This window comes from Sparus aurata, chromosome 5 (assembly GCF_900880675.1).
Source record: "Sparus aurata chromosome 5, fSpaAur1.1, whole genome shotgun sequence".
NCBI classification, from domain to species: Eukaryota; Metazoa; Chordata; class Actinopteri; order Spariformes; family Sparidae; genus Sparus; species Sparus aurata.
The window spans coordinates 33,375,650-33,664,007 of NC_044191.1; the positions used below are offsets into that span (position 1 = coordinate 33,375,650).

At 43.8% G+C, this 288,358-nt stretch overlaps 5 protein-coding genes and 1 long non-coding RNA gene across 15 annotated transcripts; 4 read left to right on the forward strand and 2 right to left on the reverse strand.

Moving 5' to 3' along the window:
• The first annotated feature begins 339 nt into the window (after window positions 1-339).
• On the forward strand, window positions 340-171,768 carry unc5db (unc-5 netrin receptor Db). Of its 4 annotated transcripts, none has more exons than XM_030417921.1 (17): window positions 340-911; window positions 74,230-74,445; window positions 94,277-94,420; window positions 95,819-95,922; window positions 105,338-105,518; window positions 106,299-106,466; window positions 115,198-115,362; window positions 118,112-118,144; window positions 120,010-120,195; window positions 124,595-124,957; window positions 131,092-131,176; window positions 142,578-142,749; window positions 154,701-154,928; window positions 159,601-159,750; window positions 162,128-162,292; window positions 164,014-164,192; window positions 167,031-171,768. In XM_030417921.1, the coding sequence occupies exons 1-17, from the start codon at window positions 827-829 to the stop codon at window positions 167,293-167,295; spliced, it is 2,889 nt and encodes a 962-aa protein (XP_030273781.1). In that variant the 5' UTR covers window positions 340-826; the 3' UTR covers window positions 167,296-171,768. The 4 variants fall into 4 exon arrangements, with proteins under 4 accessions (XP_030273781.1, XP_030273782.1, XP_030273783.1 ...); XM_030417923.1 differs by lacking the exon at window positions 340-911 and adding an exon at window positions 11,329-11,403; XM_030417924.1 differs by lacking the exon at window positions 340-911 and adding an exon at window positions 41,663-41,699.
• A 4,802-nt stretch (window positions 171,769-176,570) lies between these two features.
• Window positions 176,571-186,586, forward strand: LOC115582408 (tumor necrosis factor receptor superfamily member 10B-like). 2 transcript variants are annotated; one of them, XM_030418372.1, is made up of 10 exons: window positions 176,571-176,703; window positions 179,757-179,910; window positions 180,117-180,245; window positions 180,347-180,458; window positions 180,644-180,735; window positions 180,831-180,926; window positions 182,197-182,237; window positions 182,377-182,595; window positions 184,526-184,562; window positions 184,739-186,586. In XM_030418372.1, the coding sequence occupies exons 1-10, from the start codon at window positions 176,680-176,682 to the stop codon at window positions 185,026-185,028; spliced, it is 1,194 nt and encodes a 397-aa protein (XP_030274232.1). In that variant the 5' UTR covers window positions 176,571-176,679; the 3' UTR covers window positions 185,029-186,586. The 2 variants fall into 2 exon arrangements, with proteins under 2 accessions (XP_030274232.1, XP_030274233.1); XM_030418373.1 differs by having other exon boundaries at window positions 182,377-182,457.
• LOC115582410 (uncharacterized) lies at window positions 176,640-178,013 on the reverse strand. The gene is made up of 2 exons (XR_003984170.1): window positions 177,714-178,013; window positions 176,640-176,754 (listed from the first exon to the last, which is right to left on the reverse strand). It is a non-coding gene; the product is annotated as an uncharacterized LOC115582410 (long non-coding RNA).
• An 8,626-nt stretch (window positions 186,587-195,212) lies between the features above and the next one.
• LOC115581008 (cytochrome b ascorbate-dependent protein 3-like) lies at window positions 195,213-199,835 on the forward strand. Of its 4 annotated transcripts, none has more exons than XM_030415806.1 (7): window positions 195,213-195,286; window positions 195,956-196,100; window positions 196,593-196,797; window positions 198,228-198,436; window positions 198,547-198,701; window positions 199,301-199,469; window positions 199,562-199,835. In XM_030415806.1, the coding sequence occupies exons 2-7, from the start codon at window positions 195,963-195,965 to the stop codon at window positions 199,586-199,588; spliced, it is 903 nt and encodes a 300-aa protein (XP_030271666.1). In that variant the 5' UTR covers window positions 195,213-195,286; window positions 195,956-195,962; the 3' UTR covers window positions 199,589-199,835. The 4 variants fall into 4 exon arrangements, with proteins under 4 accessions (XP_030271666.1, XP_030271667.1, XP_030271668.1 ...); XM_030415807.1 differs by lacking the exon at window positions 195,213-195,286 and adding an exon at window positions 195,343-195,821; XM_030415808.1 differs by lacking the exon at window positions 195,213-195,286 and adding an exon at window positions 195,366-195,388.
• A 4,452-nt stretch (window positions 199,836-204,287) lies between these two features.
• Window positions 204,288-238,471, forward strand: loxl2b (lysyl oxidase-like 2b). 2 transcript variants are annotated; one of them, XM_030418112.1, is made up of 14 exons: window positions 204,288-204,415; window positions 207,573-207,936; window positions 208,223-208,398; window positions 218,708-218,919; window positions 223,163-223,379; window positions 226,200-226,383; window positions 227,834-227,985; window positions 228,194-228,361; window positions 230,880-231,045; window positions 231,328-231,568; window positions 233,496-233,611; window positions 234,038-234,174; window positions 235,591-235,702; window positions 235,911-238,471. In XM_030418112.1, exons 2-14 carry the CDS (start codon window positions 207,585-207,587, stop codon window positions 235,979-235,981), a joined length of 2,304 nt encoding a protein of 767 aa, XP_030273972.1. In that variant the 5' UTR covers window positions 204,288-204,415; window positions 207,573-207,584; the 3' UTR covers window positions 235,982-238,471. The 2 variants fall into 2 exon arrangements, with proteins under 2 accessions (XP_030273972.1, XP_030273973.1); XM_030418113.1 differs by having other exon boundaries at window positions 204,362-204,394.
• Window positions 238,472-244,901: 6,430 nt separating this feature from the next.
• LOC115582199 (golgin subfamily A member 7-like) lies at window positions 244,902-263,963 on the reverse strand. Of its 2 annotated transcripts, none has more exons than XM_030418015.1 (6): window positions 263,855-263,963; window positions 262,105-262,230; window positions 258,091-258,243; window positions 253,781-253,882; window positions 252,075-252,127; window positions 244,902-246,506 (listed from the first exon to the last, which is right to left on the reverse strand). In XM_030418015.1, exons 1-5 carry the CDS (start codon window positions 263,861-263,863, stop codon window positions 252,086-252,088), a joined length of 432 nt encoding a protein of 143 aa, XP_030273875.1. In that variant the 5' UTR covers window positions 263,864-263,963; the 3' UTR covers window positions 244,902-246,506; window positions 252,075-252,085. The 2 variants fall into 2 exon arrangements, with proteins under 2 accessions (XP_030273875.1, XP_030273874.1); XM_030418014.1 differs by having other exon boundaries at window positions 244,902-246,509.
• Window positions 263,964-288,358: the final 24,395 nt, after the last annotated feature.

A 288,358-nucleotide genomic window follows, 5' to 3' on the forward strand; every position in this document is an offset into this window, starting at 1 on the left:
AATTTATCTACAGAGACCAAACATTTCCCCTCCTGGACGAGCGCTTAACAGGCAGAAACCTCGAGCAGAACCACTGGATGGTGGGCGACCAGCTGCACAGACTGGTTGTAATAATATATATAATAATAGACGATGGAGATGAAATGGTCGTGTTCTTGTTCTTGTTCTTGTTCTTGTTTCCGGTGACAGTGGCAGGACTCTGAGCTTTTTTCTGTGCCTCTCTAATGAATCTGAAGATATTGTAGTTTTTGATTATGACTGTTTTAACAGACTTGTTAGAACTGGACTCGGCAGCCAGGAGCATTAAGGCCAGTGTGGCTCTGCTGTGTGTCTGATTAAAGAGGGAACAGGTGACTCCCAGCAAACCACGATCCTGCTGCATCACAGTTAAAGAGATATTTGAGTGAGTGGGCATACATGCAGCCTACTCCACCCTCTCCTCCTCTCCACCCTCTCCTCCTCTCCGCCTCCCTCAGTCTGCCATTGGTTAGCGCGGGGCAGGGCTCCGGGATGATGCTGGTGGTGGTGGCAGGGGAGGGGGGCTAAACTCCGAGCGCACGTCTCCCCCGCTGCGCACACACGCACCGCGAAAGTGAAGTGAAGATGCTTCTCTCTCCCTCTCCGACCAACAGTCCAGCCCGTAAACCAGTCACTTCTTCTTCTTCTCCTTCTTCTTCTTCTGCTTCTTCTTCTGCTTCCAGAGCGTCAAACTGTCCCCTTCCCTGGTTTACGGGGCTCGTCCAGCTCGGAGGCGGCGGGAGGAGGCAGCGGAGCTCCGGAGCGGAGAACACCCGGGCAGTGTGTCCGCGGAGAGCTACGCGTCGGAATGGGTGCGCTGACAAAAGGACGTTACCTCTCCACGGCGGGCCTCCTGCTGCTGGTTTATTGCACAGTATCAGTGATCTGTAAAGGTAAGAGCTGCGTGTCCGTGAGCGTGCATGTCTACTTTCAGCGCCACCACCGGGCTGTGAGACGCTTCCGCCCGGCGTGGTTTTCAGAAGCCGCTCTCCTTGTGCCATCCTCGTGGTTACGCACCGCTTGTCACGTTTTTTCTATCGTGTTTGCAGATATTGTGGATATTTCTGAAGGGTTGTGTTAATGAACAACAACTGTGCACATTCAGTTATTCATCGCTGGTCTTTTTGATTCATCCCCGGGACTTATTGCGACTGTTGAAGCTTCCTCTTCCTCCAAATGCGCAGCGGAGCGTCTGATATCAATTCATCAAGCCGCAGCTGACACTGTCAAGTTCCCACACTGATGTTAATTGCACCAATTTTCACTCAGTTTCTCGCAGTCTTTTTTTTTTTTTAATGAATCCATCATCATGACCGCGCTGCATGCTGGAGCTGGGCTGTGGGTACAGACACGCCTGAGCAACAGGCATGTCAACGCGTTTTCTCTCTCTGGGAGTTACTGTTCTGATCCCGTGGACTGTCTGTCTTTATTATCAAACGAGCCCCCCCCCCCCCTTATATGAAAAGCTGGATACAGTGTCAGGGGAGAGAATGAGCTGCTGTGGAGGTGTGTGTGTGTGTGTGTGTGTGTGTGTGTGTGTGCAGGCGTTTATGTTCAATTCAGGCTCAAAATGAAGAAAAGCACTGAGCCACTGACGCACCTCAGTCCTGTCTGAAAGGGGCAGGAGAGTGGATGTTTGTGAAAGCCATCAGACCCTGCAGGTGTTGCACATGTGTGGTGCTGCTCCACCAAGTCTGTTTGATAATGTTGGATGCTGTTGGACAAAGAGCAATTTCCAGATTTCAAACCCATCCAGACAGAAACAAATCTCTTCATATTTTTCAGTTTTGGAGTCGAGATTTCTTTTCACTACTAACGCAGAGACTCCTTTATCTCCTCAGCTCTGAAACTCACCCAATTTAAAATCAAATGTTAGGAGGCGAGCATGCTTTTTGAGTCATCTGATTGTGTCGGTGTCGATCTTATAAAACTGCTCATTCTCTGCCTGCTGATGACTGTAATGGTTTCAGGGCGCTTCAGATTCTCTTGAGGTGAGTGTGCACAGCGATGCTTCTGAATCTGATGGGATTTTAACGTCGCCCCCCTGAATGCCACATGTTATGGTGCCCCGTGTGGAGCTGATCTGAGTGCAGTAATAGATTGAGGCCATAGCATCTCCACTACAGCACTAAGAAACACTCCAGCTTCCTCATCTTACTGTTGACTCTGCTGGATTTTGTCTGCAACATATTTTATTTGAGTATCTGGAGGAAATTGCGTGTCAAACATTAAAGACGCTCGGCGTTTTGAGATTTTGGCGTGCAGCTTGCGTGCGACTGTCAAATCAAAGTGTTGTTTCAGGGCAGTTTTGTTTATAGTTTATCTCCATGAAAGGGAGAAAAGGTGTCATGTCTTGTTGAGCAAAATATCAAAGTATGTTCAGAGTTAAGCAGAGATGATGAAAAGCACAATGCAGCTCCCAACAGTTTTGGGGCTTGTGACCTCCTTACAATGAAGCGCTGTCTTCTTGACGCCTCCCATCATCACAGGTTGCACACATTGTATTTATGAGCCGAGAGAAGTTTAAAGGGTACCGCAGCTATTCATTATTGCACCGCCGTGAAGTCTTGGGGGAATTCACAAGAGATGGATTCAAAAAGAACAGAAGCGGCTGATATCTCGACTTTTAGTCCCTATTTTGTGTCAAGCTCAAGAAACACTGGATCCTACAACTCCCACGATGCAGCTTGATAGCATCTTTCATTATCACTTCCCTGCAGGCAGAGTGGACACATTGTTCAAACCCTGCACCTCTTTTTGTTCTGCAGGCTTTAGGCCTTTTCATCAAGGGTTAGCTGATGGCGCCATCGGGGGTCATCTCGACTAAAATGGATCCAGAATTACAGAAAGATTAGAGAGAAATCAGACGAGTATAAATATATTTTCCTCTCCTTTGAATAATCTGGTGACCCCTTCTCTTTTCTCTTGTGATCCCGTCAGCTTTGCGCTGGGAATCATTATTTAAACTGTGGATTCAAAGATCATACAAGCAGATGATATGCAGCTAGTCTTTGCAAATGTTGGCTAACTTATACAGTTTAGATCATTTCTACCCCCAGATGGCAGCGTTTGAAACGGAAAGACTTTGATACCCAGAATCTCTGGAAGAAGACACAAGTCAGCTGCACTCAGGACTCCTGTTTCACGATGTTCCTCCATTGTTTACCGAAGGATTCACAACCAAAGAGCTCCAAGAGGCGAAGGATTTAACAGTTTTGAGGCGGATGTTCTTCGGGCAGAGGGTTTAGATGTTATTCCAGTTTTATATTTGTCACATCCTGTATGAGAGAGGAGGTCGCACCAGAACTTTAGGTCAGGCAAAGAAGCCAAGTCTCATTTTAAGAGACCGGGCTGTAAGAAAGACGTCTTATTAGGCTACATCGGCCGCTCAGATAACATCTTTATATTGCCATATTTTCGTCTTAGCTTCAATATTAAACTCAAAGATGAAACCTTGTTGATCGAGGAGTGTTTCAAAATAGATCCATTGTCTTGAAAACCGACCAATCAATAAATCCACCGATTAATTTAAGTTCTGGCTGCTGCTGCATAAAAATTCCTCCCTCGACGCACCCTGAAGGCCTCCATCATGTCCGCGGGAATCAAAGTGACATTTCATGCTGTCTCCAGCTCCTCAAACACCAGCGACGCCCTCCGTGTTGCCACTTCTCCGCACGTCACATCAGTCCCGAAGGCCATAAACGTAACAACGGGTGTCACACGAAACATTTCCCCACAAGGTTGACTCCGTGAACCACACGGCAGCGGACGTGACAGTGCTAGCTCGCACTCTGCGAGATTTAAGCTCTCAAGGATCACAAGCTATGTTCACAGGCCCCGTTGGCGACGACGAGACTCACGCGAGGGGTCATGAAGGAGGGCTCCTCCTGTGTAACGCGGCTGTGAGTAAGCAGCGTGTGGCCCAGGAGGGACCTTTAAAAGGCTTTTTCAATCATGTTTGCACACTACTGGTCCTGAAATCCAAGAGCGTTTTCCAGCTTCCCGAGCAGCGATATTAGATGTGACTTCCTGATGGATCAGTTTTCAGCTGTTGCCATGTATTTATCTCCTAATGAGGGCCTACTTAGAGATGCAGAAAGGATCTCTGAGTGCACTGATATGTAATATCCCTTCTAACCTGGCGCCTGATGAAAGTCTTGTTGATGACGTTTGACACGTAGGCATATTTATTTGAGACCTGATGATTAATTTTTTTGTGATTTATCAAGAGAGCGTCGCGCGTAGAGTAAGAAAAATAACGAGCGAGGGGATTATGTGATATTTGATGAAGGATTGATTTGCCAATAACTCAGCATGCTCTCCGCTGTGAGTTTGTCCTAAAGCAGTACGTATATGATGACAAGAATATGGTATGAGATCAGGATAAACCGCTGCTCATGTCTACACGAGATTTCACGCGTTGCTGGAGCCCCTGACAGTCACCTCGTTCAACGGATACGAGCAGAAAAACAGCATCTTCTAGCTGCACAGATGCACAATCATGTCAAATCTCACTGAAGTATGCATCGCCACATGGCGCGTCTGTCTGTCGTCTGTCGTGGCGCTCTCATTTGACACGTGGACTCGTTGATTCTCCCTCTAGGCTTTTGTCCACCCTTGACCTTGCGCCACAGATTGTACCTCTCCGTTCTTGTTATTCAGGTTGGGCAAAAAAAAGGAGAAAAAAAGAAAAGAAAGGCAGCGGAGCACAAAGGATGCACAAAACTGTAGCTACTTTTGTTTTCTGGGAAAAAAAAAAATCAAGGTTTTTCTATTTTGCTGTGTACAGGGCTTTCATGAAAACAGACAAAGGTCAAATCTGTTATTTTCCCTCAGAGAAAGCAGAGGGGCTCTTATATTTTCCCTGCCGATCCAAGAATGAATCATCATAGTCAGGCTGCCGTGGGTGACAACGCAGCGCAGTTCAGTGCCCAGATTTACATTTAAATGAAACCAAATGGCTGTACATTCAGGAATGATATACAGTAATGATGATGGTAATAAAAGCAAAGTCCTCTTTCATATTGGACTGGGCTGCTACTTGGGATTGCTGTCATTTGGGGACTTTGCAGGTACAGTCGGTGAGTTATGTCTTTGCTATGTCAAGACTATTACCTTCGCATTTCAACGAGTGGATTCATCAACGCGCTGCCTAACGGACTTAATGTAGTCAGCAATCAGCCCGGCAGCTCATTGGGTTCTCCCGTCCGCTCCGTGGCTGAATGATACTTAGACATCCAGCCGCTGTTTGTCATCCGAATCTGTAGGCTTGTGTTGCAGAAGCCCTGACGCATTCAGGGCCAAACAGCCTCGTTTCCAAACCTTTGTAGGTGGGATCTCCGGGGAATAACGCGTATCCTGCAACTGAATGACAGAAATGGCTTGAAGAGTGGATGATGACTAACGGAGCTGAGTCCCGTTGTGAGTCAACTTAAAGACAGCAGTTCTGTATCATTGTGCATTGAGTACCTTGAGGTTTTTTCACTGTTGGTTTACAAAATAAGACATTTAGAGTTAAGCTGGAAAACTAATTCTCAACTTAGTTTAAGGAGAAGAGGTTTCGACCACACCTTAAAGGAGAAGCTGTGCTAAAAGCTGAGCAGTGGAGCTTGAATTGAGATTTAAGAGTCATAAAAATAAATGCAAAATTATGTAGAAAACTGGCATTTTGTGGGATTTAACGCCTTCCATAGTTTCAGAGCGCAACCCCACTGTTCCCGACTCTGAAACAATTTTGTCAGACGTGCTAATTACAAACAAAACTCATTACAACACACTGTACCATCAGCAGGATTTTGAAGCAAACATAAATTTATGTAATATATGTTCCCTTTTGGTTCTTCACCCTTCACTTAAACCCATTTCCTGAGAATCAGTTTGCTCTGCGGGCTTTTATTTAGACTTCCTCCCCGAAATGCTTGAGTCATGACGGCCTAATCCGTCCTGGATGGACGCTGTAGCTTCCGTCTTACTTAATCTGAGGGGACGGCAATCAGGACAGGGTTATTGAGTACCTTGAGGTTTTTTCACTGTCGGTTAACAAAATAAAACACTTAGAGTTAAGCTGGAAAACTAATTCTCAACTTGGATTATTGAGAAGAGGTTTCAACCACACCTTAAAGGAGAAGCTGTGCTAAAAGCTGGGCAGTGGAGCTTGAATTGAGATTTAATAGTCATAAAAATAAATGCAAAATTATGTAGAAAACTGGCATTTTGTGGGATTTGACGCCCCCCATAGTTTCAGAGCGCAACCCCACTGTTCCCGACTCTGAAACAGTTTTGTCAGACGTGCTAATTACAAACAAAACTCATTACAACACACTGTACCATCAGCAGGAATTTAAAGCAAACAGAATTTGATGTAATATATGTTCCCTTTTGGTTCTTCACCCTTCACTCAAACCCATTTCCTGAGAATCAGTTCGCTCTGCGGGCTTTTATATAGACTTCCTCCCCGAAATGCTTGAGTCATGACGGCCTAATCCGTCCTGGATGGACGCTGTAGCTTCCGTCTTACTTAATCTGAGGGGACGGCAATCAGGACAGGGTGAGAAGGCCCACTCAGTCACAGCGCTAAATCATGATACAAAGCTGCAGATACCCGTCATCCATCTCAGTCAGGAGATTCAATCAGTTGCGCTCTTGCAGCCACACGTCTTCATTCCACGCTCCCGTCTAGACTCCGGCTGAGGAGTTCTCTTTTGAAATATGGCGATCTTTGTATGAGACCTGAATGATACATGTGGACACTTCTTTTTCTTCTTCTTTCTGTGATTTTTTTTTTCTCAGCACCTGCAAAAGAACTCCCCGAGGGTGAAGAAACACACTTGGGAATTAAATGCGCTCGGCGGAGGATTCACTGTACTGCGTAATGATGAGGGGGGAAAAAAAAAGACTCGGGCAGGGTGAGCTGCCTTTAAGAGAAGAGCGAGAGACGACATGTGTTGTTTCTGCATTAAGGCCATTCCATACCGAACTCACCTGGGGCCTCCTGACTCTGAACATCGTTAGATTCAAGAGTTTATCTCAGCGAGCTCACCCAAACAAAAATTTGGTCCTGAACATCCGAGAGACTCTGAGGAAACTTCTGCAGGGGCCTGACAGCAGAACCAAAATACATTATAATGTAAATAACAATGTAATATTCATACATCCTTAATAATAGATGGAACTGTGGGTAGGAATAGCAGCTGAGTCGGAAGTTATAGTGATGTGTTGCACAACTGTAATAAAGTGATGCAGGAAACTCTGCTTAAATATTCACAGCTATTAATTGAACTTCTTTTCATTTCCGTAATCTCTGCGGATCCTTACATGTGCTCTAAATAAACACGTATTTATTGCTGCAAACTGTAATTAATCACACTTGCGCTGCGGAGCAATTACTCTCCAGCTCCAGCACAAGTGGAACTCGCTCTTTATGAAAAAAAAAAAAAAAAAAAAAGCAGCGCTAATGTCTCTTTTTGTTTCACATTAATTTGGCCTCTGCTGTCGAGCGGTCGCCGGCGCTGCATCGGTGTGGTAATAAACACCAAGTTTAGAGGTTTTAGGTTGCACAGGCTCTGTGAACTTCTTCATATCTGTGTTTACAGATGTGCAGCGCACACCGGATGAGCTTTTTTTCAAGGCTGCTTCATGATAGCATCCTATTTAGCTATCCTTCAAGCAGCCATAAGCCTTACTGAGACCTGTGTGTGCGTGTGTGTGTGCGGTAGGTGTGAATGTTCCCGAAGACACACGTGATAATTAGGAAACCCACACACAGTCCTGTGTATATGTTTTTTATACGACGTTGGCCGGATAGCATCTGGGTGTGAGCCGCTGTAGAGTCGGAGTGGAGCGAAAGGCGAGGTCTCGTCTCTTATCAAGTCAGAGAGAATTCAATATTGTTATCGAAAAACACGTCGCGCTGATGTATGGGTCATTGCTGAAATCTATGTCAGCCGATCTCAAGTAAATTGCCTTTTGAATGACTTGAGTTTCTAAATGAATCTCTGGGAGTCCATCCAATGAAACCAAGAAGGCATCAGTGTCATTATTTGGTATATTGCAGGCTGTTGGCCACCTTTTGATTTCAGAAGCTAGTTTCTATACGGATGGATGTGTGTCGCTCTGGCGGTGGGTTCACACTGACATCTCTCAGATCTATTAGATAGATTGTCATGAAATATTGCCCAGATGTTGATGTTTTCCTGAGAGAATGAATCCAGCTGGCTCTGCTGATCCTCTGTCTGAACCTTTAGGGCCTCTATCAGATTACAATATCACGCGTGCTGTGAAATGTTTCAACACTAAATGCATTAGCACAATTCTAATGACTTCACCGATCCCCTCAGTGTTTCTCTAATTGATGGATTGCCTTGAAAAGTATGTATAGATATAAATATACAATGAGCTCTATGACTGGAACTGTGTAATAGTACACAGATGTTTTGTTAAGTTTAAAAGAACATACAATGTTTTTTTCAACATTTCCTGACAAAACAGAAATTCAAAAACAATTAGTAGCTCAAATTTGCTCAGATTTTCTGAGTCGATGTGATCGACCTGTGGGAAACACCAAACACCTAACTGTAGCTTCAATTAGCTATTTAGCTCAGTTAGCGGTGCAGCTAGCGGTGAGCACACTGTGAGCTCAGAGCTCCAGGGGAATGACCGGGGCGAGCTGGTTAGCATGCAACCTTTAGTAGATCTCTCTGCAACATGATACATGGATGTCATATATCTTCACATTCTGTTGATCATTTTAGTATTTTTTTCATGTTTTCAATCAAACTTCTTACATATGGCTTCTTTAGATTCAGTTTGAGGTGTAGTCAATCAGAGCAAGCAGTCAGAATTGAAAGTGCAGTTGTAAGAAACTCTCTCCGATTCATAGATCACAGGTATTTTCTCGCCGCCTGATGTTTGGCCTTTGATATGCCAACCTCGAAGGTTCTCTGCTGCAGCAGTTCCACCTTCATGGCCTTGGGTCAGCTGTTCAAACATGTCCTCTGTTGATCCATGGTGCAGCAGCAGGCCTAGCGGGACTGAACAGTGCTGAAGGACAAGTTGTGATGAATGGACTGCCGAGCGGCAGTCTCAGCCCGCTGTGTCCTGTCCTGCCTGGAGGAGCTCTCGGTCTCGCTGGTGGCCACGTGTTAGTCATCGGATCGTGTTGTTTGTGACCAGTGGTCGACACACACAGGTGCTGCAGAACAGGACCGGGGAAATGATTTAATAGTGTGATGAACATAGTTTTCCCTCAATATGATGGACACAACTGTGTGAAAATAGGATAAACAGATGTAAAACGACACAGTTCCCCGTTTAACACAGCTCTTATTTCTGTGGCGTCGTGAACATTCAAATGTGAAAACATAAATCATATAATCTTCTGCTTTTCTTTACATCTGTGGAGGAAAAGCTCAGCGATTTACTCAAAGAATCCAGCATATTTTCAGAGATTATCAACGGCAGTTTGAACACATAAGACACTTGTAAGAACGGCACAAGCAGGACTGGAGCGAGCACGATGTCTTAGCATCAAGCCGCTTTGGGAGATCCAATCTGACATGTAAATACTGACTAACTCCGTCTAATTGTAGCTAAAATATTGCTAACCAAACAGTGTTTGTCGCACATGGATTAGCAGTGAAAGCCTCAGAGCGAGCGAGCGTCTGACCTGAATCCGCTCCCGATCAACATCTTGTACAGTGAGCAACTTTCCTCATTAGAAAAGTTTATTTTGTCAATTTAAAACTTTTCTGTTCGCATTATAGCAGTTTGGTATATGTTTGTTCTGTCCGGGGTCAGAGACGGTGTCAGAGCAAACAAACAAGTCGCCATCAAGAAATCTAAAAAAAATCTGCAGCTCGCCGGCGTCAAAGCTCCAGCAGCAGCATTATTTCTAGACTGTGGAGTGTTTTGATGGCACAAGTTACATCTGCAGTGACACAATGCATGGAAGTATAAATCAGACCTGTCACAACATTTTAAAACAGACACGACAGAATCATAATAGCTTCACGTAGTTCTGGCAGTATTCTCCTTTCAAGCGTTCAAAGACGACAACTTCACGTTAAGTTGAGATGATTCGTGTTGTGACGGCTTCCTGCAGGAAAACCAATCACAGTGTTGTTGTTGTTGTTGTTGTTGTTCGTGTTAACTTAAATGTAGAAAACTCTGCATCACATACAATTACATCTTCTTCTTCCACAATGTTATTTTAAAAAAAGCGTATACATCCAGTTAGAGCATGACAGAGTTTTGGGGTTGAGAACGATATGATGTCTCAAATTGTAGTGATCAGGCAACAAAGGACACAAACGTAAGACCAAAACTTAATAAAAAGGCAGAACCGACATGGGAATGTAGACGAACCGACGAAGAGTGAAGGAAAACACAGAGTTAAACACTCAGGAGAGGATATAATCTACAAAATAAAACTGGAACCGACTAAACTAATAACCAAAATGAGTAGCTGGGAGTTTCACGATGATTAACCACCCCGAGCATCTTTTTTCCACCATATATGATGAAACTGATCGATATCTGTCAGCCGATATATGTGGGCTCCACATGTCATTCATCAAAAATGATTGTTTGATGCTTTAATACGTCATTAATAACAACCCTTCCACTAACGCCTGTTTGGACGCCTGATTAATTACCCGGCTGGCACACAACATAAACCAACACTGCACTGACAGCTGATAGGTTGAACCACTGTGCGTCTGTAAATATCACCGCCGCGGCTGAAAGTGCCGACAGAAATACACAAGAATGTGGATTTCACATGTCTCTGTAATGCAAATCAACTGCAGGTTGTTTTTACACAGTGTTTTGTGTGTGATGTCGCTGTGATTCAATCTGTTGCCAGTCAGGAAATGTGTGTTTCCTCATGCAATGTGATATAAACGCGGTTTTGGAGAAGTTTAATCTAATCTAGGTAATCGAGCTTCATGCTTCGTCACGATGTTGTTCTGGTGCTAACGATGTAAAGCTCTCAAAGACGGAGAGAGAAATACATTCAGAATGATTCAGTGGAAGAGGGCAACATGGGAACTGCAGTCTTAATCTTCTCACATCGGTTTCAAAGCTTCGTGGTCGCCGCACAAAAGCATCACAATAAATGAGACGGCGGTAAATCGGCGCTTTCAGTGCGCCACACGTGCATTTTTAATATATTTGTCAGAAAGCACCTAGCTTCTATTTCCTTCTCAAAGGCACCTTCTTGACCGCCTCCCTGTTTTATGGTCTGTCTGTTTTCCGACAGTCTTGTTCCCTCACTCGCCACACGAGCCACGTTTCTCATATAACATCAGTCACCACCGAGCATCAACCTGGATTGACAAATGATCAGATCCAGCCTCCCGACACTCGTGGCCACTGTGAAACGGAGGGGTAATATGAAAATACATTTAAAGCCTGTCAGCACGGCAGAGGCATCAGGCATTAGTTTACAGCGTGCCGTGATGGGTTTCAGCATATTTCAAGATAGACTCTGGACAGGAAAATGAGGTAGCCATGTTTTGATGATAGCAGACAGCTGCTGCTGTTTCCTCTGAGTTTCTTAGCTGGAAGGTGATGAAACACATGGCATGTGTTCCCCCTCCAACCTTTCACTGGCTGTTTTTAGTTTTTTTGCCGTAGTCGTTGGTGACTAATGCGTTAGTGTTTGAGTTGTGGCATATTAAGCCTGTTTTCTCTGTTTTAATGAGTATGGAGTTTGATGGAGGAAACGGCTCTCGCTGGTTTTCTGATGCCTGAGAGGTCCTGACAGCTTGGCTTGTGACCTGGTGAAGCATTGAGAATATGAATATTGCATCGTACTCTCCCTGCTTTGTCTTAGCGGGTAGCGTCTGTGTAGCTCTTCAGCTCGTCGTGTGCCTGAGGCATCCTCCTACTGCCTTCTCGTCGAGGCTCGAAATTTTTCCCTTTTGAAACTCATTTTGGCTTTTGATACAATCTGAGAGTTCTTTGGGGTCAGCGCCGCTGTGGATTACTCAACCCTCCCATGTAAACCAACATGTATTCATCTCAACCTTGTGGGCCACGTTTGCATCTTTGCTGATTTGCTGTGGCTTGTGCCCACACAGCACTCTGGGAAAATGGTTCTTTTTGTTGCTGCTGCGGTCGTCTTTTTTGAGCCGCATTAGCGTTCGCTTTCAGCTAATAGCGGTTATGAAACGGCGTGGCGTGCGCTCGCCTGAAGCTGCTGCTCGCTTGGTGAACGTCTAATGTCAGCCGCTGGTGCCTGCGTGAGTCAACCGCCCGCTTTCTACAGTTCATGACATCAGCTGTCATCCAGATGAGCGATGTCTCAACACATTTCTTTTGCTAATTGGATGATGAGTGGTGACCAGTGTTCGGTCATGATGGCATGATTATAATTACATACTTTATTCCTTATACTCCTTTGGCCTCATACAATGCACAGTGTCCTGCAACCACGGCATACAGCATACTGCACAGCTTTTACTAACATGGCCCTGAGGGGAAAACAAAGACTTATTATTTTTTGTCTGATCTAAATAGTAAATTAATAATAGTTTGGCCAGGATAATCTTTTCTCTTCTTCATTTTTTATTTCTCTCTGTGAAAAATCCTGCACAGTTTAAATGCGACCCCTCTCTGAATGGAAACAGGTGTTGGGGGGTTATTTCCCACCTATCCCCCGTCTTGCTGGTGTTGAGCTGCAGGGTGTTCAGCCCTCCTCCTCCCCCTCGCTGATACAGAGCTGTCTGAGAACCTGTGTAGGTGGAAGACACATGAACTGAATGTGAAATCCAAGGTGTTGACGGTGAACACAATGGGTGATGGGGCCTCAACGTATAGAACACCTATGGTTTCTTTTTTCTTTTGTCGGCTATCAGTACATCTGTTCGACAGTACGGATGCTCAGATTGTCGTCTTGACATCCCCGAGCCGCTCTTCTATCCTTTTATACGCTGAAATCTTTCTAAAAATCTGAACATCTGTCGTCACTACCAATTGATGAAATCTGAAGGGACGGTGCCGTGAACCTGTAGAGATTAAAGGGATATTCCGGTGTAAATTTAATCCATGGTATAAATCACAGTGAAACTGTGTTAGACTCCCTCTCGAGAGATCAAGTTAGCAGACCGCTAATTTACGGAGTTTTATCATCCTCAGAAACGACCGCACGACAACAATACACTGCAGTAAATGGATCCAAATATAAACCGCCACCAAAAAGCCACAAATAATGCTCAGAACAGCACCAAACTTCAGCAACAGTACAAATAGGGTCTCAGCACATAGTCCGGGGCATCTAACCTCCGCTAGCTTAGCTGGATTTCTATTGTGAAGCTAAAAACAGATTTCAACTCTCCTCCATCAGCTTCCGGGTCGGGGAAGTCCCGACGCGACGATTACCGAGTGCAGTTAGAAATGCTCAATTCCGTTCTTTTCCCTGTCCGCTCTCGATAATAACTGTTATAAACTGGCAGGTAAGACACATATGAACTTTGATTGCTTTTCCATGGAGTCATAATCATACATTTTCATCCATGAGCCGCGGAACTCTACTGCACTCGGTAATCGACTCGTCGGGACTTCCCGTCAACAGGAAGCTGCTGCAGAAGAGTGGTAAATTTAGTCAGCTTTTCAGTAGAAATCCAGCTAAACTAGCGGAGGTTAGATGCCCCGGACTATGTGCTGAGACCCTATTTGTACTGTTGCTGAAGTTTGGTGCTGTTCTGAGCATTATTTGTGGCTTTTTGGTGGCGGTTTATATTTGGATCCATTTACTGCAGTGTATTGTTGTCGTGCGGTCGTTTCTGAGGTTGATAAAACTCCGTAAATTAGCGGTCTGCTAACTTGATCTCTCGATAGGGAGTCTAACACAGTTTCATGGTGTGTTAGACCATTGATTAAACTTGAATATCCCTTTAAAACATAACGGGATACAACACTGATATTGTTCTGGCTTAAATGGAACCACTTATGTGAGCCTTTAGATGCCTGCGGTAAATATCCAAGAGTAAATTCATGCCTTTTTTATAAGTAACAACAACTTTGCTTGGTCTCTGAGACTTTAATGTCATGTTCTCAGCGGTGGGACACACACTGAGATAAGAGTCATCTCCTCCCCTCAGCCTCTCGATGTTCAGGGTATGGGGAATCCATATCCGCTCTACAAGCCAAAGATCCCCTGCAAAGTAACAGAAATCACTCCCAACACTAAAAAGCTTTTAACGTCACCCGCCAGCAGGTCAAGGATACACTCTGCCATTAGTGTGAGTGTTGAGATGAAGCAGGAGTCTGGGAGGGGAACGTTTCAGCATCATTTATAGGCACCGGAGCTTTTTCCTATTGACTGCTTCTGTAATATGAATTTTAAATAAAGCCCAATTAATTCAACGGCATTGATTGGAGCTGACAAATCCATCAAACAAATAGAGCTGTTTCTCCGGAACAAACAGCAAGATTTGTTTTTCAGTCAGGATTTGTGCAGCAGGTGGCCGCTCGGGAGTTATAAAATAAGCGAGGTGGTGGAGCGACATCAGAAAATAAAACCAACGTCATGAAATGTCACTGCTGGTTTTCTCTCAGAGACGTGTCGGCGTCCGTGGTGAGGCGCTGCAGCTGGATGCACGCCTGCTGTATATGCAGACTGTGTGGAATTAATTGAAGTAGTCCATCACTACCTTAAGTCCTTGAGTAATGAGTAGCCCCCGGGGGCTGTATGGAAAGCAGAGTCGTAAATGCAGGCAGAGAGATTTCTATACCATTTTCCACATTTTGTAGCACCTCAGCGATGTTCCACGTTTCGTTCTGCCTCCGTTCTGCTGCCGGGGAGGACGGGAGCAGAGTCTCTCATTCGGGAGGAGAAGTGAGACGACACCAGTAAGAGACATAACAAGACAAATATCCAGACGAGAATTAAGAGGCATAATGGATTACATAAAATATAACTATAAAACCTTAAATCCATGTCATTTCTCGTAATCCCTGCGAGCTGCTTGTGCTTTACAGAACGCGCTGCCGCGCCGACTGTAAAGAGCAGCATTGATTGGAGGATCCTCTTTCATTGCTCTTCTAGTGACGATGAAAATGAGAGTCTTTGCTCTTTGTCCAAACTTTGTACAGTAACGAGTGCACACAGCGGCTCTTTAGATGCCGACCAGATCTCAAAGGATGGATGAGAGATGTTAGTTCGCACAATCCATTAACGCCGCTTGTAAAAAAAACGACTCCATAAACGGTTGAGCGTGACTGCTCATGCTCAGATATAATTCTTGTTTGCTGCCATCTGGTCCAAAGCGGCGCCGTATACACGATGCTTCTTCCGCCTGCAGTACTCTGACAGTTGACCAACTGGTGGAAAACTAATTGCTTTAGTCGCCTTTAGTACGCTGCACTAAGCTTGGGTAATTTAACAAAGAGTGCACAGCGAAGGAGGTCTGGCTATCTCGCTTATCCTCCGCTGCATCTGTCCCCCGAGCAGCCTACTATTGATAGGTCCGTGTCGTTTGCTCGGCGCTCGCTCGGAAGAACGGCGTAATTGAATCTCCATTTGCAAAAAGCAACACAATCAATGTGAAGCAGGGGGTTGCTTAAGAGTTTACATTTAATGGTATGGACGTTGCAATAACGGAAAATAAAATCGGGGGGTTTATCAATTTTGTGGTCGTGTCCTTCGCAGCGGCTGCGGTTGCATCACGCGGACGCTGTTGCAAACTGTTACATCATCGCGTGTTTTTATATGATCTACTGCAGGGACGTGTTAATTGGAATGTAACTCGATGAAATGATGAAATTAGTCGAGAACAGTGTCGTTGAGACTTGACACGATGTTTCTTTCTTGCTTTCTTTCTTCTCGGGCTGAATGCCACGGTGCTCTCCGTGATTAGCCAGCTGAGGCTGATGTGTAAAATCAGTAGAATGTCCCTTTAATTTAGAGCCCAGGCTGGTGATATTTCAGGAGGTTGATGAAGGTTCCCCGTCCAGACAGTCGGCGAGATTTCCGATGACGTTCTAATTTTATAAATGCCGCCTCCCTCTGTTGTTTTCTCTTTGAGCGGCTCTGGTGTTAATCTCTGATAATGTGACTTTGTTGGGATTGTCTCCCGGTCAAAGGCCTCTTTTTAAAAGGCCGTGTTTGTCATAATCAGTTCCTTTGCCTCTAAATGTAGTGAACCGCGCTCACAGAAGGAAGACGAGAGCTTAAATGTCAGCTGCAGACCGGGGTGGGAATCCTCCGCAGTTTGGCAAGGACATCTTGTGTGGCTCTCTTTGGCAGACGGCAACTTGAAGTAGTAATTGCTTTTTAGCATCACCGGGGTTTAAAGCCAGAGCGAATGTAAATACGATCAAATGAGATTCTGATGGTGGCCCGAGCGGCAGAGTGGGTGAAAAGTAATAAGAAGAAATATCACTGGGGAGAACAAAGTGCAGTGATTACATTTATTTCCACTGGCCTATTACCGGAGCACTGGGGGAAAACGAGCGCTGAGCTTTCTGTTTTTTCAGCGGGTCACAGGCCGTTAAGAGCCCACAGGCCTTTTTATTCATGACATATCCGGAAAACAGCGCGCTTCGCCGTCGTCCTCTGAGAGCTCATAGATGATTTAGTCGGAATTCATTTGCGGTGAAAAATGCATTTTTTATGCTGATAAATTTCAGTTGTGGTTTTAAATGTCTAAATGTTTGTCCACAGAGGATGGATGCTCGAGCTTTCACTGCAAATTAGCTCTTTTCACTGTCGTCAGATCTGCCGACGGGATGGATCGTCATTGTGGGGTAGCTGTTGCTGTTGGGCGCAAAACTACGGTGGCCCTGAAGTGCAAAACACAACGGCAAATCAGAAAACACAAACGCAAGTCAAAAAACACAACAACATTAACATTTGCGTTTCTGATTTGCGTTTGTGTTTTCTGATTTGCCGTTGTGTTTTGCACTTCAGGGCCACCGTACAAAACGGATATACACATCTGAAAATTTGGTAATTAATAGTTAGACCTCCTGAAGTCGTCTGCGGTCTTCCATCATCTCTGTGTGGTGAGGCTCAGGAAAAGGCCACAATATGTAGACGTTGGCATTTTGTGTGATTTGGCCCCCCCCCTCGACAGTTTCTGAGTACAGCAAGTGTTGTAAATACAAATCCAAAGTCTGGAGACACCATTCAACCTATCACAGGACACCGTACCACCAACATGATGATGTAGCTGTTATATAATGTTGCTTTAAATGGACACTATGTAGCTTTAGAGAGGAAATTCAAACTCAGAATTTGAATATTTACACTATCAATGAGGCAATAATACAGACTCAGAAATATTTATCTTTTCCATAAGTGAATGAACACAGAGGAAAACACTGTTTGAAGCCAGAAGGTGGCAGGGTCCGCCACATATTAACAAAGTAAAGCAGTATAAGCTGTGTTTCCTTTAAGGTCAGTTGCAGTGATGTGCAGTCGCCCCCCCTCGTGGCCCAATTGTTGAAAAACGTGCGCTAAAGTGCCCTCCTGAGAGCCAAAACGCGTTCTAAAATGCCCTCTAGGGAGCCAAAAAAGCGTGTCAAAGTGCCCCCTTGATTGGCAAAACACACTAAACTGCCCCCTTGGCTGGTTAAAACATGATAAACTGCCTTCCTCGGAGCCAAAACATGCGCTAAAGTGCCCTTCTTTTCGCCCCTGCCCTTCAAAAAGTCTGCGCACGCCACTGGTCAGTTGGTTTATTCAGTTTATTCGGTCATGAACACAAAGAGAGTTTCGTCACTGAGGATTTCTCTCTCTACTGATTAAAACTTCGTCCTCAAATCTACATGTTGCCCCTTTAAATCATTAAAAGTACACTTCATGTTTATCTTGATTAATTCACTGATTTTAGGTGCACACGATGATGATTGATTCAATCTTTGTGCATCGTAATGGCCAGCGTAATAAAAGCGCCTCCTACATTCATCATCGGATCATTTCCAGGTGTTCACAGTCTCGTCCTTATTAGCCGCCGTCGCCTCGCTCATACGCATCATGCGTCGGGGGTGGCGGTGGCGGTGGCAGTGCCCTGACTGGCAGACATGATGGATCCCCCTCCATTATCAGGGCGTGCTTCTCTGCCCCTCGTCCCGTGGGACTCAGCCAGCGCGACATTTATTAATCGACTGCAGATAATTCCTAATAAAACAGCAGAAGTGCCGAGGCTGGACCGGCGAGATCTGGAATGGCATACATTGTGTAAGACATGATGCATTACCATGCCAGCGCTTTCCCTTGACAAGAAACTATTATTAACGGGAGGACTGCGAGCCTGGGTGTTTTTTGCCTGTGAAGTTGCACATCTCAGCTGGAAGATTGGACAGCTGCATTATACATCAGTGTGACACGGCCGTCTGTTGATGGTCAGATCATAGGCTGCAGTCACTTATCTCCCATCCGCTGCGGTTGTTTAGATTCTTCAGATGTGGAGGGCATGCCAGCTCTTGCCTCAGACTGAGATTGTTTCCCTCTCAAGGAAGTTATTTTCAAAGGCATGGCATCGCCGGGCGCACGACACAGTGGTCATTTTAATTTGTTAGCATTCAGCCATATATGTGTCTGAGACAGTTCTTTATATTAAGTGGAAACGGGAGTGCACGGAGGAGTTTATATCCGATCCAGCTCCTGGTTTAGTCCCTGAGGCTCCTTGGCTCTTGGATCTGTGTTGATAGCAGCGTATCGGTGGTGATAAAAGCCTTTGAAGCCGTCATAAACTCCTAATTTGGGTACATTCCTCGATGATTTATAATCCTTTAGTCCGTAAGGGTCCACCGATCAAAAGAATCAAAAAGGCTTTTTCATCAAAATAATCCAAACTGTGAAGAAGTGAAGTTGCTAATTCATCAAACGAAAGACATATTTCCTCCTCGGTGTCGTGTCCCCATGTTTTTCTGCCCCGTGTTCACATCCAGACGGCCTCTAGGACGTAACAAGTGCCTCCAGCTTGGAAGGCCAATCGGTAATTTGATGCATCTTTGCTGCTGTGCTCCAACGAGCTCTTATTGGCAATCAACAAAGTGATCATCCGTGATTGTAGGCAATCATTTTTCCCTTGTATCGGTGGGGTAACTGGGGAGCGCACACTTTGTTTTAACAACAGGTGACTTTTTCCAGCTCTTTTCTAAATGCAGCTAAAGTAAAAAAGGTTTTGATTTATTCAGACCAGGTTAATCTGAGGCCGTAGTAGCAGAACAATATTACCCTCTTACATTTTATAATGCTTAGTTGTGCTTCTGCTGGGATTCTGGTGAAAGTCTTGATGATGAGTCAGGAGTCAGTCGTAGATAGAAAAGGCGGCACATTTGCTTCAAGGTAAGGACGGCAATGTGTCGGCGTGTCTTTCTAAAACCGAGGCGTAATATTCCTCCTCTTCCTCTGAGGTCGGAGTAAACATGTGACGTGCCGTGAAGCTCCAAGTCGGGCTGTGAACAATGACAACGAATTTGTCTTCGAAATAAGAGCTTTACATCGCACCCCATTGGAGTTTAGAACTGGGTTCTTAGCGGGGGGCTTTTAATTTGAAAGTAGCGACCGTCCTTAGCTTGCCGACACAACAACAAGCTAACACAACCAAACAGCTGCAGAGACCGAGGAGACGCTAGCATCTCCTGGATCTCAGCGGCTGTCCAGTTGCTCATCTTGACGTCCGTGGATGAAGTGATGGACTGACTGCTGTGATCAGCTGTTTCCTGGTTTTAAAACTCCCCGGTTGTGGGTCGCACAACAGTGCAGGTCATTGACACCTCCGCCCACCTCACGCAGAGACCAGCACATTGCCGCCTCGTTTTTAGATAGCAGGCGAGGCGGAAATAAGTGTACCCTCCGAGGCAGAAAATCGGCAGACCAAATTGGCGGCTTGGTGCTCTGTCTAAAAACGGCTACTGTCGATGATGCACTGAGGTCCTGATGCGTCTCTCTCGTCTCTCGTCGTAAAACCCAAAGTCTGGCTAATATCATCTGTTCTGTCTTAAAACTTGTTTTTGTGATTGTAACGTCTGGAACAGTTACACTAAGGAGTCCTTTCTTGCGGTGCAGTGACACCATAAGGTGGAACAAATGGCGTTCCCAGTAAGACTTCTTCACTCTTGACTTTACTCTAAATGTGTGTGACTCTGCCGGGGGTGTAGCTCCACAGCACTCTGACAGCTTTGGCTCATGATCAGCAGGGGGTTTGCTTTCTGCTCGTGCTCCCAAACAGACTGGCCCACTGCTCAGCCACCTTTCCCATCACCTGCAATGTCACGATGTTCCAGGACCTGCTGCCCCTGCTCGCTGCCCTTCATGTCGCCGCAAAAAAAGTCCAAGACTCTGCTGGAGCCCCCATGCCAGCACATACAGACGCTTCTCCTCTGTGAGTCAAGCAGAATAACACCGTGCCACTCAGAGATGAGCCACTTACAACTGAGTGATTCTATATGCACATGCAGTATTAAAATTCGCCCTTCCCCTTTGAGTCATCATTGTTTGCCGCTGATTTTTGTGTGTGTGGAGCTAAAAGTGCATGACGCACCATCATGGGGGGGCTGCCTTATTGTTTTGCCAGTAGAATTCCATTTCACCGCTTCATGCTGTGAAATGGTAGACGCAAGGCAGAACACAAGACGGGCCGGCAGCCAAGGCAGGAAAGAGCTTTTCATTAGTCTAATATTCCTCCTGTGCATTGGTCGCTTTATTACGCTCCCGTTTCTCTTACCAGAGAGACAGATAGAGGCGGTGAAGGGGGGGGGTGCAGATGTACTGTAGCAGCGCTTCTTGACCTTACATTTAAATTATTTGAAATGTTCCCTCTGTGCTGTGATAAATGACACGGATTTATCGCTGTGCTCTCTATATATCGCTGCCGTTTGTTGTCCCCGAGCCAGAAGGAAAGGAGGCCCCTGGTGAAATGTTTTCAGAACAGCTCTATCAGAAGTTGGTTTAACCTGCTGTTGTTAACGGCACACTTGAACACAGTCTGTTAAAAGGTCAAAGAGGCAATGCAGAGTTGTTGTCCGGTTGATTTAAATCCCCCCCCCCCGGTTGTGCAGTGCGCCGCCTGTCACCACGCTGGACCGAGGAGTGGGATCTGAATGATGGAAGCAGCGTTTCTTCTAACGCCATCTGTGGTGAGTAAAGTGGGCTGCGGTGGCTCACAGCTCCCACTGCTCTCTGCACACACACAAGAAAAATTAGGCTGGATTCTTTTTCCCAGCAGTGCAAATTAAGATCACCATTATTGTCATTAGCACATGCATTTTTTTTAAGATTGCGTCCCCCACCAACGGGAGTGAAACCCCCCGAGGTTACATCTATCAGTGTTTGTGATTTCCTTTAAGCATTTGAGAGCTATGCGAGTGGCTTCGGCAGACTGCGAGGCAGAGCTTTGTAGATGTAGTAATAATCAGAATGGTTGGACTAAGCCTCTGTGCACATTAAAGAGACTTACAGCGTTGTATTTTTTGTGGCTGAGTATGGCAAAAAAAAAAAAACCCAGTGGAAAACACAAGAGATTAGTAAAAAAAAAAGAGCTATTATTATGCCCACGGCTGTTGTTGCAAAGATAATCTGGTCTAGTCATTAACTTGACCCCGGTTATGGATGCATCTTGGACATTGTTGACCTGAGACAGAGTCAAAGGCAAATGCATTACCTTAAAGGGATATTCCGGTGTAAGTTTAATCCATGTTCTAACACACTGTGACACTGTGTTAGACCCCCCCTCGAGAGATAAAGTTTGCAGACCGCTGGCTAACGTAGCTTTAGCATCCTCAGAAACAACCGCACGACACCAATACACTGCAGTAAACGGATCCAAATATAAAACCGCCATCAAAAAGCCACAAATAATGCTCAGAACAGCACCAAACTTCAGCAACATTACAAACAGGGTCCCAGCACATATTTCGAGGCATCAAACATTCGATTTCATTGCCGGATTTGTCAGAATAGATAAACAAATCTCACCACCCGAGAAGCCTTCCTTGTTGTGGGGAAGCCCTGTGAGTCGATTACAGAGTGCAGTAGAGTCCCGCAGCTCAATGATGATCATTACTGCGGGACTCTACTGCACTCTATTTGTACTGTTGCTGAAGTTTGGTGCTGTTCTGAGCATTATTTGTGGCTTTTTGGTGGTGGTTTATATTTGGATCCATTTACTGCAGTGTATTGTTGTCGTGCGGTCGTTTCTGAGGTTGATAAAACTCCGTAAATTAGCGGTCTGCTAACTTGATCTCTCGAGGGGGAGTCTAACACAGTTTCACAGTGTGTTAGACCATGGATTAAACTTACACCGGAATATCCCTTTAATTTTAATTTAATGAATTAAATTTCTGCCTCCAGTGTTCTGTGGAGGAAGCCGGGCAGAGGGCAGAGCTGTAGGTCAAGTGTGGAGCCGGACCATCTGGAGGAATAAACACCCAGAGTCACATCGGCATTTACTGACGGGAGGAGAGCTCCACTTTTGGAATTGTGTGTTGATGTCCTGTAACACTGAGCGCTGCCTGAAGCTGGAGGGTCGATTGTACTTTACCTCATGAGAGAAGAGAAGAGTGAAACCAGAGTTTAGTGAGAGTTTGACACATATTTACCCTTGATGCATCCAGGACTGGTGCTCCCTCAGAGCTGCTCGTCACAACCAATTTGTCTTTTGTGACATATATTAAACACAATTCCCCATGAAAATACTGAGAAGTTAAGTGTCGAGCCGCAAGTCCAGACGGGGAGGACCAAAGGTATTTTGGTATTTACTTTTTTTTTTGGGGACAGCGGAGATTACAGCTTAAAAGTTGACGACACTGTTAAAGAGGATTAGAGCGGCAGATATCATAGACGAGAGAAAAACAAACTGATGCAAGGATGCAAAGTAAACACAAAGCAACCTCACGGGAACTGAAGCTTTTTTCATGGCAACAGAGGAAATTGTTGTTTTATTTAATTCGCGAAAGGTTCAAAATCTGCAAGGCGGCGCAGCAGCGGATACTCAATCATCATCTGTAATTATGGATTTGAACTACAGGAACATGAAAGAGGAAGGTATTTTTGTAAAAGACTCATCAGAAGAAACACTTTAGTGCCAGACTGCAGCGAGGATGTGACATCAGGACTTTAGCTCTCTACATAAATACCCTCGATTTATTGTTTTTTAGACTGAAAGAATGAGTGTTTCCTGGTAACTGATGCCCACAGAATAATCTGTGCTGTTCTCGCATTTAAAAACTGCCTCTGCGACCGCTCCCGCTGAGGTTCGACTTAAACGAAGAGATTAATTCTGCCTCCGCTCCCGAGAAATATTTGGAAAATCTAAAAAAATAAAAAGTCCAATGTGCGATCGAGTGCTGTGTGAACAGAAACGCTGCGGCATTGTGTGATTCTAGCATTAATTAAAGTTGATTATGACAAAAGCGTCCGCGGGCATTGAAAATAATCTATTGTTATACTGAACATATAATTAACAGGGGGGATCTTAAACTGTGGGCAGACAACTTCCTCATGATAGCTGTTCTGGGATATTCCAATTCTGGAGACAATGGAAGGAGTTTAATCGTCAAGATAAACAGTACATGAGGAAACGCTCCGCTGTGTAGCACTACTTAGTTAATGGATTGTTCTCTGAGAATTGGCTTATGCATTTTGCCTAAATGGTTCCTTCGCTTTTATCGCTAATCCAGGAACAGTTACTCCTAATTAACTCTATCAGCTGCCTTTCTGTGGCTCACTGTTTCTGGCTCTGCATCTAAAGATTCAGGGAAATCAATTACAGGGGAAGGGTGGAAGGAGGGAGGGGGGGGATAGGGATCTTTGTACCTAAAGAGCACAAAGGCTGGGGTCCAATCCCTAAGGCTGGGGTTGGCAGTCATAACGCAGCATCTTTGCATCCAGTTGGCTTTACTGGCCCCTGTGCCTGCAGGTTTCTGGAAGTGAACATTACTTCCTCACTGATGATGTCTAAATACGTGTTCTTCTTGGATCTGAGGGACACGTCTGCAAAAAAAAAAAAAAAGGGTGGCCAAGTCGGGTAATTAGGCTCCGAAGTGCCAAGTGAAGTGACATTAAAGAAGCAGAAGCGTTTTGCAGAGCCGGTTTCCCCCTCTGCTGCAATTGGATGTGAATAAATTCTTCAACTTCTACATCTCCCCCCCCTCCTCTTTCTCTCGAGAATTACAGTGTGAGTTACAGCTGAGTGCTGCAGAGAGAGAGAGAGAGTGGAAGTGGAAGGGGGGGTTCGAACTCCACGCCGTGTGATGCTACCTGCTCTGCCTGAGTGCAACTTCATCCCTCTTTAGAAATTGACAGGAAGAGACAGGTGCAAATTATGTCCGCTTAACCATATTACAGTGTTAGGCAGCGTCAGTGCAGGAAAAAAAAAAGGGGCTGTTTGGTTCCCTCAGTCATCATTTTTAATGGATGAAAGCGCTCTCCATGTCTGGATTTAGAAGCGGGAGAGGTGTTCGTCTGGGTGTTCCTCATTGCTCCGGTGGGTGTCGTGATGACCGGCGTGGCAGCTCACACCCTCCCACTCCGTGTACGCTCTGGCTTTTTCTTTCTTTTTCCTTCTTTTTGTGAGTGCGTTTCTTTTCATATCGGCTCCTTTTAATAGAGCGTAATGTATAACTGTTGTCTGCGCGTGCTGCAGCGCTGCTCTGAATCATTTCGATCCAATAAAAGTGGGAATTTTTGTTTTCATTGGCCGGGTGGAATAATTTGGTATTATAACGCAGTTGACCTTCTCTTTTTATTGCTGCACAAATCCTTCCATTGAATTCCCTCGCTCGCCCCTTTATATCCCCTTGAGTCCTTCAAATATGAAAACATATTAGCAAAAATCAGTGTTATCGGCTGCCGGCGTGGGCGTACGACAGCCCGTGTAAAATCTGACTTGAAGTCTGTAACAATCTCGTGGTTCTTAAATGAATTTCTCTTCGTAGGGCAAACAGCAGTATGCACCTTATAACAACTGAGGATACGGATACAGTTATGGAGTTAATCAGAAGTGCACAAACTCTCTTTTTGTGGGTAAAAACTGAAGCCAAAAGGTGGAACGCGCCTCCAATAGCTCCAAGTACACAGGCAGATTTAAAGGATGAATTCGCCCCCCCAAAAAAGGAAATTAAAAATGATGGAAAGCCAGATGAAGGTCAAAACATGTCTGGAGCTTCACAGCGGTACAGTGCTTCAGCGTTCTCCTTAACAACTCAAGTAGACGGGGACTTGTTTTCATGGTAAAATGGCTCCAGACAGCGCGTCAATCACGATCTGAGAAAAAGTCTTTAGAAGCCCCGAGATCCCAAATTAATTAAAAAAAGATATTATCTTGCTACAACAAAGATTTCGGCTTAAAAAGAGTTCAAATAACTTCTTTTCAAATCAGTACGCTGTCTTGGGGCTTTAGTTAGCGAGCTTTTATGCCGGACTGGAGACAATTTATGTTTGCTTTCGCTTTTTTTCTGTTGTGATTTTCCGTCGGTGCGACATCGTTCTGCTGTGAAGCTTCTGGATTGCATTAGTAACATGCTGAAGAATCTGTCGCTCTGACCACCAGCTCATGTTCTGTAAAATGATTCATAATTAGGGAGAATGTACAGCACGAACAACATCATAAAAAGTGATTAACTTATATTTATTTTTGAGTAATTTATTATATTTTTCTTTTGCTGGAAACATCTTATTAATTATGGCGGGCAGCCCTGAAGTAAAGACACAGCTGCACATGCAGTAGATTTAGTTCATAATATAATAACCACCATTAATAAATGGTAAATAAGACTTAATTCAACTTTATTAATAGTTATTTACCTGATAAAAACAATTTATTAAGCAGTTGTAAAAGCATTATAAATATCAGTTGTAATTTGACAATTGCTGAACGGGATATTCCGGTGTAAATTTAATCCATGTTCTAACACACCGTGACACCGAGTAGGACCCCCCCCCCCGAGAGATAAAGTTTGCAGAGCGCTAGCTAACGTAGCTTTAGCATCCTCAGAAACGACCGCACGACAACAATACACTGCAGTAAATGGATCCAAATATAAACCGCCACCAAAAAGCCACAAATAATGCTCAGAACAGAACCAAACTTCAGCAACAGTACAAATAGAGTCTCAGCACATAGTCCGGGGCATCTAACCTCCGCTAGCTTAGCGGTCTGCTAACTTGATCTCTCGAGAGGGAGTCTAACACAGTTTCACTGTGATTTATACCATGGATTAAATTTACACCGGAATATCCCTTTAATGTCATTGTTTAGCAGTGAATTAACTACTTACTGATAATTAACGATAAATCTGCCATTTATGAAAGATGGTTATGGTTAAAGAGTTAGCAATTATTTAGCATTTTAGAGGAACAGTTCACTTACAAATGAAGTCATCATCTCCTCTCTCCACACTGATGGAAAGTCAGGTGAAGTTTCGTAGTCGACAAAACATTTCTAGAGCTTCACAGCGAAACAGTGTAGCAGCGTTTTTCTAAAAATCTGCAGGCGGTGAGTTTAAAACTGGTGTTAAAATGGAAAAAGACAACAGATTAAAACCAAATACAGCTCGTCCGGCATAATCCAAGTCCCCTGATACCACACTGATTTGAAAAGAAGTTATTTAAACTCTTCTAAAGGCTGAAATATTTGTTGTAGCAAGATAACATCTTCTTTAAATTAATTTTGGATCTTTCTAAAGACTTTTTTTTTGTCAGATAATGCTGTATGGAAGCATTTTACATTAAAACGAGTCTCCATCTACTTCAGCTGTTCAGTTTTGCTGTGAAGCTCCAGAAATGTTTTGTCACTCACCTTCACCTGACTTTTACATCGTTTTCATGTTTTTGGGTGAATTTGTCCTTTAATTCTGCCTGTGTACTTGGAGCTATTAAACACAGATTTAAAAAAAACAAACATTGAAAAACAGGAAGACCTTGGGAGATGCATTAATGTGCACGTAACCTTGGAACAGTCAAGCTCCACACCCCTTTAATTTTACTTTCGCACCAACCTTGAGATGAATTCCTGCTCTCCAATGCAAAGTTTTGCACGTCAGCTCCGGCTGCACTGCAGCATCCATCACTTCCTGCCGTAACGCCCATCATTTTAATGTGTCACATCACATAAAGGAAAAAAGGGTGATACATAACCGTTACCTGCTGTGTCAGGACGCTGTTCATCACTCAGTGTGAGCGCTGAGCGACGTTTCTTTTCCCCCCCTCCACGTCTCAGAAATGGACCCTGTGCTTTGACGTTTCCTCCCACGTCCCTGAGGGGGAATTAACACTAATGAAATGGCAGAAAGGGAGACACTGGCTTTGTGGTAAAGCGTGCAGGTGAATGAACAAGCCTGTAGGGGACGATCCGTTTTGTCTGAGGGTACTCATTGGTTTTCTGCAAACGAGCTGTGAGCCAGATTCACCCTTAAGTACACACGGCGCGGTTTATATTGAATCAAGAGTTTCACGTGCGACGCGGCCCCGTCGACCCTGCAGGTACGAGCTGTCGCTGTGCAGAGAAAATTTGCAAGAAAAGAATAGCACCCCTGGTATTAAAGTAATTATCATCCATTAGGTGTTTTTCTGCTGCAGAGATTCCAATGAAATGAAAAGTAATTAAGTTGTTGGTGTCTGAATCTATTTCGGTTTCCAAAATAGATGCAAATTTTAGGATTATTTTGTATTTTTTGACCTTCTTCTTCTCCTTTTTTTCTCCGTTTAGCGATCCCCCTGTGCAATATACAGGAAGACGCGCGGCAATATGTTGTTGAGTTTATGTGGTAATTTAAAGAAGATTATGTTATTTTGTGGCGTGAGGAGAGAGAAGGAGCTCCTTGGCTGTGGGTTTTTGTACCAATAACATTTCAAAGAAGGAGGATTAAGGGAACTTTGAGTTAAAAGGAAGGGAAAGCTGTGTTTTCGAAATTTGTCACACTGATCATTTCGAAGTATTCTCCAGTACAAGCACTTTAACTGAGAGACGGATTAAAGTATAGAGTTGATATAAAAGCAGAGGGAAATTAACCCTTTGGGCCTAATTAACATTTCCGTAATTAGCATAATATTCTCCGCTGGGATGTCACTTCCTCTTTGGCTCTTTTAAAAAAAAAATGAAACATCAAAGCTGAATTGGCTCGCAGATATCCCAAGTCTCCCAATTTAGCGAGGAGGATGCAGACCCGGCGGACCACCACCAGAGAAAATCAGTGAGGGGATAATGAGGAGGAGGAGGTGTCAAAGGCTCCTGAAGGTCCTGCGTTGGGATATTATTACTCTAATGGCCCTGCTTGAACAGCTGGTGCTGCCCGCTGAAGATCCATCCTTCACTTGTTTTTCTTTTTTTTTGGACCGGAGAGAGTCCACGTTATGGGCTTCAACCTCTTTACTTTTTGAGGACAGCAGGCGGGCCCGCTCCTCCTTCTGGATTCTATTGAATTCTGAGCGTGGAGTGGACCCTGGTGTCACCAAGCCCGCAACAGTTCACGTGACCTGAATATATGCAGATTAGCTGCTGTTTTTCTTACAGCTCTGCCTGCTGGGGCCGGACTTGATGCATTTACCGATATGTCGGGTCGACACCAGCTGGTCGTCCGGCTCTGTTATGATGAATATGATGAAGTTGGATTGATTCATCAATACTACACAGGTCGTCTACGGGGAGCCCTTTTCCCTGGATTGATCAGAAACGCATGGGAGTGTGCATGAATATGGACGCGGCCTGATTAGCCTGCGCGGGAGGGGGGGGAATATTTTCTCACCTTCTTTATCATTGCAAGAGAATAACGCATAGATCTCAACGGGAATAAAAAATATTGATGTAGATCTAAATAAAAAGAATCCAAATCGACCAGATTCAAACTGGAAACACGGAAGAATTTTAGTTGAACATGTGAAGAAAAAGCAGTTTTGACGTTACAACAGGTAACCACTGACACTGTCCAAACCGCTAACTGCACCCCGAACTGAGCCAACGAGCTAACGGCAGCAGCAGTTAGCGGTTACCCCGGAGACGAGCTGCCCCCAATATGTTTTAGATGTTTCGAGTATGGATTTGTCTTCCATATTGCACCTTTAAAACATGTTTTATTTGATACTGCATTAGGCTTGATTGAATTAAAGGGGACTCCTGGGCCTTGGCGGAGGTATGCGCTCTACTCCTCCACCTGTATTCCAGCGGTAGTTTGTTCTGCTGTGAGCGAGCTGACGGCCGGCTGCAGCTGTGGCCTCCTCATATGAAGACAGCCCGGATTCCTCCTCCTGCAGATCGTTGACTCAAGCACTTTTTCAAATAAAGTCTGAGGTATTAGCTGGAACATTGTTAGCCTCCCAGTTCGTCTCAGCAGGTGCTGCTGATTGCTCTGCGCCCACACGGAGCCGAAGCAAAGCAGATGAGTGGATCTAATTGTGGCTCTGCAGTGCTGTATGTCAGTGAGGCGACCTATAGTACCGGCTCCTGACAATATTAATATCCCAGAACCTTCCACTTATTTATTTAGCTCATCTCTTATTTAGTCCTCGGGCTGAGATCTTATTGCTCCCCCTCTCCTCCTACCTACCAAGTGTGACTGGTGGCTGACGGCCGTGCTGCAGTCCGGCCCCGACACTTGTCGGCTGTCGATAAGGCGGGTTTTGCCCGAGGTAGTGAGGACATAGACTCACAGATTTCCAGGGATGGGAGAGGGGGGACGCCATCCTTCCCCTCCGCCGCCATGTCAAGGTCAACCTGACTGGCTGATGGAGAAGCATGAGAGCTGTTACGGAAGCAGGCGAGCTTCACAGTTCAGCCGGACTGAGCCGAGCCGTCTCTGTGTGTGGTAATCAGCTGTTCTGGGAATCCAAGGTGCCATCTCCTCCAGGTACATGATTGATGCAATTAGTCACACAGCGGAAAATATCTGCCACTGCATTTGGGTTCACTCTCCTGAATTTTAAGTCTTTAAACTGAATAACTTGATGTTCCACAGCTGCAACAGGAAGAAGGAGTTAAGCGCACAACACGTCGGGATGTTGTGTCGACTCCTTGTATGGAAAAACAGATTCAGAAAGACTTTTTGTCCCCGAGATAAATGCACAGCGTGTCGCTGCATTGTGCTTCGGAACACAATTTGCCACAGCCGAGCACATGATGGACGTGTCACTCGGCTTATTTGATGAGTTAATTGAAAGCTGCGCTCCGTCCTCGACCGGATTAAATGCCGCAAAATGACGGGTTACTGTCAGCGAACAGGACGAATGCACCAGCCGCTCACTTAACTGGAAAATCGCTCCTCAGAGTTGCAGAGGAAAATTGTTCCATCTCAAGAGCGCCGTGCACATAATTCTGTCATGTGCTCCATTTGCTTAATTTGATTCACATGTAACTAAATCATTATAATGCAAAACAGCCTGCAGTTATCTGCCGTGGACTCAGTGAACATTCTGTACCAAATTGGAAGTAAATTATTAAATATGGTCATTTTCTGTGCAGAGTTTGGAGAGTGTCGGCTGCAAATATTGAGCAAAGCAGAAAAACCTGCATCAAAGCATCTGTGTGAGGTAGATATAGATCACGGAAGGAATGTCGAGGTTTTTGTGTTTCTCTGCCGACAGGAGCTGCTGATGTTTCTCGCTCTTGTTTCCTTGAGTGCCTCTGAAGTCAATTTAGTGTACGGTCCCCCAAGAGCAGGTATAAGAAGCCTCCGGCAAACGTATGGAGCGCTCTATGGAGAGCCTGTGCGACGGACTTCCGATAGCCATCCAGCATAGAAACCCATTACAGCCGTCAGTCTGGCACTGGCGAAATCCATTATATGATCACCAAGATCAATCCATAAGGCAGCTTTTTTGATGTCTGCATTTGAAGCAGCCCAGGGTGATGGATGATTTTAGCCTCCGGTTTTCAGGGAACCTGTTTGAAATTCTGCCTTTTTCTCAGATTGGCCAGTCAATATGTTTCTCAGAAGCTGCGGCTCTACATCAGTGGGGTCCAGGTGGAAGGTGGAAGGTGTGGGTTCGGTCCTCCTGGGAGAAAAAGAAGTGGGAACCATCGGGAGGCGGAGGTTTCCCGAGGTTCTGGAGATGCTGGACTCATTACGGTCCACCGCCGCGTTCCTCGACACAACTGTCCGCCCTTTGAACGACTCCATTACACACAGCAATCTAAACATAAACATATTTTCTTCCCAGGAGTGTATTGACATGCCGTGATGGATGGTCAATAAAAAGCTGCCATCCATCAAGCTCGTACAGGTCTGCATGGCTGCGGGGAACAACTACACAGACAATGTTTCTCAGGGTTTAAATGAGCATGCTCATTGGAGCCAGCGCGGGTCATTAGCTCTCCCAAATATCCACCACACTTTCGCGAGTCTAGCATTCTATTTTTAGCTTGATGCATTTTTACTGCGGCACACTGGTTAATGTAATTGAGCGGTGATGTACTGCATGTTGACTGCTCTGATTTAATGAGCTGTCACGCGCCACAAAGGTGCGCCGAGAATCCTTCCTGCATCTCCACGTAAAAGCTTCAAATCAGACATGGCCATTAGTCCGATCGCTGACATTATCCGATGACTTCACGTTGTTCAACATCCTAGGAAGAGACCTTTTCGAAAAAAAACAAAAAAATCATTGTCCGGAGTAACTGCGGGGAATTGCTCGCTGGAGATTACTGAGAATCCAGGGAGGGAGCGCTGCCCGACTGTTCTAATGGCTTTTCGCAAGAATTGCTGTGCACCATAATCATTAACATTGAAATATCCCCCCAATCGCTGAGTGTGAGTAAAGCCTATCAGCCACCGGAGCCGACCGCAGTCCTCCTGCAAGGTGCATTGCCGTGCGGCCAACAACTGGTGTGGCTCTCGTCGCACGCTGTCTAATGATCCTACGCAAATGAGCTAATGGGGATCCAGCACGATACCTCCGTCCTACCTCCTGGCTTCATCGTCCATGGCTAATTGTCACAAACCTAATGGCCACCTAAATTAGCATAATAGAATCTGGACACGTGTATATGCTCAGGCGCAGCCCGGTACTGAGGATGGTGTTCATTTCCACACAACGACCCACAACATGGAGATACGTGACGGAGCGCCACGTGATGCTGAGTGCAGTTAGCCTGTCAGGCATCGATGTGGATCCCAGTTTGATTATTTCCACCCCGGTGCCGTGACGAGGCCGATCTTGATGTGGTTCCCAGCAGGAACCGGGCGCCTTTGTGCCGTGCTCTGAACCAGAACATGTCGCTGTATTCAGTTTGCGGAGCTGGTCAGCCACAATCTCTAAAAGCAATAGCAGTTATTTGTATTTGTTTGCGGTCCCTGTCCTATTTTCTGCAACGCTGAACCAGAACTGAACCAATATGGTCCGTTGCCAGGTGCCACCCGATGTTTTCTTTCACTTGAGCATAATTCGATATGGTGCTATTCATTCAGAGTTCATTCTTTCTCAGATCAGCGAGATCTATTGGAGATTTCTTCTTCACCTTATTTCATACTCTGCGGCGCCGAGGGTGGCAAATGAGGATAATGTGCAATATTGCGAGAAGAATTGGTTACACCTGGCTTATCAAGACCGCCGCACACGGAGCGAGACGCTGTGATCGAAATAATAATCACACTTCACTCCGACTGGGGAACAGCCAAAGCTATTGTTTTCCCTGAGGTACACCCCCAAGGTTATTATTAGCTAGATGTTAACATTTTGTACATTTCCAAATTACACACCCACATGCAGCAAGATCCTCGCTGTTTATAGTCGGTGCGGTGGTAATCATATTAAAGAAATATTTTAGCCGCACCGCCGTAATTACGCTCATTAAGGACTTTTGATACAACGCACGCACGGAGAGAGAAATAAGTAATGAGAGGTGCAGACAAACAAAATCAGTCCTCTTTCTCTGCACTTTGGTGTGCCAATTAGCATATGATAATTAGTTATGGACAATTGGCCTCCTGGACGGTTTCATTAAAAAGTATCACACTGGGACCTCATTAGCACGCTAATATAAGGAAACTGTTAGACGCTTTACTCTGGCGGATGGATCTCATTTAAACTGGAGCAAGTGTGATCAAGGCCTGATACATCTGAAGCCTCCTGTAAGCAGTGTCAAGTGGTGCATTTGATTTCCTCAGCGCGTTTCTCCAGGTTTTGTGAATACCTGAGCATCACGTCGAGTGTTTACAGTCTGTTCGTCGTGTGCTCGATATCCCCAGGCGTGTAATTATTCACGGTGCATTGACTGATTGTGGCCACCTTGATAAGCAGAGCCAGGAGAAGACGACGACGACAACAACACACGCAAAAAAAAAAAAACGGGTGCTAATTTGAAAGAAGTCAAACATAATGTCTCCAAATCCCCCCGCTGCTTTTAGCAACTGTCACTGACAGTAAAGGTTACCGTTGCTTGCTGCCAGCGGAGGGGGATGCAGAGGAGGAGGCGGAGGAGTCTCCCTGGATCTTATCAGAGCAGCCCATCCGGCACAGCGTTCCACTTCCCTGCCCTCTTCTCCCCGGGTCTCCACTGAGCCTCTGACAGCTCCAGGTTGTTTCACAATAAAGCAGAGGGAAGCTGTATAGGAGCCATACTGTGAGGATAAAGAGCAAGGGCCACACTCTATCTGCTTTCATGAACTCATCTATTCCGACCCTGAGAAAGGAGAAGTGAGCCATTGTGGGGCGACTCTACCCTTCAGATAACACACGACTCGAGCTCGCTTCCTGTTCCTGCCGCCAAACAAACGCTTCATGTAGATGCACTCGGCTAATCTTTCCCAAACAACCGTCCGCCCGCTTCCTTTCCCCAGTCGGAGCAGCGAGAGTTACAAATAAAGTTGGGTGTTGCGGCGGAGACGGTGTTGGCAGGACTTCCTAACAAGATTCGTTTCATAACAGCGAAGGGAGTTGAGCTGCGAGATGAATTATTGATATGAACTCGACGGTGACCTGCCACAGATCAGGGCGCAAAAGTTCAGTGCTGCAAATCCTTGACAGCACTCATTATAAGACACAGCCGGCTGCAGCAGTGTGTCCCTCAGTGCCTTTGTTGCCGTCCTCGAGGAACAGCTCCTCGAGTGTTACCGGGTAGCAGATGGTAAAACCACAGTGTGACAACAGGTGTCAAAAGCTAAAGCTGCGAGAAAACAGCGGACTCTGTAGTGCAAATTGCTCGACAAAATCCGAAACCTGAATGTATAATGCCACTTGTGAAGGTGATTTCCTCTGAGATTTAAGTAACTCGGAGAAGTCGCACAGTGTTTCTGCTAAATCCTCTCCAGAAAAATGAAAAATGCCTGGTTTAAAAACCTGCCGAGCAGAAAATACGAGTGTTATTGTCTCCAGTTCCTTCACTTCATTTCATTTCAGATGTGTGCAGGTGTACAGGTAGTCTGGAACCAGGTTGAGCACCTTGCAGTGATGCAATTAACCTCAGCAGAGTGATGTGTTACAGTCATTTAATGCATATCAAGCATACCGAACCAGCAGTGCTCGCCCATCCTCCTTTAACCACCACTGAAGTGCCCTTGAGCAAGACTCTTAACACCAACTACCTCAGTGTACAGACTGTGATAACACCTGAAATTAAGTGTTTATAGATGTTTTCCGTCCTGGTCCGACCAAACAGGCGCCACCAACCTTTGTACGTTTACTCAAAGCAGCTCATAACGTCAGCTATGTGCCAGTGTGGACGTGATAAACACGGTTAGAAGAGTTAAATTCTCCACAGGTCCGTCACTCGGTTCATTTAAAGGATAGTTTATTCAGATTTACCCACATGGTGAGCAAAACAAAGACGTAAAAAAAAGTGGTGAGTCATAAAATCTTAGTTTGTGTCCATTATTGTATGAGTTGTGTTCCTTCAGCCTGTAAAACGGCTTTTCATCAAATGAATCCAAGTTGTGAATATTGTCCATTAAAGTCCAGAGAATCAAGCTAAAGTTATTCCAACAGGAGACGTACGTATATTCTGTAACTGTAATCAGTTTCCCCTTTTCCACTTTGGTGTATGGTTGGATGGTTGTGTTATTTGCGAGCCAAGCTACGTCCGTGTGAAGAAAGAAAACTGATAACTGATGAGATTTTAATGATAGTAAAAGGTTTTATATTGAGTAGAGACCAGATTATTCTAGGACGGTAACACAACACGTTCACTCTCCTCCATTCTGACATTAATGCAGAACTCTACACTGAGTAATACTGTGAAATAACTGATTTCTCTCATATCGCAGCACCTGGTACTGAACTGCATTACATTTTGCTGGAACATAGCACCTCTAACTAATAATCATATTCTCTGTAATGAAACGGCAGCAGCCGCACAGAGAGCGTCATTATTCAAACCAGCGGTGGATGCATGCTCTGTAATAATAACCTGAAGCCCTGCCAACGTCTGACTGAGCAGAGCAACGCAAGACAATGGCATCTATCATATTAATTTTGGATAATTGTCTATACTTATTAAGTCACCAGGACCGCGGCTGGCTGAATCTAATTGTCTGACCTTAATTACCGTTGGATATGCCTCGTGCAGCCCGGGCCCCCGACATGATGAAGCACAGGGAATGCAGGGGAGGGTTTCTGGGAACTCCGGCTGAAGGAAGCGGTGACGGAAAAATGCAGCACGGCCATTTATAACAGCGAGCGCTGCACACGGAGCGAAAAGTGGTTTCCAGAGCTGCACATAATGAAAGTCATGAATAAGATCCAAACGTTCAGTGTGTGGGTTGTAATGCTGGAAATACAAAGACCATACATCCACTGTATACAGTAGGTGTCGTTACATAACACAGTTCCTTATGGAGCTGAGATCCGCGCGCCCGAAGCGGTGAATTCTAACAGCTACGTTCACATCAACACCAAGTCTAACAATTTAAGTTTAAAGGTGCAATTTTAATTAGAAACGTTCCCAAAAGATATCAGCAGAATGTGAGGAGATAACAGTTTAGACTGCAGGATGTCTTTGTGCTGTGTTGCAGAGATATCTGCTGAAGTTAGCATGCTAACCACCTCGCACCGACCCGTCCTAAAGCTCCCAGCCTGGGCTGCTAGCTGCACGGCTAACTGAGCTAGCTATCCAACAGTAGTTACACTTCGCAGCAGTTAGTTATTCTGGTGACATGCTTTGTTTTTAAGTAAACAATTATTACATATTGCACCTTTAACACTACGATTAGCATGATGATGATATTAAAGGGTAACTTGTGTGTTTACAGGTCTTCGGGAATACTGGAAGTTAAAGGTGCACTCTGTAGTTTTCGGGATCTTGACTGACTCGTTTTTTTTCTGCCTAAACAAACAAAATAATCATCTCTCTTTGTTTTCATAACCGAAAAATCAAACTGACCTTTAAATGACGACACGGTTTCATACTGTTTTACTCTGTTTATAAGTGGCGGACCCTGCCACCTTGCTAGCGTCAAACAGCGTTCTGGGACCTTATTTCCTCTGAGAACAGCTCGTTTATTCAGTTATGGAAAAAGTTAGGAAAAAAATATTCTGAGTTTGTATTATGATCTTATTAATATTGTAAATATTAACCTACTAGCTTTTGTTTCAGTTTTATCTGACCATCAGAGGAAACCCCATCAACTTATGAAGCTGAAAGACCTCGGAAAAACAAGAAAAGATGATTAGAATTCAGATTGTTTCATCAGAAGAGAAAATAAAGATAACGATGTTAAAATTATTACCCAAACTGCGAGGATCCATCACAATTTGCAAATCGACTTCCTCCATCATCTTTGCCTCTGGTGCTGAGTTCTTCTGGAGCTGTGAGGAATTATTACAGACGTTTGTACGGTGCTCACTGCACAGAAAATGCTTCATAGGACTTCATCTTAGCAATGTTCAAGGGTACAAGTGACACCGACATCATGTTACAGTGGCCAATCACATAAACGTGTCTGAATGTATGTATGTGCATAAATAATAACAACAAATAAGTAACATTTGTGGCATTTGTCCACCAGACTATTGATTTGAAAAGACGTGGGAATTACTTTTTCAAACTCCTGCAACACAGAATTGTATTGTCTTGATACTTTTATAGGCCTGCTCATGTTTGAAAAAGTCACCCTATAGCTGTGCATTTTATTTGAAACGATCTTATTTTGCATGTAATAGAAAAAAAAACAGTCTTTGCATTCGTATTTTAACAAAAGTGCTTTGACTTTTTGCCCACTTGAAAATACCCTGATATGAGTGTTAGGATTAGGACAATTGATGGCAATAACTATGATAATAAAACCCAAGTTATAATAAATCTGAATTCTGCTTTGAGTCAGGTGTTATTAAGAGCTTTTAATTGATTTCCTGTAAATATAAAGTCCAACATTCTCTGGCTTTAAATCCCAGACCAGCCTGGAAATCATGTCTGATAGAGTTTTCATGCATTTCTTTTTTTTCCCTCCTCAAAGTATTTTCTGGAAGAGGGCTTTTGATTTCCTGCCCCACTGAAACACACCCAATTTACTTGGCAGTGAAACATGCACCCTATTAACCTGCCTTCCTGTAGCTCCCGATGGAAGTGTGTGTGGGGGGGTTGGGCCCTGATCGCCGGTCGGACCGAGGAATGTGATGGAGGCATCAAGATAATTAAAGTTTCACTCCCAGCTGTACATGCAAGCTGCTCATGAGCACACTCTGAAAGCTCTTCTGAGAACCGAGCCGCACCGCTGATGGTCCAAACGGGCTTTTCTTGTTTGCTGGAATCCTCCTGCTCTCAGGTGCTGTGGCTTTGGAGAGATTTGTGCAGATGCACCGGGATGCGCACCCCTCCATTCTTTGCACTTTTTTTTTTTTTTGCTTCAAGGCATTTTGAGAATTAGGCTCCTTTGGGTGATCGTTCCTGCATGTTGCTTGCAGCGCACAGTCGGCTTTTCGTGTCTTCACCTGAGATTCTTTGAGACGGTACCACCGCTCCGCTCGTGATCCACGTCTAACACCACAGAACTTTAAGGCTCCATAAAACTCCGGCTTTTCACATCGAGCACCAAGCTACGATCCCAGTGCGCATTAAACCGGATTTTGATTTATTTTAAAGTGTCTTGTATTCTATGGAGTGCTTCTCACACCGGGGTTGCCGCACCATATAGAAATTACATTGACCGTATCATGTAGATTAAATCACCAGACGCTCCGGAGCCGCTGAACTGGACCGACACACCACATCCCAGACGAGAGGCTCAAATTATCATACAGATTGGAGTGATCTCCTGCGTGTGCTTCCTCTGATTTCCAGTACATAAGCTGGAGGCAGGAGGTGCCCGGCTGCCGTGAATAGCTGCTGATCAGCGAGAAGATGCGTAGCTGCTGGAGGAGAAACCCCGCAGCTTCCTGGACGGCAGCCTGGATGGATTTTTATTCTGGTGGTCGGGATGGCGGCGGGGCAGAGGCAGTTATGCATGGATCACTGGTGGTCACTGACCAGATGTTCAGACATTAAAGGCAATGAATAACTAATGAGGCCGCGAATCACCTCATCCTCGATATTACACGGGAGAAAATGAGTTTTTGTGATGATGTTACTGTGAGGACTGAAATGTTTCTGGCTGGTCGGCTTCTGGTTTGTGGATATCGACGGTTCAGCTCAACATAATTCTATAGTATGAGAACAGTCGATATATATTGGTGCTTTAAGGTTTGGTGGAAAGGTCCCGAGGAAGACCTAATCTCCCAACACAAGGTGTCTTGGAGGATTAATATGACACATGGCCATCTGAGAGCATATTTTAGCACGTGTTAGACATTCATTCATTGTGCATTTTGAATGTCGAGTGCATCTACATGCAGATTTATACATGTAACGTCTGTCTGTGGGTCTCCTGTGTGTCCTGCCCGTACCCGCGGGACTTAGCTCGATATTTCACGACTCCACATGATTTATGTCCCGTGCCGACGTTCAGTGCCACTGCAGGAAGTGTTGTGCTCTTCATGCGGCGAGCTCAGACAGCAAGGTTGAGGAAGTGCAGTTGGTAAATGGGCATGTAGCACAGCCGGGTGTTACATGCAAGGTCGCAGTTACTGTGTGTGAGCAAAGACTTATAGTTCCTGATGAGCAGGTCGGTAGTTTGCATGTCAGCGTCTTGTTATCAGTGTGTGAATGTGTGTGTGAGCTGGTGAATGAAGGGAAGTGTTGTACAAAGACTGTCCTCATCAGAAAAACAACCATGTAGGTCGCTCATGACGAGCCGTGTTTACGTTTGTTGTTACGGTTGACTGCCGACGTGGTTCAGATATGTTACGTACATGCGGTGACGTCATGTAGTGTGGGTATGTTTTAAATAGAAGTGTCAGAAGTTATGTGATTTTTAGGTGAGAACACAATGAGGCAATCGGTCGAATATCATATGGAAAAGTTAGCCGGGCGCTAAACCGGAAGTTAGCCGGCTCGGTTGGTGATCCAGATTATTTTCACAGCTTGGAAGTCGAACTTTCATAGGAATGAACGAAGCTCCGCCTCCATCACTGTGTGCAGTAATAAAACATCCCAAAATCCATCTTTATCCGCACGCCTCCACCTGATGTTGATAACGCACCATCGCTTTGCACGGTGTTCACCCGGGTCGTACGTTTTGCACGTAAAATCCAGATCTCAGCAGGTTTTGACCAGTAGAAAAGGGAAACGACAAACATGATTGTGTTCCTCATCTGCTGGATGCGTAACTAGGCAACAATTTGACAAGAAATTCATCACAACACCTTATAAAAATGTAAGACGTCTTACCAACAGTTGACCAGAAAAAAGTGGTTGCTGCCCAACACACTCTCTCTGTCTAGACTTTTTCATTTTCCAGACTCCTGTTCAATTGTTGCGATGATCACTGGTTTTGCATTCTGTCTGATGTGCTTACATAATGCCCACGTTTCCCTCATGTCTATTTTTATGCGGGGCTGTTGTCCAGTATTTTGTCTCCGATTTTGAAACTTTCTTCCTGATAATTGGTCTAAAACGGCTCCTATTGTCTCCCCGTAAATGACCTGTTTTTCTGTGCTCCTGTATTAAGCGTGGACTGTGGGCTGTGTTGCATGTCTCTCTTGAGGAATCCAGTCTTACTGTTCTCAGTCCCGGGCCTTTGGTTTTGTAGACAGAAAAGTGGCACAGTGGCAACACAATAGCAGCTTTAACAGAAAGTAACTCTTGCAAAATTGATATTACATCCTGTAAACTGAAACGAGAGGTGCAGATTAGCAGAATCTGCAGATGTTGAAGCACTTCAGGACTTGAAAAGAAGAATGAGACGATATGACATCTGATGTTGAGTTGTTTAGTGAAGTGTTCCCAGAGGAACCTGAACCTTTAACCCCGGGCGTGTTCGGACCAGACTCCATTCAATCCGTTGCAGGGCTGCTCTGTTGTTGCGAACATGTTCTGCTTAATTGAATCTGATATCGAGTCTATCATCGTGTACAGTAAAGTCACTTTTAGCTAACCTTGACATAGAAAAAAAAAAAGCCTGGGATGTCTCCCAGTGGAATTAATCTGCTGCTGGCCGTCCTTTTGTCCCTGCAGTGATAATATAATGAAGAATGAGACGGTGACAATATTTTGACATTCATCTGTGTGGCTGTAATCAGCGCTGAATCAATATCTCATCTGTTATCATTTCATTCGACGCCCTCTCCACAGAGGGTCGGCCTCCGCTGCAATATCGGTCTCTTCTATCAAAGCGCTGGGCCTCCCTAGATCTCTATCCGCTGAATCCTGAGCCGGCCTGCCGATGCCCTTGCTGACACACAAAGGCGAAATCGTGGCTGTGAATGAGGTATGAACAGGACTCGGGGAGCCGGACAGGCCAGGTTAAACTCTAAGCCTGTGAGTCACCGTGACCGTCCTCCTCCCCTCTTCTTCTTCTGCGTCTTTACTCTGATGGCCGTCCAGCTCTGCGGCAGCTCAGCTCCCCGCAGACCGCAGAGAGGCCAAGTCGAAGGCAGCAATTAAACGGCCACGCTTGGTTTATTTATTTTCTGCACAGATCACAGCAGCGTCCTTCAGATATTTTTCTGTCCTCCGCGCCGACTCCCCCGGCGGAAATTCAGATGATGCGTGTAGAACATCCCCCTCAAACCTCTTCCCACCCCCACTCCCCAAACCGTTAAAAGGCGACCAGTCACGTGAGGCGAGCGTGTCGAACTTATTTCTACAAAGCGTGAACAAGCGAGCAGACGGGTGTTTTCCAAGAAACAGGAGCGATTGAGTTATTGGACATGTTGTTTTTCACCAAGCGTGGTGCCAAGAAACCCGATGACAAAAGCCCTGACTTCATTCAGAACACTTCAGAGATTAAGTGCTCTCCATTTTGTGCCATCTTCATTCCCACTTGCCATGTATTGTTGAACGGAGGGAGGGCTCTCGTTTTGGCGTCGCTCTTGTAATATTCCGGGCTGTTCCACTGTGGAATTATTTACTCACAGTTAATTCCGACTTCTGTGGAAAAAAAATTACCAAGCCAGCGGCGTATTCTTCTGGAATATTCCCCGGGCACGGACAAAAAAGCAGAGTGATGAAACAAACAATCTGTTCGATACAAAAGACGTTTCTCATCTCTGCTTATTTTTCCTTCCCCTTACGCGGGCGCGTTTGCAGCGATGAAGACATTACAGCGAACACAAGTGCTCCAGGACTGGTGGGGGTGGAACACGCTTCTGTCAGACAATTCATGTCGCTCCTCTTGGCTAGATTTCCTTTTCTTTAAACGACGTCTTGACTCTCTTACATATGCACATAATTAATCCTTCGTTTTCTCGATGCTGGGACCTCTCGCCCGAGGTAACTGGATGTTTTTTAATCGTGGCAAACCCAGACATTTTCGCTCTTGACACCCGTGACAGCCTTCTCTTATTCCTCTCAAACAGGAAACAGACGACTGACGTCTCTGCACTATTTTAGGGTCTGCTGGTAACACGAGTGATATCTCTGCGATGGAATACGAGTGTATTTGTCTTTCCAAGTCTTTCCAAGGCATTTTCAGTTATGAATCAGCACTTTAAAGGAGCACGCTGTAGTTTTTTGGGGGGGAGAAAGATCTTGTTCTGTCTGAACAAACTAAACAATCAAACTCACAATTTAAGCTGTTTATTTTTGTTTATAAGTGGCGGACCCTGCCGCCTTTCTAGCCTCAAATACGATTCTGGGACTCTGTTTTCCTCTGAGAACAGCTTGTTTTATTCACTTATGGAAACATCTTATCGGGAAGTCACGGTAGGCGAGCGACTGCGATGACCGCCCGCTCTCATCTATCAGCTCGACATATGCATAAAACAGCGGAATATCTAATTTATGGAATTATGAGCCAAACATCTGACACGGCCACCTGCTGCGCCTGTGCGATTTGAATATGATTTGCACAGTGTTTACTTGGGAAGCCACATTAAATGGCCCATTGCTTTGCTTTTATGATAATGGGGAGAGTGATCATAATAATAGCCTCAATATTTGAAATGGCGGTCGCCGTTGGGACCGGCACGAGTGGCTAGCTAATTAGACAAGCTTCTTCTTAACACCTCATTTTGTACCTTTTGTACAAAGTTAGATATGAGTGTGTCAAGTGGAAATGAAACGGAGAATTGCTCATTAAAAGTGAACCCAGTCAAAGGGAACGTAACTACAACATAACTAATTCACTTCAGGACTTAATAGAGGACTTAATCACGCGGACTGACCAACATGCATGCTCACTCGGGTGCTTTTTTTATCCGCCGCGCTTGTAACTGCGAGGCCCCCGCGACAAGCCAATAAAACACTTCTGCAACACTTGGCAGGAAAAAAGGTTTCAGCAAACAACACTGACATTAACACTTCTTTGAACCTATCTGTGCAGATTTAAGGCGCAGTGAAGAAGAGAGAAAGGAACATGAAGGGGGAACAGAGCACATTTAATTACTCTGAGCATCCATGTGGTGTAATAGCCGCCTGCTGTTCAAACAACGAGCAGAGCCTCTTCAGCCTCCCCACAATGAAAGCTGCTGATGTTGCAGCTTCTCTCCCGTCTTATAGTCTCTGGCCTCAATCTCTCTTGATCAGGCAACTTCAGGGAAAACTTGCAAAGTTATGCATTTTTTTCCCGGAGCCCTACAGCCGGGGAGGATATGCCAAGTAAATCTGACACTATATGACCGGGAGGGAAAAAAGCCGGGAAACTGCGACGAACTTGTGCATTTATCTGGATGCTCGCCTGGTCTTGTGCACTTACGCAGAGATTGTATCAAATGGAATAGATGCTTGTTCGTCCTCTATTTAATTCATTATATCGTGTTGTGATTCAGCAGAGAGAATTCATTACTTCCTGTCAGAATATGACTTTGTCTCCGCTATAACAAAGGAGGGGGCTTCTGTTTTTAAGCTAACGGACACCGAATGCTACGACAAGCCTTCTCAGCTGTCCCCGACAGATAACTGAAGCTGCAATTAAAAACCTTCGACCTTGAGAAGACTTTGGCTCAAATGCCGTGGTCAAGAACATTCGAGGAGCCTTTCAAAGTCAATTGAGTTTCCACCAAAGATTTAGGCGAGTCCTGCTCCCAGCTCAATCTCCGAGGCTATTTTTATCCATCCGACTGACAGATCAAGTGGCACTGATCAGCACACCTGCTTCTCTGTGCTGAGGGGGAGCGGGAGCAAAAACTGGAGCTCATACATCAATGTGTCACCGGCCAGGACTGTCCAACGGGCCCTCGGGAGCAAGCTCCCGCCGCTAGGTCCTGACCGGAGACCCCCCCCCCGCCCCCGCCCCAAAACCCCACTTCCTCAATGCCACAGTAAAACTTCTCTGGATTTGAAGGTGGCTGAACTGTTTTGCTGCTGACCTGACCAGCTTTAGATTTAATGGACTGAATTTTTAAAAGGATGTGGAAAAAAAAAGCAGCCGGGGCTCCGCGGACACGGATGGAGTTTTGATGCAGCCTATTAGAGCTCCTCAAAAAACATTTCCACAGCCCTGCCCCACAAACCCGCGCCGAGTGTTTTCCATCGTGCCTGTTCAGAAGTTTCCAGGAGTCTCCCGCTCGCCATCGCTCACTGTGCTTGTTCTGGAGAATAAGCGCCGTCTGACATGCAGTATTTACTGTGTATGTGTCTCCCTTGAAGGAGCGAGAGCGGCAGGCTGTCAAAGCGCGGCGGACATTTCGGTCGAGCCATCGCGGTCATTGAAACAAAAGGCTTTCAGGCAGTGGCTGTTGGCCTCTGCGGTGGTTTCTGAGGAGTGATATGACGCGGCGGTGCACAGGTCTGACAGATTGAAGACTTTTGACTGCATCCCCTGCTGGGCAGGTGAAGCCTCCTAATTGGGACTGCAGCAGAGAGACAGCCTTTGTGGACCTCCAGAGGCCTTGTGACAGCGTGGCTGAGTGCTGATGGTACAAATGTCACAACGAACGGGGCGAGATGGAGAAACAAGGTCTTCCAAAGGGCTGCCAGTTACAGCACACTGTCAGAAAACTTAAATGAGACCATGTGACATATCTGGGGCTAACCTGTCAGTGTTTAGGCTACTGAGACAATGCTAATGTTGCTAATGTTGCTAATGTTGTTTTTTTCTCTTCTTCTCTTTCTGCTGGGCACCGTGTCTTCATCCACCGATTCATCCACCAGGTGAGTAACCCTCCAAGACTTTGCTGTTGTTTTTTACGTTTCACTACAGTTGATTTCTCGGTTGTTCAGCCGGTGGCAGTCGGCAATTTAGACGGCATATCGTGACGTTAGCTACTCGCCCCAAAGCTGATGGAAAGTTGGGTGAAGTTTTAAAAGTTTCTGGAGCGTCACAGCTAAACGTTAAACTTCTGATTAAACATTTTAATCAGAAGAGGAAGACTAATTATCAAACTCTCTTCACTCTCATGAGTGAATAGACAAACTGACTCACGATGCTTTTAAATTTTGTTTATATGTGGCGGACCCTGCCACCTTTCTCGCATCAAACAGTGTTCTAGGAACGTATTAACCTCTAAGAACAGCTTGTTATGTCTGAATGTGTACTATAACCTCATTAATATTGTAAATAATACATTTCTGAGTTTGAATTTCTTCCCCCAAAACTACAAAGTGTCCCTTTAAATTGCACCGACTGAGAAGCAGAAAGAAAAAAATTTCCATTCATCTCCAAAAGCTCAGAGCTCCAAACGGCAGAATAATCTGATTGAAAGCGGCTGAATTTCTCTTTATAGGAACTTCAGATCTGCCTCATCTTTATTCCGTCGCTCACTCACTACAACACGAGGCTGCTTTGGTTGCCGACAGCGAACTATAGGCCGTATCCAACGTAAAAACAGCTTCTCCGTTATCTGCAGTCCGTCAGCCTAACGTCAGCCTCCCCCTCCCTCCTTACCCTGTTGACGGGTGGTTATTTGATCAGAGAGGCGATGCATAGATCACTCCATTACGCCGGTCACTCTTTCCTGTGCGCGTTCCCTCGTGGTCGGCGGAGGTCAGATCATCTGGTCACCTCTCGGCTGACCTGTTATACTTCCTCCAATAAAGCTCAACGCTGACAGTCATAAAAACTCCCCGCGGACGGCCTCCTCCTCCTCCTCCTCTGGTGTTTGTGTTTTCGTTGTTCTCTGTGATGAATCGGCCTAATAATCAGAGCCACCAAGCTGACCGAGAATATATACTGTGAGACAGTCGGCGGTGTCTTGGGAGAATCTGCTTTATGGTGGTGAGTACATTACATATTATTGAACGAGCAGACGACATGCACCCCGAGGCTTGTTGGTCGGAGAAAGGCTCGGGAGGACGTATAAATCTGCCGGTGCGGTATCCTTCAGCTCCGAGACATTGTTGACAAGAATAAATTGTATCCTGACGTTAAATTACAGGATGCGATCCAACTTGTGTCCAGTCTGTCTGTGAACACTCGCGCTCGAGGTTTAAAAACGCTGCACATGTTGTTTTTTTCTGTGAAAGGAAAAATGCCGCTGCTTTGTAGGATTGCTGTGTGCGTGTGTGTGTGTGTGTGTGTGTGTGTGATTGGTTGAGAGGATATAGAAACCAAGGAGCTAAACTGTCACCACCAGCACTGGCACAGATTTCCGATCGCTCTGAGAGAACAGAGCGGCATATTGGCTTTTTACTACATGGAGGATTTTGGCTCTGACGGTTTGATGAATGTCTTGACACATCTGTGACCATTATTTTAGAACACTCCAAAAAAAATCAATAGTGTTTGCTCCGGCTGCCCAAGGCAATGATATCCATGAATGCTTTATTTACCTCTTTATGCGTGAAGATTTGAGGCGCCGCTCCGTGTTAACTAATGAATGAACTGCTCTGCCAAACACTCCAGCGACGGTGCACAAGAGTATCTAATCACCTCCAAATGTCACTCTGGCTGTGCCCCATTCATATTCCATTCACCCTCCGACTCATCAATAATAGGTATGAAGAAAGCTCTGCGGAGGCTCGTCGGGGGGAAAATGTGAGTCCCCGTGCCCCTGCGAGAGCCCGCGGAGGCCTGGAGGCGACGATGGTCGCCAGCCCTCTCCTCGCGCTCCTGCGAGTTAATGAGGCAGATGTCAGTTAGGCCAAAGGAGCTTTACCTCTGTGCATTGAGTTTAGAACCAAATCAGGGCCCACCTCCATAATTGGCACCTGATGTGTCGGATGAGCTCGCTACGCTGACATTCATTACACTTAATAATGCACTCTAGGCTCCGTGCAGCCCTCTCTAACCAGCTGTCTGCTCGCAGCCCTCATGCCATTAGGCTTCAAAGCCGCGGTGTCAAGCATTGCTTTTGACACAAGTCCTCTGCGGTGGAGGAGCAGCGAGCACAAGCTATTTGTCCACCAGGCTGTCTCGCCCGCTTGGCCGTCCATCACTCCACTGAGCTGGAGAGAGCCATGTTCGGCTGAAGAGTGATTTCCTCCAGCCTGATGTAGAAATACCCAGGATACAGGCTGCACTTCCAGAAGAATGTATGATTATGGCAGGCTGTCATGTGGGCAGCATCAAGACAGCCTTATCTGGCTGAACCTCCCTGTCATCAGGTGTGCTGCTAGTGAGCCATGCTGGCTCCTGCTGCCAATCAGAGCCCAGCGGACCGGTGTCCCTGCCAGGACACAGTCGCATATCCCGAATCCTGAACACTCTGCTGGCCCGATCGGACCAGCCTGTCCTCTCCAATCAGGGTCGAGAGTTCCCCAGTATTGCTGCGTGTGCAGGAAGCGTGTCTGGGGAGAGCAGAGCTCCTTCAGCTGAAGGATTCAAGGCCCTGCTCTACTGGAAAAAAAAACAAAAGGAACAGAACCGTCTCCGATTCTGCCCCCTCCACACTTTACCGGCAGGGCAGGCAGAGCTGTGACCTGCTGTATGCATGTGTGTAGCTCATGCATGCAGCAGCTTAACACAGAAAGACATTCTTAATTTTCATTTTTATTCTATTTTGTGAGAAGTGCAATGATACGAAAACATATGTGGGCGTGGTCCAAGTACTGACTCAGCTGGTGTAGACTGTTGGTATAAGCGTGCCGCTGGGCGCCGTTCAGGCCGCGGTCCGATATCTATGTGTTACTGTTTACAACATCACTGTTGCTACTGGAAACAACAACAACAACCTCCAAGCTAGCAACCTACAGTCTGACAATGGCAGGTTACCACAGCAGTCTGCTGCTGATCGCTTACGTGTTTGCCTTTAATAATTATCAGTAGATTTGATGGTGTGATTTTCCTTTATCCACACTGAAACAGCAAGAAGGTGGGAGGGGGAAAGAGAGAGTGCAGAGGAACAACGACTCATATTCTACACGGGCAGATATTAAAACTGTAGTGAAACGCTGGTGTGACGTCGATGTGATTGTCTACAGGTTGTTTCACACTCCGACTTTCTAAATGTAACGCTGCTCCAATCTGTTAGCATGGACGCCGTAATGAAAACCTGCAACACCAACCAACGCTACCAACACCAACAAGCTAACAACTCTTACATTATCTTTTAAGGGATGTAGCTATTGTGATGCCGGGACTAACCAAGATGACCATGGTTGCTTTAAACAAAAAAAATAATAATACAAACCAATTCTGATTCCAGCAAGTTTCAAGGGACACAAAGTCATTTTGGATAAGAAATTCAAAGTCATAAAAAAACATTTTTTTCATAAATGAACAAACAAACTTTTCTCTGAGGAATATGAGGTCCCGGTGGCGGACCCTGCCACCTTTCCTGCTTCAAACAAAGTAAAACAGTACAAACTGTGTTTTTCTTTGAGGTCAGTTTGTCTATTCAGTTTATCCATGAAAACAAAGAGAGTTTGATTATTTAGTTTGTTGAGGCATAAAAACGGTAGCACTGTTGCAAAAGTAAATATATTGCAAGTTTATTGCAAATGAAAGTAGCATATTGATTTTTTTTCTTTCTCAGTGGCCACTACATGACACGACAGGCCAGCGCTCCCTCGCTCCTTGTGCTCATGTAAAAACTGCAATATCGAAATATGCAAATGATGTGCTGAGCAATAACATGTCCGGAAGCTCCAGAGTCAGTGAGAGGCTGGAGACAGCCTGCCTCTTTGTGTCCGTATGTCTGCTGTGCAGCTGCACAGGCTGAAGCTCCAGACTCTGTCTGCTGAGCACACACTGATTCATTGTCGGCTCATATCGCTGACTGTATGCGGCTTAAGGGAGGGATTTACAAAACAGGTGTTTGTAAAAATGCACGCTAAAGACTCTGACTCTGCTTCTAACATAACACACCCCATGCACAGTAACCTGCTAGTGCTAACAATGCTAACAGTAAAGCTATAACAGGTATACACTTCTGACTAAACTCCTACTGTGCACAATTTAAGAGTTAATCTACAGAACAAAGTGTTTTTATGCCTGGCTTCCAAGTCCTGGTAGCTCCTAAAAAAAATACTGAATGAACAATCCTTTTATATACATTTTTTTCAGGATCAGATTTTCCCACATTTGTTTGACGCACCTCAACACATTTGAGCTGCAGCTAACAGCTCAGCTGCTGGCAGCTGGGCTCCGGCACCGAACGAAACAGTTGTCGCTCCCGCATGTCACAGGAAATTAGCATAAAGTTGAATCGTTCTCAGCTTCTCCACTTCGTGCCACAGCAAGACTTCTTCAGTTTTTAATTGCTGGGGGAGACACCAGGATGTTATTTGGAGTTTTATTTGGAGTGGTTAAAGGGCAACGTCACCAATTTTACACATTCAAGAAAGAAGTACTACTGCAAACGTAAAAATCCTTTTGTGGCTCATAAATGGGCTCCAGAGATGTCACTAAATGGATATAATAATACAAATGATAATAATAATGCATTTTATTTGAAGGCGCCTTTCAAAGCACTCAAGGACACCGCACATAACAACAACAGTACAACAAAAGACAGTACAAGTACAGGACAATGAGGATATGTTACAGGATATGTTGCTTTGTGGGTAATGTAGGCACCACATTTTGAAAAGCAGTCAAGCAGTGTACTCCAGTTAAGCTGTTGGACTCATTATGGACAGTTTAAAAAGTGATTAAAATTGAGACAGCAGAACCGGAGATACCACCTTTTTAATTTCACCAATTGTTTCACCAGCGCTGGACATCCTCTAATATGGAAAATCGGTGGAGTTACCCTTTAATTGCAACAAATCTGGCTTAGTAGAGAGTAATGTAAAAGCTAAAGATGTAATATGACGTAAGATTTCCTCTAGAGTTGTACACATGATGAATATTCATGATCTATAAGACTTCTGGTCTCCATGCACTCCTGTGGGAAGTATCTGACTCTGGAGCAGCTAACTGCTCCACTTTAACTCCTTTCACACAGTTACTATCAGCACCACCTGCCCTCAGGTGCCCCTGATATGGAACCCCAGCTTCCTCATGAAAAATACAACACTTCCCCTGTTAGACCACCTTAAGATCCCCTCGCCTTGGGCTATGCTGTGACCCACAGCCTTACATGAAGTCCCCAGGTGTTGTAGACCAAACCGCATGGGCATCCCCACCATTTAACCCTCCAGCGTCGCCATGGCTGCTTTTGTTTGCATGTCCGGTCACACTAATATGAGCCACATATCAGTGACTTTTTACTAACCTGCCTGATAAGATGGTAGCTGATGTTATTTTGCCAATTCAGCTGAATGCGAAGGCCTTGCAGAGCCAAGGAGAGTGGAATTAAAAGCTTCATGTGTTTCCGCCTGCGAGTGCGCCAAGTTAATGCACTGCTATCATCATATCCATTTCTGATTCAATAATGGTTTACAGTCACACAAGAGCATTTCTGTTTGATAGTCAACAAGCGTTTAAGTTTATTGCCTGAGACAAACTCTGACAAAGAAATGACTTTATAGTTTTAATCATACCCCAATTTATTTCCATCTGAGTTATTCAGAGAGAAAATGCTTCCTATCACAATGGTGCATTATGTGTTTAATCATTAGCGAGGGAGTGAGTTAAATGATAGTTGAGCGTCTTGTGGCAGGAGGATCGTTGAGAGCAAGATATCAGATGCGGATGATTTTTGTCTCTGATATTGAACTGCACAATAAAGGCTGTCAGCAGATTCTGGGCAAAGTGGAGCAGCTGAGACAAAAGGAAAGATGAGAGGCGTAGATAATGACTGGTGTTGTTTTATTCATTCGCGGGAATGAATGCTGACCAGTGTTTGTTTGTGTTGAACTCATTGTGTTTGCAGTCAGAACTGTGAATTGTGAGTGTGTAATTAATTCCCTCCTGACTGCCAGCCAGCTCTGGCTTCTGATGTGCAGCGAGGAAAAAATCGAGTCCTGTTTGCACCGTCGACACAGCGCGGAGCCCGGCAGTGGTTCAGGTGACTTCCTGACCCGTTCTGAAAAGAGACCTGATGAAGTGCACTTTTCTAACTTTACAGCTGCAATATGTATGTAACAAAATATAGAAATAAGATTGCCTTCCCTCTGTCACTGTCTGATACAACAGCAGTGATCAGATTTGCATCCTGTTGAGCTTTTTTATATTAATATAGCTCTCTCTCTGAATCGAATCTGCATTATATTACATATTAAATCGGGTTATACACCTGATCTGGTATGTCTGGAAACTGCACAGGAACAAAGGAAAGCTAAGGTCGGTAAAATATTACACATAGCCATGTTCATTTTTAGTGATGACAACGATGTGCAGAGCTCTCAGTATAGTGTTTTTCAGCAGCTAGCTAACTCAGTAGCACAAAGCACACCGTCCCTGACCCAAAGAGTGTGTGAGCGGCAGCAGCAATGGCCTCTGTCAACAGCTAATGTTAGCACAAAGCACACCGCCTCTGACCCAAAGAGAGAGTGAGCGGCAGCAACAACGGCCTCTGTCAACAGCTAATGTTAGCACAAAGCACACCGCCTCTGACCCAAAGAGAGAGTGAGCGGCAGCAACAACGGCCTCTGTCAACAGCTAATGTTAGCACAAAGCACACCGCCTCTGACCCAAAGAGAGAGTGAGCGGCAGCAGCAACGGCCTCTGTCAACAGCTAATGTTAGCACAAAGCACACCGCCCCTGACCCAAAGAGAGAGTGAGCGGTGGCAGCAACAGCCTCTGTCAGCAGCTAATGTTAGCACAAAGCACACCGCTCCTGACCCAAAGAGAGAGTGAGCGGCAGCAGCAACGGCCTCTGTCAGTGGCTAATGTTAGCACAAAGCACACCGCTCCTGACCCAAAGAGAGAGTGAGCGGCAGCAGCAACGGCCTCTGTCAGCAGCTAATGTTAGCACAAAGCACACCGCCCCTGACCCAAAGAGAGAGTGAGTGTCAGCAGCAACGGCCTCTGTCAGTGGCTAATGTTAGCACAAAGCACTCCGCTGCAGCAGTAACAGGTAACTGTCATGTTTGTGTCGTTTTTGTTCATCATTTGCTTTTGTTTATATGATTGTGGCATTAACAGAGTTGCTTATTTATATATTTATTAGACAAAAAGAGCTACAAGCAGTTGTTGTATGTAGCGAACTAGCTGCTAACACCCCCCCCTGCTGGTCAGTGAGAGCTACAGGTCAGTCGGCGTCTGTGTGGTCAGGCGGTGGTTGTACATGTGTTTTGGTGGGTTGGCATTTGGCTCTTTTTCAGTTGAATCATTTTACAATTTTTGCTGGTTTCTTCATTTTACCAGCCCCACCTTTAAAGATTTAAAGGAAAGACTTCAAAACCTCTTTGCCAGGTTGTATAACAGACCTTTGATGTTTAATATCTCAGCGCTGTACACCCGAATTCAACTTCATGTTCCAAAAACTCAAGTTTAAATATGACATCCAAGGTTTCTGAGTTGATACTCTGCGGAGACAGATTGTCCCGAGTTTTCTCTGAGGGAACAAACTTCTCATGAAAGCGCCGAGCTGAGTGAGATGTGATGCACACCTGCTCGTTTTCACAGCCAGCTTTGTACATAACAACAGAGCGCTTTTTGGGGTGTGGTGAGATATTTTTGAATCTTTGTGCTTTCTATTTGTTCTTGTCGATGACATAATCCTGACTGCTCTGGAGTCTGTTTAAAGGAACAGTTCACCTCGAAATGAAAATGTAGTCACCCACTCACTTCCATGCCGATGAAAGGTCAGGTGAAGTTTCGTGGTCCACAAAACAATTCTCCTTAAAAACTGAGGGATCAAATATTGCTCCATACAGCTCACCTGGCTTAATCCGAGTCACAGATACGCATCCGAGATACACAAATCATTTTGAACAGACGTTATTTACAGCCTCAACGAGTCGTCGAGCTCGAGCACCAACCAGATCGGAGCTGCGCTGATGGTGTTAGCTTTGAAGCTGCAGTGAAGCTCTCTAAATGCTTCAAGTGTGATTCATAGCGTGGACAATGAAACAGAATATCTGTCAGCGCGGGGGTGTGAAGATAATGACAGATTTTTTTACAAGCTGTTCTTTTAAAGTCATGACAGTGGCTCAGAGTTCAAGGGAGAGCAATCGACTGAATCCCCGCGACGCCTCGCTAACAACAATGGTCTCTTCTGTGGAAGAGATATTTGAAATCTGCAAACGTGGTTGTTTCTGTGGTCATATGAGCCACAACTGCAACATTTTAAAGACCTGTTAGATGTTTTTGCTGTGCCTTCTTTATGCACCGTGTTGCTTTGCTTTGCTACACAACAGCAACCTCCCAGACTTACTCCTAGTTTTGGGGAAACTTAATGAACTTCGAAATAACGTCACGATGAATTAAATTGAATCATAAGTGAGCGGCAGGACAGTTTCTCCCATTGTAAACAAACACTGTGATTGGTTCTCGACCGGTCGCTCAGTCTGGCTTTAGTCCAGACTGAAATATCTGAGTATGTGTTCGATGGATCCCTGTGACTTTTCTGTAGCACTTCCGCCGGGTTTGACTTTCTCAGCTTGTAATGTGTTGACAACTCTGAGGTGACTGACAGACGTTGAAGAAGTTGTCAAACAAAATCCCAAAGAAAATAGTTTAAAAAATCAGTTTGTGGTAAAATCGAGCCAGAGGAAGAGAACCGACAGCTAATTTGTATTCCGGCGTCCTGTTTATAGCTACATAACAAAAGCATTGACCCCTCGCACCGGAGATGTTCCCGAAATCAAAGCATGACCCCAAAGGTTTCGTCTTTAAAGCAGATTGATGTGTCTGGAAAAGATCATTGCTCGCTTCCTCGTTCTTCGTGAAACATTTAGGTGCTCTGTATTTCGTAGGCGGCCTTGCACAGGATGAGCAGCCGCGATGAAACAGCCGTGCCCTCTGTGTACTTTTGCCCTCTGTTAAACTTGGCAATGAGCAGCACTTTCAAGTCTGCCGAATGTGGGTCACACAGCGCTCCGCTTGTGGTCTCTGTGGTCTCGCTCTGCATAAATAACAGCACATCAGTAGCTACATCAAACAAGCTCCACAGGGCTGAGACAAGACTCGCTGTGCCAAACGTTGGTGTAGACTTTCTCGTTTCTTCAGCTCAGTCCACCCAAAGGCTTGTTTTTGGACACTTGCTGAATTGTTAAATTGTTGATATCGGCCCAAACTCTGTCTGGGCGAGACGGGGAAAGACTAAAGGCTGAATTAAAATCCGAAACTTATCGACGGGGACGCTGCTGCTCTAATTGCAAGCAACACCAACTTGTACTACATGTAAAGGATGTATAGAGGCGATCCACTGAATATACAGCTGCCCTGGTTTGACAGCATTTACTCTGTCAAAGCTGAAACCTGTCTTCCCCTCGTATTGTATCCGTCTCCGGAGCTTTTGAGAAGCTGCTCTATGGAAGATAATGAGGCCGCCAGTGGAGAAGTAATGTTGAATAAGTGGGATCCTCTCCTGGCTCTTGTTAAGTGTCAGTGAAATGGAGTAAAACCTTTGGCAGAGCTGTCCACGGCAGCATGAGGAGAGCACAATTTTATTAAGGCCTTTTTAAAGCCTGTCTTCAGAACATCTTTGTCTGTCATGGTAGAGAAATCCTATTTGGCTCTTTAAACTGCTTTAAAAGACAGTTAGAGACGCAGATTGTTCATCGCGGCACGGCTGCCACTCTCCATGACATTAAGTAGGAAGCTGACCTGGCATGAAGGTCAAAGATGACAACTGCAAGATGGAATTTTTTATTATTTTTTTCTTTGCAGAGGAAAGAAAGCTCAGTGCTTCCTGGTGGAAAAGTCAGAGCTTTGAAGCAAACAGAGAAGCACCGACAGCAGGAGTTGAAATCCAGGATGATGGTGATATTTACTGCTAATGTGCAGCGCGGTAAAGAAAACTGCATTGCACCATAGCAACGGCACTTGTGGTAATTTCCGCTCTTTGAAACATATGGTAACATACGATGCAGTATAATGGGATGTTTTCAAAGGATTTACCACAGCGGGCGAGCTCTCAGGTGAATGACTTCCTGTGCGCGTTGACAGCACAAAAACCTGCTCAGAAAAAGGTTTTTATTCCCTTTTGTGTATTTCCATAGTGTGAGACAAATGATGAGCAGGAAGACACATGTGAGACACGAGGAGGTGAGAGAGAGCGACAACAACAGAATCACAGATACATTTAATTCATTAACAGGAGGAACTTTTAGATTAGAGCACGACGGAGACTTGACTGGGCTTCTCCAAAATCCAAGCGATATTCTTTTGTTGTACTCTGCTGTATCTCACACAGTCCTAATTGTGGTGTTGAGTATCAGTGAAAGCAGCAAACTGCAAATAAAGCCTCACTTCTCATCTACATCCTCTGACAGTTGTGGCAGAACACAAAGCCTGCCTGTTTCCTCCTCTTTGAGATGCACACTCAGACACTCTGTACCAGATTCTCACTCGCTCGCTGTCTGTCATTCAAATTCTGTGCTGACTCGACACTCCTCCACCTCCTCCTCCTCCTCCTCCTCCTCCTCCTCAGAGAGTGGAGACATCAACAGATCCATAGGAGAGATCAGGGCGTTCAGAGACCCCCACCCTCCACCCTCCATCCACCACCACCCCTTCTGTCTCTGTCAGCTTTTCTTTCTTTACTCCATGTGTGATGCAGGAGGTGTTTAAGCAGGCAGGCTGCAGCTCGGCCGCCTTTGAAAACGGCATATTTGATTGCAGCAGGCTGGTTGTTAGAGCTGGACTCAGCTGCTGGGACCGGGCTCAGAGAACAAGTGCAAGGTCAGATGCACAAGTCTTTCCCTCACACATGACAACACACACACACACACACGCGCACTACACATATTTTCCAGTCTTAATTAGCATTAATCACTGGCCCTTTTGTAAATGCTGCTGGCTGCCAATTATCAATGATTACGCACTGTTAGCCACGGGGAAGGTGAGGAGGGTCAAGACAAGCCCTTTTCACTGGACGTCATTCAGTAGAAAGCTGCGCGCTAATAGCAACGAGAAGAGCTGTCGTCACATATTTATAATTACGAGCATTTGCCGAGAGATGTGTCATCAGCAGTAACCTCGGTGAATCTCACTCACACTCTGGCTGAAACGCAGCAAAACAGAGAAATTTTAGTCGTTGTTTGACGTTTTCTCTGACGACAAGCAGTGATGGACTGAAGAAGTTCAATGCGGTCGTGCTAATGTGAGTTATTTTACTGTTTAAAAAATTAATTACAAAAAGATGAATACAATCAGGGTTCAAACGGTACATTAGGACACATTAAAACCATTAAACTGGCCATTTTATATTTATTTTCACTTTCACTTTCACTTTATAGTTTCTTTTTCTTTTTTTGTGCAATTTGAATGTTTTATTGCATTTATTACATTCAGCTAGGATTTGAAACAGCAGCAAATGAGGAGGGAGGCATCAATTCATTGGTGCATTTTAAATATTCACATGAAATAATCTTGGCTGAGGAAGAGGAAATATCCCCCTCAGAGTTTGGAGCTTGTGGGTTTCTGTATTTTTTTCTTTCAACAATGAATTAATGAATGAATTTATAAAGAGGGATCTCAAGACTCATTCAAAGCTGTGCCGTTTTAGTTTTCCCTTTTCTAATTAGTCTGAAATAAAATTATATTAGATAACCTGCGCTGAGCGGTGCTGCTGGCAAACTTCAGTGGAGCAACAAATCACTATTCTAATATGTATATAAAAACAAAGTTGTTTTTGTTTCCTGCTTTAACATTCATGGTTTTCACTTCACGATCATTTTATTTTAGATGGCAAATTAACGCTATGTTTAAACTATCCACGCGAGATCTCACGTGACTTTTCCAGCTTTTGATTTTAGTATTGTTTCTTATATGAGGCTCCTTTTTCAACTTCAAGGTCAATATTGTTTTTCGCTAACGACAAAACAACGAATTATCCTGCATTTATATGGAACTAAGCTTTAGGAGCGTTCCACCTTAACTGTCCTCCAGGTTACGTCACATTCTGAGATCGACACTTCTCAACTGGCAGGACGGCAGCGAGCGGAACAAGCTACTGCTAACGTGAGTTGTTCAGAAACCTTCTTTTTAGTAAACTCTGTGTACACACACAATGTTCTCAATGCTCGTGTTCATGTGTAGAGACCCTGGTGATACTACGAGCAAAGTTTCATGTTGTGTCGAGACTTCTTACTGTTTTAAAAATAGAGATTTTGATGCTATTGTAAAAGCGCCCGTAGCACTCCCATTGAAAATGAGTTTGGGTTAGAAAATGAAACAGTAAATCTTAAAAGTGCCTCTTTCATCGTGATTATGCTTTTACACGAAGGTTTGACTCGGGTATATTCACAAAAAGACCCTAGGTTGCATTTTGGCGCGAGTTTCACTTTAATGTTCAACAAATCTTCTTCACACATCCAAACACAAACCCCTGCCCTGCCCCCGCTATCCACCCGAACAGATGGAACTCTGCAACTATCAACTCACAGTCACTGTACACGAGGTAGACTGTCCTGAGGAATCAGTATTTTTGGCATATTAAATCAGTAAATACTTCCAGTATAACAGGCAGTTTTGAATACAGCCCATGTTCTAATTTTCACTCTCCTTTTACCTGATTTTACCTCGAACTAATCCTGATAAAAAAAACAACTAAAAAACAACTAAAAACAACGAGCCTGAGCTGAAGAGAAATTAACAACTGGCTGATAATCCTCTGATGGTTTCATCACTACGGACGACTATTTTCCAATTTCATTCATATTTTAATTATCACTAAACCTCAAAAGATTGTAGCTTGTGTTACAGAATAATGTAGCAATTTGCCTCCAATTTCCTTAAAAATGTATTTTGGTAACGAAACAAAGGTTTCCATGGCGGCCGTCGTGTTTCATACAACCAATGGAGCTCAGAGAGACGAGCTCCTCGTCCAATGAGACGCAGCCGGTGATGTTTGAGCGAATAAGAGAACTGCCAATCATCTGTTGAAGTGACTTCTCTCCCGAGCAATATGCCTATTCAGCCTCGCCAGACGACAATAAGCAAAAACGAAAAAAATTGTGGGTTGGCGTTGCCAAGCGACAGTCAATTTTTTTTGCCTCTTCGGTTTGTTCACTTTCCCTCAGCTTGCCTCACATAACCTCGTCTTCAGGTTGTGGTTTCCAATGTGGAGGAAGAAATAGGAATAGTTTGGAGGAAGAATAACCTCTCTTCCCTTGTATGATTTCAACATTGGTGCAAAATGACAACTCCAGAAAAAAAAACCCCACTGCTTTCATTTCTGAGGGACTGAGATCAAAACTTGACGTTTGCTGCTGATATTTTTCAGATAGCTGAATTATGTTCTGCTGTCAAACTATGCTGTATTCATGCTGGAAATATCCTGACGTCTCATTTACATTTGGCTGGGTATCCACGAAAATACAAAAAAAAAAAAATACACAAAAAAACTCAGAAACACAGCAGACGGCACCGAGAGCTGTTATTTTTGATTTAAAAGTGTTTCAGGGTGGATTTTCTCTCTTTCATATTGGCAGTGCTTGGATCTTTGACAGCCCCTTTTTTTTTTTTTTTTTTTTTAATGACATGAAAATGGGGTGGCAATCCAAATCGTAATGGCACACATTTTAGTAATGAGCTTAAAAACATTTGCTTATCTCCTTAACTGCTGAATAAAGATGGAGCCGTGCCCCCAGTTAAGAATGCAGCACGGTGCTGTGGAGGAGGAAAAAAAAAAAAAAAAAAGAGATAAATAAATAATAGAAGCAGAAGGCAAAGCAGGGATTTGAAACTCATTTGCATCGCACAATTGATTTCTCGCAACTACCCTGTCCACAATGTCAGTCATTCCCTCTTTTGAGTTTTAATTAAATCCCCGACTGAGTTCTGTTCGAATTTCTGATTTGAAGCAGCAGTCAATAGCAGCAAAGTGTCCAAAGATTGGGAGCCCCGTTCACTAAATCAATTCCAACAATGCTTCCAGGCCTGTGCCTCTGCAGAGGGAGTCGGCTACACAATGGGTGTCAGAGGAGATAATATCTACCCGCTTGTAACCATCCCGTCCCTGCTGGGGGGGGGAACACTTCAAAAACAGGCCTATCAGTTCCCCTTCCTCCTCCTGCCTGCTCGTGATAGGATCTCATTTTACATAATTAGAATGTGATGCCGCTCATAATGGATGGTAATGAAGATTGAATTATCCGCATTTTAATGGATATGATAGCACATCGCCTATATATTACATGCTAATTCCTCCTACATAGTGCCTGATATTGTGCCATTCGTACATCGGCGGGTGTATGACTTATTATATTCACACTTAGTTCATAGTGCTACATAGAAGGCACATATGATAATATCCTTTGCTCACAAAGACCGGTGATATTTGAGTTATCCGAATGCAAAGCCTTCTGCCAATTGGATCGTAATTAGATCCTACAGGAAAGGTGTGCGTTAACCCCCCCGGTGATGGGAAATATGAGGTTTCCCAGACAAAGCCGTGCGGTAGCCCACATGAATGGGAACCCGTTGAGGACCCAGGTGCCTGCTTCCGCTCGTTACGCCGCACCTCCGGCAGGTTTCTGTGTTGCATTTTTAATGAAACCGAGAGAGAGAGAGAGAGAGGGAGCAACAGCTTTCGTTTTTACAACCTCGCATTCCTTCACGCGGTGAAGTCATCTGTCAGAGATGATAAACTCCAATTTGGTGAGAGGTCAAGTGAAATATTAACAAGGGCCTCCAGCAAACCACTCTATCAATTACAAAATGATATATTCATAAGTCAATGAGACGGGGCTGACAGCTGAAAGACGAAATGCCTGGTTGCAGGGAGATTGGCATGTTGGCTTCAGGAGAAAATGAATATTTTCCTCCATCGTTGCCAGTTTGTGGCAAAGTTACCAGTTTCCTCTGATTTGCGTCCAGATGTCACGCTGCAGTGGCGACTGTTGCTGCTACAGCTTGGTGTGATGGTTAACTTCTGGTGGCCGGTGATGCCTGTATACAGATATCCAGGTGTTTTTGACATTGCTGTGTAACCTCTCTACTTGTGCTGATGCATGGGGAAGTTTGAAACGTTGGTGTGCACAGAGGCAGCTGGAAAAGGTCTCCATGTTACGTTCATTCAGCAATATTCCTTAAACACTGAACCAGAGATTAACAATCCAAGAACAGAATTGTGCAGCGTGGCTTTCTTTAGTGGATTAAACTTTGTTTGAATGTTCCTGAACAAGTTACAGACAATGCATGTGCTGTATAGTATGTACACACTGGCAGTGGTTGCAGTTCAGACAAAGCTCTGCAGGCTCACTTCATTGTTATGTTGTGGTCAGTTCTGTCATCTAAGAGCCAAAAGGTCACGAGCTTGATCGCTTGATACGTCCACGCAACGCTGGAGTTTGCTCCTGCAATCCAGAGAAATCAAAGTTCAACCGCATGAAATGTGAGCTGGAGACGTCACTCACGGACCTGTCACGTTTGTTTGCTTTCCACCATGTGAATTGCTTTTTGCAATCGGCTCGAGCCCGGTGACCCTGAAAAGCTAAATGTTGCGTGGACTACAAAACAGCATGCTCCAATTACTGTTGTGCCGCGGTGGAATCTGGAAATAAAGAATTCAGCCGGGGCCAGAGAGGTTTGCATTAATGCATAGAATCTGTTTTCTATCTGTATCTGTGATTGTGTGAGTATACTCTTGGTGGAAGCACCTTGAGTTTTTCCTCCGTATGAAGCAGAGTGTTAAATAAGATTTATCAGAGCCGCCTCCGCTCGGGTTTAGAGGCCATTTCCCCTGAATCCCAGTGTGGGCCCTCTGTGGCCCTCATCAGCCAGCTTGTAAATAAATCAGCCCCAACCGTATGGCTCTCGTCTTTTGAGATTCAATTTACCTCACGACCGCTGAGCCGCTGTGCACCTTTTCCTCACATCAGGAGACAGCAAGCGAGCTGGACAGTTAGAGTCTGAGGGGTGGAGGTGTTGGACGGCGGCTTACGCAGAGTCTTGTGTTTGACAAGCTCCAGCATCCACCATCCCCCCCGACCCCCCACCTCCTCTGTTTGACAGGGGAAATGAGTCGGAATTGGAGCTTTGTCAGGCAGTCGCAGTTGGTAATTAGTTTCTGGCCTTTCAATTTAAATGTGCCAGGAGACGGCACAGGTAACGCTTAAGGCATTCGCCATCGCTGAAAGAGTGATCAAAGCCGCTCAGTCAGCCAGACACGTCCCAGTCCGACGGGGCCGCCTTCATTTGTCTCAGCTTAGAGAGAAAATCAGCTCTGTGATGTTTGATTTATGTCTGTTTTTACTTACATGTCACTCACTCTGAATGTTGTTTAGAAAAGTGTTTGCATCTCTGTAGTCGCTGTTGATCCTTTAAAGCCCGATAATCAGAGCAAATTTAGTTTTTCAAATATTTTTTTCTTTTGGAAATTTCGTTTTTTCTGATCGGTTGATGTGACTCACAGTAGTCTTCTTCTTCTTCTCTTCTTACTTTGTGTTAACGCACATTACTTCCTTTCCCTAACCCTAACCCTTCCCTTACTTTTGGAGGGAATTGTATAAAAGAGCCATATTTTCCCAACATGGGGATGTAACAGCACTCAGAGAGTCAACACCTTTACCTCACCGTCATTGTTTCATTTCTAATACAGAGCCAACACAACGTAAAAGTGTGTCGCTGCTCCTTTTCCCCAGCCTGTGGAGATAAAGCATAACGTCTACCTTCACCAAAAACACATTTGAAGTCTTTTGTTAATCATTTCACTAAGAGAAATGGAACTAGAAGCAAATTAATTTTGTGACAAAACGCTCTTCAAACACCTTGGATCATCAAACAGAGAAACATTAGAGCGTAAAATGGATTTAATTTGTCTTATAAGATTACAAGTTTTTTATTCTGTAGCGCGAGGCTCGTGTCGATGACTATGAATCAAACATCCTGACAACAGATCTATCCACGCCTTGTCTTCCGCCCCAGGATTAGTTTTAAATCTGATGAGCCTGTGATCATAAAGGCGAGGTTGGCTCGCCTACAGGACAATCCACGGCAGCGATACATTCTGTAGTAAAATGTAAATCAGTGTCATCAGTATTTCTGGCAACAACATTCCTACAGTGGCTTGGAGTCTAATAAAGGGCGGATTGATTCAGCAGTATTGTGAGGATTAGGACAGCAGACACCTCATGTTTATACATGAGACGCAAATGTAATGCTGATGAGCCAGCAGCTTACTGGTAGACCCATCGGTATCCATTATAACCGCTAACAATGCTAACAAGCCATTTCTCAGTGAACTGTGAGGCCGATAGAGAAACTTTTTGGGTTTTTCTTCGGGGTCAGTCACCTGAGATATGAAGTAACTTCACATTCATCAGCGTAATGACACCTGTAATGTATTTCAGATATGTTACTGAACGTTTCTGCATCAAAGCGTCTGAAAACAACTCGAACTTTGTCTTTTTTTATTTTACTTAATGTTTTGTTGGGTACTGGTATCATCCCAAAACCTCTCAACAATGGTCCTACACGGAGAAATGTCTTTCAGTTGGTTGCTCGTCGCTACCAGAGGTGGATTTCATCGTTCGATGTCGAGATTCAGTTCAAATCTTTCGTTAGTTTGTTTGTTCAGTTGCGTTTTCAGTACAAAGATGTTTAGCGGTGAATCATGCACAGTTCCCAGCTCCTCGTTCTGAAACGGTCAACATAACACTGTAGTTCAAGGTAAATACACAGCTGCAACTTCATGATTATGTGTACTTTTAGACAACACAACAGTGGATAATGTGTTTATTCACCTTGACATGAAGTTGACATGTATTGAAGGTAAGCCAAGAGTGACTGACTGACTGAACGAGAACGATGAGCTGCGATCGAAATGAAATGTTTTTTTTCATGGAAACGGTTGCTATGCTTTCCTGTTTCTCATTGGCTAAAATTCCAAGACAGTGTCCTAGACTCAGCATACGATTGGCTGACTCTCAGTCCTCTTCACCACTCTGACAACTAAACAGTGAACAACACAGAGACAAGTCTGTGAGAACGAAAGAACGATTGAGAGAGAAGTGAAACGTGGAATCAGGGCAGTTTGTTCGTGTTAAAGAGTCGTTACTTTGAACTTCGAACGTTCGCAAATGATCCGTCTCTAGTCGCTACAAACGTATCGTGAATAAAACTTGCCTGAGTCACGTAGATAGATCTTCATCAACAACGATGGCTGTTCAACAACGAAGAGAACCACTTGCAATCTTTTGATCTGGCTGTATTATAATTATTGGTAATTATTGGAATTTCATACTGTGCCTTTAAATAAATAAATTAATGAGGGTTAGGATCAAGAAGTCACAAGAATAATTTGTTCTAATGAGATAACTTCAAACAAACTAAACAGACATTTTATTTAATCTATTTTCACGAGGACAGAATTTTATTGTCATTTCATGATAGTAAATTTAGTTTTCTTCTGTTTTTGTCATCTTACATTTTATTTCATAATGTCGCGATCCATGAAGAGTGTTTTTTTTGTCGCTTCTCTTTTACTTTTTCACGCTCTCCACCTGTTTAAGCTCGTATGATCAACAACCGCTGCAGTATTTATCCAGAGCAACAACTATGTCAGCGTTATTCGGAACATAAGGGGCGTCTGATTGGCTGAGAGGTGAGGAAAAGGTCGTGAGTAGCGATACTGTGACGTATGAAGAGGAGTCTTATCCAATTAATTTCAGGCATAATGAACGAGAAGAAACATATTCTACATTCTTATGAGGTAGATTTCCACCTTTCAGTCACAGAAAGTAATTTTTTAATCAACACCTACATGAACTGCTGATGCCGATGATTGTTGGAATGTCTCGTAGACTGAAGACAACACCTGAATGCATGCCGATGGGGAAAGTGTCGCTCCTGGTCCTGTGAAAACACGCGGCACGCTGCCACAGCCGTAGTGTGATCTTTTAGGATTTCACAGGTTTTTCATCTTGTCAGTTGCGTCGACGGGGAAAGATATGCCGAGCTTGAATCAGAAGCTGACGGGGTGTTGATGGGTTGAATGTGTGAAGATCCAGTGACGGTTCTGATGTCAGGTTCAAGCTGCATGTCCAGTCTTTTTTCTGCTGTATTAATATGTTGTTTTGTTGCTAATAGGACAGGGTGTTAAAGTGATAGTGTTGGTTAGATGACTGTCTTCTGTGTGGAGACGCAGCGCGTTACGCCGAGCAGAGCGCTGTACTGACGGCAAGACGTGTTTTAGCCTCCTGAAAAAAGGCACACGTAACAAATATCTACACTTATTACAGGGCTCTTCTTAATAATGTAGAATTCTCCATTGACTTGAATGGGCCTTCCAAACGCTGCTAAACATATTTGACCATTGTCAAGGAATGTGGCTTTTTTGCGTCTGATTCACAAATTTCGTAGCACTCCGCTCTCTAAAATCTTTGCTCCGCAAGTAGTCCGGTCACTTTTCACCCCAGCGTCTTCGGTCGCTAAGCAACGTCAGCTGATCTGTAGTCTACTTCATATCGGAAAAAACGTACTCCAAGGCCACTAGTATGGATGAGTTTCACATTAACTTTAATATTCTTGGAAAATACGGTGATTTCAACTCTTGGCGAAAGGCTGAGTCGTCGTCACCGGTCAGGAAAAGAAAAAGAGAGGAAAGCAGCGAAGAGGGAGAAGAGAAATGGCGTCAGTTTGGTCAACTATATTTCTCTGCTGAAAAACACTATGAACGGTTACAAATAAATTGTAAAAAGACACACTCTGTCAAGTTTTTTTTCATGTTGGCAGATAACCGTGTAATAAGCGCGATAATGTATAGAACGGCTGTCGCTATCTGGACAATAAGTCCCTTCAGGACGAATCAGACCCTTCCGCGAAGGTTTGTCCTGTCGGGACTTAATTTTCCGATAGTGACCGCCGTTCTATACATTATCCCTTCCTTAGCAGTCGCTTTTTGTCCAGAGCGACTTACAGTAATTCTTTCATACATTCAGCACATCAGGGGCAGTTTGGGGTTCAGTATCTTGCCCAAGGACACTTCGACATGCAGAACCAGCGACCTTCCGATAACGAGACGCTGGCTCTAAGTGTACGCTACATTTTAAACATTTTGGGTGCTTTACGTTGCCGTCAGACAGCAGCATAAAGTCCGACCCAAGCGGCTGCAATTGTGCGTAGGAATACGGACGTTGTACGGTTGAGGGAATGTGGAGTCGAAGGAAAGGGCTCTATCCATCCTCCATCTTTCCTCCATCCATCTTTATGTCAATGGTCTGACCTTGTATCTAGAAATACGCACTATATTTGTGTCACTATTTAGGCTGCTTTAAATTCAGAGCAGGAACATTTTATACGCTACGTACTTTTTATGCTAAAGGCAGTGAAGGCTGTTGGGTTTTCCGACATGTATTTATTTACTCCAAACAAACTTCTGTAGATATTAAACATGATTTTTTCTGAGCGGAGGATTTTTTCTCAGTAAAAGAGGCTTTTCCGAGCTTTCTAGGCCAAATACATATTGTGTGGTATCAGTCAGCAGGAGGTTATATACAGCAGCATGAGAAGCGTTGAGAATTTGAAGGAGTCGCTGTAAACTCATAAGGTTACCAAACGCCCAAAGACAAAAACAATTTTTATTGTTTTTCTCATGTACCGTCAATGAAGAGGAGAGCCTGAGTGTTAGATATTTGATTATTAAATAAACTGCTATTATCGACCCATCGCTCCTTAAGCAGGTTCTCCAGATAATGCGAAGAAAAGCATCCCGCTCTGAGGCTAAGCAGAAACGGGATATGTGAGCAGCCTGAACATCAGGATTTCGCTTCCCAGTCTCTCTCCCCTCTCTCCCAGTTGACCTTTCTGGGAAGTGCAGCGGCCTGTCAATAACTGTCAGAGGCTGTCTCAGACAATCAGGCCTGTAAGGCTGCTCGGGCCTCTGGTGTAACAGGAGGATCTAACAGAAACAACCTATAACTGACACAGCTCCAGATCTATGCTCTGTAATCACTGGGGAGCCCACCTCTCAAACTGCAGCCTTCGCCAGCTGCCTGACAGCGGACACATGTGCTGTGTAATTGCTTTTCATACCATTCAACCTTTTAAAATTGATTACAGGCCATGTAAGAGGCTTTACAGAGAAGCGTACAGTCGTGGGTGGGTGGCGTTGGAGGGGAGGTGGAGTGGGAATATTGTTTGACAATGTCATGCTACAAAATGTGTGTCTGTAAACAATGTGGCGAGCTCGTGCTTTTTAATGCGGTGAGGCTGCACACATTGACTCATCACCCACAAAGGGACTAATCCCCTCCGGGCAGAACACCTAGCAGATGAAAAAAAAATTTGAAAATCTTTTGCTGCTCGAGGAGTTATTTTCTTCTCAATTACTTAGCAGACACAGCTGCTTTGCTCTGATGTCTTTGTGCACGCGGGCTTGGTGGTAAAAATATGGCCGCGTGTACATCCTGTGTATGTATGTAAGGGATACCTGCGTCTGCTTGTGTTTGTGTGTTCAAATTTGTTGTTTTGTGCGTGTTTTTTTGTACATCCATGTGTGTGTATGCAGCTGCAGGACAAGGACAATCGTTTTTTGATAATGGACCAAGAGGCAAGGACGCCATGATCATCCTGACTTCATTAAGGATAATTTAAGGACTTTTTTTTTGGCTGACACTAAGATGAAATTCAGCCCCATGTTGCTCACTGATCCCACTGGTATGAATAAACAAATAAGGAGTCGGCAGTATCTTCGTTGTCCTGGATTGTGTCCTTTTATTGTCTCTCTATATGGTTAAAGGGATATTCCGGTGTAAGTTTAATCCATGGACTAAATCACAGTGAAACTGTGTTAGACTCCCTCTCGAGAGATCAAGTTAGCAGACCGCTAATTTACGGAGTTTTATCAACCTCAGAAACGACCGCACGACGACAATACACTGCAGTAAATGGATCCAAATATAAACCGCCACCAAAAAGCCACAAATAATGCTCAGAACAGCACCAAACTTCAGCAACAGTACAAATAGGGTCTCAGCACATAGTCCGGGGCATCTAACCTCCGCTAGCTTAGCTGGATTTCTATTGGGAAGCTAAAAACAGATTTCAACTCTCCTCCATCAGCTTCCGGGTCGGGGAAGTCCCAACGCGACGATTACCGAGTGCGGTTAGAAATGCTCAATTCCGTTCTTTTCCCTGTCCGCTCTCGATAATAACTGTTATAAACTGGCAGGTAAGACACATATGAACTTTGATTGCTTTTCCATGGAGTCATAATCATACATTTTCATCCATGAGCCGCGGAACTCTACTGCACTCGGTAATCGACTCGTCGGGACTTCCCGTCAACAGGAAGCTGCTGCAGAAGAGTGGTAAATTTAGTCAGCTTTTCAGTAGAAATCCAGCTAAGCTAGCGGAGGTTAGATGCCCCGGACTATGTGCTGAGACCCTGTTTGTACTGTTGCTGAAGTTTGGTGCTGTTCTGAGCATTATTTGTGGCTTTTTGGTGGCGGTTTATATTTGGATCCATTTACTGCAGTGTATTGTTGTCGTGCGGTCGTTTCTGAGGTTGATAAAACTCCGTAAATTAGCGGTCTGCTAACTTGATCTCTCGAGAGGGAGTCTAACACAGTTTCACTGTGTGTTAGACCATGGATTAAACTTGCACCGGAATATCCCTTTAATGTGACGTTTGTGTATAATTAAAGGGGCATTTTGTAGTTTTGGATAATTCAAACTCAGAATTGTAATATTTACAACATTAACGAGGTAATAATACATTGTTTTTCCTCAACTGAATAAACAAGCTGTTCTCAGAGGAAAATAAGGTCCTGGAACACTGTTTAAATCTAGATAGGTCGCAGGGTCCGCCACAAATAAACAGAGTAAAAAAGTATGAAATTGTGTTGTTCTTAAGTATTAAAATGTATTTCCCAAATATACACAGTGCAACTTTAAAGTAGTTGTTATGTAGCTGCTGCCTCCTGCACATGAGAAATGATTTGTAGGGTGAAGCGTGAAGGGAACTTGGAGAGATTGTAAATCTGCCATCACAACACTTTATATGTCTGGATATGTTTCCAGAACTATTTGAATTTCTGCATGTCCAACTGTGGTGGTGCCGAAACTGAAGCCTCATCCTCTTAGCAGAGTTTCGATAATTCATTATTCCTCATTATCTCTGGCGGACAGTTGATTCACATTTGGATCTGAGCAGGAGAATAATTAGTATTATGTGTTTGTTTTAACATTTCCATAGCCACACTTAAAAGCATTGTTAAAACAGAGCCAATGTTTGAGCAGCTACATGATTAGACTACCCATGAGGCACACACTCTGTGATGTTTTGGGACTTTTTATCTTGTAACCTTACGCAAGCTTTAGTCTCACACAGTAAAAAAAACTAAATCAAATCAAATAATTGAACGACTAATAGATTTTTGTAGGTCTACATCTTTTTAAGAGCAGGCTGCCTACAAAAAAAAAACAGAAATCAAACTACAAAAGAAGAAATAATATGAATTCAGCCGACCAACTCATGTGTTGCAGTTTCCCAAAGGAACGTGAACACGGCGGTTTGTGAGAGTCTCTACCGTTCCTCAGGACTGCGTAATACCACAGTGATACCTAAATGCAGTGACATGGATAACAAGCAAAGCGAATACTGTGGAGTTTTATACTGCGCTGAAACCAGAGGAAGCCTGTGAAGTAGAAAATGCATCCTAAAATAGAGAGTGTGCTTTGGGAAATAGTTGGCAATGAAGTAAACTGTACACAGCTTAGCATGCAAACTCCCCGTGCCTTGTGATTTGAATCAGATTTCCCTTAGAGTTCATATCGAGGTTAGCGTGAGAGGAAAACGTCATTTTATTTTTGTTTTTTTTTTCACCCATAATTATCACAAATGGGACTGTGTGTATTTTTTGACTGGTGTCTCCAGCACCTATACCGTGAGAGTTCACTCAGCGGCCTTCTAAGTCCTGTCGTGTGCTGCGTTTTTTTTGCTCAGCCACTCTTTCTACTTTAGTGTCAAGGATTAGTCTGACATCTCCCCACTCTCTGCCTTTCAAATGAGGTGGACTCCCGCTGAAAGGCTGAGAGGGTGCTCACCGTGTAAAGCCGATACTCACACCGCTGAGGCTGAGGCTCCTCATCCTATCTCGGCTCCTGTGAAAAAATCCATGAGAAGTCCCGAGTGATCCTGCTGATGTAGAGAGGAAGGAATGTGTGGTTTTGTAAAAAAAAAAGGACTTTGGCTGTAGAGGGGCCGTGTGAAATAGTCATGTCCAACTCAGTCAGGAGGCCCGGCGAGGAAGCATACAGCGCTGTCAGCTTGATCTTTCACGAAACCTTCACTTCCAGTGTCCATTTTAGCAGAGGGTTAGCAGAGGGCTGGCGCTGAGGCAAGCTGTCAGTCTAGTAGCGAGAATGGTGTTGTGGTGTTAAGACACGCCAGTGCCAGTTAATACAATATGAGTCTTGTTCTGACATCATTCACTTTTCAAAGAGCAATTGTTGCAGAATCACATTCGGCTGGGCTCTCGCCAAATCCAATTTTTCATGCCATGCTAATATTTGTCAGCTGCAGATTTGTGTAATTTACTTCAGATTTTTGAAACACTACCCGATGCACATCGTCCCGGAGTAACAGCTCTGATACGTTTCATATAATAGAATGAAGTCAGTTTTGTTCAAACATTAAACGTGCAATATGTTAAATATAGTCATTGCTAACTGTGTATCTTTAAGGAAACTGTAACAAAATACTGAGTAGCACGTGGACTCATTGATTACTATTTTTTTAATCAGAAATCCTCTTTTTGTGCCTCTCAAGTGAAACATGATACTAAGTAGTTACTCAGTCGACTCATTAGTTACAGATTACTTATCCATTAGTTACTTTTTGTGCCCTCTCAAGTAAAAGGAGACATGATACTGAGTAGTTACTTATTACTGAATCATTAGTTACTCTATCTGTTTATATTCTGCTCATAATTTTAGTTTTTTTTTAATGATTTCAACTGAAGTTCATCTTTAATCTGATTGATTTTTTTAGCCTGGCTTGGTCTGGCATCATGATTTTGACATGAAATGTGAAGGTTGACTGAGGTTCATCCGGGTACCAAGCATGCTCAGCTGTTAATTGGGCAGGACTCAGGAAGGGTCAATTCTGAAATAGTAACCTGATGAGAAAATTCATGCTCAAGAATGAAGAAACTTCAGTACCCCCTCCACCAACCTCTCAAAATATTCAACATGTTGTTCGTGGTCCAGCACTTTTGTGTTGAGGTATGCAACGCCACTGGCAGAGCTCGTTTCATAACAACTGGTTTTGCGGTAAATATAATCCAAAAAGTCCAAAGCTGCTCCTTCAAAGCTCCATGACTGTACACTCATCATTAAAACCTGTAATGCCTTAGTCCTTCCTTGCATAACCAAACAGGCCTTGTAGCGCTCGTCGCCCTGGCATGTCTCTAAGAGATTGTTGATTTGAATCTGTTTTTGTTCAACATGGTCCCCTGGCTCCCCGGCATTGTCAGCCAGCCTGAGCCGACAGTGCCGCCACCATGTCGTCTGTGTCCCTGTATGCAGATTGATACCAAGGGTATTTATCAGCTGCAGGTCCGCTGCACTGAGCCTCATGTTAAGTCAGGTGGAAACCTGTGACTGGCAGCAAGTAGGGTGAGGGAGCATTTTAGAGGCAGTGTTAAAATTAACCAGCATAATGAGGAAATAAGTGACTTATTGGCGCGAAGTCATTTCCTTCATTAAGGCTGATATTTATGAGCATCCATCATGGGTGGAGCGCCCAACATTGCAGCTCCAGGTTTATGGAGCGTGGATTGTCACCTTGTTCCAATTATCTGCTACCTTTGAATCTGCTGAATGTTTGAACGCTAAGAGAGGAAAAAAAAGGACATGGCTCATCATTAGTTGTTGTGCAAAATGAAAAGGCGCGTCTGGGCTCTGCAGCGTCGTACTATTTTTATTCATCATAGCGGCAATTAGCTGATTAGAGTGGTGCCGGGGAAGGTGCTGGATGGAGGAGGATTACATGCCCCTACCATTAAATGTGTGAGTGCTTTAAATTATGTTGAAGCAGTGTTTCTCTCTGGTTGAATAATTTCTGTTTTATTAGCGGGGCCTCCGTGTGAATTTGCGAAAGCAATAAAAGCTGTTTTCTTGATCTTGTAGTCAGCACCGGCAATCATGCTTCTGTTTTTGACATTCATTATCAGTAATTAACAGGCTAAAGACAAAAAAAAAAAAAAGAATTAATAATATAGAGCTGTCCATCACAGTGGCTACTGGCAGCTTTGTGTAACTGAATTTGAGGCAGCAATGAGCTCTACTCACCGCTGAATCCCGCTGTCGCTCTGACCCGCTGAACTCACCACCGAACGTACATCCACGTACTCGGATGGAAAGGGTCTTCGTCTCAACACCGCATGTCTGTAACTTCGCTGCGTTCAGCCTCAGAAGCTTGAAGCTAAGCATCAAGCTAAGAATATGCAAATAACAACGACATGGTTGAAAGAAGGACATTAAAAACACAGATGTGTCCGAGCGTCTTGGGTTCAGCGGGTTGATAAGTCATAAACGAAACGTGGAGGCGTGACGTTAGTGATGTGAGGCGCAATAAACTTTTAATTGCTCTCCCACTGTTTTGTGTGGGAGACCAAATCATGATGGTACAGAGCTGAGTTAGTATACAAAGTTACTTTCGGAAACAATAAAGAATATTTGCCTCTTTTGAATGCATCTTGGAATTTATCATCTGTCTTCGGTGATATTGAGCTGTGAACTTCTGACATGTGAACTGTGAAGGTGCTAATGAAGTTTTATTGGTATTTTAAAGGGTAATCCAACCTCCTAATCCACAGAGAGGAACAGGCAGTAAAATGATAACTTAAAAAACATGGACCGTTGTATGAATGTTAGTTTATTTGCTTCTGATGTGATCGACCTTCACGTTATCCTCCTGATTTACTGCTCATTGTGTTGTCGATATCATAAAGTATTGCAGTTAATAGTAGCCATTATTTACATCATGTGTAATTACTTTGTATATTCATGTAGCAAAACTAAATCTTTTTAGCGTTGTTCGTGAAATAGTTCGATTCTAATTTGCTTTTTAAAGATGCTGCAAGATAAACGACTCATGTTAAAAGCTGTCTGCTTTTTCAGATTAATGTGCACTCAGCGAGAGAGACTTTGTGAGGTGTTTTTTTTTCTACGTAAAGAGCAAAGTTTGCCAGGGACACGACAAGGTGTGCAGACAGGCGCCAGCGATGTTCTTTTGAAAAATAGCTCTCCCACAGATGCATGTTGACAAGGCGCAGGTCGCACCAGGTTGCACAAAGTACCATGAAAATCCTACAGTTTGCCTAAAGACGAGAATGATAATTACCTGCATGAGGTTATAATAATTATTTCCTTGTAAACTAGAGAAAAAAGGGCTGTTTGACGCTGAGGTGGCATAATTTATACATCATAGAGTTGAGACGGAGACCACCTCCGTGTGTGTGGACAGCTTGTGGCAGTGGCAGCTCAGATAATGGCTTGCCTCCCCATGTGGTGATATGTATGGACAAAGAAATACTGCCGCCCCTCTGAGCGCAGAACACCGGCTCAAATTACAGGGCAGCCTTTGATTTTCAGAAGTTAGGAAATCACCGGCACATTGATTTCTCCTCACACCATGTGCTTTTCTCATTGTTTTTTGTTTTGTTTTACTTTATTTCAATGTCTTTGCGTGACATGAATACGAATTTGCCTGTGGATCTGTCGGCTGTGTCGAAGATAATGTGAGGGCGGAGGCACATTTGATGTTTCTCAGCACCTGTATGTTGAGCGTTTGTCAGATTTCCTCCATTTCTCACAAATAATTCCAACTCACCAACTGTTTTTTTTCCAGTAAAATCTTCATGCATGCAATTCATGGTTATATAACAGGATCAAATGTAATGTATGCCATAGAATAGATGGATTTTTATCAGGATAGTTTGACTAGGATTGCTTAATATTGACTTGAATTGAGTGGTTTGCATAATGCATCATTATAGCAAATGAATGTAATGACATCATCAGCATTTAGATTGGTTCCCTATAGTCTCCACTTTCACTCTGCCACCGTGAACTACAGCTCCCAGGAAAATGAAGGCTTCTTTAATAAAAGCTTATTTGTGACCGTAACTAAAATGAATTTACATTTTTTTCTCTTCCACCCCTGGTATACGGTTACATTGCCAGCTTTCATCGCTACCCATAATTCCATGTCATTTGCCTGCTTTTACATCACAAAGCAAATCTCTCTGCATGCCATGAATATTAAAACATTGACATACCGTATAATGTATTTGACCATGCCATCTAATGGAGGATTTCATTAGAATACATCTGCAGCCCCTTCAGTGCTTTGCTTTGTCTTTTTTTCCCCCGTCTATTGAACACAAAGACAACACAGTACAAACAAAGCGTGTTTATCAATACGATGAAGACATCTACCTGTCCTACAGAAGGTAATGTCAGCATATTATTTCCATTCATTCACCCCTCTGCCTGTTTGTTTTATGTGTGGCTTCTCTCGACACCGGCATCCATTCATTTACCCATTTAACAAGGACAACATTGATTGAGAGAGGTGGTGAGAGGGCCGATTCGATTTCAGAGGACAGAATTGGATTTGATGTGGGGCATAATAGCTTTCATGGGCTTTTTACGGCACTGAATAGCTTAGCTGGAGCTGCCTTGATGGGACTCAGGTGTAATTCTGAGAAGGATCCCGGGGATGGCAGGAGCACAAACATCTTGTTCCTTATTGTCCAAGCTCACAGAGCTCTGTGCTTTACAGAGAGGAGGCCAGCACAGGATACTGAGTGAGGCCGAGACCTCATTTCTAAACCAAAAAATAAAAATAAATCCTGTATGTGAAGTAACGGCCTCACCCAGTCTGAGGTTGTTGTTTCCAAAGCTGTGGCCAGATCAATCAGCCGCCACGATGAACAATAGTTTTGAACTGGGTCGGGGACTCGCCACACTAAGAGAAAAAGGGGGGGTAACCTGCTGTGAATCGCCATTAAAGATGGTGGCACGTTGGCGGCAGCACAAAGGCTGTTTGTGTATGGACCAACATTTTGGGCCCTGTGGGTGAGATAAGATGTATTCAGACTCCACAACCACAATTTGGGTAATCAGTCCCCACCTAATTCCTCTCCACTTGGTCCGCTCTGATTTCATTCATCTGCAAATTGCTATGTGGTGAACAGTTTTCATCGAATGGAGGACAAATTGTGCTCTCTTTATTCTTTGCCTTTCTATAATACGTTAGCTTTTGATGAACGGGGAATTCAAAACATTGTCCACCGAGCAATCGTTTTAAATTCTTAAGCAGTTGCTGGTATACTGTTGTCAGTGAAGCCAAAGTGTTTTTCACTGCTAAATTGTGTATCCAGCTGTCTGTCAGAGGAGCTTTTGTTCGATGCAGTATTGTTTTTTCTAAAAGTGACGCTGGATGATGAAGTAACCGCGGTGTTGGTTTGCAGGTGCCACAGGGGATGCCCAACCTGACGCCCCACCCTCGGTGCAGGGCACCCTGCCGCACTTCATCCAGGAGCCGGAGGACGCCTACATCGTCAAGAGCAACCCCATTAAGCTACGCTGTCGAGCCGCACCGGCATTACAGATCTTCTTCAAATGCAACGGGGAATGGGTTCACCAGAATGAGCACTTCTCCCAGGAGTATAAGGACCTCAACACCGGTAAGATAAAGCTGTGTGAACTTTTCCAGCCAGTGCTAATATAACATGTAGTATCAGGAAAAAGGTTGTGCAGCCATCGAGGGTGTAACTAAAAAGTCAGCAGATGATTTGGTATGATTCATAATGGAGGGAGTCACAGCTTGTGTGGGACACCAGGAGCCGAGATGGCTGTTGTTTAATTCTCAGAGCTAACTCCCTTTTCCCAGAAAAAGAAAATACCAGTAGGAACCAGGGATGTTTAGCATGGCATGGTCTTACTTATTATTTAAGATTCTTCCGTAGGATTTTTCAACATGTAACTAGTCCCTCAGCATTGCACAGACTTCTGGCTGTACAGTCTTTAAAGCGACAAGAGCACCAACAACTCCCTCCAATGTTGATTTTGAGCCTAAAAATCTGGAGGGAAGCAGACATTCCCTCATTTTTCACTCTGCAAAGATAAAATCTACATCAACTCGTTCAGCAATGACTCCTGTTGTTCATGATGATAAAATTAGCAGACACAGTAAAAAAGAAAAGAAAATGAACCAGAAGGCTTTAGACATGATTTAAGCATGATTCAAGGCATTGCCAGACGAGGAATCTTAAAAATGTCCCCTGTTGGCTTTGACGTCCACTGTTGGTGGTGATAATACGAAGGACCACTGTTAGCTAGGTTGACAAGTACACACACAAACACACATTAATTTTTATTGCTTATTTTTCTTCACTTTTCCGACAACGTACGGTATATTTAATTGTTATCTACTCATTTTTTCTTCAAACAGAAGCAGAAACGTCTTTTAAATATAAATTTTCCCATCTTTACTAAATATGTCAGGTGAGCTCTTGCTTTCCTTTTGAGATCCTTTCACTGGTAAACAAACAGCGGAACATCTGCACTTCTTCTTCACGGTTAAATTATGTTGAGTGATTGAAAAAAAAATTCAAAATGCAGTTGATGTGTCTGTGTCAAAAGCTTATACTTGTCTCTGACCAATCAGTAGTTTGCACTGTTTTCACCTCGTTGCTTAAGTATTGGCTTGGCTCAATTGGAATTTTGACAATGTGTTACTGACTACTATCCACAAAGTACGTAAACAGATGGAGCTTTGCAGTAACTGGAATGAATTGTGGAGGATTAGGAGCACAGGGGAGATCTTTCTGATTTGTCTTCGGTTCGAAATTTTGTTGATATTACCAATAATTTTTCAGCTTCGTGATGCATAAAGTAAACCCTTGTTTTCATGTCAGGAAATGTGCTAGAATAAATCTCAATACACCGAGTAGTCCGTCATTATGTTTGAAATTCTTTTATTTCAAAAAATGAAACCCTGGAAAATACTTTATGACACTGTTGGTTTATGGCAGCTGGTAAGACAAATTTAGCACTGAGGAAACAGTTTCTCAAGTGACAAGTTGTTATTAGAGTGCAGACATCGTTTTCTCTGCTAACACTGACTCTCACCAACAGGGTGAGAAGTAAGGTTTTAATTTAGCAGCAAAATACATTAATATTAGCACAAGTATAAATATATACATATATGAAAGCCACAGGTTTTTCATTTTCTATTAGATTTTCCTCCATTAACGCAACATTTCTCTCAGCATGCAGATGGTTTCAGGTCCACAGCTACTTAGGCTGACCTTCAATAAGAATGTCAGTGTGGCCTCAGCTGGTTTAAGTTGAAATGCCAACAAAGGCAGAGCAGCTTCAGTAATCATAGCTGGGTCGAGCAATATGTGCAGTATGTGCTTATTCTAAGCTCCTTGCAGTGCTAGATGGATGGACATACTTTGCCATGTCAGCTCTATTTCAGCAAGTTTCACGAGTCGTCACTCACAGAAATGTACAGGACTGATTTTCAAATGCTTTTCTGTTACAATGACACATTCTTAAAATTGTGTTCGGCCGATAGTTCCTCCCTTACTGCAGCCAGAATACAGTCGTACAACTCCATGTTTATTTCACATTTGAATATTTAAGCGCTTAAATAACACTTTTAAATTAATATTTAATCTAAGGGCCTCTGCCTTAGAGTTCATTACCAGAGCGTATATGTTATGGGTCACCGTACCTTCAAGAGCTTACCTCGAAAGAATTTCATCAGTGTGGGTGGAGAGTGGAGTTTCATTAACTTCTGGTACAATGAATTTATATTTTCATTTGGAATGAAAATAGAAAAACCAGATGGTACTGCAAAATATTGGTAGTAGTTTGAAGTTAAAAGCCAACTGTGTTGCTAAAGGTCAAGCCCCCCCCTCCAATTAAAGTTAAACTAGAGGCAGAAAAAACATTCACAGTTATTCAGATTTTAACTTGGCAGCTAAACCTGATGCATGGGAACACAAGTTTAAAGAGAGGGGAGGCTCGTCATAAGTTTATCTTAGCAGACTCGATTTCTAAACTAACATTACTTACTTGAGAGCACACATAAAGTTGCAACCTTTGGACCATAAATCAACAGTCCAGTAGCATTAAACAACTTTAACAAATTGTCCACAGGTTTGTATAGACAAAGAGAGAGACAGGGAATGTCTAATTTCCCATCACGTCACAAAGAAAATTATTTGAATTAAATGTATCCAACTCCAAGCTGGTCCATTTCTGAGTGGATCACAAATGAGTTGAGACTGTCCTGCAGAAGAAAACAACAGCACAAGTCAGTTTAGTCAACTTTAATTTGACACAAGTTGTCAACTGTATTCTTGCACGTCAATCCTAATGTCAGTCTACAGTAGAATGTTAGCTAACGTTAGCTTCGAGGGCTACGATGTTAACTGTTCCTTGGCAAAACCTTCAGCTGCTGCGGAATGTCTCCCTCATTGGTTCGTATGATACAGCTCAGAAAGTACTGAAGCAATCATTCAGATTTTAAATAAAATATATCAAATATATTTGAATTCTTTGGGGTGGTTCAGATGAATATGCGAGCAGTTCGGAGGGTTTCAGATTGGATCTGTAAACCCTTCTCATTACCAGATAATCTGTGCCGAACATCAGAGCCGACCAAGGTCCCAGAACAGATTTCCCCTCCAATTGTCAGGCTGGGGTGGATGGGGAATAAATCAGCCCAGGATTCTGGTAGTGTGAGCCCGGCTTTAGACTGGAGAGGCCGCTGATTGTTGCTGGTTTTCATACCACCGATCAATGTTGGTTTCTGACAGCGATGACTGTGATTGTTCCCAAACAAAAGGAAAGGCTCTCTGGCACAATGCTTTAACTTTGAGATGGAAAGAAAGCTGGCTCGACCACACTAACTAGAAAAAGTATGATAGGACATGAATATATTAAAGAGGCATTCCACTGATTTTACATATCCAACATTGTTTACTCTTTGTGCCTGTGAAGAAAGTTGTATAATGTGTTCTTTGCCTTCCAAACAACAACTCTCTTTGAGGGTATTTTTAATGCTATTTCAGAGTTTGTAACTTCCTGGAAAATCATTAAAAATGTTTTCTGCTTAGAGATCCTTGCTGACTCAGCTCTGGGTTGCAAGAAAACCACCTCAGTACTGTATTCCCTTTGTCAAACTAGCCTCTGCCTTCTTGGAGGCTGTGTTTTTCAATCCTGGTCAGACTGTGTTCACTAGCAGCTGCCAGTCCATGGAGAGTCCGAGGAGGGTAGGATGAGTCGTAATGTACATTTTGTGTTTTTGGCTGCAGGAAACGTGTAACTAACTACCATTCTATAGTCTGTTTTGTGTAAACTTTAAAAAGCATGGGTGTTAACCAGGCACGAAGGTTGTAATGAGATTCTACCCAGTTGCATTATGGGAAATGTAAGTCTGTAAGTGAATATGCCTCCGTTTACTGTATTTATCTTTGGAGTTCCCCAAGTTTGTGGACATGCAACACTTCATCGCTTGAGTGGCCCTTTATTATCTTGTATTGACGTGTAAGCAGAGAGTTGGCTTGAACATGACTTTCTCTCTCTGTATCCGTCTTAATAGAACACCTGCTTTATTGGCCTTTGCTTCCTCTGATTAGGCAAATTAGATGTTGTGCTCTGGAAATTAAGGGTTTTGGAGAAAGCTTCAATAAATCAGATTCAGTCGTAAATGCCTTTGTTATGTTTTTAATCATGGTTTTAAAGCCTAATTTGTAACGTCCTTGTTACAATTATTTTAATTATTCGAAAGCCTCGGTTTCATTCTGTTTATTTTTGTTTTCACTTTTCTCAAATTACCTTGAGTAGGCACTGAGTTATTCCGTGTATAGACCATAACTTTGGCTAATCAGTGAGGAGATATGTGGAGCGTCAGACTTTCGCAGCTGGAAATCTTGAAATAATGCCTGAATAATCCACCAGCACCAGGTCTACATCCAATACATGTTCAGCTAATTCAGATTTTAGTTTCAGGTCGACGTGATGATTTGAATCATGAGGGAAGCTGTGGCGTGCCATATGAATTAAGTCCCATTAGTTTTCATCAGGTGGAAGCATGTTGATTAGAGGACTTGACTGAGGCCTCCTGAAGGGATTTTCTGGCAAACGACAAAGCCAATGTGACACCTCGGCTGGAAATGCTCTGTGATTAGAGGCTGTGAAAAAGCCGTCTTTCTTGTATTCATGAAGGTCCCTCCACAGGAAAGAGGCTTTAATTGCTTCTGGAAGTTCATTATAGTGTGATTGCTGTGCTGTGAAATTGTTGTAAGCTTGATAATGGCAAAATGAAATTTTGAACTTCAATTGTTTGCTGTTCTGTGTGCATGGGGGAAAGAACAAGGGAAAGTTCACTTGGTGGTATTTGCCAGCTCACCTCATATGCCACATCAACATCCAGCATCCGGCAAGGAAGGAAGCTAATCGGTGTCTTTGACAGATAAGAGTGAGAAACTACACCAAAAATCCTGCTTTGCCTCGAGGCTACAACATGCAGCCATTGTGTTAAAATCAATCAATGTAAAATATGAAATTCCTTGCTCTAGAATTAAAGTGAAACTATTGAACCTTGAAAAAAAATAACCTTATAAAAGTACAGACATTTTTCTTCTCCTACAGTTTGAAAATTGGAAATGACCCTGATGAGAGCGGTGAGGCTGAAACCAAACAGTAACAACCAGAAAAACCAAAACAGTGAACTCAAAAACACTAAAAAGACTTCATAGATCTGAGGAGAACTGCAGAGTTACTGATAATTCTCTCAAGGATTATTACTATCCTGTTTGCATTCTCCAGGAGAGGTTGAGATTAATGACGACTCCTCCACATCCTCAGTTTCCTTCCAGTATTCACCCTCAAACCTGATCTTTCAGTCAAGATGCTACTGTGATAACCTTGTGGCTACCTTTGTGCAAACATTGTAATTGAACTGTGCCGGATCTGCTGGCCAAAGAGCAGTTTGGGTTCAGGGTCTTATAAGACTGTTTGTGTTATAAAGTTCCAGTGGCCCCCCACCTTGTGTGTCAGTTGTCTTGAAATAGTTTCTGTACCTGGACTTCATACAACAACAACTGAGAGAGAGTTGCAAGTACGGCGTGCTCCAAGGATGCATGATATTTGGATTGAAACACATTGAATATACTCATTGTATCACTTACTACAGTGTAATCCACAACTTTTGGGTTCTTTGACTGTTTAAGTGTAGCCAAGGTGGAAGTTGTTTTATTTTTATGATGATTTATAGCTTATTGTGACCTATTGCCCCTTCTGGGAAGGTGTTTGTTCAGTGTTCACGAAGTGCACTGCTCAGTAATTTAAAATGTTCCTTATATTTATCATGAAATACTAAAATGCTACCTGCTGCCCCAGCAAAGAGGATTTTGTCTGTCTTTGACACTAAAATCTCATCAAAATATAGATAAAATAAACATTCACAGATGCTTTTGTTTTTATTTCTCGCTGTAACTGTGGACCGAACCGTGACTGGTGTACGTTACAACTCTAGTAATGACAGTTCAGTTACTGCAATTATCCAAATTAGGTTGTGCTTTAAAAAAACGAAGTGTGACAAATGACAAACTCATAGTTATATCCTTTACCTACAGTGTGGGCTGCATTATTCAGAAATCTGTGCACTAATGTGTGTAACGTGACCATTTGAAAATCAGTTCCATTCCATAATCAGTCTCTAGAAGCTTAACACTGACTAGTTAATGCAGATTAATTTCCTCCTTCCATCCGTTATGCTCTTCGCAGATCATTTTGAAAGGGAAATTTGATGCATATTTCATATTCATTAAGTCAAATTAGGCTCGGCTTGTTCATCAGCCTTCCCATATCAGTACGTGCCTGCTGCCATCGCCGCTCTTCGCTGACTGACAGCCCACCCGCCCTTCCTTGTCTTAACCTGTTCATTACCCGTGCCACTCTGCTGTCTCCCGTTCCCTAATTTGGGGAGTTGAAAAAAATTCTGAGCCATTTTACCTAAACTTTCTCCGCCTCAGAACAATCACTGCACTTAACTGCCTGTGGCGCTGCCAGGCCAAGTGAAATCACCGTTCTATCTGCTGGTCCAAGTGGATTAGCAATTAGAAGAGCCCGAGGATGATCTCGCCACCGCCCCTGGCATAGGCCTGCCTCATATCAGTAGTAAACTCAACCACAGATAAGGGCAGTCTTCACAGAAAGGCTTTGTCCTCGCTCAGTAATAGACAGCAACATTGTGTATTGGATTAGTGCGGCTAATCAGAGAAGAAGATCAGTGAAGAATTGGAATGTTATTGATTAGGACATGGGTCCTCAATGCCACCAGGAGCACCTGATAGCATCTCTTATTTACCAACTACCCTGATGAATCATTGGGCACTGATAAAGCTGACAATGCCCTTGAGTTCCCCAGCTGCAGACGGACTGTGCACTGTGTGCTGCACAGCACCAGAGGACAGGCAATCCTGCAAAGTGTGTGCATGGATATTGATTGCATTTTTTATAGATTATTCTAGTCCCATCTATAAAAAAAAACATTGTCAGCAGCTGCAGATTAAATTTTAGCAAGCTTCTTTAGCAAGAAAATAAACACCCATCGTGTCAATTCTGCTTGTGTTTGTTGACTTCAGGTTTTAGTGTGAATCTCTTGACACCTTCTGTCCAGACTCACCATTTTAGACCAACATTCAACAATCATACAGCAACAAATCCATCACAGAATAGAAAAAGATACCTTTTTCTTCCACCCACAATAACCCCACTGGACCAGAATGCAATGCAGCTACAAGGCAATTGACATTTCGTGCAAGGGCCAGGTTGCAGACACACCCCAGTGTTCACAGTGGTTGGGTCGTGAGCAACAATATATTTATTTGCTCAGAAACCCCTCAGAGATTGAAGGCAAGGCTCACACCCCTTGTTGAAAGGCATTCTGGGAAATAGTGGTGGAAGTAAAGTAGAAGTAGATGAGACAGGTTGAGGGGAAATGGAGACGCCAAATACAAATTATTGCAAACTACCTCTGGAATGCCCTTCTCAAACCGATGATACACAGGATGTGTAAAAAAGGAAAGAGGGTTTCATCCTTTAAGACGGGACTGATGTTCTCGCCAATCTTATAAATAAACTGAATTTCAACACTTAACTCTGGACTTCAGAGTTGGATGAAGCATAGAGGAAAATAAAGTTGGACTCTTTCCCAGCGATGAATTTCTCATCAGGTCATTTGAACATATTACAGCAGCTTAACAATGCAGAGAGATGATTAGGATGAGATATGCAGAGGACAGAAATAGTAATCAAGATAATTTCCTTTATTCTCACGGACTGCATGCACAGCAATACTTGATGCAGCTCAATGTAATTATGAGAATATCATGATGAAGTCTCCAGTAAATGCCTTCTTGTTATTAAGAGGTTTCATCCACCTTTGTTCATGCTAACTCAGGCATACCGACTGAACTGCAGGAGCTGGCAGGCGATGGCAAAAATTAGATGAGGTTCCAGGTTTTATGCAGGCTTGAAGTTCACACTTTTATAACTGTGAAAGACTGTGAATATTACGTGAAGTGATTTAGAAAAAAGCAGTGCATGTTTGAACATTATAAAATGTCTGTTAAATATGTCCACCATGTTGTCACTGATGTCACAGGTGGTTTCATGGATAGTCATAGGATTATGAAAATTGGTAGTATTCATTATTGTCCATCCACAAATCCAAAGCAATCCATTGAATTTGGACATATTTGGCGATTTGTAATCTTTCAGTATGGACCAAAGTGGTGGACCAACCCTGCAATTATTGATTCTTTTATTTCTGACTAATATGTTGATTATTTTGTTGATTAATCTGTTAGTTAGTTTGATCTATAAAATGTCCGATAAGGGTGGAAAACATTGATGCAATCAAATGGTTTGATCACGGTCATGGAGGAGGAAAAAAAAAAGAAGGGACAGTGTGTAACGATTTAAGTAATTTATTAACTCAAATCAACGTTTTCGTTCATAAGTAAGTCCTCATTGGTGTACAATTACCTCTGCCAACAATCTGACTAATCCTCCTGAGCAAAGAATTACCTATCTGAATATACATAGCACAAGGGACACAAAGCACTATGTGGTACTACGTAGTAAGGCTAAACGCATTTTCGCTCAGAGCTAGCTTGTCTGTGGAACTGAGAGGGAGCTCAGCGAAAGCACTCGTCACTAACAATAACACTAACTAACTACATCTTTACCTCATTACTTGAATCAGTACAAATACTCAATGCTGTTGGGTAAGAGTCCATATTTTGAAAATGAGTTTCTTGTCCGTCAGGGCCACCGTAGCTTCCCGAACGTCTCGAACGTCTTCAGAACGGGAGGGTTGAGCAAAGGAGTGTTGCAATGTAGAACCTCACAGCTAGATGGCGCTAAATACTTGATATATTACACACTGTCCCTTTAAAGAAGTTGGAATCAGAGAATTTAGACCAATTCAACCAATAAAAGGTTATCCACAACTAATTGAAGATTAATCAGTAACACGAAACCAGAAGCATGGCTAAAACAATAACACAATGAAACTAGACCGGGGTCGTATTATTTCAGGTACTGGTTGTTTTTTTGATGTCTTGGGAAAATATTCAGACGTCCATGTGAAGCAGGAGTCAGTGGTGGCACAACAACAAGTTTATGCAGCTGGACCACCCAGTATGTAAATCCAGCCATGGTCCTAGATATGTTTGGGCTGTTCTCCAGTATTTTTGTTTCTCTCGATTAGAATATTGAATTCAGATTTCTTTCATGTTTTCAAACTGCATAAAATGTGACAACCAGCCCTCTCTGAGGAACAGCAGAACATTCCCAGTTTTTTTAGATGTTTTTGAAGTTTTCAGCCGTTTCTCAATCATTTGCTGAATAAATACAGTGACAGCTGCTTTCATTAAAATCATATTCAGTGTAATTATGATGCATATGATGCCAGTCAGTTCATCAGACGGCTGTTTGGACACATTAGTTGAGTGAATCCTTCTATAGAAGCTCGGATAAGCTTGGACTGCTGTCTAATTTTTACAGCTATCTTCCGAGCCTTCTGCTCCACTAATAACTCTACTGATATCTATCTGAGACATGAGCGTGGAAGAAATATGAGGGGAGCTATATGAAAAGAATATTACCAGGGCTGAGACCAATATGGGATTAGGATTTGACTCAACAGTGTTTGAGGTGTCAGTCTGTAAAGCCTGTAATGGAATCTGCCATAAGGAGCTGCAGCCACAGAATTTCATTAGTCTGTCAAACACTGGGGAGTTCAAGTGTGATGATCACAAGAATGAAAATCTGTAGGAGAACATACAGAATATAGGCAGGCTCAATCTACAGTTCTTGTATCTACTGCTAAAAACCTGGACACAACACCTTTTTGAATGTGGATTTCAAATTAAACGTGAAGCTAATTTCCGTGTCACTTTATGGTAGCACTTCGCGGGGAACAGTGCACCTATTTATTTTCTTTGGGATGAGTAAATCAATACTGAGGTAAAGCAAGCAGCTCAAGATGGACCAGCAATGACAGAAAAAGGAAGAAGTTAAATGTTGACCTTGGGGGGTTCATTGGAAGAAATTGCAAGGAAAAGAAAGATCATGTCACCAATTTTCTTTATAAATCAACCGATTGAATCTTTAGTAACTATTTAACCAATTAGTTTGTCTGCAGTTTGGTGCTCATGTGTATTTAAGGGCAATTATGAGTAAATAATTAGAGTTCATGCATGTAGTAAGGTAATAAGCAACCAGGTGACCAGGTGAGTTTTTAGTGTTTTGAGCTTTGGGCCCAGCTGGCCTGGAGCTAGCTGGTTAGCATGGTCACTTCAGCAGTTATCTCTCCAACACAATACACTGTAATCAAAGAGGGTCAAACCTGCTATTTATACACATTCTGTTGATAACGGTAGTTAATTTTTGCACATTTTGAACCAAAGTTCTTCTGCATTGGCCCTTTAAAACCTCCTCTCCTCACACACCTCTGTTTAATGCTACCTGCTGTAATGCAGACCAAGACTTCCACATAATTAAGCCACCGTGATTGATTCCTGACAGCCTCAGGAGATAAAGCTGAGTGTAGGTGGATTTTCCTAAACTCCATCCCCTCAAGTAAACGCTGTCCTATTTCCTATTGTGAAGAAAACCCTCAGCACTTCCTCGCACAGTTGCCATGAAAACCTCCCCCCTGTCTCACCATATCTGGGAGACGCTCAGCAGGGCGCCCGCTGGGAGAGCTGACTGATCCTCTGGGCCCTGGGTGCTCCGGTCCCCTCCCACCCATATGCCGGGGACAGCAGGGGGGAGCCGTCACTCATCTGCCGTGCCTCTCTTGGCACTTCCCTAATCGTGATTACTGCCTCCATCCCGGGAGTGTGTGAGAAAAGCAGCATCCACCTGACTCTATCAGGGGAAACTCTTTATCCTTGTTTGTTCTAAAAGAGAAGACGTGCTTATGCTGTTGGGACCTGCGCGTTCTCCTTTATGTGATTTTAATTGAGGCAGTTAAGCCTCCCTTGGAGGAATCTGGCTATTAAGCACTTGGAGTTGCACACAAACATGTTTTCATATAGAATCCTAGTGTTCAGTAGTTAACCCATGGAGCAGAATGGAAGTGTGGGGGGGGGGATCATTGACCTTTCTTTTCCGCATCTGTGCAGTGTGAATGTTATCATCGGTGAGCAGCAAGCAGACAAAGCTCTCGCCTTCATACACTGCAGAAGACGTTTCACACTGTGTGTGTGTGTGTGTGTGTGTGTGTGTTGGCCGTGGGTGGTATTTATCTGTGCGTACATATTGTTACGTGGGGTGTGTGTTTGTATGATAGTTACATTATGTGTGTGGCGCGGCCATCTGGGTAGAATATGTTATCTGTGCTGCCTGTATGGGCTTTCCATGTACGCATGTGTACATAATAAGACAGTGTTTGGACATAAGGTGTGTGTGCCTGTGTGTGTGGTGTGATGCGAGGGTGTGGACTTGTATTACTCACGTTGTGGGGACATAAATCCAATGACTCCCTCACACTGTGGGGCCCTGCCTTCACTATAGGGACAAAATGTGAGTCCCCATAACATGAATCATAAAACTTCAGGGTGGAGACTTGGTTTAAAGTGAAACTCTTTATTTGTGATTGAATATGAGTCAAACTTTTGTGTAAAAGCATAATTACGATGAAAGAGGCACTTTTAAGATTTACTGTAGTTTCGTTTTGGGGCAAGCTAATCTTCAATTGAGTACAGGAGCACTCTGACGCTAGCATCAAAATCGCTATTTTTAAAACACTAAGAAGGCTCGACACAACATGAAACTTTGCTGTTAGTATCACCAGGGTCTCTACACATGAACACGAGCATTGAGAACATTGTTTGTGTACACAGAGTTTACTAAAAAGAAGGTTTTTGAACTACTCACCGTTGGAGCTGGATCTCTGACGTGCCGTCGTCATGGCAGACAAAAAGTGTCGATCCCCGAGTGCGACCTAACAGAAAGGAGAGTAATGGTGGACCTCCTACCTGTCAGGTCGCACTCAGGGATCGATACTTTTTGTCTGCCATGACGGTGGCGCGCTGGAGGTGCTACTGCTAATGTGAGTTGTCCAAAAACCTTCTTTTTAGTAAACTCTGTGTACACAAACAATGTTCTCAATGCTCGTGTTCATGTGTAGAGACCCTGGTGATACTACAAGCAAAGTTTCATGTTGTGTCGAACCTTCTCAGTGTTTTAAAAATAGTGATTTTGATGCTATTGCTAATTTGCCCATAGCACTACTAATTTAAAATGAGTTTGACCCGAACACGAAACTACGGTTAATCTTAAAAGTGCCTCTTTCTTTGTAATTATGCATTGACAAGAAGGTTTGACTCATATTCAATCACAAATAAAGCCTTGGTTGCTTTTTGGTGAGAGTTTCACTTTAATGTTTTGTTAAGTTTTAGTTAAAGCTAAGGTAAAGGGTTTGGGTTAGGCATGTGGTGGTTATGGTTAGGGTAAGGCTCTCGGAAATGAATGTAAGTCTATGTAACGTCCCCAGAAGTGATTGAAACACAACTGTGTGCAAGTGTGCGTGGAGTGTGAAGGCCTGACTAAAGCAGATAAATGTCCTCAGTCCACACCTGCCAAGCAGCTTAGGGAGGCATGTTGGAGCCTTGTCAATGTGTGTGTGTGTGTGTGTGTGTGGTCAGGGTGGGGTTACCGGCTGGACAGAGGGTGGTTGAGCTCGGTGACACCGTCCCAGCTTTCTAGCTACTCCACTGCTGCAGCCTCACCTCGCCTCAGTTTTCCAGCACGGTGTGCTGAAACATAATGGCCTCTAAAGCCGGGATTGATGTTATTGTTGCCACGGGGTTGCTTTGTGAGCCAGTTAATGGGGTTGTTAACCGAACGTGGCCTGGACAATACACCTCGCACATACACACACACCCTCTCGCCACCACTATATACTCCTTGGGGGAAAGGAGAGGGTTATAACTTCTCTTTTTTCCTCGAGATGATTTTATTTAGCCTTACCGCATGTTTGCTGCCAGGGCTGAGGACTATAGGCTGTAAAGATTTGATTTTTCTTTTCTTTTTTTTTTTTACGATAGAGAAAGGAGCCTTTTGTCGCTGCTGATGACTCAGCGGGTTCAGCTTTAATACCTGAGCCGTCACAGGAGTATCGATGCATGCACTAGTGTTTTTATATCCAATTCTGACCCCTTGGGAAGGTGTTCCGCGACACTTACTCGAGAAAGTCAAGATGCAGGACGACTCTGGGAGCTGCTTTGTGCTGCATGATTTGAGCAGGACAAAATTCAGGACTTGAAGGGTCACTTTTCTTATTCGATCGGTGACATGGGGATAGGGAGGAGGAGGCGACATACCACAAATGTCCCCGACGGGCACTGAACCAAGACTGCTGATGGACCCGGTACACCGCATAAGTTCACTGTTTTCCTCTCCGCTTATTTGGCAGTGCTGCACCACAGTACAACAACAAAATGACTTGCACTTGTGGAGATAATGAAGCTAATACAGGTATAATTTAGACAAATTCTGCTCTAAAACACAAAGGAGTGTTGTTCCAGTGATTAGAATTAATGCGCTCAATATGGTGCAGTCTGAAACTCGTTTTATAGATGCTACCTGAAGCAGAAACGAAATAGCGATGAATGTGGAGAGATAAACTGAGCACCATCTCTCTGTCTGCTTACTCCCTGCAAACACCCGTGCCATATCCAGTTACACTGAAACACTGGAGCCAGTGATGACTTTTCACTTGAGGCGGCCGACTTGATGTATCAATCTGCGTTTAGCTCCCAAACAGACGCAGACAGGGAGGCACAAAACAACTCGTCCCTGTTCTTTGTTTATGAGCCACTATAGCTCTAATTGCTGCTGTTTCCCACCAACGCTGGATAGTGTCACGTCTGTTCTCGCCGTCTCATAACACTGCAAGATGTGTTGGTTGTTAGCGGTATGTTTTGGGTTCGTCAGGCTTGATTTCACGTTTTGCAGGCTTGAAATTGGGTATCATTTCAAGGAGACAGGGCTGTGGGTTGGGGCTGTCTCCGCTTACACAGCCAAGAAGTGGGCACGGGGCCTAATGGACCTGGGAGATAAAAGTTTCTCTTCTCTGGTGGGGATTAAAAAAAATGATGTGCTATTAAATATCCTTCCCCAAAAATATAGGTGAAATAGACTCTAATGGCTCCATGCACATGCACGTATGTGTGTGTGTGTGTGTCTGTGTGCATTGACTCCAGTTTTGCTGGTATGCAATATGAATGTGGGCAGAGTGAAATGGCGGCTAATTTAGGGATTCATTTTGAACAAAGCCTCTGCACTGTAAGTGCTCCAGTTACTGAGCAGCAGGGAGAGTTTTCAGAACAGTACCTGCAGGACTCTTCTGTCAGCATTAAGTCCAGTGTGTGTGTGTGTGTGTGTGTGTGTCTGTGGAAACCAGTCTCTCTCTTACTCGGCGGGCTGAGGTGGACATAATGAAACCCTGATGGAGGAAGACGTTAATGTGCTAATGTTGTTCTGAGATCTTAAGTGTGGTGTTGTCGGTTTCGCTTAAAATTTTCTCCCGTGGCTCTGACAGCATGTGGGCGGCACACAAGCAAGCTGGCAAGCACATGGGCAAACAAATAAAACAGAATGATTATTGGTTATTATTAGCCTTTGTCTCAGAGGCATTTTACGATCATAAAAAAAAAAAAAAATGGAGAACCGGAGAATGGAGGAACTCTGAATTTGAATATTTACAATATTATTGAGGTAATGAAACAACCTCAGATATATTCATTTTTTCCCATAACTAAATAAACGAGCTGTTCTCAGAGGAAAAAAAAAGGTCTCCAGTACACTGTTTGAAGCTAGAAAAGTGGCAGGTGTTGCCACGGAAACAGAGTCACTGCTTGTGAAAAACAACGTTAAAATATATGTTTCATTTTTTGTCTTTGGCAAGCGACCGCGGTGTGAGCTGGATATTGAATATAATAAATATATGTAATATTTTATGTAAGGGATGATGTCACAAATTCATGGACTGTGCGTCGGACGCTTCCGGCCTCCGCATCGTTCATTAGTTCCTGATAATGGACCTCGTCGGACATTATCCCTTACATATATTATATTTAACATTTGATATGAAAGGTTAGAATATTTGTGTTACAGATTTTCACAGAATATCACTCTAATTTTTTTGAACTACACTGTTAATGTGGGATCCAGTGCACATCCTTAATATCTGGTTTTGTTTACAATTACAATCAGCTATCAGACTGCAGATTAACCTCTACCGATCACCTTTTTGACACGAATGCAAAGAAATAACATGAATTTGACCTCAACATGTAGAATTATGTAGATAATGTAATTGTAAGCGAGCTAACACAACCAGACCGCTGTCGATATAAAGTGTACACGCTCAGGTTACGTGTGTATAACACAACGTATAATGATGAGTTGTGCTGTATTTTATAATTTAGATTATAGAAAAACATTTCAGAAAACACAACCTGTGGCAACGCGTCAAGCTCTTGATAAATACAGCGCTGTGATTTCGGCTTTATTAGCATGCAGACGCAGCAGAACATCACAGCGAGTAAAGATACGAGCATCTGTCCTTTTAACGGTGGTACGTATCAGTAAAGGGATCTGCACGGCTCCTGTAAGGCATCAAAAAGGAGACGACGCTGTAAAACACGCTGATAAGAACATAAACACCCAGAATGCGATTCGCTGGCCGAGCGGGAACGCAGCGTCCGTTATTACGGCGGCTGCCACAGTCGTCTCAAACCGGCTAAACCATCACACAATTTGCATATCGGTGTTGTAAATCCAGCGGCTGATATAAAACACAGCAGGGGAAGCGAACTCTTTTCAACCGGCCACAGCGGAAGGTGGATCAAGAAGTAGCATCTGTTTCTTTCAGTCTTTTTCTTCTTCTATTTCCTCTAAACCAGCCAGAAAGGTTTATTGAGTATAGAAAAGAGGCTCTGATCGATGGTCGCCTCCTGTCAAACCCACTAACTCAGCAGCCGTCGCCATAATTTACTCGCAGTTGGCTGGAGGTGAGCGGCAATTTCACACCTTGCTTCCAAAGACATGAGAGCCGCTGAAGGTGGCATCGAACCTCTTCATTAAAGCCCTCAGCTCCTCACCGGCTGTCAATGATTGTGTAATTACTCGATAAAAATAATAATATAGGTGCACAGGGTTCGAGTTACGTGGGAGCCAATGGGAGCAGTCCAATCACACATCTATGAGGGTCACTAATACTAAAACATTACCAACAACTGTTGTTTTAATCACAAATAATGAGCTGTTCAATGTAATGAGTATTCTTAACGTTAATGATGTAAATAACTGTTGTTGTTATCTACTTTACACAATTGTTACAAGAAGTCACTGCTGAGTGTTAATGTCACAGACATGGACTTAGTGAAGGAGTCAGAACACTAATAACGGCTAATAACTAATAATATCCCAGACTCCCTTACAAATTGAGCCGTTTTAAGAGTTGTTGCATCACGAGGAGAAACTTAATCGTCTTTGTGAAACGGCTATGGCAAATTTAAAATCATTGGTGCCTTCTTGTAAAATCGGCAGTAAATACAATAACTTAAGATGTTTCTTTCCTTGTAAAAAAGCGTTGTTTTTTTGTGGCATTGTCGTTTTGTGTGTTTAAAGTTGATCCTGTCTGCTTCTCAGTCTGAAGTGCGTCGTACCTCCCAGCAGCTGTTTTGAACACACTGTTTCAAAAGATTTCACCATTTACACCAGATTTATTAAAGAACATAACCTACAGACAGTAAAAATGTGAACTTTTCAAATCAATTCAAGTACAGAATACTTCTTTGCAGAGCAAAGTGGAAAAAAGTCACCGGATTCCCTTGAAAAATCAGTTTTGAGACTTACTGTATAACCTTTGAGAAACACTGTCTACAATAAATTCTACTTTTGACTTCTTGTTCATTCAGCAAATGTTAAACATTACATTATTTCTTTCTTTGTGTGAAAATATTTGCATAAACAGCCGGAAATTAAGATGCGGTCACTTGAGACGTATTTATGCCACACGGCTATTATCCTATTTATCTATCTCCGCCTTTACGTTCATCAGAGCAGAGCTGATTACAACTCCAACCCTGCCTTGATTTATCCTGAAATTAAGAATCCAACCCAACCAAGATGCAGTATGTAGTGGTTACAGTGTAAAATGCTTACCAAGGCCTTTACTTTGTGAATTACTTGAATGATATTTGAACAAATGTCCACCTGAACAGTGAGGGCAGGGCCGAATTCCCTCTGCTTCAGAGCCAGTGGTATTGGTATTTTTGTTGCCAGAGCACTTGGTAGATATTTTAATTTTCTTACCTCTATTAGATGGTTAACAGAAGAGAACTGGAGGACACAGAGAGAGAGAGGTTGAGAGAAGATAACGCAGGACTAAAATTTGCTGCACATAAAGCAACGCTCTGGGAACAGCCCGCGTCTCGTGTCTTATTTCAGCCGTTGTGCCTTCCTCAGGAGTGATTCAGCCTTTTTGGATGGATTTATCAAGTGACTCAGGAGAAGTGCGAGTGGGGGGGGGGGGGGGATTTGGGGAGGAGTGCAGATCAAGTGGTTTCCTCTAATGAGCCCTGTCAACAGTGTTCTGCCTATAAACAAATAGGGCTGACAGATGACACAGTGGCAGCGCTAGTCTCCGTCTCCCCGGCAAACCACCTGTCGACGCCGGTTTTTGGTCTCCAGGAAATGTGTCGCTCTGCTGAGAAAGCTTACCGCCGCCTTTCCTCTCTCTCTCTCTCTCTCTCTCTCCCCTCCTCTCCATCAGTGTGTTTGTCATCCCTCCCCTCTTCTTCTTCTCTAAAACACAGACTCACACTTTTCAGGGCATCATGGAAAGCCATTAGTCATTATTTTCTCCGCTGTCTCTCCCCCCCCCCTCCTGCACGTTCACTGTCACTTGCCAGCTCTCTGCCGCTGCTCAAGAAATTATGAATTATGCTTGTGTTTCAGTCTCTACAGGGGCTGCGACTAGGAGGCACCGACCGTAGAGCCGCGGCTTTGTTTTTTTTTTCCCTTTTCTTAAAAAAACGCCTTTTTTCCTCTCCAGGCCCGTCAATCACAATTCCAACCACCCTGGTCCACCACGTACACCGCAGTGCACCACATCGAGACGAACCAGCCTAATTTGTATCACAATTTCACCGCTCGTCGAGCGTGTTTGGTGCGACAAAGAAGGAAGAAGCCCCACTTTTCTGTTGTTGTCATTTATTCCCCCGGCGCGGCGGAGACCGCCTGCCACTAAATGTTCTCCATTTCTTAATTTCACCGCGAACACCAGCATGGATCCACTGGCGTAGCTCCGCTGCCATTCACTCGGGCTTAATTGGCATTCATACGGAAGCCTGCTCGGCGCTTCGCAAGCTGTGCAGCCGCAGTATGAGACTGTTTGACTTCAGTAAGAGCATGTCAGATTAAAGTGTTATTTATAAGAGAGGGTGGATGCACCAGAGCCAGAGGAGTGAGCGGGTGGAGGGGTTCGGCTATTGGTCTTTTTCAGTCCCGAACACATTGCACTTCTTTTCGCCACTAATCCAGCCGTGGGTATCGGGCCTGCAGGCTGCAAAAAAGCTCCAAGGAGCAGTGAGAAAACATATGTGACAGGCCCTAAGCCGATGACTCAGATTAAAAATGGGGTGCTGTATACCCATCTGAAGCTATATGACAGGGTGACGAACATTTCCAACCACGGGCTTACAGCGTGTTGCCTAAGAGGATTTTCAAATAGAGAGTGTCTTTTTTTCCTTAATGCATTCAATAGAATAAGAGCATTGTGCTGCGCGCTGTGTTCACATGCCTTTTGTGTTACATAATATGCAACAGTGTCCTTGTGTCGCTTGCGCGGGGAGCCTACACATGCTCTTTGAAGTGGTTAAGTGTGGTCCAAATTATTAATGCTAATTCTGCTACAGCTGATTTAGCTCTCCCCTTGTTAGCGGCATTGAGCGCTCAAAACACACAGTCGAGGCCCTCGAGGGACTGCGATTCTGCCAGGTTTCCTTAGCGATGCTCTCAGAGCTGAGCGGCGAGGGGGAGAGAGCGCGCTGATTTAGGAAGTGTGTCAGCCTTTCCTAAGAACTTATGCATAACTAATCCTGTAAAACCCATTGATCACTGACACAAGCCCGTGGACGTATCGAGGTATTGATTTAAGATTCAGTAAAGACCCTTATTTAGAATGCAGGGCTTTACTATTCCAGATTTCCCCTTTTGCGCTAGCTCTGCACGTGCCTGAAGCAAAGGCATGAACCCAGCCTCTTCATGACCTGACCTTCATGAGCCGCACTCAAAGCCCATCCAAGACTCAAAGCAAGACTCTCAGCTCTGATGGCGGCATGGCTGCGGGTCTGTCTGCAACGGATCTCAACACCTACTCGACATATTGACGTTACGTTTTGTGCAAAAATTCATTAATGACCTGATCTTTACGCTAGCGCCATCATCAGGTCAAATATTTAAATCATCCAGTGCGTAAACCTGCAGAAACATTACTCCAATCAGCTGATGGTAGCAGGTTAATTCACAGGATTATTTAAGTAGCTCGTCTAAAGCTAATGCAGCCGTGAGCTTTTTCTCTTCCTGTTTCCAAGTAGGAATTACTGAGGATTGTCTCTTTTCTATCAGAAAGATGGAGGCACATTCATTAGATCATTTCATTCATGTTGTGCAACTAAAGGCCCAAACCTGACGCAACAGTAAACACATTTTTAGGAACCTCTATATTATTCATTAACCAGCCGAGCTAATCAAATCCAAACCTTGTCCATAGCTCGACGATCAAAACCCAACGTGAAACCTTTCAAGTTTGTTGGATCCGTGTCAGCTCACAGATTTTATCGACAGAACATCCAACACATTCTATACCGCGGTTTTCTAACTGTCTTATCCTCTCTGTCCTCGCAGGGCTGAAGGTGCGCGAGGTGATGATCAACGTGTCTCGACAGCAAGTGGAGGATTTTCACGGCCCCGAGGACTACTGGTGTCTCTGCGTGGCCTGGAGCCACCTGGGCACCTCCAAGAGTCGCAAGGCCACCGTCCGCATCGCCTGTGAGTATGGAAACACCTCGGCGGTCTGAGCTGCATGTAGCATTTTTGCAAAATATCCGACAAATGAGCAAGAATAAGCTACTGACTCTAAACCTGCAGTGTAGGAGCTTTCAGGCCTGTGCCAAACATGGTCAAACCTGTCTTTATGTCAGAGTGTTTTAAATCTGGTGTCTGGGTCTTTTCAGCGCTGGCACACTGGTAGCGATGCACTTTAAGTTAGCCAGCACTGATTGGTTTGTCAGAGCTGAAGGAGGGAGTGACCGGAGCTTTTTCCTGTGACCATCAGACCAGAAGATAAATCAAAAATAAAGATAAAGGCAGACAAATAAGAGCTCCTCAAATACAGCGAAGGAAAGTGTGACTAGCTGTCAGTCACTGCGACAAAAAACACGATTTCCTCCTGCAGGTCCCGGTCGTATTATGATCACACGGAGTGACAGCTCCCCAAAACTGATTTACTTTGTCTGTTCGTGTGAGTTTAACCTCTAACAGTCTGCAGCTGAAAGACAGCAGGGACATTTTTGAAGTTTTTTTTTTCTCGCTGATTTTGGACCAAACTGTGAGAACACAGCGAGCCGACATTATCTTAACAGAAAACGAATCCGATTTGTCGGTGGTGAAATAATCAATTCCCAGAAACAAATGCTGTCTGATCAAGTTTAGACACAATCAGCTATTCACAGCTGGTGTTGTCCAAATCCAATACTGCTGCCACAGGGTGTTACAGGTAATCTCACAGCCCCGCGCTGGGTTGAATTCACTCTTTTAAACTTGATTGGGTTATACGACCCCAAAAGAGACGGCTCAGACAAATCACACGTCTTTTGTTGCCGTTTGAAGAACGTAAGAGTTTGAGTTCAGAGCTGTGATGTCAAAATCTTTATCTGCTGGGATTTGCATATCATTGTGCGGCACTTGCAGCAACCTGTCGAAGGTTTTAAAAGGAACTGTCATTGTCGTATTCCCTCTGATGTGAAGGGAATCACTCCCGATCCAAGTGTGCATGAAACACATGTTGAAAATTCAAAGGCGACTTCCCTCTGTCCTATAAGGCTGACAGTTTAAAGGCTGTCAGTGGAAAGCAGCAGTGCAGTTTGCCTCTCAAAGACGGGGCAGAATGGGCTCCGTCGCCATTGTATGCACATGAATGCCCGAGATGATCAGAGCAATCCTCGTGCACTTCCCTTCCCACCCAGTGTATCCTCCAAACCACCTTGTCAACAGATTACCTAGCACAGGGGCCACGGGATCCTCTATCTTCCACGAGCTATATTGGGTTTTGAAGGTCGTGGCGTGCAGAGCCGGGGGCAGGCCGGCGCGTTAGCTGCCGAAGAGGATTGAGGCCAGGCTGACCGTAACACTTGACACCTGACAGCTGCCTCTTATCTCCCCACACAGACCTGAGGAAAAACTTTGAGCAGGACCCCCAGGGGAAGGAGGTGCCAATCAACGGGATGATCGTTCTGCACTGTCGCCCCCCAGAGGGAGTTCCTGTGGCGGAGGTAAGCCTGCTCCTCCTCTCCTGAAAGAGGAGAAACTTATACTCCCACTGAGCGGAGAAGATCAGCAGCAGAGTAGCCGTCGTCTTTCCTGCGCGAGAGACTCTCTGCTCAGATTCTCCCCTCAGCTCCGCTCAGCCTGACCTTTAACAGATTGTGTTGGATGGCAGCAATAAATGCACATAAACACTTAGAAATAGAGGTGTTGAAATGGAGAGGATTCACAGCACACATTTGAATAAAATCCTTCCCAAGGAACAGAAACGTGCATCAGTAAGACACGGGCATCAGACTCTCTTCATCAGATGTAGTTTATGGTGCCATCAGGCTTTGCGAGTCTTTGTGAGTTCACACTGTGAGAAACATCTGGCTAAAAGTGGGTCAGGCCACAAAGTGAGTGGTCCAATTACAAATTTGGAGGATGATTTAAGCGGGTGGGGGGGTTCTGTAGTTGGATCCATCGGCAGCTGCTACTGTGAGCTGGGGAAGAAATAAAAGTCATGAAAGGGAATCTCATCATTCAGCCCGTGCCTGGTCTGGAATCTGTGTTGGTTATTGAGTTCATTTATATGCACGCTGGTATCCAAGTCCTGCTCCTGCGATTAATTTATGGACTGATATTTACACTGATTCTTCACGTCCCTGTACGCATGATGCTGCGTTTGTCTCTGACGTCATGCAGCAGATCTGAGATTTAGGTCCCAGCTGGCGTTACGGTGCATCGACAGCTGCGGACGTACGTAGGTTTCGTGGTTTCTGGCTGCGACCATTGTGATGCATTTACTGCCCTGCTGGTTCTAACGTCTACATCTGATAATCGGTGCAGCTGTAGCTCAGGAGGGAATTAGAAGGTCACTGGTTCGATTCTTCGGCTCCCCTGGTCTGCACGTCGAAGTGTCCCTGAGCAAGATACTGAAGCCCAAATTGCTCCTGATGAGCAGGTCGGCACCTTGCATGGCAGCCTCTGCTACCAGTGTGTGAATGTGTGAATGTGATAAGTGTTGTGAAGTGCTTTAAGTGGTCAGTAGACTAGAAAAGTGCGATAGAAGTCCATTTAAAATCTGCAATGGAGGATAAAAACCACAATTCAGCCTCTGTAGGGATACGATGGTATTTAAAACATCACATCAGGCGTAAACATGCCAACAAATCCTAGTTGTGGCATATTTGGTGCAGAATACGAGTCCACCTCTCCTCGTCCAGCTGTAGTTCTGCTCCCTGTCGGCCCAGACGAGGTCCAGTGCAACAGCTTGATCCGAGATATCGTGGCGGAGACAAGTGTCAGTCTCATTTCATCCATTTCCTTTTCCTGCGACCAGACATCCTTAAACCAAGCTGGATTAGCATGGCTCTTATTCTGAGTCCGCCGCTCTTAATCCAAAATACCGGCATTGAATAAAGTCAAAAAATGACAAAAACAAAAGTCAAGAAAACAAGACTGTAGCATCATTTGAGAGGGAACTACTGGCCGCTGCATCTTCATGAGCCACCGTTGCCATAGCAATCCTTTATTCATTGACATCATTTATTAATTTTTTCTAGATTCTCTGGCTTCAGCTTCTCCATTTTTAAACACTTTAAACACATTTGCTGCTTTTCGAGCCTGTTCTCATCTCCTGGGCGTCGAACACGTGACATTTCATCACATCACTTTGCTTCTCGTACGGATGCAGAAGGTCCCTTTAAGCATCCGTACGAGACGCACTAGAATATTAACTAACTAACTAATGTAAAACCCATCAAGTGTGCAGAAGGTCACCCAGGAGAACTTTCAAACAGTCAGCAGCCTTTTTTTTCTAAACTTGACCAAGAAGTGTGAACCGAACCGAATCAAACTGCTGTCTCACTCGAGGCTTTGCATGTTGCACACCGACACTAAAGGGTAAATCTGTATTATGAGACAGGCTTGTTGTTGCTACAGTAGCATGTGATGGTTCTGATTGCTTTTAGCATTTAAATCCGGCCTGGTGGCAACTTAATTGACAGCTCCAAGTTAGACATGACAGAGATGTTTCTCAAAGTGAGATGAACCAGCAGGGCTGACTTCTGGAGTGAATATATAATTATGATATTTTAAAAGCTTCAGTGAAAAGATGTCACCAAGTGCACATTCCTCTCCAAGTGCAGAATATGTCCCTCTAGATGTGGTCCAGTGATAATCAGCATGGACGTGGAGCTGATGAGCGAACAGATTTTAAGTGGAGGTCAACCTCCGATCCCGCCGCTGTATAAATGATTCAAGGTGAAAATGGAGGAGTGATGTCATTCCAGCGCTGCAGAGTCCACAATGGGGATAAAAATAGTTGAATGTGAGCGGTACAGACGGAATCACATCCTCCCATCCAGTCCTTTGTCAACACAAATGAGCCCGGCCACAAGAGACGGAGGTGAATAATGTAGAGAGCGTGTTGCAGATATCCTCAGCTCAGTCGATATCAATGCACCTCCTCCATGAAATATTGAGGTGGCGTCCATTGAGTGTGGTTCTGTTCTTGAGTGCAGCTGCAGGAAAAGGATGCAACCGTCGCGAAGCACAGCGCAGACCCAACGCAATCTGGAGCGCGGCGTAAACATCGAGCTCCTGAACGCCGCTGTGTTTGGAAAAGTCAGCCTCGTCAGCTAATGAGTCGCCAGTCGCTCACAGTGGAATCATTTTGTGTCGTGTGGCGGAAACAGTTTATATACGCAAGAGGCTGAGACTTCGGCAGGACTGTCGCCTTGACTTGTCACATTAGACCGTACGGTTTCAAGCAACATCGGACGTGTTTGTCTGGTGCTTATTTCACCGTCCCTTCAGTTTTGTTGGAGTTATAAGTGGCATCAACTGGATATGAGATTATCAGCAGTCACTTCTCTTCAGTTGACACTGGGCTGAGGCAGGTTTATTATTTTGGACTGCAAACAAATATCAGAAAATAGTCAGTAGATCAAGACTGCTAGGCTTGATTTTCAAGCGTCAGTGTTAACTAAGCCTCAGAAATCAGATTGTTGTTTACAATAGATCATAAAATGAATATTAAACTCATTCGACTCTCTTTGTGTTGTCTGTACATTTTGTTATAGACACACTGTACAACAACACAAGACCTTCCTGTGACTGTAGAGGTCCCTGTGAAGCCTTTATATCCAAGTGATATAAATATAACTGACTGCAGAGACATCTCAGCGTGACTGACGGGTTCGTACTACGAGATGTCGTCTGTTGTTTTAGATCACCCAAAAAAATGACAGTTAAAAACTGCTTGCACCTGTTCCTCCGAGCAGCCGGGCCTGTCGCAGGACTGTCATCCTGACACCTCTTTATCTCCAAGGCGCAGAGGTCCAAATCACTTCAGCACCACATGTGACACAAAAAAAAACGGGGGTAAGAGTGAGAACATGATTCGCCGAGACAGATCAGGTGGAAACACACACAACATGCAAATAAGATTATAAAAAAGGAAGCGTGCTTCAATTTGTGAAAAGTGTCGAACGCATCAACAATTATAACAGTCTCCTCTGAGTCTTTTAGCTTCTTTTAGCTCATTGTTTTGGTTTTCTTTCCACTCTCATCCACCTCATCTCCACACTTAGGTTTTGAGCTTAAAGGGATATTCCGGTGTAAATTTAATCCATGGTCTAACACACCGTGAAACTGTGTTAGACTCCCTCTCGAGAGATCAAATTAGCAGACCGCTAATTTACGGAGTTTTATCAACCTCAGAAACGACCGCACGACAACAATACACTGCAGTAAATGGATCCAAATATAAACCGCCATCAAAAAGCCACAAATAATGCTCAGAACAGCACCAAACTTCAGCAACAGTACAAATAGGGTCTCAGCACATAGTCCGGGGCATCTAACCTCCGCTAGCTTAGCTGGATTTCTACTGAAAAGCTGACTAAATTTACCACTCTTCTGCAGCAGCTTCCTGTTGATGGGAAGTCCCGACAAGTCGATTACCGAGTGCAGTAGAGTTCCGCGGCTCATGGATGAAAATGTATGATTATGACTCCATGGAAAAGCAATCAAAGTTCATATGTGTCTTACCTGCCAGTTTATAACAGTTATTATCGAGAGCGGACAGGGAAAAGAACGGAATTGAGCATTTCTAACCGCACTCGGTAATCGTCGCGTCGGGACTTCCCCGACCCGGAAGCTGATGGAGGAGAGTTGAAATCTGTTTTTAGCTTCCCAGTAGAAATCCAGCTAAGCTAGCGGAGGTTAGATGCCCCGGACTATGTGCTGAGACCCTATTTGTACTGTTGCTGAAGTTTGGTGCTGTTCTGAGCATTATTTGTGGCTTTTTGGTGGCGGTTTATATTTGGATCCATTTACTGCAGTGTATTGTTGTCGTGCGGTCGTTTCTGAGGATGCTAAAGGTACGTGAGCTAGCACTCTGCAAACTTTATCTCTCGAGGGGGGTCCTACTGGGTGTCACGGTGTGTTAGAACATGGATTAAACTTACACCGGAATATCCCTTTAAAGCTGTGACATTTCCAGGTTTCCAAATCTCAGCGTTAATAGGCGGATTTTATAGGACCAATCGCTTGTTGTTAATCGCGTAGCCGATTCAAAGCGACCTGCTCAGGGTGACATTTCAAAAACCAGGTTGCACCACAACAGCGTAAGAAAGCCTACGTTGAGTAAGAGAGGTCGCATCCCATTCGTTTAAAGGGGAGACGTAACAGAGAGAGTGTCTGAGCCTGTGTGAGGAGCGAGGGCAGATAGTCCGATAGTTAATCAATGGTTGATGGCGTATTTCTCTCAGACTGAATGCTTAAATGGGTCGGCGAACTGAGTCAGGCTTCATCTTTAATGCTCGGTGTATTTTTAGAAATCCATTCAGAAGTTAATCAGCAGAAAAATACTTGTGGATTTCCCGTTGATTTGAATTTGGGACGTTGGGTGTGTGAGTATCTTCTGTGAGTGTCAACTGCAACATGCAAATTCTCAAGTGCTTTCCTTAAAAAAAAAAAAAAAAAAAAGAAAAAGATCCTTCATGCATCTCATCCAAAGAGCAGAGACTTTAATTTGCCTATGGTTAATAGAACGCAGGAGCGGCTTATTTGTCATTTCGTTTTGGTGCTCCAGATCCAAAGAGAAACTCCCCACTTTGACTTCACAGATATCAGGGGGTGTGAATGCAGAGCAGATCTTTTAACTCAGGGAGAAAGGAGTCCATGAGAACCCTGTATAATGAGTTCCTTTTGAGGGGTTACTCTGAGAGAAAGTGTGAAATGAACAGCCAAACTGGAAGCCAATTTCAACTTCCCTGAATGAAAGCCTTTAATCCACGATGAATCCCCTTGATCTACAGTAGCTCAGGTAGACAGCCCAGGCTGCGGCACAAAGGGGAATCAACTAAATGCTTCTGCACTGTGATACAAGCTGTTCTCTGTTGAGCTTCACAAAGACATTTGCGATGATACTCCAAAACAAGTTAGCATTTAACTCCGTCCCACCTCCCGCCTCCCCTGCACTTGTTTCTACTTTTCCGATCCCGCTGCCGAGCGTCGCCGTTACTTCCTCGTAGGTCAGAGAAAGTCTCCTAGAGAGCAGATGATGAGCTTCATCATTAAGCCAAGCAATTACGACCCCCCCCCCCCCCACCCAGCACAGGCTGAAAGCTGGGAGCTCCTTCTATTTATTTCGTTAAGATAAGACAGATCGGGGTGGAATAGTAATGCAGTGCCACGTTGCTCAGAGGGGAGGAGAGGTGGCATTTGGGAAGCAACAGGGGAGTGGGATGGGCGACGCGGGCCCACTTTGTGTTCTCTCCGTATCTTTTCTGATTACCTCCGGAGGGGGGGAGCACCGCTAAGATGCAGATCGCTCCCCCCCTCCGACTTTGACAGGTTTGCCGCTCTCATGAACACACTCAGCCAAGTTTTCTGTGGTTATCTGTGTGTGTGCGGGCACTGAGCGTGCCTTTCTTTACATCTGCTGCTGATTGGCTGCAGAGGAGGGGGGGCGCGAATCGTCGGGTGGATTAGCCTCGTGCTCGGTGGTATGGTTTTTCCTGATACGCTGCTCAGTGGTGCCCGCTGGCGTCACCCCGTCTCTCGGGTACGCCCCGACAGAGACGCTTAATCCATGTAATTGCGTTTATGATATTCTCAGCAATTAAAAAACCCCGCCGCCCACGCCGACTGCTCCACAGGCGGCTGGAAACTGCTCGGAGGGGTGGAGAACATGCTAAATTGCGACACCTAAGCATGACTCAGCAGACAGCTTTTTTTTTATTTTTTTCCCCGTTTGTACCGCGTCACCTTGACATCAAATGACCATTAGACCCAGGAGTGGGCCGACGAGGCGCATAAGCACATGAAAAAAACGCGTCAGCTGGCAAGGTCCTGATCTGCGCTCTCCTCATAAGTCTTGATGATGGCTGCCGTGTCACCCGTTACATTGCTCTTCTGTCCTCTAATTGCCCCTCAGCAGCCACATTTCTCAGCATCTAATCATCAGCAAATGTCATCTGAATGAGATGTGTGGTTGTGTGGTTGTGTGTGTGTGTCTGTGTGTGAGTGTGTACTTGAGTGGATGAGAGGACCGGGCTTGCTGTGCAGGGCTCGGATGAGGTGACCTTCAGGGGCGGTCCAGGTATTGAAATCACAGAGAGGGAGCCCTGATGTGGGGGGGGGGGCCCCCGCATGGAAACCCCTCCGTCAAGGCTGACACTGATGACCACATCCTAATTGAAACAAATGTGCCAATTAGGGGATTCATTTCTCACATCCTCTGCCACACACTTGCCGCTCTAATTTGTATTTGTCCCTTCATTTTTTTCCCACCTCTCCCCCCCCCCCCCCCCCCCCCCCCCCCCCCCCCTCGCCTCCCTCTCTTCTCCCTGTCTTTGTGTATCTCCCTCTCTTCCCTTCTGCTCGGTGAATCTTTTCATCATTACCCGAGGGCCGTTAGCTGCAGACAGACAGCTAATGTGCAGCGCTGCCCCCAAACACTGCAGAGGGCCGGCTCGTGCCACACGTTAATTGCCTCTTTCAAGTCACAAATTTCCCAGGATCAACTTGAAATAAATACATAAAGAGTCGGAGGAGGAGGGGGGGAGGAAGGGGGGATGCCACCACTCGTGTCACCCATTAGTGACAGATGAGTTTAATCATGAGAAATTAGACTCTGTCCCCCAGTCAGTCCTCTGTCGCTCTATTTCCTTATCAACGATGCTAAGCGCTCTGCCTCCGACGAAACCTCGCGCTAAAGGCTATCTTTTAATTGTAGAGAAGAATCTGGCGGTCTTTTGAAGATCGGCCTTCAAGTTTTCTTGAAGGCAAATGGAAAGAGAGAGAGAGGAAAAAAAAAGATGCTGCAGCCGTCGCGCTCTCCGCTGCTCTCCTCGGAAAAAAAGGAAAAATTCCCACTCCTGCTAACAGCGGTTCCATTCACTCAGATAGGTGTGAAAAAGCAGCGAATGTGAGGAATGATTACTGTGTTATGATGTTCATTATCATTTTTATTCGTGTCAATATATACCTGCAATCCATCATCCCTGGGCTCTGAGTGTCATTTCTATTTACCCAGTGTGTGCACACCCACAGGCACTTCCTATTTGCATCCTGCCTGAGTGTTGTTTATTATTAAGGGTCCTATAAGCCCGGCCCATTCTGCCACACTATGAATATAATTTGCAAGCGCAGCGATGCAGCTCTTTCTTACCAGGGTAGAAGCGCTAAAGCATCACTAAGTTCGTAATTCATAATTAGTTTTTCCTCTCTGTTGCTGGTAATTGGTTATAGTGCTGCTTTTTGACTGCGTGATGGCTTTAGTGCTGGTGTTTGTGCTGCCTTGCTGTGGTTCTGAGAAGCTGAGATTTGAAGGTCCGGTGTGCTTGGAACAAACTAGTTTGTCGTGTTTATACCTGTTCCAAAACGGCAGCGCTCAAAGGAGCCTCCCTGATCGCTCCTAAACATCCAGTCGTGATGCGAACGGGGATGACGATGCACTCATCGATGCAAAAATAGTGGACGGATCCCCCGAGACGTCATCCTTTGGTTTCTAAGTAAACAGAACGAAGCTCAAAGTGGGCGGTGCTGGCTGTCACCATCTTGGCAGTACTTGACTCCGCCTACCTCCGTCCGAATCAAAAATAGAGCAAAGAGGCGGCTTGTGGGTGGAGCTGAAGCGAGTCTAACAAGCTGTCTGTGCTCGCACATAAAGAGAAGTGAAATTCAACTTGTGTTATTCTTCTGAGTTTAACCACAGGGTTTATATTCGCCCCCAAAAAGACAGAATACCTCACTGTACATGAGCCACACGATAGTGAGCAACAACACTGAGGGTGTTTATTCCTCTAAAGACTACAGGCTCATTTTCATCAGGATATTTCACTGTGTTCAATGGTTGATTAAAGTAAAACTCTCCCCAAAATGCAGCCTAGGCTTTTTTTGTGAATGTATATGAGTCAAACCTTCGTGTAAAAGCATAATTATGACGAAAGAGGCACTTTTAAGATTTACCATATTTTCGTTTTCGGGTCAAACTCATTTTCAATGGGAGTGCTACGGGCACTTTAGCGATAGCATCAAAATCTCTATTTTTAAAACAGTAAGAAGTCTCGACACAACATGAAACTTTGCTGGTAGTATCACCAGGGTCTCTACACATGAACATGAGCATTGAGAACATTGTTTGTGTACACAGAGTTTACTAAAAAGAAGGTTTTTGAACAGCTCACGTTAGCAGTAGCTTGTTCCGCTCGCCGCCGTCCTGCCAGTGGAGAAGTGTCGATCTCAGAATGTGACGTAACCTGGAGGACAGTTAAGGTGGAACGCTCCTAAAGCTTAGTTCCATATAAATACACGGATAATTTGTTGTTTTATCGTTAGTGAAAAACAATATTGACCTTGAAGTTGAAAAAGGAGCCTCATATAAGAAACAATACTAAAATCAAAAGCTGGAAAAGTCATGTGAGATCTGGCGTGGATAGTTGTTGCTGGAAGACAGTAGTTCCACCTTAACTGTCCTCCAGGTTACGTCACATTCTGAGATCGACACTTCTCCACTGGCAGGACGGCGGCGAGCGGAACAAGCTACTGCTAACGTGAGTTGTTCAAAAACCTTCTTTTTAGTAAACTCTGTGTACACAAACAATGTTCTCAATGCTCGTGTTCATGTGTAGAGACCCTGGTGATACTACCAGCAAAGTTTCATGTTGTGTCGAGACTTCTTACTGTTTTAAAAATAGCGATTTTGATGCTATTGCTAATTAGCACTCCCGTAGCACAAACTTAAAGAGTTTGACCCAAAAACGAAAATACCGTAAATCTTAAAAGTGCCTCTTTCGTCGTAATTTACATGACGGTTTGACTCATATACGTTCACAAAAAAAGCCTCGGTTGCATTTTGGCGCGAGTTTCACTTTGAATGTTTACGAGCTCACCGTCTCTCTGTTCTCTCCCGCCTCTCTCGTACAGGTGGAATGGCTGAAAAACGAGGAGCTGCTGAGCTCCCAGGCGGACGACAACATCGACACACGCGCGGACCACAACCTCATCATCAACGAGGCGCGGCTGTCCGACTCGGGCAACTACACCTGTCTAGCCAGCAACATCGTGGCCAAGAGACGCAGCGCCACAGCCACTGTGATCGTCTTCGGTACGCCGTCCTCCCCCCGGCAGCGGTTATTGCCTGCTCCAACACATTAGAGTGTGCTGACACACTGTTTACATGGCGCTTCAGATCAATTTGTTTGGTTTCCTGCGCCCCTACACCAGTGATTAAGAGACCCATCTCCATGTTTCCGCCGAGGAGCGATGTTTCCTCTTTATTTCAATGAATGTATTATTCAAAGACCCAATTTACTGCCTCTCATTTAAAATCAATGTGTACTTTATGAAAGGAAATAAGCCACTGTGTCTTAATCTCATTTAAAAGGAGTGTTGCTTATTAAGTATTTATTTGCCAGAGGCCTTCCAGCAATGCGGGTTCACCGGCTTTGATGGCACCGCCGAGCATTTAGCTTTGTCGTCGCAGAGATCATTGAGTAAACCGCTTCAGTCAGAGCACTAAGTGGTCGACTCCAACCTGTCGACCAGTATGAGTCAGTGTCGCCTTTAGAAATGGCAATTTCATTTAATGGCTGTTTTCTTAGCTTTCGCACAGCTTCACGTCTTTATCTTAATCCAAGAGCAAGGAACACTGAGCTGGCAATTAGGAAAGAGGGCGCTGTACATCCGCCACAATGAGTGTGCTGTGTTCAATCCGCTGCAGCGGTTATGCATTGTTGCCTCGCAGCGCCTCGCAGCCTGCATAATCATTAATAACCTCGGCTCTCAGAGTATTTAACTATGCCACAGTTCTGGAAAAAGTAATGTGTGTTGTTGTGCACTCGCTCTACCTTTCTCTCCGTCTCTGAACTTGTTGAACTCTCTCCAGTGAACGGCGGCTGGTCCCTGTGGACGGAGTGGTCGGCCTGTAATGTGCCGTGTGGGCGGGGTGTCCAGAAGCGCTCTCGGACCTGCACGAACCCGGCGCCGCTCAACGGCGGGGCCTTCTGCGAGGGCATGTCTGTGCAGAAGATCACCTGCAACGCACTCTGCCCAAGTAGGTTCCACTTAAACTCTGAGTTTCTGCATGTAGATACAACACAGACTTCGACTTTATGGAGTTACTTTTCTTTTCTCTTGGTGTCGAAAGTTGTTATATATTTGTTTATATGTCAGAGATTATGACAGGCTGCCAGAAATGTAAAAGCTGTTTTTAAATACTAATGATATTAGTGGCTGACAAGCTGTTTGTTTTGTTTTTGTTTTTTTTACACTTCCAGCACAGTTATTCTCTCCTTCCTGTGTTTTCAGATGACATGTTTTATTGCCTGGTGTTTTTCAAGGCACTTTGCGCTATTACTTCTTGTCGCCTACATCTGCAGCATCTCAGACATTCATCCGTTGTTGTTTAAATGACTAGAATGAGCTTAAAATCCTGCCTTAATAACATCACACACAACCGAGAATAAAGACTGCAACGGACAGACCTGTAGTGACCTGATAGAAACCCCCTGTAGCCTACCGCTGAACTGATCGTGCTGCATGGAAGAAAATAAGAGGGAATAAAAAGAAGCGGCGAGGATTTATGATGCAAAGCGAAGTGACAAGAGGAGGCAGCGGTGAGAGCGGGGATATGACTCAGAGTGCTGTGTGATTCAGGGGGGAGAAGGTGAGCTGAGATAGTTCTTGAAAAAAATGAGTTTTTTTCGCCTTACAAGAGCCAACACGGGTGGAATTTGTTGTCGTGCGAGTCGAAACGGGGAGGTTTGTTCTCGCGGAGGCAGGAGGTTATCCTATAAGTGTGAGCGCGGCACACATGCAGGCCCGTCAGCTCACAGACAAATCTTGCAGAACGAGAGTCGTGTGTCTACAAGCGTTTATTGAAGGCAGGGAGTGACACGGAGTCAAAACTGCACTTATTGGTCCGGTTAACCGCAATAAAAGAGGCAATAAAAGAAGAGTGCTGCGGTGTTAGCAGCTCTGTGGGGTTACGCTTTTTGAGCAAAAGGCAAAACGTGCAGATGTTCAGTAGGTATTGCTCGCCATCGTAGCAGCTTTCTCGCTCTCTCTCGTGCAGTAAATGAAGCACAAATCGGCTCTCTTGGCTTCCACCGTTCGTCTGTAACAACAAAATGATATGAGATCTTCCAGCCAGCTCTGGCTGTCATCACAACGGTGGAAATGTGCCGTAACGTATAACCTGATTATGCTTAACCAACCCTAAAGGACAGGATGTTTTGCAGTAGTGTTGAGTTGTTAGATGTGTCATTATCAGTAGTTGTGAAGAATCCTGAGGCTTAATTAACAACTTCCTGGTTTAGACACACACATTCTGTTTAAGCTCCACCCATGCAGATATGGATACAGATCATTTAATTGGTTAATTGTTCATATAATGTATCAACATTTTGCAGGACGTAGATCTGTGCAACTCTTTTCCTCTTTGCGTTCATGAAAATGTCTCTTACAAAATGTATCGTGATCACGAATGATCGAACTGCGTCTGAAGACGGGTTTGCTCCAGAAAACGGCTTCAGCTTTTGTTCGCCGATGTTTTAATTTAGGCAAGATTATTTCTGCCTGAAATATTCCTGCAGACTTTAATCTCAAATCTGTGACAGATCTGAACTGACAGGGACAAAAAATGTTTGATATCTACAACCTGACAGAAACAGTAAATGGGCCTTATCTGCGCACAAATTACAAGACTTTCTCTTCTCGCTGTGTACATCCAGTTACAAGACGTGCATGTCAATTGTGATAATAGCAAATCATTGGAACCACTGAAAGACTTCCAAAAGAATAGTTTGAATTATTATTTTATATCATATATCATTATGAACAGCTGCGATCACCTGACCTGCAGCGTGAGATTAGAAACTGAGGCTCGGTCTGGAGGACTAGTACGTGACAAAACTCGGGGCGGAAACAGGAAGGAAGAAGTTTTTGGACACAGTTGAACTCTCCGGTGGTAAATGTCATCTGGCGGCTGTCTGTCACGTTGTCACGTTGTGTGACGGCTCTCAAGTTTGGAGTCTGAGCGTCTGTATCAACACGCGCGAGGCAAACGTATGTTGAAGGTATGGAATTCATCTGCACGCCTTGTCACCTCTGTGCAGATGTCGGGGTCCCTGTAGGCCCGTCAGTCGCAGCATGTCGCTGCACATCCTGTGTACATGCTGTCAGCGCCACACATATTGACTTGTTTTCCCAGAGAGCCCAGGAGCTCGAAAGCCGGGGCTCGGAAATTGGCGAGGTCATCCAGTGAGCATCATTCGTGCCAATTTGTTCAGTTTGGGAGGCCTCAGACTGCCAGGACACAGATGGGGACAGACAGTCAGGTCTAGCTTAATGCCGACGGAGAATGCCAGAACAGGATGAGAGAGAGATGTGGACCAGGGACTGAGAGACAGAAGCCTGAGAGAGTCCTGACACTTTGTTCGAGTTTGTAAATCAAGTTTAAAAATGCAGATTTATGGTGTTAAATGAATAAAAAAACACAAAAAAACATGGTATTACTGGCACAAAATGATACACACAGTATCGTTACTTAAGTATTTTGTTGTATGTATGTTATGCCAAACATTATAAACACAAGACATGTTCAGAAACGTATATAAAGCCAGAAAATAATTAATTATATCATTATTTGTACATCTGAATGTGTTTCGTGTAAGTCAGACATTTTAAGGAATTCAAACCCAAATAGCAGAAGATAGTTTAGCTAGTTTAGTTTCCTTCTAACCAGCTAACTTTAATAGTAAACAGTCATAACAGTCACTAAGAGAAAACCAGGCACACTTTATTTTGTATATCACTGAGTTAGAGCTTTGAATATGATGTACTAGAGCGGCAGAATTTGCACCACAGACAGCAAATTAATTGGCATTAAAAGCATTTCTGATTCTGATTCTGATTGCAGAAATAAACTGCAGATAGTAAGCAAAATAAAAATCAAGCTTGCTGACAAACGTTCCACAGATTATGAGTTTTGGACTGTTAGCTTTGTGAAATGGTCACAGTTTGGTTAGATCAGGGCACCAAAACCACGTAGTTAGATTTAGGACGTAACACAAGTTAAAAACAACTCAACTTTGACTTTCAGACTCACCAAACTACCCAAAACACCCCCGCAGTGCAGATTATTCTCGCTGTACTGCTATGCGAGAGGGACGCCTCCAGAAAGTATGCAAGAGGAGCGCCACCAAAGTCAAAGTTTGACGCGTGGTGCCGCTGTCCATGCTGCTTTTTTTTTGGTTTGGGAGCGAGAACGGGGCAACATGAACGTAGACAATGCAGATTTTGAAATACTCAGCTTGGTAAATGATTTATGAGGAAGGAAATGCATTCAGCGAGTTTTTCAGGCCTGAAGAATACAAACTTTTGGTAAGTAAAATACATTTACAGGGTATATTTGCCCAGAAGTTACAAGAGCGCAGGGCTTTTTAACCCCTCTCATTTTGTAGTCAATAATCCAGGACCGCCTAATATCGAATTCTCTTACCTCACCATCGACGATAAAGTCTCAGCTTTAAAATATACAAGCCACACAATATTACATAAATAATTCAGCTTTGTAAAACAGATACAGTAGTCTGGCTCTTGGCTTCAGTGCTGAAACCATAACGTGCCAAACTTTCTTTTCCATTAATCAATAAGAGCGAGCAGGCGTCATTTTCTTATGTTGTGCTTGTCTCACTTGTTTACAATAATGCACATGAAGTTTCCAGTTCAGATTTGACAGAAACATGTAGCTCTTAACGAAGGCGACAGAGAAAATGACAGCGAGTGTGCCGCCGTGAGTTTCTGTGCAGGAGAAACTCTGCTGTGGCGGGTGATCAATAACAGTGACTCAGCTCTCTGCTTTCAGGGTGCTCTAACGTCTGGCTTACAAAAAACTCACTCACCGGCTTGTAGTCTATAAACAAAAAAAATAGAATTTTCAGACGCTGACTGATGTCTGTGTGTCAAAAAGTTTTCAACCAGCTGCCTCTCACTGCCAATGAAAGCTGTCAACCTTAAATGCAGCTTTAAGAGAGAAGAGGAGGGGAGGGTGGGTTGTGTTTACACTGTCGAATCCATATGGAAAAAAAAATAATTAAAGAAGAAAAGAAGAAGAAGGATTGCCACCACCGTGCCCCAGAGGGATCAGGAGAACGACTGAAGTAGCATGCAGCGGAGAGGGCTCCCTGTTATCAGGGCTGATCCGTGTCTTTGTGGGAGGAAGGAGATGCAGACAGGAAACCGAGCGTGGGCTGAGATGAACCCAGCTGTCTGAGCCGCTGATTGACAGGCCTGTCCGGTTCTGACAAGGCAGCCCGGAGCACCATCTTAATGATGGTGTGAGTGCAGGGAGGGCGAGGAGGGTGGACGGGGTCAGAGACTGCACCGTGATGAGGCAGATTAACGAGAGGCTGAAGGGTTTGATTGGAAGACAGAACAACTTAAAGCAAAGTCAACAGACACTCGTACCACCTCCGCCATCAACATCTGAATACGATGATCGTCAAGTGTCTCCAAACACGACATGACCAGTGACAGACACACTCGACCAGTGGTGTGCACAATGTCTCGTGGCCCAGTTGTTGAAATTGTTGCCCTCCTGGGAGCCAAAATGCGTGCTAAAGTGCCCTCTTGGTTGGCAAAACACACTAAACTGCCCCCATGGCTGGTTAAAACATGATAAGCTGCCTTCTTGGGTGGCAAAAACGCACGCTAAGTGCCCTCTTGATTGCCAAAACGCGTGCTAAAGTGTCCTCTTGGGAGCCAAAACGCGTGCTAAAGTGCCCTCTTGATTGGCAAAACACACCAAATTGCCCCCTTGGCTGGTTAAAACATGATAAACTGCCCTCTTGGGTGGCAAAACCGCACGCTAAGTGCCCTCTTGATTGCCAAAACGCGCGCTAAAGTGCCCTATTGAGAGCCAAAACGCGTGCTAAAGTGTCCTATTGGGAGCCAAAACGCGTGCTAAAGTGTCCTCTTGGGAGCCAAAACGCGTGCTAAAGTGCCCTCTTGATTGGCAAAACACACCAAATTGCCCCCTTGGCTGGTTAAAACATGATAAACTGCCCTCTTGGGTGGCAAAAACGCACGCTAAGTGCCCTCTTGATTGCCAAAACGCGCGCTAAAGTGCCCTATTGGGAGCCAAAACGCGTGCTAAAGTGTCCTCTTGGGAGCCAAAACGCGTGCTAAAGTGCCCTCTTGATTGGCAAAACACACCAAATTGCCCCCTTGGCTGGTTAAAACATGATAAACTGCCCTCTTGGGTGGCAAAAACGCACGCTAAGTGCCCTCTTGATTGCCAAAACGCGTGCTAAAGTGTCCTATTGGGAGCCAAAACGCGTGCTAAAGTGTCCTCTTGGGAGCCAAGACGCGTGCTAAAGTGCCGTCTTGATTGGCAAAACACACCAAATTGCCCCCTTGGCTGGTTAAAACATGATAAACTGCCCTCTTGGGTGGCAAAAACGCGTTCTAAAGTGCCCTCTTGGGAGCTGAAACGCGTGCTAAAGTGCCCTCTTGATTGGCAAAACACACTAAATTGCCTCCTTGGCTGGTTAAAACATGATAAACTGCTCTCTTGGATGACAAAAACGCGTGCTAAAGTGCCCTCTTGGGAGCCAAAACGCACTAAAAGGCCCTTTTTTACGCCCCTGCCCTTCAAAAAGTCTGTGCACGCCACTGTAATGGACCTCCATCGTAAAGTTGAAGGCTGGTTAGGTTTAGTCCCACAACGGAGAAAATTTGCAATGAAATCACTACATCACTCCTGTAACTTCAGTTATGAACATACATATGTTACCTGAATAACTTGGCTTATGTTACGTACGTGAACTTACCTCACTACGTTCGTTAACTGATGGTTGCACACTGGACAGTACCAGCAGTCTGTTGAATGAACGTCCTGTGCTCATTAGACTCGACCATCCATCTCCGACCTCCTCCCAACACGCGGTTCTCCAGTCGTTATGCTACGTACCCTCACTTCCTCCGGACGTGTATATGGGTCGTATTAGCCTGCTCTCATTTTTAACCTATATGGACGTTTTTCTCGTGAGGACAGGCTCTAGATTCTATATATTTGTTGCGACGACATCTACACCTAATTAAACTTTAGTGTTAACTTAAACTTTTACTGGGAGTAGCGGGTAAAGTGAGGAGCATTATGGGAGATTACAGTGTCATAGGAATGTGAATTTTACAATTTAAAGTAAAGTGACACATTATTCCTCCAACAAATGAAAAGTAAACTCATTAGCAATAAAATGCACCCTCGTTAAACTTCATGCACTCTGATGTTGTGCTGCTAAAGTCTTAATTGCTCTGGTTGTGATTCATGTTAGCTCAGAGTCGCAGGTTGGAGAAGATGTCGCTCACCGAACCCCACGACCAAAGGATGTTTGTTGTTTTTCCTGCTTGTGGTCCCATTCCACTGAGGTCACATTTAATCCTCCAGACACACTCTGGCTCACTGTATTTTTAATAGTAAATTGAGATTTCTGACACATATGAGTCATCAGCCTGGTGCGCAGACAAGTGTGGTGCTGCATGACCACAATTTTCATGTCTGTCAAAGAAAAAAACGAGTGATTCAGGCTCTTATCTTGCTGCTGGAGTGATTGCTGTCCAAAAAACTATGAAAACTACACAAATACACCAAGTGTGACTTGTTCTTACTTTAATGAGCAAGAGCATTGTAGTTTATTCTGAGTTATTACAGAGACAACGATTAGAAGACCAAATCTAGATGAACTGTTTCTCTTTTTGAAGTAATGTTTGATTAAAAAACGACACAGTTCAGCCATAATGGGAAACTATATTACTGCTACCCCTGATGTGTTAGTGTGTTAGTTATATTTGTCCAACACAGATCCTTAAATAATTTACACAAGATGACTCAGGAGGTAAGTCCACGTCCACTGCGTTACCATCTATCACCAATTAATGTGTCGTGATGAGAGGTTAATCTTAGCGAGTGGATGAAAACTTTAATATTCACTTTGCAGAGTGTTGTTTGGTAGAAAAAGTAAAATCCTCTGATGTGTCAGGATTTAGGGTTCAAACTGAAAGACGGCAAATAAAGGCACGAATATTAAAGCGAGTAACGTCTGCTTAGCTGCGAAAGTGTCACCAAAACAAATTAATGAGGATCTGGTGGCGACTAAACAGTTTTAAGAAACGCAGCCAGCAAAAACAAAATTAAATTTGGATTATGAAGAGTATCCGCGAGTTGAGAGTGACTCAGAGTTATTTTTTTTTCAGATGTTACAGTTTGTCAGGCTGTAGCTGTTGTTTACCAGCGAGCAGATGAGGTCAATCAACAGAATCACAGCAGCTAGTCAGAGGGGAACTGTCGGGAGAAACAATATGCATTCACTCACCAGCGACTGCGGTCTAACTCGGGAAGCGCTCTGCATTCTCTCCACATCGTTACAAACACATCATTTGCATATCAAGTAGCAGAGAAGAAGCCACAAACAAACGGCGGAGTGTAGGTAGGGACCGTGGAGCACCACAAAGGAAGATTACCTTCTCCACCGCCCACAAGACTGTTTTATCGGCAGCTCGAGTGCTGCCAGAAAATCTTCAGGCGCCATATGGTCTCCCAATATTTGTTAAGCTAAGCATGATGAGTTCTTCCTTGATCAGATGACAGAGCACCGTGGAGGACTTCCAGCTATTAACATGCACCAGGCTGTCTTGTTTCATAGCCTTGTATCAAATCCTATTATATAAACAGGCCCGCGGGTTAATGGGGAGAAAATGTCTCTCAAGCTGTAGCACCACCCTGCAGACTGTGTGTCATACTGAGTGTGTGTGTGTGTTGTTGTTACATAACAGATAACTATCTGTTCTTTGTTGACATCTGGACATTTATATATATTCACTTTCTGAAGTGAACAGATGTAGGGAAGCTATTTTTTTTCTCATCATAAAGTGTTTTCAATAACATTTTTGTCCATTTCTTCTTTGCATTACGCTCTAAAATGTTGTATTCTGCCTTTATTTTCTCCAATTTTTATTCTAAATCATCATATATAATGTCCTTGAATGTTTTGTTAAAGTGCAACATTGAATAAACTTTAGACTGGGTCTAACTAAAGGTCCGTTTTTATCAAAATAACATCTTATTTAGTTGAAAAACGTTGTGGTTTAACTTTGTTGTATAACTGTTATTCTTGAGTCACTTTTCACATCCAGTGGACATTTCACTCCTTTTAGATAACATATTTTAAACAAAAGTTATTGTTGGGAGTTTTCTTTACTTGTTGAAGAGTGAAAACAAACATTGAAATAAGAAATACTCGTGATTTTATAATTCACGCATGGAATAGTTAAAGAAAACTACTCAGTCTGGATGAACCTCATAGATCAGGAGTCAGGAGGAAACAGCTGCTCTGAGCAAAGCAAAAACAAAATGTGGCTTCTGCAACTAGTGAAGTTATCTGGTTTTTGTTTATTTTAATTTTTGTATTTATTTTTGGGGGAATTTTGGCTGCTAGCTGTTTCCTTCTGCCTGCAGTCTTATCTAGCCTAAGGCTCAAGTCCAGACTCCAGTACATTACATACAGATGTGATGTTGATATCAATCTTTCCTAAAACAAAGCGAGTAGAATAGTTACTGAAATTTTTGCCTAATTTCCTCTTTCGTCTTCCTTTGGCTCGCCTTAGCTGCTTCCTGCGCGCCTCAAATTATTTCCTCTTGTCTCTTGTTTGTTTTTGTTGCGCTGACACATACACAACATCTGTTATTGTCTTCGTCCACATTTATATATATCCTCACATTGCAGTCGACGGCGGCTGGGACGAGTGGACCGTCTGGACCGTGTGCAGCAGCCAGTGTGAGAGGCAGCGGAGTCGGGAGTGCAACTCCCCGGCACCCAGACACCGAGGCAAGATGTGCGAAGGGAACAGCGAGGCCACCGAGAACTGCACAGATGGACTGTGTACCCAGAGTAAGACCTGTCATTATGCTCCACATCAGCATCATCACTGTCATCATTTTCCTGTCATTATCATCACCATATATGCGCCCGCTGTAACATGGCAAATCATCACAAGCATGATCGAGCAGGAGGTGGAAGAAAAAAAATCACAGCGTGGATTGACACGGATGCCCGGTGCATGATGATGTCAGCGCTCTTTCTCCTGTGAGCCGCTCACTTGACATATTGTTTGTCATACTGAATCTGTCACAGGGTAAGAAATGCAGACATTCACTCTTGAATGATTCTTCACGTTTGTAATGAAATGTCATTGCACTGTTTGGGTCATGGTGAAAGTCAGTGAAAGAGGGCTGAACGCCACGTGTTTGTATCGGGACTGTGATTTGAAGGAGTGACGTTTCAGATCATCGGAGAGACCGTTTTATTCCAGCGGGAAAACACAACTTTTCAGCTGTCTTCCCTTAATGTTGGAGCCACTCTAGTAAAGACAGTGTTAGCATCACGGCTACCGCTAATGGCCTGGCTGCTGTCCAAAGTAAATGAGAAACCAAATTTGACCTAGAAATCCTGATCTGAGTGATGTGAACAGGCAGAGTAAAACACACAGGCAGAGTAAAACACATTAATAAGTAGGCAGGTTTTACTGATCTAGTCAGAAAGTGTGTTGGTCTTTTGGCTTGAAAGTGAAACTCTCGCCAAAATACAACCTAGGTTTTTTTCGTGAATGTAAAAGAGTCAAACCTTCGTGTAAAAGCATAATTACGACGAAAGAGGCACTTTTAAGATTTACAGTATTTTTGTTTTCGGGTCAAACTCATTTTCAATGGGAGTACTACGGGCACTTTTACGGTAGCATCAAAATCTCTATTTTTAAAACAGTAAGAAGTCTCGACACAACATGAAACTTTGCTCGTAGTATCACCAGGGTCTCTACACATGAACACGAGCATTGAGAACATTGTTTGTTTTATTAAAAAGAAGGTTTTTGAACAACTCACGTTAGCAGTAGCTTGCTCCGCTCGCCGCCGTCCTGCCAGTGGAGAAGTGTCGATCTCAGAATGTGACGTAACATGAAGGACAGTTAAGGTGGAACTACTGTCTTCCGGCAACAACGCGACGCGATATCTCACGTGACTTTTCCGGCTTTTGATTTTAGTCTTGCTTCTTATATGAGGCTCCTTTTTCAACTTCAAGGTCAATATTGTTTTTCACTAACGATAAAACAACAAATTATCCTGCATTTATATGGAACTAAGCTTTAGGAGCGTTCCACCTTAACTGTCCTCCAGGTTACGTCACATTCTGAGATCGACACTTCTCCACTGGCAGGACGGCGGCGAGCGGAACAAGCTACTGCTAACGTGAGTTGTTCAAAAACCTTCTTTTTAGTAAACTCTGTGTACACAAACAATGTTCTCAATGCTCGTGTTCATGTGTAGAGACCCTGGTGATACTACGAGCAAAGTTTCATGTTGTGTCGAGACTTCTTAGTGTTTTAAAAATAGAGATTTTGATGCTATCGCTAAAGTGCCCGTAGCACTCCCATTGAAAATGAGTTTGACCCGAAAACGAAAATACGGTAAATCTTAAAAGTGCCTCTCTCGTCGTAATTATGCTTTCACACGAAGGTTTGACTCGGGTACATTCACAAAAAGACGCTAGGTTGCATTTTGGCGAGAGTTTCGCTTTGAGTGAGATTGATTCTGTGAAGCGGAAACTTCGGTGCTCTCCTCTTTAGACTCTTTACGTTGTTTGCCTCCATCAGCTGGTTTATTTTGCGATGTCGAGTATTCACAGTTTTTCCAGTTGTTCCACTTTTGACCGGTGACAGCGACCGGGGAAAACGTCTCTTCCTGTTTTGGTTGTGGCAGACACATGCTTACTGGGCAGTAAGTTAACCTGCACAGACTGAAAGTGAAGTTTGTGGGATAATCAGTCTATACGCAGATGACGCCATGCTTTCTGCAGCCATTACACTGTGCAGTCATCTACTTCTAGTAACTAGTGCTAATGCTAGTAGCTATCACTGACTGAACTTCGGAGATAGAAATAGATCTGTGTGGGGTAGAACTACATTAACGGCGTGAGTAGGCGTGCTCGGCTGTAGTCAAGACTCAAGTTTAATTGACATTTGCTAAGCGAAAGTCACGCATACATACAAAACAATCTGTCGTCCAAGGGAAGAACTGTTCATCCCGAGCGCATTTTCTACAAGATGACAGATGCAATTAGTCTGACGTCCTGGTAATGAGTTTGAAAATGATAATTTATTTGCATCTAATATGGTCGGCACACACGGATGTCATTTTTTTTTTGATATATGAATCACCGAGACTCGTAGCTTAATCTATGGGAAATAATCACCCTTTAAATCACAGTCCCACTGGTTTTTCAGCCCAACTCCGACGTGCTCATGATGATGATGTTCATTTTGGTTTCCAGAATATACATTTGGAGAAAGTCTGGTCGAAAAAGCGTGTAAATCAAGCTTGTTTTTGGACCCGTGTTAGGAGATAATTGGCCCGCTCAGAGTTATTTCCCGGCCTTTGAGCAGTTCGCACCTCACCACCTTTGTCTGCGTTGGAATGAGGAACGGTAACGATGCCCGCCCGGCCATTATCAGATACTGTACAGTCAGCAGGAAGCGCTTCTCTGCTGCTCGGGACCAGACCACACTTGTTAGTCACTTCACAGAGGCTCGGACTTTAATCACCACTTTCTCTCCCCTTTGTCTCATTCTATCTCTCTGTCTTTGCAGATCGAAAGCTGCTACATGACGTTAAACCTCAAAGTGAGTCTTCCTCTGTGGATTTCTTTCATCTTCAACCCTTCTCCCCTCCCCCATCCGCCACTAATATGTACTGCCCTGAATTCGCGGGGCCAGAGATGATAAATTACGAGTTTTTAAGTTGGCAGGAGAGGGAGTGAAAGTCGTTTGCATTCGCTCAGTACGCACTCTGCGAGCGGCGACATCATGAATTACCGCCCTTTTAGTTCACTTTGATCTGAGCAACTCCTGTTTTAACCCAGCAAGTGCTCATTACACATTCATGTCATTATTCAGTGCCCGACTTTTTATGACAACCGTGACATCACAGCTGTGCTTCTACTTTGAGCCAGGAGATATATTGGTTGTGACAAGTGAACATGTGCTATGTTGTGGAGGATTAATGGGTTGTAATCATTGCAAATGAGCTAATTTGACCAATTTACGGCGCTGTCCTCGCATTCCTGTGGCGGCTTTCAATCACTTGCCGGAGCTAGGCTGACTAAGTGATTGTCAGGTGCTAGCTTGAGTGCTTTCATTAGCCTGCCACATTAGTGTTAAAGTCCTGCCTACCGTCGTCTTCACAGGCTTTAAGGAAAGGTTGAGTGACTGAGCGGCGGAGTCCATGAAGCCGGTGTCTGGCAAGTGATCGCCCTGGTAGGAATACTCTAAATTAATTTGCCTCTTATTGGTCCTCGCACGGACTGGTGACCACCAGCTACACCACATGGGCTCCCGACTCTCCGCGCCGTGAGTTATCCATCATAGCTATTGGATATAGACCGGTGGGTCTAAAGGCAGTTAGGCTAATCACCCTCCATGTTAGCAGCTTGAGTGTGATACGTAACAGTTTAGAGTAACGGCTGGACATGTTCATTTATTCCTATCTGCGGTGCATAATGTAGCATGGAGAGATAAGACAGATGGTCTGCTCCATCTTACCACTTTCCATCCTTCTTGTTTCATTTCCACGCCGCAGCCAGTGCAACACATTGTGACTCCTTTCCTGTGTTTGACCTTGATCGTCCACATAAAATAACCGTATTGTCTCCACAGTTTTCATTTTTCCATCTCCCCCACATGGTTTGAGTCTTAATTAAAGTAACAAAGACAACGTTCTTTTATGTGCAACACTAAAAAAACCCTCTCCCTTTTTTTTTTTGGGGGTAATGCTGCTTTCATCACAGTAGGAAAGAAAAGACTCAGGTGCTGCAGGAATCTCAGAAGGACACTCTGAAAGCCCCCCTGCAGTCAGTGTTTCTTCCTGGGGGTTCGGTTAATAGTCAGACGCGGTTATTAACAATCGCAAGCAGAGTGCAAGATCAACATCACAGGAATGAATTAGCGATAGCATCAATTTTAGCACGGACAAGCAGCATGAATATCAGCGGTAGCTGTCTCTCAAATTGAAGTTTATTCACCTGTACAGAACATTTTATGCCACTAGACGACTTCTTACTTTCTTACGAGCTGTTATAAGCTTTTATAACCCCGGCTGGACGAAGATGTACGACTCCCAGATTCCACTGTAGTCAAAGTTATTATTCTATATTAGCAAAGGCATATATTTAGTGACTTTGAACACAAAAGTCAAAAGATATTTAGCCTTAGCCTTAATTTGCCTCATTGAAAGGGAGGAGAAAGCCTATATTTTTGATCTCTTGTGCTCCCATTCAGTATAATGTGCCCCTTCCCCCTTTAATTTTCACAATAAAAGTCTTTCAGCCTTCAGTTTATAGGTAGACTTTTAACATGAAAAGAAAACCCCTCAGGATGTGTTGAGTTTTGCGTGTAACTGTACTGAATTTGTACTTTCATTGTTTCTTCACCTCGACTTTTATCAGCCGCTGACCTTAGCGTTCCTCTCCCGTGTGTCTTGTGTGCTTCAGGCATGGACGGCTCCAACGACGTCGCTCTGTACTCTGGCCTGGGGGCCGGCATCATCGCCGTAGCGATCCTCGTGGTCGCCGTCATGCTGTACAGGAAGAACCACAGCGAGTACGGCGTGGACGTCATCGACTCCTCTGCGCTCGCCGGGGGTTTCCAGTCGTTCAATTTCAAGACAACCAGACAAGGTGAGAGAGACAGAGAGTGAGAGAGAGAGAGAGAGTCCCATCAGCTCCACGATGACACACACCAACAACCACAAGGCCAAAAGGCGATGTCATCAAAGACCTCAGCGGCAGGGCCACCCCCTCTGATTGATGGCATTTGTTTGCATGGAGCAGCGTGGCGTGCAGGCTCCCCATCTGCTCAGGATTTATACCTCCATGATCCTGTCCTTCTATTTTGACAGACCTGCTCCTCTGTTATTTTGACGCAAGAGACAATCAATCTCTGATAGAGACCGCCGTGGCCCCGCCCCCTCCCAGCGGACCACACATTTGACTGTCAGGCAGCCAATCTCCTCCATCAGATTACACTGGCCTAAACCACTGATGGATAAATGTGGGGGTTATGGAACAGTGAACATCAATTCAGTTTTTGTTGTGCACAGCAATAACTTCTGTTGGTTATGTGACTGCGGCTGTCCCGGCCAGCTTTCGCTACAGGCATTCATATTACTGTCACTGACACTTCTGGGTTAGCGCAAGTGATAGCCATCGTGGCGAAGGGTGATCCATCGTGGCCGCCGCGGTGACAGCACCCGTGAGAAGATCTGCCGGAGCCCACGCTGCGCCTCGGCTCCCCCAAGGCCCCGCGAGTCGGTCAAACCCCGCCCCCTCGTCGGGCTGTGTGTGAGGAAAACGGCGGGCTGGAAGGCGGGTTGAGCTGGGTCGACATTCAGCAGGTCATCAATCCTATTTAAATAGGCCAGCTCTCCTTGCAGCCTGCCTGCTGTGCCCTCCACCGGCCACAATCACTCCTCTCTGTTCTCATCTCTTTCAGCCCGTCCGAGGCGCCACATGAAATGTTGAACACTTCCCCGGCGCCAGTTTGTACTGGAGGTTGCCCGGGCGTTTTATAGTAGCCTACTTCTGCTGCGACCGCATTGTTAACATTTTACCGTCCTTTTCATAAACATTGGACGAAATTAAACGCTTCCTCCAGGGGGGCAAACACTTCTTATAGCGTGCGTTTAATTGCAAATCAGTAGCATTTTCATGCCTAATAATCGCGAGAAAAAAAACCCCTTAAATTCTTGAAGAAGTTCTTGAATGATTTTCGGATGGCTCTCTGCTGCCGGAGCGGCTGTAAGGCAGAGTGCTGAATGAGTCTTTGGACCTGAACCTGTCTCTCCGCATTACCTCTCCTTCTGAGTGATTTTTAATCAGAGGCCCAATTCCAAACCTATCCCTCAAGGTATTCAACCTGAGGTACATTTCATTAACTTCTCTCATCTCACCACTGCCATTCCATTTTCGCCGCGCCATTCTTAAAGATGCACACTCAAGCGATAATCAGATCATTCTCCACTCGACCGGAGGGGAGAAAATTTAGCAGTGATCGAATGTCAGCGGCAGAGAGGCATCGTCCGCCGGTGCTGCAGCTCTGACCGAGAGCTGGAGTCGCCCAGAGCTTCACTGTCACGAAGAGGCCGTTTAAGAAATGAAAAATGCATCTCTCCATTTCTCATGCAACGCCGTCTGATGAGCAATTATCAGAGATGTTATTCTGTATCATCACAATCAAAGACGCCTCGTGACGGAGTCGATAACAGAGATGTCGCAGGTTATATCTCTGCAACTGTATGAATACTAAAAATTAAAGCATTCTTCCTTTTCTGGCTGAAATGAGTCTTCGATCAGCAGAAAATAATCTGCAGATTCCCACAACATATGGGAAAGATGGTTGCCCCATTTCCATTATTCTGCTTATGCCAAGATCATTCTTTTTTTTTTCATGCATTTTACACAAGCGAATTCTTCTGCAGGGTTTGACTAATAACTGGAAACAGTCTTTACAATCCCACAAAGGTTCCTTTGAAATGGAAACGTTTTTAACTTCTCCAGAAAATGAACAAAAGAACCTTGGATAAGTCCGCTCAACTCGTAGAACCCTTCAGCGACTCGCTAGAATGCTAACGTTATGCTAGCAAGATTCAAAAGTCAGTAACTTTGCGAAATCGATGCGAGATGATACCAGTAGGTTCAGTTTCTGCTTCCTGCAGCTTGTGTGTTTCAGGCGCCGTGCTGTGGAGTTCAGAGGACGATACACTGAAGGAAAACTAAGATATTCAGACCTTTTTTTTTTTAAAAATTAGATCAAATTAAGGTGTTGGCAGCCAGCTGATGCCAACGCCACTCATTTAGATACAGACAGTTTGAGTGGAGCTGCTTGAGTGGATCCATATGTGTCCGTATATCAGGAATTAATTGACACCCTGCAGCCAATCAGAACCGAGTAATCATCCAGACCGTGGCGAAAAATTATGGTAAACCGAGTTGCTTCAGTTTTGGACGCCTGAAGATGAAACCTCACTCTTTACTAACATTTACACAGTTTTACGGTTCATTTTATTCAGTTGAGTCACAGCCGAGTTTTTATTTTGCAGAACTCACTCACACACACATATGAAGTCATACATCATGCAGCGTGTGATGTAATGTGTTCCTCTTTTTATTATTTAGCAGCTAAGTGGGTTTCTGAGCCTCACTGAAATCCTCGTGGAGTTTTTGTTTTCCTCTTCGTGTAGCTATTATGACAGAACTTCTCTTATATATTTTATTCGTCGCTGTGCCGGGCGACCACGCGAGGTGACTGCTCAGAAGTCATCTATCAGTGAGTTTATCAGAGCATTTAGACTGTTGCGTCATTTTCAAATAATGTTAAAAATAAACTGAAACCTGCTGTTTATGCAGAAGTCGATGTATGAATGGATGCAGGTGATCAATGAAGAATCTGTGACAGTAAATCAACCGTTCGTACGAGACAAAGTGAAGACGTGACTGTTCGTGTTTTAAATCAACGGCAAAATTGAAATGTGGTTTTATTCACAGCATCAGTTATGAGACATTCCAACCATTTTTATGTTTAATCATCTTATAAAATAAGTTTTTAGTGCCGTAAAGCTGGAGGACACGAAACATTAAACCATATTTTACACAACTGAAGCAGACAAGGATATAAAATAGTATTTTTTTTACAATACTTCCTCTGAACTTTCTACTTTAACTGGAACCACGCAGTTGAAATGTGTCACAGTATCCGATCCACTGATCTGGACTTTAAGCAAAAAGCCCTGAAACTGTGTTTATATTGTTTATCATGTTGTGTTCAAACGTGGGAATTTAGAATTTCAGCTCTTTGCTTGGAGACGTTTCAGTAGATTTATTTATTGTCTGATCTCTTTAGCCCTGTTCTCTGTAAACTTCTCTAGATGTCTATTTTAAGTTTTTTTTTATTTTGAATAGGAGAAGCCGTGCAGTGACATGTGTTGTCGTGCTCCGTATCCGTTGGAAAGACAAACAAAACGTCAGGAGAAGTTGAGTGTTGAAGAAAGAGTCAGAACCGACGCGCCCCGTAACGCCCATCACAAATCACGGCCCCGGTAATTAACGATTTCCCTAAAAATAAAACAACATTAGCCTCCCGCCTTGCAGCAGGCAACAGCTGGGCAGCAAGGACTCGGTGACTTCGCCGTTATCTTGGCACGGTTCGTCCGGGGGCACCACATGTCTGCGTCTGCCAGATCGATGCGGCGCTCTCCTCGCTCCGCTTGGCAGCGCCGTCACATCTAATGGCCACAGATGAAGACACCCCCCTCCAAAAGGCTGTTGGGTCCATACTGGGAGCTGCAGGACTCCCCTCATTTACAGAGCAGTCACCCGCACCCCCGCCTGGCCCTCCGTCCTGTCCTTCAGGAGGACGACTCAGCGTCCAGAGGAGCTGACTCCAGCAGATGGATTATGGAGATCAAGCTGTGTGTGTGCTCGGTAATTAAATCTAACGCTCTGACCGTGGCGCCGAGCCCTGGACCTTCTGCCCAGGTTGTGCTCCCTTACCTCAGATGCACTGGTCGCCTGCCCGGACATGTTGTTTTAATTGGTGCTGGAGCTCCTCTGGTCAGTCGCAGGAAAATGTCAGGAGAAGGAGTCCAGAGATGTGTCGGTCAAACCTGGAAAGAAACTGGACTCGTGCTACCTGAGGATATCCAGGACTTTGTGTTAATTCTCCAGATTAAAGATGATTTAAATCTTGCATGTCTGCTCTGAGTGAAATACAGTTTTATATATATCTTGTGTTTTGTGCTGCAGACAGGAATCCACTGATATATTTAATCTGCAGGCTGACTGGCACATATTCTCTCCGCTATTATCTTTGTTCCTGTCATGACAGAAATGAAGACATCCTTAGCAAGCTTCTAAGCTTTTCAGCCTTTTCAGATTTTAACTCAAGAAATGACCAAAAAAAAAAAGCACAATCTTGACCTTATTTTGTTGAATGTGGGGCACCAGTGAATTCTTTGATTCGTTAATGAAACGCTGATGTGAGCTGACTGTGTGGCTGTGCTGTCTCTTCATCTGTCTGCAGGCAACCCGCTGCTCCTCAACTCGTCCATGCAGCCCGACCTCACAGTGGGCCGGACGTACAGCACTCCGCTCTGCTTCCAGGACGGCGCCGACAAAGAGCTCTTCGACCCCCTGCCAGACATTAAGGTCAAAGTTCAGAGCTCCTTCATGGTCTCGCTGGGTGTGGCCGAGCGGGCCGAGTTCCACGCCAAAGCCCCCGCCGAGACCTTCCCGCGGGACCTGAGCCGAGACTACAGCAGCACCGCGGACAGACGCAAGAAGGGCCTGCTGACGCTTAACGGGCCCTTCAGCGCCAGCAAAGAGCTGCTGAGGACCACCGGCGTATTCGGGCACCCCGGGGGACGTCTGGTGGTGCCAAACACCGGTGAGATTCACAGGAAGTAGATGCAAGCTGAAGCTTTGTTAGCAGAACAAAACACCGCCTCGGTCTTTTCTCCGCGCTCGCACACTGTGAGCTCGGCTCCATAATGAGAGGCTGCAGTAACTTCTCATTACGGTCGCCGCCGCACAGCCAGCGCTGTTTAGCAAAGAAAAGTGCACTCTTCCCAGAACCTCTCGCCACACAACAACAAACATCCAACATCTCCCACAAGCTTCTCTCCACTCGTGTTTGTAGAGGGTTTTTTCTTTTGTCGGCACACGCAGCAAAAAACTTTGGTGCAGTGAACATTTCTCAGCCCGAGGAGGTGCAACGCTCAACCTCCAGACTGATCCGAGTCGGGGGCTTCTAAAAAAAAAAAGGGTATGAATAATAGAACAGGACAGAACCTCAACGTCGTATTTTAGCAAAGTGGAAAATCTTGGTTTGGACACAAATCCGTAAAAACAACACGGGGACATTTAAAGAATAATAAAACATGTAGGCAGAAGATAATCAGAGAGTGAAACAGGGAGTAGAATAAAGAAATCAAAGAGTAAACCATGAAAGTGAAATATTGTACTATATTTTTTTTGGTTGCCAGAAGCACTCGATGGCATCTCCCTGAGTCCAGAGTCTCAGACTGAGGGGATAAAGATGAGAGCCGTCTGTCACTCAGCCTGGTCTGAGGCTTCCTGGGTATTTTTTGCCGTCTCTACCAGCTTCTTTCAGCAAGCTTGTTTTTCCTGCGCCTGTATTCCAGCGGTCGAATTTGTAAAACCGGCCACTCGATGCAAGTTTTTCTAAGATTCAGTGACTCACTTTGAAGCCACTGAGTCTCCGGGGAGACGATAGAGCCCTTCTGCGCTTTTCTGGAAAATGTTGTTAGTGCTTTCAAAGGATGTTTCCGAGCTTCCCGAGATGATCCTCAGATGAAAGACGATCATAAAATCCATTGTGTGAAGCGTCTGAAACCGGAGATATGTTTCCCCCAAATCATCAATCGCAGAAAATCTCAAGTTTTATTTTTTGGGCATCTTGAGTCTTTCCCTTCTTTACGACCTCTGATGTCGTCTGTTAAATGTTGTTTAACGTAAAATGAATGAAACTGAACACACAAATCCATCGAAGGATTTACACCAGCCAATTTTTTTTTACCTTAAAGCAGCTTGATGATCCGGTTCTGTCTGGTTCTGGGATCGGCTCGAGTTTATTTAAGTTGCTGCCTGAGAGAACACAATAAAACGCTTTTGCAATGTCCTCTCTGACTCTGAGAGACTCTGAAGAAGCAATTGTTTGGTAAAGACTAGTTGTGCTTTCTTGCCAAGAGATTGCAGCCTGTTCTCGCTCCCAGTGCATCAAATACAGCGGCCCGGTCAGCGGCCCAACACTTTCAAGTCTGCCGCTGTTATTTTAATCCGACGTGTGATCTTTTCCTAATCCTAACCAATAATTGTGTTTGATTAACCCTCGTCGAGAAGTTTATTTTGCCTAAACCTGACTAAACTACGACCAGCAAACTAAAAACATAAATCAGATCATGCACACTCGTAATGTTTGCAGCGCGGCACACATATTCCAGCCGTAAATACATGCCAAATTTATGAAACACACATAAAGATAAGTAAAAAGAAAAGGAAATCAAAAAGCCTCCCACGTCCATCCGACACATCCGACCTCCCACGCCTCCCCCGAATTCTGTCATGTTCACTAAGAAGTCGTTATCTCTCTATATGATCATCACTTTATATATATTTGCTGTTGCTAAGACCCATCAGCGCTGTTGCCACGGCAGGTAGCTCTTTGTTATTCCTCCTCGTCCCCGCCGGCTCTCTCAGACAAACGGGGGTCACGCTGTCACCGATGGAGGGACTTGAGGAGTTTGCGAGGCCCCGTCGCAGTCGTCGCCGGGTCGTCGGGCTGCGCGTCGCGTCGCACTCACATCCCCCTCTGTGGTCCTCGACGGCCCCCCCGGCTGCCGTGGAGAGCTGAAATCAACCTCCTGCGGTCGTCTTTCAGTCTGAGGGGCTGTTGTAAAGGAGTCGGCGCTGTCAAGTGCTGCACTCACGCAGCCCGTCCACACGGACCGCCATTCATTAGACTGAATAATCGGCCGTACGCAGCACTTCACCGCAGATTACTGAAGCTTTCTTCCTCGTCACCTTAGTGATACGGAGCGGAAATAGAAACACAGGTTAGATCTGAGCGGTTCACTTAACCTTTGAATGCCGTCTTTTTAAAGAGTGGATTCACGCCACATGTAAAGAGTTGTAGTTTTGATTTCATAGTCCCAATATGTGTTGTTGTTCGCGGGATTTAAAAGTGGCGTTTAAGATGTTCAGCAGCAAAATCAGTTTCCAGAAACGATGTCGTGTCAGATAATCAGTGCACACTTTTAAAGGGCTATTCCGGTGTAAGTTTAATCCATGTTCTAACACACCGTGACACTGAGTAGGACCCCCCCCTTGAGAGATAAAGTTTGCAGAGCGCTAGCTCACGTAGCTTTAGCAGCCTCAGAAACGACCGCACGACAACAATACACTGCAGTAAATGGATCCAAATATAAACCGCCACCAAAAAGCCACAAATAATGCTCAGAACAGCACCAAACTTCAGCAACAGTACAAATAGGGTCTCAGCACATAGTCCGGGGCATCTAACCTCCGCTAGCTTAGCTGGATTTCTATTGTGCTGCTGCAGAAGAGTGGTAAATTTAGTCAGCTTTTCAGTAGTGTTTTCTACCCAAAGAAATCAGCACAGTCACCAGGAGATTCAGAAAACACACGGTCATGGACAAAAACACAAGCAGAGGAGTAAAAGATCTGCGTCACTCTGACCATTATGTCAGATTGAGGATGCTCAGCAACATCAGAATAAGAGCAGTCTCTACAGGTGATGATATAACTCTTCATGCATCTGCCAGGTTTGAGATTTGGGGGCTTCCACAAAATGGCTTCTCTCAGAAAAGTGGAGAGAAAGTGTTGAAAATACATATTTAGGTGTTTCATTTTAGTCCAGTACAGTGTTTAGTTTAGTTTAGGTGCAAATATCAGAAGACGTCACCACTTCACTGTGTTGTGTCTAAAAATGCATGGAATTTTTACAATACGTATCTTTAAAGGCTGTTTTCTTAAAATGAGCTTTTTTTTTCTCTCTCTGAGCCACAAATCTCCACTTCAGCTGCTCTGACATTCAGCTTTATTCCTCTCTGTAGTCTGAAGGTTTTTGGTATGTTATTCATAGACTGATTTAAATAACATTTTCTTCCTAAAAACAGGGCGAAGACTGATTTGTTTTTGTTCGGTGTGATACAAAGAGATATCCAAATCGCAACCCTGGACTCTTGAAACGAGTAAATCAGTTACTTTGGAAGTTTAGTTGTTTAGTGTGAAGCTACATGCTCAGCTAATCTAATCAGTGATGCTCACAAATGATCGAAATAACTGTTGTTTATCATAAAACGTTGACATGTCTTCTTGTGTTGTCTGCATGTGCGACATGTTACTGTGTACGTGTCGTTAATGAAGGCGTTTCATGGGGCAGTTGTTCCCGACCGGAGGGATGGAAACTTCCAACGGGTTGCAAAATAAATCTGAGGGGTTCAAATTCAAAAATACTTTATTGGGGGGGGAATTTAAGGCGCGAGGAGTCGTTGTAGACGGACGCAAAACAATTCAGCATGTTAAAACAAGTCAGTACTTGGAAAAGATGAATACAAATCGAGATAGAATAAAATAGAGACAATAAACACATTCTACAATATTTTGTTTTTTATTTTTTAAAGAATGTCTTGTAATAACTTGAGAAATGCTGGATAATTTAAAGGTTTATGGTCTTTATATGTCATACAAATAAAACTTCTGTGAGGGGAGACGCACTCAAAGATAATACTTAGCATGTAAATACTTTTTCAGGTACAATACAGTAAAAAGAAACGTACGACAAGGGCTTACAAGTAAAATTGCTTTGTTTTTTATTTGAGACTGGGGGAATAAGAGTCAGAATATAAGCAGTCAGAACTGAGGAATTCTTTCAAACCTGGATCCTGTGTTTACACGCTTTGGTGTGTAAATGATTCATATTAACTAAATGTTTGGGAATCTGTCCAGTAGAGCGACTGATCCATACAGGATGTGAAATATTCAAGAGAAAAACCTTTTTCTTCAGCTGCTCATTCTTCATGCTTTCAGACTATATTATTATCCGTGTTTGTTTCCGTTTTATTTGGGTGAACTGACCCTTTTTAGAAACAAGAAACGTCGGCGGGGAATCTTTAAATCTGTCACTCCCGTCAGCCGCCGCTAACATGCGACGCCGCATGTTTATTTAATGAAAACAAACCAGTTAAAATGCACATTTTTAGAGCAACAACAAAAATATTCCCTCTCAGCAGAGCTGCCAGAACCGAGAGTTATCTGTCATCTCCCTCTCTGCTCCTCTGAACCTTTTATTTGCGCAGCAGGGCTTTTTATATTCTCTCCTCTGTTCAGTGCGAATGCTTCTCCGTTCACACAGGAGCAGATGAATAGTGTCGGGCAGCGGTGCTCTCCAACCAAGATGCGACACAATCCGAAGTGTTTCTGGTCGGGAGATCACAAGCGGCAGAACAACTGTTCTGTTCTCGATAGAGTCACACAAACCCGCGTTTCACAGCTTAATACAGATCAGACATCAAATCATTCATCTGTCTGCTGGTTCCTCTTCAAGCTGATCAGTCCGCGAGAAAGTACCGAGATTACAGTGTCGCTCCAACATTATCTGACTAAACACAACAATTTTTTAGTCGTTTAAGACAACAGCGTCATGTTTTAAAGCATTTTGTAAATTTCTGTTTCCTTTTTTTGCTAAATTCATCTGGACTGTTGATGTTGGAGACCCAGTGTCCCTTTATAGATGGCGTTTTTTAAAATAGTTTGGTCTCGTTCATATTTGGTTTTTATGGAGCTGCAGACATGACATGGACATGATCAATGTTATTGTGACCACAATTTAGCTGTAACGTGCGCATGAAATACTAATTCATGGCCACAAAATACTAATTTTTAGCCACAAAGTCGGTATAATGTGCGCACGAAATACTGATCAATAATATTAATATCATTCCTGGACAGCAAATCGAGTGCACCTTCTCGAGAAACTGCAATAAGCCTATGAGATGTAGGACTCCGTATGTTTTAGACATTTATGATGAAATGTCCCTTAAAGGAGCATTCTGTAGTTTTGAGGAAGAATTTTTAATCTGAAGAGAGAGATCGTCATTTTTTTTCCACTTCAACAAATAATCGAACTCTCTTTGTTCTCACGACTGAATGAACTGAATAAACAAACTGACCTTAAAGAACAACACTTTGTTTACACGTGGCGGACCCTGCCACCTTATCTAGCTTCAAACAAACCCTAACCCTAACCCTAACCCTCTGAGTTTTTAATTTCTTCTTCCAAAACCACGTAGCGCCGCTGTGAGTTCAAAGTCTAAACCTGATGAAAGCGGAGACAAATCCCTAACGAGAGAATCAATCACACCCAATTGTATCGTAAGGTCTGTCTGAGCACTGCAGGAAACCAATCAAAATCCAGCAGACCATAGCGCTCTTGTTTGTGTCCAGCTGTCTTTAAACCCGACACCTACATGTGATCAGAACCAGCCTGTACTGCAGAACTGTTAGAAGAGTCGTTTAGAACAGAAGTCCGTACGTCCCTGAACTCTGCGTCAGTACGAATACATGCAAGATTTTTTTTTTTTTGTACTATTTCTTCCAAACTCTAACCCCATCATCCACACTCAGGATTAAATAAGTCATTAAAACGAATGAAGTCTTTGAAAGAATAACCTTTACGCAGATAAGACGTGGAGACAATAACAGCTGATAAACAGAGAAAAGGGAAAAAAAATAGTAGAATGTTAATTAAGAGTAATGAAGCAGATGTTGTTGTGCTCCGTTTTAAAGAGAGATTAGAAATGATGGAACAATGAGTTGTGTAGTAAAAATAAACACATTTGGACTCTTAACTTTTAACTTCCACGTGTTGCATTCAAGCTCCACTAACCTCTGGATGTACATCACGCCCTTGTCTCCACCTCCGCTGTCAGGCGTGTTGGAGTTGTTGATGTTGACTCATTTGTGTGTGTTTTTTTCCAGGGGTCGGCCTGCTGGTGCCTCACGGAGCCGTGGCTGAAAATATGTCCTGGGAGATGTACATGGTGATCAATCAGGGAGAGACAAGGTGAGGCCAGAGTTTACCCAAATACCATTTCGGGCATCTATCCGTCTGCCAGTCTCCCTCTATCTTATCATCCATCTCTCCCGACGCTCCCTCCTCCGTCCTCGCCGTCCCGTTTCTCGCTAATTACTCACCATCCCTGCGCTACTTCCGTTACAGCTGCGAGTATTTAGTTAGTAGGACCTTCAAGTCTCAAGATGTTGTTGTCTTTCCTGAAGCGGTAAAGTTACTAGTCTAATTCGCTCCATCACTGGCGTCTTAATTACAACAGAAATAGACCGAAGCGTGCCGATGTCAACGAAGAACATTCTCTTATTATTTATCGTCTGTGCCGAGTTCGTCTTAATGAGCCTGTGTTATTTCTCACCATGCCTTCTTCTTTCTTTCTTTATTTCCAAGTACGATAAAAGTATTCGTTCGTGCTTTAAAGTTTAATTGGAGGATTTATTGTCACCGTCTTTAAAGACTGTAACATCTGAACACGCCGAACTCTCACACGCCTGATCTATAAAAGGTAACGACCATCTCAAACCCAGAAGTTTGAATTCGCAAATGTTTACAACTAACACTTAATGAAAACAAAGGAGCTGAATGGAAAGCAAAGATAGTGAGAGGGCTTATTAAAAGTCGTAGTACTGGTGGTGGTGGTGGTGATATGTTTGTGTATTTGTGGGCAGCAGTGGCGTGCACAGACTTTTTGAAGGGCAGGGGCGAAAAGAAGGGCACTTTAGCGTGCATTTTGGCTCCCAAGAGGGCACTTTAGCACATGTTTTGGCTCCCAAGAGGGCAGTTTATCATGTTTTAACCAGCCAAGGGGGCAGTTTAGTGTGTTTTGCCAACCAAGAGGGCACTTTGACACGCTTTTTTGGCTCCCAAGAGGGCACTTTAGCGCATGTTTTGGCTCCCAAGAGGGCAGTTTATCATGTTTTAACCAGCCAAGGGGGCAGTTAAGTGTGTTTTGCCAACCAAGAGAGCACTTTGGCACCCTTTTTTGGCTACCAAGAGGGCACTTTAGCGCATGTTTTGGCTCCCAAGAGGGCAGTTTATCATGTTTTAACCAGCCAAGGGGGCAGTTTAGTGTGTTTTGCCAACCAAGAGGGCACTTTGTAATGCTTTTTTGGCTCCTAAGACGGCACGTTAGCACACGTTTTGGTTCCCAGGAGGGCACTTTAGCGCATGTTTTTTATTTGTGTATTTGTGGGCAGTAACCCCCCGCAGGGTGTTGGTTTATGACCCTCTATGCGGACATCAACACATCTCTGTTGTGTTTGCTGGCGGGCTGTGTGACAGATGGGCCCAGCGAGCACTGCAGCCCGTCTCCTGGTCCCTATACGAGTCCTCTAGATGTCACGATATAGGTGTTCGCTTCCAGAAGCCCCTCGCAGGTGGTAGTCTGGGCTTTGATGTCCCAGCAGCTGTGGAGAAACTCAGGTCCGCGCTGCGTGACCCCCCGGAGGGCCTCTGCAGCACAGTCCTTCATTTAGCCGACGGACTCGTAGGAAGCAAAGTCAACCCTTCAATCCTCCAATCTCTCTTTTCTTTTTTTTTTTTGTCCCCGCTACTCTGCAGAGAGTCAATATGTAGTTATGTACTCCACTCGATGTCAACAATGTGGCGCTCTGGGAGAGAGTCACGACGAGGCAAGCTTGTTTAAACGATGATGAATGCGGTGATGAATGGAGCGTGGTGCGCTGATGGACATGCACGACGGAAGAGAAGGCGCAGACGTCTCCCGAGGCCTTTCATCCTGGCAGCGCGAGCATTATGTATTCCGATCACAGCTAGGTAATGACCCTTGGATGGACTGAGCTTCTCTCCAGGGGGGTTTTGCACACTCTTCCCCGCAGAGAGCCACAAGGGCTTCCAGTTTCCTCTGAAATGTCACTGTTTATTCACACAGCTCTGCTTGAACAAAGAGAAGAGTGCTCGCAATCTGCTAACATTAGCGGTTAAAGATGTCTTTGTACGTGGATCGCTTTGACACGGCAGTGAAACCCTTTGTTTGGTCGAGCCGTGTGCTTACATTTACCCAAATGTTCCCAACAGTGATCGAACCCAGAGAAATCCACGACTGCTAAAGGTAGAGGTGGGTTTCATCAGCATGTGAAAGAGGAAAGTGAACAAAACATCGGAGTCCCAATCTGGTTAGTTGTCGGGATTGGGCAGTCACATTAGCATCAAGCTAATATTATCTCATCCGTGAGCATCTGTGCCCGAGTCACATCAGATAGATTTTCATCAGCTACTGCCTTTTTCTTGACTGCCTGTTTATTTGCATTACTCCAGCGACTGTTACCTCCCAAAACAGCCAGATTACTTTACTGTAGCCATTATCAACTGCAAGCTAGCCGGCAAGCGACGCCACCGACCAACTTGAACTCTCTCTCCTGTCTGTAGCCATGGGAAACTGTGTTAGACTCCCTCTCGAGAGATCAAGTTAGCAGAACACTAATTTACGGAGTTTTATCAACCTCAGAAACGACCGCACGACAACAATACACTGCAGTAAATGGATCCAAATATAAACTGCCACCAAAAAGCCACAAATAATGCTCAGAACAGCACCAAACTTCAGCAACAGTACAAATAGGGTCTCAGCAACATAGTCCTGGGGCATCTAACCTCCGCTAGCTTAGCTGGATTTCTACTGAAAAGCTGACTAAATTTACCACTCTTCTGCAGCAGCTTCCTGTTGACGGGAAGTCCCGACGAGTCGATTACCGAGTGCAGTAGAGTTCCGCGGCTCATGGATGAAAATGTATGATTATGACTCCATGGAAAAGCAATCAAAGTTCATATGTGTCTTACCTGCCAGTTTATAACAGTTATTATCGAGAGCGGACAGGGAAAAGAACGGAATTGAGCATTTCTAACCGCACTCGGTAATCGTCGCGTCGGGACTTCCCCGACCTGGAAGCTGATGGAGGAGAGTTGAAATCTGTTTTTAGCTTCCCAATAGAAATCCAGCTAAGCTAGCGGAGGTTAGATGCCCCGGACTATGTGCTGAGACCCTGTTTGTACTGTTGCTGAAGTTTGGTGCTGTTCTGAGCATTATTTGTGGCTTTTTGGTGGCAGTTTATATTTGGATCCATTTACTGCAGTGTATTGTTGTCGTGCGGTCGTTTCTGAGGTTGATAAAACTCCGTAAATTAGCGGTCTGTGAACTTGATCTCTCGAGAGGGAGTCCAACACAGTTTCATGGTGTGTTAGACCATGGATTAAACTTACACCGGAATATCCCTTTAAGCTCCAGTCAGCAGCCAACGTGACAGAACAGAAACACCCGACAGGTGGAGGTCACCTCCGCAGATCACTGCTGCAGTCAGGTCGATAAACAGGAGTAAACATAAATCCGCTTTATAATCTTAAAAGTGAAACACGTATTCTCTGAGCTCGTAAACGGATGTGCACCTGTTTCCAGTTCTGACCCGTCTGCACACAAGCTCTTCAGCTCTGTTTTGATAGAGAGACGCCTGATGGCAGAAATGACACACTGTTCATTTAAATGACTGATGTGTTTCTTTTACTAACCTCAAAGAATGCAGGGCAGCTCCACTTCACTCCCAGCAGGGTAACATGATGCTCCACAGGATATAGAAGCCCATAAATCACCAACTTACGCAGCAGATCCTCTCCGGGCAGTAATGTTTAAACGTATAGTGCAAATGTAATCCATGAAGTCTTTATCAACTTTTACAAGCAGTCTGCAGCCGCCTTCCTCTCCTGTTGTAGATCCCCACCTGCCTGCAGACAGCAGCTTCTTCTCCCACTGGTTTATCCAGCTTTGAAACTCTTAAAAGACGTTTCAGGCTGCAGCCTGGCAGTATTTGGTTTGTACCACAGCGGTGCTTTTCAAGTGCTTACTTTTTTCCGTGAGCAGAGAGATGTTTACTGTTGCCATCCATATTTCTCTCCCCCTGCTCGACATCTCGCCAGCTTGTCAATCACCGTCTGCGTCCTGGCCGGCCAGAGGACACGCAGAGAATCGCATCCTTTCTTTCCCTCCGCGGCGTCCGGCCCTAATCCCTGTCCAACCTACTTTTCCACACCCCGATAGAGTCCCATTAAAGCTTCTTTTTAAAAAGATGTGTTCTTGGCGCTTTTCAAAGGCTCATCTAAATCTTTTTGAAGGTGTGGTTTTGCTTAGGTCAGACATATTCCCTTTTTCGCCTCTGAGGGTTTACGAGCGCTTTGTGTTGTGAGATAAATCCCTCAAGCTATTGAGGCAGAAGCGGCTTTGTCCTGGTAGGAAAAGAGCTTTTAATGATGAAACTAGTTTCCATATGTGTGCTTTATGAAAGAGGCCCGGCTAAACATTTGGGACACAGTACTGTATGTTATTTATTGTTGTCTAGACAGCCCGCGGCGAAGTTTTATTTCATAAACTAAGAATATTCTCAGGGCTGAGGAAGTGCACTGCAGAGTCTGACGGCTGAAATGATAAACTAATAAACATGGTTGTCAGTAGAAGCGCACCAGTGTGTAGGTGCCTCCAGCATGACATGCAGGGAAATAACAGTTTAAAGATAGCTAACATTAACTAGGATGAAGACAGCAAAACATCCTTTCATTTTTGGAATAGCTAAAAAGATATAAATCGCTGAAAATAACGTAACCATGTTCGTTATGAACACACAAGTACTAGGTAATCAGCAGCCTGTAGGCAAATTCTTTGTTGGCCTCGGAGAAAGTTGCCAGACCCCCTTTAAAAAAACACTCACTTTGGTGATTTGTTGAGTTAAATCGAACTGTTTAAAGTTTGTGAACTCTGTCTCTGACAAATACTTAATTGTCTGTGCCTTCTTGTATATTCGGCAAGTGTTATACAATAAAATGTCTGTTTTATCCAAGTTATGTATGCGTTTATTTGCATTTAAAGTGGGGAAATGAGATACGATTACAAGTGGTCACTTTAGACTTATGCAGAGTTGCATTTGTCCACTTTTAATTGGATCACTCAGGACGCGTGCTGACTGAAGCGTAACAGTCGGCTAAGTCGTTCAGTAGCAATCGCTGAGTGATCTCTGAGTTTTCATTTGACGGAAATATTAGGAGAGAAGGAAATAAAAGTCACGGATGAATTCTGGTCGGTTCCATTCAGCAGATTTCTCATTCGCTGTTACGCTGCCGTATGTTAAATCTCCCCTCGCTGAGAAACACAACGACACAGAAACAGAAAGCACACATCACTACAGATGTTCCTCCAGGATAATTAGATCTTGATATTTTCCCTGTAATGATCACATCCTGGACATTCGAACATTAACTTTGTGGTTTTAAATGCCAAAAGTTTACATTTCAGATCGGTGCTGATGTTAGAGAACAGTTCATAGAGCATCCATAACCGAAAAGACTTAATGTGCTTTTGTACGAGGGAAACTTTTGGGCCAGCTGGTGTTAAAGGAAAGAACCATTATGATTCATCCACCATCGATATCAACAGCAGATTTCGTGAAAACCTGGATGGTTGTCGAGATATCTCGCGTTGAATAAAGTGTAAACAGACGGGCTGGCTGCCCGGTATCGACTGACACTCCGCTCCCCGAGGCCTCCACCGCAAAACCAAACATACCTTCAAAACAAAAGCTGCATTAATGACACGTTTGAAGGTTTTCTTTACTTCCAGGCCGATAAAGAAGACTTGATAACATCATCGACTTTCAGAATGGTCATCATCATCACGCACACACACACACACACACAGACACACACACAAGCATCTCTGTCTTCAGTTTTGGAGATTAAACTCTCGGCTGTTGACGTTCAGGATTTCTTTGATGAACTAATTTCCAACACGACAATGAGCCTAATAATAAGTTGCGATGACAAGCTGAACATTGTATCGAACAACACAAATTGCAGGTTACTGTTTCTGCAAAACACACATTTATATATTGTAACTTTACATTCTTTTATGTTGAAACTTTCAGGTTCAGTTTTCTTTGTTGTGACGACGCTGTGTTTACGTTCTGATGAGGTTTAGGCGCAAAAACCAGTTGGTCCGGCTGAGGAGAGGATCATGTTTTGGGCTTATACGACCTGTTTTTTGTCTGGAAATTGTCCCACGGTCTCTTTTAAAATATCCAGCGACGACTATTTAGTGAAACTGTGAATAAAATCCACATATTGAGCAAACTGTCGTGGTGAAGTGGGTTGAGTATGGGACGCTCCCTGAGGAGACCAGAGAGTGTGTCCAGCTCGGAACACATTATTATACTGTTAGCTTGTTATTCTTATTTTCTGTGTCGTTACAGTTTTCTGCTTTTTAGGTTCTGGCAACAATAAATTCTTGGTTAGGTTTAGAAATTGATTGTTTGTTTTGTGAGAGAAATTCTCCTTGTTGACGTTTGAGAGCTGCTTGTTCTCTGAAGAAATAACACTTGGTGCGATGAATCAGATCTCGTCAGTACGTTCAGTTTGGAGAAAAGAGCCGCAGTGTTTCTCTCAAGACTTCGACTGTCTTCAGTTATGTTCAGCAGGACAACGAATGCAGACAGGTGTTAAACATGTCCTCCCCAGAGCTCTGACCAATCCGGCTTTCTCGACTCCTCACATTGATTTCTGAATTTAAAAAACAATCCCACAGTTTGTTGGATAAGTTCTCCAACGTGCGTATTTTTCCCATAAATTCTCCATACTGTCATTATGATCACTATTAAAGGGATATTCCGGTGTAAATTTAATCCATGGTCTAACACACTGTGAAACTGTGTTAGACTCCCTCTCGAGAGATCAAGTTAGCAGACCGCTAATTTACGGAGTTTTATCAACCTCAGAAACGACCGCACGACAACAATACACTGCAGTAAATGGATCCAAATATAAACCGCCACCAAAAAGCCACAAATAATGCTCAGAACAGCACCAAACTTCAGCAACAGTACAAATAGGGTCTCAGCACATAGTCCGGGGCATCTAACCTCCGCTAGCTTAGCTGGATTTCTACTGAAAAGCTGACTAAATTTACCACTCTTCTGCAGCAGCTTCCTGTTGACGGGAAGTCCCGACGAGTCGATTACCGAGTGCAGTAGAGTTCCGCGGCTCATGGATGAAAATGTATGATTATGACTCCATGGAAAAGCAATCAAAGTTCATATGTGTCTTACCTGCCAGTTTATAACAGTTATTATCGAGAGCGGACAGGGAAATGAACGGAATTGAGCATTTCTAACTGCACTCGGTAATCGTCGCGTCGGGACTTCCCCGACCCGGAAGCTGATGGAGGAGAGTTGAAATATGTTTTTAGCTTCCCAATAGAAATCCAGCTAAGCTAGCGGAGGTTAGATGCCCCGGACTATGTGCTGAGACCCTATTTGTACTGTTGCTGAAGTTTGGTGCTGTTCTGAGCATTATTTGTGGCTTTTTGGTGGCGGTTTATATTTGGATCCATTTACTGCAGTGTATTGTTGTTGTGCGGTCGTTTCTGAGGTTGATAAAACTCCGTAAATTAGCGGTCTGCTAACTTGATCTCTGGAGAGGGAGTCTAACACAGTTTCACTGTGATTTAGACCATGGATTAAACTTACACCGGAATATCCCTTTAACAGTGGTGCTAAATATTTTATCCCATTTTGATGTTCAACATCAGCGAGAAGTCGCCTTAACAGTAACTTTTCTTCCATTTTCTTTTGCGTTCCTCTTGATATGAGTCATGAATGAGAAAATACTCAATATATCGCCAACCAGACACACTGCTTCAAGCATCCATTCAACTTGTTCAGTGATTTCCAGACATTATTTTTAGTTATCTGAGTAGCGCTCTCGGTGATAAGTGACCAAATAACACTCTGAGTGGTCAAGTCAAGTGATTAGCCTTGTTGCTGACACTCGTTCGTTCCCCGGTGAAGTGGTGCTGTTGCACAACAAGGCCCGGGGCTGGAGATGAAGTGGCATCAAAGTTAGTTGAGAAGTCATTATGATGCTATTGTAAATCAAGGCACAGTGCCTCGTGCTGTTTTTCCTCAACAGATCGGTGATTAGTTGAAGTTATTGGTAATGTTTTACAGAGCTGTTCTTTTAATCAAGTAACTTTTGTCAGCTCTTGATTACTGGAGTTGTTTTGATGAATGCTCCGCAGTCGAAAGGAGACGCTGGCAGAAGATGGATGAACGATCAAAGCGGGAGAGCCGAAATGTCTTTGCCGGATGGTGAAGCGGTGCAGAGGCTCCGTCTCTAGATGCCTGTTTGATTTATGCGTCCACGCGCCGCGGAAAGATGCCTGCACCGCCTTAAAAATGGACAGAATCACAGTGGGACGAACAGGTGGGAGACTACAAGCAAATAAAGGTGCAGCTAATGGAGCGTGCTAATGTGTGCATTTATTAAGTGTGCCGTATCCTCTGCCGGCCCAGGCTGCCACTTTGCACGACTCCACATGTCCCCGAGGAGTGAGTCATCGCTCGCTCTAAATAATGCACCTCATCTGAGGGCTGGAGAAGCCGCCGTATAGAGCCCTTCACCCTGATGACAAGTGGAATTTAGAAAAAAACTTGGACGCGTCTTTAAGGTTGCCGGACTCTCGGGGGGCCCCGACGAGTTGCAGCCCACTTAAGGAGCAGGTAATCTGCTCCTCACCTGCACTTTACATTAAATGTGTGATCAGGCTCAGGGCTGTTGGCTGAGGAATCGAGGGCGCTCTCTCCGGACCCGTCGTGAGCAGGCCGGCTGTTGACATAACAGAAAAAACTGATAGTGAGCTAAGAGATGTAGCGGAGAGGGCGAGGTGGGCTGTGCAAGGTTGTTGAAAATGAGTATATCAACCCCCTCCTCCCCCTCCGCCTCCCCTGGGTCAGATGCTGAGGCAGGTATCTGGAGGTCGGGAGCGGATGTCAGCAACCTGAAGGAGCATTAACAATGAAGCAGCCTTCAATATTCAAACGCAGCAGTGAGAGCAGAGCAGTCAACTGATTCTAACCATCTCTGAACTCTGAAGAATAATGAAGTACATGTGATGTTGATGTACGAGCTGTGAGCTTTTATTACAGAGGTATTGATTCTAGGACAAAGCAGTGCAAAGTAGATCAATAAATCAATCCATGCAGATGTTCCCAGGAGCAGATCGTCTCTACAAACATCTGGAAACTGTTCTTCATGCATTCATAACCAGTCGATTAGATTATCACAATTCCTTTTTTCTCTCTTTCCATCTTTTCTGGTTGTTTCTGGGTCCAGATTAAATCTCAGAGCTGATAAGCAGATAATAGTTTTACTGTCTTGCAGCTTTTTTTATTCACTTTTATTGGTTTTATTGGTTTTATAAACTGCTTTGTAACTGAATTCGAAAGCTGCTATATAATATTATTATTCCTATTATTATATTATAACTCTTGAAACTAAAGACACACATCTGATTTCAGCTAATTTGCATGTTTTTTAAAGGAGCAATATGTAGAATTTTAGTTGAGAACGTTCAAATATGACCTACAGTTTCACAGAATGTGTATAAATAGCAGTTTTGACGTTATGATTACGATGCACTGTGTTGCTACTGAAACTAGCATGCTAACCAGCTGGCCCCATATTTGTTTTGAGTTGGACAAGTGGCCAATTCTTACGTATCGTATCTTTAAATCTTAAAGCTTCTGGCACAGATAATAATCTTACAGTTTTGCAGTAAGTTGTTGGTTGTGAACAGAGATGTGGAGACTGTCGTCAGCCTCCAGGCCTGAGTTGTGACCCGGGCTGCTCCTGTCTTCTACGACACCATTAGGCATCCCTCCTCATTCTCAGCCCGTTAGTTTGAGTCTCTGTGCAGCGTACCGTCCGTTAAAAGCTGCTGCTCCCATGACAACTATAAACCGCTTCTCATTCAGGGGAGAAAATCTTAACAAATCAGCCTCCTCTGATCTCTGCCGTGCGATGACTGATGTGAGCCCGGAGAGCTCCGACGCGGTGATGATCTCGGCTGTCGTGATCTCGCCTGCCCTCTTTTTTTTTTTTCTCTCTCTCGCTCTCTGAAAACCAACCGCTGCCGCCACCATCTGCCGGCACGACCTGTTTGTTTTAAAGCCGCTTTTAATGAGCACGCTCCAGCTCGCCGACAAATCGCAGTGACTTCTTCACCTGCGCGGGAACAAATTCCAGCAGCGCGGTTTTGTAGAGATAACTCAAACTGGAGGAGCGAGAGTCCACGAGTGTCGTTCATGCAGCAGCAGCAGCAGCAGCACATATAATGGCTCTGAGATAATAAATGGAAACGTACTGAAAGGCATGTGAAGTGTGGATGCTCACAGCAGGACATATGTTGCCATGAACAACACCAGGCACAATGTGGCTGATCTGTTTTCTCAGGCAGAGGTTTGTCTTGATCGCAGATTATCTCAGTGGGATTTAAAAAAGTAAAAAGACGCTGTTGTGTTTTTAAAGCAAATCTCTTGCCAAAATGCAACCTAGGGTCATTCTGTGAATGTACCCGAGTCAAACCTTCGTTAAAAGCATAATTCTTTCTATCTATAATCTGTTTTTAAAACAGTAAGAAGTCTCGACACAACATAAAACTTTGCTCGTAGCATCACCAGGGTCTCTACACATGAACACGAGCATTGAGAACATTGTTTGTGTACACAGAGTTTACTAAAAAGAAGGTTTTTGAACAACTCACTTTAGCAGTAGCTTGTTCCGCTCGCCGCCGTCCTGCCAGTGGAGAAGTGTCGATCTCAGAATGTGACGTAACCTGGAGGACAGTTAAGGTAGAACTACTGTCTTCCAGCAACAACTATCCACGCAAGATCTCACGTGACTTTTCCAGCTTTTTTAATTTAGTATTGTTTCTTATATGAGGCTCCTTTTTTCAACTTCAAGGTCAATATTGTTTTTCGCTAACGACATAACAACGAATTATCCTGCATTTATATGGAACTAAGCTTTAGGAGCGTTCCACCTTAACTGTCCTCCAGGTTACGTCACATTCTGAGATCGACACTTCTCCACTGGCAGGACGGCGGCGAGCGGAACAAGCTACTGCTAACGTGAGTTGTTTAAAAAGCTTCTTTTTAGTAAACTCTGTGTACACAAACAATGTTCTCAATGCTCGTGTTCATGTGTAGAGACCCTGGTGATACTACCAGCAAAGTTTCATGTTGTGTCGAGACTTCTTACTGTTTTAAAAATAGAGATTTTGATGCTATTGCTAAAGTGCCCGTAGCACTCCCATTGACAATGAGTTTGACACGAAAATGAAAATACGGTAAATCTTAAAAGTGCCTCTTTCGTCGTAATTATGCTTTTACACGAAGGTTTGACTTATATACATTCACAAAAAAAGCCTAGGTTGCATTTTGGCGAGAGTTTCACTTTAAGGGGGTATTTGTGACCACAGCTTCTTTTTGTGTATCTTCTACAGTGTGTCTCACTCTCTGTTCCTCTGTGTGTGTGTGTGTGTGTGTGTGTGTCACTGTGTGTTAAGCGTCCAAACACTGGAAGGCTGTGAAATCCTCCTGGGCCCAGAGGTGACGTACGGTCCTCCGGGTCTGGACCTCTTCTGCCCAGTGGCCATGACCATCGCTCACTGCGCCGAGGTGGACGCCGAGAACTGGAACATCCAGCTCAAGAGGAAAACCCAGGACAGCAAATGGGAGGTGAGAGCTGCGGGCCCACACCTGTCAAGTCCAGTGCAGCCCGACAGGATCTTAGCTCGGTTCTGACGTGGCACTTGGCCGTCCCCCGGTTGTCTTTTTTTCCCTCCGTGGCTTTATTTGTTTTTTAGTGGCTAAATGTCAACCGGAATGAAAGCAGTAAACTCAGTAAACTGTAGTGCCTGCGGTTTGTGTTTGCAGTCCAGCCTGCTGCTGCTCAGGAGTGAAATAAAAGTGATATTGAAGATGCAGATGCATTTATTCTGTTACAAAGTGAACAACAGAAGAGATAAAGCACACTTATCAACCCTCCCGATTCTCTCAGAGGTCTCCAGTTTGTCACTGCCCTCGCACACTTTCCCCCCCGGAGTCACAATTCTCCTGCATTTCTGCTGATTTATGATGAATGTTTGCACCTTTTTTTTTTCCACATTTCCTGCTTCTGGCGCTGTGCAGCATGTGGTCCAGTGCTGCACTTCCTCCTCCTCAGTGAGCGTGAGAGGGACAGAGAAAGAAATACAGCAAATTTCAGAGAATTCATGTTGTTTTTCAGGGAAAGTTTGAAAGAAAAGCGGGCGTCCATGTTCTAAAGTCTGCTGATTTTCCTGCTAATCACAGGTTGTACCGACGTCATCCGGCGGCTGTTAAGCACAGCGGTGTGCACAGACTCTGAATGGCAAGGAACAAAATGTAATGAATGAATGAAAACTGGTGAATATTAGTATGAATATGAATATTTATAGCAGAGATTGACACAAGCTGAAGCCAGAGGGGTGAATTATTCTGCATATTCTACAGAATTAAAAGTCAAATTAAAAGCGTTTCTGATAAACTTGCTGCTGCAGAAGTCACCAGAATTCAGGACACGGACGTTTAAAGAAGGTTTACAAAAACATCTGTGTTTGTAGACTCTTTTCCTTCTGGTTTTTTATAGATGACATAAAAGGATTTCGATAAATAAATTAATAGTTCACACAGACGGAGTGTTTTTACGATGTTGGGAGAGCAGGTGTCAAAACTTGATGTTATTGAAAGAATGGCGAGAACGATGGAGTCCTGCTGAACACACGACCTCCTGCACAGGTTCTCATTAAACAGCCTGACCTAAATAAGAATAAATCCTAAAAACATGGTAATATTTTATTGTTTTTATGGCTCGTGACAGTATTATCTGATTTATTGAGTTATAAGTAAGGGATAATTCCCTTCGAGGTGTGCATAAACAGGAATTAATGGACGACGCGGAGGCCTAAGAACCGTCCGACACGCAGCGGAGGACGGTTGCCTCCGCGAAGTCCATTAACTTCTGTTTATGGACACCTCGAAGGGCATTATCCCGCTTATACCATGGTCACTTGCCAAAGAAAAGAAATTAAGACCATTAATTTACATTTTCATGCGTTTTACAATCAAAATTTAAAGTTTTTCACAAGCCATAACTTCATTTCCCTGGTAACGCCTGAGGGTTTGACTAAAACCTGGAACAATCATTACTCTCCCGTAAGATTCTTATGCAACGGAGACGTTGTTCACTCCTCCAGTAAATAGGACGGACCATAGATACGACTTGGCAACGGGAGATATTCTAGTCCGCTCAGGATGAGCCAGAAAGCTAACGCTATGCTAGCAAGATTCAAAGTCAATAACATTGCGTACGGTTGACAAACAGTTAATATAATTTGACAGTATGCTAGCTAACACGATTAGCTAACTACCAGTCATGTTCATGTCCCCAAATCAATATCAAGATTTTCACGAACAAATAACCAGCCGTGTGTAACGTTACTGTGGCCGCAGCCTGAAGTAGAGAGCTGAACAGCGAACGGGATGTGAGATTATTCACGTATCAGTAAGTTCAGAGGGGAAGTGAACTTTCTGCAGCTTGTGTGTTACAGTCGCCACCCTGTGGTGTTCAGAGGATAAGACACTGAAGGACTGACGGACTGAACTCAGTGCTGGAAATACAATATTCAGATTTGATACGCCAGCAATTTGACTGGAACTACTAAGCAGGTGTCCATATATCAGGGGTTAATGGACACCCTGCAGCCAATCAGAATCGAGTATTCCCCCAGACCATGGTATAAGAATAGATAATCAATAATCCCCTCTGTGAGAACCTTTGACTCTAATATGTCGACAAGATGAAACAAGATTTTATAACTTGTGTCTTTATCCAACTTTCACATGTGGGAATCAAAATTTCCCTGCATGCTTATTTTACATGATGTGTCACACGTGAACTGCTGAGTCATGATAATTATAATAAGTCACCTGTGTTTTTGTTTTCAGACTTCTGTTCACGTTTAATTAGATAAGACCTCATTTGCATTTTTGAGCCCTCAATTTCAGAAAACGTGCAATATAAGAAAATACAAAAAATGAGTGTCTAAAAATGGATTTAGTCACCTGGGGAAGTTTCTCGGTGATAAACATTCACACTAATCACCTGAAGTGCCTCCTGTAAGGGAAAATCAAACGCAGCGCTGGTTAGTTTTTCCTGGTTTTTTGGCACCAGAGATGTTTGACAGCAGAACATCGTCCAGCTGTCTGCGTAGGAGTGAAGTCTGAACAGCAACGACGGGCAGATAGAAACACTTCTTCAGCTCTGCAGCTCCAATGTAGATGAATGAACTGAGCTCGTCTGGGTTTTGTGCGTTACTTGATTACAATCTTCCTGCAGTTTCTTGACAACATGTTAGCACACATGGACGGAATGTAACATACTTAGATTTTAAACCCTGGCTGTTTGTGCTCGGATGTCAAATACGGTCTGAAACAGAAAATACAGAAGACGCGTAAGAAAACCCTGTTGTGAAATATGGAGATGTGTGTTTGACGACCGTATTACTCAGTTGTTTACACACCTACAAATAGCATGTTTTTCTTACCTTCGCTGCAACATCTGGATGTAGAAGGCTGGTGAGAAACGCCCACGCGCCCGAGGTAACCAGAAACAAAGAGTGACAAAATAAGCGTATCAAACAGGAAGCAGCTGATGCGTCCACACATCGTTATGATCGTGTTCAGGTTCAGCCCGCCCTCGGCCCGACTGTTTGTCACGCAAGCTGCTGCAAATATCTGTATAACCGGCTGTGGACCTTCAAGCTGCACCAATCTGTCATGTTCTGATTTAACAATGGTGCAAATGACTCAGTGTAAAAAAAAGTATAACTTGTATTGATAATTAACACCCGACTTTATAAACTCTGCAGCCTCCCAACTTTACGCAACTTTATCCAAGACGGCACGGCACATTTGTTTCTGACCACTTAAAGTATTTATCTTTCACACAAGAGTTAGAATAGTTGGGCCTGTAAAGACAGACTAGTGAGTATAGATGAGTCTCCGTGTTCGCTGTGACGACGTTTAATGTTCCCGACAACCTCTGTAGTCTCATTCAGACACTCGTTAGCAACCGTGTAAGACATGTAAGAGCTTTATGAGTAAACTGTGGGACATTTAATGATGTATGTTAATGAAGTAAAACAAAAACTGTGTAAATATCTTCAGTCTGTTGTAACCACAGACTGTATTTCACAGATTTTGAGACAAGCGAACCGGCTGTAGCTCAGGAGGAAGAGCGAACAGAAGAATCAGAATCGTCCGTGAATCAGAGGGTTGCTGGTTTGATTCCCCAGACTGACCACCACCTCTGCAAGTCCAAGTATCCTTGGTCCAAACCCCAGTTGGCAGCGTGTGTGGAGGGTGAAAGTGCTGTCAAGCGCATTGAGTGGTCAGTAGCAGGAGAAAGCACTAAAGAAAGTCCAATTTACCCAAACTGGATGTGCAACAATGCTAACCAATATCTGAGTTTTAGGACTACAGACTACACATCTTTATTTTCTTGGTATGGCAGCTGTTAGACCTCAATGTCAACACTGGATTTCATTTCACATCAGGGTCGGGTGATTTTTTTTGTCTTTTCCAGCCTTCAGCACAGCTAATGGATGTGGCTCAGTGTGAGACAGTGAGCTTCGTAGCTCCTTGACGTAAGATTCATGCGACAGAAGGCCCGGTTAGCCAGCGTGACGCGTGACCGGTGTGTTACACTGTCGGGGGCTTTTTGCTGGCGAGCCGATTGATCCGACCTCACGCTCTCACGTTGGGTCCAGAGGGTGACATAAGGCCACACGGAGGTAACACGGCCGGTCCGGCAGGAGGAAAATAAAGAAACAATTACAGCGTGTAATGGCCAGGAAGAGGCACGGCCGCTGTCACTCAGCGGGCCGTTAGACAAGGCAAGTATCGATTAGTGGATCAGGGAAGACATGGCACAGTGAATTTAGATGTGAAGCGATCAGGGGGAGAGTCATGGAGATTGTTTCTCTGCTGACCACGACTCTCCATCCGCCTCCTTGAACAACACCTCCCGTCCTCACACACACACACACACACACTTTGCACATCATCAACTTCTCGCACAACCAAGCGCTGCGACTCTTACCCGATATTTTTGCGTTTCTTGTTAGTCTCGCTCTGATGCTCTGGAGCAGGACACATTGTGTTTTTCCAGCTCTTTATGTTCGTGTTTTCAGTCCAACAATGTCAGCCTTTTTTCCTTTTTTTTTTTTTTTCTCTTTGCCTTTTCCTTCGGTGAAGAAGATTGCTTTTTACTGGTCTGGATGAAGTCCCAAGAGCTTAATCCTGAACCCAAGGGGCATAACAAGCCCGATCGCTGTCGTCACTTTGCATTATTTGCTTGCGTTTTTTTTTGGGTGGGGGGGAGCGGTAACAAGCAAAGATGATAACAAGACAAGAGAAGAGAAGAAGAGGGCGGTGTGGGGAGAAGAATGGAGGGGAGGATCCAGTCAGGCAGTAATGTAAATGTGGATCTGACGTAAAGTTTTGGCGAGCTGAGCAGGGGTCTGGATAATGAGTAACGCAGGTTTGCCCCTGGCTGTTGTGGTGGTTGTCAGCGCTTAAAAGAGCTCGTTATTTAGAGGCAGACCGGCCGTCCTGAATAATGTTTATCTAAGCGATATGAATCGCTGCCGTGAAGCACATTCAAGAGCCGCAGCGGCCCTCTGCAAAGACGCAACATAATGGACCTTCTGGGTTCTGTAGAAAGTTTGATTCGGTGCACTTATTCCCGCAACCAATGCCAGCGTAAAATGTCTTGAAGCCCAGGATCAGATCTGTTCACCTGGTGGCCCGTTACTAATCCCACTCGGGCACTTTGATCATTTTGTTAGCAGGCACATGTATTGATTATGTCTGTTGCATCAAACAAAGCAGAGGAAAATAATAAAAAAGCCTGTTGTTGTCATGTAAATTCTGAGCTTTAGACGTACACTGCCTTGCACGTTTAAACCACAAATGTAAATGTATTTTATTGGGATTGTATGTGATAGACCAACACAAAGTGGTGCATAATTGTGAAGTGGAAGGAAAATGATACATGGTTTAAATTTTTTTTGACAGCTGCAAGTCTTTCTGGGTTAGTCTCTACCAGCGATGCACACTGAAATATTTGCAAATTAGCTCAAGCTTAGTCTGATTGGATGGAGAGTGTCTGTGAACAGCAACTTTCAAGTCTTGCCAGAGATTCTCAAGTTGATTTAGGTCCATTCCATTGTAGCTCTGGCTGTATGTTCAGGCTCGTTGTCCTGCTGGAAGGTGAACCTCTGCCCCAGTCTCAAGTCTTTTGCAGACTCTTAACAGGTTTTCTTCTAAGATTGTCCTGTTTTTGGCTCCATCCATCTTCCCATCGACTCAGACCAGCTTCCCTGTCCCTGCTGAAGAAAAGCATCCCCACAGCATGATGCTGCCACCACCATGTTTCACGGTGGGGATGGTGTGTTCAGGGGTCATTTAGGACAAAAACATCAATTTTGGTCTCATCTGACCAGAGCACCTTCCTCCACATGTTTGTTGTGCCCCCACATGGCTTGTGGCAAACTGCATGGCTTTGTTTCAACAATGGCTCTCTTCTTGCCACTCTTCCATAAAGGCCTGATTTGTGGAGAGCATGACTGATAGTTGTCCTGTGGACAGATTCTCCCACCTGAGCTGTGGATCTCTGCAGCTCCTGCAGAGTTATCATGGGCCTCTTCGATGTCTTGGTAGGTTTGCAGTTGTGTCATACTCTTCCCATTTTCAGGTGATGGATTGAACAGTGCTCTGTGAGATGTTGGGATATTTTTTCATATCCTAATCGTGCTTTAAACTTCTCCACAACTTCATCCCTGGCCTGTCTGGTGTGTTCCTCGGGCTACATGATGCTGTTTGTTCACTAATGTTCTCTATCAAACCTCTGAGGCTTTCACAGAACAGCTGTATTTACACTGAGATCAGATTACACACAGGTGGACTCCATTTACTAATTAGGTGACTTCTAAAGGAAACTGGTTGCACTGGATTTTATTTAAGGGTATCAGGGTGAAGGGAGGGTGAATACTTTTGCACACCACACTTTTCTGTTTTTTATTTGTAAAAAAAAACAATTAAAACCATGTATCATTTTCCTTCCACTTCACATGCACCACTTTGTGTTGGTCTATCACATAAAACCCCAATAAAATACATTTACATTTGTGGTTAAAACTTGACAAAATGTGGAAAAGTTCAAGGGGGGTGAACACTTCCGCAAGGCGCTGTATATTGAAAAGTAAAACATCTGGCCTGTGGGCACTCTCGCAGCCGGTCCTCCTGAAAGGTTGCTCCCTAGACGCGGTTATCTTTTTTCTCTTGTCATTTTTCAGCAGCGTTAGTAAAATAGTAGTAGTGGTTCTGGTAAAAGAAGCTCCGAGCAGGCACTCAGCCCTTTCATGTGTTTTTCCGTCGAGTACATAATCAACCTCTAGATGGAGCTTTCAATCACACGACGGGATCTTCCTCGGCGAACGCGGTCGCCCAGTTGTCATGGAAATGTACATTTGTGTTAAAATTTCCGTTTTTGAGCCCTCTGAGCACTTTGAAAGTCCTCATCGGCTTCGCAGCTGTTATATCTGAGGTCAGCGGTGCAACATCAACTAAAAGTGAGGCTGTTTCTGCAGAAACATCACAGATAGTCTGTGAAAAACACCAAGTAGCCTGAATAAAAGAAGCAAACGCCTGAAACCATCGGCTACTTAAAGACAACTGCACTCCAGCTTTCATTATTCATGACCCAACATGAAGACATGAAAGTCAAATAAAGACTCAGTCGGACGTGAGTTGTAGGTCCTGACACACTGTTGAACAGTCTTAAGGGCTGATTTTGAAGCATGTTTGGATCTGATCGTCTGAACCGAACCTCGCCGCAGAAGATCGGCCGCTCTAATATTGATGCCACCTGATGCTCCTGCAGATTAGGAACTGTGTCGGCTCTCTTCAGGTCGTTCACTCCGAGATTAATGTTGTTTCTGACGTCTTATTTGCCTGCAGAGGCGTCGCAGCTCTCTTGTCAGTTCGTATACGTCTCCTTCCTCCTCCTTTGAGTTCAGGCTCGTGTTTACCCAACCTGGCTTTTTTGTGAGCCTTCAAAGTTTGCTATTGTGTGACCAAAGAAAAAAGAAAAAGAAAAAAGGTTTCTGTTCGGTGTTAGAGGGCAAATTTCTGGAGATGTGCGAGCGTTGTGAATGAGGGAGCGGGGAGAGGAACCGGAGGGAAAATGAATAAATACAAGATTTATGTCGCTTTGAGATTTTGCTGTAATATTAAAAGGGCGCAGACATCCTTAGAGCTTCTTTTGGTTAGAAATAATGACATACCACTGAGGTCTAACCTGGAGAGAGAGAGGCGGGTATTGAAGATGCATAATACCTGCAAATGCTCAGCGCCATTAAAACAGCCTTATTCCAGCTGTCATTAAAAATACACACTACCCGCAGAAGGCTCCGCGGCGCTCTGAGCCTCAGTCAGTTATTATTCAGCACCATATTGCAGCGTGTTAAGCTGTGCTTATGAGGATGCAGAAGGCATAAGTACAAAATGCATAAACATAAAGTATTCACAGAAGGAATCCCAACTCCTGACGTGAATGCGGCTGAACCGAGCGTCAACATTTTCTTACTTTATGTAGCATCTCATTTTATTTGCGATACGGCGCCTGATTACAATGTACGAGCTGAAAAAGCACAACAGAGAATGAGTCGCATCCGGTGTGTTGTGTGTGTTTGTAAGTTTTACTTTTGTCCTGATGAGTTTAGATACACTTCTGGTTCAGATGCCAAAGAGGCCGAGATGACTCAGTGTGAATACAACACACATTTTCACAAAGGATGCTGCATGAGGTGAAAGAGACGGACGTGTGCAGGTGTTATAAACGCAGAAGTAGTTGTTGGATTTTGGCTGATGAACCGACTCCCTCATCAACATGAGCCCTGTTTAAACAGCAACGCCGCATTATGTCCGCAGCGTTGGTTCGCCAATTCTCCGCCGATGGTGATTCACACCGAGTGAAGCAGCTCAGCCTTCAAGACGAGTAATTCACACAGAAAGCCGGCGCTGCGGCTCCTAAAGAGACATGACGGTACACATCATGATGATGTTGGTGTGTTTCCCCCGGTGTCCCCCTGCCAATCTAAACTCGCGGTCAGTTTATAATCATATGAATGTTGTTATAATGTATTGTGATTGAGATCCTGACCCACCAAACATCCTGGAAAGTGACAAACTTACGTTTTTGGCTCTAAATTACATACTTACATAATCAGCATCAGTAAACAGGACGCTGTCTGGCTCACTCGCGGGGACGGAGTCTGTTTTCTGGGGAAAGTTCACTGAAGTCTCGGTTGGGAGCGCTAAAGGTCACAGTGATTTATTTTCAACACAAACACTCAGTGAGTTAAAGTTTCTTGCCGGTGACAGACACTGTTTTTCAGGCAGAAATGTGACGAAGAGTGGGTAGGACAGACAGGAGGACAGACAGGAGGACAGACAGGAGGACAGACAGGAGGACGTTAGGAGGACGGTCAGGAGGACAGTCAGGAGGACGGTCAGGAGGACGGTCAGGACAGACAGGAGGACAGTCAGGAGGACAGTCAGGAGGACGTTAGGAGGACAGTCAGGAGGACGTCAGGAGGACGGTCAGGAGGACGTCAGGAGGACGGACAGGAGGACAGTCAGGAGGACGGACAGGAGGACGGTCAGGAGGACGGACAGGAGGACGGTCAGGTGGACGGTCAGGAGGACGGTTAGGAGGACAGTCAGGAGGACAGTCAGGAGAACAGACAGGAGGACGGTCAGGAGAACAGACACTTCTCCATGTATGTTTGTGGTATTTTGTTCCTCATAAGTTGCCAAAGACAGTTACAGTTACTACGTTACTGTTGTTTGGTCAGTAACGTTGCTTTGTGGGACATTTCTCTGTATTTAGTTGAGTGAAGGACCTGTGTAGTCATCAGACTATATCATCAACACGCCCTCGATACACGAAACCGGCTGATCCATTCACCTGGCTCGGTTCGCCAATAATACAGCCCTGATACTAACTCCAGAGGCGGATGAACACTGGGGCAAAATTGGCGCAGGATCCCCGCATGTAGACACCAGTGTGAATGGGGCTGTGGTCGGCAGTAGCAGATGGAGGTTGTGCAGGAGTGCAACTGAATCAGAGACGCTGAACCTTTTGTAGGGGACTATATTAAACCGTGGAGTCACACACATTCAGTCTTCTGCTGGGTATTTACAGCAGTTGGTAAATCAAAGATTTTCCAGATTTGTGGCTAAACAGACAGTATTTGTCAGTAGGATCAGTTCATGGTTGGAGACTTTTCATGTTGACAGCAAGAAAAATATAGTCACACAGAAAGTCGTTTTGCAGCTCCGCCACATCCACTAACACTGTGCTAATGCAGCCCAGCAGAGAGTAAACAGGAGGCGGTCTGCTGTCTCGTGGACAAGATGGCCGATAACAATCATTTTAATCGCCATACTGCCCGTTAAATTGGTAATTATTTGCCAGGGAATGAATACTGCTCCTCGGGCTGCGTTTTTAGCGTGCTGATTGGTCTCACGGTTCCTCGTTAATTTTGATAATCACATGTATTTCACAGGTTGTGTCTGTTTGCCAGGACCGAGGCTGCGGCATACTGTGTGACAGCGATGTGAGATGGTTTAGATGAAGACAGGAAGAGATCTGAAGGTGCACGGCATTATCCGCATTTTGTCTCCTAAGTAGGTTGAAACAAATATTTGCTAATGACTTTTTAGTTTTTTTCCCTTGAAGTGAAACTTTTAAGTCTGTTTATGAGCTCAAGTACGAGCACTTGAAGCAGCTCGCTCGCTCGCTCGTCGCACAAACACAGATTGTAGTTGGCGCTTTGAGATGTTTTCTTTGTCTTGTCATTACTTCCCTTTGTTATAATGGATCTTCCCGCTTCCTGCTGGGTCTGTGACAGCGTCCTCTGTTCAAATAATGGAGATTTAAGGGAAAGGAAAGCAAAAGGAGAGAAAAGAAATGAAAGACTGTACACAAAAGATTTTCTTTATTCCAGTTGGAAGTAATGAAGTGCTTCCCAGCTGCTCTTGTCATCTCATAAATAAAACACTCTGTATTGTCCATAATGACTGTTTTGTGTTCTGCTGTGTACGAACACCGCCGCTCTTTTTATTGGCACGTTCTCGGGAGGCTTCTTACAAACTCGTGTGGGTTTTTGCTTTGTAATTCAAACCTGCGTTATGTTACCTACACCATTATTCAACAGCGGCGTAGCAGAACCCAATCCATAATGCCTTCTGCTGTACACGGTCGTCTCACACAGCTCATCTGCACAGGTTTTCTAGTCTTGATATCTTTGTAGCTCCAGGCATGAATAGTTTAGCTCTACAATAGCAACAAGTTGCGTGTGCTACTGTGAGGAACAGCGACGCTAAAGCATGTTGAACACTTTTTTTTTTCTTTGCAGGTAGCGGAAAGTCTCAATTAGTTTGTGAGATAACGTCTAATTATTACTGATTATTGGAGGTTGTTACCAGGCTCACCCATTGACACACAATGTGAGTTTAAATCAGTGAATTGCACTGATGCTTCCATTAAAGGTTCACTCTGTAGTTTTGGGGAAGACATAATGATGATTGATGTAATTAGAAGAGAAAGATCTTCATCTGCCGAAACAAACGAAATAATCAAACTCTCTTTGTTTTCACGACTGAATAAACAAACTGATGTTAAAGGACAACACAGTTTATACTGTTTTACTATGTTTATACGTGGCGGACCCTGCCACATTTCTTGGGTCGAACAGGGTTCTGTTGAAAAGTGCAGGGGACCTTTTTTTTTTTACCTCCTCAACTGAGGCCCAGATTTGTTTTTGTGTCCATATAAAATTGTATTCACACGTAAAGACACATGACATAATATCTCACAATGTTTAATAAAATGAGCTGTCCCTTTGTTCAGATCTGCACCAAAAGGTAATGGGGTCTATTCTGGGCTGAGACCCATCGTCCATCCAAAGTTTGGTGAAAATGCGTCCTGTAGTTTTTGTGTAATCCTGCTAACAAACCAACAAACCAACCCAGTAACAAAGGTGGAAACACAACCGTCTTGTTGCAGTTCAGGAGGTCGACAGCGTGCAGGATTAGTTAGTTAGAGTCTGTTTTCTGGGGAAAGTTCACTGAAGTCTCGGTTGGGAGGGCTGACGGTCGCAGTGATTTATTTGCAACACAAACACTCAGTGAGTTAAAGTTTCTTGCCGGTGACAGACAGTGTTTTTCAGGCAGAAATGTGACGAAGAGTCGGTAGGACAGACAGGAGGACAGACAGGAGGACAGACAGGAGGATTAGCATTAAGCATTAAGCATTAATGAAAATGCATCCTGTAGTTTTTGTGTAACCCTGCTGACAAACCAACAAACTAACCCAGTAACAAAGGTGGAAACACAACCGTCTTGTCGGAGTTCAGGAGGTCGACAGCGTGCAGGATTAGTTAGTTTTCATGATCCAACAACCGTTTCTAGTGGGACAAAAAGCAGCTTTGACACCCACAGCGTCCTCATGCACTCCGCCTCTGTTTGTCTCATTGCAGGACGTCATGGCGGTGGAGGAGGAGTCCACTTCCTGCTACTGCCTGATGGACTCGACGAGCTGCCACCTGCTGCTGGACCAGCCGGGCTCGTACGCCCTGGTGGGCGAGCCCCTGACGCAGGCTGCCGTCAAGAGGCTGAAGCTGGCTGTGTTTGGGAGCATGGAGGCCGGCTCCATGAGCTACAGCCTGCGGGTGTACTGCGTGGACGACACGCCGCACGCCTTTCAGGTGAGGGAGGGCGGCGGTTCCGGCGTTTGGCTCATTGTTTATCCAACGAAGATTAAATCATTATGATTTCCTGCAGCGATGTGTTTCTCTCCACAGGCTCATTTATTCACGAGGAAGAGGTGGTCAGTAATAGAAGCTTAAATAGCAAATACTTTGGCTTCCCTCTGGGCAAAAACAAATCTAATGTACGATTGTTTTTACATTTAAAATGGCCGAGGTGTAATGTGCGCTTAATTATTCCAAATGCTTCTACTTCACGTGGTCCAGTTGACCTGAAGTTATATTACAGTTACCTTAATGAAGTTCAGATTCAGTGTTGGAATTCAGAGAGAAGTTTTTGGTGTCTCTGCAGCTCTGTGGAGAGTTTTACCTTCTTTCAGCTCGTTGTTTTGGTTTCGACAGCCTACATCTTCCCTGCAGTGGTACTCAGTAGCCTTGTTTTTCAATATCAGGCAGCTGTTTCCTGCAAAAAAAAAAAGCTCTAATAAACCCACTTTACACTACCTGCTCCAAACAGCAGACACAAACAGTTGGCTAATAGCTGGTGGACAAAGTGGAGCATTTAGCAGCTAAAGAGCAAGATGTCTCCCTCAGGAACCGGTGGCAGATGAACCCAAAACCTAAAAGGACAGTCGATATTGGACAGACATTAGCGAGGTTGCCAAAAACACGACTCCAAATGAATGCTGCTCTGTGTCTGCACTGCCTTTGCTCTTTTGTCCTCGTTACTCCGGATAATTCACAGAAAACACTGTCCCAATGTTCCTCAAAGGGACTATTTCTTGGTCCTAGAAAAACCATTAATGAGGTTTGTGGATTATCCGGCGTAAGTGGGGAAGTTATTTCTCAAAAGACTCTCTTGTCTTTGAATGTCATTTTTTCCCAAAGCAGTGAGTTTCACAAATTAGATTCTATTCATCCTGATTGTAGCGGGACGGAGGCAGAAATCTCAGAGGCAAATATCTCAAAATGTGAGAGAATTAAAGCAGAACCATGTTCGTGGCTTGATACCGGCAGAGGCACGTGAGAAAATGTGTTTTTCCGAGAGCCTTCAGAGGAAAAAAGGTCATCAAAGTGAGGCTGTTACAATTGGGGTGATTTGATCCTCCGCTGGCCGATGAATGGCTTTAATCTTTACTGCTGTACTGAGGTTTCTTTGTTCTGTGGAGAGAGAGGAGGAGGAGGAGGAGGAGGAGAGCACTTCTACCTCATTTCACCAGCGGTCCAGGATTCAGCTGGGCAGATTCAGCAGTCTTTCTGCAACTGAGCATCAGAAACGTCAGCTGTCTCTGACCTCGTTGGCAAAAAACGTGAGGATGCACACTTTCGCTTTAGCAATTCCTCCTCTATTAGGAGTTACATGTCGGGTCACGGCCTGGTTTCAAAGCGATCATCTTGTGTGTGTGTGTGTGTGTGTGTGTGTGTGTGGTGTCGGCCCGGCCTGTCGAGGCAGCAGGTACCTCGGCGTGTGCTGTCGACCAGTTAAACCACGTGAATGACTGCAGATTCATTACCACTGTGAAACAATCCTGCCGGGCTGATAGCGGGCCCTCAGCCTGACGGATTCTCTTCCAGAGGTTTTAATAGACTGAGACAGCGGCTGCCGCGCTGTAATCACTGCCATTCACATGTGAACCCATCATCCTTTTTCATCTCGTTTGATTTGATTATCCTTCAGCGACCTATAGGGCTTTTTAAGCATTGAGATCTCATCAGCGAACATCGGGGAAATCAAGCTTCCCGTCCTCCCAGGAGAGACCAGACTAACAGTGGAGCCGAGCCGAGCCGAGCCGAGCTGAGCACCTCTGCCGACTCTGCCTCCCAGCCGCCTCTCTGTCATGTCGCAGCCGTCAGTGGCAGCTGGCTTTAAAATGCATCCTGGATCTGGTTTATGAATTCCCAGCCTGCCGAGCAGATGCCAGACTTTTTTGTGCGTCCCTTGGGCTCCTGTCTGTTAGCGCCACATCTCTGCTGTGTGTTTTCCAAGCTCCGGCACAATCACAGGCTGGATTCTGGATCAACACGAAGCCTGATGCAACACAAACACTGTGAGGGAAAGATTTCCTTCAGCTGAGACCCAGGAAGGGTTGTGGTTGGCATGTTTTTGTAATTTTTCTGATTGCATACTGTTGCCGTCTCTTTCAAAGGAGTACACAGAGTTAAACATTCTTAGTATTTATATCTATATTGACACGCTTCTTAAAATCACAGGAAATCATGTGAATATCTTTGTGTCAGCTGTGAAAAAGGAGACAAAGGAAGTCTTGATGCTCAGGAATGCTGCAGAATAATGTTCGTCCATCTCCAAGGTCGCGTTATTCAGGTCTGGATACAAGTTTCCTACTGAAAATACAAACCGTGTCACTGTTCTGCTGGCTGACTTTACCAACCGGCGTAAATACTTGCAATAAAATTGTTCACCTCAACCTTTAACCTTAAGTGGAAAGTATTTTCCACAATATCCTGAATTCTAATATCATCCAGAAGAAATAATCACATTTTCAGGGTGACGATCGTAGCAGTTTCCATCACAGTCGTCATTTTTCAGACAGTGCCACAACTTTCCCTCGGTCCCTGTCTATAGGAGCTTTCAGAAATACCATCGTGACAACTTCAAAATAGTTTTAAAAAAGATGTCCACACTATATATCCACGCTGGCTCAGTGCGAGGCTGTCCTCCTTATTCCTAGACCCCATGTTCCCTCTTCTGCCACGTGCTATCACTTATCCAGAATCAGTCGTAGAGCGATCGGTACAGCGTGTCACTTATTCATTAAGATCTAGGTTAGCGACCTAACACCAATCAGGGTTCTCCCCAGACGATGGAACAGCGGCGCTGCACCGCTATGCTGCTAGCTCAGCGCTACTAAACTCATTTTCAATGTTAGCTGCTTTATAGCTCGGTGTTTGTGGGCTGCCGCCACCTCTCTCTTTCACCCCCCCGGCTGACGGAGCGCCACTACACTAACAATTTCTGGGGACAACCCTGCCAATATTACTGCTTAGCCCACTTAGCAAACACTTCACCAGCGCCTTGGTTATTATGATACGTCGATACTCGTGCTAGTTTTACCAAGAAGTACACAAAGTTGCTCCCCCAGTAACTTCGGCAGGAAACTTTTGGATACGAGGAAACCAGAGAAATAACTTTAATAGCGAGCTAAAAAGCTGTATGGATCGATATGAGAGACGAGCGGGTGAAGTGAATCGAGTAGGTGTGTGGCCAGATGCTCACCGTTTCACTCACAGGGACCAAAGTTACTCGGTTAGGTTCAGGGAAACATTGTGGTTTGGGTTAAAATAACTACTTTGATTATGTTGCTTATGTAACTATGTAAAAGTGAAAGTCCTGTGCTTGTTTTGGCCTGAATGTTGTCCTCGTCCGCCTCAACGTGCAAGACTTTGTCGCTCTTTATGCAGTGCAACTTGCGCCTAACACAAAACGTAACAACAGGTTGTGATAAGCTGCTTTTCGATGGATAGACACAATTAGAAAACACTCTACAAAGACAGTAACCGTGAGAGGAGCTTGATGGAGACTCCGACTTGCAGCCTCCAAAACTTTGTGTGAACAGAAAAGTAACAGAACTTTTACTTACTGGAACTCCAACAGCAACTCCAGCAACCTTCGCAATTCTTCCGTCTGGATTGCTCATCTTTTCGTTCACATTGCAACACTGCCTTTGTTGTAAGACATCATCTGAGACGCGTCAATCTTGTGTGATGTGTCAAACAGCAGATCAGCAACAGTCGCTGTGTACACGCAGCTTCAGTCGCGGCATCACGGAGAGCTTCAGATGAGTTCAAAACCAAAGGAACCCGACCGCAGATCCAAGATACTGTAGCTGCGCTGTACGGGAAAATAAAGGAAATCCAGCGTTGTCCGGCTGTTTGGTGTTTTGACGTTGTGAACGACAGAGGCAGATGGTGGAGGAGGAGTGCCATATTTCAGGTTCCCTGCTGCCACATTTGTGTTTTTTTTCCTGTGAGTGTCTTTCATCTGTGTTTTAGCCAATAGTTTGATTGCTGTCACACCTGCGGCAATATGCGATATGCTCCGGGCACGTGAGTTAGAGTTCAGACACACACGTACCTGCAGAACCGTCTCACACACACGGACACTCAGTCAGAACCAATCAGTGCGGCCTGGCATTAGTCACAGCTCTGTTCGCTGTCTTTTTCCCTTTTGTGATTGAGATTGCTAAGGACAGACAGACCAGACACGGAACCATCCCATCGGGACGCTGAACAATGATGACGGATGAATACCTGCGAGCGACAATCAAAGTGCTCTTTCATCATCGCAAATTCAATTTGGGAGATGGACGTTTGCCCCCCCGACGCACGGGTGTCCCCGGCATTACATTCAAGCTTCAATCTGTCATGTCGAGGCTGCAAATGTGATGCTAATGTAGACAGGAGTCGTATGGTTCGTTCAGCGGAGACTTGACGTAACTACTTGGCTTCTGTGTTAATATTTGTGACGAGTCAATTAGCGGATGTGACAGAGGACAGGATTAGCAACAGGTGTCCGTGCTGATATGCAAAAGAAAAGGAAAGGCTTTTCTTTTTTGTTTTCTTCTGCACCATCTCTTTTTTCTCTTACACCTCTTTTCTTTCTGATGTCTTTTCTGTCAATTCATCTTGCCTTCCTTTTCTTTCCTGTGTCCAGGGAGTGGTGGCAGCAGAGAAGAGCAGAGGGGGTCAGCTCCTCGAGGAGCCAAAGATGTTGCCTTTCCGAGCGAACACCTTCAGCCTCCAGGTGTCCATCCAGGATGTTCCCCAGTTCCTGTGGAGCATTAAACCCTTTACCACATGTCAGGTAACCATGGCAGCAGCTGAATGTCACCTTATAAAAAAGATGCTAAATCTGCAAAATCCTAAAACTTAATTATTGCAGCAGTCCTGCCAGAGTTAAATAATCTTTTACCAAGACGTATTTTATATTGTCTTTTGCTTGTCTGCAACAATGTTTGAATATATCTCCAGGCGGTGATGAGAACGGGTTTTATTTTGGATTCACGTGTTACAAACCGAGAATCTTAAGCGTCTAAGCGAAGAACTGATGTTGAGTTGTTAAAGGGATATTCCGGTGTAAGTTTAATCCATGGTCTAAATCACCGTGAAACTGTGTTAGACTCCCTCTCGAGAGATCAAGTTAGCAGACCGCTAATTTACAGAGTTTTATCAACCTCAGAAACGACCGCACGACAACAATACACTGCAGTAAATGGATCCAAATATAAACCGCCACCAAAAAGCCACAAATAATGCTCAGAACAGCACCAAACTTCAGCAACAGTACAAATAGGGTCTCAGCACATAGTCCTGGGGCATCTAACCTCCGCTAGCTTAGCTGGATTTCTATTGGGAAGCTAAAAACAGTATGCAACTCTCCTCCATCAACTTCCAGGTCGGGGAAGTCCCGATGCAACGATTACTGAATCTAGTTAGAAATGCTCAATTCCGTTCTTTTCCCTGTCCGCTCTAGATAATAACTGTTATAAACTGGCAGGTAAGACACATATGAACTTTGATTGCTTTTCCATGGAGTCATAATCATACATTTTCATCCATGAGCCGCAGGAACTCTACTGCACTCGGTAATCGACTCGTCGGGACTTCCCGTCAACAGGAAGCTGCTGCAGAAGAGTGGTAAATTTAGTCAGCTTTTCAGTAGAAATCCAGCTAAGCTAGCGGAGGTTAGATGCCCCGGACTATGTGCTGAGACCCTATTTGTACTGTTGCTGAAGTTTGGCGCTGTTCTGAGCATTATTTGAGGCTTTTTGGTGGCGGTTTATATTTGGATCCATTTACTGCAGTGTATTGTTGTCGTGCGGTCGTTTCTGAGGTTGATAAAACTCCGTAAATTAGCGGTCTGCTAACTTGATCTCTGGAGAGAGAGTCTAACACAGTTTCACGGTGTGTTAGATACCATGGATTAAACTTACACCGGAATACCCCTTTAATAAAACATAAGATTTGTTTTCTGAGCGTGTCAGATTTGCTCACTGTTGATTCCTGACACTTGTGTGTTTTTAAGCCTTGGAGAAGAGCAGGCTGCTGTTTTTCCTCTTGTGATGTTTTGTACCTGCTGTCGTCACATGCGCTCCCACATAGAAGACGAGTCGAGTCAAATCTGCTCAGCTCATAACACTCATCTGGTTGTGATTTGATGTTTTTATGTGAATCCTGCTGTCACGCACATTTCTCTCTTGAAGGATCATGAAGACGGATGCGACTGGAGATTAGCGGCGTTGTGTTTGCTCTGCTTGCAGGAGCATTAAGATGCAAACAGCACGAGGTGTCACACGGTGCAGCAGCCGCTGAATGCTGTTTTGTACCTGTTGTTGTCATCGGCGGGGCGGCGGAGCTGTGTCCCCACTGTACGCTCTTGTTGCTTACAGATCTGAATGCGGGGTGAAAGCAAAGACACCTGACCTCTTCACAGCCTTATTTATGAGGGATCCGCGGCGACAGGCAGGCACCGCCAGCCCGCGTCGGTGGAGCAGGTGTAGAATAATAGCCGAGCGGGCGTGCCATACATCAAGTCAGCTTTTAGTTGTTAAAGAGCATCTGAGGCTTCTCGCGTCCATCACCCCTCCCCCCCCCGCTTCCCCCGCCTCCCAGACCCCATTATCTGCCGCTGTGAGCCGCGCAGGGCAGCTCGGATCAAAGCTACAGGGGTTAAGTCATCAGTAGGCGCACCGGCCGCCGCTTTTAATGTGGCCGTCTTCACTTAGAATCGTTTACAGGTCACTTTTAATATGCAGATATGGCGGTGATGGAGTCTAGCAGAGGTCAAGGACGTTTCCCCGCATATGGGAACGTTTCTCTGGAAATAAATTATACATCAAAGACAATCTTTTCCCTGTTGGACCAAATTCCTGCTTATATTGCTTATAGAACAAAGCGGAGAAACTGTACCAGGGGGTCGGGCTTTATTTGTAAATGATATCAGGATATCTTCTTTCTCTCCTCGACAATACTCATTTCTCTGCACTTCAAAGCCGGTGAAGACAGAGAGCTCCTACCTTTCATCTCACTGCATGTAAGTGGCCCGAGCACGTGACGGCGTGGCCACATGTGTCGCAGCACCGGGAGCTGAATCATCTCATTTGGAGCGTATGCTAACATTGCTTGTGTGTGCCGCGTTACGTTTCTGATGGCCCTGTTTCTTTCTCCTTCTGCCTCCTCAGGAGTTCTCCTTCCCCCAAGTGTGGTGCAGCAACCAGCAGCCCCTGCACTGTGCCTTCTCTCTGGAGAGATACAGCCCTGCCACCGCCCAGCTCTCCTGCAAAATCAGCGTACGCCAGGTCAAAGGCCACGAGCAGATTCTGCAGGTCTACACGGCTGTGGCCGAGGTGAGGCTCTGCAGCTGCAGGAGGCGAGGAGGAGGAGGAGGAGGAGGAGGAGGAGGAGGAGCACTTTCACGCTCAACCTTTGTGTAACCTTCCTGGAGTGTGTCCACTGACAGCAGGGCCAGCTCTCCTGAGCTTGCGCTGTATATTTATAGAGCGAGGAGGACACACAAATTTTCTTCACAGATTTATGCTAAACACAGACAAGGGAGATCCAGCTGTTCGCCACATTTACCGTACATATTTTTTAACCTTTATTCATCCGGGGAGACACGTGTTCCAGCAAATAACCTGCATCACTTTCACATGCGTTAACACCTGGGAGCTGCCCGGTGTAACAGCACTCCTCTGTCAGCCGCTGAGCAGCTCCACTGGAGCAGCGAGGAGTTGGAAATCCTCGCTCAAGAGCACCTTGACAGAAGTTGTTAAGGCAGAAGAGAGTGCCACTCATCGATTTCACCCAACTGCTCGTTCACAAGCAGTCACGAACGTGCTCGTCCTACCTCAAGGCCACCGGCGCGGCTCAAACACAGTCAGACGCAGGTGAAATAAAGGGTTTGTTTCAATCCGACCTTGATTGGCAGGAAGAAGAAATAAAGAGTGTTCATCATTTTAGATCCATCATTATATTAAAGGAGCACCGTGTAGTTTTAATCAGAAGTGATCGATCTTCATTGGCTGATTTTTTTCTGTCCAAACAAACTAAATAATCAAACTGTCTTTGTTTCCATGACTGAATGAACAAGCTGACCTTACTTTGTTTACATGTGGCGGACCCTGCCACCTTTCTAGCATCTAACGTGCAGCTTTAATAATTGATCTGATCGGCATTTAGGAGGACTTATTACTGAGAAAGATGGCAGGAATAGCCTGCAAACATATGAGGATACATGTGTAGCTTTAGCTGATTTTACAGTTGTCCTACTAACAAGGTAGTGATATATAATTAAAGTTTTTTCTCCCTTCCTCCTGTTTCTGTCTCTGTTAATTAGACGCTTTGTTAAAACGTGTAGCGAGCTGCAGTGTGTTGTTCGCTGCAGATCGATGATCCTCTCGCAGCCTTTGACTCGTGAAGTCTTGTGAGCTTAGCGTCAAAAAAAAAGCAAGACGCTATGTAGAAAAACTGGCATTCTGTGTGATCTGGCGCCACCCACTGTCGTAAACTCAAATCCCAGGTCTGTAACAGTTTGTCACGCGTAACGTAGGTGCTGGCTCTTTATTGTGACGTAAAACTCATCACATCAAGTGACAGAGACATTCATTCACCCTGTTACAAAACTCTGTACCATCAACATGAGATCAAAGCTGTAATTTGAAGGTAAAATAGTTACATAATGTTGCTTTAATATAAAACGATGCAACACAGTTTCTTCAGTAATTATCTCCTCCGACCCACATTTAACCGTCTAAGATTTCAGATGTTGAGTTTTTTCACCGAGCCTTTATGTCACCAACACTTTCCAACAGAATGTGACACTCTGGGCTGTTAGTAGTGGAGGCAACTGTGTGACATGCACGGTGGCAAATAAGTAAAAAGGCTTCCAGATGTCTGTGTGCAGTCTATGTAGCGATGCTGCAAAATGTAAAACAACCATCTGCGTCGTCCTCCAGTAAGTCCAACTCATCTGCTCCATCCAGCCCGCTTCAAGCTGAAGCAAAGTGACATTTGCTAATCTGTTCTGACCCGAGTCTGATCGCTGTCTGTTTCTGTTCCGTTCCCCCAGACTGAAAAGGAGTCCGTTCCATTTTTTATGCAGACGGACTGCACCATCACGTCCCAGACGGGGCCCAAGGCCTTCAAAATCCCCTTGTCCATCCGCCAGAGGATCTGTGCCACCTTCGACACTGCCAATGCCAAGGGCAAGGACTGGCAGCTCTTAGCCCAGAAACTCCACTTAGATCGGTGAGCGAGTGATGTGCATCCTCTCTGAGACTGCATGACGCGTGTGTGTGTGTGTGTGTGAATCCTTTTTCTGTAGCAGCCTGACTGTGAGTGCACGCTGTGGAGAATAACAACAATCCTGTGAGCGCTGTTAATCTCATGCATGTGGCGTTATGTGCATGTATCTTTTATTCCTCATTAATTAATCAGACCTGTGCAGCACATGTGTAATTATCCCGTCTCTCCAGTGCTGTAGCTTGTAATGTGCAATATGGATTTGTGCTGGCCTTATTATACAATATCCTTTAAAGGGGCAGTGCGTCGTTTAAGAGAAGAAAATTCAAACTCAGAAATATTTTTAACGAGCTGTTCTCAGAGGAAGAAATAGTCCCAGAACAGTTTGACTTTGTTTATTTAGTTTGAAGAAATCAATTTGTGAAGATTTTTCTCTTCTGATTAACATTTCTTCCCCCCCCAAAAAACTACAGCGTGCTCCTTTAAATAACGGTTTTATATGCGTCTCTTACATTCCTGTCAATATCTCATCAGTCAGTCAAACATAAATGCTATCACGGATTACTTATTTATCACTTGTTTGTCCTTTGATAATCAAATATGCATTTATGATGAGACACGACCACAGCTAATATTTACCCGATCCGGTTGTTGTCTGTCCTTTCTGAGCGCGTGGCGGCTATAATCTCCAGTTAAGTGCATGATTCATGAGATGCCGTTGTCTAAGAGTCCTTTGGGATTCCAAATTATCCAGATAAGCTTTTCCTCTCCAAGTTGGGCTGCTTTGAACTGAGCCTGATGTGACCAATGGCTGCAGCCTTTTATGTTGCTCAATGTTTTTTGATTCCCTCTCTGAAAGCAGCAGAGAGCGGCAGAGGAACACTGCCCCCAACTGGACCCGACGCCGCATGACACATGAAGGCTTTTTTGTTTATTGGCATCTTTAATTCTGGCAGCACCTGAGAATTAAAATCCAATCCAAACTGTGTCTGCCAGTAATAACTTAAAATCTTTTGTGAGCGTAATTTATTCTTGATTATAGTTTTAATAGTCTTTAAAGGTAGTATTGTGTTTTGGTTTTACTGCTGCGGGAAAGTTTGTGCAGTATTAATTTTTCAGCATCAGGCAGATTTAAAGAGACATAAATAGATGATGATAGAGAGGGTTGTTAGGAGACAGATAGATGTATTTTTTGTGATGGGAAAAAGTGCGACTGCAGTTTAGATATGATCAGACAATAGTCAAAAGAAACAGCAGCATGTCTTATTTTTCCTTGACTTGTAGGATGTTTGAAGCGGTGATTTTCTTGCACGTGACCCACTTATTATCATATTTACTGAATATCATCACTGACCCCATTAAAGGGATATTCCAGTGTAAGTTTAATCCATGGTCTAACACACCGTGAAACTGTGTTAGACTCCCTCTCGAGAGATCAAGTTAGCAGACCGCTAATTTACAGAGTTTTATCAACCTCAGAAACGACCGCACGACAACAATACACTGCAGTAAATGGATCCAAATATAAACCGCCACCAAAAAGCCACAAATAATGCTCAGAACAGCACCAAACTTCAGCAGCAGTACAAATAGGGTCTCAGCACATAGTCCGGGGCATCTAACCTCCGCTAGCTTAGCTGGATTTCTACTGAAAAGCTGACTAAATTTACCACTCTTCTGCAGCAGCTTCCTGTTGACGGGAAGTCCCGACGAGTCGATTACCGAGTGCAGTAGAGTTCCGCGGCTCATGGATGAAAATGTATGATTATGACTCCATGGAAAAGCAATCAAAGTTCATATGTGTCTTACCTGCCAGTTTATAACAGTTATTATCGAGAGCGGACAGGGAAAAGAACGGAATTGAGCATTTCTAACCGCACTCGGTAATCGTCGCGTCGGGACTTCCCCGACCCGGAAGCTGATGGAGGAGAGTTGAAATCTGTTTTTAGCTTCACAATAGAAATCCAGCTAAGCTAGCGGAGGTTAGATGCCCCGGACTATGTGCTGAGACCCTATTTGTACTGTTGCTGAAGTTTGGTGCTGTTCTGAGCATTATTTGTGGCTTTTTGGTGGCGGTTTATATTTGGATCCATTTACTGCAGTGTATTGTTGTCGTGCGGTCGTTTCTGAGGTTGATAAAACTCCGTAAATTAGCGGTCTGCTAACTTGATCTCTCGAGAGGGAGTCTAACACAGTTTCACGGTGATTTAGACCATGGATTAAACTTACACCGGAATATCCCTTTAATGGATAAGGCTGTTGATGTTCTATGCGTTTTCTTACTGTCAACAAATCCCTCACGAACACATCTATTAACATGTATTGTTGTGTGTGAGTCTGGCACCAACCTGCTGCCACAAATGCTCACCAGGGCACCAAATGTGGATGAATCCCCTGCAGAAAATAGTCCCCAAAAAATTCACTGCTCTCTCTTTCACAGTGACCAGCTGTATTCTTTTCTCTGTTTAATTAAAAGTATATATTTGTCAGTTGTTTTAAAGAGTTTCAGTGAGAGCTGGTGGGCTAACGATGCCACGGACTGTTCAGGAAATGTACAGATTGCTGGCTTTTTTTTTTAACGGGATTTGTTGTGAAAAAGAAACCGATGGAACAACACGAGTCTGATCCTTTAAGGTCTGAGGTTTCATGAGCGCTGGTCTTGTTTTTCTGTGCGTCATCATCGATCTGAACCCTCGAAGGAAATTAAATAAAACATTTTAATTATTCGCAGATTTATTCACAAGATAATGCAAGTCCATTTCTGAATGTCCCCTGTCTTCTGTCCCTGAGACTGACCTCTCCCCCGTGTCGTTCATTAATCCAGCTCTGTGTGCTCCTCTGCAGAAACCTGGGTTATTTTGCAAAGCAGCAGAGTCCGTCGGCGGTCATACTGAGCCTGTGGGAGGCTCGCCACCAGGACACTGCTGACCTTGACTCTCTAGCCAGCGCCCTCGAGGAGATTGGCAAGATCCACTCCAAAAGCTCCCCCAAGGACCAGGACGAGCCAGAGTCCGACTTCAATCACATACAAGCGGGCAGTCTGTGCGGAACGGGGAAACTGACAAATCAGAAGACGGAGGACTCTGCTGCTCCTGAATATACAGGCTGAGCGGGAAAGAGACCGCGAGAGAGAGAAAAACACTGACAAACTGAGGCATATATCTGTGTACGTGCACGGCCGGTGATGGACGACACGCTGTGGACGGAGCGCTGGGAGGTCGTCAGGTTGTCTATGAGTGGACGGTGCGAGTGGTCAACATGCCGACCAATCACAACAGGTCGAGGTGAGCCGGTACCTGCTGTGGATCCACCAACTCCCCCCCCCCCTCTCGTTTAAGAATCTGTCCGAGGATGGACTGTAAATCTTTTTCCTGCCTTTCCACTTGGGTTTTAAGTTAATGTTTAATTTATTTGCTCCTTATTTGAAGTTAAATCTGGACCTGTGTATGTTCATTATTCCAGCGTAGAGGGCGAGTGGTGATGGAGGAGGAGTTGTAGTTTCTGAGTTTGTCTTGGAAGAGACGGGAAGTTCCTTTCTTCCTCCAGGACCGTCCCTGCCGTCCTCCCCTCATTTTCCCCAGCATATTTGCATAGAATCTCTTATATGCAAATAATGAAATACACCTGTGGCGTCATCTCTAGTTTCTTTCCCCCCTCTCGCTCCTACACCATATCCCCGTGTCAACGAACGAATGAGGACTTAGAAAGCTACTTTTTTGGCGTCCAATACTATATTTTTTAAAAAAGGAAGCTGCTGATTGCTTAAATGTTGTGATTGTGAACTTTCAAAAAGCCAAGTATCTTTAAATTCAGCCCCATTTTCATCTCTTAAAGAAGAAAAATCTAAAAAATCCAGTCTATGTAGAAGTTCGGTGCCTCAAATTAGACGTGCGGTGTGATCATTTACACAGAAAATCATTTAAGAAAATAAGAAATTCAGTGTCTGCCAGTCTGATCTTGAAGGACGGCGCGGTCGGGAGGAGGGTGACTTCCCCATGTGTGATACAGGGAAAAAAAAAAAAAGAGGTGGTTGTGGTGTAATGTGGCAGAGTGAGATTTCCAACCGTGGCATTACAGTTCATTACAGTTTCCTCCAGCGAGAGATAGAGACGCACGGAGCTGTAAAACATCATTTCCTGGCACCGCGGGGAGCGTATCCCTGCATCTTATCGCCCAATTCCCACCATTAACAACTGTCAAGTAGACCTTCGTATCGGGCCGCGACACAGCCAGACGCCCTCGACCACCTCCAACGCACTCGCACACACACACACACACACACACACACACTGACATTTTTATGGCTCCGGAGGTCGTGTTGCACTCGGACCGGGAGTTTGCATATTGTACAAAAAACAAATATGTGTGTGAGTGTGTGTGTGTGTGTGTGTGTGTGTGTGTGTGTGTGTGTGTCAGAGGGAAGAAGAAGCCACCAAGATTAAGGAAATCTGTTCTAGTTTAAAAACATTTAAAGAGAGCACTGTGTAGTTTAAGTAGAAGAAATTCAAACTCAGAATTTGAATATTTACAATATTAATGAGGTACTAACACAAACTCAGAGTCCCAGAACACCGTTTGAAGGTGGAAAAGGTGGCAGGGTCCGCCACATATAAACAAAGGTAAAGAGTATAAACTGTGTTGTCCCTCAAGGTCAGTTTGTTTATTCAGTTTATTCAGTCATGAGAACAAAAAAGAGTTTGTAGATGAAGATTTTTTTCTCTTCTGGTTAAAACTTCTTCTCCAAAACCACAGAATGCTCCTTTAACCTCAGAGCTGCAGCCAGTGTGTCAAGGACGGTCTATAAATATATAAATATATAAAAATAATCTGACAGAACTAATTAAATCTGTTTCAATACACATAAATACAGATAACACTGACTGCGCTGCCTCCACATGAACTGTAAACTGATCTCTGAGGTCACAAATGCAGCTACATGAACTAAAACACCGAGAACTGCAGCTACTTTCTGCTCTTTTACATCATTATTGCAACAAATAAACAGAAAGAAGCTCATTTTACATCACAGAGACGCTTCCCTCGTTCGTTCCCTACAGTAGTGACTCAGACGCTGCGTTGTCGGTGAACTGTGCGGTTTGATTCTCCGAGTTTCACAATGTCTCACGATACACGCAAGTCAGGAAGTGAGCCGACCACATCAGCGTACCTGGAACCACCAACAAACAATACAGTTATGAGTCATTCGTGCTGCGAATGAAAGCGCTGATTGGGATTGTGTGTTGTTTGTTGCAGCGCCCACACGTCTCAAATTGTTCCTCCAATCTCACACGAATTAATTTCATAAATCAAAAGCAGCGAAAAAATCAATAAATGTGGGGACTTTTGGACTGTTTCTTATCCAAGTCGACCCAACTGCCAGAATAAATATCAGCACTGTCGGACACGTTGAAAACCTTTACGTGTCGTTATGTTGCGACTTTACATTTCTTCAGGTTTAGTTTTCAGTTTTCTGTCGTGACAGAGTTGTAGATGCACTTCGTCAGTGACTGGATAAGATCACGTACCTGCTTCTGCTGCCACAAACACGGCTGGAAAAATCCCGACTCCTCGTTAAAAATATCCGGGAGCTTTTCACGCGTACAGTTTTTGAAACACCGTCTCAAGCATGGAGCTGGAAAACTATGACTGGCCCTGATAGACAATAGGACCAAATTGGGCCTTTACAGCAACAAAGGAGCATGAAGTGTGTTTTTCTGAATATTTTCTGAATGTTTTTTTGTCTTTCACACATGATTAATATGCACACTCACCCAAAGAACACTGCTCATACTGTAACAGAGAGATTACGAGCTGAATCACTGACGCCTAAACGAGGGAACTCGTCACGCAACGAGACACACAGCGGCTCAAAAATGAACTTATTACAAAACCAAACATCCAAGAAATCTAATTTATTTTTTACATTCATCGTTTATATTTTATAAAATCTCTTTAAGATATTTTAATTACACTTTAGACTCAATGTAGTGACAATTTTTAACCTTTAGAGGGGGTCGACGCCCCGCTGCCTCCCCGCAAACTACACCTATGTTACACCTATATTTAAAGATTGTGACCCCCGCCTCAGAATGGTTTGATCCGCTGGCCCCGCCCCCTCCTCCCCGTTAGAATAAAAACACTTTCATCGTACGTGAATGCAACATAGAAATGTGGATATGCTACATGTGACAGAAACGTAAAATACCAACATTTCATTCAGGCGACTGGGATGCTCCAATTATGACGACTGATCTACGTGATTAACCTCAGATTTTCGGTATCGGCTCAATAAACTCGACCCACAATTCCCTCTTCTTGTCTACAGGCCCATAATCTTCAACTTTAAAGGGCGACTCCACTGAATTATCCACATTGAAGTGCGTTCACAAGTCAGTGAGGAGAACTACTGTGTGTGTGAAACAGGTAGTGAAACGCTGCATGTCATCTTATAAATTGCCTCCAAGTTGCATTGTGGGTAATGTAGGCACCAGATTTTGGAAAAAAGCGCTCCACTAGTCGAGCAACTTGACCTGTAAATACACTTAAATGTGGAAAATTGGTGGATATATCCTTTAAATCACGTCGACTGTTTTTAAGATTAATTAACTGCACATTTGTCTGAACATGTTCCTCACTGGTTTATCAGGAATTCGGTGTCTTTGGACACATGAGTAACTATTTTCGACCGAATATGATGTGACTGGTTTCATCCTGCTATAATAAAAGAACTCTTCTTTTTTTTAAAATTATTTCTCTGCATCATCTCTATGCATCAAATTATACTCTTCTTTATCTTGTGATTTAAGCTGGTAAGTGAAGAAAGTGACAGGTAATCTTTTTTTTTTTGCTTTTTTTTTTTTTTTTGTTGATTGATCCTTAAATGTGACTTAACTGGATTCTCCTGTTTTTTCCATCCCTGCAAAAGCAAAGAATGTCAAAAAAAAATATATAAATAAAAAATGGAAACGTGTGCTTTTTCGTGACGCTTAGCGGTGGCTTGTGTTGCGTTCGAGAGCGACCCGTCTGTGCCGTACACTCATCACACTCAACGTTCACGCTCACCCCGGATGTGTTTCCAGCTCATACACGGACATATTCTCGCTCTGTATAATGTTTTTTGGTGTAAGACTAAACCCTGTTTCATGAGATTAAAAAAAAAAAAGCTTCACTGTCGAGTCAACATGATTTTTCTGTCACCTGAGTTGTTCGGTCTCATGCTCTTCTTTGCTTCACGCATGGCCTTCGGCTTCATATCACTATTCTTGTGCCTTGTTTAACTACTGTAAATGGTGAATGTTGTAAAGCTACAGATGGGGATGACAAAAAAAAAAAAACAACGAAACAATTAATCATACTGACATACATTTAAAGGTATTAGTTGAAAAAGTATTTAAGATTATAATATTGAAATAGGCTGCAGAGCTTTTCTAGTGCTGAACATCTATGTTTGGTAACGCCAGGGCAGCTTTGTGGTATATTGTATCTATAATTATGGACATTTTGGATGTTTTTTCTGTACAGTAGAATTTGCAAATGTATATGCAGCCTTTTTTGGAAATAAATGTACAGTTGAAAGATCTCAGCTTTGTGTAAACGCTAGTTATTGTGCACCGTGCCGTGGAGGATTTATCCATGAATTAGTGTTCCATCCATCGTCATCGCCGACTCACACAGAGTGAATTATGTGAATGCAGATTGCGATGCGAGGCGTCGATAATGTGGCGTCTGAGGCTCCGACCTCGGTCACTCCCTCGCAAGGTAACATCGAGGTCAAAGCACCAGATCAGGGAGTGACGGTAACTTCCCCTCTGCAGGGGAATATAGCTCGTGTTGTGGAGTCGAATGTGGAAATAGAGATTATGATCACATGCTATGCTTTATTTTTGTCTCTAGTTTACACATTTATACGCACATATCGGTGGAAAGTAACCAAGTGCATTTACATGATTACTGTGTGGAACCATTAGCTGGAGCGAGGACAAACATATGTTCTGGAGGAGAGCGTTTCTTTGTTTGATGCACACCAACATTTCACGTCTCCTTAAATAATGTGGTTAAGCTTTTCATTCCAAGTGACTGTGTGTACGAGTGTTGACAAAGCGCTCTGTTGACTCTGTTGGTAGTCATAGCTGCTCCTCTTCCAGCCCATTTCCTGTTTGTCTTTACACTGAGCAGGACTGTTTGGATTCATACTGTATGTGTTTCCTAAAGGGATATTCCGGTGTAAGTTTAATCCATGGTCTAAATTACCGTGAAACTGTGTTAGACTCCCTCTCGAGAGATCAAGTTAGCAGACCGCTAATTTACAGAGTTTCATCAACCTCAGAAACGACCGCACGACAACAATACACTGCAGTAAATGGATCCAAATATAAACCGCCAGCAAAAAGCCACAAATAATGCTCAGAACAGCACCAAACTTCAGCAACAGTACAAATAGGGTCTCAGCACATAGTCCGGGGCATCTAACCTCCACTAGCTTAGCTGGATTTCTATTGTGAAGCTAAAAACAGATTTCAACTCTCCTCCATCAGCTTCCGGGTCGGGGAAGTCCCGACGCGACGATTACCGAGTGCAGTTAGAAATGCTCAATTCCGTTCTTTTCCCTGTCCGCTCTCGATAATAACTGTTATAAACTGGCAGGTAAGACACATATGAACTTTGATTGCTTTTCCATGGAGTCATAATCATACATTTTCATCCATGAGCCGCGGAACTCTACTGCACTCGGTAATCGACTCGTCGGGACTTCCCGTCAACAGGAAGCTGCTGCAGAAGAGTGGTAAATTTAGTCAGCTTTTCAGTAGAAATCCAGCTAAGCTAGCGGAGGTTAGATGCCCCGGACTATGTGCTGAGACCCTATTTGTACTGTTGCTGAAGTTTGGTGCTGTTCTGAGCATTATTTGTGGCTTTTTGGTGGCGGTTTATATTTGGATCCATTTACTGCAGTGTATTGTTGTCGTGCGGTCGTTTCTGAGGTTGATAAAACTCCGTAAATTAGCGGTCTGCTAACTTGGTCTATCGAGAGGGAGTCTAACACAGTTTCACGGTGATTTAGACCATGGATTAAACTTACACCGGAATATCCCTTTAATGTACTCTCATCAGAGTGCCGTTCAGGTTCCCTTTCCCTTTTTATAAGGTTTATACAGTTTCCCCCTCCAATGAAAAGCAGAATGAACTGACTTCATCTGAGCTTACTTTTTACTATATCCAATTGCACTGTGTGTCAGAGAGATCCCACTTAACCCCAGGCAACATAACGTCTCCTCTCAGTATACACAGCAGACCCAGCAAGAGAGGAGAGAAATATACATTTTCCATATCATTAGGATTGATCTCGATCTCGGCGCAGCAGATGAGCAGACGAGTCCGTCTGAAGGCAAAATTCACGTCTTATCTGGGAAACAGTGGCTCAGAGGTACAGCCTCCTCCCTGGCCCTTATCATCAAAAAACACAAGTTCCAGCAGCGCGCTGGCGGTAAACGCTGCACAAATTCTCCCACATGCAGCCGACTCTGAATGATTCTGCAAAATTAAATCGGTCAAACAGAAACGCAGTGTCGTGCTGTGAGACTAGGAGCGAGGTGCGGATGAGCTGCAGTGCACAGCGTCAGGCTCGCAGACTGACTGTATGATCCATGAAGCCTCTATTTCTCAGTCTACCTGGCAGCCCGTGACAACATCAGTCACCCGGCGATGAGAACGGCCCCACCATTCTGAGCGCCATCAGAACTGTCACAGCTCACTCACACCACAATGTGATGAAACTCAGGATCCAGCTTTTATTCCACAGCACACATCAGGCCTCGTTCTCCGGCCGGCGTCGACACATAACCCACTCCTTCCCGTCGGGCTGCGTATCTGTGTGCTGCAGACAACTGCTCATTAGATAATTCAAACTGGCAGACAAAGCAGAGTGAGGTTGTGATGTGAAGGTGGTTGATTTCATGCAGTTTGTGAAGAGAGGCTTTTGCACGATTATCTGTTTTTCCCTGCAGGGCCTGACAGCAGAGAGGACTCACTATGAACTGTTATTCACTTTGTGTTGACGCTGCTGCTGATGCCGTTCCCCCGTTCAGCCTGAAAAGCACTTCTGCTTTTATAAATCCAAGGTGACATCATACAACGAGCAGGAAGAGGTTTGTATTTACATATTTCACATCGGTAAATGAACCGAGGTCAAGGGGAGGACTTGATTCATAGAAGGAGACGTGGAGCTGCTGCTTCAGATCTTAATCAGATCTTCAGATATCATCTCCTCCTACACAATGTGTCTGCAGAGAAGAGGAGGAATGTAAAAGGCTGTGAGAACTATTGGCATGTTGTATAAACGATGAATGGCTGTAAAGAGACTGAAACAGAATGCAACAAATAAAAAGGTCTGAAAATATGTGTGTGATAGTCGTCTATCCGTCCACGCTGTTTCTTCTATAGCGGACAGTTTTATCTGATATTATTGTGTTATAAATTGTGACACATGCAACAACTATTATATGTCTTTCCGTCCTGAGAGTGTGATCTCTCCTCTGTGGCTCTTCCATCTTTTCTTCCCCCTGTTAAAAGGTTTTTTTTCTCAGTGTGACAAGTTTTCCTCGGTGGAATCGAGGATCTGAGGACAGCGGACGTCGTTCACTGTGCAGTTTGTGATTTGATTTCATTTTGGATTTGTTCATGAAACACAAGTAGTGTTGCTCCAGGACCATCATTTCAACTTCAGAGACATTTGGACCTTATTTTAGTTATGGAAAACCAAAAAGAAAATGTATTTCGGGTTTGGATGATTATTCATTCAAATATTCAATACATTCTGGGGTTTAATCTCTTCTCCAAAACTACATAATGCCCCTTTAATAAAAACAGGTCACTTTTGCTATATGACATCATTATTACATCATATGTAATATATTATTATATTAATATATCAGTCGATAAAGATCTTTCTCTTCTGATTAAAGTGACTACGAGGAGCGTTTAAGTGTTTATGAAACAGTTTGTGATTCCTCTGATGATTATTAATGAGCTGTAACAGCAAAAGAGACCATCAGCGATCAGTCTGCTGTTGTTATATAGGTATTATTAACACCTGTGCTCAGGTCCAATCACATTTATCAGGTATAAACACATCAGCTCATCGCGATCCATCCCTCGGTCTCTCTGTCACTCACTTCCAAAACAAATGCTAATAAAGTTCTTAACTTTCTTCTGAGTCACTTTAAAGATTTCTTCCCCAAAACTACACAGTGCACCTTTAAAATACTGATTACATTTGAATGCATCAATAATAATAATTCTGTAATACTATCAATACACTGAAAGACTAAAGAGGAAACCTGTCTGTACTTGTTATATTGGTACGTTTTACTTAAAGGTGCACTCGACACAATGTCATACTGTTTTACTTTGTTTACATGTGGCGGACCCTGCCATCTTTAAATTAAAGGAGCACTGTGCAGTTTTAATCAGAAGTGATCGATCTTCATTGGCTGATTTTTTTCTGTCTAAACAAACTCGATAAACAAACTCTCTTTGTTTTCAAACTGACTAAACAAACTGACCTTAGGTTGTTTACATGTGGCGGACCCCGCCACCTTTCTAGCCTCAAATAGTGTTCAGGGACCTTATTTTCCTCTGAGAACAGCTCGTTTATTCACTTATGGAGCAACAAATATTTCTGAGTTTGTATTATTACCTCAGTAACATTGTAAATATTAAAATTATGAGTTTGAATTTCATATTTCTGACACATCTGTATTTCTGCTCAAGTGGAATACAGGATGTTTACTTGTTGTATTGGAGCAATTACTTAAAGGTGCACTCTGTAGTTTTTTTGGGGGAAGAAGTCAAGTATAAAGTAACCAAATAAACAAACTCTCCTGTAAGAGGACCATACTTTCCTCTGAGAACAGCTTGTTTATTCAGCTATCAGTTATGAAAAAAATACAGATTTCTTAGTTTGTAATTTTACCTCATTAATATTATAAATATTAAAATTCAGAGAAAAAACTACATAATGCCCCTTTACAGTTCAATGCATCAATAATAATAATTCATTAGTTTCATAGGTTAAATACAGAGCTAAAGCACACAACTCAAAATGAGTTAGGATGCATGGAGGTGCAATAAAAGTCAAATTAAATGTGTTGTAGTATTTTTGGAGAACCAGAAATCAAGACATGTTGCAGATTAAACAGTAAACAGTAAACACTTGTGATACTTCTCCTCATGTGGCATTCAGGGACCTCTACTTTACTGTCTGAGCTGGAACACTTCCTCCAGCAGCGCTGTGCGTTTCCTCATCACTGTTGGATGAACGGTGGCTGTGGGGAGACACGCTCTGGCCCCGCCCACCACTACACACGTCATCGTCATTAGGGGAAGACGTCACACCTGCTTTGCTGAACTTTGAGGCAGACGCGCTGAGACTTCAACTCAGGACGGAACCAGGTGAAGTCTGGATTCTGATTCTGGACTTTTATTTACAGATGACAGCATGAGAGGGACCCGAAACCATGAGGTGAGCAAGTGTTTCTGAAGTTACTCTGCTGGCGGGACTCGACCGCATTTCCTGAAAGTGAGAAAAGTATTGATTAATCTGGTGTCGGGTCAGTGTTTGCTCACCGGCAGGTCCGCCTCACTGTCAGCTGATGATCCCAGTGTTAATTATGAACACTGTCGGAATATAATCAAGTTGATCACAAGTTTTATCTGAAGGGAAATGAGATCGAGTCTGCTGTTTTACAAATATCCCTCCGTGAAATGTCACATTAGTGTGTGTGTGTGTGTGTGTGTGTGTGTGTGTGTGTGTGTGTGTGGTGTGTGTGTGGTGTGTGTGTGTGTTTGGTGTCAAATTCCTCATACACTGTTCAAAACTTCATTCAAACTCCTCTCGACTCAACTCTAAACCGGGCGTCTTCCTTCTATGTTGCGCCAATATCTATTCAAAAATGTGCCGATTTAAAATGCTCTTACAGTTTGTCACATGAACACGTGTGTGAAATTCTCGGGGGATCATATTTTTATGATTACCAGTAATCTCTCCTCAATACGGCTGTTCGACTTTGTTCAGATTTGCATTGGTAAACGCAGTAGTGCCTCCTGTAACAACACACCCGGCGAGCGAGGACGACTGTGAACTGGCCAACAAGTTTGAATCTTACCTAAATGAAGTGACGTTTTGTGGATTATACACAAGCCGATTTAAAGACTTGCTCCTGAACATTCAGAATATGTTCATATATTTTAATTAAACTATCGTGTGTATTCCTGCCTCGTTAAACAAGCTTGAATCCAACGTTTTTTGAATGGAGTTCTTTATGATTGTTTTCCCTTTATGCCAGAGAGGATCTATCAGATTTTAATAATCCTAAAGTATTTTAAGAATGTCATTATGATATAAAAGTGAAGGCAGGGCAGTGAATGGCACATACTGGTGGACTTGTCCCGGCATGTGATCTTTCTACAAAGGTAGGGCAGCAGGTATTGTGAAATAAAGGGTGTGGAGGACAATCCGGCACGCATGGTTACCTTATTAGGTTATTCCTTCAAACCTGGCCTGGTATTGACTGTACTTGGACACTTCCTGTTTGTTTGTAGGACCTGAAGGTTGAGGATGGTGTTCTTGCATCACTCCGCTCTGCAGCCGTCCCTCCATCAGGCTGTTTTCTGCTCTGTAGATTGAGTAAGCGCATCTAAAGGAAATCCCCCTTCTCCATTGTATCCACCTGCTCGGTTTATCAGCCTGTGAGCCTGATCGGGAGTGGCGACCACGAGTTGCATCATCTTGAATATAACTGTGGAACGAGGAATGACTCAGCTTTTTATTTGTCTGCGGTATTTAAACTTTCTGATAAGTATTCCTCGGTAAACAACTCGTTTCCTGTGAGCGGAGGTGATGTCATACGGAGGAATGTGGACCGCCATAAAAAGAAAAGGCCATAAAATTCTGTACATTAACACGAATGAGTGAAACGCGCTACATCAATACAGATATCAGGGATACTGATATATTATCTGATGTGTACACACTTTTTGGAATGGTACCCTTTAAAGTGGTGACTGTCAAACACTCAGGCAGGATATTGTACAGTTTTACAATAAACTTTACGTAACTGAACAATAACAAATTAAACCAAGCATCATTTTGTGCATTCAAACCTCCAAGTTTTCATATCGGCACATAACGTTGACACTCGTATATCTGTAGGGCGCTTATATCAAACCATTAATGTAGTTTTCTCTTTTACGCCTTAACAAACTAAATAATCAAACTCTCTCTCTGTTTTCATGACTGAATTGACTGAATGACTGTTTTACTGTGTTTATATGTGGCGGACCCTGTCACCTTTCTAGCTTTTAAACAGTCAGTGCGTTTACATGACACTCAAGAAAACCGAATTACTGTGTTAGTCCGACTATGATCGGATCTTTAAGATGCATGTACACACCTTAGTCTGACTAAAATCGGACCGGATCGGATTTCTCACAGTCGGATTAAAACACCTAGATTATTTGAATGATAGTCGCATTACTCCTGCATGTATACGTTCCATCAGATCGGATCGGATTTTGCGTTCTGCGTAGGTGCGAGATTTCTTTCCCGGGACCGTGAGCCGGAAGTAGAAGGACGACGACGACGACGACGTCTTTCCTCCGAAATCACCGCAAGCAAGAGCGCCATTGTGCATCTAGTTTGTGTAATTATCATGTACACCATATATGAAATGTACAAAGATGTAGCTTTGTCTCGCTCTTCGCACGCCATCTTTCTCGAATGCCGAGGCAGCTTGTTGTTGCTGGTGACGTAAAGAGGTCAGCCGGAGGTGTTTCTGTTACCACTAGTTGAAACGGGTACAGCGCCACCTATCGGACCGGGGTATGACATGCTTCGGCCCAATAATCCGATTTTCTCACCGGCATGTATACTCGGACAATTGCAGTTGTTCTGATTGAGTAGCACAGTCGAACTATGGCTGTAATCTGACTAAACTGTGGCGGACCCTGCCACCTTTTTAAATTAAAGGAACACTGTGTATTTTTAATCAGAAGTGATCGATCTTCATTGGCTGTTTTTTTTTTTTTTCTGTCTAAACAAACTCGATAAACAAACTCTCTCTTTGTTTTAAAACTGAATAAACAAACTGACCTTAGTTTGTTTACATGTGGCGGACCCTGCCACCTTTCTAAATTCAAATAGTGTTCTGGGACCTTATTTTCCTCTGAGGACAGCTCGTTTATTCACTTTTGAAAACAATAAATGTTACTGAGATTGTAAATCTTTCTTCTCCAAAACTCCACAGTGCCTCTTTAATCATTTGGTCCGTCTTTAATTGATTTATTATGGTTTAATAATGTCGATAAAATGGATAAGACTGTCTGTTTTTGATGTACACAAACAGAAGCAGACGTATTTAAATGTGTGCTGTCCTTTTTTTTAAAAAAGATTTTGCTCTAATTTTTGCTTTTAAAGTTCCTATAAATGTATTTATTATTGGAATTGTTGCTAATTTATTCAGTCCACAGATTGAAAAGCAGCTCTGAGTATAATTACTGTTGTATTTCTCTCCATAGATTTTTTTTCTTTTGATATTCTTTTCCGAACCCTTGGGGGTTCTGCTGCTGCCGGGCCTCGCCGGGGGACGGAGCAGGACACAGCGAGACGTCCACTGCAGAGAGAACCAGGAGTACCTGCACGGCAACATCTGCTGCCTAAACTGTCCAGCTGGTAAGCCACATGGAACCCGGCTGATTCACTCCGCTGAGACTTAAGTTCCGTCGCCGGCTCCGATCAGAAATCCATCAGCAGGGCTGTGAAGCAGGTCGAGCCTGATCGTGATCGGTTATTATTTAGCCAAAGTGACAGGTCCAGTTGAAGGCTCAATTAAGAACTTGTGCTGGATAAAGAGGTTTTGGGTTTTTGTTTTGTTTTAGGAACACGCCTGGAATCTCCCTGCACCACGGCAGGACGGAGGGGGAAGTGTGTGGAGTGTGACGACGGGACGTACACCTCGCACAGCAACAGTCTGAAGTGGTGTATAGGCTGCACGAAGTGTCGCGAAGGTAATTAGTTTTGACAAGAGAAGGATCAATATCCGACCTTTTCAAAGTGCTCTGAGCATAAACTCTGACTTAACAAGGACTTTTCCTTGTCGCTTTCTCAGATCAGCAAATTGTGAAGCCGTGTATTCACACTCAGGACGCCGAGTGTCAGTGCAAACCGGGAAGGTTTTGCGTTCCAGCCGAAGCGTGCGAGGTGTGCAAGAAGTGTTCAAGGTGAGTCTGTGCAAAGCAAAACGGACGACACACCTGACGCCTGGTTCATTTAACGTGAGTGGTGGGAGAATAATCCATTTTTATTTCACTCATTTGTCCGTCGAAGTACGTTCTCAAGACGGCATCGCTCATCTGTTAAGTCCCTCGTGTTTTTAAAGTCCTCTTTTTGCCTGATTCTCTATTAGGTGTGGAAAAGATGAAGTGGCGGTGAGGAACTGCACCCCGACTGCCAACACGGAGTGCAAGAAGATCCAACCCAACCTCGACTCCTCCTCAGGTTGACGCCCCCTCACCAGACTGTACATCCTTCCTTATTATGAGCATATTATTGTGCGTATAGTTTTTAATTATCTTTTTGTTTTTTTTTACCAGCAAATATCCCATGGATTGTGATCGTGGTTGTTTTAGCTGCTGTTGCTGCGGTATTTGTGGGAGTACTCTTCTACTGGAAGAGATGTAGATCATCAGGTAGGTGGAAATTTAAAAAAACTATCTTGTGAGGAGACGTGACTGAACACTGTAACACTGTGAAATACTCATTTGGCGATGAAGCGTTTGTATCTTTTAAGAAGAAGACACTGACATGTGCGGTCAGGAAAAATTAAGACCTGGCACAGAATCAGATATTTTAGAAAAGGGAAATTAACACCTGCGTGATCGTCGACGTCTGATGCATCAGTCTAATCGTAACAGCTGTTCAGTCGACACCACAGAGAAACTTCAGCACAACATTTCTGCTGTGTCACTACTTTTCACGTTTTAAACCCACTCTCAGAAAAAAGAAAAGTAGCTCGGGTGATTCTTGGGAAACCAAACTGCACAAGGCCGTTCAATAAACAAGCTCTTGGACACCAACTAATGATTATTTTCACAACCTTTTAATGAAATCCAGCAAATCCAGACAGTTGAGAAGCCAACCAGTGTGTTTAAATGGTTACCATTGCACATGTTAAGGAAAATATGTCCGATCTCTTCAACCAGATGCTGGAACACGTGTTCTTATTTCTTTGTGGTCTCATGTAGAGCGCTTCACGCCTCGATGCTCTGCCCTCACAGGACTCCATGTTTTAGCTTAAAATCCAACAAAAGAGAAATTGTCAGGGCCTCCGGAGAGTTTTGTCTTTCAAATTCATGTCTGTTGTTTTATCAGTGAGACTGTAGTTAACTCGGCGTTCCTAGTAATGAGAAGAGATCAACAGCGATGACACATCTCTGTATCTTTGTCACACGTGGGCTCTGCCAACAATATCGCAACAATATGTTGTTGTTGCAGTACGAGCGGAGAAACCTGCTTAACTGGAACATTAACTGGCAGGTTTGACATTGACTGATGCAGCTTCTGATCACACATCAGCAGGTGCACCCTCTTTGACGTCAGTATCAGGCGAGGTGACACGATAAATACGTTGAACCGACGCCTGTAGGTGTGTAGTCATCATTCACTGGACTGCTTTTGGCAAGAGAACAGTAAAATACCTCCCGATGATTCTGTGCTGTTTACGTCACTGTCGGTAAACTCCACCCGATCAAGAGCAAACTGGCACCGCAGCGGTCGGGTTTCAGAGCCGACCTGTGAAAGTACCCCGCTCTGCAACAACGCTCAAACCCAAAGAGATCAGCAGCCCGTTGTTTTCCACTGTTGATTCACCAATTAATTCAAATTCAAGTCTTGTCTTGTGGACTTTTGGGGACTTTTTTCTCAAAGTTGCACAATCCTCTCCTCACATTCTTTCTGCAGATTCTCAGAGGGAGCTACCTGGCGGGCTGAAAGCTGGACAGGTGAGTCTCCTGAAATAAAAGATAAAAAATAAGCTGACTGCAGCGACTAAAGTGTGAGTAAAGCATGAACCTAATGTGCCAAAGATTGAGGGAAATAAAGACGTTTTAGAGCGACTCTTTCCTCCCTCGTCCTCTCCAGCTTTACAACGACGCTGAGGAAGGGCGGAACGGAGAATCCCAAATGCTTAGCTACACGAGCCTGATCCTGCCCCGGCCACTGGTGAGAGCCAAACCCTTCGCTTGTATCGAGGAAGAGCGCAAAGTGCTGTGCGAAAGCCTCGACAGCTCAGCCAGTAACTCCCAGCACAGTCTAACCGGCCCGCCGCTGTACGCCGCCCCGCTGCAGCCCGACGAGAGGGTGAGACTGCCAGCTAATCCTAACCCCTGCTTCTGTCCTCCATCACCTGCTTCCTGCTCGTTTGTCTCAATTAATTAAAGCTTTGATTAATACTTTAACAGCAGATGCCTTCAGCTGTCTGGCTTCTCTGATCTGGAGCCTCCTCCAGCTCACCCACTTTGAGTTTTACACGACAAAGTACATGAAATCTGCACAGCCGACTTGTTTAAACAAATCAATTATTTCATTCTTTCATTGTGCATAAATTCAGTGTTTTACTCGGGGAACTTGGAGCATTTTACAATCTGACTCTGACCAGTGTGATAAAGAGCTGATGTCTGGAGGCATGTTGCCCTTCCAGGTTTTATATGAAGGCTTTTCCTTCATTGCATGAGGATGAAACTAATTTCAGAACTAACATTGTTTACCTTCTGATATTGCACAAATTGTCTATGAGATGACCTTGAAGCAAAACTCGCCAAAATGCAACCTAGGCTTTTTTTGTGAATGTACCCGAGTCAAACCTTCATGTAAAAGCATAATTACAACGAAAGAGGCACTTTTAAGATTTACCGTATTTTCGTTTTCAGGTCAAACTCATTTTCAATGGGAGTGCTACGGGCACTTTAGCGATAGCATCAAAATCTCTATCTTTAAAACAGTAAGAAGTCTCGACACAACATGAAACTTTGCTGGTAGTATCACCAGGGTCTCTACACATGAACACGAGCATTGAGAACATTGTTTGTGTACACAGAGTTTACTAAAAAGAAGGTTTTTGAACAACTCACGTTAGCAGTAGCTTGTTCCGCTCGCCGCCGTCCTGCCAGTGGAGAAGTGTCGATCTCAGAATGTGACGTAACCTGGAGGACAGTTAAGGTGGAACTACTGTCTTCCTGCAACAACTATCCACGCGAGATCTCACGTGACTTTTCCGGCTTTTGATTTTAGTATTGTTTCTTATATGAGGCTCCTTTTTCAACTTCAAGGTCAATATTGTTTTTCGCTAACGACAAAACAACAAATTATCCTGCATTTATATGGAACTAAGCTTTAGGAGCGTTCCACCTTAACTGTCCTCCAGGTTACGTCACATTCTGAGATCGACACTTCTCCACTGGCAGGACGGCGGCGAGCGGAACAAGCTACTGCTAACATGAGTTGTTCAAAAAGCTTCTTTTTAGTAAACTCTGTGTACACAAACAATGTTCTCAATGCTCGTGTTCATGTGTAGAGACCCTGGTGATACTACGAGCAAAGTTTCATGTTGTGTCGAGACTTCTTACTGTTTTAAAGATAGAGATTTTGATGCTATCGCTAAAGTGCCCGTAGCACTCCCACTGAAAATGAGTTTGACCCGAAAACGAAAATACGGTAAATCTTAAAAGTGCCTCTTTCATCGTAACTCGGGTACGTTCACAAAAATAGCTTAGCAGAGTTTCACTCTCAGAAGTGACTCAAACAGGCTGTAAATCTCACACAAATGATTATTTCCATCATCATTACTGTGTCCACCCTGACTTGTTTTAGGTTCCTGGTAATTATGAATACCGCTGTGGTTGATCAGTCACAGTGACTCACAGTTGATTAAAATCACATTAACACGGTGAAAACATGTCGTCATCTGCGTAGCGACAAAGTTCTGGCCAACTGTAATTGTGTTGTTCAGACTTGTGTTGATACCATTGGACGCTGAAGTTGATGAGTCACATTTTCCCTTATTGCACCTGTTAAAGATTAACACACTTTCCTTATTGGCCTGCACTCTTTCCATTCAAACAGGAAATACATCTTTGCATTTTTAGAAAGCGGTTTTCATTTGAGTTCACTGGAGGAGCTGATCAGCAAGTAACTGCTGAAGAGATGAGACGTATTCACCGCAGTTTATGACTTGTTAAAGATGTCAGACCTGTCTGAATATTAATAATTGTGTCTCTCTTTTGTCATTTAGGAAGAAAAGCAATTTCCCACGCTTATTCCCGTGAACGGTAAAGTGTTTCCATTTTCATTCCTTCTCTCAGATGTTAGACCCCTCCTGTAGTCGCTGTTTGATTTCTCAGTTTCAGTCTCAGTTTCTCTTGTTAATATTATTTCTAGAGTGTTGACAGAACACCAGAGTGAGCTCGGGGTGTCTGAACGAAAGTCTTTACCTTTTCGTCTGCAGGTGAAGAGTCTCTGAGGAAATGCTTCGAGTATTTTGAAGAAATCGACATCGACTGCCACAGGAGGTTCTTCCGTCACCTCGGGATAAACGACAACGTGATCAAGAGCAAAGACGGCCTCCCGTACGACGACAAGATTCACGACCTGCTGAATGTTTGGGTGGAGAAGGAGGGCATAGGCGCCAGTTTAAACGACCTCCTCAGAGCGTTACTTGATTTGAATCAAAGGCTAACGGCTGAGAGAGTCAAAGACAAAGCTATTCTCAACGATCATTACTTCTGCGAAGAATAACGAGAGGTCAACAAAAACGTAAATGCCATTAATGGTGTGATGTACTTGTTGTTGTGTCCATCCAGGACTGGTTGGACGAACATCCAAGAAACGCTGTTTGCTCAGAGTCGTTCCTTGTTATACATTTTAAGCAGAGAAAGCGTGAGTACGTAGTCTCGTGAAAATCTCTTACGGCGTGAAGAGTTCGCTTTTATATCGTCCAATACTGGACAGATTAGCAACTCACACGGCTGCCTGCTACAAAAAAAAGCTCTTTAAAAAAAAAAAAAAAAAATAGAGAGAGTGTAGGAGTGTAGTCTCGTGGTCATGGACGCTCACCTGATGGTGTCATGACCTTCATGGAGTGAGTTTTAATTACGTCAAATACTGACGGGATTAACTCGCGAAATAAAAAAAACAAAGTTCTCAATAAAAAGAGAGAGAATGCATGAGGACTGTAGTCTCATGGATACGGTGTTCAGTCCTTGCTGAAGTGAGCTGTCATCCAATACGGGTGAGACGAGCAACTCGCAAGGCTGCCACATGAATAAAAACCTCACAGACGAGAGAGAGGTCATGAGTTCTGTAGTCTCATGGTTAAACCTTTGTGGTGTCGGGTTCTTGAAGCTTCGTCGTCCTCGTCCAGGACCGTTGGACCGGGTGTCGATACACAAGGTTACCGCCCGTACTGAACAAACACTCGTACACTTACACTTGAAAGTGCGCGTTGTACTGTAACTGCACAGCTGTGATGAGGAAACGTACGGTGTTGTTTTAGTAAAATCTTGCTTAATCTACATGCCTGTTTGATCTCAACAGCTTGAATGCATGTTTTTATTTATCCAGTCGACGGAGTTGACTGGTGAAGAGTTTCATTACCAGAAGTGTTGGTGCTGTCTCGCGACTTCAACGTTCACAGACGCCTTTTTGTTTTTTTTTACCGACAAGTAAAACAAGCACACATCGATAGTTTGACAGAGTGACTGTGGTGTTCAGCCGACCTTACTGATGAGTTTGTTGCCTTGTTTTATTTATTCAGACGCATCTAACCGTCTGCTGGACGCTGGAATGAATGTTTTGGGGTTTTTTTTTTTTACTGGTTGCACTGAGTGAGCAACAGAACATGTGAAGCGTTCAACAAAAAATGCCCAGAGATCAAATGGGATTGTACAAGTGTATATGAAGTTATTATGGTGGAGAGTAGTTGTATTTAATTTGTATTTAAATATTTTTTTCTCTGCCTAACTATGTTGTATACTTGTGATTGACAGCGTTGTGGTTACCTGCTGGTTTACCTTATGAAATCGCCCGATCACGATTAATTTATGTTTCTTATCTCCAGTTTTTTTGTGCTTCCTGTCAATAGTTACATTTCTTACCCCGAGTAATTTCTACATCAGAGTGCCTCGTCTGCCTTTTTTTTTTTTTTTTTCTTTATATATAAGAGGTTAAAGGAAATGTTACTAATGTATCTGTTGCTTCTCTGTCACATCCATTTTATGATTTTATTCAACAGAATTCAAATGTTTTTTTTCACGAATGTGTAAAGAAAAACCAAAGAATAAACTCTTCCATCGTTTCTCTTGTGTTTGTTTTGACTGATATAACAAGTTGTAAGTATTTTTCTTTTTTACTGAGGTTTGGGTAAGAGATTTGTGTTCACACGTAGAAAATACATGTGGGGATTTGCAACTAATGCAAAACATTCATTTCCATATTGCACGTTGAGATGAGCCAGTGTGCTTGCTGGATGACTGGGCTGCATTTCAACCTTTCCAACGTTCGCTGAAAGCTTCAAATTCCCCCTCCTTGTGTTTCACTGTGGTAATTAGCAACACGGCTGCAGAGTTAAACACCTGGTCGTGTTAATAGGTGGGCAGGTTTTGTTACGTGCTGATCGAGTGAAAGTCCGTCTGTTCGCTCTTGTTTCACCCTCTCTGCTGGTCGTTGTTGTTCTGCTGCAGCGTTGCGACAAGTTAAATAAACCTCAAACATAAAATGTGCTTCTGTTGTGCCGTAAAGATTCCTGCAATCAACCATTAGCATGAAAACATTCTTAAAAGTGCCAAAAGTAAAAGTGATTATTAAGCAGGATGTCCTATTTCAGGATATTATATAATACTGTGTGATTTAAAGGGACGCTGTGTAGTTTTGGAGAAGAAATTCAAACTCATAATTTTAATATTTACAATATAAATGTGGTAATAATACAGACCCAGACTATTTATCTCAACCATAAGTAAATAAAAAAAATGTTGAATGAGGAAATGAGGAATGAGGAAAACAAGCTCCCAGAATACAGTTTGGTTTTAGAAAGGTGGCAGGGTCCGCCACATATAAACAAAGTAAAGCTAATAATCAGCTGATGAAGATCTTTCTCTTCTGATTAACATTTCTTTTTCAAAACTTCATAATAATTAATCTGACTTGTGGACCAAAACCCCATAATGTCGCCTCATGGAGCAGAAGTATAAAGTGTTTGTGGAACAACAGGCTGACAGACAAATGTGCTTTCGGTCTAACGGGACACTTTTTAGATTATTGTGGCAACGAGCAGTGAACTGGCAGAAGTCACCATTTTGTAAAGTTAAAGCAGCAAAATCTTCTGTGCACGTCCTTGAGGAACGCTGCTAAAGGAACAGTCAAAACAAAAGACACCTCTGTTCAGCGCCGAGCACCTTCGGCCCTCCCAGCAGCTGCTGCACGCTGTCACAGTGACTCAGCAGAGGAAATGTAGCGCCCTGCTGAGCACAGAGACTTTGGCACTTGCTGCAGTTGGCCGAGGTTGATGGTTGGATGCGTCTTTCTCTGCTGTGATTGAGTTTTCATCGGCCAGAACTTAATATCTCACTCTTACACTCAGTGATAACTGCTGTGTCTCAATTCAGGGTCTGCATCCTTCGGAGGACCCGTCCTTTGTGGTATTTGAAGGCGAGTCCTTCGGAGAAAACTTGTTAACCTCGTCAGCCGCTGTTAAATGTGACGGTCTAGCCTTTGTTGCATTTCCTGGTTGCGTCACCAGATGTTTTACCCTTAGGTCACGATTTCTGCCGCCCAGGCAACGTCGCCATTTTCTCTCCTTCTTTATTCTTTTTCGGGTGTGCAAAGAATCTTGGGATATGTGAGGCCACGAAGGATAGTAGTGGTGCATCCTCCAAAAACAGGGAAAAGAAGGAGCATCTGGAGGAGCCTTCAGATTGAGACAGCCTTCGCACGGCATTGTGACGTAATTGGCCTTTAAATGCTCCTATGAAGGATGCAGACTCTGAATTGAGACACAGAAGCTGTAGCTGTAGCTAAAGGTGCATTATATAAGAAATACCCACCTGTCAAATTATTCCTCGAGACAAAGTAGGTGGGCTGCATATCACCACAGTTACTGCTAACTGTAGCCGCTGTTAGCTAATTAGCTCAATGAGTCGTGCGGTTAGTGGTCAGGAGTTTGGGCTAGATGATTAGCATGCTAACTTTAGCAGATATCTCTGCAGGGCGATACAAAGACGGCATAATGTCCAAACCTTTCACTTTTTGATTTTCCAGCTAAAACGTAAACATATCGCACCTTTAAATGTGCAAACACAAGTTCTGCATCTGCTCATTAATCCGTCCTCATGAGCTCATCAGACGTTCCTTCACTTGCTTATAATTTTCTGCAGTTCGCTGCCTCATTTTCTTCAGTCATCCAGCAGGTTGTATTACACGCTGCGTTAGCCGTTCATTTACACTCGTGACAAGTGTCTTCGGCTTACATTACCATTATGAATGTTGATGGGATAACTGCGTCCGTAAATCCAGATTCTGAGCCCTGCGGTGTGTGTACCCGCAGCCAGAGCGTTTAATAGAGGTGTCGCAGGAACATTGGGGCTGAATGATACCTCTGCTGCAACCAATCAGTTTTCTGACTCTCATGCATCAAACTAATGCTTGCTGAGACCATTATCAAACATTCTGTCGCAGCCGTCTAGCGACCGGCCAAATTACCACTCAGGAAAAAAAAGGTGATTTGAAGGTACAGATCCATTAAAGATCTACGAGCGAAGCTGCACGTTGCACTTTATTACATGAAACACAAAAGACGTTTGACCATCGAAAGCACCGTAAAGGAGCTCTGCCTTTGTCCTGCAGGATGAAAATAGAAAACTGATCAACGTACATATCACCCAGCATAAATTCACAAATGTATTTTCAGCGTCTTTCTCTCAGCCTCCCTCATTGTGAGTCCGCTCTACAGCCGGACCCCATTTAGAGAACACAGACCTCTGCCATTCCAACAAATGGAAATAGGATGTGGACGCCGGCTGCAGAGCATCAGGTGTAAACATGGGAGGAGTGAAGCACCGGCTGACCCGGCGGGTTCAATCTTTCACATGAAAATCAACCTGCGAGGAAAATCACAAAGATGCGGACACACAGGAGGAAGAAGCGTGACTGTGAATGAGGACTGAGTCATTCTCTGACTCCGGCGTGTTTTCACAGGTGTATTCTTATTCAGGTAGAGACGCCGGATCACCTCAGCGGAACGAAATGAGTCACAGGTATGTTGACAGAATGTGAATCAGTGGCAGTTTGGAGATTATGAAATCAACGTAAGTGCAACCATGAAGCTTTGCTGCCTTATATAGTTCTGTTTGAGGATTTTTGACACTCGCTTTGGGGCGGGACCATCCGGACGTACCATCCTTAAGCTTCAGTTTTTCTAAAAAGTCAGCTTTTCTTAGAAACAGGACCTTTTAAGATAACTAAACCTTGCAACCAGAACATAACACAGACGTTAAAGGTTAACCTGTGCATCTGTTTGAGACGCAGAAGGGTGTGATGATTTCTAAAGCACCAGCACTTAACGACAGATAGGCAGAATTAGTGGCTGACTGGTGAACTCGTGAAGAGACAGATATTTCCTTCAGGATTGGACTTAAATTGATCGGAAACGTCACTCCACACGATTGTTATCAGTTCAATTCATCCTTAAAAATAACTAGAAATAAAGCCACTGTATTTGCAATATTAATATTATTATCAATACGCCTTTAAAATGTGATTTTAAGGAGTCTGACTCTGACACACGTTTTGACTCCTTTAGCCTCTTTTTCCCCCCAATTTTAGCAATTCGACTGCAGTTTCCTGTGATTATTGGGAAGGTCTGAAGAAGCCCAGCTGCCACTCCAGAGAATTCATTCCCATTCTGTGATAACGGCTCCATTGGCTCTCCACAGCTGCCAAGGACTTCATGGAGCTGAGGGCAGAGACCCAAAACCTCTCTCTCTCTCTCGGGTGTGTGATCGTGAACCAAAAGGCCTCTGGGATAAAAAACCAGAACCAGATCCAGCCGCTGTATCACCACTGGTTCCCTTGGACAGAAGCACTCACGGGTTTGGCTCTCACCGCCACGCCACACTACCTGTAACCACCTGTTAGCATCGATTTGGTTTGAAATTGTTACGACCGTTGTCCCTACATTCATGCAAGAATAATAAATGAGATTTCCTCCAAAATTGTCTTACACAATTCCCCCTCATATCCCTGAGTGCTGTTCCAGGCGGGTGCTGAGTGCTTCTCATGTGCAATTTTTGAGTGAATGGCGCCTGATTTTGATGACGGCCATGATGATCGCTCCATTCAGGCCAAGTACGAAGGAAATAAAACGGGCATACCAAGAGCGCTGTTAATCAGTGTTGAGGAGGGAATAAAAAAAAGGCATTCAGTCTGACTTTTTCAGGCCTTCGGGGCGACTCTGTGGGACTTCAAGGACAATAGAAGAAGATTTCAGCGCTAAAATATGAAGCTGTGGAGGAGAGTTAAATATACGATGTCCTATGCAGGAAAACGAGCGGAGATGTGCCCTGTTCCTTAATCTGAATTTGTTATACTGATGTACAACTCTGCAGAGAATAAATTGTAAAAAGGTAGAAAAGGTCACCGTGACAGAATTCAAGATGACTTCCCTTTTTTTGCAGAATAAGAGGGGGGTCATTTCTGATTCACAAAGTCAGCCGTCTATTCACCGCCAACAGAGCGGCTCCTCGCTGTATATCAGCGCGACATCACAGATTTCAGTCCCAGCTCTTCAATTTGCTTCAGGGCAGAAACATTAATTCCACTTATTCTGCAGCATAATAACCCGAATGTCAGTTTCAGTTGGGACTCCCAGCTGGGGTCGTATTTTCTGCACTTTGTGTGTGAACACTGAGCTGAACCGCTGCAAAAAAATCAGATTCTTACCAGAAGTGTGCTGGTGTGTGCACATCATCCGCCGTTCAGACGGGCGACACAAAAAAACAAGCTGAATCTGAGTGTAAATGTTTGTAAATTATAAAAGACGGGAGGAGAAAAAAGATGGAAGAAACCTCAGAAAGAGCCACAGAGGAGGATCTCTCTCCCAGGACAGACAGATGTCGCATGTACAGAAGAGAACAAGATCATAGTTTACAAATTTCATTAACAGAATGTCTGATACAAGTAAATTATATAAAATATGTGAAGCGTGTGGATCCAGGAGGACGTCTGAGCAGACCAAAGCATCGCCGACCTCCACTCAGCCACGGTGACCTGGAAGACGACAGGCCACACGAGAGAATTAGCAAAAATGTGAAAAGCCTTTAATTTTCCAGAAGTAAAGATAAAAAGGAGACGGTGAAACAGAAGAGAGCAGTGATCCGTGTGGGCCAAAAGGTCTGACGATCGAGATCTGTCACTGGTGGCTCCTGGGCAGCTGTAGCTCAGGTGGTCGACCCGTTCAACAATCCCAAAGCAGTAGCGTGCGCAGACTTTTTGAAGGGCAGGGGCGAAAAGAAGGGCACTTTCGCGCGCGTTTTGGCTCCCAAGAGGGCACTTTAGCGCGTGTTTTGGCTCCCAAGAGGGCAGTTTATAATGTTCTAACCAGCCAAGGGGGCAGTTTAGTGTGTTTTGCCAACCAAGAGGGCACTTTAGCGTGCATTTTGGCTCTCAGGAGGGCACTTTGGCGTGCATTTTGACTCTCAGGAGGGCACTTTAGCGTGCATTTTGGCTCTCAGGAGGGCACTTTAGCGCGCGTTTTTCAACAATTGGGCCCCCCCCCCTTGTGCACATCACTGTCCCAAAGCGTCAGTTTTTAGATTCAAAAATCAAATTGTTTCTCACAAACAAGACCTTTAACCACCTGCTTGATATCAGCATGTTCACACTGTTAATTTACCTCAGAAAGCTGCTAGCATGGTGGTAAACTCTCGGTCTCTTCAAAAGCATCCTGGACTCTTGAGACTTCACACACACTTGTAATTAAAGTCGTGCATCTCTGCAGAAAGCTCTGCAGGACTGCGAGGATTACACAAAGTCTGTGCCGTGCCAGAATCCAAAAGGAATCAAGGAAATATAGCACATTAACTTAGATGTCCCCGAACAAAAGCCTGGAGCTGTCTGTGTCACAGTCGACTCTGCCCACTCGACTCGAGCATCCTCATCCCCAACACGTGCTGCTGGGGACGGACGCAGCGAGGGGAGGGAGTCGGAGAGGCATCGGAATACATCACTTCAAGGAGTCTCAGAGGATCTGAGAGACTTTGATAATATAAGGCAGGGACCTGCACCCACCGACAGCTCGGTTCTAGTCTGTTTGAGAGAACAGCGCTGGAGGACAGAGGCTCATTGATGCTCCCTCCCTCAGATGATTTCCTCGATACAATCAAATTCAGAGAATAAACGATTCAAAGAAAGATTCAATTTTTTTTTTTTTTTATATATCTTTCCAAGAACTGTTGTATAATAAACAGTCAACCTGCCAACATGTGAACCTGAAACTAAAATGTGGTCAATAACCAAGCGTGGCACCTGCAGGAAGTTCAAACTCCTTCGCAGTAAATTGCGGTGAGATCGCCAAAACATTTACGGGCATTGCTTTTTTTCCCCCTCCCCACACGCACTTCTGCAGAAGGTATCATGACACATCTGAAATACAAGTAAATGCCTCCCAAACCGGTGACAATGGGTGGTGTGTGCATTTGCAGCAGATTATCAGAAGTGATTTTGTTTGCATACCACATGTGTTTGACACTTGTCCTGTGATATCGTTTTATTGTTGATGTGCGCTACACTTTTTCAAAAAGATTTTTCCTCAATCTGTGATATTTCTTTGTTTTTATCTGCTAAATTGTTTTTAAAAAATGCCAGCTAAAGTCTAAAGAGTTGTCTTAACTGTAGAACCACAGGAAAGTATCATTAGTGACTATCGAAATAATTTAGTCTGTACTGTTAAAAGTAATTTAAATTGTGCTTTGATCGGAATGAGTCTATGTGCTGTGTTTTATTCATGCATACGCAGAATCGGCACAAACTGAGCAATGTGGGGAAACCACCCGAGAGCCTGAAGGTTCAGGTTTGTGGTCGGTACGTCTGTGGTTTTGTTGCTGAAACAGCTGAAACTCTGTTGTAACTGAATTGATAACAGTAACATGCCCTGATTTACATAATCTTGATGGATCTCCTTGAGGTGGGCGGACGATAAAAGACACGTTTTTCTCACGTGGTCGATTTTAATGAATAATTTTGTGCTAAATCAAGTGACTGCGGAGTGATTACAGTGGCAGAAACATGGAGGTTAACAGACGCACATGGTTTATTTTTTATTGTTGGCAGCATAGTGAACACAAGCAAATTAAAAACAATCGTACAGTGGTCAAAATAAATAGGCTAAAATGCTGAAAGGTGATGTGTTCAGGTACTCCCATTACTACCTCTGACAAGGAGGTTGTATCCTGTGTCTGCTCGTCTGTTTGTTGGCAGGATTACACAAAAACTACTGAACGGATTTCCTCGGAATTTGGATGGAGGATGAGTCTCAGCCCAGAGTAGACCCCTTTAACTTTTGAGTGGATCCAATAATGTTTTCTTACTTTCTTTAACATTGTGAGGTAGTGCAGTTGATGAGAACGATCAAGCATCTGCAGGTTCTGAGTGAGAACAGTTTTATGTGGATCCTAAAGCTGGTGAGCTTAAACTATCTGATGTTGGTTGATGAATACTGAGTGGCACTGCAATTTCAAAACCTCCATAATTGTATTTTTCTTATGGAATTTGTTTTTCTTGCATCCTGTTTGTAACAGTGCGGTAATTTCTATCACCAGAAACAATTCAGCATACAAGTTTATTATAGCTTGCGGCTGTTTGGGAGACAATGAAGCAGACTGCAACACAAAAGAGTGAATAAGATGGTGACTGACATCGCCTCCAGGTGGAGCTGAGACACAACAGATCTGCACAGGTCAGCCGACATTCAGCCACACGGTGTCACAGTCGTCCTCAGAGCCTGTGAGGCAAAGCAGCTGAGTCATTTCATCAGTATTAGTAATTCACATGTTTATACAACACCAGACTTGTTTATTGGCCATATTGTTTATAACTTCATTAGTGAATCATTTAATTATTTCCCTTTGTTTTAATATTGCATGTGTGTGCTTTTCTCCCTGCTGAGTCTCAGCGCTTCAAAGTGCTGCAACGACCCTATTTCTCCTCGCTGATCAATACATTTAATCATCTTATTTAATAATGAGGCTGACGGTTGAGAGCTGAAGAAAATAGCCTCACAAGAACCAAGGACAATGCATTGTGTTACACGCCGCACGACTTGGAATTATTTTATTAAATTGTAGAATTGTAGAATCGTGATTCAAGTGTTGATTCCTAAAATGTGGAGTGCTTCCAAAGTAATTTTAAAACCTTTATTTAGAATATAAATGTGCAAATGATTAGTCATACGAGCTCAGAAAACCAGAAAAAAAAGACAGACAGAATAGATTTTAGCTTTAGAGCATTTCTTATTTGTTACAAGTTTATGAGACTTAAATAAACAATTGATTTCAATTAAAAATAACCTAAAGCTGCACTCTGTGGTTCTGGGAAAGACATTTTAATCAGAGGAGAAAGATCTTAAAGTGCACCTTTAAAGATCAGGTTATTGTTTGGATCATTTTTAATATGGCAATGTATATCAAACATAAAAATCTGAGAAAAATAGTTGCACACAATGAGCTTAAAATCAGTCTATGATTAACATTTTCCTCCCCCAAAACTACATAATGCACCTTTAAGAGAATGATATTTGCCCATTTTATAAATAATGTGACTTAAAAGTACATTTATTGTTCATTTTAAAGTCTTATGTGGAGAAAAGTTAATGAGAATAAACAGTTTTACTGTTTTAAAGTCATTTCCTTCCTCTCTCCTTATCTGGTGCTGCTAGGTATGGTGCTGACAAGTAAAAACAACATTTCCCAGAAGGCTTTGCGCTGTCAACAAGGAAATGGGTTAAGTAAGTATCTCTTCCTGAATTGAAGGTGTTTAACCTGTAAAACAGCTTTTATTCTCGTCAGTTTGGTTGTCGTCTGTCATCTTTACACCTGTGTGTGCGTTCGTACGTGAGATATACAATTACACGGCTTTTAAACGCGTGAAACTGTTTATATAACGCTAAACTTTCGTTTGTGTACGCTAGCAGCGGCTAGCGGCTACGTAACTCCGGACGATTATACCGGCTTTTAATTTTGCCCCGCGTAGAAAGAGGAAGAAACGCACCTGCCGCCTCAGAAAAAGTTATTTCAGGTGTCTGTATATTTAACTCTTTAATTCGGCATATGTTACTTCAAGTGTTATCAATGTAGGAATTAATCGCCGAGTAATAGTAAAATGTTAAACAGCTAGCTAGCTAACTGCGTCTTTTACGTGACCGTTGGGCCGAAGACGGACCCCTCCCACTGATGTCCGCAGTCACGGGACGCGTCAACGCAATCACCTGTCTCACCTGACGTTTTATGACATTTAACTAGGTCACTGTATCACATCTGAAAGTAAGCAAAGTTTTCCATAAGTCTGATATTGTTCTCTTCATGTCACTGTTTGTGTTTGGCTTGTTTTGAACTCAATTACTCAGCACCAGAGCTGATGAATGTGTCCCAGTCTTCACTTCTCATCCTATTTATAGGCAGCAGATGCAGCGGGCAGTCCCTTCACCTCCCAGCTGTTCCTCCACCTCTCACTGCTTCCCCCTCAACCACCGCCACACAGCTGCATGTGGAAGTGAGACTGCAGCCCAGCCACAGAAACACGAAGTGAGAGCAGGTAGCTCTGTGAGTACCAGTCAAAGATTGACCAGGGAAGTCATGAGATGAGGCAATAACTCCCACACATCGTGGGCTTAACTAGAGTGTAGTAGAGTAGGAAGTGTTGTCAGTGTCGGAGCAGCTGGGGACAAGGTAAGACTCGATATTTGATTCGGTTTTATTAGATTAGAATAAATTATTAGACCACTTCTGCAATGGAGTAGTTCTTCAAAGGAGAAGTTGGGATTTAGCTTTGTTTTTATGCGCTTCTAATGTTGCACAGTTTTACAAATTAATTGCATTATTCAAAGGTGGCAGGGTCCGCCAAAGATAATCAAAGTGCAACAGTATGAAATTGCGTTGTCCTTTTAAGGTAAATCAAGGTCAATAAAGATATATATTTCATTGCCAAATCTACATAGTGCTCCTTTAAAGCTGGGCTGAAGTGATGTCAGTGATTATATCCTCCATTTTTGGACGTCCTCCGTATTATCTTTTGTTCTTTTTTGATTGGTTTAGCCTTCAGATCCGTCCAGGATGAGGTCCATCGTGTGCTTCTACATATGCTACGCGCTGTGCCTGTGCCTCGGCCTGGCCTGCGTGGTGTGTGTGTGCGTGTGGAACAGCCGGTGGCGCGGCGGTTTCGCCTGGGACGGCTCGGCTCTGCAGTTCAACTGGCACCCCGTCCTGATGGTGACGGGTCTGGTCGTGCTGTACGGCAACGGTGAGAGTCTTTGTTTTTAAATTTGGATCATGCAGAGTTTCACTTCTGTTTTTCACTTCTGTTCTTTCTAATGACAGCCAGACTGTAATATGGTAATTGCACTACAGACCTAACGTATAATTTGATGCATCATCTCGGCAGCTTTAACGTGAGGTGACGTCCACACCGCAGTGATTGTAGTCAGTCTGTTTCTGATGTAAAGTAAAATCTGATCACATGAACAGAGGAACTTTAAGAGGAAATCATATCCCAGCTGGATAAATCAATTTGATCCATATGATGAATGATTTTTAAACCTGAAACAAGCTGAGCTGCTGACCAACTCAACATGTACTATGTGCACACTACGACTGACTTTGTGGGGGGGATTCATTCAACCTGTTGTGAATGATGCGTCATGTTTCAGATACAGTAGTACTCTCCATCCTGCTCTTCCTCAGAATCAGCAGCTGTCAGTACTTCCTCGTTACAGAGAATTGATTGTGGGTTACTTGCTGCTCCATGCGAACAAGATGACACAGTGGGTTCTATTTTATTAAACCCAGCAGCGCAGCCAGATTGCAGTGAAATGTGCCCTGTCCGGTGCCAGTTCATACATTATAGAGTGGTGTGTTGGAGGCTGTGACAGTCGTGGCTAATCCCCTTTATTACTGTATAAACACAGGGCTCTCCCTGTCATGACGCACTGTTTGGGAATCCTCTAGTGCTAATACAGTAGCTCAAATATCGTGCCAAGAACAGGTGATGACACTTTTTTGTTTAATACGCTTTTTGTAATGCAGACTTTCTGTCATACATTTACAACACTGATGCTGAAATGACACCAACGACAGTGACTTGCACTGCAGAGTGAAAGACCATCGGGAATAGCTAGGGGTTCGCTGCCCGACATCATCACTGATATTTTCTCAGCTCCCTCCAAACACACAGAAGACATTTGCTGTGTCTCAATTCAGGGTCTGCATCCTTCAGAGGAGCATTTGAAGGCCAACTACGTCACAACGCTGCGCGAAGGCTGTCCCAATCCGAAGGCTCCTCCAGATGTGCCCCACAAATTTTTTTGCAGGATGCACCACTACTATTCTTTGTAGCCTCACATATCCCAAGATTCTCTGCGTGCCCAAAAAAGAAGAAAGAAAGAGAGAAAATGGCGACATTGCGTGGCGTAGAGCGTACTTTTGCGGTCCTGGGCGGCAGAAATTGTGACGTAAGGGTAAAACATCTGGTGACACAACCAGGAAGTGCTCCAAAGGCTAGACCGTCACATTTAACAACGGCTGACGAGGTTAACAAGGTCTCTCTGAAGGACTCGCCTTCGAAGACTACAAAGGGCGGGTCCTTCAGAGGATGCAGAGCCTGAATTGAAACACAGCAATTGATAAACTTTAAAACAAATGAAGCATCTTTTCTGTTTTTGCCTCCCCCTGCAGGAGCTGTGCTGTACCGCATTCCTCTGACCTGGGGTCATAATAAACTCCCCTGGAAGCTGGCGCATGCTGCAGTGATGCTTCTGGCGTTCGTCCTGTCAGTCGTGGGGATTTGTGCTGTGTTTGACTTTCACAACGTCAATCACATTCCCAACATGTACTCCTTGCACAGCTGGATTGGAATCACTGCCACAGCTCTTTTCACCGCACAGGTACACAACTTTACAAACAGAATCAGAATCACTTCACAATCAATTGTTTCCTTTTTGAGCGTTGATTATTGATGATTCTGTGTTCCTTGTGTCTGTGTATGCCCATCCAGTGGGTGTTTGGTATGATTGGCTTCCTCCTGCCCTGCACCCAGATTGCACTACGTAAATTCTTAAAACCAATACATGTGTGGTTTGGAAGCATGATACTGATGCTCAGCATCGTCGCCTGCATCTCCGGAATCAACGAGAAGCTCTTCTTCGCTCTGTGAGTACCACATTTTCTGTTACTGTTTCATTTTTTGGGGGAATATTCCATTCTTAGTTGACTTGGTGACACCTGTAGTTACATTTTCATAAAGAAGTCAGGCAATAAATGGCCCCTTTATCAGTCATTCCGTGAGTTACCGTAATCTGATTTTATTCAGAACACAGCATGAATCTGCAAACATCAGGGCACACTGACAGAAGCTGCTTACTTCACTGAGAAGCTGAAGAAAATGTGCAGCCAGTCGCCGGCAGCTCCTCTGAGGCTGCTCCTTCTTGTTCCACCACTCCCTGCAACATTTCCACACAGTTGTCTTGTTTTGTTGAAACACAATGAATATAAACGTCAACTTGTGCTTCACCAGTGAAATGCTTCTAATGTAAAGCTGCAGTAGGAGGAAATGTTCGGTTTGCATGAGCAGCAACTTAATGCAGCATGTTTTCCGGGAATGTCCCTGCAGATGCTCACTACATAATACTGCAAATATAGAAATGTTGCAGTACATTCGTCAGTGGTCTCTGTCGCCATAGTGAGATTTGACAGTACATTTCTTGGAGATTGTTTCGTTAAAGATAAACTCATGATGTGTTTCTCCACAGCAAAGGCAACAACAATGCAAGTCAGCCGTATTCTAACCTCCCACCTGAGGCCGTGATGGGAAATTCATTAGGAGTTTTGATCGTAGCTTTCGGCTTGGTCGTCCTAAAGATTTTGTCCAACCACGAATGGATGCGACCGGACTCCAGGCCTGAGGACGGGGTTTACGCGGTGAGAATTAACGAGTGCAGCTGATGTGGATTTGATGGGATTTATTTTAATCAAGTATTTCACACCATCCTTATCTCCTCTCTCTCCCACAGCCATTGCTTCAAGAAGACAATGACTGAAGGAAATCCGAAAGAAATGCTCACTGCATCACATCCGTCCGTGCAAAATCAGCTCAATCATCACAGACCACAAATAGCCTTTAAATTAAAACACACAATAAGTTAAAAGCTCTGTTTTTGAATGTACAGGCAGCTGTCTGAACAGCGTGAGATTATCTATGTCTGCTGTGGATGTTAATATTTATTTGAAATTGTATTTAAGAAAGCTTTTGTTGCCAAAGAATAAAAAAAAACATGTTTGATCAAAGCTGTGACACTTTCCTCTCTAACACTGTGTAAGCTCTCCCATGATGCACTGTAGGTATTAAAGTGTGTAGCAGTACACTGTTGGATTTACTGGCCAGGATGTTCCCAAAAGGACTTTTGAAAGAACAGTTTGTCAGTCGCTGGATAAAGTATGAAGATTGTTTTATCATCTCAGACCTTTGAGACGAAGTTTAATGTGATTATATCACACAACCGCATCACAATCTCACTTTGAAGGAAGTTCACAAAGGAATTCTAGTGTCATAACTGTCGTTTAGCAGGTGACTTTTACAGATTTATGAAGTGAAAGTTAAAGAAAAACAAGATTTGTTCTGATCTCCTGCAGTCCATGTGAACACCTGAGTAGCAGAATGGCATAATGCATTCATACACACTACATAATTACCTAAAACGTATGCATTATAGAGGAAACGTACCCGCCACACATGAATTAAGGCATCTGTAAAAACTGAGTTCCCTCCCTTAGCTTAACAACCACTCACACACACTCACATGGCCTTAACGACCCTGTGAGGACACTCCCACACAGTTTACAGCGAGGTAGGAGACATCTTGTGACCTACTCTCTGAAGTGTTGTCTTTCATTTTCTGGCGGCTGGAGAAGTCAAACCACGCAGATATGTCTGGTGTTGGTGTGTTTCTTCATGCATGTCCTGTTGACTTCAGTACAGCTGTCACTGCAGCCGCGGCCCCCAAAGCAAGATTCAGTCACGACCCTTCCTTCTTTTTCAGTTTTCTGTGGTCCGCCACACACATGCTGTCCAGTCTGCCGTCTGCAGTCACAGCTGACCTTAATAACAAATCACTGCTGAAATACTTTGTTTACCAAAACCTCAAAAAGACAGAAGTATTAAAAAAACCCAGAGGGGAAGTCTGCAATGTGTTCACCACGGAGCTCAACGTACGATTGTGTGAGTGAAACCACCGAAACACATCAGATGTCACACTGACACTGATGCATCAACACACCTGAAGTGTCAGATACGAAGATATGACAATGTGGTTACGTGACAGACTGTTGCTGTGTCTCAATTCAGGGTCTGCATCCTTCAGAGGAGCATTTGAAGGCCAATTACGTCACAATGCCGCACAAAGGCTGTCCCAATCTGAAGGCTCCTCCAGATGCTCCGTCTTCTCCCTGTTTTTGGAGGATGCACCACTACTATCCTTCATGCCTCACATATCCCAAGATTCTTTGCGTGCCCGAAAAAGAAGAAAGAAAGAGAGAAAATGGCGACCTCGCGCAGCGTAGATTGTCAGTTTTGTTACCTGGGTGGCAGAAATCATGACGTAAGGGTAAAACATCTGGTGACGCAACCAGGAAATGCTCCAAAGGCTAGACCGTCACATTTAACAACGGCTGACGAGGTTAACAAGGTCTCTCCGAAGGACTCGGCCTTCAAAGACCGCAAAGGCCGAGTCCTTCGAAGGATGCAGACCCTGAATTGAAACACAGCATTTTTTTCAACCAGGCGCGGTGGCTTTCTAAAATCATGTGATTGTTGTGACTGAAAAATGTCATGCTTCCTCTGTAAAAACCCCCAACTTGTTCTTTTATACAGTCAGACTTATTTCAACTTTATTTCTGATTATGACGGCTGTGTATTGGGAAATTTGTGGCGAGGTGGTGATGCAGATTCGCGCTACATGTTCCTCATGATGGAATTTTTTTAGTTTTTTTGTCTCAAGACGAGAAGATGAACTGAATTCACGCAACACTGATTCATCATCAGTCACGACTTGATGTGTCACCCTGTTTACACAATCACACCCTGGCAGAGCTGCATCGCAGAGCCACCGAAGTCTCACCTGACACGTAATTATCACATTAAATAGGACGTCAGCTGGAAATTGCTGTACTTTATTTGTGTGAATGTTGCGCCCTGTTTGACACAAGGTGGCAGCAGAGTCGAGGTCAGTCCGGTGAAGAGTTCACTGTGAGGATGCTTGTGCTGCGTTGTTACATCAGGCTGTATGTCACGTACAACATATGTTACCAACGTGAGTCAAATGGAGAAGTAATTGGCAGGCAGAAATACTCTTACCCATGATGACAGGTTAAAGTCGCCTCCATGTAATTTAACAAAAATAGTTGAGGACAAATATAGGAAAATGTTCATGTGTGATGTAACCTGCAGAGATATGATGTAACAGACAGGTTAAGGAGATTCTTAGTTGTTATTTAAGTTAATTATTTAGTAGAAATACATCTCAGTTAGTGCAGCTGAGCTCTGTGCACTCCATTAGTTTAATCATCATCTTTCAGCCTGAGGCGCTTTAAAACCCAACAAAGAATAATCAGAATGTCTTGTTGTTATTAAACTGTGTTATCATGAGCTAAGAGGGAGCTGCATTCATACTACAGGTTTTCTAAACTGGAAGCATTCTGTTTTTTCTGGTTCTAACCAGCCACTCACTCACACACTGGCGGCAGAAGATACCATGCAAGCTGCCGGCTGCTCATCAGGCGTGATAACAATCACATGCGCACTCACACAGCAGTGTGAACAGCCGCCGGGAGCATGTTGGTGTTCAGTATCTCACCCGGGAACACTTCGACATGCAGCCTGCAGGTGGTGGAGCGCTCCGCCTCGAGTCCTGTGCCCCAAACACACTGATGACGCTCCCGCCAGGCTAGTTTAAATACTGTGATTTAGATGTAAAGTTAAGTGTTGGTATGTTAAGAAGGATAGTTTCCATGGTTTTAAAGGATCTGTGTGTTTTTGTTTTTCTACAAAGAGAAAAAACTCCCATCTGGGGAAAAAAATCAGAGAAAACATCCCGCTTCTGTGATTTTTGTTGACATGCAATGATGACTAAAAATACAAATATCATATCTGAAAGAACAAAGATTCCATAATGTTTCTATAAAAGGAAACAGGTCCAGTGCTTCTAACTTAAACATTCTACCAAGAATAAATCAAAATGATGTTAATGAACCATCATTTCAAGATTTAGCCGACAATGTACATATTTATTTTCATGTTTTATGCTGATATGACAAACAGCTGCTTGTTGAGACTTACATATCCAGCAACTTGCCGACAGAAGGGAAACACCAGGCAGCTGTCCCCGGCCCTCGGTCATTGAAGGGCCAAGAAAGACCCTCTAACCCTAAAAATAATCAGGAGATCATCATGTTGTCTGGCACAAGCGAGACTATCAGCGGCTCTCCTAACAATCAATTTAATTTATTTTGTAGCTACCTGATTAATGGCATTTCTTCTGTGTCTGCTGTTTGGTGCTGAGCAGGTAGTGAAGGTTTTTCACAGGCTACGTGGCCCGCAGCGATGCTAACACAACCTTCAGTGAACCAAAACATTGCGCTGAAAGATGCTAAAACCAAACTACACTAAATTTAGTTTTTTGCGACTAGTTTTTGTAAAAAATAACAAATAAATGAACTCTGTAAGCTTGTAAAGGATTCTCCTCTAACACACAGGCTCCAGTAATATAGTTACAAATGCATTGTAACTTCTTCACAGTAAAAAAAAACCTTTATTTAATCATTTAGAAGCTTTTATTATGAAGGAGCATTACAGGAAACAGTCCATTTTCATCAGCAGTAACTGAACACGACTCTTGATGAAACAGTAAAACACAGCAGATGTTTGAAAGAGAAACTAAAGAGATTCAGTTAGAAGCAACTATAAAATAGTTTATCTGTCAGGTTTCCTGCACAGACGTGAGGCGAGAACTGATTAATAACACAAAACTATCCGAGGGAGCGACGAGGGCTTGTCACGTCACAGCGAGACGTAACCCTAACCCTTTTTAATATTTACAATATCAGTGATGTAACACTCAGAATAAATGAGCTGTTCTCAGAGGACAACAAGGTCAGAGAACACTGATTGAAGCTAGAAAGGTGGCAGGGTCCGCCACGTATACACAAAGTTAAGCACTATAAACTGTGTTGTCCTTTTTGATTAACGTTAACATTTCTCGCCCCCCCAAAACTACGTAATGCTCCTTTAAAAGAATGATATTTGCAAATGTTTCAAATAAAAGTGACTTGTTCCTCTTAGAGGCACATTAATTGTTCCTTATATGGTCGTATGTGGAGAAAAGTTAATGAGAATAAAACAGTTAGAGACAGTTTTACTGCTTTAGTAGTAGAGAGAGTTTGTTGAGTCTCCTTCCTCAAAACTACATAATGCTCCTTTAACTTTACCTACTTTTTTTTTTTTTTAATTCCCAAACAAATACATTTAATGACCCCAGAATGAAAATTCTTCGTATTCTCCTGAAGTCCCAGCTCATTTATTTTTAAGTTTTATTTTTTTTTTTTATCTCTTCAGAGGCATTGTTGTCGCGCGGAGTTCGGGTTCAGGTCGGATCCATTATTTCCACGTCCCGGGCCATCCCCGGTGAGGTCATCGTTAAAAAGGTGGGCGTCAGTGGGCGGGGCCAGCGCAGCTCCGGACCCGAGCCTGCTGTTAACATGAGAGGGAGTGAAAGTTTCCAGAGAACGAAGAAGAAGAAGGAGAAGAGGAGGAAGAAGAAGAAGAAGCAGCAGCAGCTGACTTTCACTCTCTGGTCCGTTCACACTGAGCTACAGTAAGTGTGTGTGTGTGAGAGTGTGTGTGCGTGTGTGTGTGTGTGTGTCAGATCTCAGCACAGACGCACAAAAAGCAAGTTTAACAAGAGCCTGAGAAATATGCGACAGTCAGCTGAACAGAGTCTCTGTGTTGAGACTGACTTCAGATCAGTGGTGGTCAGGAGTGGGACTGTCTTTGTGTCAGGAGAGTGTTTAACATCTGAGGTGGGGTCGGTTTTATTAGGAGCTGTTCAGGATAAAACGTGAGCTGGAGTTGTGGAAAACTTCTGTCCTCTGCTGTTTAATCATTTCATCATGTCTGTCAGTCAATTCATGCATTATAGGTGTTTATTGTGCATCTACAGTGGATGCATAATGAGTCAAAAGTCAGAGGATGCACTTTGATTATTGACAAAAATCAAATGATCTGATCTGATCGTGTCACCTCGGCCTCCGGGAAGTTGTTACAACTTTCATTTCACACATTTCTGTCATTTTCTTGACTGAATGTTAATTCGATCCATTGCAATAACAGTCAAACAGAAGACTTGATAATGCATGTAATCATAAGTTGCAGGCTTTGTTGCATGATCAGACAGAAGTTGCGTTGGTTACAGGGATGTGTATTGTACCTACACGCAGCTATACGATCTTCTCTCCCTCACATGAAGGAGGTTCTTTGTTCTGCTCGTGTCGGTCAGACTGATTAAAACTGTGGAAAAGAGGAAATGTTCCAGTCGGAGCCTTCAGTCGGGTCTCGGCGAGGACGCTCCTCTGAGGAAAGGGCAACGAGAAGAGCAGCTGACTTTACATTAAACTCATATTCTGACCTTTTCAAACGAGGCATTGATCCCCTGCAGCAGCAGCAGCAGCAGCAGCAGCAGGTGGGATCCATGTGTCTGACTCCCATGAAGGTGAATGCAGGTGTGAGCTTCTTTACAGCCTGGTGGTTAAACAGAAAGTTCATCTACAGTTGTTTGATGAGGCGGTGCTGAGGCTCCTCGTTGTGTCTTTTTGTCGACTCTTTATGCTTCCAGCTCGTGGTGACACGGTGCAGATGTGCGTGCATTACCTGAGCCGAACCTCGGTCGTTGATGTGCACGCCGACGATGCTCTCTAATGACAACGCCGCTGCTGCTGCTGGGACACATTGCAGGCAGACCGAGAGGCCGAGGGCTTCATTCCATCTGCTCATTCTGTAATGTGTGTGTTGTTTCTAGCTTGTGTAACCACTGCCACGTTACAGCGAGCAGAGCAGGAACCCTGCAGCTGAAGGATCATCCGTCCTCTGCCAGATGTGTTTTTTACACAACAGCACGAGATTTTCAAACTTCTAACACCGCATAAGTTGTGGAAACAGTATGAACTCTTGTTCATATCTGTGTTTTGACTCAGAGTTATGATCTGTTACTTTTCCTTAAAGGCAGCAGTGGTGGGCTTCACGTGTATCAGTGGGAGTCTGGCGTTACATCACCCTGCAGGTGTCGGGTTCACCACACCTTTTCCTCCACTCATTTTCTGAACTAAGCTCAAGGAAATCTACTCCTGATCACCTCCTGACACACAGTCATCTGTGCAACTGTTTCAAAGATTTATCAACAGAATGAATCGACTCCTGGCCACCTACAGAAATGTTTCCATTCCCATTTAAGACATTTAAGATTGATCCTCTGTCCCTCTGCTGCACAGAAACTAATTCCAGTTACACAACCTGCAATTTCTAGAGAAGCAACATGTATGAACACTGTTATTAACTGTCATTAACATCCTTAAACAATAGAGATGAAGATTTTAGCAGATGGGTATTTTAAAGCTGCATTACCGTTTGCAAATAAGTAGATTTCTGCCGACTCCTCGGGACGGTATCTGGTGTTTTTTAGCCTCTAGCTGTGTTCCTCGGCTAGGTTGCTGTCTTTGCCTGCTGGTTGGCGCTGGGCAGGGAAGCGTACAGCGGGTTTATCTGAGCTTTCTCATCAGAAACAGCTGCCTGTTGCTGCTGGTAGTGATGTGGGTGCGAACAGAGGGAGGAATCCAGAACCAGCACATGTGTGAGCTCCGACACGCCGAGGTGTCACGATGCTCCGCAGCGTCGGCAAAGCTACTTTCAAAATCTGATATTATACACATTACAAGTTCCCTTCATTTTAATGCAATATATTACCTTACAATATGACCGTCTGTGTAGAGTAACAGATTACTTATTGCACTGCCTTTTAGTTACTTTCAACAAAAGGCCCAAATAGCCTGTATGGAACAGTTAAATAGATGTTTTTACATCACAAGACGAACATCTCTTCTTCTCTGCCTTTTTATTGTAGTCCACAGAACAAAGAACACACGGTGTGATTCGAGAATGTGGATTAGGATTCAGGTGATCAGGCTTCATCGTCTCAGTCACACAGACTGAACACAGAACTTAAAGGCTCGGATGAATTAGTATTATTAGTCAGTAACAGGGATTGTAACACGTTACATGACATAATACATAAACTGTAGAAATATATTACTGAAATATTGTTAGTAACGCTTTATATAACCGTGTTACCGCTAAAAGAAATATATAACTGTAACGTGTTACCACCGGCTCTGTTCTCCATATCCATGATTCCACTTGACTTGCGACGTTAAAGGTGCACTACGTAGTTTTGCAGAAGAAATTTAAACTCAAAACTTTGACTCGTTCATTGTCTGATTTCTTTTCACACCTAAACAAACTAAATAATCAAACTCTCTTTTTTTTTCACGGCTGAATGAACTGAATAAACAAACTGACCTTAAAGGACAACACAGCTTCACACTGTTTTACTGTGTTTATATGTGGCGGACCCTGCCACCTTTTCTAGCTTCGCACAGTGTTCTGGGACCTCATTTGTCCTCTGACAGCAGCTTGTTTATTCACTTGCTGGAAAAGTGAGTCAATGAGTATTATTACCTCATTGATATCGTAGTTTAAATATCTTCTCTGAAACTACACAATGCCCCTTTAATAAGGGAAATATCAGTGGCAATGACAACAGAAGGTCAGAGTGGAAGAGCCTCTTTAATGTTCCCTCTCGTTCTCGCTCTGCGGTCTGATTCCTGTCTGATAGACAATAAGAACCGTTGTGAAGAACCATCTGAGACGGCAGCCAAGAAATGTTAATGACTGCTCCTCTTCTCTTTTCATCCTTTCATCAGTTCCCACCAAAAATGCCGGCCACCCAGCGTCTGCCCCGCTGCACCGTCCTCCTGCTGGTGCTATTAGAGCTGGCTCTCGCCCAGTACGAGCACCTCGGCTACCCGCCGGGCTACCCCGACCCTGAAGTCCCGGAGCAGTACACCGCCCCGCAGCTGGCACCGGACACGCCGAGGATTCAGCTCCGACTGGCGGGAGACAAGAGGAAGCACAACGAGGGCCGCGTGGAGGTTTTCTACAACGGTGAATGGGGCACCGTCTGCGATGACGACTTCAATCTCCACGCCGCTCAGGTGGTGTGCAGGGAGCTGGGCTACCTGGAGGCCGTCTCGTGGACACCATCGGCCAAATATGGGAAAGGAGATGGTAGGTGTCCTGACGCGCTGCTTCTCAGCATCATCGTCCTCACAATGACATGTGTAACATCTCCAGTACAGTGATGTCACCCCTGCTCATGGTCTCTCAGTTTATGGCTTCTCTGGACCGTCACTGACAGGAAACTGGTTCGTGGTAAAAACGCGTCTCAGCTTTCAGAGAAGCTAGCTTAGCATTTATGAGAACTCTGTTTTCCTTTGTTGTTTCCACTACTAAAGGGGGAAAATTCCTCCCAAGGGAAGAACTGATGGATTTCTCTTTTGTCCGGTTTTGTCAGGACCCATCTGGTTTGACAATCTCCACTGCAGTGGCAAAGAGAGGACCTTGGCTCTGTGTCCTTCCAACGGGATCGGCGTGTCGGACTGCAAACACACCGAAGACGTCGGCGTTGTGTGCAGCGACAAGAGGATCCCCGGGTTCAAATTTGTCAACACCCTGCCCAACCACATCGAGGTAAACACGCGCTGGAATCTGAAACCCTGGTCGTATTTCTGCACCACATTTGCAGGCTGCAAACTGAGAGTTGACGAGAGATTCACAAAAAAAAACTGAGTAGACTGAGTAGTCCCTCGTTGTGCCTCTTTACATGATAAATCTTTCCTTTCTCTGGCCTGGAAACAGTCAATAACCCTTCTGCTTTAATGACAGTCCTGTCTGAACAGCCTGCGGTAACAGAGTGTCAGTGAAAGTGCAGTTAAACTGGTAATTGTTGGTGTGCTGCACTCGTAAGTGTCGAGGTTGTCTGGTCAGCTAATCGACGGGCTCTGCTGAGCCTCTTCTCTCTCTCTGGGCCGGGCCAATACGCTCCCAGCTAATTGCCACCAAACAGCAGAATGTTATCTTTCTGCTCGCTGTGCCGGCCGGCCTCATGAAGCCACATTCCAATGTTCTGAGCAAACTGCAGAGCTGAGCCGCCTCTCAGCCTCTGTCCCTCTTCCTGACCCCGCTGCTATGTCTCTGCGCCTCCCCCACTGAGTCCCCGACATCATCACTTCACTCTCTCCGACTCCAGAGTTTGTTGAAGTTTTTAAGTTCAGCCCTGATTCCAGAAAAGCAGGGATGCTGCGGTTCTTCTCACTGTGTCTGCTGCAGATGTCAGATGAGATGTAAATCTTGTCTCTGTCCTGTGTTTAGTTGGATATATGTTGAAAAAGGATTTGCAGGTCATTGTATTCTGTTTTAAATGATCTTTTTGCACAGCGTCACAACTTTTTTTGGAATCGAGATTACCTGACCTGCAGCTCTTCAGCTCTACAGTCAGTTTCAGCTCATTGTTTTTGATCCACTCTCTTTGCTCTCTTAGTGATGTTCGCTACAGCAGGCGGCTGTTTTCTTTTAGAAATAGCTCCAAAAACTCACCGTACACTGCCAGACAGACGCAGCTGGTGAACAGCGAGGAGCTTTTAGCAGCTAAAGAGTCAGATATCTGCCTTGGTAGAGTTGGTAGAGACCAAAAGCGGAGCTAAAAGGGACTTAAAGTCATCAGATGGACGAACACACGACTCCAAATGGATGATAATGTGTCTCAATATCTGCTGTGAGTGTGAAAAAACACACTGACACATTCATATTATAGACACAAGTCTTTAATATAATGTTCCTGGGTGTTTTTCCAGTGTGAAAGAGGAACCAGTGGTGTCATCTTCTTTTTATTCCACACATTTTTCTTCCATGTTAAGATCTGGAACCTGCTTTACCCACAATGCAGCTGAAATTCCTAGACTTCTGTCACCAGATCCGGGTGTGGTAAAAGGCTCGAGGGCGCTCTTTTCTCAAGAAGACTTGCCGAGGCCGACTCACGTGACATCGCTTCACATTTGGCAGCTTTTTGTCGTCGTCCTCCTCGAGACTCGCGGACTCGCGGATGCATCTCGCTGACTTTAAGGACAAACGGTGCAGATTATGATTCTCAGAGGAGCGCGGCTGGAGAGGTCTAGACGTCTGGAGTCAAGCTGGGATCAACCCGAAAGAATCCGACTCAGCTTTTCCACTCACTGAAAGGAGGCACGTGGGCGCAGAGTTTGTGTAAGACCGGGCCGGGCCGGGCCCCCCCTCCTGCCTTATCATCTGGAAGTGGTAATCTGGTGACTCACCCGGGGCAGTAATGGCAGCCATGACGACATGTCGCTGGGGGTTTTGTGGTATAGGATGATTAGTGGGCTCAGGAGCCAACATACAGAGGCGCCGCTGCCTTCTCAGGTGGTGGTGAGCTCAGAACAACGTGCAGCCGGTCCAGCACCGAGGAAATACCCAGAGAGTGAGCTCACAGGGAGGTGAAACACGAAGCCGGGCATGCACGTGTCGCCGACCTCCGACCCCGGGCGCTCAGATTCCTCTCTGTGACTGCTTTGTCTTCCTGCATCGTTGGAAGTGTCACATTTTTTTAAGCAATACCAGTTTTCTTTGAGCGACTTGTGAACTGGCACGCTGTGTCTCAGTCGGCTGCGCTGTAAACAACACCCAGTGTCTCCTCACTGTTTATTTACGCACCGCTGTCGCGCATTGAGGAAGTATTCTCGCCTCGCCTCGACATTTCAGCGGATGGAGGAGCGGCTGCGGAGGGCTCGTGAGGTCTGAACCGGCGATCACGCGACTGCATCACATTCCACTTCACACTGATTTCAACATGAAGAAATAAATTCCAGGGTTTAGGAAATGTGATGTTTGGCATCGCTGGTGCAACAAGGCCGCCTCAGTGATGCATTCAGGATCCTCATCCCTGATTTATTCAGGTCAACACTCAAGACGAGGGACGAAAACAACCGTTAGAGACGTGTGAAAGAGGAATAGTGTTAGTCGTTTGACTTTATGGGGGGAAAATGTCAACTGATGTGGAGACCGGCTGCACAATGGAGCGTTCTAGAAATGTCAGTCAGCTGTGAAGGAAAGCCGGTGGGATGTAATTAAGGCTGAGTATTGTAATCGTAGCCCCTTTTGGTTCAAACGTCCGCAATTAAAAGTCATCAAATGCTTTTGAGAAAGGGGGAGAGAGCGGGTTCTGATGTCGGACGGTAACATTGTGAGAAAGGCTCTTAGATTTGTGCTTGAAGTTTAAAACCTTCACTTCATTTCTGTGCAGTTCTGTGTGCTTAATTTCGATTTGTAAAGATTAGAGAGCAGCTTCTTTCCTCCTCCTCCACTCCAGGAAGTTTTTTTCTCGTGTAGAATAGATCGACGTCAATTCACATTTCGTTCTGCTCACCTGGTGTCGCACAGAGATTATTAAATGGCCCAGTGGACCTTCATCACCTGCATTTTATATTTGGATGACTGGAGTTTGGTGGGTGATTGTTGTGATGTTTTTCAGAAACTAATACCAGATCACTGGTTCTCATATTTACTGAGAGCCAGCACGACATGTTATCGCAGCTCGTTTGGATCGTAGAAGAAGAAGAAGCCGATGTCTGCGGGTTCGTTTGCTCTGACAAATCTTTCTTGTTGTCGTGCTCCGACAGGTAGCGATGTCATCTGTCTGCGGGGATTAGCCGAACCAAAGCTCGCCTCTCCAACTGCATTTCATCTCTATTTCTTCCTTGACTGCAGCTTTTCCTCTCCCTTCCCCTCCTTCATCTCCTCCTCTCTCATAAGCAGATTACAAGCAGCCATGAATTCAACCCCAAGCAGAGTTAACAGCTCCCATTTTCCCCTCTGCAGTCATTTGTTCCCCCTCTGAGGGCCTTCAGGTCAAATCTCCCGCTCTCCTCCCTGTAAACCTCCCCGAATCGTGGCGCGGCGCTGCAAATTGCCTCGTCAGCCCTTCAGCGCGTTTGCACTGTGATCCGGGATTAATACCCGGCCGCTCTTTGTGTCACCATCTCAAAAATGCTTTCAACTATTTAATCTTTTTTTTCCTCTCCACCTAGCTGTTAGGTGTTCCCGCAGCTAGGTAAAGGTTTTCGACCCGAGGCATCACATTCCCACGGTGCAGCACGCAGCCGGATGTTTAGCCTCTGGAGACTAAAATTAAGCGCTCCATCTGACATCAGCGCGAGCCGAGGATCTGACTCCCGGGGCTGAGCCTGCTTTCACAAGCACTGGAATTAAGTCACGCCGAAGTAGGAAACGTGGATTTGCAGGTCTTTTTGTCTGCGTTAAGGCTGTTGAGAGTACAGTCTGATCTTTACGGCTGACAAACAGGCATCATGTCGAAGGGAAGTAATCCCTTTGATTACTGCGACGGGTTTTATGTGCATGTGCAGAACAGATCTGTCACCAGTAATTGGCTGCGCTGCGAGAGAGGAATGCAGTGTTGTCATTTATCTGCTGGGTTTTTTATTTCTTTCATTTTACGGCTCTCCTCCACAGCTGCTCTCCTTTTGTGTTTCTGCCACAGTGTGCAGCACGTGTCACCTGCGTGCTGACAGGAAACTCTACAGGATACCTGACCAATGTATACAGTTTGAATTATGTTTAAAACTCAGCTGTGAAGTTCATTGCTGGACGGGAAAGTTGCAACGTTATTACTTTAATTTCTTTATCTAATATTGGTTACTTGTGTTGGGAGGCAGCAGGGTCCCATTAACATCTGATTGGTGCACACTGTTTTTCAATCTATAGATAAAGATCCAGCATTTAAAGCGGTGTAGGAGGCATTTCAGATTCTGGGGTCGGTATCCTAAAGATGTCAATCCAACGTCTTCTACGACGCTTTAAAGGCTTTTTTTTTTACGTCTCTTTAGATGCTTGTTCAACGTTTGCTCGTGGCGAATGACGTCCTAACAGGGTGCAAAACTTTAGTTTTTACAATGTTATTTCAAGAAAAAAAGAGTCCTGCAAACTGTCAAGCTCAACTGCAACTCAACTGCAAGTGAAGTGGAAAGTGTTTTTCCCCGATTTCGTCTTCTCCTGCGCACCTGTCGACCTGAAGGTGCGCACAGGCTGCAGTCTGACGATGTCATTTAAGACCATCTTTTTTCAACTTCAGTCACAGAAGTCTGAAGAACTGATTGTGGCTCAGACTTAAAGTTTACATCGTGCAGCAAAAACTACGGGGTGGATTTGGCGTTTACGTCAACGCTGAGAGCTGCTCATCAGCTCTGACGACTGTAACTGAAGAGATGGATGGTGGCAGGGTCCGCCAAACTGTTTATTCCATCATGAAAGCAAAGGGAGTTTGTTTACTCAGTTTTTAAGGCATAAGAAGATCTTTCTCTTCTGATTAGAACTTCTCACGCTCTCTGTCGCTCTGTAAGCTTTCTCAGCTCGAACAGGTTTGGGAACTTTTATTTTTAAAAACTAAAGAGATTAGCAGAACCACCCTCGGAATCCCTGTACTCTGAAATCACTCCCTGAGCCGGTATTTTTTAATTTTCCCCGTGTGTTTTTCATGTGAATTCGGCTTTAATGCCATTTATGAGCAGCTCATTTCCATTAAATCACTGTCTCTGGTAATTTACGCTCCGGCGTGGGTTTTGTCACGACTTGTTGAGACATCTGCTTCCAGTTTGTTAACAAAAAGCCTCTTTTTTAACGGGTCTGGAGGAGGAACCTCACACCGCTTGCACGGCTTTTGTCTGCGTTCTGTGAACACCGTCTCCGTTGAAACGCATAATCCTCAGTTTTGTGTCGTAGCCGGTGCGATAATCAGCTCACAAGAGAAAAGACTGTGTGTTAAGTAGACGTGTTTTCATGCGGGGACGAACGCGTCGACGCCAGAAAATACCTGAAAACAAAAACCGACCGCAGGCTCGCTGAACGCCTCACACCACACTGCACATGAACCCAGTTTCTTGGTATTTTGCAGTGGACGTGAGGTGATTTCTGCTGGCAGAGAGCTGTCGAGGACCTCTATTGGAACCATGTGTTCCTGAACGCCTTCCACTCTTCCATTTCTGCTGGCAGATGTGTTCTGTGCTGCACTGTGGACCAGAGGAGTTACGTACTGTGTAACTAAAACCTCTGGTTTTATTCTGGGTTCATTCTTTTCGCTAGTAATCACACGTGACTAGGAGCGAGATATGGTGACCAACACAGCAGCTTGTTAATATGTAGAGTGTTTATGTTTTATATTTGAGATGTTTAGACATGTGGTTTGAATCCGGACTAACTGAGCAGGACTTGAAGTGTTGACGGACCTTCTCTGGCTCCGGCCCGACCCCCTTCGTCCTGGTGCAGCTGGAGGGAACCGGCCTCTTCAGCGTTGGTAACACTTAACAAACAGCGTGAGACCAAAAGAAAAAAAAAGCTTTCTGTTCATGCCGTTCCTGTTAAGCTAAAAGATATTTTCTTGGTTTGTTCTAATCTGACTTTAATTTTGGAAACACCCTCCTGGCTCACTCAGGCTGGTTGTGGATTCGGTCCCCACGTCTTAAAGGAGCAGTTCACCTCAGAAATGATGAATTATTTAGTTGCACTCGTGCTGATGGAAAGTCTGATGAACTTTCACAGTCAACAAAGCAAATCTGGAGCTTCACAGCAGAACGGCGTCGCAGCGTTCAGCTGAAGTAGTCGGGGACACGTTTCAAAACAACAACACAAAAAAATGGCTCCTTACAGCTCGAACGCAGTAATCAAAGTTTCTGGATGCCCTGAGATGAAAAACTGATTTGAGAAGACAAATGAAAAAATAAATAAAAAGGCAATTAACAGCTGTAGAACCGCGTGTGGCCACTCGGCAAGGCTAAGTTATCCTGGTCTATAACAAGCAGCAGACTGACACAGTTAGCAGCTAGCGACAGAGCGAAATACTTTTATTTCTTTATTTATAGAAACCAGAAACAGACTAGACTAATTTAATGTTTCACAGCAGCTGCAGTGTTTTAGGAAAAGAACAGTTTGTTTGCAGCTTGTACTTTCCGCTTCATTTCTGCGCATGGAAGCTCAGAAGGTTGAGCGAAAGGGATCACGTTACCGCCGCGTAGCTGTAACCCCAAAGTCGAGGGAACGAAGGCTCGCAGCGGTAAAGAAGCTCGTGTAGAAAAATGTGTGTTACAAAACCCTCGCCGTAGACTGAGGCTCCTCGAACCTCTCCCCGTACAACTCATCCCACTGATGGCTTTTCCATCTGTGCTACTTTTCATCCTGGACGAGCAGAGACTCAGGAAAGGCCCCCGCTCCTCTTTTTCCCCAGAGTGCGCTGGAAACAAGACACACATGCTAGAAATGTCTTCTTTTCTGCTCTCAAATACCCGTTTTTGTCCGATAAAGAGACACGTGAGGGCGATCTCCACTCTGAGCGCCGCTGCTGTTCTCAGGCTCTTATATAAGTTCTCTCTTATACGCACAGTTTGGGGTGGACGTTGTTTATCTGAACGACATCTAGACTCATCTGTTGAAGTGTTTTGTTCCTGTGTTTATCAGACGTTCAATCTCGATACATGCGTCCTGTTTGGTCGAGTGTTTAAACAGTCTGGATCCCGGCGTTTGGCTCTCCCTTGTTTTTCTGCATGTCAGCCACCGAGTCATGTACCGTTACACGCAGCAAACCCAGACACGGTCGCCGTCGTCTCATTATCATGTTCCGTGATTTCAGCCTGCGTACGGTTTTACATCCTCTGCAGTCCAGACTGCCTCGCCGCCTCTGACCACGGTGATTAATGTGGTTTATCTCTGGGAGAAAATAGCAGAGAGACTGATGATTGGTAGTTTTCACTCTGGTGGCATCGGCCCTTCTCCGGCAGCAAAATGCCAATTTGGGAAACCCTACTTTCTCATTATTTGATGTCTAGGTTCCTCTTGGCTGTATATGAGAGGAGTCTGTACCAGCCCATCTGTTGAGCGAGGCAACGTATCCCCCTCCTCCCACCACCACCACCACACACAGCCAGCCAGACTGCGCTCCCTCCCCTCCGCCTGCACTGTCACGTAGCACAAGAATGTGGGTTCGGTCTATGGGAGAGGAAAATGTTTATTTAATCCCTGCAAAAAAGGTCCAAGTGGAAAAAAATCCCTGAGCTGAGTTTTGACAGCCCTCACGCTGCCGGCGAGCTGAAAAGGCCACAGACGAAGTTCTGTTCAGACACCCGGAGGAGTTTTTCTACACGCACAGTTGTCAGCTCTCCATCGGTTTAAAGCACAAAGTAATATTTTAAATACACTCTAAAGTCCTCCGTGTTTCGCTGGTGGACTGATATTCATTTCATACAGTTCAGTGAAAGTAAACTCTTCGTTTACTGAGCACTGCTGCACCGTCAAACAGTTGTGGGTGGATTAAAATTTAGAGAATACATCAGTGATCAGTGTTACTACGCACCTCTCCCTGCTGGTTTTAAAGGGATATTCCGGTGTAAGTTTAATCCATGGTCTAACACACTGAAACTGTGTTAGACTCCCTCTCGAGAGATCAAGTTAGCAGACCGCTAATTTACGGAGTTTTATCAACCTCAGAAACGACCGCATGACAACAATACACTGCAGTAAATGGATCCAAATATAAACCGCCACCAAAAAGCCACAAATAATGCTCAGAACAGCACCAAACTTCAGCAACAGTACAAATAGGGTCTCAGCACATAGTCCGGGGCATCTAACCTCCGCTAGCTTAGCTGGATTTCTATTGTGAAGCTAAAAACAGATTTCAACTCTCCTCCATCAGCTTCCGGGTCGGGGAAGTCCCGACGCGACGATTACCGAGTGCGGTTAGAAATGCTCAATTCCATTCTTTTCCCTGTCCGCTCTCGATAATAACTGTTATAAACTGGCAGGTAAGACACATATGAACTTTGATTGCTTTTCCATGGAGTCATAATCATACATGTTCATCCATGAGCCGCGGAACTCTACTGCACTCGGTAATCGACTCGTCGGGACTTCCCGTCAACAGGAAGCTGCTGCAGAAGAGTGGTAAATTTAGTCAGCTTTTCAGTAGAAATCCAGCTAAGCTAGCGGAGGTTAGATGCCCCGGACTATGTGCTGAGACCCTATTTGTACTGTTGCTGAAGTTTGGTGCTGTTCTGAGCATTATTTGTGGCTTTTTGGTGGCGGTTTATATTTGGATCCATTTACTGCAGTGTATTGTTGTCGTGCGGTCGTTTCTGAGGTTGATAAAACTCCGTAAATTAGCGGTCTGCTAACTTGATCTCTCGAGAGGGAGTCTAACATAGTTTCACGGTGATTTAGACCATGGATTAAATTTACACCAGAATATCCCTTTAAATGATTATTGTGAATGCCCTGAATAATAAATGCAATTAATTAATGCTCCGTTTGTGGTGACAGTTAGCCTGAAGGCATTGTCCATCGTGCTCCAGGCACTTCTGGCTCTGGATTCACTCCCTGACTGTCCCTTCACCGCCCCTGTCGACTCCTGTTCCCCTGGTTGTTCGACTGTGACAGTCGGTGGATTATTATTTGATCACATGTCATACAATGTACAACACGGTGAACCTGGTATTCTGCATCGAACCCATCCTGAGGGAGCAGCAGGCATCCGTCCTCCCCTGGAGACCGACTGCAGTGTCTTTGGTCAAGGAGCTCAAGCGCTGATCTACTCATGTCATCATATCACAGCACAAACAGCCACTTACTTGTGGGGTTTACAGTCATCATTTACCAAATATAGACACTAAAAAAGCATAAAACCGCACACTGGTTCAATGTTACGTGCACAAAGCTCCCGGCTTTAATTACACTTCTGGCGTCACTGTGTGACATGACCGCTCCCTCCGCTTGCTCCGGATTTTTTAGAAACTTCGGTGGGAAATAAAAGAAGGACAGGAGAGATAATATTAAAGACTTCTATTACACAAATTATATATACAGATTTTCAGCGACAAAAGGTGCTGGACGTGCTCTGACATCCCCCCAAATGTTGCCAACCAAGAAGACAAAGACAGGGTTAACACTTAAACATGATGCACCCCAACATAATTTGAAATAAGCTAAAATCATATAGAAATGGTTCACATACAAGGAACACGAGGAGGATCAGTGGAAAGGTTGAGCAGCAGCGTTTATGAAAGTCAACACAAACTGACTTGTTGTGTTCTGTCTGTGCCGTCCTGTGCTGAGGAAGTCTGCGGTCCATGACGACCAAAGAAATGTCACCTTCTTTAACTGCTGCTCACTCCACGTGCGCTCACAATGCTGTGCCTGTGCATTTTTTCCCTTTACTGACACGCCTATATGTGTTGCACGTGTCACCGTGGAAAGGCTTTGATACCTTTTTAAACGGCAGAAATCTGCAGCGCGGCAGCCTGTCAGGGTGTTCAGCATTAACAAGGTGATTAACTGTAAAAATGAATGTTTGAGCAGCCTGGAGAATGTTTACGAGCGGCTGTGGTTGCAGCCTCGAGGGGGGCGGGCAGGGTCTCTGACTGCATGTTATGTAAGACGGGTTAATGTATATGTTGGGCCTGTTTACATTTCATCAGATGGAAGAAGTCACTGTGCAAAACTAGTATGTTCCTCGAACAAACATGCAGAAAATGGTTTAATAATTTTACTTCTCTGATTAAAGGTGCAGTATGTAAGAACAGGCACCTACTGATGTCATTCTCATAACATATCTCCAGTGTCAACGCTAACTGCTGCTAACTGTAGCTGCCATTAGCTATGTAGCTCAGTTAGCAGTGCAGCTAGTGGTTCGGCTTGTGAGTTCAGGATGTCAGGGGCCTGTTGGTGTTTAAACCACAGGGAGCTTTGGACCGGGCTGTTTGGAGCTAGCTGGTTAGCATGCTAACATCAGTAAACATCTCTGTAAGGCGCCGTAGCATCAAAAATAATATTTCTTCAAATTCTGTTGATCATTTTTGAATGTTTCCAAGTCAAATTCTTACATATACAATTTTCTTATCGTATGTGTCCATTTTTTTTTCGTCTACAGAATCTTGATATTCAAGTCGAGGACGTCCGCATTCGGGCCATCCTGTCATCGTACCGGAAGCGGATCCCTGTGACGGAGGGCTACGTCGAGGTCAAGGATGGCGGCAAATGGAAGCAGATCTGTAACAGCGAGTGGAACCAGCTGAACAGCAGAGTCATCTGCGGCATGTTCGGCTTCCCCGGGGAGAGGAAGTACAACGCCAGAGTCTACAAGTGAGTGATAAAGTACTGATCAGAGTAATGATCTGAAACGTTCTGTCCATCAGCTGAAGTCCGATATAAGTCGCCTCCTCTGACAAATATCTGGCTTTCAGCTGTTAAATGCTTCGGTATGTTCACCAGCTGTTTTTGGGCGGAGCAGGTAGCACACACTGGGTTTATCGGACCTTCTTTACCTACAGGCTTGTAAATCTCTGGGGTTTTCATCATTAAGCAGCAAGCAACCTCACACCTTACTTAATGTCCTTTGACCCAAAGGGGGTGTAAAAATATTAATAAGTGAAACTTCAAAGCTGAGCAGATGAGTACTGTGAAGGCACCAAAACATTTAATCCACAGCCTGTGTGTAGACAATGTTCTTTTAAACGAGGCGTCAGGGCCTAAAAAGACTGTGATGTCATAACTATACAGTCACCTCCAGGCAGGACCAATCAGAGCAGACTGGGGGTCCTTAAAGAGACAGGCACGAAAACGGAGCGTTCAGACGGAGGTTGAATAAAGATGCTGCAGAAAATGGAAAGTGTGAGAAAAACAGTTTGTGTTTGAACAGGAAAGCATGTAGACATTTTCTTGCAGGAGCTTAAAATAAGAATATGAACCTAAACAATGAGCGTAATATGGGGCCTTTAAGAATATGTCAACACAATACCACAGTGTGGGCTCCTCCTATAGGACTCTGGGGCCTTTGGGTGCCATGTGGTTGGAAGTCTGGGATCCTCTTGTCTCCTCTACACTTTAAGTAACGCAGCCTCGGTTTGTCCTCCTCATGACTGTCGTCTTCGTGGTTCAGTTTGGCCAAAACAGACGTTTCGTAACAGTAATCCTGCTTCAATTCACAGCAGATATATAACTAAACCCATGTGCTGTAATTCAGGAAGACTGCCACCGTGAGGGGAAATGAGCATTAAACTCGCTGTACTAACCGCAGATCCTTCTGTGTGTGGATTGCACGCTTGACATCACGGACCCGTATACCTTAAAACCCGACCCGCCTCCTGTGTATTCAGCATCAGTGCATTCCGCTCAGCTGTCGTAATGCGTTAGCGTCTGCCGAGGGATCTAAATCTTGATTACATGATGGAGCTTGTATCCCGGGCGGCCCACAGGTTAATCGCGGCGCACCATATAAACTTCCAGCGCTCGAGTTAGCCTTGAATTTACTGTCTGCGTCTGGACTGGAAGTTTCCGGCGCTTTAGGTAACCACAGGCTAGCACGACGGCTCCCTTGACTTTCCATCTACGTGTCAGCCGACTCCCGCTTCAGCCCCATGAAACGTGCAGTGTGTTTTTTTTTCTTTACAGGCTGTCTTTTGTAACAGCGATGACACGGAGCCAAGAGCTGCTGCAGTTTCATAATCCGGAGCTCGCCTCATTCCTGATGCTCCCATGCAGCCTCTAGTGTAGCTTTAGGGCATAAAATGTTGATAAAGCTTGGTCAAGTGCACAAAAAGGTTTTATAATCCAACAATAAGCTTTTTAACGATGCTATTATTAGATTTTATTGGCTTATTTATGTTAATAACATCTTGTAGGGACTTGTGAAGGCCATATTACCTACTAAGTACCATAAATTCCGGACTATTGAGCGCTCCTGAATCTAAAAATGTAGAATGAAAAAAAAAAATGTGTAAGCCGCAAGTGTCCACATCTGCTCTCTGTGTGTTCACCCTGTCTTCAAGAACGTTTTCAAGTTCGGGCCATCTGCTTTAATTACCTCTGAAAGCTTTTGTCGTCTTTTTGCATCGAGTCAGTTCTTCACGCTGCCGCCTCCAACGTCTCTCACCATCGGTTCATTGTTGCCAAGCTCACGTGCAGCAGCTCTACTTCCTTCTTCGACAGCCAGATGGATTTCCTTTAACTTAAAAGCTGCAGTTTTCCATGATGAGGGTGTGTGCATGATGCGCAAAGTGACTGTTCAAAACACAATCAAACTAGCGTCTTCCTCGGCACATTATCGCTTCCACCCGTCTGTCTCGCGCTTGCGCTTCCTGCTAGAGCGCCCCCTGGAGGCCGTCAGGGTTCAAAGCGTGGGAAAAAAGTAGCGGCTTATAGTCCGGAAATTACGGTAATGTTTATTACAAGAACCTTAATATAAAGTGTTACCAACAAGGCGGTGTTGTTAAAAAAAATAGGGTTTTGAGGGATTCACTGACCCTCAACATCCAACTGTTGCAAAACTCCTATTTCGCCTGATGCCAGCTGCTCTCACAACACGTCAAGCTCTTGTGAAAAGCGACCACGACAATGACGGAGACACACTTGATATCAAGCCTCCAACCCAGCTTCTGGTTAGACAGCCAGCTCCCAAATGGATGAGATAATCACCGCGGCTTTAAACCGGTCTTTGGCATAGTTCAAGTTTCAAAACACTGCTGCAGTTGCTTTCTGTTGTAAGTCTGCTGTCTCCACGCGCAAACCAAGAGGACTCAAGTGACTCTGACTCAAAGCTCCGTCAGAGCCACAGAAGACGTTACACAACTGTTTTTTACAGGCAGAGTAGTGATCGTAACAAATAACCTGACATTGGCACGTTAAATCAGTGGAATTCCCCTTTATTACAAGACCCACATTCATTAAATCAACAAGCAGTTGTAGAGTAACATTCACAAACACAACTTGAGTAGAAACTCAACCAGGTTTAGCTTCGGAGCCTCAGGACCAGTTTGTTCAGTACAGACCTGCATCAAGGCCGAGTTTCTCAATTGCATGTGAGGAGATGAGCAGAGTCGGTCCTCTGGCTGCGGTTCTGGTGTTGGGCGGCTTCCAGCCCGGAGCTTCCCACTCAGCGGCCCCCGGAATGAAAAACAAATGCTGCCTGTCCTCCTCTAACCTGTTTTCCTCAGGTACACCTCAGACGTGAGACACAAGGATAGGATGTCGTTCAGCAAATGAGGCTCATTAAATCCATAATAAGGGCGAGTAATAAATGCGGGGGAAGAGATTAGCGGCCCAGCAGGCCTGAAAGAGCGTCATTAACCTCGGTTTGTTCAAGATCACATGGAAGACCGTGAACTCTCCAGCTGTTCGCCAACCTTTCGCTTTAAGTATTAATTATGCAGCAGGCTGATGCCGCTGCCCTTGTCTGGTTTCGTGCCGTCAAGATGAAGCAGTCTGATAAGTTTAGTAATTTCGCTTGATGAATTAATTAATTATAAGATGATTAAACGGCGTTTCATGTGTTTCTGGAGCAGCCGATTGAGAAATTCACCTGCAGATTTTCCATCCCCGTGATGAAACGCCCTTCAGCGAGTTAATGAAATCCTTTCACTTTCTCATCCGCTCACAAACTTCAGCCTGAAGTGAGAAACTGTAGAGATAAGAAGAGATTACAGGCATAATTATACGCGAACCATCGCTTAATTTCACTTTCTTTTTCCGACATGTGGCCTTTAAAGTTGTCCTGCTGATAAAACAGACATGTAGCAACATTAGCTCTGATTTGGAGTTGTGTATCTGATGACCTCACCACTGTATCACTCTCCTTCTTGCTCTGTCAGGGTCTCGACTAAATCCAGAGGGAAATATCTGGGTCTTTAGCGACTAGATGCTCAGCTATATTAGCAAGCTAGCAGCTAACTTTGTCGATCAGCTGTGCGGTTGCAGAGCTATACCTTATATTAGTTAAAAGGTGCTAAACGTAAGAATTTAAGTTGAAACATGTTTTAAATTATTATTTGTGTTGCACCTACTGCCGTTCTTCTGCTACTAGCTTGCTAATAGCTTTAGCAATACATCCGCTTAGCCTTGTGTAGAGTGTGCGCAGGCAGAACCAGAATAACCGCTAACTGCTGCTAACTGTAGCTACTGCTAGACAGTTAGCTTAGTTAGCCATGCAGCCAGCAGTTTAAATCACCGGAGCTGTGTGGGAGGTTACATCGCTAGCACGGGAGCTTTGGACCAGCAGACTATGAGCCAGGGCTAGTTTGTTAGCATGCATCTAAAATTCCTACATATTGTGCCTTTAATGAGACGATGATGAGCTTATTAGACACCACAGTTACTGGATTTTTTTCCTCTTCTGTCAGAGCATTTTTTTTTATTATTGCTGTCAGAATGTCACAAAATGTTCTCCCAATATAACAAAATATGCTTCTAAACCTATTGACTTGATCATTTCACCCACTGCTCATGTACAAATATTGATAAGTGTGGGTTCAACTTGTAGCTCTTCTTGTTAGAGTCTAGAGACGAATAACCTCTCAAAGACTTCATTAATCTCTCTCCTCCATCTGTGCAGGATGTTTGCTCGCAGGAGAAAGCCCACATACTGGGACTATTCTGTCAACTGCACTGGCAACGAGGCCCATTTGTCCAGCTGTAAACTGGGCCAGGCTACAGCGGTGAAGTCCAACGAGACCTGTTCTGGAGGGCTGCCCGTGGTCGTGAGCTGCGTGCCCGGCAGAGCCTTCGCCCCGACGTCCATGACGGGATTCAGGAAGGCCTTCCGACAAGAGGTAACGACCGCAGGGGAAACCGCTCTGGTTTAGTTGATTACTGGGTAAATCGTGATGTTTAGACGAGCTGACAGGCATGATCTTTAAAAAAAAGCCTTGGTGAATTAAAATAATGCATGTCATCATCATGTGTCCAGGGTGTAACCCGCCTCTCACCCAGTGTCAGCTGGGACCGGCTCCAGCACTCTGTGACCCTGGATGAAATGAAATGATCATATAGACTATTCTAGATCTAAAGAATCTAGAATCTAAAATAAAGGCCACAGCAGCAGGAAGATGGTCTGTGGACGGTGTCAACGAACTGAGATGGTAAACAAAGCTGATCAGGAAATAACTGCACTGGTTCATTTCAGTTCACTGGCTCCGACGAGGAGGGAGGGACGTCGCATGTTTTGGTTGGACGTCGTGCCAAAACTGCGCTCGATACAGACCGTCACCCTGTGAAGTGCAGCTGCGTCTGCTTTGGACGTTTGTCGTCCAAATAAATCATCATCACATCGGGGCTTAAAAGATGACACAATGTCGTTAAATACTTGGGACGGGGAAAAGGAAAAACATGGATGTTCAGAGAGCAGCGCCAACATCAGCTAACTTTATTCTCCTCAAACGTTTCTTGAGCACAGAGAGAAGTGACAGCAAGAGAGCTTCACCAGGGCAGTTTTTGTTTAACGCATTAAGAAGTTGAGGAATGTCAAAGAAATGGTGCAAACAAGCCGTTTTGTCCCAGTCTGTAACCGCAGCGACCTCCGAGTCGAGCGAGGAAATGTCACGGTGATTTACGGCACCACGAGGCCGATCTGAATTTCTGTCCGTGTGACTTCATGCACGTTGAAGCTCGCCTGCTCTCTGTCACGTACCGCCGCTGAGTGCAGGGTTGGGAGTGTTGTGGCGAAACATCACATCCCAAATCTTCCAACACGCTTGGAAAGTCTGACTCAAAGAGATCTGATCCTTAAAACAGATATCTACCTTTCAGAAAGGAACTGAACTGAGCAGGACTGCAACACAACAGTACAGTCCGATCATGTCGGGTTCTTATATTCTCTCACTTGTTATATTGATATCCTTCATATTTATCATGTTGTTGGTGTTGCCAGCGTCTTTTTTCCAAACGCTCTGCCTTTTTTGTGCGACCGCTCCGACTGCTTTGTGTTGAAAACCTCTCAACTTTTCAGAAAGGTGCTGGTGCTCTTTTTCTTTTTCCAGATATTCACCATATTTGTTTTTATCTCCTACGAATCATGTCATGCAGCAACACCCTCCTCGCTCTTATGTCCGGATGTCTATCATCATACAGCTGATATTTCAAGATATTGTCTGCATAGAAACAAGACGCACATACATCATTAACTTCACCTCATTGCTACATCGACACGAGCACTTATCCTGCTTTTTTCCACGAATGCAGTTTGACTCTGAGACCTAACACACTTAAAGGGATATTCCGGTGTAAGTTTAATCCATGGTCTAAATCACCGTGAAACTGTGTTAGACTCCCTCTCGAGAGATCAAGTTAGCAGACCGCTAATTTACGGAGTTTTATCAACCTCAGAAACGACCGCACGACAACAATACACTGCAGTAAATGGATCCAAATATAAACCGCCACCAAAAAGCCACAAATAATGCTCAGAACAGCACCAAACTTCAGCAACAGTACAAATAGGGTCTCAGCACATAGTCCGGGGCATCTAACCTCCGCTAGCTTAGCTGGATTTCTATTGTGAAGCTAAAAACAGATTTCAACTCTCCTCCATCAGCTTCCGGGTCGGGGAAGTCCCGACGCGACGATTACCGAGTGCGGTTAGAAATGCTCAATTCCGTTCTTTTCCCTGTCCGCTCTCGATAATAACTGTTATAAACTGGCAGGTAAGACACATATGAACTTTGATTGCTTTTCCATGGAGTCATAATCACACATTTTCATCCATGAGCCGCGGAACTCTACTGCACTCGGTAATCGACTCGTCGGGACTTCCCGTCAACAGGAAGCTGCTGCAGAAGAGTGGTAAATTTAGTCAGCTTTTCAGTAGAAATCCAGCTAAGCTAGCGGAGGTTAGATGCCCCGGACTATGTGCTGAGACCCTATTTGTACTGTTGCTGAAGTTTGGTGCTGTTCTGAGCATTATTTGTGGCTTTTTGGTGGCGGTTTATATTTGGATCCATTTACTGCAGTGTATTGTTGTCGTGCAGTCGTTTCTGAGGTTGATAAAACTCCGTAAATTAGCAGTCTGCTTACTTGATCTCTCGAGAGGGAGTCTAACACAGTTTCACGGTGTGTTAGACCATGGATTAAACTTACACCGGAATATCCCTTTAAAAATATGACATTTGAGTTGCTCCTTTAGGGCTTTGATTGTAAGTAGAAGGATTCTGAAACCAGTCCTGAACAGGAAGCCAACAACAGGGGACACTGCAGAGTTTGGTGCCTCGTTTGAAGCGAGAATATAGTTATTTCTTTATTATTATTCTCATGTGATTCCTGAAGAAACTGGATCCAGCAGCATCTCAGACGATGTGTCACATTTGTGTGATTGTGAACGCCTCTACGTTTAGGATGTACTGGATCAGGACATCTGGGCTTTACCTCGTGAATCCACGTATAGCAGATAGTCGTCGTTACCTCACACCTCCTCGTTTGTCTCAACCACTAATAAGAGAGCTGCATTAACAGCTGGTTCTATAAACATGAAGCCACCCAGTCTGCCGCCTCAGCTTTCTCCTCGCAGTCCAGGTTCCAAACTTTCAGCTGAGTCTGTTATTTCTGAAAAATGTGGTTTTACAATGCCTCCGTTTCCCCCCCCCCCCCCCCGTCTTCAGCAACCGTTGGTCCGTCTCCGCGGTGGGGCCATCGTAGGCGAGGGCAGAGTGGAGGTGTTGAAAAACGGAGAGTGGGGCACCATATGTGACGACCACTGGAGCCTGCTGTCTGCCACCGTAGTGTGTCGAGAGCTGGGCTTCGGCACGGCCAAGGAAGCCCTGTCTGGAGGTCGCCTGGGACAAGGTATGTGGGTTTTTTTCTTTTTACATTTTCACTGTTATTTGTGTAAGAGCTGACTCTTTTTCCAGACGCTCCCCTCCTGCACATTCAATACTCATAAGGGGATATTGTAAGGATTTTTAAGGACCTTTTGAATGAATTTAAAGAAGCCTAATCTTAGGGAGAGTGTAATGCAACCAATGAGAGAGAAGAGCATGAAGAAAATGACTGTGAGCGGCACACTCATGTACAGAAAGCCCTTAAATCCAGCCTGGACTGAGAGCGCAGTAGATCTGACACAGTCCCGTGCCAGCGAGCTCAGAATGACAGTCTTTAGAGTTGGAACAACCGTCCGTGTATATTGCCTACATGCCCCGGGATAGAAGGTTATTACTGTGCAGCAAAACCACATAACCCAAATACTTCAGGCAGTAATTCCATCCTTTAAGTCAGCGCTTCATACCAGCCACTATCTGCCTCTGAGCACTGAGTATCATGAACTCACAGACCTGATGGGAGGAAGAAGCTTCTGCTCAGCGGAACTGAATGACTTACATTGTGTCGGTGAATCTGCTCCTGAGCCGGCAAAGGATGAGGTCAGATATCTTTCTGCGGGGATATAGCCGATGATGATTCCTTCAATTTGGAAGTTAACTCTTGCAGGGCGAGGCTCAGCTGCAGTGTATCTACAGTATCTGTGTGAAACTCAAACCTTTCTGCTCAGATGCTGTGACGTGAGATGACTTTGCAGCGGGTGATACCCGCGGTCGGAGGCACTTTTGTTTCCAGGTTGTCCGTCCATCGTGATATCTCTCAAGGACGGCTGGCGGAGTTCCTTCACGTCACTGTGACCTCACAAAACCATTTTCAACCTCACCGTTATTCAATTGTGACGTTGTCTAACAGGATGAAGCGGTGAGGAGGTGACATGAGGTTAGCGTTATCACCACTCTCTCCTCCTCACCCTGAGCCGTCTCACTTTATGCTCTCCGATGATGAGTTTCCTCCCAGACTGCAGGATCAGGGTTATATCACCGACTGCGTGGAGAGTTTTACAGCGGGTTTGGAAGCTGAACCCTTCACCCAATTAAATATTCCACTGACCCACTTCTGAATTACACACTACTGCATATATCTGCTCTGTGTCGGACAGTGTTTTAAAGCCCGGCTCACCTGTTATCAGGAAAAACTATAAAAGTGACTTTGGTATAAACAGCGCGGTGCTCCTGAACTAACAGGGACATTCTGGACATTGTTGCACATTCCAGTAACATTAGACATGGAAAAGGTTGAACTGGAGGGATTGTTGCCGTTCTAAAATCAATTTTCCATCATGACTCCTCATCAGTGGCACCCGATCCTGCATGGAAAATTAAAAAAAACAACTCAGCTTCTAGCATGCTAGCTGTTTCCCCCTGCTTCAAGTCTTTATGATAAGCTAAGCTAATGAGTTTCTTTGGTGTCTGTGTTCCAGGTATGGGCCCGGTGCACATGAACGAGGTGCAGTGCTCCGGGTTTGAGAAGTCCATCACAGAGTGCTTCTTCAACAAGGAGGCTCTGGGCTGCAGCCACGAGGAGGACGCAGCCGTGAGGTGTAACGTTCCCGCCATGGGCTTCCAGGAGTCGGTGAGGCTCGAACAAACACTGCAGCAAACACGGAACATTATTCTGTAGATGTCTATATGCTATATGTGTTAGCCTTTAAGCTGCTGCGTAGATGTCCAGTATGCTGCATCCTTATCTTGACCTAGGTTAAAAGAAAAATGAAGAATGTTAAAAAACGTGCACATTTGTGTGGAAGTCAACTCATCCGTTGTGTTTTTCCTGCCTGTAGCTGCGTCTGAGCGGAGGTCGTAACCCGTACGAGGGCCGCGTGGAGGTGCTGATGGAGAGGAACGGTTCTCTGGTGTGGGGGACCGTGTGCAGCGATGGCTGGGGGACCATGGAGGCCATGGTGGTCTGTAGACAGCTGGGACTCGGCTTCGCTAGCAACGCTTTCCAGGTACGAGTCCCGGCAGCCGGAGGGTGGAAATCTGTTGGTTTTATCAGTTAACCTGTTACCAGTTTTAGTCCTCTGAGGTTCAAGGACTCTGAGATGACACGCAGCCAAACTAGAGAGGTTAGGGTGCTGTTATACAGCGGGTGACTGTGAGGGATACAAACAACAAAAAGCAGAGAACAGAGAGAAAGAATCAGTGAATCCTCTGTTCTTCTGCTCTGACTGAAGTCCATCTGTTTCTGTGGAGAAGACGCTGATGTGACAGCTGATCTCTGGATACACGGAGGGTCACTGCTATCTGCCATCTCTGCTAAAAGAACGAGCCAGAGAGAAACTCCTCCAAGTGTCTAAAGCCAGCGTCTGGTACAGCGATGATGTCTGATTCATTTCAGACTCTTTGAAGGGATCCTTCTTTTCTCTCCTTCTCTGGTGGAGCTCAGCTTCCTCTCTACATTCCCTCCTACGTCAGCGTCCTGTCTCCTATTAGGTTAATGACTGCTGACATCAATTAATAGCCTGTCTTAATTAGCAGCCAGGCAGCTGGGACCTCTGGTGTGGATTAAGATCTTTTGTAACAGCTTTTTATTGTCACACGGCGCTGAGTTACAGACGTACTCTGGCTTTTTCTTTGTTTAGTTTCCAATCAGCCAGACACGGCGAGGTGTTTGTGTTCAGCTTCCTGTGTGGTTTTTATTCCCATCCAGAAGTTTGTGAGATCGTTTAAAAATTTCCATCAAGGCTCATTTAAGTTTGGAGGCATCTGTAAAAGTATATACTGCATAGAGTGTTAATGAGACTGCGACAGGAGTTGGACCGGTTCGATCGTCGCTGTTAAAGGGATATTCCGGTGTAAGTTTAATCCATGGTCTAAATCACAGTGAAACTGTGTTAGACTCCCTCTCGAGAGATCAAGTTAGCAGACCGCTAATTTACGGAGTTTTATCAACCTCAGAAACGACCGCACGACAACAATACACTGCAGTAAATGGATCCAAATATAAACCACCACCAAAAAGCCACAAATAATGCTCAGAACAGCACCAAACTTCAGCAACAGTACAAATAGGGTCTCAGCACATAGTCCGGGGCATCTAACCTCCGCTAGCTTAGCTGGATTTCTATTGTGGAGCTAAAAACAGACTTCAACTCTCCTCCATCAGCTTCCGGGTCGGGGAAGTCCCGACGCGACGATTACCGAGTGCGGTTAGAAATGCTCAATTCTGTTCTTTTCCCTGTCCGCTCTCGATAATAACTGTTATAAACTGGCAGGTAAGACACATATGAACTTTGATTGCTTTTCCATGGAGTCATAATCATACATTTTCATCCATGAGCCACGGAACTCTACTGCACTCGGTAATCGACTCGTCGGGACTTCCCGTCAACAGGAAGCTGCTGCAGAAGAGTGGTAAATTTAGTCAGCTTTCAAGTAGAAATCCAGCTAAGCTAGCGGAGGTTAGATGCCCCGGACTATGTGCTGAGACCCTATTTGTACTGTTGCTGAAGTTTGGTGCTGTTCTGAGCATTATTTGTGGCTTTTTGGTGGCGGTTTATATTTGGATCCATTTACTGCAGTGTATTGTTGTCGTGCGGTCGTTTCTGAGGTTGATAAAAGTCCGTAAATTAGCGGCCTGCTAACTTGATCTCTCGAGAGGGAGTCTGACACAGTTTCACAGTGATTTAGACCATGGATTAAACTTACACCGGGATATCCCCTTTAAAAAACAGATTAGTACCTGCCTGCTCATCGCTGCTTCCAGTTTCAAATGAATGATTTCCTTTAAATATCGTCAGCCAGATACTTCTGCAGCCTCCCACGAGGACTGAAGACAAAGGGAGGATCGGGTGTTTCCAGCACTTCCTGATAACAGTAACAGAAGGAGTGCGAGGCGACCGAGGAGCTTTATGAGTGGAAATTGTAAAATAATGGTTTGTGTGTGATTATAGGATGTCAGGTTGAGCGGGAGGCAGGAATGTGAAGGACTGTGTGTTGTTAGAACGGTGGAGTATGTTCCATCATGCAGCTCCATTACACAATAATATATTCAAGACATGGGAACATTAGTGCACAGCCCACGCACAACATGATCAATAGTCCATCCATGATGCTGTGCGTTGATAGGCTGCGCCCTCTGCTGGTCAGAGTGGAGAATCACCTTTCCAAGACATTTAATGGGAAGGCGTTGGGTTTACTCTCAGACACTTTTGCAGGTTGTTTCTCATCATTTCAGCGTCCAATCTGTATTCTAATAATCAATTTTGCTGGTAAATTAGTGGAGGATAGAAGCTGTGCTGCAGGCTGATGAAGAGTCGACTGGTGGAAATGTTTTCCAGCTGTTGATATGCTTATAAATGTTGAATGAAATCCTCCTGAATTCAAGATAAAAAACAGGAGTAAAAGGTGCATTTCCCTCAAGTTTTAAGTGACTTAAGTTTTATTTTTTATCAGTTCTACAGAACATACGTAATATGTAATCAGTCTAGATGTCAGCAGTGAACCGCGGGTCGTGTTTTGCAACAGGAGACGTGGTATTGGCCGGGAGAGGTGAGCGCAGACGCTGTGGTGATGAGCGGCGTCCGCTGTTCTGGTACCGAGATGTCTCTGTCCCACTGCCTGCACCACGGAGACCACCTCACCTGCGCCAAAGGAGGCGGACGCAACGCTGCCGGGGTCTCCTGCTCTGAGAGTAAGACACTTCACTGCTGCCTCTTTAAGATCCTGAGAGTGGTACGGTCATGAATGAACGATGAAAGAAAAGAAGTTGCTGTTGTTTTGATTTTAATTATACTTTAACTCGAGCTTTTGTAATTGAATTATTTCTGGGGAGGCACTGGAGGATCACCAGAGGGTTCTGGAAGCCTGAAACAGAAACTGCTTATTTACTTGACACACACGGAGGGCTGCCGATGACAGAGACGTTCTGTTTGAGTCTATAAATGTTTTCTCTCCGTCCTCCTTTTCTCCACAGCGGCTCCCGACCTGGTGCTGAACCCTCAGGTGGTGGAGCAGACCACCTACATGGAGGACCGGCCCATGTTCATGCTGCAGTGCGCGTACGAGGAGAACTGCCTGTCCTCCACCTCCAACCAGGCGCCTGCCAACTCCTACCGCCGCCTGCTGCGCTTCTCCTCCCAGATCCACAACAACGGACAGTCCGACTTCCGGCCCAAAGCTGGCAGACACTCCTGGGTGTGGCACGACTGTCACAGGTCAGGACTCTTTAACACATCCTCTGGTTTCATCACCTTCATATAATAATAACATAAATCACCCGCTGTGGAGACTTCCTGTCTTGGGCCGTGCATGAACCACGCCAGGTTGTCATGTTTCCAGTCAGGATGCTTTCTATCGCTCCTCTGCAGTTATGTGCACAAGGGGGGGGGGGGGGGGGGGGTCAAGGGGGACAGTCGCCTCCCCTAGTGGCCCAATTGTTGAAAAATGCGCGCTAAAGTGCCCTCCTGGGAACCAAAACGTGTGCCAAAGTGCCCTCTTGGTTGGCAAAACACACTAAACTGCCCCCTTGGCTGGTTAAAACATGATAAACTGCCCTCTAGGGAGCCAAAACATGCTAAAGTGCCCTCTTGGGAACCAAAACGTGCGCTAAAGTGCCATCTTGGGAGCCAAAACGCATGCTAAAGTGCCCTCTTGGGAGCCAAAATGCATGCTAAAGTGCCCTCTTGGGAACCAAAACGTGTGCCAAAGTGCCCTCTTGGTTGGCAAAACACACTAAACTGCCCCCTTGGCTGGTTAAAACAGGATAAACTGCTCTCTTGGGAGCAAAAACACACACTAAAGTGCCCTCTTGGGAGCCAAAACGCGCGCTGAAGTGCCCTCTTGGGAGCCAAAATGCGCGCTAAAGTGTCCTCATGGGAGCCAAAACACGTGCTTAAGTGCCCTCTTGGGAGCCAAAATGCGCGCTAAAGTGCCCTTCTTGGGAGCCGAAACGCGCGCTAAAGTGCCCTCTTGGGAGCCAAAATGCGTGCTAAAGTGCCCTTCTTTTCGCCCCTGCCCTTCAAAAAGTATGTGCACGCCACTGCTCCTCTTTGAAAGTTTACTCGTCTCTGGAAGTGAACCTTCTGAAGTTTCCCTCAGAAGTGGAGTTTTTAACCTTTATAGCCATCGATACGTCTCGTCAAGTGCTGCACGGATGCTGTTTGAACTGATAAATACTCAAACTTAAATAAACTATTTAAATGAAACTTTGTCAGTGATAGAAAAAGGTAAAATATTTAAATGTAGTCACTTAAACACACAGCACGAATTAAGAAAAACTTCCATAATGAGCATGTTGATGCCGGATGTGGCAGGCAGAATTATTGCAGATTAATATCTTTAGAAATTATGTAATTTATCACACAATAGCTCTCTTAATCACAGACGGAGAGTTTGTGGTCACCTCGTGCATATTCTCAGAAACATGAATCACAATTTAATCAGGAAGAATAAAGTCATTAACGTGTTTTTTAATAAACAGATGTATAAGTTAGTCTGCACGAGAGGTTGTTTTTGATCACTTTACATCTTAATCGCGGGTGTAGTCCTTTCTGCTCGGCACGCTCGCGGTCACATTACAGCTCGTTTCAGAGGTCAAGAAACCAGCGTGACAGGCTGACATATCTCAGTGAATCATAACTGACCACAGCATGAAATGTTTTCTGGCTTCTCTTGCACAACAGATGCTTCAGTGATGATTGGATCTCATTATGTGTGTGATTTTCCAGTGCAGCGCTACACCTCCGCTCCTAATTGAAGAACACGTATGAATGATTGCGAAATCTTAAACACCGATGACTCGGCCCTCTCGTGGATCGGTTCTGGAGCGCGTCCCGCTGCCCTGTAATTGTCTGTGAGAGCTAAATTTACTGCAGAAAGTCCCACATTTCTGTGGTCCCTGTGTTGGCCCGGAGGAACCGAGCGCTGCTGGCAGCTTCACTCCGGCTACCAGCTTTCAACATGTCAAACCTTTTGGTACCTTCGACAAGCGTGTCGGGCCAAAACAAGCTATTTAAAAAGAAGTTGTGGGTTACAGGCAGCCGTTTGCGGTTCGAGGCCAGAGCGACAGTCGACAGCAAGAAGTGCGATTCTTGTACTTTTTGGCTGGTGTTGTAAAAGTGCGTCTGTGTCTCTGTGTGTTAGACATTATCACAGCATGGAGGTGTTCACCATCTACGACCTGTTCAGCCTGAACGGAACCAAAGTGGCAGAAGGACACAAAGCAAGTTTCTGCCTGGAGGACTCGGAGTGTGACGAGGGTGAGGACCAACTTTTACTTTTCAGAAGCAGCCGGCAGAAATACACTTTTTTAAGATAATCAATACCAGAATAGTCTTTTCATTGTCTCATCAGGAATAAACCAGAGATCACTGATTTCTGACCTGTAAATCTGCCTTAAAATAAGCAGCAAAAGAACAAATCTATCTAAGATAAATGTTCCTGTCCAGTTTTTGTCCTCCTCTGGCGCCACCAGCAGGCCGAGCGAGGCATTAAACACACATCGAACCATCAGAATGACTTTGAAGATGTTAATTAAGAATCTGAAGTATTGCAAAGTGATGTAATGTGGAAGCTTCTCTCAGATCTGAGGAGGATTCTGCCGTCTTTCAGCTCTTTGTTTTGGAAAGACCAACTACAGAGTCTGTGAGTGAATGTTGGACTCACTGTGTCATGTTTTATTGCAGGCATTGAGAAGAGGTACGAATGTGCAAACTTCGGGGAGCAGGGCATCACTGTGGGCTGCTGGGATACCTACAGACACGACATCGACTGCCAGTGGATCGACATCACTGAGCTCAAACCTGGAGATTACATTTTTCAGGTAATGTTTCACATGTTTTCCACAGGAACTGTTTGGGTTTTTTTTTTTTCATGTGTCAATACAAGTGATTTTGTTTTTTAATTTGCCTCGACACATCAAAAAATTTGAATGAATTTTTTTAGCAGTGTAAGAAAAAAATCATGATATAAAAAAAATAAGAATTGCAAGACAGTTTTTTTTCAGTGTGTCAAGATGCATCTGTTATGTATGGAAGCCCCGAGGAGCCAGTGAGACACAGAATTAATAAATTCCACTTTTCGACACATGGAAAAAAAGTTTTCTAGTGAACATGTTTATTTAACAGAAACAGTGAAAGAGAAAAAAAAAATTAATGTGTTGGACCGAGTGAAAAAAAAAAGTTTTCACAAGAACATAAATTAGTTTCCAACAGAACAGACAAGTGATTTTTTTTTCATGAGAAATTTTTTTTCAGGTGTGGACAATAAAAAAAAATTCTGAATAAAAAAAAATTCACTTGTCTTGTCACAATTTTTTTTTTTTTGACTTTTCAAAAAATAAATGAACAGTAACAGTGTTCATGTTTTGAACTGAGCAAAAAATAAAACAATTAATATTGTGAATTAATAAAATTCACAAGAAGTTTTGTTCATGTTTCGGGCCAAGTGAATTTTTTTTTTCCATGAAACAGTGAAACAAAAGAAATCATGATGGGTGGAAAAAACTGTTTTCACAAGAACACAGAATATAAATGATATATAAATACATTATTTTCCATGTGTCAAACATAGTGAAGAAAAAAATCCTGAAATAAAAAAAATGTATGTGTTCAGTGAACACGTTTTTTTCAGGAGACTTTTTTTTTCCAGTGAAAAAAATAATTAAAAGAAATTTTTTTTTTTTTCATTTTTGGCCAAATGAATTTTCCTTTTTTTCTTTTTTTTTCAGGAGAAGAATCTTTTGTGTCGAGAAAAAAAAAATATCACTTTTTCAATTTATATTTTTTTCTGTGTGTTGAATCAGTATTTCCTCAGTCAGCACTGCGTCATCATCACATTCGCTCTCTCGACGTCCAAACAAAAACACAGGAGGACGTAGAAAATGTTTATTTCTGGCACAGAAATTAGTTTGTGACAAACACCTCCCTGTGTTTACAGCGATCACACTTCAGAATTATTCATTGAGGTGGAGTTCTGGTGAACTCGGTTCCACACACACAAAAATCTCAGGAATGTACATTTTTTTCGTGCTTGACACATGAAAAAAAAAATCTTTTGAAAATGTTTTTTTGTATTATTTTTGTTATTGAGCAGATCTTGAAAGCCTTTGTCTTCCACAGACTTTATTTCAGGAACTTCACTAGAAACCGAAGATGCAAACAAATGATTTCTTTAGTTTTAGCCCACAGCTCGTTCCTGCAGCACTCATGTTCTCTCTCTTCTTCTCTCTCTCTCTCAGATAATAATCAATCCAAACTATGAAGTACCTGAGTCAGACTACTCCAACAACATCATGAAATGCAGATGTCGATACGACGGCCATCGCGTGTGGATGTACAGCTGCCACAACGGTAAGACCCTGCAGCCGTTTGACGTCTACTGCCCTCCATGCTCTCGTATCATCTGCTGTACATTCTAATATTTATGATAACCGCCATGAGAGACAATAACAAACGCTGAGTCATTATCTAGTGCTGCTGTCAGGGCAGAGACCTCCTCCATGTATCAGTGAATCTGCAGCGACAGTGTGTGGGATGTAACTCTGCCTGTCTCTGCTAGGTGGCTCGTTAAGCACTGAAACAGAGCAGACGTTCCCCGGCCTCCTCAACAACCAGGTGACCCACAGGTAAAGACAGAGCCGAGGAGAGGAGTCAACTGGCCGTCACCCCTCCGGCAGGGAGGCCGTCTGCAGCCCCTGGACTCCTCCAGCCCATCCCAGCCCTGGTCCAAACCATCTTTTCATGTTCTCCCTCGGCCACGAGGCAGCAGCGTCCTCTGACCCTCCACCTTCCTTTCTCCCCCTCAGCAGAAAAGAATATTTGATTCCCCCTCAGGTCCAAACAGACGCAGCTGCAGCCTCAACAACACCTCCAACCTCCAGCGGTTCTGATCAAGAGAACGGTGACGCTCTCTGTGTGCCCTGTGACTTCTTCTCTGTCTTCTTTCTTTTTGGAACGAGTGATGAAATAAACTTGCCGGGAAGACGCAGCGTTTGGAGAATGTCATCAAGAACGGCTTCTCTTTGAAGCGCGGCGCTTCAACGGAACTCTGCTGTTGAGAGTGTCGGGTCGCCCGAGGGGCCGAGAGGAATCACCAGGAACGCCAGCAGCGAGTTTCATCAAGTGTCTTCTACACACTCGAGTCCACACATACTGAGGTTATGTCATGTTAGCGGGGCGAACTGAGTTTCTTCTGCATGTCTGAAGGCACGACTGTCACATCTTCACTGAGGAGTTCAAGCTGTGGCACAAGAAAGGCCTCGAAACACACAGAGCGCTTCCATCACCAGCGACAAGCGCTCAGTGTCTGATTCTCTCGACGGCCCGGTTTAAACCCGGTATTACAGATGCATCCTGGGTGATCCGATCACATGTAGACAGCTCTAAGTACAGTCGACTATCTAGACGACAGGCCACATTCTATTAGCGGCTGGCACGCACGTGTCTTCGTTAACCGAATCCACCGTGAAACAAGATGAAGAAGAAAAAGCCACAGCGACGAGCAGAGCGGATTACACGCTGTCTGATTTCCTTTCGCCTCACTGTAATGAAAATTACATGTCTGGGCTCCTTCGTGTTAGCAGCAGATGCTTGTTTCTACTGTTCACCGCTGGATGAGTAACATCACCAGACTCCCTCTAAAAAATCACACAATTCTGAGAGTCGCCGAGTAACGAGAAAAGAGTAAACGTTTGGAAAATGTCGACAGCAGATTCTCAATCATAACTGCCTTTTTGTAAATTTGGCTTTAAATTCAACACATTAAGTTGTTTCTTTCCTTGTAAAAAAATTAAATAAAAGTACCATCTTCTTGCAGCATCGCTGTACCGGCCTGTCTGCCTCCGTGTCTAAAGTGTGTCATGCAAACTTTTACTTACTCGTTTCTTGACACTATCTTACCGATTACATTGAATTTATAAAAGAAGACAACAGTTCATTAATTCTAAACATGTAAATAAGAATTAAGACCGGCTACTTCTCCAGACTCCCTTAAAAAACTGCATAATTTTGTGAGTCGTTGCGTTTGGAGAAACTTCACAACATGACATTTTCCTATGATGCATTCTTAGATATTTGGGGCGTCCTTCTTGTGAATTCTGCAAATGTTCTACAGCAAGTTTGTTCTTCCTTTGTGTGAAAAACATCGTGTCCGTTCATCCCAGTGATGCATGTGGAAGTGAAATCCAGTCCCAGGCCGACTCACGTAGAACTGTCCGTCTCTCTCGGATCACCCATGATGCATGTTAACGGCCGAGCTCACGACTAATCCGCCAAGTGCCTCCAAGTTATGTAAAGCTTTTTGTTTGTTTAATGACTGGAGCATATATTCTCTGAAATATACATGTAGTGCATCTGAACACTAGTTGTACTACGATCCTTTTGTGGGCATTTGTGTTGCAAAGTGTGTCGGAGGTAATCTCAGTCAGTCCGGTAGAAACGTACTGATCATCTTCATCTAAGAGCTGTTAGTCTCGTCTTTGTTGAGTCAGCTTCTTCAGACTGACTGAGATCGACTACAGCTCGCAGACATTGTCTCGTTGTTCTGATATATTCATGATGTAGCAATATTTTTTTTTGCTTTCCAAGCTTTTACGTGACCTCACATTTCTCCTCCTCTAAACGTCATCCTGTTAATTAACCCACTGCCGGATGATTTCCACAGTCACGACGCTCCAACGTGAGCATGTTGCAGATGTTCTGCAGCTTCCTCTGCAGAAAGAATCAACCATCGAGAGGTTTTCTGGCTTCGAGACGACGCCCCTGTCTTAACTTTGAGTTTTTTTGTTTTTGAAGGCTCACAAACGGCCTCTCTCTCTCTCTCTGTCACAGATATATTGATTTTTCTACTCAACACATGAATAACTGAGTGTTATTGAAGTTTATTGTTACAGTTTTATTCCTCATTTACAAAAAAAAAAAAATCCATTATGTACAATAACTTGTGTGAATCTTATTTTATAATGGTGCTATCAAGCTGGTCCTCTGTTTTCTGAGGGTACAGTACATGTTGAACAGCTACATTATGTATACTAACAGTATACTTGAACTGAGCGTTACGAAACAATGTGCTTTGTGTGTTAAGCTATAATAAAGGTCTGAGTTACGGAGCAGCCGCGTCTCTTGTCCGTCTCGTTTTATTGCCGCTCAGCGTCTTGATGTCGTTCCTCTCTCACACAGTCACGGGACGCTTCCTCAGCTACAGAGCTACAACACATTCAGATTCAGCGGGCGGCTTCAGCTCACCACACCGCCGTCAGCTGTGTGTGTGTGTGTCTGTCTGCTGAAAGATTCTCTTTCTTGTCGCAGCAAATTTCCTCCCGAAGCCTTTTGCCTTTCTCTCCCCACGTCTCTTTTCCTGAGGCGGGAGAAACAGTGTGTTGCATTCAGGCTGCAACCTCAATCAGCTGTCGGATTCTGTGCAGGTTCCTTTAATCTTAATGGTTGAAAAGATTGTCCTGCAGAATGAGTTATTAGAGGACCTGAAAAATGGATTTTTTTACTGAATTTGTACAATTTATTTCTCTCAAAGCGACAAAAGTGTTTGTCCTCATCGAGGGACGCACTGTGTGATTTCTTTTACCGACAATTCCCTGCCTCTTACTGCTGATACTGATCAGATGATTTTGCGTTTTTTTGTATTTTCAAAAGAGGTTTGTACTGTAGTTTTTGCACAACTAAGTTCAAGAAATTTAAGATGCGTCGAGCAAAGAGAAATGATTCCATATTCCATAACTTGTATAAGTTGTCTCCTCTGAAAGTGTCACATTTAAAATACATTTAGTCCAAAAGAAAGCTGAATTTCTCATTTTACAAACCTTAACGTGTCATTTCAAATTATCACAATGCAAACTAGACTTCAAGTCCAACAAACAAATGCTGTGTCTCAATTCAAGGTCTGATTCTGCATCCTTCAGAGGAGCATTTGAAGGCCAATTATGTCACAACGCCAAGCAAAGGCTGTCCCAATCCAAAGGCTCCTCCAGATGCTTTTTCTTTTCCCTGTTTTTGGAGGATGCACCGCTACGATCCTTTGTGGCCTCACATATCCCAAGATTCTTTGCACGCCCAAAAAAGAAGAAAGAAAGTTGCTGTGTCTCAGTTCAGGGTCTGCATCCTCTGAAGGACTCGGCCTTTGTGGTCTTTGAAGGACTCGGCCTTTGTGGTCTTTGAAGGCGAGTCCTTCAGAGAGACCTTGTTAACCTCGTCAGCCGTTGTTAAATGTGACGGTCTAGCCTTTGGAGCATTTCCTGGTTGCGTCACCTGATGTTTTACCTTTACGTCATGATTTCTGCCACCCAGGCCAGTGAAAGTGACGATCTACGCCACGCGATGTCGCCGTTGTCTCTTTCTTTCTTCTTTTTCGGGCGTGCAAAGAATCTTGGGATATGTGAGGCCACGAAGGATCGTAGTGGTGCATCCTCCAAAAACAGGTAAAAGAAGGAGCATCTGGAGGAGCCTTCAGATTGGGACAGCCTTCGCACGGCGTTGTGACGTAATTGGCCTTCAAATGCTCCTCTGAAGGATGCAGACCCTGAATTGAGACACAGCAAGAGAGAAAATGGTGACATTTTGTGGCATAGATTGCACTTTTGCGGGCCTGGGCGGCAGAAATCGTGACGTAGGGGTAAAACATCTGGTGACGCAACCAGGAAATGCTCCAAAGACTAGACCGTCACATTTAACAGCAGCTGACAAGGTTAACAAGGTCTCTCTGAAGGACTCAAAGTCCAGGTCCTTCAAAGGATGCAGACCCTGAGTTGAGACACAGCATCCCTCATCCTTCACTGCAGCAGTCAGCAGGCGCCACAGTGAAGCAGCACTGACCTCCTGTGGCTCGAAACGGACATTACATCACTTCTCTGTAGCAGCTACAGCAGAACCATTAACTGCTATCTGTGAGCCATTCTTCATTCCTAAAAGCACTTGTTGTGTTCACTTGTTATGGGGTTTCTGGCGCCTATCCCAGCATGCACTGGGGGCACAGAGGAACACACCCCGGCCAGTCTCAGACTTAAAGACAAACGCACGTTCACGACCACACCTGCAGGTAGATGCTGATCCAGCTGTGCTGCAGGTTTTTCTGCCCTGTGGGAGGAAACGGACACAGAGGGAGCATACAGCTGTTAGGCCTCCGCAAAACAAGAGGGGTGGTACATCTGCATACCAAACAATCTTTTGTTTCTCCATCTGCCGCAGTCAGATCTCTTTTCAAAGCTCGCTGGCAGAGGGGAGGGATGTTTACAGTAAAGTCCAATTATGCTTTTTGTGCCAGAGTACATCCAATAAACCATAAAGCCGATGAATTACAGTTGTCATAAGTACAGTCATTTAGAGCCGAGGCACTAAGCTGCCCCTGATCGTTATGTGCTCCTTAAATCACGGCTGCTCTCTCTGAAGGAGAACACTAGCTGTGGATGTTGGACTGAAGCCAGGCATTTCTCTGTTTGGGCAATCTGTTGTGCTGCAGAGTTTAAACTGCTGTGAGTCACACAGCAGGAGGACCAGTGAACACCGCTGAGACTCAATAACCCCACAGGTTAAAGGCAGAAGTACAGAAGACACAAGAGGGAAGCATCCGATCTGCTGTGGGTCATTTCTGTGTTTGTTCACCACTCTAAGATAGAAAGAACCTCGCGTGTGCACAATCCATACATACAGTGTGTGGACCTCGCTATGCTAAGCTATCAGAGGGCTGAAATGATTCCATTGTGGTCCATTAGATTGCTGAGAATCCAGGGGAAGCCTAAAAATAACAGAACAGCCTCCAGTGATGTCACTTCGTGGCTAAGTTGCATTGTTGGTAATGTTGGCACCATTTTTTTAGAAGAAGCGCTGGATAATGCTAGACAAGGGGATCGCTTACCCACAATGCAACTGAGCAACATCACTGGAGATAATTTATGGGATTACATTCAGTCCTGCTGGAATAGTAGAACTACTTAAAGCCTGTTAAGACACTTAGATTAATAAATTGGCTTATCTAACCCTTAGTTTTGAAGGTCAAGGGTTTTTTATTTTGTAGACTTGTAGGTGTAACCGAGTGAAATCTTTCTTTTTAGAAGAGGTTCATTTTTCAAAATGTTAGTTTTTTTTAAAAATACACTTTTTAAATTGAACCATGAGAAAAAAAATATTTTCACCTCTTTCCAAATATGAAAAAATAAATAAATAAATCCTAAATTTTTTTTATTTTGTTTTGTCGGTGGGTGAAGCCGAGTAAAATGTTTCTTCTTTGAAGAGGAGCATTCTTATTGTAAGGCTCATTCTCCCAAGTGTTTGTTTATGTAACACTCGTTTTAATTAGTACATTTTCACCTCATTCCAAATATGAAAAAAGTCTCCTGAAAAAAAAGGTGGAAATCTTTCTGTGTTTTTTTCTTGTACCTGTGTAAAGCTGAGTGAAGTGTTCCTTTTTAAAGAGAAACACTATTACTATATGGCTCATTTTCAGAAACGTTTTTTTTGTTGTAATACTCGTTTTGATTTTAACCATAAGAAGAAAACGAAAATGTTCACCTTGTTCCAAATACGAAAAAAAAATCTCCTGAAATAAATTTTTTATTTTTGTTTGTAGGTGGGTAAAGCCGATTGAAATGTTTCTTTTTTGAAGAGGAACATTCTCACTGAAAGGCTCATTTTCCCAAGTGTTTGTTTATTAATACTTGTTTTAAATTAAATGTAAAACATTTTTTAGGTGTTTGGAACAGAGTGAAATTTCTCTTTTTTTTAGAGGTTCATTTTTCCAAGTGTTTGTTTTTGTAATACTCGTTTTAACTATCAGAAAAAAACTAAATTTAACATCCGGTTCCACACGTGAAAAATACATTCTTGTGAAAAACAATAATTCACCGTGTCAGTTTCACACTTGAAATTTTTATCCTGGCAAAAAAAAACAAAAAAATGTTTTTGACCATAAACAGAGAGCAAAACATATAGATCAGAATTAAAACAGCTCATCAGAAAAAAAAGGAATTCCTTGTGGGCAACCGAATGTGAAAAAGAAAAAAACAGGACAATTTTTATTTTTGAAGATTAACATTCTTTCAGGAAGGCTTTAATGTTTGTTTTTGTAATATTCGTTTTCATTTTAACCATAAGTAAAACAAAAGTGTTCACCCAGTTCCACTATTAGAAAAAAATAAAAATAAAATCACTTTAAACTAACTCCTTTATGTACTTAACACTGTGAGATTACAAAGTGAGGAAGAACTGCATCATGCACGTTTATATTCAGTGTTCAGTGTGGACATTTGTAAGTTTTTAAGTTGGTGTGCTTCCATATCCTAAAAGTACTGATCTCTCCTGGCTTTGTGTTTCATCTCAGAACAGTAACAATGCATGGGAATACCAGAGAAATGCAGCACATATCTTGTGATATAAACCATTTCCAGGATGATTTATCAAATTACCAGTTTCTCTGTCAGGCTGCCATGACATTCCTGAGAAACACTGATGAAGGCAGCAAGTCCTGGTCAGGAAATATGAGCCGCATTATTCTGTATTCCCCTCGTTTGGCAACATTTACACATTATCAGAGCGTTTGGTATTTACAGTGTCACAAAACGGACAGTCTCAACCAAAGCCTCAACAATCAGCCATCACATTTCTACAAGAGGAAAAGAAAAACAAACAAAAAAACAGAGACAGTGTTTTCCAAGTTCAGGTTGCAAACAGGGTTTTATGGGTTTGTTAGTCAAATAAAAAGTAAAGGCAGTAATGAGGTGAAACACACACACAAACCGATATGTGAGAGGTAAAACCCTCATGAAACGGAAAGCAGTGAGGAATGTATTAACGGCAGAGATGCTGCCAGCAACACTTGAACAAAGAGAAGACGAGTCGTGGTCACATTAAAAATATGAAACTGTTCTTTCTCTCGACATGTCACAGAAAGGTACAGGTGACAGGCAGGAGGCCCAGGTGACCATGGACACCTGGGCAGGTGACCATCCCGTCTGTGACCAGGTGACAGGAGGACCAAGCACCAGCACGCTGCCACAAATTCAGGCTACCGCACGAAGGCAACCACCGACTCACCAGCCACAGCCTCCGTAGAGTTCTCTGATAATCCTGTAGTTTCTCTTACGCTATTATATCTCTTGCACCAAAAGAGAAGCCACTGACTAACGTAATACTTGTGTTGGAGCAGGGTTGAAGTCTTTAACAATGTCTGAGAATGACACATACTTCAGAGTCCCTCAATGTGGACAGTTCAGATCTTAAGATGGAGCAGCTCAGCAAGGCAGCCTGCACAAGCATCGAGTGTGGGCCGCCTGCTCGCCTCACCTTTAGTTTAAAACACACAGTGATGGTCTGCTTAGCATCCTGGTTGGTTACTATTATTTTTGTTGTGGACAATAAAGTCACCAGTAGCATAACAACACAGCAGCATCGCCTTTCAACAAACTCACCAAACTCACCAAACTCATCTGGGACGGGGGGGTTCCCAACACGTCACACACAGGGACCACAAACCTGCAGTGTTTTGCCACACCAACTGAATTTGAACTTTGGACTTTCTTGCTGTGAGGCAAAAGCAGTTTAAATTACAGTACCATCTTCTCCACACAGACACTTGAGTGCAGTTACAGTTCCCCGTGTCTGTTTGGTAATTCAGCCTTGTATGCAGTCGATAGCCTCAAAGTGCGCTGCGGTGATCTCGATATAATAGAGGAGCTGTTTGTTCGCCTCAGCAAGAAGACGCCTTTTGTTCCTTTCTACAGAAATTAATAAGGTTTCTTGGAAACCTCAAAGAACACTAACACCACTAGAATCACTCAAGGGCACGGGCAAAATACTTTTCTTCTACATCACCATAATACTTATCAAAGGCGCTGAGGGCAATTTGTTATAATACGTTATCATTAAATCATCTTTTTTTGGCATCTTACTGGTATGTTTCCCTCTTCAAACACTTGCATGTGGTTTTGATCTCTTCGGGATAAGATCTCCGGTCCAAATGTACATCATATCTTAGTTTGAGAACTACACTAAAGAATGTGGTACATGTTATACATTAAAACTTCTCACAATTCTGGTCCTTGTTAGGATTTTTTCCCTATCTTACTCTCTCTACAAAGATCAGGGGTCATAAAAACATAGACGCTTTCGACCGAGGATTGGTGGAAACATGACGTCTTGCTGAAGCAACCCTTCTGCAGATCCACCAGCTGAACTCGGGTTCACGCAGCTGAAGGATGGTGCGGCTCCTCAATGCATCACTCTGCCGATCCTGTGAGAATAATAACTTCATCTGGTCAGGGTTCACCTCCGCTGTGAGAAATAGTGCAGCTCTGGTGGATTCAGGAGAGCTTTCCTGCTGTATAACTCTTACAGTCAACACAAAAAAATACCGCCCTTGAAAGCCAACCAAGTTGAAATGGAGCCCTGGAGTTCGTTCAGCGCTCGGTTCTGAACTTTTTTGTCTCTAAATCATAACGAGCACCAAGACTTTGTGTGGCTTCTCGCTCTTTTCTCAAGTGTGTTTGCAGAATCTGATATGTGCATTAACGCTCGACACCAACAACAACACCAGAAGAAAAGCAATGTGTAAAATATGTACATATCATTTATTAGCATACAAGTATTAGATTCATAAAACATCGGACTTCAACTGAAAACAGAACATATAAAAGTTCAGTTAACTGAACAGCAGATCGATAACATATGACAAAATCAAAATGATTAATGAAACATTATTTACATCATTGAAAATCACGATGATCGTTGATCTTTAAGCTATGGCATTCAAAAATCTAGACTTGTATATGCAGTTATTTCGTATAACATTCTTAGCCATAAACACTATAGTATATTCTTCCTGTATTAAGGTTTCAATAACAGTATATGATAATCTTAGGTTTTAGATTCCTGTTAGCAAGAAGTGAACAAAGCCCAGATGTGACTTCACAGTTAAGGCCCGGTCACACCAGAACGTGGTTCAATTAATCTGTGCTTCTTTGTGATAAATCTTAAAAGTGTCTGCATGGTCTCTTTTGTGGGGGAGTCAATACTCAGACAGAAGAGGTGAAACAAAAGTGAATGTAGAAACACAGCTAATGAGATATGGGAGCTTCCTCCATTTTGGACGAATTCGTGGGTCAAGTTCACCCGATGTGATGCTGCAAAGTTTGGCCGCTGTAGATCCTGATGCGACCGGGCCTTCGGATTTTAACAAAAGGCAACATTCAAAGCCATTACAGGCGCTGTCATCTAACAAGAGCACTTTTAATACTTCGGTCAAAGGCAATCTCACGATATATGAATAAATGCTTATTAGACATGAGTGAAAAAACAACAGTAGTCACTGAACACCGTGCGAGGCACAGTCCACAAAATACAGCCCCAAGAAAACTTGACATGAAAACTGGCATTAACAATATTACATGCTAAATACAGAGCGAGCACGACTTTTGGTTTTTCAGAGAGAATCTCTTAAATCAAAGATGGATCTGACTCTGACAGTCTGACTGGAATGTTTGGATCCTGACGAGGTTCAGCTTTAAAAGGTCAGACGCTACAAAGCAAACATGCAGGAAAGGCGATAAACTAGCAAGCACCTTCGCAAGAATACATAAATAAGAACAAAGCAAACAAACTGAGGTGTGGCACATGCAGCAAATCACACTAATAACCAGGGTTATCTCTTTTATTTTAATAAGTTATACCCTCAGTTCGGCCAAGACGACTTCTACAGTCCTTCATAAAAATAAGTTACCCTGTGTGCAGACTGCATTTTTCAAAAAGGAGTGTCGGAAAAAGAAAAAATATATATACAAAAGTTCATCATTCCAAAAAGGCGATTTTAGTCCAACATTAACGATCATTGGAGAGTCAATCAAATCATGTGTCGCTCCAAATCCACAACAAACTAAAAGCCATAAAACAGACTTGAACCTTAATTTGATTAACGGGGAAAGAGACGTCACAAATTATAATACAATTACAGTTGAATAAGTGTTGTGTGCGTAAGAAATCTCAGACTTGGTCATAAAGTATACACTACACGGGACATGCACATAATAGTAAGTGGACGGGGATAGATTGTAGAGACGCAGTATTAAGAGGTGCAGGTCTGGGTGGTCCCCTGGAGGGAGGTGCTGGGTACTGGTGCTGGGCTGCTGCGCGCCCCTTCAAGCTCCGTTCAACCAAACAGCTGCTGCAGACACAAACAGATTAGTTAATGACACGACACCGAGTGAACGTGAAGTAAAAACAGGAAAATCACAAGTGGAACTCATACAACTGATGACTCATCCACTGAGGCGCATCAGTAAAGCATGGCAGACTTCAGATTTCGTACTTTATAAGAGTTTCAGTCACTTGAAGTCATTTAAACACTCAACATCAACAAACATATCGACAAGAACCCACTCACACTTAACTGAAGCGTTAAAGTCCTCGCTATGCTCGCACTTCAACTGAGGCTTAACTAGACTTTCACTCAATTTTATGAAGACAATTTGCATTAAGCTTCTTAACTTTTGCATTTTTTGCTACATATAAAATGTCTTCTCTGGCAAAACTCAAGCATTTACAATCAAATCAAGGAGTCGGACTTACACTTAAACTGACAGTTGAACTGCAGTCAGTGCTTACACGACAACTTTTGACATCAAACTGCCTTTATCTTAAATCTTCAGGAGACCGTTCGTCTGCTTTCAGGGATCAAACTTCAGCTAACTCTTCAACTTTATTTGCCCTCAGCTGACTCTAAAACTTGGCCACTCAACTGCTGCTTTCACTGCAAAATGTCAAAATTAAATGTCAAAACAAAATGTGGCAAACAAATTTCCCCGTCTGTGGGACAAAGGAATACTGATTCTGAGAAGCTGTATGGAGGGACCGTTAGGTTCTGCCTCTGATCCGCCAGCGGAGGCATTAACAGAGCTGCAACAGAGGCAAATCGATGGTTGTGTGCCAGCAGTATAGGAACACAGGTGTGAATTTCTGATGGATCTCTGACAACTAAACAGACCTCATGCCTGTTTTGGTTCCACAACACCAGCATGCGGTATGAAATGACAAACTAGAGCAGTGCAATTGCAGAATCTGTCTGCCAAAGTGTCAGCTGTGATGAAGCTAATAACTCTCCTGATGTACATAAGATTAAAGTACAAATGTGGATTGAATTTCTGTATTCAATATCGTCAGATAAGACTTTGTTAAGATACCACTATTTTGTTATTGGTGTACTTTAGAGCTTAACACTGAACATAAATCTGAAGAACCGTGAACCGTACTAGTTATTGAGGATTTAGTCTGTTTGCTAGCCTACAAACACAGAGAAATGTCTCTATTCTCCTACTCAAGCATTGTATCAATAGTAGGTATAGTTCTTTCAGGTATAAAGGACGTGTAAACACGGACCAGAGTGCATGAGACATTTAAGTAAAAACGTCTTTGCCTGTGAAAGATATTCTTGGCAGGTGAGGGAAAACTAATTTCAGACAATGAAAAGAACAGCAAAGTAATGATGAATACCATTTATGCACGAGCATTTTCCAACATTCCCTGCTGACACTAAATATTCTCATGTGTACAGCCTAATTTACAGGATTGTTGGCGTGCTGTGGCCAGGCGGCAAGTTTCTACGTGGAGCGAGAACACGCCTCGTCAGGAGCTGAATGTCTTCTGTACAACATGCCAGGACAATGACTTGGTGCCATCTGCCCCTGAATGAATTCTCAGCAGTCAGGAGCTGCTCGGGCCAAGTCTGATTTTTCTACAGTGCAGCCATCCCCACTGGAGGTTGATCCATCATGCTGCACAGGCCTTCACCTGGGAGGCTGCTAGCCAAACAAAAAATCCTGCCTTAATCCTGCCAGGCCTTCAGCCATAATGTGGAGGGAGAGAGAATGTTAGACGACAGATTGATAGATACGTGATGAAGGTCGACACCAGTGTTTTTTATTGTTGTGGGTGCAGCCAGAGGCAGAGCATAAGTCAATGTTTCTTCCTTCTTTTTTAAATTTCTAGCCAAAAAAATGCAATTAAAACAAAATAAATTATGAGTTGGAAAAAAAAAACCTTTTTTTATGAGACAATTTTTTAATAAGAGTCGAAAAATCCTTCCAGAACTCTTCAGATCGTGGGACACATAAATATTTTATACAGAATGGATGGATGTAGAAGTTAGAAAAGACTTCCCTCCAGCTCTGCAGAGTTTATCAGCTGATGTTTTTTTTGTTTTCTGGCCTGAAACTTTACAGATTAAAGTTCAGCCTTCACTGCTTGAATCAACCTCATTTGCCGTTTTCAACAGAGACGATGAGCTGCATCATGGGAAAAACAGAGGGTCATCGAGTTAACTCACCAGACACAAACACTAGTCCAAAAACAGGCGACCGTTTCTCCGTAAGAACTTTATAAAAAGGTGACAAAATAAACTCAACAAATAGATTTAAACCTGCTTTCACTTTGGGCCCAAAAAATCAGTAGCAAACACAAATGCAATAGAATCAGAGCTCATCTGAACTCATGTTTTTTGCCCCCTAATAAAAGTTAAGTCCTCTTCAGTAGGGTCTGCTGGCTCTTTACTGCACAAACTTACCATCTACTTAAACTCTATTCATACAGGACTGGTATTACCAGGGGACCTCATGTGATTTAGAAATAGCCCCCCACATTTGCACGGGATAAGTCAAGTCTTTGTTTTACTCGTATTTACTGACAGTAACCCCAGGATACAGTGTCAAGGATTTCAGGAGCGAAGCATCTGTTCCTCAGCAGCTTCACTCCTAATATGGTCATTCTGCCCACTTCCTGCATGTGTTCGAAGCATAAATACATATTTGTAGGTCATCTTGATTGAGTGAAAGATGCTTTGTGGCTTCACTTGACAACCTTTTTCCTAACCTTCTCTGTCATCACTTTTTAATACAGCCGTTTATTTTAGCTGAATGAGCTGAGATCAAGTTTCTTACTTCAGCTGTGTGACAACAGAAGAACAGATGTTTGAAAAGAAATACAACCCCAAATCTCCGACACGGGATCGCCCTGTTTACACAGGACTAATATTATCACATGACCTCTGTGTTTAGCAAAACATGGTCAGAAATATTCTGCTGAATTTCTACTTTACAGATGACACACTTGACAGAGTCGCACAAGACTAAGATGCAATTATTCCAACCTACGTGAGGTTTCCGGGTCGTTCTAGTCCCATGAAAATATGGCTTTAATCATTATATCCACATAACTGACGATTATCAATCAAAAATCTCATTGTGTTCATACTACAAATCGTCATCCCTAAAATACTGTTTAAATTTTAAAATTGAGGTATTTGGTTGAAAATAACATGATTCTTGATTTTGGCTTATTGGTTCTAACATTTATTAAGTGCTTTTGAGGAAAATATCAAGGTATAACCAGATATCACAACATTCACGAGTGTAAAACCAAAACTATGACTATAGATTGACAAGACGCTCCGTAGAGATGATGGGAACCATGGAGGAAACAGGGAGGTCTCTTTGCCTCTCCTGAAGATGGCCAACAAGAGGAAGCTTTATCACAATCACATTGTGGCGGAGCTTAATGACGACTCAACGAGTAGCATGAGTCTGATACGGTGATATATCAGTCTGATCCCGAAGGAGACAGAGGAGAAGAGACCGTGGCAGGATAAAGAGGCTCAGACACGGAGGAGAACTGATACACTGTATGTGCTCTCTGTCTGCTCGCTGGCTGTGGTTTACCCTGTCTTTGACCATGGCAAAGCTCCAACGCTCTCTTCTCTCAACAGCTACTTATAAATGTCCTGGGTTTACATTCCTCAACAGGACATGTATATGTATCGAGGAGCTCGGCAGGAATTTCAAACGAGAAGATTAATCCCTGTATGCCTCTGTACGGTAGTAAGGCAATGGTTTATCCATCCAGAGGGGTCTGTGGTCTAAAACATATTGCCAAACACAACATTTCCCATTGGTGAAATATTTATGGGGTATATCTTGTCTGCCCCTTATGGTAGTGTCTATACTACAGTGCAGACTGGGCTCCCGCCAGCATCGACACAAAGTACTTTTCAGTATGATTTGGGCCCAGCACATCCTCGGATGACACCATGAAAAGGATCGCCGTAGTCTTATTCTGCACACAAGAGGAAAAGTGGGGATTTACTGTCGCCGAGACTGGAACAGTTTATGGGATGAGATGTGCTCCTGAGGCAAAAACCATGAGGCGTCTGCCAGGGTAAAGATCTGCAGATATATGAAAGCAATCTGTGGTTAACGATCGCTCTCTGCTGTGTCAGAACGTCGAAGCAGTCATGTGTAACAAACTGCGGGTACAAAGGAATGAAAAGTATGAGGAATGCTTTAATAAACAAAAAATATAATTGCTACAATTATATAAAAAATATATAAACGAGGAAGAGGATATTTTCTGAGCGTGGAAACGTTTCCCAGAAAATGTCTTCTTTGAAATCAATGACATGTGATCATATTTTAGGTGACTTTTGGTCTTAATAAGCTCCTTTTTTTTACCAGTGTAGTAAAATCACAGCTCACGAAGGAAGACTGGAAAGAGAATGTAACCAGCGTAAAGCAGAGCCTCTGATAAAAGTCCATCAACGCGTTCACTTGAGTGTGAAATATTCTTCCTGCCCTCTCAGTACTCCCCTCAGACACTGTCCTGCCTAATAACTTAAACACAGACACATCTATGGACTCACACACGTAGCCTCACTCCTACACATTTAAACAGGAGTGTCCACACCCAAAATGTCTCTTATTCAGAAGTTGATTTGGGAGTGTAGAAGAATATTGGCATGTGAATGTGTTCAGGCCAGGACTCTTATCCAACATGCAAAGTTTGGGGCAGATTTGACCACAAACAGTGAAGTTCTAGAAATGTCTTGCTTCACACTAAATTCAAAAAACAAGAAACATATTTGTAGATATGTATGTGAAACAAACGTGTAGTGAATTTCACACATGTAGGTGAAAGAAGTCCCACTGTGACAGCCATTTTGACCGACCCATGTCCAAAGTTTGACTTTTGCGCAACGTTTCATGGGTTTTTCAGCCCTCAGAAATAAAAACATCTCACTGCAGGATGAGCAGCCGAAGCCATGAAATCCGACCATGCCAATTCCTCCGGTGTGAGATGGATGTGGTAGAAGCCCGGCGGCCAGCAGAGTAAACAAGGAAATGGGCTATTAGGACTAAAATGTGATAATTGTTTGATTACAGCTACTTAAGGACATGTAACTGCAGCGAGTCTGCCGTTGTGCTGAAAGGACACTTAATCGCAGCTGGGTTTGGCTGGTTCATGTGTTCTGGACGGTACCGCTCCGTCAGAGCTTCATGTGCACACTGTACAGCCTTCAGTGACGTGATAGACAGAAGAGTGAGCGCTCTGCAACCTGAAGTCATAAAGTCCTTTAAAAGCTTTATGAAACAGGCCTCCTGACTGTACAGCAGTTAACTAATATTACTCACAGATGAAGAAGCTTTTAACTTTGATGTGGGATTTTTTTCTTTGAATGCAGAGGAGGCCTGAGAGAAACAGCACACATAAAGACTGAACCCTCTTTTATTACCGCTCTTTTGACTCGAGACCCTTTTTCTTTACTTCCTAAAAGGAAAATGTCCGTTTCATAATTTGAAATAATTATTTAGAAGCTTTCAAAATGTTATTTGTGTTGTACATCAGCCCAGCAGCTGATCTGTTCTACATCCACTTCATGTATAGAATATAAAAACACCAGACTCACCGCGGCAGCTTTTATCTCGTCAGGCTTCTGTCTTCAAAGATGGTGACTTCAATCTTTAGATGCTTCAGTCAAGGAAAAGCACTCGGAGCAAGTTTGGGCTCATTTTACATTCAATCAAAATCAAATAAAATATGGATTCACTTCACTTGGGACTTAAAGATGAATAAAGTATAATGCTCTTGCAGCACCAGCCTCTTCCAGCCTCTGGGTGGGTGCTCGTCTCTGCAGAGGCTGACTGACTTTTGAGGGCTGGATTAGATAAATCATAGCCTTTTGAAGGGTACGTATGTTGATACAAGACACACACTAGCAAGCTAGGCTGACCACTAACCTTCACTTGTGAGCCATGGCAAGTGACCCAACTGTCAAATACTTGGGGACACTTCGTACTTTTACCTCAGCGCTCTGCGTTACGCTCTGATTCCAATAACGAACTCGTCTAACTCGGTGCTTTAGCGGTCGACCCCAAAGCGTTAGTAAATATTGTCTTTGTACGGTTTTGAATGTAACTTTATGTTTGTCGTAAAGGATTAACACATTATCACATCGTTTTTTATACAGCATTTAGACTTTTTCAGGGGGGATTGGTGCTGTGAAGTGCTGCGTTGGTCTTAAAAAGTCAAAAACCTGATAGCTCATGGCATAAAAAAACATGTTTATATTAGTTTTTCTTTAAAGAAAATCACACTCTGGCTGGACTGGCACATGATGATAAAAAAAAATTTAAGCCTCAGACTTGGAGGCAAATGAGAATACTCAGGTGGTTGTATTAAGCAGTCACATCATCAGACAGTTACAAATGCAGTCATCATGTTTCCTTGGTTCGAATGTTAAAACAACAGTTCAGGTGAGACATTCCTGTCAATCTCCCAGCGCTCCTGTGCCAAAGTCAGCACAGCAGCCCGACAGTGTCGGAGAAATAATCCAGATCACTGTCAGCCCAGTAAAACCACAGACAAGAGGGGGAACAAAGCTCAGCTGTGAACAATTTCAGTCATATTTTGTTATCCCTAATCTCCCATTGCTGCCCAGTTACAATTAATTGGCATGTTGAGTCACTCCCCCCCCCACACACACACAGATGCTGGTACAGTCAGGATGTCGGCGCACACACTGATTTTATGCAGATGCTATGGATTACATACTAACTTTTATCTGGTGTTTTTACAGGGTATCCCTACATGGCGCTGGATTTCCTGTAAGCTGCCCGGACTGCTGCTTTCCATTTTCATCCAGCAGTTACAGGCAAAGACGTGGTGGAGGCAGAAGGCCTGTAAATCACTGAGTCTATTAGGTCATTGTAAACGCTCCTTGTTTTACTTAAAGCTGTGGTGTGATTGCATTCACATGTCCTCATCTCAGCGTACGTCTACCGAGTTAAAGGAACCCGAATTATTCGACGTACCGTTCCTCTTTCCCACACAGGCTCATTCTTGTGTAACAGGATTGTTTTTATTATAAAAAAAAAAAATCGACTGTGCTTCTAATTTGTTTGCAAGGCGGGCAATCTGAGTTTAAGTTTATTCTTACTATTGTTTTCATTGTGTTTCCCATGAAATATGGAGTCAGACGAATGCCTGAAATTAATCTATTTAGGGGATCATTGTTCACAGTTTATTTACAGTTGAACAAGGCTCGGCAGCTCGGCTGTGTGAAAAGAACAAACAGCGTTTCTTGGCTTCGACAGACTCTGAAAAGTAGGATACGACTCGCAGGCCTCTCTCGATGGGGTCGGTGAGTAGAAGGCCTCGCGGTGCGTAGATCTTGTCATTCTGCTCCTGAATGTACTTTGCAATCTTCTTCAAAACCTGAATGAACACAGCAGACACAGACTCAGATACATTTCACTGGTGTGATTGTTACAGAAAATGTAGACGTGTGTGAATACTCAAATATTTACCATAGTATTTACACGAGACAAACGTTTTCATTTTCTATTGATTTGATTCTCAATTAATCATCTTCTCTGCTCTACACACATCCTCCATAGTGTTCTGTTTGTATGTACGAGTGTAATGTAACGTTCTAAACAAATCACAGCAGCAAATCATTTCAGACTGGATGTGAAAACAAAGTTGAAACTGACTGATCTTTGTTCAGATTATAAGAGACAGAATCACCTGAGCTCACAAATCCTGACAACATCTGGCTGTCGACTGTCGTTAGTCTGTTTGTCTTTTTTGTTACCGTCTACCACTCAGAACACTTTGTCCCAGTTAATCTGCTCGTACAACACTGGCAAAATTAATAAAAAAACATGAAGGTTTGCAATTTAAGACAGTTATCCTCTAATTAAAATACTAAAACTCCACTCAGCTGGTGACATTTTTGTTAAAACTGCAGTATTTATGTCTAGATTATTGACTGACCAAGTAGATTTTCCTGCCTTTAAACTCGAGGGCTGGATGTCCGACCTCAACACGTTTTTCTGGTACCAGGACCAGTACCAATCCATACCGGTTTTGTCTAGGCAATTTTCCATTGTCTTTGTCAGCTTGCTAGCGGTTTAATGCACAGGTATGGCTAATCCTCTAAAGAGGAAGAGGATTATAAATACAGAGTTTATATTCTTAAAAGTATCTAAAAATATTTTACAAAATCATTTTGGTGTCTTAATGGTAGCAGACTTCAGAGCCTGAAGTCTTCAAATATCTAGTTTTGAGCAACCAACAAAGCAAAACCCAAATATATTCAAATTGCAATAATACAAAAACAAAGAAAAGTGGCAGAACTTTAAGATCCAGACAATGTTTAACTTAAAAATAATAATAATTGACAATACTGCATCAAATTAATTTCTCTTATTTTTCTGTGGTAGGTTCTGTTGCTACCTGGAGTCAATCTAGCTAATCTTTGTTTGGCTAAGTGAGCAACCGGGGGATCCATCTAGCCAATCAAACGCATTCTTGAACTGAAAAGTTGAACAACAGACTCCGTTTTTTACTTTGGTAATGACCAGTCCTTTCAAACTGCATGACTTTACGAGTTCTCATAAAACCCAAACTAAGCCAAATGTTGTTTTTTTTTTTTTATCGCAGTTCTCTCCTGTCCACTGAAAGACAAATTCACAGAGTAGAGAAAGACCGCTGACATACGGATCCATTTATAGTCTGCATGAAAGGGGCCAAAAGGGATTTTACATGTACACAAATCATAGTTATGTGCTCGCTCTCCAAAAAGTTACTGATTTACAGCCAAACTATGGGGCTCTACACAGCAGCAACATAGCTTCTGACAGTACTAGTCAACTTTAACCATCTCCAATGTCATCTATACACCGTGTCATTGATATGTATACATGTAGCATTCAAAGCCTGATCCAGGACCTCTACTGAATGGATGGTGATGTTTAGGGCTGGGTATAGCATCCACATGATATGAGCCTCTATGAGTTCTGAGTATGGTACCAATACCAGTTATTTACATAACCCTTAATCAATGGAACAAAAGAGGCCAAACCCCTCAAATGTTAATATTGTCTCCACACAGGCACTTCAGGAAATCAGAAACTAGCTAATCAAAGAATAAGTGAGCTGGATTATACATCTGACCAGGCATTTGATTTAAACAGTTTAAATACTCTTTTCAGTCCAGTTCTTGGGCGTTCCCTTCACTGCATGTTTTAAAAGTTTCCCAACTAACCTGCTTCAACTGTTCAGCTGGTCAACCGTCGCTGATAGCAACCAACACCAAAGGCTGACCATGATCCGATCATTTGAAATCATGCGTATTGGGGCAGGACCCCCCAGGAGCAGGTTGAAAAACACTGCTATAATGCTACAAGTGTTGATTCTATCATAAAGAACTGCAACAAAAAAATGTACATTTAACAATAACACCAATGGTGCTGAGAGGAGGATTTTAGATCTCCAAATAATAAAGAGCAGATACAGTCACAGAGACTTTTCTGACTCGTGACATCTCCTCCGACGGGCCTGGGTTACCTCCCCAGTAGCAGCACAGTGCCAACAGTGCCAACAGAGCTGGACCTTGAATGTAACCCCACCCTGAACTGAGCAGGTGACAAAAAGCCATGACAGCAGCAGCAGGGCTTCGCAGAAAAACACAGGATATTTGGACAAAGCTTTGCTGTTGAAAGAGTGAGCGTGCAGCGGTGCTGAGAGACATGCTGAGCTGATTGTTTGTTAGGATTTCAGATGTTTTAGTCAGGGAACAAACGGGTTTTAAACAAATGCTTTGAGGAAATAGAATGTTTTCAACAATAAGCTTCTTTTTTTGGATATTATTGTCTTTCGATCGTGTCATCATGTATTGTTTCATTCATCTCACGACAGTTTTCAGTGACAAAAGTTAGCACATGTGGGGGAAAAGATGTAGACCTCCCAACTACGCCTCCTTCAGAGTGTAACAGTCCCTCAGTTTCAGAGCTCTGCACAAACAATGAGATTCACTCAACATATTAAAGTGAAACTCTCGCCAAAATGCAACCTAAGCTCTATTTGTAAATGTATATGTCGTATAATTGCGTCGAAAGAGGCACTTTTAAGATTTACCATAGTCTTTTTCTTTTGATCAAACTCATTTTCAATGGGAGTGCTACGGGCACTTTTACGCTAGCATCAAAATCGCTCTTTTTAAAACAGTAAGAAGGCTCGACACAACATGAAACTTTAACAGGAAGGCTTGCAGCTACTAATGTGAGTTGTTCAAAAAGCTTCTTTTTAGTAAACTCTGTGTACACAAACAATGTTCTCAATGCTCGTGTTCATGTGTAGAGACCCTGGTGATACTACCAGCAAAGTTTCATGTTGTGTCGTGCCTTCTTACTGTTTTAAAAATAGAGATATCGATGCTATCGTAAAAGTGCCCGTAGCACTCCCATTGAAAATTAGCTTGCCTGTAAAACGAAACTACGGTGAATCTTAAAAGTGCCTCTTTCGTCGTAATTATGCATTTATACGAAGGTCTGACTCATATTCAATCACAAATAACACCTCGGTTGCTTTTTGGCGAGAGTTTCACTTTAACTTGATATACTGTAAATACAATTAATTACAGAACTACGTACTGATTCCACAAGCAAACAGATGGTATAACAATCTGATGCATATGGGCAAATATAAAGCAGTGTATAACCATGGATGTAAACAAACAAACAACATAATATACAGACATATGTGGCACACTACGATGTAAACATCCATCGTGCATCATCGTTGTTTGATAAAGTATAAATGTGTACGATGGGTGACGGTTGCTAAGACAGCCTGTCTTCATACATTTGTACTAAAACAGAAAACACACATTTGACACTGTGACATTGATGTTTCTCTACTGGGAGCTACATAAAATATAGCCAACATCAAGTCGACATGTTGTTCCCCTACCCGAAACTTTCAGCTCCCTGGCAATCTCCCACCAGCCAGCTGGCACGTTAGATCGTGTTTTTGTAATAAAAGGAGACAAATTTGGATAGATAATTCATTATTCTAACATGACTTCAGCCTCAACCTGTCCTTGTTAATGTCACGCTCTCAACTCAAGCAACAGAAATCTAAATTAGAAACAGGGCATCAGGCTCAAAGCACAATGCCTTGTCACGCTGCACAGTGTCGGGACACAGTATGATGAGGGCATAGCTGGAAAATCTTCACAGCGCTAAACTGTGACACTGAAACTGAATCAAAATCACGTCCAAGATGAGAAAAACTTTTTTAGAATTTGGTTGCAGAGTTCCTGTCTCTGGTTCTTGTTTCTGGTGGAGTGTGATGTTTTTGGCTAAAATGCTAAGACTTGGTCTTGATTGGAACTTGGCGAAGATGTTCAAAAGGTTTTAGACAAATGCTTGTCAAAAATGTATGACGTGTTTTTATCATTTTCAGAGTAACTTCAGTCCCTCAGAGGGCTGAAGCTGAATCCGACAAAAACTCGCATGGATTTGAGATTTGACAGCTGACAAAATTAAATCTACATGATGTGACCTCATTTTGTATATTACCTCCAGGCTGTTTAATAACCAGCCACAGTCATTCTAACTGTGTGAAATATCTCTCACCTTCTCATAGTGAGTCTCCATACACAGGAAGACGGTGTACGCTGTGAGGCAGGCCAGGCAACCTTCAATATATGACTGGCTTCCCAGCTTCTCCGCTTCAGCATACAGGTTATTTAGTGTCCGCACCGTCTCCTCAAACTGCTGTTTGTCAATCTGAAACACAAGAAGACCCGAGGGTTAAAATCATTAGACAGGGAACACAGCCAGGCGTGTATTTGGACGGCAGTGTGTGAGTGCTTTCTGCCTCTGTTGGGATATTCAAGTGGAAACTGGTCTTATTAGCAGCAGATCGTTTTTCTCCACTTCTTTCCATCTTTAGATAAATGAGGGGCTGACTTTTCTTGGAGTGGTCATACATCAGGGGAGTGCTGGGCCTCTTTCCCACATTGGAAACACCTCCTGGAATTATTAGGATGCTTTGGCCAAACGCTCTGGGAATGTTTTCACTCAATAGCTGACTGGACATTCGTGCTGAAAGCAGGACACACACAGTGGCACCAGGAAGGAATCCTCTCCAGTGGCACAGGCTCACCTTGAGTAAGATAAAGACGCACTGTAGCTTTGCTGTTCTGCAAACTGCACGCAGCTTTTGGCAGACAAACTGGCCGATCATCAAACCAGAGGTTCTCAACAGTTCCTCAAATGAAGGCCTGCTGCAGGGAAGACGGGTGGAGGTAGAGAACTGCTATACTCAGAGGCTGTTTAGACTGGGTGATGGTGCCCACCGTGGAACAGATGATTTTTCTGAAGCTGTTTACATTTGTTATCAACATCTGTCCTGAGTGATCCAATCACAAGTGCACAGCTTTACGCCCGTCGGTTCATGGTATTAATGTGCCTTGAGTGACCACTTGTTATCGAATCCTCCTTCAACGCTCTACATGCATATAAACACATACATCAATGGAACAAACTCATACAATGTTTTCTTCACAAATAAAGAAATATCTTCATGTATAATGTTGCCCGCAAAATTTGAGCCTGGAGACTTTCTCCATGGGCTTCAAAGAAATAGCCTGTATTGTTTTATTAGTTACGGTTTACCATCGATAAAATGTTGTCCTCTTTCATAAATTTAACTGACACTTCTTACAAGGAAAGAAACAACTCCATGTTTTGCATTTAATGCCAAAGACAGCATGAATTATACAACGTTTGTCATAGAAAAGTTTCAAAAAGTTTGTTCCTCCTGACTCAACATGATTCGTGAAGAAGCGTGGGAATGCTGCGATCACTGGTTCATGGTTAGTTGAAACAGACGCGTGTTCGCAAACATCTGCTGCTAACATTGGCAGGATAACAGAGCACAAACACTTAATTTACATTACATTGAATAACATCAAAATCAGACAGCGTGTAATCTATTCTGCCTGGTGTTGTGAATTCTTCCTCTAGTTTCACAGAAGATGCCAGTTGAGCGGACAGTTGCTCTATGTGGCTCAGACCACCTCCGAATGTGCGTCTGAGTGAGCGGACCTCAAACGCGTTCTCAAAGTTCACACCTGTACTTAAAGGTGTCCATCCACTCGTGATCAGATCACACAGGACACATGAGGATACCAGGTCTGAACAGCCTCTCTGTGATACTGAGGGGGGGAAAGAAGGAGCCTCCAGACTAGACGAGGAGCCAGCCAGGGACCTCCTGAGCCTCTGTAAACCCTCCAATGTTCTGCTCCCTTGTGCCTGAGGAATGCAGCAACAAGCTCCAGCACATCAGTGGTCTTAGGCGTGTTTGGTACCAGCCATGGAGAGCCTTTGTTCTCCTTCTAATTTTCCAATTCAGAGGCTGCCGTTCAAACCACATCTCTCCGCCTGAGCATCTTTCCATTACATCTGACGCAGCCATATTTGCATTCCAAAAATGTCAGATGAGCGTGCAAGGCTACAATTTCAAGCGAGGAAGAGGATATTGTCTTAATTGTTTCTGTCACTAAATATGACTTGAACAGAGGAAATAAGTATTAGACACAGGTCAGTGAAAATTACCAGCTCTCAATTAATGAAACGCTCTTGAATGATTTGGCAATCTGGCTGCCAAATACATTCAGAACACTGCGTGCTCTCCCTGTTCTTTGGCACAGTCCTCCGACAGCATTACAACAGGAAAGAGTAACCAAAAATAATAAATCCAGCAGCTTGAGATAATTGCCTGCAAGAATGTGATGTTACTGCATGCAAACTGCTGCAAAACAGAATCTGAACTATATGGCAAAATCAAACGCTGGTGTCAAAAAATGGCAGCTCATTTTTAACAATGTGTTCTGCAAACATCCTAAACATGGAAGCCACTGAACAGCTTGTCATTATACTGCATATTTCACAAACAGGGACTCCAGCAGAACATTAAGAAACATATGTGTGAGGACCTTTTGATGATGAGGGGACCTTTGCATTAAAGCATTCTCCATTTGTCCAGCACTTCAGTGAGTGTGTGTGTGAGTGTTGAATCCGACCAGAAAACACGGGAGACCACCCAATCAAGAGGGAAGTGCCAATAAACCACCAGTGAGCGGATGAAGTGTTGTGAAGCTGCTCGTTTCATGTGGTGCGTGCATTTCAAAACTTAAGCTTCCTGTCCTGCGAACTATGAACTGTTTGGCTGGCGGCGTCTTTAATGTGGCGAGCAGACTGTTCGGTCTCAGCGACCCGTTCTTCCTCCTCAACATCATTACCGATGCCAGCTCTCAACCCACTTCCACTGCGGTTCACACAAAGGCAAAGTCCAGCCGGGGTTCTGTGGAGATGCTGCTGACAGTTTTCTTCACATTTGGCTTCATTTCCACTCTTGATTAGAGACACCCGTTTGTTTCCTGTGCCAGAGCAGTGACTGCACTACACATCCACTCGGATGAAGGATGATTTTCCAATGGCGAATGCAACATCAAGTGAAATTATAATATTAAATCAATTTTCTAATTTTCCTCTTTTCTGTAGAATCGTTCTGCTCCTAAATAACCTGGTTTATGGCAGGCAGAACCTGTAAAACTGTAAACTGATCCGCCCGGGTGGAACAGTGGCTCAGAGGTTTACATTGCGGCCTCAGAGCAAAGAGGTTCTGGGTTTAAATGTGGAAGTTCACATGAATTTGCAGTAATGGACATGGATTTGATTATATCTGGTCCACAAAAGTGGAAAATGCATCTACAGCACCCATACTTGCAGTGGAGGTTTCATAACGTGCCTATTTAGAGTGACACACTTGGTATAACACTTATAAAGTGTTATATAAAACAGGGTTCGTACACTTTTTTCAAGGTCAAATTCAAGCACTTTTCAAGCACTTTTAAGGGTCATTTTTTAGATTTTCCAGCACCTTATTGCTGGGGTGAAATACGTATCTAAGGGTGATTTTTTTTCTTCACTTTTTATCACAGTTATGTACATTGTATCATGCTGTAAACATCTAAAATTATATTTTATAATAGCAAAAACTTCAGAAATTAATTATCCAGTCTGATCCCAATTTTGTGAAAGACACAGAGTTATAATGTCAAGCACTTTCAAGCACTTAAACCAAAATCCAAGCACTTTTCAGACCTTGAAAACACAACATTGAAATTCAAGCACTTTCAAGGATTTCAAGCACCCGTACGAACCCTGATAAAACTTTAACACTGATGAAACACAATAAAAAGAGCAAGAGCAATGAGATACATTATAGAAATGCATACATAAGAAAGGAAATATCGAAAAAGCACCACCATAAAATTAAAAAGAGAAAGAGAAAATTATCTCACGAGGTGAAGATAGAACAGTGTGTAGATTTTTTTCCAAAGCATGTAGGACTGACAGTCCACAGTGGTTTGGTATAATCTATGTTTTTTTGAATATGCATAACAACGACAAGCCCTGCAGGTGGTGCGTGTCGTACTACCCTTTCTAACTATCTGGCATTAAAAAAGGTCATGTTGTAATATTCTCACATTGGTCATATCGCCCAACCCCACTGCTTAAACCGGTCTGAACACCAGTGAGTCAAAGACAGGACAGATGTGTGAGTGTAACTGAACCTACCCTGGTCTCCATCTCAGACGGGAACTTGGTTTGGAACTGGCACACGGTGCCGTTGGTATAATCTCTCTGAATGAAGACTTTGGCAGCGACGGCTGCCTGTTGCCTCATGTCCTGCAAGCTGTGAGTCTGAGAAAAAAAGAACAGGAGATAACAATTATACAAGATCATATCAACATATGATACAATCTGGACTCTGGAGTCTATTGATAAGTAAATACACTGAGCTTGATTTATTTATAGTGACATTGAGTATGTATATACAAGTACAGGCAAGCTAAGAAAACTAGTTCAAAGTGCTGATGGAAGGCTTTCACAGAGTATCTGGTTTATGTCTGTAGACTACAAACATTTTAGAGGGATAGATCTGAGACTCACAAGCTTTAAATTTGTAATTTAAAAGGTGCACTATGTAGTTTTTAAGCAGAAGTTCTGATCAGAGGAGAAAAGAAAGTTTACAAGTGGCGAACCCTGCCACCTTTCTTAACATCAAACAGTGTTCTGGGACCTTATTTTCCTCTGAGAACAGATTGTTTATTCACTTATGGAAAAGATATTTCTGAGTTTATATTCTTACTAGGGGTGTTAATCTCAGGTTTCATCACAATATGACATTAGGTCGATTCCTTGGACGCTGATATCACAGAGTCTGCCACGATACGATTTCAATCTCAAGGAAACAAAATATGATTTGACAATTTTATTACTGAACTCTTCAGTGGAAATATTATTTTATCAATGGTTCCAGATATTTAAATGGGAAACCTGAAATCTGTTTTTGTTCACTCCCTATTTTCATAAAATGAAAGTACTGTTTAAAAAGGAGCAGCTCATGGACAGAAATGGTGACACAGACCTGCCATGGGAATTTCAAAATAAAGGCGTATCTTAAGGATGGTGGCGATATGAATTGATGCTATTGGATCGTTGATTATTGAAATGATTTATCAATCCAAATCGATGTATCATTACACCCTTAATTATTACTTCATTAATATTCTGAGTTTGAATTTCTTCTTCAAATCTACATAGTGCCCCTTTAAAGATGTTCACTCACATTACTTATATAATTATATGAGTGTCAGGCATAGATACACTAATATATGGACTAATAATCCTTTCAGCACTGAACCACATCTGATGTACTTGGCCACAGTTACTTTGTCTCTACAGGAGTTGCACTTACACACTGGTTTTATTTGCCCTTATTGATCAGCTGTGAGCTTGTGTTTTCACTCTCAGAAGATCAAGACAGCTCACGAACACTGTCAACAACTTTCCTCACTATTACGCCATCTTAAATCGTGTTAATACTGTCAGGAGGTCGAGTTTTTACAAAGAACCACAACCTCTTTTTTTCTCCTTCTTCTCCTTCCCCTCCTTAAAGCCAAGTGTCCCCTGTGGTTTCATCGTGTAAATAAAACAAAAGGGATCTAATTAGCACACTGCTAATAACTCATCAAACCCAGCTGGCTCATTACTATCTGGATAAATAACACTTTGCTGGCACTCCCGCATACATGAGTCGTGTCAGAAAAATCGTTAGCAAGTACGCGACTGCTACAAGTGAACAAGTCCGGCCAAGTTACCGACCGACCGTTGGGCTAACCGCCGAGCTAACGCTCGTCAACTTCCCACCCGTGTTTCTCTCCGACAAACTCCCAGAAAACTAAACAGAATGTGACATCGAGGCTGAATCACTCTCACACCGCTGACGTGTGAGAAATAATGGTGAAAATCGTCGCAGGCTTACCTCTGCCATGGTCAACTTGATTTCTGTTTATCTTCCGCTAGCAGCTTTTTAGCACGTACGGAGGAATAACACTTCCGGGCGGAACGTTTGTGTCGGAATAAACGTTCCGGTTAGAGGGGACTGACACTCGTGGACAAAAGTAACGAAATATACGTAGTATAAAATCATTAAAGGTACTTTATTCGAGTATTTTGATTTTATGTTTCTTAATACATTTACCTCGCTGCATTCAAATGGTAATTATAGCACTTTTTAATCAGCAATATGAATTAAACTGTGTATTTATTGTCTCTCCAGATTAAAGGATCAATTGTAATAATCTAATATCATAACAGGCAATATGATAAAATAATTCCGGGCCTTTTGCATGCATAGTGATTTATTTCACATTGATATTTAAAGGTGCACTATGTGAAAGATAGATTTTTTTATCTGCTTAAACAAACTAAATAATCAAACTCTCTTTGTTTTCATGACTGAATAAACTGAACAAACAAACTGACCTTAAAGGACAACACAGTTGCATACTGTTTTACTTTGTTTATATATGGCGGACCCTGCCACCTTTTCTACCTACCTTGAATTTGAATTTCTTCTCCAAAACTACATAGTGCACCTTTTAAATTGTGCTCATACTACTTCTGTACTTTTAGATAAGTATACATTTACATGCAGGACTTTGACTTATAATCGAGTATTTTGACAGTGTGGTAAACGATTGAATTCTTCCTCCACAAGCCAGACTAAACTTGCAACTTTGTGATCATGCATCAATTCAGTGTGACTTTAACACAGTTTTGGATCAGACATGATTACTTCACTAACAGCTGCAGCAAGTCTCACAGTTTTGCATGATGAGTGAAAAACACAAAACAGGACAGAATCCTTTTAAAGTTGTGAGAAAATGTATTTCTACTAAAACACACTCACACACTGGTCTTGTCCTTCCAATATTACATGACCTTTCTGTGTTTCACATTGTTTTTTGTTTGAAATTTAAGCTCGGATCAGGTTTCCACAACAGCATTAAGCGGAAATACCCAAGAGACACAGATGTTCCTGGCCTCGGACCATCACAGACCTCAAAAGCCGCAGTTGTGCAAGCAGATACATTCGCAAATATGAATACAAATTTGTCTTTGGGCCTCGAGACAAATAGGCTCCCCGCGTTTGAGAAAGTACAGACAGAAACCAAAATATTCTTTCACTTTAATATTGTGTAAAAAGCAAAACATATTGCGACCATGAAGAGCGGGCTGTTATTTGAGAGTCAATTTGCTACGTCGCCCCTCCACACAGAGTTCAAGACGACAGATATCAGCAGAACAACACGCCTGTAAGAGTTCTAGAGCATCAGAAGAACAACTTCGGTGAAGTCAGGACGGATTTTCACAGCCTGTCAGGAGCTGGTGTTAAGTTTGGAGGGCTTGCCCTTGAGGAATGCATTCTTCACAGCCATCCCATGCATCACGAGGACTGAGCCTGGCTTTCAGAGGATAATTAGTGGATCTGTGTAAATGTAAAAATCCAACTATTGCTCCTGCACTCGGCTTGTTTGTCTCCTGACAGGAGGGGTGGGCCTTTAAGCCCCTCAGCTCAGCGATGGCCGGTGTGAGAGAGCCCACTAATCAGCACCATTTGGGCCCTTTCGTTTACAACACATGCTGCTTAACAGCCCACGACAATGGTTTTTTTTACGGCTGCTCAGGCTGAAATGGCTCTCTAATGGAAACACTATACATCCTTTATAGAGGATCACTTCTGGGCCAGTGTGCTATTTATAGAGAGAAGCAGCACCTGGACCAGCTCAGAAAACGTCACTCCCAGAGGGATCATATAGAGCATACACATGAATATCATGTCAATTAATGAGTGCAGGTATTCGATGCAAACAAAAGGGAGAGAATGTTACGAATGATCTTCACCGGGTCAGTGCCGCAAAACCTCGTTCTGTGAAGTGGACCAGAACCAGCGCCGTGTGAACATTCGGGGGGAGAGGTTAACCTCAGTCTGTGAGGGAAAATCTGCTCAATTACATTTTTATGTTTTTCTGGTCAAGTTTTGATGACTTTCCCTGGAGCGCCTGTGTTTAACCATAATTACCCACATCTTGACTCAACCGTTGAGCATTAAACGCCAGAGAGAGCGGAGGGCAAATTAAAGGGAACACCTCGCACCGACGATGAAAATTAAACAAGGGGATTTTTTCTCATCACGTTTTAGAAGCAGAGCAGACAGCAGGACTCACCGATATCAAGTCACTTCTTGACATAATTCCTTTTTACTAAAAGAAACTCACTTATGTGCAATTTTTAGGTACATATTAAGTATTTTGGGTTTTCTACTCCTTGAAGCTCCACGTTTTGATGACAGCATCGTTACTTTCAGATTAGATAGACAGTGAATCACAATATAATAATCCAAAGAGATCATGATTTAAAATCAGTGCTGATGTTTTGAGAGGGAACTTGCATTTTCTCCATCCAGGGTTCGTACACATTTTTCAAGGTCAAATTCAAGCACTTTTCATGCACTTTTAAGGGTAATTTTCAAGATTTTCCAGCACCTTATTGCTGGGGTAAAGTACTTATCTACAGGGATATATATACTCATGATTTTATTATTCACTTTTTATCACAATTATGTATATATTATGCTGTAAACATCTAAAATTATGTTTCATAACAGCAAAAACTTCAGAAATTAATCATCCGGTCTGATCCCAATTTTGTGAAAGACGCAGAGTTATAATGTCAAGCACTTTCAAGCACTTAAACTAAAATCCAAGCACTTTTCAGACCTTGAAAACACAACATTGAAATTCAAGCACTTTCAAGGATTTCAAGCACCCGTACGAACCCTGTCCATCTGACTTCTGTTTCTATTCAAATCTCATCTCTCAAATATATTTAGTGTCACAGTCACATCAAGCTTTATTTCTCTAATATAATCAAACTACTGTTTTTTAGAAAGTCTACATATTTGCTGTACTGTTTTGCCATGTGTGAAGAAGATGTTTCCGTCTCTGCTCTCTTGATGAGAAAGCACGGCACATTTTTTGTGCAGCAGGGGGATTTTGAATAACATTTCGAATGCAGAACTTCTGCTGGAGAATGACGATCTCCATGCTTCTCACACTGGCCTCCTTATTCTGCTTCTACAGTTTCAAGTTGAAACGATCCACGTCACCCTGAGGCCTTTTATGCCTTGGCCCGGACATCCAGACATAAGCTGGTTCCTTTCATACTGAGATTTAACAGCTGAGGATCTACGAGCAGAGAGCGCTGCCATGTCCACGTCCTCGACAGGAAGTTAAAGCTGCTTCTCGTGCTCCTATGTTGAAATCTTTACATCCTTTAATGTTCTCGAGCTCCGAGGCTTTAAAAAACTGCCTCCCCGTGAGCGACGCACCGACGGCCAAGAAGAAACAGCAGCAGCACAAAATAGTGCTGAGCTGTTTCTGACAGCAGCCAGCGTTCGTTTGTTCCAAGTATTTTATTTTTTTCCTACTATATTAACATTATACTGGAAATACTTATGAAGACATCTGTGCCTGTCAGTGACCTCAGTTGGCAGCTTGTGGGAACTGCAGCAATTTAAACTGAATAAACACAGGCATCATTTATCATTTCTGATTTGAGAAGGAAGCTTTTTAATTTTTAACTGGGTCACTGCGACAGTTAGAGAGGAAAAGAAATATATAACTTAATCACTGAGAAAGAGTAGAAACATCAAAATGCGTGAATGAATAAAACAGAAATGATGAAACACAAAAACAATTCAAGAAATAAAAGATTACAAACTGAAGTTAATAATTAAATAAACCACAGAATAAATGGAACCGATCGAGACATAAATATGTTTTTAATGCATTTACATTTATTCATTGCTGTACTTTTGCAATCCTATCTTATTTATTCATCTTTTTATTTATTTATTTATTATCACTGCTTTAGATTGAAGTTAATACTTCACTGCTTCAATTCACATTAACAGACAGACAAACAAAAAAAAGTAAAATAATAAATACATTTTTCTAAATGGTTTAAAGAAATTAAGATTATATCAATTTCAAACATTGTTTCTTGCATTTAATCTTAATTAACTTCAGTAATCATAGTTTTATCTATTATTTCTCTCTCTATTTTATATTAATATTTATTTTTCTTCCTCTGCTGCCGAGCGGTTGAACATGTCAGTGTGTGGAGGAGTGTGTTGAAATTCCAGCGAGTGTGGATCTTTTTTCTCTTCTTCTTCTTTTTTTTTTTTTTTTTTTGTCGGGCTGCTAAATGAAAGCCAGACATCGCAGCACCTGCCCACATAATTATTCATTCATTGCCATTCATCAGCACCCACATTAACCACCACAGATAACAGGCAAATTAATCACATAATCTTACAATTTAGGGTTGTTTTGAGTACAAAGAGCTGGGACATTTCTTCAACGCTACGTATACAATTCAAGCGTCGAATTTGCTGTATTTTCATGCATGAACACCTCAGTCACACATGGTTTACGTGCAGCGCTCCGAAGTCCCTCGTGCCACCCCAAATTACCGGCGTAATGACACGACGTTATTACCTAAACTCCATATGACTCACTGCATCAGATGTGGTCGACTGCATGCATTCGACAGCCCGTGGAAATTCAAACAATCACTTTCCTCAAGATGCCTGGGAAGGATTTAAAGGGAAACATACATGGCTCTAAATGTTTATTAGCTGTTTAATATCCTGTTTAGGGTGTCTTTTATCAGTTTGGTGTTGTTAAGTCCCTCGGTTAAGTCACCGTTTCCTGTCGGGGACCGGTGTTTCTCCTCCTCCTGCAAAGCTTTGCACCTTAAATCTGTATCAACCACTTTATTTCTTCGCACAAAAAAATATCTTATTTTCTGGTGAGACGCAGAACTGCAAAAAGCTCCCTGTTCATTGTGGCAAAATGTGTGTTGCCCTCATGTCGGGCATGTTTTGACTGGGACCGGGGGAGTCGGATTACCTCATATTTCATTCAGCAGTCTGAGAGGCATTAATCATCCCGTTAAATCGAGACAGTTTTATAGTGTTGTGTGTGAGAGTGCTTATAACCCACATAACTCTACTGCTCACTAAAGACCTATGTACCCGAATGTCCAACTTAACAAGCAGAAATCTTTACAGCTGGGCATTCCTGCACAGCTCCTATGACCAAAATGTTCCTTCACAAAAAGCAGCGGCCAAAACCTTCTGGCTAATAAAGTCATTTCACTTCTGTTTCGCTCTCTTTCCTTTATTTGACGCCTGACTGGTTTCGGTGAATATGGAGACAATGGTGCTTTAAGTGGTTTAAACTATAGAACGAAGACGTGAAACAGTTCCTCAGTTCTTACTCAGGAGACATAAACTGAAAAATAAATATTCAACAGTTTGAACCCACATCAGTTCGGGACTGTGGTGCGGAAAATTGTATACATACAAAATGTCTTCCTTATGGATTCTAGCAGGACAGTCTGACCTTCTTGAAACACAAAAAACAAGCCATGTATTTGTTGTTACATGCACAGACCAAAAAGACTCCATGCCTGCAAATAGTTTTAATTAATTATGTGGAAATCGATTGGACATTGTCTCCATTTTGCCCCTTATTACTGCCAAACAACAACGTTCTCTCCAGAAAAACCTGTAAGGACAATGTGGAAAAATTATTTGGAAATCACAGTTGACTGGAAAAATGAATCAATATTTCGATAATTTGAATGTTTTCCCCATTTTTTCCTTTTATGAAAACTAATTTTACACAGTTCATTTTCCAGAAATCGTATCATGGAAAGTGATTATGAACCCTTTAACTGATTAACTTAAAAAACGGGTTATGTTGTTGATTAACTTAAATCAATTCCTGAATTGAACACTGTCTCTATTATGTTTGCTACTAAAACCAAAAAAAAGAAAAGGTCTCCTCAGGAAATGTAGAAGAAAACATTCAGGAACTGATTTAGAAATTACAACAACAAAAAAAAAGACTTCTGTTTGGTGTTAGAGCAGTTACTTCTAGATGTTCCCAATTTCTCTATAATACTGATAAGTCACATTAGTCTTTAAGGAAACGACCGACCCATGAAAGAAAGCTTTCTGTTTTGTTTAAAAACATCTTATTGTTCTTGTAATAGTTCCAAATTATATGATTCTTTCTCGCAGACGGGTTATAGAGCGTAAAGTTATATTTTGCGTGTCGTGTTTTTGAAATCTAGGCAGTGATTTTATAGCTAAATTAGCTGAACCGCCGTATCAACGTGCCTGAAGAACAAGAACGTTCTTGACGTTGGAAACTGAAACTCAAGGACGACCTACTGCCTTTAAACTGCAGCCCACAGTCCTAATCTGCTGAGGAAGCCCACTAAACATGGTCGAAAGCCAGTCAGGGGACCTTGAGTTAAAAGTTAAAATACTGTAAACACAGTGTGCTTTATGTTTCATGTTTTAGTAACTTTAAATGCTTGTATTTTATCATCTTCAGGCTTCTCTCGGTGGAGTTTTCATCGGCTGATTTTTCAGTGCACTGGCTTTAAGTTGTGCAGCTGTATCATATTTGTGAAGAGAGATTTTGGTCACACCCTTGAAAATATAAATATTGCATTTTACGGTGTTTCCCAAATGTGCTGCGTGACAGAACTCATCTTACCGCCAGAGCACGACTGCAATTATTGGAAGAGGAAGAGGGCAGGACTGAGCTAGCACTGTATCTGACGGGCCGAACGATCACGTGGTGCTTGATTGGTTAGATACACACAGATGTTGTTAATAAAAGTTCTCGTCAATAGCAACAGACTCGCCCTCCCTTTAAACAAAACAGACGCCGCGCTCCAACTGATTGTACGATGAAAACGTAATCAAAAGCCGTAATTTCCCGATTAAATGTGTGATCAGAAACACACGTGTCTCGCTTTGCATCGTCTCTTTCACTTTGATTTAAAACGTGCAGCCGCTCCCGGCAGCAGGTGACGTGACAGCAGACGTGACCGTCGGTGGAAGAAGCGTGGGAGTGTTGTTCTGTTTGCAGCCGCAGTCGCAATTGACACATCCTCGCGCTCCAGCGACTGAAGGGGTCGGTTGCTGTGACTTTACCACTGTTCTCAAAACAACATGATGTTGCAACGCACCAGCGACAGGCGTACCGGACCTTTGTGTTATGGCTGCAGCTGGTTGGGTTTTATGCACTAACACGACTTGGTCACGCTGAGAAAAACATCGTGGGCTGAGTGAAAAAAAAATGTGACGAAGTTACTTTACGGATGTGAAGACGTTACGTACATACATTTGTCTGCTAAAGCTCTGATCCGCTCTGACATGATGCTGTGACGCAAAGTCCATCCCCCGTTTTAGCGTGTATGATGTGATTAAAAACCCCACCCGTACATACTCATTTTGGTATAAAAGTGTAATAATAAACTTACATACAGACATCAGATGTCAGAGCCTGCAGTCGGACGTTCATTTCAAGGTTGCTTCCATTTTGGTTCGATCAGTTTGCTGAAGTTCCTCCCGATGTTTCCTCTTCTTTTTCCACTGCTCTGTTTCTATTCTGAGCGCGTTTAATCAGATTCACAGTGGCATGAAAACAGTTTGTTTTGTTTGCTGCTCCACAATACTTTTTGGGTTACGAATGACTGGCCTGTTATTTTATCTCAGCCAGCCACAGAATGTGGGCTACATGCACGTTGTCCACAAGCTGGCCATCGCTGTAGACTTTGTGGTGGGTTCAAGTAAACACAGGATGTGATTGAAAGTGTTTGATCAGTCAGTCTTTGTCTGCGCTCGTTCTTTCTGGTCAGGTTGCTGTAAACGGGGCCTCTACTGATCGTGGACATGTTTGACAGGGATGAAACAGGCACAGCTGAAGCTCTCAGCGAGGTCTGCGCAGAGATCTGTGCAGCATCTCCTCTGACGGAGGTGTGCGAACTGTCCGCGACTATTAATGTACACATACGTGAGCCACGCACTCGCCTGTGCGGGAGTTACCATTGCGTGCCGACACTGTAGTGTACGTTGCTGATGGTTTATTGTTTATTGCCTCCATAATATTTAGAAATATGTCTGTTTGGTTGGTGTGTGTTGGGGCCCTGCAGACTAAGCCATATATACAACAAGGAGCCACGTGCAGATTACTACAATATTTCACATTTTGTATGAGTTACGCAATCGTGGCGGTATGCGGCTACCTTTGTATGTTTGCAGAGTCCAGCGTAAGAACCAATGGAATGGGCTTTGGTGTCCAGTTTAGCAACTCGCTAACAATGCTAACATGCTCACAGCAACCATGTTACGTGGATGTATCCTGGACACGAGACTGCTGCTTAGCCCAGCTTGTGTTTCTGCCCAGTGGCCACTTGTGGTATTGCAGCCTGAATAATGAAAAACATTCTACCCACAACGCCACGCACTCGTCTGTGTGGGAGTTGCCATTGCGTGCCGACACTGTAGTGTACGCTGCTGATGGTTTATTGTTTATTGCCTCCATAATATTTAGAAATATGTCTGTTTGGTTGGTGTGTGTGTTGGGGCCCTGCAGACTAAGCCATATATACAACAAGGAGCCACGTGCAGATTACTACAATATTTCACATTTTGTAAGAGTTATGCAATCGTGGCGGTATGCGGGTGCCTTTGTATGTTTGCAGAGTCCAGCATAAGAACCAATGGAATGGGCTTTGGAGTCCAGTTTAGCAACTCGCTAACAATGCTAACATGCTCACAGCAACCATGCTACGTGGATGTATCCTGGACACGAGACTGCGGCTTAGCCCAGCTTGTGTTTCTGCCCAGTGGCCACTTGTGGTATTACAGCCTGAATAATGAAAAACATTCTACCCACAACACCACTTTGCGTCATAACCAGGAAGTAAATCCAGACGCTAGAAGACTTGTTTTGGCGTATGCATGGACACCATCTACTGACTAACCAGCCAATCATCATCCAGTCAACCACAATGTTTCGAGGTGCGCGGTCGCTGGATGCAATAACATGATTGTGAAGGTGCGACTGCCTGCACGTGTTCGCTGTGGCCGATGCAAGAACCGCGTCATGGTCTACCATGCGGCTACCACAGCGACGATGCCAACAAGCTGATGTTTTACCGTTTACCACGTTAACCGCGTTAGCATGGCGTGTTAGCTGTCTCACATTTGATATAGAGCCCTGCAGACAAAGAACAAGCATGTCAAATGAAATAAATGATCGTACAGAGAAGCATTTTCAGGGGGTCTTGTTTTTTGTTTTGTCTTAAGTTGTCTGTTACTGTGATTTAAATCAGTTCATGTAATTACTTTGCCGACCATTGTCAGTGTAAACCCCAACAGTGAATGTATACCTGTTGCACAATTTAAAATACCGCGGGGATTAGTTGCATGGTGTCTTTAGGACTTTGGGACAGCTCTGTTTCTACTCGTACCAACGGCAACCACTCGTGCAAATTCTCACCCCGCTCTCAGAGAGAGCAAATTAGACTGATCAAAGCAAACCGCAGTCTTTGTACAGATGTCCCTCCCAACACTGTTGTAATTATGAGCCTCATAAGAAACATGATAGACAATCAGAATGAGTGACTTGCGCAAACCAAGCTGTCTAGAAGACCGATTGTGTTTACCCCTCACAAACCGCATGACATCACATGGTCCAAGATTGAATCGTCTTCTCGCTCCTCTGGCTCTAATTACCTCGCCTCTGAAATCTTATGTGGGGAAATAGTACGTTCCTTGTAATTTCATGCAGCGATTGCCAAACAATAAGGTGCTGGAGAGCCTGTTGTCACAGCGGGCTCCTATAGGGCTATTGTTATAAATGACCACCCTTCAAGAGGCCCCTCTGTATCTTGAGATAATTTGTTTTTTATTCTTATTCATTGGTAATGTTAAGAGTTCCCTGAGGGGAGAACTCCAAGGGAACCTTTCGCTCTAAGTGCTCTGTTGGATCTAATAAAGTGAAACTGGTAATTTTGAGGTGCAGCCATGTTTCCAATATATTTACTGCTCCAAGATGAAACCAAAAGTGATAAAATTTTATGACCAAATCTTAAATAAAAACCAATGGTGCAGCTATAATTTCGCCCTGAGAAACTGTTGAAAACACACTGAAAGAAATGATTCCATTTTAATTTGCTTGAAGAGATTAAAGTCGAAGGGGTTTGAAGGATCTTTTCTGATTTTCTCAAGCACTCGCATGCCAATACCTGAAGAGTTATTAGCTGCTGTGATCACTTATTCTGTCAGTACTGGTCGTAAAGCGATCCCATCCACCCTCCAACACCGTAGGAACTAACACGCACTCCTTGTTCCACGAAGGAATCCATGTCTGAATAAAAACTACTAAATCAAGTGGGTTATTGTCTGAAGCACTGTTTTAGCTTATGTCCCTTCCCAAATACCCACCGTCTCCTGTGATTGGTCGGTTGACACACGCCTGACACAGCAGCTGTGAGCAAACTAAAGCGTCCGTCATGTAAGAGAGCCAAACAACAACGACAACCCAAAAACAACCCAAAATCGACATGACATCGACATGTAAGGTGTGCAGATTGATTCATGACGTCAACTCATTCTTGGTGTAACGTGCAAGAAAACGTTCCGCCTTAAAAGATGCTGATCTGAGTTATTATTCCCCCCCATTGTTCCCAGCAGCTAAAAAATGTATGAACGTAATAATTCAAAAACAGATGTTTTGGCTGATGGCCGCTTCTATATTCTCAACGCGATGAAGTCAGTCTAACCTTAAACAGGCTGATGTAGGTAAACTTGTCAGCAGGAACATACTTGACCTTCGTAACGAGCCGTAATGTCGCCATGTGCGCTACTTAGTGACATAGTGTGATGTCAAGAAGTCACAGAGTTATAGGCAGGACTACTAACGAGGCTTTTCACAAGCCGTGTTCGTGGCAGCGAGGAGCTTCTGTAGCTGTGGACGCTGGCCTTTTTGACTTTCGAAACCTTATTAACTTTCGAAATCTTCGAAACACTGAAGGAAAGGGAAAAAACTAAATTGCATAAAGGGTCTCCTTTGAAAATGAGTGAATCATCTTTCAGCCGTGTTTGTGTCGACCAAAACAGGAAATTTAAGCCAAAACATGATTCTTTCCGAACCCAAATGAGTGTTTTCTGTGCCTAAAGCTAACCAGAGAATAAGCAAAGGTGACTGCAACATCGAGACACTTTGTTGGCAAGTTGCAGCTTCATACTTTGCCAACATTTATTCTGGCGCTTGGGTTGCTGAGGGTCAAGGGCACTGCAGCAGGACGGGTGCTTTCCTTCCTCCTGTCACAGGGTTTCAAACACTGAACCTCTCAGGTGATTGGTGGACTCTCTGTTCACTGTTTCAGTTCAACTTTTAAAATAAAACATACAGCATGCTCGACCCTCAGAGTTCATTCACCAATCTTGGGAAAAGTTCTGTGTCAGAATCATCCAGACGAGGTTTCACTCGCGAGCTTTGTCCTCATCAGCTGTGTTGTCGAAGTGTTTACTTCCAGGACAAACGGGCGAACTCCATCCACAGACGAAGACGGTAAGACGCAGCTGAAACACTGAGTGCACCTTGAGTTGATTATTTGATCAAAATGCAGCATTTTCCTGAGATGACTGTGTGGTGACTCACGAGGCACCAAACACACCGACAACACTTCTTCTCCAGCTGATCAGAGCCAGAGCTCAGAGAAGTAGGTCATACCTGTTTCTACAGAACACAAAACACTAGTGTTTCGTAGCAAATTTCACCAAATCGAAGATGTGGGGAGTCCCGGCTGCTGCTTGCAGGTAAAGTCTGAAACAAACTTGGCCTCGTAGCTGACAGTAAATACCTTATAGGGAGCAGTTAAGAAGCACCTCAGTGTTCTAGGGGTAAGAGAAAAGTCTCATTGATTGGTCAATGGTTATGGAAATGCCATGTACAATGACCCTGAGATCAGCCACCCTCGAGCTCCCAAACAAATCCATGGGGTCTGACTATGGGGAGCTGGATAGCAGGCAGGGGGAGCAGGGGAGGAGGAGGAGGAGGTGGGGGGGTTATATCCATGTGAAACCAGCCCAAACAAAGACTCCCTGTTTCTGGGGCCAGACAACCCCCCAACCTCTCCAAGCAAGATAAATAAATAAATACAAATGGAAAAAGAAACCATATACGCCCACTGAAAAGGCCTGCAAGAGAGTGACTGACAGACAATTGAAAAGACAAATTGTTACATTGTCTTTGGGAGGGGGTGGCCGAGGGGTTGATGCGCAAAGGTAATTACGAGGAGACGTGAACCAGGGGGTCAGGGGTCGGAGTATGTGTCTGACCCCGAGTTTTAGGCCATCACCGGGGAAGAAAGAGGCTCTGAATTGGGCCAATGTCTCTCTTAACCCTTCAGCTAACTCCTGCATTGGTCACCGGGTGACACAAAATGTCTTAGCTCTCTTTTGGAGGCTTTTTTTTTTTTTTCTTTTTCACTTTCAATACTGCTTCTTTCAATACCCCCTCTCGTAGCTTTCCTCTGGCAGAGCTGAAAAACGCTGACGAGGCATTTGTCCTGTAGCTACTCACCCATGTTTGATTTAATTGCTTTTCCACCCCTCTGTGCCACAGCGCTCAGCGGCCCCGGCTCTGACGGACAGTGCTGGAAGCCGGAGGGGAAGGTACTGTTATTTTGACAGTCAGGCGAGGAGACAAGGTTGACCTGACCCACGCTCACTTGGCTGGCTTTCCCATGGTGCTGCAGGGGCTGGGAACTGGAGGGCTGGGAATTGCTTCAGTCATCCCCATGTCTCTGCCTCTGGTACTTGGATTTAAAGGGCCTCTGTAGGTTAAAGGGAAGCTTGAGTCCAGTCTAGAGGACATTAACATGAAGTTGTCTTCATTCACATCGTCAGCTCTCTATTTCAGCACTGAGCCAACGTTTGTGTCAACATATCTGAGCTTTTTCAGACCTTTAAACATCAGCGACCACCATAGAAATCTGCCCATTCACAGCAGGAGGGAACCTGTTGTTGCCTCCACTCCCTCTAAAAGTCAGTATAGCGGATCACGGAGCACAGATGTTTCCTGCAAACCACTGATAAGTTCAAATATGTACAGAATTGACATTTCTCAAAAAATGTGGGTGGACGGTGATGGAGTTGCAGACGAGAAGGCTGCCAAGCCAGTGACCAAAGTTCCAGTCAGCATTTTAACATTTGCCAAAATGTGATTTTTTTCCGAACAATGACCAAGTAGTTTTGAGCCTAAACCCAACCAGAACATCAGCACAACGTTGTGACAAGAGAGGAATATAACGTAAAGAAACATAAACTTTGCAGGAACGTACTTTGGGTTGCTCATTTAGTTGCTTGTCAACATTAAAAAGAAGAGTCTGTAAATGAGAGGAACTAAAATGTGATCTAACTTGGACTGGATGGAGGTTTAACCAGCAGCAGAGTAATCGTGCTTCGAGCCACTCGTTCTCAGATGTTTGGCTGTGAGAGGCAGTGACGGTGATGGTACACTGAAGAGTTCTGCCTGGTGGAGACCGGCCCGTCAGTTTCACTGGCATTTTCAAAATGTTTAAATGTCCCCAAACGCTTCTGAGAAATTACCAACGATGGTTAAAATCTCATCCTACGCATTCAGACAAGTTTGTTCCTTTTAAACTTGCATTAATCTATTTATTAGCCACAGAACCAGAAATGTTATCATCCGTTTGGAGTTCTGTTTCAGTGAAATGTGAGTCCAATATTATTTGGGTCTTCTCCAACTTTGGAGGGAACCGCCCGGCTCATTAGCAGCTAAACGCACCAGCAGCTCGATGATAACTTCGCCTTCCGCTGACTCTCGAGGGACGAATCAGCCTCTTTAGTTGCTAAATATTCTCTATTTCTGGGTCCATCTGCCATTTAGTGCTGCGTCTTTATCAGTGAAAAACATGGAGCAGAGAGACTGAAGAAGATGTGGGTCAGAAAACTGAAATAATGAGCCGCAAGACAATGAAATGATCCGTAGAGCAGACGGGTACGGAAGCCCTGAGGGACAAATGAGAACATTTTCTATCTGATCTATATTATTACTTTCTCTCAAAATTTTGCCATCTTAAGTTTATTTTTTTTCCATCTGTAAAAACGCATAAAAAAAAAACAATTTCAGGAAACAAAAAACATTATTTTTCTTGGTTTCAAAATGTTTGTTTTTGTAATTCTCATTCTGACCACAAACGTTCTCCGACTGCTGCAACCGACAGTGACCGTATGAGCGTAAACTAACACGTAACATATATCAGAATTTGCAAATGTAAATCCTTGATCTGAGTTGCGCTCACAGCAGATCAACGCCAAATACGACACATTCTTCAGCGAAACAGAGACGTGACAGTCGTGTTACATAACCTGCCAACACATTTACAGATGCATTTTCCAGAGAAATTAAAACTCACTTGGAGGAACGTGGATGCTTTTCGTTGAAAGTCTAATTTTTTCTTCACACGGTGGGGGGAAAAAAAAAAGTTCTACTCACTCTGACACATGAAGGGCTTCTGTCGAGGGGAAAGAGAGTGTCGGGTCGTAAATCTCTGCGGGTTCATCGCTGCCAGTCAGATAATGATTCACAGTCATTTCTTCCATTGGTGAATTAAAAATATTGATTAAAGCAGCTTTAACGCAGCGAATGCAAAATAAACTTGACTGACGATGAAAGGGGAAGAAGTCGTGCTCTTAATTGTCGTGCACAAGCATCGCTAACACGCCACAGATGTAAGATCCATCAATCACTCGGCGCTGTGAGCTAAGCCCTGGACCGCGCGAGCTTCTCTCAACATTCAAAGCACGTTGTTGCCCAAAACACAGAGAACAAATCCAGTACGTTTGTTTGTGTTGTATGACATACTAAAAAAAAAAATACTGGAGTTTAGTGTTGAGGGGATGGTACGCCTGGAAGAGGGAGAGAAGGAGGAGGAGGAGGAGGAGGAGGTGAAGTGAGTTATAAATTTGATGCATTCCCATCAACAGTGAATGTCATAAGTGGAAAGGGTGGAGTGGTGCAGAGTATCTCCAGTTGTGGAGGATGGCTGAACTCAGGGCAACATGCTTTCCTGATTAACTGCAGTGGGTTCCTGTTGAACCCACACTGGGGTCGGTTTGAGGAGGGGGGCGAGGAAAACAACTGGAAGGATTCCCGTTTGGTTGTTCTAAGACGAGAATGATGCATTCGGCTTGCATCACCCCCGCTACGGGCAGCGGCTCGTGAAACAACAGTTAAAACACGCTGACGTCAAGCCGCTGTAGCTGCTCTTACCCCGACTTTTTAATGACGCTGTTCTTCTAATGCCGTAACAACCTGATGGATCGTTTGAGTTGGATTTAATCAAATGCAACACGCAGGCCCAGCTAATTGCAATATGTGGCTTTACCGACACGTGATTGTCTTACATGCTGCCAGCATGTGAGCTGGAGCACCGGCAGTAATGACGCAGGGCTGATCTTTTGCATTTGAAAAGCTATCGGCTCTTCTCAGTGACCACAGTGTTTCACACACTTTCCATTTCTTCAGTGGGAGTGAGAACAAGTAAAAAGGCCCCACACAGTCTCTATTTGGGTAGGAAGCAGAGCCGTGGTGGTGGTGTGTGAGAGTGTGTGTGTGTGTGTGTGAGGGAGGGAGGGAGGAGGGGGAGTGCAGCTGGGTTTGTTTATCGTCGCGCGTTGCAGTTGCTGTGTAACTCTACATAATCGATCGCATGAAAAATGTCTCTATATTTGTAATGGAGAAAGCGGTGTGGTGGTGGTGGTGGTGGTGGTGGTGGTGGGGGAGCATTTAGCTTGCGCTGTCACAAAGGCTCATTAATTGTAATGTTTATGCATGTTAATGTTACCCAGAACACCCCTGTGAGCCCTGCTTTGTGTCAAAACAGACAGCATGCATCATGGGAGAGCCTGGAGGGCCGCTGTGTGTATGTATATGGGGGGAGCCGGGTGCCACAGACTGCATCGACTGCTTTCACTCAAGTGCTTCACCTACTTTCGAGAGAGAGAGAGCGCTGCTGCAAAGATGGAAAAGTTCCTGAAAGGCCACTGTAAAGCACCTACAGAGTGCCATCCATCTCTAAATACTTTTCCTGAGTCACAATGTTTGGATGTGGAGTCAAAGATGGAACACGTTGTTAGAGCGTGTGAAATGGAAAATAGAGTGTTTAAGCTTTATGCGACAGGTAAAAATAAACCTCGCTCTGTAAGCCGACATCACAGCCGTGGACATCACGTCACAGCATTCTGTCGTTAATAAGTAATAAACTCCACTCGTGCGCCGCAGCGGCTACGTTTCTTAAGAAGTGAGGAAGGAGTGCTGTGTGAAAGGCTTTACGTGAATCAGTAAATACACCAGTGAAATATTTCTCAACGTAGTCGTCAAGTCTGTTTACAATTTTTCGAGTGTTTTAGAAAATTGAGGTCGGAACAGATTTTTCTTTTTGACATATATTAGTAAATGGTTTGAGGACACAGTCGATTACTTCTTTTATAAGTGACATATCACTCTCATAAAACTCCACCAAGGAACATTAAATTGTTCTCAAGAAAAGTAAAATAAAACTTAATATTTTCCTCTCTAGGAAGGTTCATTTCTTTTGAAATTGGGCCTTCACTAACACAAACATCACTGGACTCATTTATGATTTTCTCTTTATTTTGAATAATTAAATTGGCAGTTCGATCAGCGTATGTTGCAGGAACACTCCAGATAGCCTTAACATTATTTTTATAGGTTTGTATCGTCTGATCAAAATTTTTTTTTGCAACCTCATAATAGATGTCAATCTTTTTTTTTCATGTTTCGTACTCGTCCTCCTCCTTTTGTTCGATCCCTTATAGATTCCCTTTATAGCTTTTTTAAAAGCTTCTTCCTTTGTTGACCTAATTTTCCCCTCTTGTAAGAGTTTTGTCAAATTTCATAAAGAATCAAAAATGTATATAACAATGCATCATTTTTGTTGGTGTCCTGTACATAAACTTAATGTACATCATGATTCATAAGTTTGCCGTTAAGAGCTGTGTCTGCTTCTGGTGATTATGAGCGAGTTTTTATTTGCAAAACTGCAACAAAAAAAAGAATGATCGCTTCCATCAGTCACTAACAGTCCACTTTTTATCTTCCCATAAGTTATATTTACAAAAATATTGTTAATCAATGTTGCACTGCCCTTAGTTGTTCTGCAAAGTTTTACAATGAATGTATAAAAAGTTGAAGTTCAAAAATCACTGAATTATGTTTTTCGTTTAACTATTTAAGATATCTTTTCATTAAATGCAACTAATTAATATGTTCAACCTTCATTTCAATGCTCGCACACCCAATCAAACAGTTGTCATATCACCGATAAGTTTGCATTTAAGAGCAGACACCACAAACAAGTCAACACCGCCCTCCAATTTTGTTGGTCCTGTTCTGCCAAGCATTTCATTGCCCTCTAATCCAACCTCCACTTCTTTCTCATCACTCAGCCAAGTCTCTGACATTGCTATTACGCTAAATCTTTTGCTGAAACCGTTGAAGGTAATCTTTAATTTTAGAGAAGTTACCGTGGAGACTCCTGCTGTTAAAGAGGATCACTTAAAAACCCTTCATTTTAAACTGAACCTGTATTCAGAATACCATCTCACGTCATGTTAATGTTCTGGTATAAGTCACTCTTTGGATCAGAGTTATTTTCTAAGTCATAAAGTTTGTGATCTTGAAACACAACAAAAACACCACTCCACTCCTCCACCATGACATTCATCATTTTCATATATATTGATCAAGATCTGTAATGTCTCTGACGGCTCTTACTTTAGCCTGTGCTGGTGTACCATTCTGTCGTATTATTACTTTACAGCTCCTGGTCCAGGTGCTTTTCATTCATCAGGATTCTTCACTGTTAAGACGAGACAAACTCAACTGTCACCATTGAAGAAGTTAATGACTTGTTGCTCAACGGAGTCCAGTTCACCTCTTGGTGCATCATCACTTCCTCGTCACCTCCTGTGATCCGTGCACAGGTGCTGTAGGTTGTCTCCGGTCCAGATATCACTGGGTCGGCTATTCTTGTGTTCTGTTCCAGATCTTCTTCTTTGATCACAACCTTCAGTTGCTGCACCTCATCAGTTAAATCCAGCAGGCCCATCTGTTGTTTAGCCACCGTGCTCAAACCCTCTGACGTGAAGTTCAGAGAATTTTTGACTTCTTCCATTTCTTCCACTAATTTCCTAATTGCCATCTCTGCGGACAATTTTGTGCCAACTGTCTAAGAGATTTCAGGGGATCCGGTTTTGCAGGTTTGTCAAGCACATGTCATCAAAAGTGCCCCAAACTCAGAAAATAATCCTGCAAGTTGAGGCTTAATGTTGTTGTCAGGCTAAAAATCTTAACTGACTGCTTGCATGTCAAGTGACTGACATGATATTTGATGGATTGAGCAGAACAGTAGACACAAAACGTTGTGCTGCAGTGCTAATTGACGCTAACACACAGGAATTATGTTGAGATTAAATTCAGCTAATACAATAACTACCCCGGTGTTCAGTTACTCCTTCGAATCTTAGTACTGTCACTGTGATTTGCAGTTGATTAAACAAAGTAATTTCGCAGGTCAAAGTTGCTCAAAGTTACAAAGTCAAAGCATCTCTGATTTGTACGTCTCCGTGAGTAAAGATTCCATTTAATTTTGGTTTTACACAAGAACAGACGCTAATAGGAGAAAAACATGACTCTCTCCAGGGAAAGTTGGACCAAAATCACCAAAATTCCAAGTTTTCTCCTTGATGTGCAGAGTCATACAAAGGAATCACAAACCGGAGTTGGTTGATCGACCAGACTGTGATGTGAGAAGACGTTTGATGTCACCTCACCACATTTCCTGATACCGGAGATCATTTTTTCCAAGCAGTTTCCCTCTCAAATGCCATCCAAAGTGCAAAAGTCACCATGTAACTACATTTTGATTAATTGGAACTCACACTGGATGACTAGAAAATAATTGCCCAATTGTGAATTAAAACCATGAATTATGATGATGAATGGAGTTTTGATGCAGCTGAAATCAAGTCCATGTAATTATGAACACATGGATGACTTTCAGCTACAGTCCCAACCACACACACACACACACACACACACACACAGCACTTCCCTCTTTGTGATGTCTCATTTCTAAGCACTCAACGTCTTTCAAGATGATCATCCATGATGGTTTTCTCATTGACTTTTGGCTCGCAGCTCGGAGACGGAGACGGTTTCATGGATGCAGCTACATAACTGCTGTGGACACGGCCAGCATCTGAAGAGGAAGGTTGGCTCAGAACATGGAAATCTGCGAGCTGCAGAGGGGATGCACATATTGAAAGTGGCTTGGCCCTGGTCTGCGATCTGAGTGGTGCGGTTTTTGTAGGACTGCAGAAAAGCATATCTCGCACATCGAACCAGCATATATGGTGGTACGTGTGTGAGAGAAATGCAAAGCAGTGTAAGTTTGGCTGTTTAGTCGTCTTTGACACAAATCAATCTGTCATTTCTGGCTTGCAGACAGAAAAAAAGACGAGTTAATACATGATAAAGAGCTTAAGAAGCAACACGTATCACAGTGCAGTGCTTTATCAAATTTATGGGTGCGCTCATCTAAGGGTCAAGGTTCATTTAATCGTCAAGTTGTACAATGAAATGTGCGTTATAGTCCTTTTTATTAAAAGATCAAATTTTGTAAGATAGTCGATTGTTGAGTCTCATTCGCCACAAACCAAAAGGGGCTGTATTTGACAAGTAAGGAATGAGACTGAACGATCGAAGACTAAGGAAAGTGAGGAGTTTCACAGACAGACGAGTGAAGCTTCAGGAGTGAAGCTGCTGTCGAGTCTTGTATTACAGCAGCGGATACTTATGTCTCGTAGCAGGTTGAACAGACTGTGGCGGGGTGTGTCTTGTGTTTAGTATCTTTAGGCTCTGTGCAGACATCTCACTTCACTGATGTCACTAATGCTCTGTCAATGGTACCAGTGATATTCTGGGTGGTTTTAATCACCCGCTGTAGAGCCTTCATGTACTGAGCCATGATGAACCACGCCAGTTTGTCATGTTTCAAGTCAGCAACCACCTACTGCTCCTTTGTAAAAGTAAAATGGAGACCAAAGACCTTTATAGTTTTTCTAAAGTGTTTATTCCCATTAAACTAAAAGTGCTCCATCTCAGCTCCACTGATGAAGACAGAGTTGTGCGTCTTTGCCTCCTTTAGTCTAAAACATCAATCAGCTCCTTTCTGGTGTTGAGCGGCAGAATTTGGTGCAACGCAACAAAAAAGCTCCCACTTTCCTTTTCAGAGTAGCAGTGGTTTCTTCAACTCTTCATGGAAAGTGAAAGTATGAAAAGAATTTGCAGTTAACTTTCAACAAACAAAACTGTATCAGTGTGGGATGCGGCTTCATGACATTGTGAAGCCTACAATGAGCTGTCTGGGAGAAGAACTCACAGCTCTCTGTGGGCCAGATAAGCGTTCACTCTCCCCCCCTGCTGAGCAGTAATGCTGCCTCTCCAGCATGAGGTATGAGTTATGTGAGAGGTATTTTGGCCTCAGTCTTCAAGCACACAGAAGCATCATTAAGCTACAGTAACTGCGGCGTGTTTTCTTCCCGCTTTCCTTCTCCTCCTCCTCCTCCTCCTCCTCCTCGTCCGCATCCAAATGTCACAAATTGCCCTGCATTAGTCATGGCGAGGGCAGTGCACCCAGGCAAGTCATCACAGGCAGCCGAGCGCTGCGGCTCACCTTATTTTTGCGAAACTCCCTCACAGGGTAGCGCACGCTTTGATTTTGGAGATCAGAAGTGGTGGCAGCACAGAAATAAATGGGGCATCGGTGCACCTTCTCCTGAAACATAAGCTGTTAACAAAACAGCTGCAGCAGTCTGGTACTGAGGTCATCACGGCATGGACCTCTGGTTTGGATTAACATACAGTACAGTACAGTCGGCTAACGAAAATCATGAGTTTTCTCTACGCTGCACGGCTAAGTGAGACAGAAAGTTGTGTGTTGGTGAACAAGATGGTGAAATGACGACTTTGAAAGTCAAGAACAGGTGGACACTGTTGTCTTTGGTCCAAAAAAGGTGCTTTCTGAGTGTTATTTTGATGTTTTGGTGCACATATCTGACTCCACCTCAGTGTGGTTAACGCCACTAAGGGATCCTAATCTCCCTTTAAGTCATTTGCAGATTATTCTGTCAAGAAAGAGCTAAATATTTTTAAGTGTAGCTTTGTTTTGACAGAGCTTTGTTTGTGTAAATACTTTAAATGAGTACGCATGTGCTGGGACAGGGCTTCAATCTGTGTTTATTATTTTAGGTTTGTTCCAGGCTACAGCAGAAGTAATGTTAATGTTTAACAGCCACTACACATGTCAACGTACTGGAGTTAAAACAAATAGGATTAAATGCCTGTGTAGCCTGGCAGATGTTATTTAAATATTGCATATTTTTTAAACAAGACGGTTTAATAAAATGTGTTGTGAGGCACAGAGCAGTGTTCTTCTTTCACTCAGTACTCAGTAATGTTCTTCATGTGTGCAAAATTGATGCAGTGGGCCTCAAAGTAAACTCCAACAACTCAAGGAAACAACTTTAACAGCTGATAATCTGCATTCTCATACATTTGAGCTCTCCTTCGGATAAAAGTTGCAACGACTTGGTGAATTTTAAACAGCTCCGATGAACTTCTCGTCTACCTCGTTCCATCTGTTAGTATTACTCATGAAACTAAGTCATGAGGAGGAGAAAAAAAAACCATAAAGCAAAACATGCACTCAGATCTAATTGGCTGTTGAAAGCCAATAACCGTGATCAGCCACGGCCAATGTTTTCAACTGACAGGCTCGCTGACCACCCACACACATCAGCCGAGCTGCCTCAGACGCTCCGCTGTGGACCGAAACAAAAGTATTCACAGAGCTATGGGTAATTAGGAGAAATCAGGATACACAGCGGATCAGAAAACATTTCTTTATGCACTGTCAAAACCATGTTTACATGGAGGAGGTCAACAGGCCAATATCTTCCCTACGTCTCACCAGCTAAGACTGCCAATCTGGAAATTCTGGCAAAAGCCAGATGGGCCAGCCCACTCAGTGGACTGCCATGCCACCACTAGCAGTGTGGGCTGCTCGATGTTTCAACGGCCCGTGTGATTGGAAATCAATACACCATCTATACTGTATGACAGGTACAGGAAGTAGTAGCAACCATGCTCACCCTTTAAGTTGAAGCAGGACAGGAGTTAAATCAAGACTGAGAGAGCAGAGTTCTGGATAAAATGATCAAAAAAGGGGAAAAGGTGGCGCAAAAAAATGAGATAAAGACAAAGAAATCTCGAGCCTGATGCAGGAAATGTTATAAAATATGCAACAATATAAATAAATGCACTTCTTACTCAAAAGTAAAGTTGCAGTTACCAGTGTCAGGCACAATCTAGCTGCAGGGAATACATGAAAGAAAGAAGAGGAGGGGGAAAGCCGCTGGACAGATTAGCAGCAACAACATCCAAACATCCCCACGCCCGGTTTAACATGGAGGTGCTTTTAAATCCCGATGTTCTGGTGGTACAGGGCTCAAGTAGTCTTGTCTTGACAGTTGCTTAAATAGGAACAGTGACCTGTTTTTTAATGTGAATGTAAAAGCAATAAAACAGTAAGGACTGGATGAAGCCAAGAAGTCAGTGTGATCCGAGGTCAAAAGTATTTATACCTGTTCTGAGTGGACTCAGGCTGGCCAGGAACCTACACGGCTTCATCGGGAACGCTTTGAAAATGAGCACACGCATCATCTGAAGTAGTTACATGACCTTGACTGCGTCTCGGGGGGATAAATATCATCTTTTCAGATCGATTCGGGCCTCCAGCGACTCGGATCAAGCTGTGTGGAGCCATTTTGTACATCAGAAATCATTTGTGGACAACCGACCTTCACCTGATTTTCCATCGGCATGAGGGGGAGTAGTCTGAATAATCTGAATTTCTCCTTTAAGAATGGCACAGTTTCATCACAGCCTGGAGCCAAATTGCCCACAATGTAGCAATTATCAAGTCAACAGCACATCCTTTCATCATGAAGCATGTCTGAAGAGCCTTTACAGAAAAGCAAAATCAAACCAGTCGATGGATGTCGCCAAATAAAACGATCCCAAACAGTCTGAGAATGAAGGGAAAAGCGATGGCACATACGCAGCTCTCTGCTCTCTGCGGCTGTTACCTGATGGAAAGCAGGTGTGCTTGTTATTTTGATATTATTTTTCTATAATGGAGCTTTTTCGCTCTCAGCATCCTTTCTTTGTACACACACCTCGTTAGCGTGCGGCCGACTTTGTGCTCTGGAGCAGATCCAGTGTTTAGCCAACGCTCGCTGACGACAGATGCTTAATGACACACATGTTGGTTCTGCCGGGTACGAGAAAAATGCCCTTTCATGGCAATACGTGCACACGAGGGGCAGATTGTGACTTTAAACAGCGGTGAATATAGATGGATAGCCCGTCGTTGGGAAACTCCGTCGTCCCAGAGGCCTGAAAGTCCAAATATTTAGTCTCTCTATTGTTAGTCACACTCTGTTAAAGCTTAAAGTTTGGAAAGTGAATGTGGGAGCGATAACACTGACGACCACGTCTTAGCGTTCATATCTGCGTTTGTTTGCCCCATTTATCTGCCGCGTCCTCTCTGAATCCAAAGCTCGCCGCGTTTCTTTGTCCTCGCTGAGCTTTTCTGGCTCGTTGCTGTCCCGCTGGTGGTTTTGAGTCGGCCTATCACTCCTGACAGGAGGCTTCCTCGAGGACTTGAGCGAAGCCAGGTCTAGTCTGGAGGATAAAAAAGAAAAATCCCTCCCGTCTCCTGAATTCGAAGTTTGCTGTAGCAACCATCTCTGCACAAACTGTTGTTGGATGCCATCGGCCCATAAAGCAGTCTGAGTAGCACCGCCACAAAAGACAGCCACCCTTATTAAACCATTACCGTCTAACTGAGGTGTCATCCATAAAGTACTCTGGAGAATCAGATGGCCTTCTTTAAAGCACACATCACCACTCCGGCATGCTGAGGTCTTCGTTAATGGATAATTGTACTAATGAGCGATCCGAGGTTGTTATTTTTTCACTCTCATCCTGATTTTTTATTACAGCTCAAAAAATGATTTACACCTTTTTTCTGACACTTTAATTTGTCAGGTCAACTTCTGCACCCGGCAGATTACAGTCAGGTTTTTTTTGATTACGGTGCCATCTGTCACCATCCATCCATACTGCGTAATGCATTTAACAGCATCTCGGCATGCTGTTGCAGAATGTTTTCTCCTGGCGGCGGTTCAAGAAGTGTAAAAGAAGAAGGAGAGTAATGTCTAGGTGAGCGGAGGCCTTCGCTGGAGACAGCTGCAAAACACATTGATTTGATAAATAAGTTCAACAAAGCCAAAGCCTCTGAGAAGGTCTGTGTTTGCTGCATCCACACTCCAAATCAAATTAGGTGCTTTTGTTTTTTCTGCGGCTCT

Bases quoted from the DNA above. Each gene is read 5' to 3' on its own strand.
- unc5db (XM_030417921.1), top strand. From the start codon at position 827: ATGGGTGCGCTGACAAAAGGACGTTACCTCTCCACGGCGGGCCTCCTG. The intron at 74,446-94,276 runs GTAAGATAAAGC...CTGTCCTCGCAG, and splicing joins GTATAAGGACCTCAACACCG to GGCTGAAGGTGCGCGAGGTG. The intron at 118,145-120,009 runs GTGAGTCTTCCT...TGTGTGCTTCAG, and splicing joins ACATGACGTTAAACCTCAAA to GCATGGACGGCTCCAACGAC.
- LOC115582408 (XM_030418372.1), top strand. From the start codon at position 176,680: ATGAGAGGGACCCGAAACCATGAG. The intron at 176,704-179,756 runs GTGAGCAAGTGT...TTCTCTCCATAG, and splicing joins GAGGGACCCGAAACCATGAG to ATTTTTTTTCTTTTGATATT. The intron at 184,563-184,738 runs GTAAAGTGTTTC...TTTCGTCTGCAG, and splicing joins CACGCTTATTCCCGTGAACG to GTGAAGAGTCTCTGAGGAAA.
- LOC115581008 (XM_030415806.1), top strand. From the start codon at position 195,963: ATGCAGCGGGCAGTCCCTTCACCTCCCAGCTGTTCCTCCACCTCTCAC. The intron at 196,101-196,592 runs GTGAGTACCAGT...TGATTGGTTTAG, and splicing joins AAGTGAGAGCAGGTAGCTCT to CCTTCAGATCCGTCCAGGAT. The intron at 196,798-198,227 runs GTGAGAGTCTTT...CTCCCCCTGCAG, and splicing joins GGTCGTGCTGTACGGCAACG to GAGCTGTGCTGTACCGCATT.
- loxl2b (XM_030418112.1), top strand. From the start codon at position 207,585: ATGCCGGCCACCCAGCGTCTGCCCCGCTGCACCGTCCTCCTGCTGGTG. The intron at 233,612-234,037 runs GTGAGGACCAAC...GTTTTATTGCAG, and splicing joins GGACTCGGAGTGTGACGAGG to GCATTGAGAAGAGGTACGAA. The intron at 234,175-235,590 runs GTAATGTTTCAC...TCTCTCTCTCAG, and splicing joins CTGGAGATTACATTTTTCAG to ATAATAATCAATCCAAACTA.
- LOC115582199 (XM_030418015.1), bottom strand. The intron at 258,244-262,104 runs GTAGGTTCAGTT...CTTGTGTTTCAG, and splicing joins CGTCTGAGATGGAGACCAGG to ATTGACAAACAGCAGTTTGA. The intron at 253,883-258,090 runs GTGAGAGATATT...GTGTTCATTCAG, and splicing joins TGGAGACTCACTATGAGAAG to GTTTTGAAGAAGATTGCAAA.